General features: G+C 42.3%; 2 protein-coding genes and 1 pseudogene across 7 annotated transcripts; 2 read left to right on the top strand and 1 right to left on the bottom strand.

Moving 5' to 3' along the window:
• Positions 1–69,734: 69,734 nt before the first annotated feature.
• On the bottom strand, positions 69,735–79,967 carry LOC112224731 (annotated as a pseudogene).
• A 27,044-nt stretch (positions 79,968–107,011) lies between these two features.
• On the top strand, positions 107,012–132,112 carry LOC112224064 (zinc finger protein 281-like). 3 transcript variants are annotated; one of them, XM_024387356.2, is made up of 7 exons: positions 107,012–107,237; positions 119,755–120,227; positions 121,600–121,698; positions 121,875–121,992; positions 122,683–122,766; positions 127,130–127,248; positions 127,858–132,112. In XM_024387356.2, the coding sequence occupies exons 1-7, from the start codon at positions 107,012–107,014 to the stop codon at positions 129,481–129,483; spliced, it is 2,745 nt and encodes a 914-aa protein (XP_024243124.1). In that variant the 3' UTR covers positions 129,484–132,112. The 3 variants fall into 3 exon arrangements, with proteins under 3 accessions (XP_024243124.1, XP_024243123.1, XP_024243125.1); XM_024387355.2 differs by having other exon boundaries at positions 122,674–122,766; XM_024387357.2 differs by having other exon boundaries at positions 107,124–107,233; positions 122,674–122,766.
• A 26,644-nt stretch (positions 132,113–158,756) lies between these two features.
• LOC112224063 (dynamin binding protein) lies at positions 158,757–282,735 on the top strand. 4 transcript variants are annotated; one of them, XM_024387351.2, is made up of 18 exons: positions 158,757–159,230; positions 163,630–163,799; positions 186,236–186,390; positions 186,528–186,650; positions 206,415–208,646; positions 260,360–260,559; positions 260,982–261,081; positions 262,175–262,322; positions 268,116–268,133; positions 276,665–276,864; positions 276,983–277,113; positions 277,341–277,445; positions 278,187–278,315; positions 278,575–278,907; positions 279,324–279,512; positions 279,619–279,817; positions 280,115–280,794; positions 281,026–282,734. In XM_024387351.2, exons 3-18 carry the CDS (start codon positions 186,246–186,248, stop codon positions 281,209–281,211), a joined length of 5,118 nt encoding a protein of 1,705 aa, XP_024243119.1. In that variant the 5' UTR covers positions 158,757–159,230; positions 163,630–163,799; positions 186,236–186,245; the 3' UTR covers positions 281,212–282,734. The 4 variants fall into 4 exon arrangements, with proteins under 4 accessions (XP_024243119.1, XP_024243121.1, XP_024243120.1 ...); XM_024387353.2 differs by lacking the exon at positions 268,116–268,133 and having other exon boundaries at positions 281,026–282,735; XM_024387352.2 differs by lacking the exon at positions 163,630–163,799.
• The last annotated feature ends 5,623 nt before the right edge of the window (positions 282,736–288,358 follow it).

The following is a 288,358-nucleotide window of genomic DNA, read 5'->3' as shown; positions in this document are numbered from 1 at the left end:
AGCTCTGGTGGGGAAAAAAACGCTTATTCTTTTTATGCGGATTTTAGAATATTTGCAAGAAAATCTTGAGGCACAAAATTACAGACAGAAGCATAGACGCAAAAAAACATCGCAACTGGGATCGAGGCCCTGCCCAATTTGTGTCTAAACTTGAGGTCTATGGGCTAATGCTGAACTAAAATAGAATTTCGATAGCCTCAGGCCTATAGGTTATTTGGCTAGCCTCTAACAAACATAGGCTATAGTATTTTCTTTATTTCAAATTCAGTGATTTTTAGGCTCTAATAAAAAAGAACAAATTCCACAGTCGAGGGTGAAGGACAGGCCATAAAGGACACACGAGGAAAGTGTTATGTTATTTGAAACGCTTCAATCCTATCGACGAATTTCATAGCAATCAAATCACGTACATTGTAGGGGGTGGTGGTTGACCGCTGGCAAAACGCTAAATGTCTCAGCACGAGTAGGCCTGAGCACAAGAGGAGCCCGTCACCGTGCTGCCAGCTGCAATACGTGCCAGCCAAAGCACCGGCCAAACTAGTACTTTGGGAGGGGAGAGTATTTCTTTCCTAATTCAGTGGCATCTGTTCATTATTCTCCACCGTTATAGGCTGAAGAAGGGCTTGTGAGCGTGTTCCCAAACAAAAGCGAGCATTTTATTCATTTATTTACAGTGAACTGCAGAGCTGTTGTCTGGACATTTCTGGAAGGGAGAAAGAGACACGTTCCATAGCGGTAGGGGGACTGATGGAAATACAACCCCTTTTGCTATGGATAGCTTTAATGTAAAAAAATATCACGTTTATTTTCACATCGATTAGTGCTAGATTCACTGAAATGAATGTAAAAGGGATAAGTCAATGGAGGTCGAAAGTTTTGCAGAGAAACAGCTTATATAATATTAATGGGATAATAATAATAATACATGCATACTGACATCTAAAATGTAATTAGATCATTCGCTTTGACATTTACTATTGATTTTGGTGTAGACAGGCCGAACAATAAAATGTATATATATATATGGTCGTTATATAAAATCATTCATTTGCATTTTAACCAACTCTTGTGGGCAACAAATCATATGATTCAATTACTTAAAAAAATGTCCCATAAAAAAAATGATTTGCTATTATTTTTCAATAGGTTTAGTACAAGATAAAAATGATAAGTTAAACTTTTCAGAGGAGATAAATAGGAAAATGTGAGCGGGCATACTTTAAGGTAAATGCGTCGGCTTACTTTATTCTAGTTCCAGAAAATATTGATGATTAATGAAACAACAAATCTCGAGTAACCTAATCCTCTTGCTAAATACAAGTGTTTCTCTTCACACCCCTGATGAAGCAGATGACAGCAACATAGGCCTATATAGTCCATGAGCCAGGTCGTCGCTCGCGCCTACTTGGGTTTACGATGTCTCATAGTGATTGTCTTGACGGAATATGTCCCTAGAAATGTTTATTTATTTAATCCCTCCATCCCATTCGTTTTTCCCATAGGGATTTTACTCAATGACAAATAATGTCAGTAAACAACACGTTATTGTTCATGTATACCCATTAAATTAGCGATTCAGACACCTTTTTGGGCACAATCTTAACAACATTTTAAATATATTTATATCTGGCCCACCTAGCTCATTTGGTTGTGTATTCTACATCACTATGAACATCACTATGAACATTTTCAGATATTATTGGGCATACTATAATTATATTTCGTACAGGTATGGAGACTTATATCTCCCTCACTATCTTTAAGCATCAGCTGTCAGAGCAGTTTACCAATCACTGCACCTGTACACAGCCCATCTGTAAATAGCACACCCAACTACCTCATCCCCATATTGTTATTTATTTTTGCTCTTTTGCACCCCAGTATCCCTACTTGCACATCATCATCTGCACATCTATCACTTCAATGTTAATAATAAATTGTAATTATTTCGCCAATATGACCTATTTATTGCCTTTACCTCACGGCATTTGCATACACTGTATATGGACTTTTTCTATTGTGTTATCGACTGTACGTTTGTTTATCCCATGTTTGTCTCTGTGTTGTTGTCACGGGCGTCTTCCTGGAAATGACCGGACCAAGGTGCAGCGTGGTGAGCGTACATTTTCCTTTATTTAATATAAATGTCGCCAACAAAATAAGAAAGAAAGAAACGACCGTGAAGCTTACTAGGGCTATAGTGCCACTAACAAAGTCAACTACCCACAAAATACAAAGGAAAAAAGGTTGCCTAAGTATGATTCCCAATCAGAGACAACAATAGACAGCTGTCCCTGATTGAGAACCATACCCGGCCAAAACGTAGAAAAAGAAAACATAGAAATAAAGAAACTAGAATGCCCACCCTGGCCTACCCAACATAGAGAATAAAAGCCTCTCTATGGCCAGGGTGTGACAGTTGTATTTGTCAAACTGCTTTGCTTTATCTTGGCCAGGTCGCAGTTGTACATGATAACTTGTTCTCAACCGGCCTACCTGGTTAAATAAAGGTGAAATATATAAATATATATTTTTAAGTATGGTCATGCGAATTTAATCCAATAAGACGCCTTGAGTTGTTTGGCGGCCATATTGGATACAGGCTTATGTGGAGTTTAGACATGAATCATGTAATGGCCATCTATTTAAAAAAAAATATTTTTAAACACTCTTATAACTGTATGTGTGAAATGTGGTGCCCCTATTAGCAACGGTACAATCGAAAAACATAGCTGGCCCCACTACTTGGAATTATTTGGTTAAGCTTCCAACATCCTAATGAAAATGGCACAATATGAGCTATTTTTAAACAATACTTGTATCTGGTGCTTTCAAAGTTGTTTATATTATATATAATTTGAAAGGTAGGCTTCCTCTCCACTCCTCGGCGCCAGAGGGTGATGACAGGTTGCCCTATGCTGGGCAGCTGACATCGTCGGAAGACTGTTGCTGCAAAACAACAAATGAGAGACACAAGGGGTGAGATGAAGAACGGAAAGTGATTATTGGTTTGATCATTCAGGAAGCTTGCCTTAGTGTGCCATGCTCATAGGCTGAAGTTAATAGGTCACATTAATAACACTACATGTTAGCTGACGAGGTCACATTAATAACACTACCATGTAAATACCTGTTAAGCTGACGAGGTCACATTAATAACACTACCATTGTAAATACCTGTTAAGCTGACGAGGTCACATTAATAACACTACCATGTAAATACCTGTTAAGCTGACGAGGTCACATTAATAACACTACCATTGTAAATACCTGTTAAGCTGACGAGGTCACATTAATAACACTACCATGTAAATACCTGTTAAGCTGACGAGGTCACATTAATAACACTACCATTGTAAATACCTGTTAAGCTGACGAGGTCACATTAATAACACTACCATGTAAATACCTGTTAAGCTGACGAGGTGACATTAATAACACTACCATGTAAATACCTGTTAAGCTGACGAGGTGACATTAATAACACTACATGTTAGCTGACGAGGTGACATTAATAACACTACCATGTAAATACCTGTTAAGTTGACGAGGTCACATTAATAACACTACCATGTAAATACCTGTTAAGCTGACGAGGTGACATTAATAACACTACCATGTAAATACCTGTTAAGCTGACGAGGTGACATTAATAACACTACCATGTAAATACCTGTTAAGCTGACGAGGTGACATTAATAACACTACCATGTAAATACCTGTTAAGCTGACGAGGTCACATTAATAACACTACCATGCAGTGACGAGGTCACATACCTGTTAAGCTGATGAGGTAGCATTATAAACACTACCAAATAAATACCTGTTAAGCTGACGAGGTCACATTAATAACACTACCATGCAGTGACGAGGTCACATACCTGTTAAGCTGATGAGGTAGCATTATAAACACTACCAAATAAATACCTGTTAAGCTGACGAGGTGACATTAATAACACTACCATGTAAATACCTGTTAAGCTGACGAGGTGACATTAATAACACTACCATGCAGTGACGAGGTCACATACCTGTTAAGCTGATGAGGTAGCATTATAAACACTACCAAATAAATACCTGTTAAGCTGACGAGGTCACATTAATAACACTACCATGTAAATACCTGTTAAGCTGACGAGGTGACATTAATAACACATACCTGTTACTGATGTAAATACCTGTAAATAAGCTGACGAGGTCACATTAATAACACTACCATTGTAAATACCTGTTAAGCTGACGAGGTCACATTAATAACACTACCATGTAAATACCTGTTAAGCTGACGAGGTCACATTAATAACACTACCATGTAAATACCTGTTAAGCTGACGAGGTGACATTAATAACACTACCATGTAAATACCTGTTAAGCTGACGAGGTCACATTAATAACACTACCATGTAAATACCTGTTAAGCTGACGAGGTCACATTAATAACACTACCATGTAAATACCTGTTAAGCTGACGAGGTCACATTAATAACACTACCATGCAGTGACGAGGTCACATACCTGTTAAGCTGATGAGGTAGCATTATAAACACTACCAAATAAATACCTGTTAAGCTGACGAGGTGACATTAATAACACTACCATGTAAATACCTGTTAAGCTGACGAGGTCACATTAATAACACTACCATGCAGTGACGAGGTCACATACCTGTTAAGCTGATGAGGTAGCATTATAAACACTACCAAATAAATACCTGCTATTCTTAAGAGGTAGTGTTAGACACTACCATATACATATAAATACCTGTATGTTATGCTGATGAGGTAACCTTATAAACAATACCAGCTATGATCCCTTATTGATGTAATTTGTTAAAGCCACTTCAATCAGTGTAGATGAAGGGGAGGAGACAGGTTAAATAATTATTTTGAAGCATTGAGACAATTGAGACATGGAGTGTGTGTGTGTGCCATCCAGAGGGTGAATGGGCAAGACAAAATATTTAAATGCCTTTGACCAGGGTATGGCTGCTGGGTTTTTCACACACAACAGTTTCCCATGTGTATCAAGAATGGTCCACCACCCAAAGGACATCCAGCCAACTTGACACAACTGTGGGAAGCATTGGAGTCAACATGGGCCAGCATCCCTGTGGAACGCTTTTGACACTTTGTGGAGTCCATGTCCCGACGAATTGAAGATGTTCTGATGATATCCAGAAACAAAATGCAATAATTTCAGCAAATAGACCTGTTTTAATCTGGACTAACTATTCTGCAACTACGACCCAATTTTCCCTAATCGGTCACTATATACAAGATCCACTGAAATTATTCCATGTGAGGATTGGACACTGTGTTCCTAATTGGATTTAAAATGTTCAACTAGCCATCGGTGTATTTTTCTTTTCAAATTATCAGATTACAGATTCTCTGATTAATGTCTTAATTATTTTGGCGTTAAATAATATCTCACTATGGTTAATCATTTTCATAGTACCATATAAGCAGAAAAAATATTGCCCACTTTTAGCTTGCTATGTGAAACATCCATTATCATAATGAAGAGGCATAAACTAGGCTACATACAGCGCATGCCCTTGACTTCTAAATAACTATTTAAATATTTAAAGGTGAGTGACATCATCCAGTGAGGTCATCATCACTCGAGCAATGCCTCCTGTGGATACTCCGGACCCATGTGCCCTCCTGAGTGACACACACACACACACACACACACACACACACACACACACACACACACACACACACACACACACACACACACAAATTGTATAAAGTTATTACAAAGTATTAAGCCTATGAAAAGATTGCTTCGATCACGTGGCTTGGGATATGTTCCGCATTGCGTCAAACAACAACATTGACGAATACGCTGATTCAGTGAGCGAGTTTATTAGCAAGTGCATCGGCGATGTCGTACCCACAGCAACTATTAAAACATTCCCAAACCAGAAACCTTGGATTGATGGCAGCATTCGAGCGAAACTAAAAGCAAGAACCACTGCTTTTAACTAGGGCAAGGTGACCAGAAACATGACCGAATACAAACAGTGTAGCTATTCCCTCCGCAAGGCAATCAAACAAGCTAAGCGTCAGTATAGAGACAAAGTAGAGTCGCAATTCAACGGCTCAGACACAAGAGGTATGTGGCAGGGTCTACAGTCAATCACGGATTACAAAAAGAAAACCAGCCCCGTCACGGACCAGGATGTCTTGCTCCCAGACAGACTAAATAACTTTTTGCTTGCTTTGAGGACAATACAGTGCCACTGACACGGCCCGCTACCAAAACCTGCGGCCTCTTCTTCACTGCATCTGACCAGAGTAAAACGTTTAAACGTCTTAAACCTCGCAAGGCTGCAGACCCAGACGGCATCCCCAGCCGCATCCTCAGAGCATGCGCAGACCAGCTGGCTGGTGTGTTTACTGACATATTCAATCAATCCTTATCCCAGTCTGCTGTTCCCACATGCTTCAAGAGGGCCACCATTGTTCCTGTTCCCAAGAAAGCGAAGGTAACCGAGCTAAACGACTACTGCCCCGTAGCACTCACTTCCGTCATCATGAAGTGCTTTGAGAGACTAGTCAAGGACCATATCACCTCCACCCTACCTGACACCCTAGACCCACTTCAATTTGCTCACTGCCCAAATAGGTCCACAGACGATGCAATCGCAACCACACTGCACTCTGCCCTAACCCATCTGGACAAGCGGAATACCTATGTGAGAATTCTGTTCATCGACTACAGCTCAGCATTTAACACCATAGTACCCTCCAAACTCGTCATCAAGCTTGAGACCCTGGGTCTCGACCCCGCGCTGTGCAACTGGGTACTGGACTTCCTGACAGGCCGCCCCCAGGTGGTGAGGGTAGATAAAAACATCTCCACCCCGCTGATCCTCAACACTGGGGCCCCACAAGGGTGCATTCTGAGCCCTCTCCTGTACTCCCTGTTCACCCACGACTGCGTGGCCATGCACGCCTCCAACTCAATCATCAAGTTTGCAGACAACACTACAGTGGTAGGCTTGATTACCAACAACGATGAGACTGCCTACAGGGAGGAGGTGAGGGCCCTCGGAGTGTGGTGTCAGGAAAATAACCTCACACTCAACGTCAACAAAACAAAGGAGATGATTGTGGACTTCAGGAAATAGCAGAGGGAGCACCCCCCTATCCACATCGACGGGACATCGAGTAGTGGAGAGGGTAGTAAGTTTTAAGTTCCTCGGCGTACACATCATGGACAAACTGAATTGGTCCACCCACACAGACAGCGTTGTGAAGAAGGCGCAGAAGCGCCTCTTCAACCTCAGGAGGCTGAAGAAATTCGGCTTGTCACCAAAAGCACTCACAAACTTTTACAGATGCACAATCGAGAGCATCCTGTCGGGCTGTATCACTGCCTGGTACGGCAACTGCTCCGCCCACAACCGTAAGGCTCTCCAGAGGGTAGTGAGGTCTGCACAACGCATCACTGGGGGCAAACTTCCTGCCCTCCAGGACACCTACACCACCCGATGTCACAGGAAGGCCATAAAGATTATCAAGGACAACAACCACCCGAGCCACTGCCTGTTCACCCCGCTATCATCCAGAAGGCGAGGTCAGTACAGGTCCATCAAAGCAGGGACCGAGAGACTGAAAAACAGCTTCTATCTCAAGGCAATCAGATTGTTAAACAGCCGCCACTAACAATGAGTGGCTGCTGCCAACACACGGACTCAACTCCATCCACTTTAATAATGGAAAAATTGATGTAAAAAAATGTATCACTCGCTACTTTAAACAATGCCACTTAATATAATGTTTACATACCCTACATTACTCATCTCATATGTATATACTGTACTCGATACCATCTACTGCATCTTGCCTATGCCGTTCTGTACCATCACTCATTCATATATCTTTATGTACATATTCTTCATCCCTTTACACTTGTGTGTATAAGGTAGTAGTTGTGGAATTGTTAGGTTAGATTACTCGTTGGTTATTACTGCATTGTCGGAACTAGAAGCACAAGCATTTCGCTACACTCGCATTAACATCTGCTAACCATGTGTATGTGACAAATAAAATTTGATTTGATTTGAAAACATGGGCACCACATTGTGAATGTGTATTCAGTTAGGTCAGTTCCTCCGCAGTGGGCACTGGCTCCCACCTCAGCCCTGACCTTCCACCTGCCTGGCCATCTCAGTCTGCCAGCCTGTACGCCATGCCCAACGAGGAACAGAACTGACACAGGCGTGGCGGTGAGGCAGTCGAAATTCCACTGCTTAAGTGCACAATGGTGGCAGGTGTGTGTGACTCTGAAATCATCACAGGAGACAAAGTAGGGAGTTTTATTTTTTGTGTGTTGTCCTGTATAGTACAGTATACATAGCATACATATATACATAGTATACATATATACATATACATACAGTGGGGCAAAAAAGTATTTAGTCAGCCACCAATTGTGCAAGTTCTCCCACTTAAAAAGATGAGGCCTGTAATTTTCATCATAGGTACACTTCAACTATGACAGACAAAATGAGAAAAAAAATCCATAAAATCACATTGTAGGATTTTTAATGAATTTATTTGCAAATTATGGTGGAAATAAGTATTTGGTCAATAACAAAAGTTTCTCAATACTTTGTTATATACCCTTTGTTGGCAATGACAGGTCAAACGTTTTCTGTAAGTCTTCACAAGGTTTTCACACACTGTTGCTGGTATTTTGGCTCATTCCTCCGTGCAGATCTCCTCTAGAGCAGTGATGTTTTGGGGCTGTTGCTGGGCAACACGGACTTTCAACTCCCTCCAAAGATTTTCAATGGGGTTGAGATCTGGAGATTGGCTAGGCCACTCCAGGACCTTGAAATGCTTCTTACGAAGCCAAATCAAATCAAATCAAATTTATTTATATAGCCCTTCGTACATCAGCTGATATCTCAAAGTGCTGTACAGAAACCCAGCCTAAAACCCCAAACAGCAAGCAATGCAGGTGTAGAAGCACGGTGGCTAGGAAAAACTCCCTAGAAAGGAAGCCACTCCTTCATTGCCCGGGCGGTGTGTTTGGGATCATTGTCATGCTGAAAGACCCAGCCCCGTTTCATCTTCAATGCCCTTGCTGATGGAAGGAGGTTTTCACATGGCCCCATTCATTCTTTCCTTTACACGGATCAGTCGTCCTGGTCCCTTTGCAGAAAAACAGCCCCAAAGCATGATGTTTCCACCCCCATGCTTCACAGTAGGTATGGTGTTCTTTGGATGCAACTCAGCATTCGTTGTCCTCCAAACACGACGTGTTGAGTTTTTACCAAAAAGTTATATTTTGGTTTCACCTGACCATATGACATTCTCCCAATCTTCTTCTGGATCATCCAAATGCTCTTTAGCAAACTTCAGACGGGCCTGGACATGTAGTGGCTTAAGCAGAGGGACACGTCTGGCACTGCAGGATTTGAGTCCCTGGCGGTGTAGTGTGTTACTGATGGTAGGCTTTGTTACTTTGGTCCCAGCTCTCTGCAGGTCATTCACTAGGTCCCCCCGTGTGGTTCTGGGATTTTTGCTCACCGTTCTTGTGATCATTTTGACCCCACGGAGTGAGATGTTGCGTGGAGCCTCAGATCGAGGGAGATTATCAGTGGTCTTGTATGTCTTCCATTTCCTAATAAATGCTCCCACAGTTGATTTCTTCAAACCAAGCTGCTTACCTATTGCAGATTCAGTCTTCCCAGCCTGGTGCAGGTCTACAATTTTGTTTCTGGTGTTCTTTGACAGCTCTTTGGTCTTGGCCATAGTGGAGTTTGGAGTGTGACTGTTTGAGGTTGTGGACAGGTGTCTTTTCTACTGATAACAAGTTCAAACAGGTGTCATTAATACAGGTAATGAGTGGAGGACAGAGGAGCCTCTTAAAGAAGAAGTTACAGGTCTGTGAGAGCCAGAAATCTTGCTTGTTTGTAGGTGACCAAATACTTATATTCCACCATAATTTGCAAATGAATTCATTAAAACTGTCTCATTTTGTCTGTCATAGTTGAAGTGTACCTATGATGAAAATTACAGGCCTCTCATCTTTTTAAGTGGGAGAACATGCACAATTGGTGGCTGACTAAATACTTTTTTGCCCCACTGTATATATATATAGTTAAACATTAGTGTGCCACTACATCCTAGTCTGTACATCTCAAATTCTCAATTCAGTACACTGTTTCTATTGTAGACCTATGCAGTTGATTCTGTCAAGTGACCTTGTATTACCATATCGCAGGTGCATGTGTACCTGCAATATTTGTGTGTGTTTATACATCAGGAGTGTGTGATTACAGTATTATGTACATGGGAGGGTATAGAGATTGTTGCTGGTTTGCACAGATGGTGGGGTATGGGGGTGATTTTGAATGGGCAGCTCTGATGATGCCATGCCACGGTGGTCACACAGACAGCTAGTAATTGGCACCCATATTGACCAGTTTGCGGAGCTGTGGGGTGAGTAGCCTCCCAACTGGACCTGTCAGATGGCATTGCATCCAGCTCATTGCCCTCTCCTCTCTCTTCCTATCTTTCATCTCTATTTTTTGTCTTGGTATCTCTCACATGTTCATATATTCACATACAGTATGCTCTCTCTCTCTCACACACACACACACACACACACACACACACACACACACACACACACACACACACACACACACACACACACACACACACACACACACACACACACACACACAACCTGTATTTCCCTCTTTTGCTCTAAACTTGATCATTAGCCTATGACATGAATATGTTTTCCACACTACAGTAGGTCCTCTGATTGTGGGGGGTTCTATTTTAAGGTGGTCATACTATGGATTATTTAGCTATTTGATTTAGAATTTTAGGACCCCTTTAGGTATCCCCCAAATTAAAAATGTGGCCTTTATTACTATAGCCCATAGAAAAGCATCAAATAACACATTCATAAAAGACAGTCAAAAAAACTGAACAAACAGGAGACAAAGGGCTGTGAGACATGGGTTTACATCTAGATACATGAAAAGTTGGAAGTATACAGAGGGGAAACAGAGGATGAAGAGCAGAGGGGCAAATTATTTTGGAGCAGGGGGAAAGGTCTCAGATTCTGGTGGTGTAGGTGCGGGGCTATAGCGGTGTGCCAGTGCATCCGGCTTAACATCCTTGGGTACCGGTCGGTGTTGCAGAAGCGGGCCTTACTGAACCCCTCCCGGAGGTCCTGGTACTCCGCGGGAATGGCGGAGAGGTTCGGGGCAGTTTCCAAGCCCCCAGGAAGACGTCCCGGGGCAGGCAGAGCTGATTTCAGGCAATGAGCGTGGCAGAACGGACTCCAGCCCATGATGATACCAGTAGACCAGTCAATCAAAGGATTGTGTCGCTGGAGCCAAGAGAATCCCAATACCACAGGAACCTGCGGAGACTCAATTAGCAGGAATTGGAACGTCTCGCTGTGGTTCCTTTACACTCGTAGGTTGATGGAGTTGGTATGGTGGGTGACCCAGCCTTTTGAGCGCCCGTCCAGCATTCTAACATTCATGGGAATGGAGAGGGGTTGAGTAGGGATGCCCAGCACGGACGCCAGGGTAATGTCCATAAGACTCACATCGGCCCCCGAGTCATTGAGTATCTGGAGAGACTTGGACTGGTTGCCCCACACCAGGGCGGCATGGAGAGGGGGGCGAATAGGGGGAGAAGCAAAATTGTCCTTAAGACCTACCAGAGTACTCATTCCTACCAATGAGTTAGGTCTCTTGAAGGGACAGGTAGACACATAATGACCGATAGTATCACAATACAGACAACTCTGGGTGTTAGGTCTGCGTACGCGTTTGGCTGGAGACTGCCTAGCCCTGCCGAGCTGCATCAACTCGGGATGAGGTAAATCGTCAGACTTCGGAGGCTCTTGGAGGAACTCGGCTAAGCTTGGATCCTCTCGGGGGTGTAGACGCCGGGGACTGCCAGAGTTCATCAGATGCAAGGTGGGATCCTTGAGTGAGCGATTGGGACTGCAATCAGACCTCTTCTCCCTCCTACGTTCCCATAGCAGTCCATCGAGCCGGATGGTCAACGCGATGAGTGAGTCGAGATCCGTAGGTAGTTCCCGGGCTTGAAGCTCGTCCTTTACTTCCTCTGATAATCAGTGCAGGAACGTGTTGAACAGCTCTTCCGGGTTCAAGGCACGCTCCGCTGCCAGCGTGCGGAAATCCACCGCATAGTCTGCCACATTGAGGGAGTCCTACCGAAGCTGGAGTAACTTCTGGGTTCATAGTCTGCCACACTGAGGGAGTCCTGCCGAAGCTGGAGTAACTTCTGGGTTCATAGTCTGCCACACTGAGGGAGTCCTGCCGAAGCTGGAGTAACTTCTGTGTTCATAGTCTGCCACATTGAGGTGTCCTGCCGAAGCTGGAGTAACTTCCAGGTTCATAGTCTGCCACACTGAGGGAGTCCTGCCAAAGCTGGAGTAACTTCCAGGTTCATAGTCTGCCACACTGAGGGAGTCCTGCCGAAGCAGTAACTTCTGGTTTCATAGTCTGCCACACTGAGGGAGTCCTGCTGAAGCTGGAGTAACTTCCAGGTTCATAGTCTGCCACACTGAGGGAGTCCTGCCGAAGCTGAAGTAACTTCCGGGTTCATAGTCTGCCACACTGAGGTGTCCTGCCGAAGCTGGAGTAACTTCCAGGTTCATAGTCTGCCACACTGAGGGAGTCCTGCCGAAGCTGGAGTAACTTCCAGGTTCATAGTTTGCTACACTGAGGGAGTCCTGCCGAAGCTGTAGTAACTTCTGGGTTCATAGTCTGCCACACTGAGGGAGTCCTGCTGAAGCTGGAGTAACTTCCAGGTTCATAGTTTGCCACACTGAGGGAGTCCTGCCGAAGCTGGAGTAACTTCCGGGCACCCTCTCTCCCGGACACCGGAGCCTCAAAAACATCTCACCTCTGCCATGAATATCTCCAGACTGAGGCAGACGGCGGATTGTTGCTCCCACACCGCCGTTGCCCAGGCGACTGCCACCCCCCGGACAGCAGCGTATTAATGTACGGATATACTTGAGTGGTCCGAGGGGAACGAAGAAGGCTACAACTCATGATGAGGGAGCACTGGGAGAGAAAGGTCTGACAGGTTCTTGAATCTCCATCGTAGCATTCCAGGGGAGGTAAGTGGGGTTCTCGGGAAACCGGGGTGACGGTGCTGCTACCAGTCGGGTTACCGAGGGGCTGGGAGGTTACCGTTGTGGGAATTGCTCCCGCAATGCATCCAATGCTAGGTCGTGAAGTTTGGCCATGTCCATTCCATCAGACTGCGAAGCAACTCCTCATACCTACCGATGGTGGCTCCTTGGGAGGAGATGGCGTTGCGGAGCTGGGCCAAGTCTGCTGGGTCAGTCATGGCCAGTTCGTACTATCACGTTTCAGGTAAGACCCAAATGCAGACTGTGTTGAAGTAACAATTTTTATTACAGAAACCGGGCAGGCAAATGACAGGTCAAGGCAGGCAGGGATCGGTAATCCAGAGTAGAGAAAAGGTACAGGATGACAGGCAGGCTCAGGCAGATTGGTCAGGCAGGCGGGCTCAGAGTCCGGACAGGCAAGGGTCAAAAACAGGAGGGCGAGAAAAAGAGAGACTAGGGAAAAGCAAGAGCTGTGACAAACGCTGGTTGACTTGACAAACAAGACAAACTGGCAACAGACAAACAGGGAACACAGGTATAAGTACCCAGGGGATAATGGGGCTGATGGGCGACACCTGGAGGGGGGTGGAGACAAGCACAAGGACAGGTGAAACAGATCAGGGTGTGACAGGCAAATGCAATGGATTGAGAAGCATCCAATTAAAAAACATCTGAACCTTAAACTGACAGATTTGGATGGATAGCCAAATACATTTAAACTCAGTTTTTCACAATTCCTGACATTTAATCCTATTAAAATTTCCCTGTATTAGGTCAGTTAAGATCACCACTTTATTTTAAGAATGTGAAATGTCAGAATAATAGTAGAGCGAATGATTTCAGCATTTATTTCTTTCATCACATTCCCAGTGGGTCAGAAGTTTACATACACTCAATTAGTATTTGGTAGCATTGCCTTTAAATTCTTTAACTTGGGTCAAACATTTTGGGTAGCCTTCCGCAAGCTTCCCACAATAAGTTGGGTGAATTTTGGCCCATTCCTCCTGACAGAGCTGGTCTAACAGAATCAAGTTTGTAGGCCTTGTAGGCCGCTTTTTCAGTTCTGCCCACAAATTTTCTATAGGATTGAGGTCAGGGCTTTGTGATGGCCACTCCAATACCTTGACTTTGTTGTCCTTAAGCCATTTTGCCACAACTTTGGAAGTATGGAAGTATGCTTTGGAAGAACCATTTGTGACCAAGCTTTAACTTGACCCTTGTTTTGAGATGTTGCTTCAATATATCCACGTAATTTTCCTTTCCTCATGATGTCATCTATTTTGTGAAGGACACCATGCCCTCCTGCAGCAAAGCATCCCCATAACATGATTCTGCCACCCCTGTGACACAGGGATGGTGGTCTTTGGCTTGCAAGCCTCCCCCTTTTCCTCCAAACATAACGATGGTCATTATGGCCAAACAGTTCTATTTTTGTTTCATCAGACCAGAGGACATTTCTCCAAAAAGTACAATATTTGTCCCCATGTGCAGTTGCAAACTGTAGTCTGGATTTTTTTATGGAGGTTTTGGAGCAGTGGCTTTTTCCTTGCTGAGTGGCCTTTCAGGTTATGTCGATATAAGACTCGTTTTACTGTGGATATTGATACTTTTGTACCTGTTTCCTCCAGCATCTTCACAAGGTCCTTTACTGTTGTTCTGGGATTGATTTGCACTTCTCGCACCAAAGTACGTTCATCTCTAGGAGACAGAACGCTTATCCTTCCTGAACGGTATGGCTGTGTGGTCCCATGGTGTTTATACTTGCGTACTATTGTTTGTGCAGATGAACATGGTACCTTCAGGCATTTGGATATTGCTCCCAAGGATGAACCAGACTTGTGCAGGTCAACAATTTTTTTCTGAGGTCTTGGCTGATTTCTTTTGATTTTCCCATGATGTCAAGCAAAGAGGCACTGAGTTTGAAGGTAGGCCTTGAAATACATCCACAGGTACACCTCCAATTGACTTCAAATGATGTCAATTATCCTTTCAGAAGCTTCTAAAGCCATGACATAATTTTCTGGGATTTTCTAAGCGGTTTAAAGACAGAGTCAACTTAGTGTATGTAAACTTCTGACCCACTGGAATTGTGATACAGTGAATTATAAGTGAAATAATCTGTCTGTAAACAATTGTTGTAAAAATTACTTCTGTCAGTCACAAAGAGATTTGTGGAGTGTTTGAAAAATGAGTTTTAATGACTCCAATCTAAGTGTATGTAAACTTCCGACTTCAACTCTATGTCAACATTTTTTCCTGTTATTACTGCAAGGTAACAATACAAATCACAGCATAGATTACAGGTCCCCTGACTGAGAGTATGAATTATGTTATTGATTTGACCTTTAATTAAAGTTGTAAGTCAATTAAGATATTCTTTATTTGCAGTAATGACCTGTCAGAGTAGCATATCCATATGTGCATATCCCTCTGTTAGTTAAGGGGATTTACAAATGTCAGCCAGGAAACAATCTGACCTGGCAACGTGTGGCTCCTAGGAGGAATATTGGTAGACAACAGAGGAACATTGCTGCAACGAATACATTTGATAGACAGAGGTTAGATCGAGCAGGAGGTTGAAAATTCAGGGTTCAGCCAAACAGTCTCAGGAATGAATGTATGTGTGTGCGTGCATCTGTGTGTGTGTTCGACAGCTGTTCATTAGTACATTACAACCACACTGGTTATTTCCAAAACGGGCAGCACCACTGGGTATGATGGAATGGCCTGTTTCCTCAATGAATGAAATGAGGAAACAATGGAGAAATAAGAGGAAGACTGTCACTGTCCACCATCCTTGGGTGCTGAATGTCAAGTATGAGATTTTTGTTTACTTTGGAATTGGACCTTTTACTACTGTGACAAAGTCTACTCAAGTATTCCCAGCCCAAAACACACCTAATTCAACAAATAAAGGACTTAATAAATCAGGTGCGCTAGTTCTGGCCCAGAACAACAGAAATATGTAATCTTGTGGGCACTCAAGTAATGGATTAGGTCTACTGAATTGACATATAGCCTACATAATAATGTCTACTAAATGACCATTTATAAGTCCCTGTCCGAGTCAGAATGGCCCATAGGGCAGGATGTTTCTGTAGTGAGGCAGCTTGATGTAGCAGTACACCCCATGGACAGGACACTAGTCTATTTTATTGTCATACAACAACATAAGATACATTTTATTTTCATGCTTGAATAAGAAATAAAAGACGATGGAAGAGCATAATGACAATGTCCACACAGTATGTCTGACGGAGCTACATCTATAATGCTTGAATGTGCATACAGGGTTTCTCTAACATATGACCAATGGACACTTCTATTTCTATGAGCTGTAAATGAAACTTAAAAACACCTGGCTGTACCTGCAGTTTAACTAGCACTTCTCTGCTGTATGCTAGTTTCTGCAGTACAGAGTGTCATTGGAGGCAAGGGTTTGCCTCCCGAGTTGACTGTGGGATGTCAAATTGGCACATATTCCCTACCTCCCCTTCCTGGCTCACCCTCACTCTCTGACTCTCACTTAGCCTCTCACCTGTCTTTAGTGTTCTTCCTCTCAATCTCTCCCCGTTACTGCATGTTGTCTTCTCTCTCCTCCATAAGAGGAGCAAACACATCCATGTGTGTGTCCCTGCCTTCCTCTTCACCCATCACCCCCATCTCTCTCTCCCTCCGGTCTCTGTCTTCTCTCTCCTCCATAAGAGGAGCAAACACATCCATGTGTGCATCCTGATGCGAGGCTTGAGATGCTCGAGTTAGAGTGTTGACACAGCAGGCTCTGTCGCCTCAGATTAAAAGAGATTATAGGACGGGAACAAGATAGAAGTCTCACGCCAGGAGAGAATCGTGGGTCGTGTTCAGCACAAAATTGAAGAAAATGGTCCGAAACAGGGAGGTATTATCTGAACAAGAAATGCTTGTTTTTCGCTTTCGTTGCACAAGTCTTTAAAAAAAGTCTCACTTATATGGCTTGAGAAACCTAGACCTTTAAACTATCAACAGTTTCCTAGGGAGATTCTCAATTGGATTTGCTCAACTCCTGCATCCTCTCTCCTCCGTCCTCTATTGCCTCCTTTTGAAAAAAGGTAAATAGTAATCGAGTAGAGGCGGTGAGGAGAGGGAAAGTGCACGAAAATACGCTTGTATGAAATTAGACTCTCCTTCTCCAATTGCTCGTCATCAGGCAAATGACATTCACAGGGTGAAATCCCCAAATGAATGTATAAAGTGATATAACATGTATTTAACTGGTTGTGCAATACATTTTATAGATAAATGATAAGTAGCATATCATTATTAAATGTTTGCATGCTTTTCTCCTTCGAGAAAACAATAGCTGATTCAAAGGGGGCTCTTTTGCGAAAGACTCAGGTAGGATACACATGTGCTTCCTTGCCAAAAGGAGGCTATCAAGAAGGGGTCTTCCATTTGCCTACTAACGAATTGACACTCTCCTCGACCACTTATACACTACCGTTCAAAAGTTTGGTCCTTGTTTTTGAAAGAAAAGCACATTTTTTGTCCATTAAAATAACATCAAATTGATCAAAAATACAGTATAGACATTGTTAATGTTGTAAATGACTATTGTATCTGGAAATGCCATATTTTTTTTATGGAATATCTACATAGACGTACAGAGGCCCATTTTCAGCGACCATCACTCCTGTATTCCAATGGCACGTTGTGTTGGCTAATCCAAGTTTATCATTTTAAAAGGCTAATTGATCATTAGAAAACCCTTTTGCAATTATGTTAGCACAGCTGAAAACTGTGTCCTGATTAAAGAAGCAATAAAACTGGCCTTCTTTAGACTAGTTGAGTATCTGGAGCATCAACATTTGTGGGTTCAATTACAGGCTCAAAATTGCCAGAAACCAGTCTCACTTGTATGGATTTTTTTTGGTTGTGCAAACCTACAGTTTCATCAGCTGTCCGGGTGGCTGGTCTCAGAAGATCACGCAGGTGAAGAAGCCAGATGTGGAGGTCCTGGACTGGCATGGTTACATGTGATCTGTGGTTGTGGTTAAAATGGCGCCGGAAGAAATGGCAGCAGTTTGTGCTTTTATGTGTTTTTTTCACAATATTTGTAACTTATTTTGTACATAATGTTTCTGCAACCGTAGCTTACAGCTAAAAAAAGAGCTTCTGGATATCAGGACAGAGATCACTCACCCTGGATTAGACACAGAGCTTCTGGATATCAGGACAGAGATCACTCACCCTGGATTAGACACAGAGCTTCTGGATATCAGGACAGAGATCACTCACCCTGGATTAGACACAGAGCTTCTGGATATCAGGACAGAGATCACTCACCCTGGATTAGACACAGAGCTTCTGGATATCAGGACAGAGATCACTCACCCTGGATTAGACACAGAGCTTCTGGATATCAGGACAGAGATCACTCACCCCGGATTAGACAAAGAGCTTCTGGATATCAGGACAGAGATCACTCACCCTGGATTAGACACAGAGCTTCTGGATATCAGGACAGAGATCACTCACCCTGGATTAGACACAGAGCTTCTGGATATCAGGACAGAGATCACTCACCCCGGATTAGACAAAGAGCTTCTGGATATCAGGACAGAGATCACTCACCTCGGATTAGACAAAGAGCTTCTGGATATCAGGACAGAGATCACTCACCTCAGATTAGACAAAGAGCTTCTGGATATCAGGACAGCGATCACTCACCTCGGATTAGACAAAGAGCTTCTGGATATCAGGACAGAGATCACTCACCTCGGATTAGACACAGAGCTTCTGGATATCAGGACAGAGATCACTCACCTCGGATTAGACACAGAGCTTCTGGATATCAGGACAGCGATCACTCACCTCGGATTAGACACAGAGCTTCTGGACATCAGGACAGAGATCACTCACCTCAGATTAAACTAAGAGTTTCTGGATATCAGGACAGAGATCACTCACCTCAGATTAGACAAAGAGCTTCTGGGTATCAGGACAGAGATCACTCACCTCGGATTAGACTAAGAGCTTCTGGATATCAGGACAGCGATCACTCACCTCAGATTAGACACAGAGCTTCTGGACATCAGGACAGAGATCACTCACCTCAGATTAGACTAAGAGCTTCTGGATATCAGGACAGAGATCACTCACCTCAGATTAGACTAAGAGCTTCTGGATATCAGGACAGAGATCACTCACCTCGGATTAGACAAAGAGCTTCTGGATATCAGGACAGAGATCACTCACCTCGGATTAGACACAGAGCTTCTGGATATCAGGACAGAGATCACTCACCTCGGATTAGACACAGAGCTTCTGGACATCAGGACAGAGATCACTCACCTCGGATTAGACACAGAGCTTCTGGACATCAGGACAGAGATCACTCACCTCAGATTAGACTAAGAGCTTCTGGATATCAGGACAGAGATCACTCACCTCAGATTAGACACAGAGCTTCTGGACATCAGGACAGAGATCACTCACCTCAGATTAGACACAGAGCTTCTGGACATCAGGACAGAGATCACTCACCTCGGATTAGACACAGAGCTTCTGGATATCAGGACAGAGATCACTCACCTCGGATTAGACACAGAGCTTCTGGATATCAGGACAGAGATCACTCACCTCAGATTAGACACAGAGCTTCTGGACATCAGGACAGAGATCACTCACCTCAGATTAGACTAAGAGCTTCTGGATATCAGGACAGAGATCACTCACCTCAGATTAGACTAAGAGCTTCTGGATATCAGGACAGAGATCACTCACCTCGGATTAGACACAGAGCTTCTGGATATCAGGACAGAGATCACTCACCTCGGATTAGACACAGAGCTTCTGGACATCAGGACAGAGATCACTCACCTCAGATTAGACACAGAGCTTCTGGACATCAGGACAGAGATCACTCACCTCAGATTAGACTAAGAGCTTCTGGATATCAGGACAGAGATCACTCACCTCAGATTAGACTAAGAGCTTCTGGGTATCAGGACAGAGATCACTCACCTCGGATTAGACTAAGAGCTTCTGGATATCAGGACAGCGATCACTCACCTCGGATTAGACAAAGAGCTTCTGGATATCAGGACAGAGATCACTCACCTCAGATTAGACTAAGAGCTTCTGGATATCAGGACAGCGATCACTCACCTCGGATTAGACAAAGAGCTTCTGGATATCAGGACAGAGATCACTCACCTCGGATTAGACACAGAGCTTCTGGATATCAGGACAGAGATCACTCACCTCGGATTAGACACAGAGCTTCTGGACATCAGGACAGAGATCACTCACCTCAGATTAGACACAGAGCTTCTGGACATCAGGACAGAGATCACTCACCTCAGATTAGACTAAGAGCTTCTGGATATCAGGACAGAGATCACTCACCTCAGATTAGACTAAGAGCTTCTGGATATCAGGACAGAGATCACTCACCTCGGATTAGACTAAGAGCTTCTGGATATCAGGACAGCGATCACTCACCTCGGATTAGACAAAGAGCTTCTGGATATCAGGACAGAGATCACTCACCTCGGATTAGACTAAGAGCTTCTGGATATCAGGACAGCGATCACTCACCTCGGATTAGACAAAGAGCTTCTGGATATCAGGACAGAGATCACTCACCTCAGATTAGACTAAGAGCTTCTGGATATCAGGACAGCGATCACTCACCTCGGATTAGACTAGGAGCTTCTGGATATCAGGACAGCGATCACTCACCTCGGATTAGACAAAGAGCTTCTGGATATCAGGACAGAGATCACTCACCTCAGATTAGACTAAGAGCTTCTGGATATCAGGACAGCGATCACTCACCTCAGATTAGACAAAGAGCTTCTGGATATCAGGACAGCGATCACTCACCTCGGATTAGACAAAGAGCTTCTGGATATCAGGACAGAGATCACTCACCCTGGATTAGACAAACAGCTTCTGGATATCAGGACAGCAATCACTCACCTCGGATTAGACAAAGAGTTTCTGGATATCAGGACAGCAATCACTCACCTCGGATTAGACAAAGATCTTCTGGATATCAGGACAGAGATCACTCACCTCAGATTAGACAAAGAGCTTCTGGATATCAGGACAGCGATCACTCACCTCGGATTAGACAAAGAGCTTCTGGATATCAGGACAGCGATCACTCACCTCGGATTAGACAAAGAGCTTCTGGATATCATGACAGCGATCACTCACCTCGGATTAGACAAAGAGCTTCTGGATATCAGGACAGCGATCACTCACCTCGGATTACACAAAGAGCTTCTGGATATCAGGACAGCGATCACTCACCTCGGATTAGACAAAGATTTTTTTCTACAACAAGGACGACGTACAAGACATTCTCCAAACACTCCACAGGGCCGACATCCCCGTTATTTGCAAGAGGAAGCGACTCAGGTACAGAGGACAAAGAGCCGGATGCCTGGTCAGAACCCGGAGAAGGCGACTGGGAAAGCTGCCATTACTGTCAATACTACTCGCCAACGTGCATTCATTGGACAATGAATTAGACGAGGTACGATCACGAAAATATTCTACCAACGGGACATCAAAACCTGTAATATCCTATGTTTCACGGAATCGTGGCTGAATGACGACATGGATATTCAGCTAGCGGGATATACGCTGCACCGGCAAGATAGAACAGCACGATGAGGGGGGCTGTCTGTGCATATTTGTAAACAACAGATGGTGCACGAAATCTAAGGGAGTAACTAGATTTTGCTCGCCTGAAGTGGAGTATCTTGTGATAAAATGCAGACCACACTATTTGTCGAGAGAGTTTTCAGCTATACTTTTCGTGGCTGTTTATTTACCACCACAGACAGATGCTGGCACTAAGACCACACTCAGTCAGATGTATAAGGAAATAAGCTAACAGGAAACCACTCACCCAGAGGCGGCGCACCTAGTGGCCAGAGACGTTAATGCAGGGAAAAATCAGTCCTACCAAATTTCTATCAACATGTTAAATGTGCAACCAGAGGGAAAAAAATCTAGATCACCTGTACTCCGCACACAGACACGTGTACAAAGCTCTCCCTCGCCCCCCATTTGGTAAATCTGACCACAACTCTATCCACCTGCTCTATTCCTGCTTACAAGCAAAAATGAAAGCAGGAAGCACCACTGACTCTGTCTATAAAAAAGTGGTCAGATGAAAAAGATGATAAACAAGAGGACTGTTTTGCTATCACAGACTGGAACATGTTCCGGGATTCTTCCGATGGCATTGAGGAGTACACCACAGTCACATCAGGCTTTATCAATAAGTGCATCGAGGACGTCGTCCCCACAGTGACTGTACTTACAGTGCCTTGCGAAAGTATTCGGCCCCCTTGAACTTTGCGACCTTTTGCCACATTTCAGGCTTCAAACATAAAGATATAAAACTGTATTTTTTTGTGAAGAATCAACAACAAGTGGGACACAATCATCTCAGAGGTCCGTTAAAAGCGCAGAGAGCATCATGAAGAACAAGGAACACACCAGGCAGGTCCGAGATACTGTTGTGAAGAAGTTTAAAGCCGGATTTGGATACAAAAAGATTTCCCAAGCTTTAAACATCCCAAGGAGCACTGTGCAAGGGATGATATTGAAATGGAAGGAGTATCAGACCACTGCAAATCTACCAAGACCTGGCCGTCCCTCTAAACTTTCAGCTCATACAAGGAGAAGACTGATCAGAGATGCAGCCAAGAGGCCCATGATCACTCTGGATGAACTGCAGAGATCTACAGCTGAGGTGAGAGACTCTGTCCATAGGACAACAATCAGTCGTATATTGCACAAATCTGGCCTTTATGGAAGAGTGACAAGAAGAAAGCCATTTCTTAAAGATATCCATAAAAAGTGTTGTTTAAAGTTTGCCACAAGCCACCTGGGAGACACACCAAACATGTGGAAGAAGGTGCTCTGGTCAGATGAAACCAAAATTGAACTTTTTGGCAACAATGCAAAACGTTATGTTTGGCGTAAAAGCAACACAGCTCATCACCCTGAACACCATCCCCACTGTCAAACATGGTGGTGGCAGCATCATGGTTTGGGCCTGCTTTTCTTCAGCAGGGACAGGGAAGATGGTTAAAATTGATGGGAAGATGGATGGAGCCAAATACAGGACCATTCTGGAAGAAAACCTGATGGAGTCTGCAAAAGACCTGAGACTGGGACGGAGATTTGTCTTCCAACAAGACAATGATCCAAAACATAAAGCAAAATCTACAATGGAATGGTTCAAAAATAAACATATCCAGGTGTTAGAATGGCCAAGTCAAAGTCCAGACCTGAATCCAATCGAGAATCTGTGGAAAGAACTGAAAACTGCTGTTCACAAATGCTCTCCATCCAACCTCACTGAGCTCGAGCTGTTTTGCAAGGAGAAATGGGAAAAATGTTCAGTCTCTCGATGTGCAAAACTGATAGAGACATACCCCAAGCGACTTACAGCTGTAATCGCACCAAAAGGTGGCGCTACAAAGTATTAACTTAAGGGGGCTGAATAATTTTGCACGCCCAATATTTCAGTTTTTGTTAAAAAAGTTTGAAATATCCAATAAATGTCGTTCCACTTCATGATTGTGTCCCACTTGTTGTTGATTCTTCACAAAAAAATACAGTTTTATATCTTTATGTTTGAAGCCTGAAATGTGGCAAAAGGTCGCAAAGTTCAAGGGGGCCTAATACTTTCGCAAGGCACTGTACATACCCCAACCAGAAGCCATGGATTAAAGGCAACATTCGTACTGAGCTAAAGGGTAGAGCTGCCGCTTTCAAGGTGCGGGACTCTAACCCGGACGTTTACAAGAAATCCTGCTATGCCCTGCGACGAACCATCAAACAGGCAAAGCGTCAATACAGGGCTAAGATTGAATCATTCTACACCGGCTCCGACGCTCGTCTTATGTGGCAGGGCTTGCAAACTATTACAGACTACAAAGGAAAGCACAGCCGCCAGCTGCCCAGTGACACGAGCCTACCAGACGAGCTAAATCACTTCTACGCTCGCTTCGAGGCAAGCAACAATGAGGCATGCATGAGAGCATCAGCTGTTCCAGACAACTGTGTGATCACTCTCTCTGTAGCCGACGTGAGTAAGACCTTTAAACAGGTCAACATTCACAAGGCTACGGGGCCAGACGGATTACCAGGGCGTGTGCTGACCAACTGGCAGGTGTCTTCACTGACATTTTCAACATGTCCCTGATTGAGTCTGTAATACCAACATGTTTCAAGCAGATCACCATAGTCCCTGTGCCCAAGATCATGAAGGCAACCTGCCTAAATGACTACAGACCCGTAGCACTCATGTCCGTAGCCATGAAGTGCTTTGAAAGGCTCACATCAACACCATTATCCTAGAATCCCTAGACCAACTCCAATTTTGCATACCGCCCAAACAGATCCAAAGATGATGCAATCTCTATTGCATTCCACACTGCCCTTTCCCACCTGGACAAAATTAACACTTATGTGAGAATGCTATTCATTGACTACAGCTCAGTGTTCAACACCATAGTACCCTCAAAGCTCATCACTAAGCTAAGGATCCTGACACCGACAACAATGAGACAGCTTATAGGGAGGAGGTCAGAGACCTGGCCGTGTGGTACCAGAATAACAACCTATCCCTCAATGTAACCAAGACTAAGGAGATGATTGTGGACTACAGGAAATGGAGGACAGAGCATGCCCCCATTCTCATCGACGGGGCTGTAGTGGAGCAGGTTGAGAGCTTCAAGTTCTTCGGTGTCCACATCAACAACAACCTAGAATGGTGCAAACACACCGAGACAGTCGTGAAGAGGACACGACAAAGCCTATTCCCCCTCAAGAAACTAAAAAGATTTGGCATGGGTCCTGAGATCCTTAAAAGGTTCTACAGCTGCAACATCAAGAGCATGGTTGCATCCCTGCCCGGTATGGCAATTTCTCAGCCTCTGACCGCAAGGCACTACAGAGGGTAGTGGGTACGGCCCAGTACATCACTGGGGCTAAGCTGCCTGCCATCCAGGACCTCTACACCAGGCGGTGTCAGAGGAAGGCCCTAAAAATGGTCAAAGACCCCAGCCACCCCAGTCATAGACTGTTCTCTCTACTACAGCATGGCAAGCGGTTTCTCAAGTTTTCATCCCCAAGACATAAGACTCCTGAACAGGTAATCAAATGGCTAACCGGGCTATCTGCATTGTGTCCCACCACCCGCCAACCCCTCTTTACGCTACTGCTACTCTCTGTTCAAAGTGTCAAAGGCTTTATTGACAATTACATGAAGTTGATGCAAAGAGTCAATATTTGCAGTGTTGACCATTCTTTTTCAAGACCTCTGCAATCCATCCTGGCATGCTGTCAATTAACTTCTGGGCCACATCCTGACTGATGACAGATAATTCTTGCATTATCAGATTTGTGGGTTTTTTTTTGTCCACCCGCTTCTGGAGGATTGACCACAAATTCTCAATGGGATTAAGGTCTGGGGAGTTTCCTGGCCATGGACCCAAAATATCGATGTTTGTTTGTTAGATGTTTGTTTGTTGCCTTATGGCAAGGTGCTCCATCATGCTGGAAAAGGCATTGTTCATCACCAAACTGTTCCTGGATGGTTGGGAGAAGATGCTCTCGGAGGATGTGCTGGTACCATACTTTATTCATGGCTGTGTTCTTAGGCAAAATTGTGAGTGAACGCACTCCCTTGGCTGAGAAGAAACCCCACACATGAATGGTCTTAGGATGCTTTACTGTTGGCATGACACAGGACTGATGGTAGCGCTCACCTTGTCTTCTCCGAACAAGCTTTTTTCAGGATGCACCAAACAATCGGAAAGGGGATTCATCAGAGAAAATGACTTTACACCAGTCCTCAGCAGTCCAATCCCTGTACCTTTTGTAGAATATCAGTCTGTCCTTGATGTTTTTCCTGGAGAGAAGTGTCTTCTTTGCTGTCCTTCTTGACACCAGGCCATCCTCAAAGTCTTCGCCTCACTGTGCGTGCAGATGCACTCACACCTGCCTGCTGCCATTCCTGAGCAAGCTCTGTACTGGTGGTGCCCCGATCCCGCAGCTGAATCAACTTTAGGAGACGGTCCTGGCGCTTGCTGGACTTTCTTGGGCGCCGTGAAGCCTTCTTCACAACAATTGAACCGCTCTCCTTGAAGTTCTTGATGATCCAATAATTGGTTGATTTAGGTGCAATATCCTTGCATGTGAAGCCCTTTTTGTGCAAAGCAATGATGACGGCACGTGTTTCCTTGCAAGTGACCATGGATGACAGAGGAAGAACAATGATTCCAAGCACCACCCTCCTTTTGAAGCATCCAGTCTGTTATTCGAACTCATTCAGCATGACAGAGTGATCTCCAGCCATGTCCTCGTCAACACTCGTCAATGAGAGAATCACTGACATGATGTCAGCTGGTCCTTTTGTGGCAGGGCTGAAATGCAGTGGAAATGTTTTTTTGGGGATTCAGTTCATTTGCATGGCAAAGATGGACTTTGCAATTAATTGCAATTCATCTGACCACTTCATAACATTCTGGAGTATTTGCAAATTGCCATCATACAAACTGAGGCAGCAGACTGTGAAAATAAATATTTGTGTCATTCTCAAAACTTTTGGCCACGACTGTACATACTACCTCAATCAGCCTGACTAACCGGTGTCTATGTAGCCTCGCTACTTTTATAACCTCGCTACTGTATATAGCCTGTCTTTTTACTGTTGTTTTATTTCTTTACTTACCTATTGTTCACCTAACAACTTCTTTGCACTATTGGTTAGAGCCTATAAGTAAGCATTTCAGTGTAAGGTCTACACCTGTTGTATTCGGCGCACGTGACAAAAACTTTCATTTGATTTGATTAGAGGCCGGTTGGATGTACTGCCAAATTCTCTAAAATGACGTTGGAGGTGGCTAATATCAGATAAATTAACATTAAATTCTATGGCAACAGCTCTGGTGGACATTCCTGCAAGTCTGCATGCCAATTGCATGTGCCCTAAAAACTTGAGACATCTGTGGCGTTGTGTTGTGTGACGAAACTGCACATTTTAGAGTGGCATTTTATTGTCCCCAGCACAAGGTGCACCTGTGTAATGATCATGCTGTTGAATCAGCTTCTTGATATTCCTCACCTGTCAGGGGGATAGATTATCTTGGCAAAAGAGAAATGCTCAGGGATATTGACAAAGTTCTGCACAACATTTGAATGAAATAAGCTTTGCGCTCATATGGAACATTTCTGGGATCTTTTATTTTAGCTCATGAAACATGCGACCAACACTTTACATGTTGCGTTTATATTTTGGTACAGTATAGTTACACCGCAAATGTACACCGCAAATGTACACTGCAAATAGGTTTGAGCATTTCTGCAATATGCAGTTGGTACCTCCATTTTTAGACTTTTAAATTAATAATGTGATTATTGAAGAATTATAACTCTGGGCTCTCCAACCCTGTTCCTTGAGAGCTACCCTCCTGTAGGTTTTTGATAAAACTTAAGTTGTAACTAACCTGATTCACCTTATCATCCAGTTAATTATTAGAATCAGGTGCGCTAGATTAGGGTTCCGGTACAGGGTAGAAGAGCCCTCATGAGCTTAGTTTAACTGTCATGCATTCCCCATCAGAACCCAAAATATAAATGTACGCAAACACTGTATAGCCTCCAAACATGGTTAACGCTAAAACAATTTAATCATTTGTCAGAGGAGACATCCCGAAAATCGATCTTCTCACGAAAACGTCTGTAGCGTTTGGGCTACAAACTAATATGACCCCCCCTGTGGAAAGGGGGAGACAATCACAAAGTTTCTCTATTTGGTCTACTACCCCCACAACTGTCACAGGACTTGTCTGAAGGTAACTGGAAGTAGCTTTGAGCCAACAAAAAAAAGGGTTATATATGTGTCCAAAAAACAAAAGTATTTCCTGAACTTTCTGACATCTCCTAGATATAGGACAGGCACTTCAAAACATTATTCCTTATAATATTTCTGGGACTGTCAGTTATTTAAACATTTATGAATGTATTATTCAATGCGTTTCTATGGGCTAGTAGTAAAGGCAAAATTCAATATTTTATCAAATAATAATAATAATTTTTAAAAACTATACAGTGGTTCTAAATTCTAAATCAAATAGCTAAAAGATCTGTGGGCTAACCACCTTAAAACAATTCCATATGTAAGTTTGGTAGAACCCCCACACAATGGCTTTTAGAGGTTAAGTTTGGATTTCATTAAAAATGTTCTTGGTATCTCCATGGTAACAGGAACTTTACGAGCATTCCCAAGTACATTGGCAACTCACTACAGACAGTCGGTGTGACATGCACTGCCACACCAACCCTAAAAGTATGTGTGACACACACACACACACACACACACGAAAACCATGACACACAAACCCGTAGGTCAAATCAACAGTGACTTGTATCTTCCATACAGACAATATAATATGCAAATTATTTTGTTAACTTTTTTGTTCATTAGCAGCTTCACAGTATGACAGCATTCCATGTACCCAAATTGTGATATACCACACACACACACACACACACACACACACACACACACACACACACACACACACACACACACACTTAACACAAATAGGTAGACCTACAACACAATAAACAGTACCGAGGTCTGGGTATTCCTGGTTTTACACATTCCTGCATGCTTTTCAAATCTGCAGCTTCCAGAAGTGACAGAGTTGGCACAGTCGGAGTGGCGGTGCCAGGGGAAATGGATTGGCACAGTCGGAGTGGCGGTGCCAGGGGAAATGGATTGGCACAGTCGGAGTGGCGTTGCCAGGGGAAATGGATTGACACAGTCGGAGTTGCGGTGCCAGGGGAAATGGATTGACACAGTCGGAGTGGCGGTGCCAGGGGAAATGGATTGACACAGTCGGAGTTGCGGTGCCAGGGGAAATGGATTGGCACAGTCGGAGTGGCGGTGCCAGGGGAAATGGATTAGCACAGTCAGAGTGGCAGTACCAGGGGAAATGGATTGACACATGGCCCTCCCGTGCCAGGCCAACTCGTGGGGAGAGATAGAAGGGGGGGACTGAGGGGAGGTGGGAACTTTTGCATCTTAAATTCCACAACATCTGTTTGGTAGGCACATGCAACACAGTATAGAGAGGATGATGGTGGGTTTGCAGGCGATCACTTTAATTGGTGTGTGTGTGTGTATAGGGTGGGGGTATGGAGGGATGGGAGTGTGTCAGAGTGTGTGTGAGGAGGGGTGGGTTGATGATGTAAGGCACATTTTTATTTTGCAGTGTTTGGTTAGGCAATGTTTAGTGTGTTAAAAATGGTCTTGAACTAATGGAAGAACATCTCTGCATCAGACTTTTGGCATGGAAGGCATGGCCATTTCTACAGGCTTACACATGAAGTCTGACAACGACATCACAATTGGTAGTATAACAACTGGGATGAGAGTGATTTAAAGTAGCTGAGTATGGTTCATTTGTAGTTGAAAAAGGCTACATTCTTGTATTATGGTTATAAGGGGTCATTGTTTTGATCTCATATACTATCCTTATTCTGATACCGTCAAAAGCCTACACACTCTTCTTGACTTGAATTTTCAGAGGGTAGGGGGGCAATGAAGCTTCACCCTTCTCATGGGTTTCCAACACACACATGCACACACCCCCTCCCCCCTCTTCTCATGCCTGTTGGCACTATGGGGAAAAGTACCTCTCCATTTATCTGCCCCCCCCCCACTCCCCGATGCCAGCCGACGGGCCTCGTGGCGTGCCATCTGCTGCGGCCCCCTCCCCAAACTTCTCAGCATCCTACCCATAAGCTATCTCTCTAGCCCGGTTCTGGGCATCACCAAACAGGATGCTATAGCGCGGATCACTTCATCCTTAATACTCCCGTCAGCCAGCACACAGGTAAAAGGAGGGAGAATATCAAATACACACATATGTCTACAATAATACACATCATTTGTATCAACAGACATCTATATAGTCGGATGTAGCCTCCAGTTTACACAAACCGATATCCAAAAACGAAGACATAATACAATGTATGTAGTGCACAATGTAAATGGCTAGATGCACATGAACGCACCCACACACTCGCGCACACACACACACACAGTACTGCACACTCCCTTAATCATACTAAGGCTGGTGTAAAAATCTCCCTAGAGACCCTCCACTGCCGTAGGCTCAGCTGTCCAGTGTGTGTGTATACTTTATATTCTGACTGTCTCGCCCTCGGACTTTCACACCAGCCTTTAAAAATCTAGATATGTCATATATTACAAACCCAGATCCATCTACAGCAAAACATGGTGATGGATGTTAATCAGTCTCATGTTTAATCTTCTAAACTCTGCTCTTTCCCCCCGGGGGTAAAAGAGAAGCTATGCCAAAAGGGTAATTAAATGTTTTTAAACCTGTCCCCTTGGAGGACACAGAATGGTGCGGGAGAAATGAATGAGAGAGACCTACAGCTATTGTAAGCGTAAGGGGATGTGTACAAAGGTTGGGTTTAAATGTAGTTTTCACTCCAATCAATTCAGGTGAATTGAAATTAAATTCAGTTATTGAATTTTTTTTAAGCACGGGATGATTTAATTAATTTACTGAAATTCAGGAATAATGTGAAAACCAATCAGGGCATTCGCTCGATATCTGAGAAATAATCTGTGGTTTAACGAGATTAAGCACAAATTGCTTCACCAGACCATTGGGTATATAGCTCACTTTGTACGTAGTGTGGACGGCCTTTTCAAAGTTTGTAAGGGTCATATTCATTTGCAGCAGCACAGGTCCTTGCTCCTTTTTCCAGTATCCTACTAATCATGAATGTACACAGGCTACAGTATGTGGATAGACTCACCTCAATGCATCCTTGTGCTCTGCTGCCTATACAGTGGTATTCAGATGGTCATGACTGAAGGGAACGAGGGAAGGAAATGATGCAAGACTATTGGGATGGCGCTTCGGTTGCCGTGGCACCCAGCATGAAGTCAGGCTTGCTGTGTGTGAAGGGGGGGGGGTTTAGCGAGCGAGAGAGAGCAAAAGAGAGAGAGAGAGCAAAAGAGAGAGAGAGAGCAAAAGAGAGAGAGAGGGAGAGAAAGAGAGGAAGAGAAAGAGGGAGAGAAAAAGAGAATAAGAAAGAGGGGAGGGGGCAGCCATACAGGATCATTTGTGATGAGGCTCATTTGCACAACCACACTTAATTGGCTACAACAATTAATTAATGTGTTGGAAAGTTGGCACAAAAAGTTAATTTAAGAGGGTTTTAATTAGAGGGATAGAAAGTTAAGTATTATTTGTATTTTTAGGGAATATTTATTTGGTTGATATTGTAAATATTAAGTAACTTTGCCATTGATTAGCATCACTATCTATCCCCTACTTTTCAAATCTTCCCCTTCCCAGACCCTCCCCCCACATACTCTCCCAAATTGCATTGTCTCTTAGTTTGTCCCCCTTAAACTCCCCCTCTTTTCTCTCTCCCTCTCTCTATTTCTCCCGCTCTCTCCCTTCGTATGAAATATTGCATGAATAATGAGCGGAGCAGGTTGGAATCCTGGAGAAGATGTCCTTGGAGATGAATGCATTTTCAGCAGAATAATTAAGTTAATTAACAAATTCACATGCATATTCATCAGCCTTTTAATGTCTTCTCCGCAAGGTTTGATGAGCAGTGGGGTAATAACCATCTCATTTGCATACGGCGTTCACAGAACTCTTCGTTAAAAAGAGTGGGAGAGAGGAAAATGCCGGAAAGGGAAAAACAAACAAACAAGAGCAAAACACGAGGAGACGTGAGAGGAAAGCAGCGGCACAATGCCTCTGAGGTGAGGGGGTGGAGGCAGTGACACCGTGTGACACGGACCGGTGTAAGGCGCCACGGCGATGACGGATGGGTGACATTAGGAGGACCGGTCCACATGAGCCCTCCACCCCTCCCTGGCAGATTGACTTTCTGAGACATCTCTGTTCTGTCGTCTTCTCTCTCCCTCCATGCTTCTGTCTGTTTTCTCTCTCCTTCGCTCCCCTCCTACACTTCCCAACCTCTCCGTCTTATCTCTGTCAAATTTGACCCCCCTCACTTTGTCTGTTTCTATCTCTCTCTCTCAGTTGCTCTCTCTCTCTCTGCATGTCATATTTCCTTTTTTCTCTCGCTTTCTCTCTGTATGTTTCCGAAATGCATATCGGATGAAAACAATGTAATCATGTGTCGGAGTCCTTTCATTACTCTCTCTCATTTCTCTCTCTTTCTTTCTCTCTCTGCCTTCCACACTTTATCCCCCCATCTCTCGCCGGAGAGCAGTCTGCTGCTGCTGTCTGCACACAACCTGGCTCTGCTTGCAACACCACCTCTCTTTCACACTTTCCTCCTGAACCTCCCACATGTACATGCACATCTCTCAAACGTCATCCCTTGATATCTTTTTTGCTCTCTCTATGTCATCCGCCCCATCCTCCCTCTTTTCTCACCTGTGCCAGACATGGGCTTTGGCCACCTGTCAGCACTACTAATTTCACCTCACAATGACCTTTCCTGAAATCCACACAGAGTGACAGACACTGCAACATGATGTCACTACAATTCATTTTCTACTGGGGTTTACACGTCAATTAAGTGACACATTATTACGGGAAATGGACCAGTGCCACTTGCTTCACTGTTTCAATCTATCTTTTTCACAGCACCTGTGTACTAACATTTAGTCAAATGACTGTACGTGATAATGAGTTATGACTAATATATGTTTGACACAGTACTTATGACATGAAAGTATACGCAAAATCCTTATGCTATGATATGGCGGGAAGTTTGGTGTTATGCTCCTTCTATTCTTTGTCACGCACTAGACGACCAGTTTTGATACCTTTTGGCCGTGCCCTTATCCTACTCCTCCTCTGTTCCTCAGGTGATGTGGAGGTTAACCCAGGCACTGCGTGTCCCCAGGCGCTCTCATATGTTGACTTCTGTAACCGTAAACGCCTTTGTTTCATGCATGTCAACATCAGAAGCCTCCTCCGTAAGTTTGTTTTACTCACTGCTTTAGCACACTCCGCCAACCCTGATGTCCTTGCCGTGTCTGAATCCTGGCTTAGGAAGGCCACCAAAGATTCTGAGATTTCCATCCCCAACAACAACATTTTCCGTCAAGATAGAACTGCCAAAGGGGGAGGAGTTGCAATCTACTGCAGAGAAAGCCTGCAAAGTTCTGTCATACTTTCCAGGTCTACGCCCAAACAGTTCGAGCTTCGAATTTTTTTTATTTTTATCTCTCCAGAAATAAGTCTCTCACTGTTGCCACCTGTTATAGATCCCCCTCAGCTCCCAGCTGTGCCTTGGACACCATATGTGAATTGATGCTCCCCATCTATCTTCAGAGTTCTGTTAGGTGACCTAAACTGGGATATGCTTTACACCCCTGCAGTCCAACCATCTAAGCTAGATGCCCTCAATCTCACACAAATTATCAAGGGACCCACCAGGTATGACCCTAAATCCGTAACCAAGTCAGGAACCAATACATGCAGTCAGTCAGGAAAGCAAAGGCCAGCTTTTTCAAACAGAAAGTTGCATCCTGTAGCTCTAACTCCAAAATGTTTTGGGACACTGTAAAGTCCATGGAGAATAAGAGCACCTCCTCCCAGCTGCCCACTGCAGTGAGGCTAGGAAACACTCACCACCGATAAATCCACAAAATCAAGAATTTTGAAAAGCTTTTCTCTACGGCTGGCCATGCTTTCCTCCTGGCTAACCCAACCCCGGCCAACAGCTCTGCACCCCCCGCAGCTACTTGCCCAAGCCCTACAGCTTCTCCTTCACCCAAATCCAGATAGCAGATGTTCAGAAAGCACTGCAAAACCTGGACCCATACAAATCAGCTGGGCTAGACAATCTGGACCCTCTCTTTCTAAAATGATCCGCCGCCATTGTTACAACCCCCATTACCAATCTGTTCAACCTCTCTTTCGTATCGTCCGAGATCCCTAAAGATTGGAAAGCTGCCGCAGTCATCCCCTCTTTAAAGGGGGTGACACTATATACCCAAACTGTTACAGACCTACAGTATATCCATCCTGCCCTGCCTTTCTAAAGTTATCGAAAGCAAAGTTAATAAACAGACCATTTCGAATCCCATCGTACCTTCTCCGCTGTGCAATCTGGTTTCCGAGCTGGTCATGGGTGCACCTCAGCCATGCTCAAGGTATTAAATTATATCATAACCGCCATCGATAAAAGACAGTACATTGCAGCCGTATTCATTGACCTGGCCAAGGCTTTAGACTCTGTCAATCACCGTAATCTTATCGGCAGACTCAACAGCCTTGGTTACTCAAATGACTGCCTCGCCTGGTTCACCAACTACTTTGCAGACAGAGTTCAGTGTGTCAAATCGGAGGGCCTGTTGTCCAGACCTCTGGCAGTCTCTATGGGGTACCCCAGGCTTCAATTCTCAGGCCGACTCTTTTCTCTGTATATATCAATGATGTCGCTCTTGCTGCGGGTGATTCCCCGATCCACCTCTACGCAGACGACACCATTCTGTATACATCTGGCCCTTCTTTGGAGACTGTTAACTAACCTCCAAACGAGCTTCAATGCCATACAACCCTCCTTCCGTGGCCTCCAACTACTCTTAAAGACTAGTAAAACTAAATGCATGCTCTTCAACCGCTCGCTGCCCGCACCCGCCCGCCTGACTAGCATCACTACCCTGGACGGTTCTGTCTTTGAATATGTGGACAACTACAAATACCTAGGTGTCTGGCTAGACTGTAAACTCTTCTTCCATACTCATATTAAACATCTCCAATCCAAAATTAAAAATAGAATTAGCTTCCTATTTCGCAACAAAACCTCCTTCACTCACGCCGCCAAACATACCCTCGTAAAATTGACAATCCTACCCATCCTCGACTTCGGCGATGTCATTTCAAAAATAGCCTCCAATACCCTTCTCAGCAAACTGGATGCAGTCTATCACAGTGCCATCCGTTTCGTCACCAAACCCCCTATACCCCCCACCACTGCGACCTGTATGCTCTCGTCGGCTGGCCCTCGCTACATATTCGTCGCCAGACCCACTGGCTCCAGGCCATCTATAAGTCTTTGCTAGGTAAAGCTCCGGCTTATCTCAGCTCACTGGTCACGATAATAACACCAAACCGTAGCACACGCTCCAGAAGGTATCTCTCACTGGTCATCCCCAAAGCAAACACCCACTTTGTCCGCCTTTCCTTCCAGTTCTCTGCTGCCAGTGACTGGAACGAATTGCAAAAATCGCTGAAGCTGGAGACTTATTTTTCCCTCACCAACTTTAAACGTCAGCTATCTGTGCAGCTCACCGATCGCTGCAGCTGTACACAGCCCATCTGTAAATAGCCAACCCAATCTACCTACCTCATCTTCATATTGTTTTAATTTACTTTTTTGCTCTTTTGCACACCAGTATTTCTACTTGCACATCATCATCTGCACATCCTTCACTCCAGTGTTAATTTGCTAAATTGTAATTACATACTTCGCCACTATGGCCTATTTTTTGCCTTACCTCCTCATGGCATTTGCATACACTGTATATAGACTTTTCTGTTGTGTTATTGACTGTACATTTGTTTATTCCATGTGTAACTCTGTGTTATTGTTTGCGTAGCACTGCTTTGCTTTATCTTGGCCAGGTCGCAGTTGTAAATGAATAACTTGTTCTCAACTGGCCTACCTGGTTAAATAAAGATGAAAAAAATCAAATAAAATCACTTACACTACCAGTCAAAATAGTTAGAACACATTCTCATTCAAGAGTTTATTGGTTTTTACTATTTTATACATTGTAGAATAATAGTGAAGATACCAAAAGTATGCAATAAAACATATGGAAACATGTAGTAACCAAAAAAGTGTTCAACAAATCAAAACGTATTTTTATATTTGAGATTCTTCAAATAGTCACCCTTTGCCTTGATGACAGCTTTTCATACTCTTGGCATTCTCTCAACCAGCTTCATGAGGTAGTCACCTGGAATGCATTTCATTTAACAGGTGTGCCTTCTTAAAAGTTATTTGGGGAATTTCTTTCCTTCTTAAAGTGTTTGAGCCAATCAGTTGTGTTGTGACAAGGTAGGTTGGTAAAATACCAAGTCCGTATTACGGCAAGAATAGCTCAAATAAGCAAAAGAGAAATGATAGTCCATCATTTCTTTAAGACATGAAGGTCAGTCAATACGGAACATTTCAAGAACTTTTAAAGTTTCTTCAAGTGCAGTCGCAAAAACCATCAAGCGCTATGATGAAACTGGCTCCCATGAAGACCGCCACAGGAAAGGAAGACCCAGAGTTACCTCTGCTGCAGAGGATAAGTTCATTCGAGTTACCAGACTCAGAAATTGCAGCCCAAACAAATGCTTCACAGAGTTCAAGTAACAGACATCTTGACATCAACTGGTCAGAGGAGGCTGTGGGAATCAGGCCTTCATGGTCGAATTGCTGCAAATAAACCCCTACTAAAGGACAGCAGTAAGAAGAAGAGACTTGCTTGGGCCAAGAAACACCAGCAATGGACATTAGACCGGTGGAAATTGGATATTTTAGTTTCCATCTGCCGTGTCTTTGTGAGACACAGAGTAGGTGAACGGATGATCTCTGCTTGTGTGGTTCCCACCGTGAAGCATGGAGGAGGTGGTGTGATGGTGTGGGGGTGCTTTACTGGTGACACTGTCAGTGATTTATTTAGAATTCAAGGCACAGCATTCTGCAGCGATACACCATCCCATATGGTTTGAGCTTAGTGGGACTATCATTTGTTTTTCTATAGGACAATGACCCAACACACCACCATGATGTGTAAGGGCTATTTGACCAAGAATTAGAGTGATGGAGTGCTGCATCAGGTGACCTGGACTCCACAAACCCCAGACCTCAACCAAATTGAGATGGTTTGGCATGAGCCGGACCACAGAGTGAAGGAAAATCAGCTAAAAAAGTGCTCAGCATATGTGGGAACTCCTTCAAGACTGTTGGAAAAGCATTCCAGGTGAAGCTGGTTGAGAGAATGTCAAGAATGTGCGAAGCTGTAATCAAGGCAAAGGGTGGCTATTTGAAGAATGTCAAATATAAAATATATTTTGATTTGTTTAATGCTTTTTTGGTCACTACATGATTACATGTGTGTTATTTAATAGTTTTGATGTCTTCACTATTATTCTACAATGTTGAAAATAGTAAAAGTGAAGAAAAACCTTATGAGTAGGTGTTCTAAAACTTTTGACAGGTGGTGTAGATGGACAGTACACTAGCACTACCACATCCCACCCCTAGGTGGCAGCAGCAACTGGGTCCTGATGCTGTGCCAGTACCTTGATAAGCACACAGGTGCGGGCAATCAGGTTGACCTGCATTCAGTGAGGGAGATCTGGCTCGGAGCCTCTCGGCCTAACAGTGTTTGTTTTATGTTAGTTAACCTCTTTAGTTTTGGTATGCCTTTTTGCATTTTCCTTTTTGGATATATTTGTTTTCGTCAACCTAACGTGAACAAATAATAATCTGCTTGGGCTGAACAACCCTAACGGGTCATGACTGAGCTGGCCCTGGACCCAGGTAAGTTTGCTATCTCCTGGGCACATGCACACAGTCTGCATACTTTGACTTCTCACGTGAACACACACATTTAATCAGTTTACAGACCATTTAGCTAGGCCTAAAACCCCTAGAGACATAGCGAGTGTAGCAAAATCAGTAGGCTAGCTAATTGGAAAGTATTCCCGATTTTTCTCCAGATTTTGTTACGTTATAGTCTTATTCTAAAATGGATTATTGTTTTTTCCCTCATTCAATCTATATGCAATATCACATATTGACAAAGCAAAAACAGGTTTTAATCTGCAGATCTTCTCAAACTCTGTCAGGTTGAATTGGGAGCGCCGCTGCACAGCTATTTTCATTTCTCTCCAGAGATTTTTGATTGTGTTCAAGGCACTCAAGGACATTCAGACTTTTCCCAAAGCCACTCTTGCATTGTCTTAGCTGTGTGCTTATGGTCGTTGTCCTGTTGGAAGGTGAACCTTCACACCAGTCTGAGGTCCAGAGCGCTCTGGAGCAGGATTTCATCAAGGATCTCTGTACTTTGCTCCATTCGTCTTTCCCTCAATCCCGACTAGTCTTCCAGTCCCTGCAGCTGAAAAACATCCCCACAGCATGATGCTACCACCACCATGCTTCACTGTAGGGATGGTGCCAGGTTTCCTCCAGGTGTGATGCTTGGCATTCAGGCCAAAGAGTTCAACGTTGGTTTCATAAAACCAGAGAATCTTGTTTCTCATGTTCTGAGTCCTTTAGGTGCCTTTTGGTAAATTCCAAGCGGGCTATCGTGTGCCTTTAATGGAGGAGTGGTTTCCGTCTGGCCACTCTATCATAAAGTCCTGATTGGTGGAGTCCTGCAAGGATGGTTTTCCTTCTGGAAGATTCTCCCATCTCCACAGAGGAACTCTGGAGCTCTGTCAGTGACCATCGGTTTCTTGGTCACCTCCCTGACCAAGAATCTTCTCCCCCAATTGCGGTCGGTCAGCTCTAGGAAGACTCTTGGTGGTTCCAAACTTTTTCTATTTAAGAATGACTGGTGGATGAGCTGTCAGTGGTTAGACTTCCACATCAAACAGAGATGAAGAAAGCAGTAGCTCTCTCTATCATCCATTCAACTCTACCTACATGTGCATAGTACCTCAACTAACTGGTGCCTGCGCACATTGACTCTGTACTGGTACCCAACCTGTATATAGTCTCCACATTGACTCTGTACTGGTACCCCCTGTATATAGTCTCCACATTGATTCTGTACTGGTGCCCAACCTGTATATAGTCTCCACATTGACTCTGTACTAGTACCCCCTGTATATAGTCTCCACATTGACTCTGTACTGGTACCCAACCTGTATATAGTCTCCACATTGACTCTGTACTAGTACCCCCTGTATATAGTCTCCACATTGACTCTGTACTGGTACCCAACCTGTATATAGCCTCCACAATGACTCTGTACTGGTACCCCCTGTATATAGTCTCCACATTGACTTTGTACTGGTACCCCCTGTATATAGTCTCCCACATTGACTTTGTACCATTGACTCTGTATACCCCCTGTATATAGTCTCCACATTGACTCTGTACTGGTACCCAACCTGTATATAGTCTCCACATTGACTTACTGGTACCTGTATATAGTCTCCACATTGACTCTGTACTAGTACCCCTGTATATAGTCTCCACATTGACTCTGTACTGGTACCCAACCTGTATATAGTCTCCACAATGACTCTGTACTGGTACCCAACCTGTATATAGTCTCCACATTGACTCTGTACTGGTACCCAACCTGTATATAGTCTCCACATTGACTCTGTACTGGTACCCAACCTGTATATAGTCTCCACATTGACTCTGTACTGGTACCCAACCTGTATATAGTCTCCACATTGACTCTGTACCGGTACCCCCTGTATATAGCCTCCACATTGACTCTGTACCGGTACCCCCTGTATATAGTCTCCACATTGACTTTGTACCGGTATCCCCTGTATATAGTCTCCACATTGACTCTGTACTGGTACCCAACCTGTATATAGTCTCCACATTGACTTTGTACCGGTATCCCCTGTATATAGCCTCCACATTGACTCTGTACTGGTACCCCCTGTATATAGCCTCCACATTGACTCTGTACTGGTACCCCCTGTATATAGCCTCCACATTGACTCTGTACTGGTACCCCCTGTATATAGCCTCCACATTGACTCTGTACCATAATACCCTGTATATAGCCTCCACATTGGCTCTGTACCGTAACACCCTGTATATAGCCTCCACATTGACTCTGTACCGGAACACCCTGTATATAGCCTCCACATTGACTCCCTGTATATAGCCTCCACATTGACTCTGTACCGGTGCCCCCTGTATATAGCCTCCACATTGACTCTGTACCGGTACCCCCTGTATATAGCCTCCACATTAACTCTGTACCGGTACCCCCTGTATATAGCCTCCACATTGACTCTGTACCGGTACGCCCTGTATATAGTCTTGCTATTGTTATTTTACGGCTGCTCTTTAATTACTTGTTACTTTTATTTCTTATTCTCATCCTTGTTTTTTTAAACTGCATTGTTGGTTAGGGGTTCGTAAGTAAGCACTTCCCTGTAAGGTCTACCTACACCTATTGTACTCGGCACAGGTGACTAAAACAATTTGATGTATCGCTCATCCCTCTTTATCCTCATTTACTGGTTCAAACAGCCAACTAAATCAGCCTGCTACCAACCCTTAGTAAACTTTTTGGAAAAATGTGTTTGACCAGATTCGATTCTATTTCACAGTAAACAAATGAACAACAGACTTTCAGCATGCTTATAGGGAAGGACATTCAATTCATGTACGAAACATACACAAGTGACTGATGACTGGCTGAAAGAAATCGATAATAAGAAGATAGTGGGAACTGTTTTATTAGACCAGTTCAGCTTTTGACAGAATCAATCATAGTCTGCTGCTGAAAAAAAAATTGTGTTATGGATTCACATCCTCTGCTATGTAGGTGGATCGAGAATTAACTGTAACAGAAGAGAGAGTGTTCTTTAATGGAAGCCTCTCCAACATAGTCCAGGTAGAGTCGGGCATACCCTAGGGCAGCCACCTAGGCCCCTTACTTGTAAAAATATTTTCACTAATGACATTTATTTATTTATTTAACCGTTATTGAACTAGGCAAGTCAGTTAAGAACAAATTCTTATTTACAATGACTGCCTACCAAAAGGCCAAATGCCTCCTGCAGGGACAGGGGCCTGGGCTTAAAAATAAATACAATATAAATATAGGACAGAACTCACATCAAGAGAGGCAACACAATACTACATAAAGAGAGACCTAAGACAACAACATAGCAAGGCCGCAACATGACAACACAGCATGGTAGCAACACAACATAACAACATGGTAGCAACACAACATGGTAGCAACACAACATGGTAGCAGCAAGAAACATGGTACAAACATGATTGGGCACAGACAACAGCACAAAGGGCAAGAAGGTAGAGAGAACAATACATCATACAAAGCAGCCACAACTGTCAGTAGGAGTGTCCATGATTGAGATGTTGAATGAAGAGATTGAGATAAAACTGTCCAGTTTGAGTGTTTGTTGCAGCTTGTTCCAGTCACTAGCTGCAGCGAACTGAAAAGAAGAGCGAACCAGGGATGTGTGTGCGTTGGGGACCTATAACAGAATGGAACTGGCAGAACAGGTGTTGTTTGTGGAGGATGAGGGCTGCAGTAGATATCTCAGATAGCGGGGAGTGAGGCCTAAGAGGATTTTATAAATAAGCATCAACCAGTGGGTCTTGCGTTGGGTATACAGAGATGACCAGTTTACAGAGGAGTATTGAGTGCAGAGATGTGTCCTATAAGGAGCATTGATGGAAAATCTGATGGCCAAATGGTAAAGAACTTCTAACCGCTTGAGAGCACCCTTACCTGCTGATCTATAAATTACCTATAAATTATGTCTCCGTAATCTAGCATGGGTAGAATGGTCATCTGAATCAGGGTTAGTTTGGCAGCAGGGGTGAAAGAAGAGCGATTACGATAGAGGAAAGCAAGTCTAGATTTAACTTTAGCCTGCAGCTTTGATATGTGCTGAAAGAAGGACAGTGTACCATCTAGCCATACTCCCAAGTACTTGTATGAGGTGACTACCTCAAGCTCTAACCCTCAGAGGTAGTAATCACACCTGTGGGGAGAGGGGCATTCTTCTTACCAAACCACATGACCTTTGTTTTGGAGGTGTTCTGAACAGGGTTAAGGGTAGAGAAAGCTTGTTGGACACTAGAAAGCTTTGTTGTAGAGCATTTAACACAAAATCCAGGGAGGGGCCAGCTGAGTATAAGACTGTATCATCTGCATATAAATGGATGAGAGGGCTTCCTACTGCCTGAGCTATGATGTTGATGTAAATCAAGAAGAGCGTGGGAGCTAGGATTAAGCCTTGGGGTCCTCCCTTGGTGACAGGCAGTGGCTGAGACAGCAGACTGACTTTATACACTGCACTCTTTGAGAGAGGCAGTTAGCAAACCAGGCCAAAGACCCCGCAGAGACACGAATACTCCTTAGCCAACCCACAAGAATAGAATAGTCCACCATATCAAAAGCTTTGGCGAAGTCAATAAAAATAGCAGCACTATATTGCATAGAATCAAGGGCAATGGTGACATCATTGAGGACCTTTAAGGTTGCAGTGACACATCCATAACCTGAGTGGAAACCAGATTGCATACCAGAGAAAATACTATAGACATCAAGAAAGCCAGTCAGTTGATTATTGACAAGTTTTTCCAACACTTTTGATAATCAGGGCAAATTAGAAAAAGGCCTATAACTGTTAGGATCAGCTTGATCTCCCGCTTTAAATGAAGGACGAACTGCAGCTGCCTTCCAAGCAATGGGAACCTCCCCAGAAAGGAGAGACAGGTTAAAAAGGTCAAAGATAGGCTTGGTGATGATAAGGGCAGCAACTTTAATAAAGAAGAAAGGGTCTAAACCATCTGACCCAGATGTTTTTTTGGGTCAAGTTTAAGGAGCTCCCTTAGCACCTCAGACTCAGTGACTGCCTGCAGGGAGAAACTTTGCAGCGGGGCAGGGGAAAAGAGGGAGAAGCATCGGGGATAGTCGCATTAGAAGGGGTGGGAGATGTTGGACGGGCAGGGAAATGTTGGACGGGCAAGGAGGCATGGCTGAGTCAAATGGGATTCCTGACTTAATGAAGTGATTAATGAAGCGATTAATGAAGCTTCTTGTCAGTAACAACCACATCATCAACATTAAGGGACACGGGCAGCTGTGAGGAGGAGCGTTTATTCTCCAGGTCTTTAACTGTTTTCCAGAACTTCTTGGGGTTAGACCCACAGAGAGAGAACTGCTCCTTACAGTAACTAACTTTGGCCTTCCCGGATAGCCTGAGTGCACTTATTTCTCATTTGCCTGAACGATAGCCAGTCAGCCTGAGTATGCGTGTGCCGATCCTTTTGCCAAATTCAATTCTTGAGGTGGAGTAACTCTGCAAGATCACGGTCGAACCAGGGGCTGAACCTGTTTATTTTCATTTTCTTTATGTGGGTGTGTTTGTTAACAATACCACTGAAAATATCAAAAAAGAAAGTCCAAGTGTCTTCGACAAAGGGGATCAAGCTGATTCTATACCATTTTACAGAGGCCCGTTCATGAAGGAAGACTTGCTCATTAAAGCTTTTTAGCAAGCGTTTATGACAAATCAGGACAGGTCATTTCACTGAGCAGCGATTACGAACACAAGCCATAAAACAGTGATCACTAAGGTAATTACAGAATATTCAAAACACTCTTCCTTAACCATGTCTCATCTGGATTGGAGCTGTGAACCCAAACTTTCAATTGATCCGTTTTTGGTAATAAGCTTCTAGTGTTACGTGCAGAAAACTCAGGCTTTAACGAGAGCAGAAGTCAGTGAAGCATGCCACTGGCTGACTCAACATTATTGTCATGGTTGTGTGTAGAAACGGACCAATGCGCAGTGGATGTTGAGTTCCACATGATTTATCATAGTGAAACTTGGCACAAAACACAAAATAAACAATGAAACGTGACAAAGTGGTGCACTAACACAAAACAATATCCCACAAACACAGGTGGGAAAAACAACTACTTAAATATGATCCCCAATTAGAGACAACGATTACCAGCTTCCTCTAATTGCGAATCATACAAAATCACCAACATAGAAAAATTAAACTAGAACCCCACATAGAAATATTAAACTAGACTACCCCCTAGTCACGCCCTGACCTACTCCACCATAGAGAAACAAGGGCTCTCTGTGGTCAGGACGTGACAATTATACACGTCAGCTACCACCAAAGTGAAATCCCTGCAACACTTAACCAAGAGCTGCATTCAGATTTAGAATGGGTGACAAGTAATACATTAGTCCTAAATATTTCGAAAACTAAAATCATTGTATTTGGGACAAATCATTCACTAAACACTAAACCTCAACTAAATATTGTGATGAATAATGTAGAAATGTAGCAAGTTGAGGGGACTAAATTACTTCATGTATCCCTGGATTGTAAACTGGTCAAAACATGTTGATGCAATGGCACCTAAGATGGGGAGAGGTCTGTCTGTAACAAAGTGCTGCTCTGCTTTCTTGACATCACTATTAACAAAACCAGTCCCACAGGTCCTGGTTTTATGGCACCTGAACTGCTGCTCAGTTTTATGGTCAAGTCCCACAAAGAGGGACATACTGTAGGCAAATAAGAGTAGGCCCAGAACAGAGCAGCACGGTTGGCCTTTAAATGTACATGGAGAGCTAACCTCAATTACATGCAGGGAAATCTCTCCTGGCTCAAAGTAGAGGAAAGACTGACTGCACCACTAGTCTTTGTGAGAGGTATTGAGATGTTGAAAGCATAGAGCTGTCTGTTCGAACAACTAGCACACAGCTCAGACACCCATGCATGGGTCCTCAGATCCTCAAAAAGTTATACCGCTGCACCATCGAGAGCATCTTGACTGGTTGCATCACCGCCTGGTATGGCAACTGCTCGGCCTCTGACCGCAAGGCACTATAGAGTGTACTGCGTACAGCCCAGTACATCTTCCAGAAGAAGAAGGCCCTAAAAATAGCCAAAGACTCCACAGCCGCACTAGTCATAGACTGTTCTCTCTGCTACCGCATGGCAAGCAGTATCTGTACCAATACCCCCTGTATATAGTCTTGCTACTGTTATGTTATTGTTGCTCCTTAATTATTTTTTATTTTTCTATTTTTGTCCTTTATTTATTTTCATTTTAGATGTTTTAATTCAGTTTTTTTTAGTAAATACTTTAACACTTATTTTTCATAAAACTGCATTGTTGGTTAAAGGCTTGTAAGTAAGCATTTCACTGTAAAGGTTACACCTGTTGTATTCGGCGCATGTGACAAATAAAATTAGATTTATCCTAGTGAAAAGGGAATTTGTTTCCCAGTGTCTGTTGGAAAGCAGACCGAACCAAGTTTTCCTCCAGGATTTAGCATGGGGTCAGCTCTATTCCGTTTCTTTTTATCCTAAAAAACTCCTTAGTCCATACCCATAACACAATGCAGCTACCACCATGCTTGAAAATATGAAGAGTGATTAGTTGTGTTGGATTTGCCCCCAAAAAGTTCATTTCTTTGCCACATTTGTTACATTATTACTTTATTACATTACATTATTGCAAACAGGATGCATGTTTTGGAATGTACAGGCTTCCTTCCTTTCACTCTGTCAATTATGTTAGTATTGTGGAGTAACTACAATGTTTTTGATCCATCCTCAGGTGTGTCCTATCACAGGCATTACTCATTAAAATCACCATTGGCTTCATGATGAAAGTTTTACGAGTTGGGAAGGGCACCTGTACTGTATCTTTGTTGTGACTGGACAAAATGTAATTAACATTTCTATAGCTCAACTGGTTGGTACATTGTCAAGGAGGACGGTCATGTGCGTTTACGAGTAGAGTCCCAGTAAGGGTACAGGGACAGTGGAGGAAGCTGATGTAAGTGGTCCCCCAAAATAAAATACCCGACCCTTACACAGAAGAGGCCATAGCTTGCCAGTCCCTGGTATAAAATGGTGCTCTAGGGTCACTATCCTTGCAACTAGCGAGAATCGGATAACTAGCCAGTTAAGAACAAATTCTTATTTACAATGACGGCCTACCGGGGAACAGTGGGTTAACTGCCTTGTTCAGGGGCAGAACGACAGATTTTTACCTTGTCAGCTCGGGGATTCTATCGAGCAACCTTTCGGTTACTGGCCCAACACTCTAAACACTAGGCTACCTGCCGCCCCCGTAATCTAGCACAAAAATGGTCAAGTAGCCATTTAATGGAGAGAGTGATGTGCCTCACCATCCAATGAAAGCACTACGTAAAATATCAATGAGCTGATCAATTAATTTATCTATCATTTGTTATTTGACCTTTATTTATCCAGATGAATCATATGCTTAATTTCAGAAATGTATGCTGAAAGGTTTGTATGCTGCTCATAGAAGGTACGCCGACAGGCTGCTCAGCTCACACGTGCACATACTAGTAAATAACTATATAATATTCTGTACAAAATGAAGAAAATAAAACTAAGAACAGTACACTACATTGTAAAAATGATAGGCTGACTACCGCAAAACAAAGGCAATGGAATAAAATGAATATTTATTAAATTGTTGACCTTACTGAAAAGTTGTGAAAAAGGCATTGCTACATCGATGGATTGCCAACTGTACCCACTCTCTGCCTGCATGCTGGCTCGCCACGCTACTCGATGGCTATGATACACTGACTCGGAGGTTACCAACTGTGCCAGCCTTACCCCCTCTACCCCTCAGCTCAGAGGGGAGTCCCCGCTGGCATGGCAGGGTGAAATACCTCCTGATTGATGGCACAGTTTCAGACCAGTCTGCCCGCGTGGTGCAGCAGCCCACTCCTTAAATCCCAGGCCTCCATTTATACTGCTGCTGTCTTGGCATCGGTGCTCATCTCTTCTCTCCCTTCTTCCCCCTATCCCCCTGCCAGCCAGCCAGCTAGCTCCTGGTGGGCACATCAATTATATGCACTGCACCTCCCCTCCTCAGTCTGTCTACACACACACACACACACACACACACACACACACACACGTAGAAAATAGTAGGAATAAAGAAAAACCCTTGAATGAGTAGGTGTGTCCAAGCCTTTGACTGGTACAGTAGATAACGTCTTAACTTTAGCTCATTTTTATTCATTATTACAGGAAAATAAACTCACAACAAGATCATTATTTGCAAGTTAATGGTGAGCTAATTACAGAAAATAGCTTGCGGTTGTGAGTGTGACAAAATAGAAGCTGGGTATTCTACCAGAGAATTTTCTAACTTGGATACTGTCTCCTTGTCCAAACGTTATATCTTAATTTGACTTTGGTTCAGGTCATGTTGATCTTCACTTTACCATCTCTGGTAAAAATACACTATATCAAATAAAATCACATGTACAGGATACAAAAGGAGTACAAGGTAGAGTGAAATGGTTACTTGCATAGTGGAGACATGTAGCTATCTAGCGAAACAATGAACCATAGTCCCAACTCATAAAGTTTCTACACTGTATGAATCTGCTTGTTGCTAAAGCTAACCAACTAGCTAGCTAATATTAGGCTATAACTAGCAATGCAAATGGCTCTGAGATACGAATAATATTACAAGCAGTTCGACACATACAACACAGAGTTACACATGGAGTAAAACAAACATACAGTCAATAACAGTAGAAAGTCTATATACAATCGCAACAAATAATCTGCTCAGACCCCAACCAAGGATCATCAAAAGTTGTGCTATAAATTCTCGGACAACCCAAACATTTCTAGATGCCCTTCCAGACTCCTCCAAGGACATCAGAGTACACAAATCAGCAAACCACCTTACTTGGGAACTCAATTTAACCTTGCGCAATACCCTAGATGCAGTCGCACCCCTAAAAACAAAAAAACATTTGTCATAAGAAACTAGCTCCCTGCTATACAGAAAATACCCAAGCCCTGAAGCAAGCTCCCAGAAAATTGGAACGGAAGTCTTCCGACTAGCTTGGAAAGACAGTGCCGTGCAATATCAAAGAGCCCTCACTGCTGCTCGATCATCCTATTTTTCCAACTTACATTTTTTTCCAACTGGTCTTTCATAGGCTTATATCTACATTTCAATACAATGTTCTACAGTGAAAGTCATCTGCTGAGAGGGGTAACAAGTACACTGTAAACACCAATGCAATGTAGAAACAGAAAATATTTATTAGGCCAAACATTACTGTTGTATACAGTAGCATACAACAAAACCATAAACATATGTACACCAAAAATATATTCTTTAGAATACAGTAAAGAACACAATTGTGTGTGTGGCGTCCCAAGGGGGCAGTACAGGAATTGGTAGGGGGGGGGGCAGTCACCAGTGCTAAGCTACGCTTCATCTCTTCTCCGGCCTGAGTCTGGCCACGATACTTCATCCACATCACAAGATAGGTTTTCTCTTGCCAAACATCGATGGAAGAATCTCCTAGCATGGCGTATCCAACCTTGGACAGAGGCAAGCTCTTGTCCCCAAATAGACCATATTTATAATTGCAGTCTCTTGTACATCTGTAAACAAGCGTCCTCGTCCTCCATGATGTCTTTGCCTTTCCACTCTGTACAGAATTCAAACACAGTATGTGTTCAGCATAGGAACTGTAAACAATGTACAAAGAAATGTACAGCATGATAACCAACCTCATTCATTCAATGCAGTGCAGTAAATGGATGGCTTATAGAGTTAAATGTTTATGCAATACTATGAAGTCATACGTATTTTACAGTACATTACTGTAATGCTAAAATAGTCATTAGATACTTGCATACCTGTTCTCATTTCTGAAGGTTCGAATTATGGATGCCACTGTAAATCGACTCAAATTGGGCTGGACTCTCAGTCCAGCCTCTCTCATGGTCAAACCGTGGTTGATCACATGATCAACAAATTTTGCCCTAATCTCATTAGAGATGCCTCTCCTTCCTTCTCTTCTTTGCCCTCGTCCTCTTCCTCTCCCTCCTACTCCTCTTGCTCTCTGTCCATTGTTGGCATCCATTGTTCAAAACAGGTCATCTGTATACTACAGTAAAACAGTGATTGGTTAGTGATCAGTTAAGCTATTAGTGTTAGCACATGTGAGGAGTGTGTGTGTGATCTGGTGAATACGTGTAGCATTTTGATTGGTTGTGTTTGGAAAAGGAAAGCAAGTCACTTCCTGTTAGATTTTTGTGTTTTAGGTTGAGAATTGTGTGTAGTATTTTGACTTTTTTTTTAATGCAATTGACAACTGAGTCAAAGGCTGAGAAATAGCTTATGGTTTTTCACATTTGGTGTGTAGTTTTGCACTTTGAGTGAGAGGTTTCAAAAATCGTGTGACATGAAAAGATTTTGTGTGTAGGCAGTTGGAAAAAACTAATTGAGAAAAATAAGAACAATCCTACATTTATTTTTGATACTGTCGCAAAGCTAACAAAAAGCAGCATTCCCCAAGAGAGGATGGCTTTCAATTCAGCAGTGATACATTCATGAACTTCTTTGACTAAAAGATCATGATCATCAGAAATCAAATTACGGACTCCTCTTTAAATCTGTGTATTCCTCCGAAGCTCAGTTGTCCTGAGTCTGCACAATTCTGCCAGGACCTAGGGAGACACTCAAGTTGTTTATTCTTTCTTGTTTTTGGTGTTCATTTAAAAAATGTATGATGTATGCCTACCACGCTGCACATTGGTCCAATCCATCTTTCAACGATCGTAACAGAAGATCCCAGCACCAAAGAACCAAGCAGCGTGGCCAGGAGGAGCAGACATCCTGGGCCCGGGAGAGAATGGAGGATCAACGGGGACCCCGAAGTTCACGACCACGACGGAAGCCCGAGAGGCAGCCCAAAAACAAATCTGGGAGGGGTACACGGGTTGGTCGTCGATGCCGAGGGGCGAGTCTAAGAGCGAAGATGAATATTGGGAGAGACTGAGCGAGGAGTATTGTGGGATAGTTGAGGGGAGTGATGAGGTAGAGTGGATGGTTTGGTGTCTGGAGCAAGACAGTCGCTGTGAGGAGCGTGAGTCAAGAACCATGTTTTGCGGAGATACGCAATGTGTCTCCAGTGCGCATCCACAGCCCGGTGAGTTCTGTGCCAGCTCCTCGCACTTGCTGTGCAAAAGTGAGCATCCAGCCAGGATGCGTTGTGCCGGCTCTACGCTCCAGACCTCCAGTACGCCTCCTCAGTGCAGGACATCCTGCGCCGGCTCTACGCAACAGCCAGTGCGCCTTCACAGCCCAGTGCGTCCTGTGCCAGCGCCCCGCACTTGCCGGGCTAAAGTGAGCATCTAGCCAGGACGGGTTGTGCCAGCTCTAAGCTCCAGGCCTCCAGCGACGATCCATGGCCCGGAGCCTCCAGCGACGATCCATGGCCCGGAGCCTCCAGCGACGGTCTGCAGTCCAGAGCCTCCAGCGACTGTCGGCAGTTCAGAGCCTCCATCAAGTGTTGGCTATGGAGAAACTGGTGCAAATGCAATACATTTATTTTACTTGAAGCTATTCAAGACATTGCTTGGTGTTTTGCAGAGCAAAGCATTTAGAAACAGACTGTATTTACTTCATTCACTTGCTAGAATACCGCCATTTTGATTATGTCTGTTTGTACACAAGTCACTGTCAATCAGGTAATGCGGACATTTTCATGAAAAGTATCACTGTTTAAAAGGAAAGGATTGAATGAGTGAATCTTATTGACATTGCAAACTTGGTCTGTGGGACAATGTTAGCGTTTCATTTTCAGTGTCCATAAGTGACCGAAAAACAAGTTCTGAATTCTGTGCAGTCTCTCTGCTGTGTGCGCTGCTGTACACCCACCTACTGTATATTAAACCATACCACCACCACAGGGCTCCGTTCAATACCACCACCACAGGGCTCCTTTTCACAGGGCTCCTTTCCATACCCCCGCCACAGGGCTCCTTTACCCCCGCCCACACCATCACCACAGTGCTCCTTTCCATACCATCACCACAGTGCTCCTTTCCATACCACCACCACAGGGCTCCTTTCCATACCACCACCACAGGGCTCCTTTCCACTACCACAGGGCTCCTTTCCATACCACCACGACCACAGGGCTCCATTCCATAACACCACCACCAAATCATGAGAGCAAACCACACACAAGTCGGAGTTGGTTATCACAAAGTCCTTTTTTAATATATGAGCTCTATCACAACCCTGTGACTCTCAGATCAATTCAGTGTCTATCAATGAATTCTCTGAGAGTCCCTTACACATTGCAGCTGAGATCCTTTAATAGCAAAAAACACACATAGCCAGACAGCATAGACATAAATCATTCAGCTTTGTCTCCTAAACTATGTTATTTTCTCAAACTCAGAACCATAAACCAATCCTCCATATCAACAGGCATATATCAAATCCATCCTATCTTGACAAGATCACAGAGACACATTGACTGGCACACAGACATTGTGGAGCCAAGAGATACACGCTTGACCTCTCCCCTCTCTCCGGCCCAAACAACTTAGTCTTGACATAGAACAGATACTGCAACCCCGCCACAGTATTATACAAAAATAACATTCTGATGAGAAGTAACTTACAAACATATGATGAATATAAAACATCTTACCTATGTTACCAACCAATTCTGATTATTCCCCAACATTCCCCTCTCAAGGGACATTGTCCCTTCTAAAGAATCAGAATATTAATTACATACTCAATATTTAAAAATAAATAAAAATTCAAATCCCCTCAATGTCAAATACCTTAGCTTACATATAAGCTTTCTCCCTTCTGAAACTAAGTTTACAACCTTTATTCTACAAGACAAACTTGCACATGTTTAATAACACAGAATAATCAATTTGAGGAAAATAAATAACATATTTATGCTCCCTAAGTTACACGAGAACCAGTGTCTAAACACAGGCCTCCTCACAACATATAGGACAGACATCTCTAAGTCCTCATGCTCAGAAATATACTCCGGAATAGAGAATAGGTCATTGAAATCATTCATATTCCAAATCATTCGTAACAACCCAACTATTTATCCAACCAATATTTAGAATTGCATTCCTCAGTGATTCAAATTTGTCTTATCACTCAAAGTAAAAACCTCAATTTAACACACATCAATATTAGCAGATTTACATTTATTCAGTATAATTATCCCATAATTCTACTATTAACTTTTTTAATCATGATTATAATACAGATCAGTATCTCAATGCATTCTTAATCTAAATGACTACCATTTACATGGTGTAGACCTCTTCAATCAACTGATACCACAAAAGTATAAACAATTTAATGGCACAGTTGACCAAACCCCCCCCCTCTCAGGCACTGATTCTTCTGGCGTCTCTTTAGTTTTTCTTCAGATAGCTTTACAGTTCAAAGTGGACAGCCCATGATAATGTCCCAATTTCAATGTCTCATCTTTACCACTCATGTCTTGTCCATTCGTCAACCAATATACCAGCATCATAAGACAATGTTAGATCTTTCTCCATGATCACTCCAAGTGGACTCATCACAGTATGAGAGAACCATGAAAGAAAAGCAGTTGATAGCTTAGATCTGAGACTGTACACCAATTCCTGGCTTGGTTCTTTTCTCTCGGTAGAAGTGGTTTGGAAAGCCTTCAACGCCTTTGTCACTCTTCTTCAGCCAATTAGAGGGGGTTTTGAGGTACACACACCATTCGGTCCAATTATCTCTTCCATGCATTAACCTCTTGAACCTCTGGGGGCAGTATTTCATTTTTGGATGAAAAACATTCCCATTTAAACGCAATATTTTGTCACGAAAAGATGCTCGACTATGCATATAATTTACAGCTTTGGAAAGACAACACTCTGACTTTTCCAAATCTGCTAAGATAGTCTGTGAGTGCCCCAGAACTGATGCTACAGGCGAAACCAAGATGAAACTTCAAACAGGAAGTGAGCAAAATTTTTGAGGCACTGTTTTCCATTGTCTCCTTATATGGCTGTGAATGCGCAAGGAATGAGGCTACACTTTCTGTCGTTTCCCCAAGGTGTTTGCAGCATTGTGACGTATTTGTAGGCATATCATTGGAAGATTGACCATAAGAGACTACATTTACCAGGTGTCCGCCTGGTGTCCTGCGTCTTAATTGGTGCGCATTCTTCCATGTGATTCAGAGGTGAAAACAGTTTTTCCACAAACGATATATCATCGAAGAGATATGTGAAAAACACCTTGAGGATTGATTCTAAAAAACGTTGATGACTGAAAAAAGGTGTCGATGTTTCAGTCTTCGATATTATGGAGTTAATTTGGAAAAAAGTTAGGCGTTTTGATGACTGAATAAAAAAATTTTTGGTAGCCAAATGTGATGAACAAAACGGAGCGATTTCTCCTACACAAAGAATCTTTTTGGAAAAACTGAACATTTGCTATCTAACTGAGAGTCTCCTCATTGAAAACATCCGAAGTTCTTCAAAAGGTAAATGATTTTATTTGTTTTTGTGAAAATGTTGCCGGCTCAATGCTACGCTAAATGCTACGCTAGCTATCAATACTGTTACACAAATGCTTGTTTTGCTATGGTTGAAAAGCATATTTTGAAAATCTGAGATGACAGTGTTGTTAACAAAAGGCTAAGCTTGAGAGCTAGCATATTTATTTCATTTCATTTGCGATTTTCATGAATAGTTAACGTTGCGTTATGGTAATGAGCTTGAGGCTGTATTCACGATCCCGGATCCGGGATGGCTAGTATCAAGAGGTTTTAAGATACCGTCTGATGTCACTTTTCATGATAACCTCGAAAGAACAGATCAGAACAACAGTTTAGTTCAGTTCATTAACTACATGATAAATTATTACTTTTACCAATTATTCTTAATACACATACCTAAACATATTTCACAGAATATCAACACATTCTTTTGAAACTATTCTTTCAAATTGGTTTATACTCCCCATCACTGTCAACTCCATCGTAGAGCCAAGGATCAAGAAATTAGACCTATACCCCTCGGGAATAGAACAAAACAAACACAACAAATACAATACACTCCTTCACATATCACTTAAGTTGTATAACTTCAATTCAAACCCTCAAAAAACTGAATCCTCCCCCATGTTTTACACACATCTCTCCGTATGAGAGTAATGTAAAACAACAAAAATATATATATATAAAACAAAATTTCAGCTAACGTAATCAAATTAAAATCACCTAACTAAAAAAAAACTCCAAAGAAAATGATTTAACCCCTAAGGTCATAGGAAAATAGACTTAAAGCAGCATACCCTTAGTTAAAAGCAATGCCATCTCCTTCTTCAGTGGTCCAAATTACAAATATGGCTAAGAAACATATTTACCAATTACACAAATTATTTTGAAAGCAGTATTACAAATGACCAAGCCACAACGGAAAGTCATCAGAAGGTCATAGGTCATACAAAACCCTCCAAAGCAGTGTTTTGCACTATATGAAACAATAATCAACTAATTCCAAACATTTTCGTATTTCCAAGTTCCCAGAACATTCCTTTATCAAAAGAATTTGTGTGTAATGAAAAGTCAGAAAATAAAAAATTAGAGTGCCCCTATAATACCTTTGCACTACAACAAAAACTTCCCAGGCCCCCTACAATGTGGTAGTTTATGGCCTCCATTTCACTCACTCTCCCCAGAGTATCGTCCCTGGACACATTCCAAAGAGAGACAGTGAAATATCCATTTTCCCGGAGAAAACACAAAAACACTTAGTATTCATTTACACTACATCGATTCAAAAACTCAAATGTGAAACTATAAACCAAACCTAATGATAATTCCACTGTACCTCAAATCATTAATCATAAGTTTTAATCAAATCAATGTGTATGTATGATACAATGTTTAATTAAGTTAAAAACTCCTAAAAAAAACTCTTAATCAGCAACCTAATAATTTCAATCTGTTGATATAAATTTAGTCAAAACCAATCCTGATTCTTTTAAACAAATCTAAAATCTTTCAAAAGTTGGCGCTGTCTCATCAGCGTAAAAATCAAAACAAACTTATTAACTCATATCCAAAAGCTTTCAAAACATATGAAATTGTTTTGTCTATTGCGGTAACAACACTATAATTAAAATCTATGATACTCCCCACTTAACATATTAGTTTAGTCTTCTGCCAACAGGCTCTCTGTCACGCCTTGGTCTTAGTATTTTGTGTTTTCTTTAATTATTTGTTCAGGCCAGGGTGTGAAATTGTGTTGTTTTGGTTTTTTTTTTTTTGTAGGCATTGGGATTGTGGTTGATTAGGGGCGTGTCAGTGTAGGCTTGGTTGCCTGAGGCGGTTCTCAATCAGCTGTCAGGTGATTCTTGTTTTCTCTGATGGGGAACCCCCATTTATACTAGTTACTTTGTATTTCGTGGGTGATTGTTCCTGTCTCTGTGTAGTGTTCACCAGATAGGCTGTAATAAGTTTCACGTTCCGTTTGTTGTTTTTGTATTTATAAGTTATTTCATGTATCGTCACTTTTTTCCATTAAAATCATGAGTAACCACCACGCTGCATTTCGGTCTTCTTTCAACAAACGAAGAACGCCGTTACACTCTCATACTACTCAATCCAGCAATCACCTTTAATGACCTGACATTGTTCCACATAATGGAAACATACTATAATGTTAGACTACATGAACTTTCCTGCTCAAATTAACTCGTGTTACTTAAACAATCAAACCAAGAATCAATAACCATCAGAATCTATTCTCACAATGTCCTTAATCACTCACAACTTTCAGATCTCTCTTTCTTCCTCTTCCAGTGGGCAAAAATATAACCCCTCTCATTTAAACATTTTTCCTTACCTCTATTGTAAGATTAAAGCCCAACTTTATAACTTCCTCTTCTCTTTGCTCTTCACACTTATGAAATGTATCCTATTTCTTTAAAAATAACACACAGCGCCAAAATTATAACATGTGTCAGTCAATCTATAGAATGAAAATCATTTCGGTAATCACTTTCTATCGCTATTCTTCCCCGCTATCATTCTGAATTTCTTTAACTTAGGTAACTGTCTTCTCTATTGATACAGTAATTTAAATACGACTCAAATCTCAATACATTATTCCAGCAGATAATTTAGTGAACAGACATCGTCTTGCATCAGAATTCACTTCGTTATTATTTTAAGTTGAATTAGTCTATCAATTTAACCTAAACAATCTAAACAAATTGAAAATGTTCAATTTATCCCTTCTATCAATTTGAACCAGACAAGCTATTAAAACGTTCAGTTTATATCTTATACAAGCACTAGCGACCATAACTTTCCAGGCAAAACATACAAATAGATTATTTACAATCAAAAACTCTGAATTCAGCCAGCGCCATGACTGGGGATGGAACTCGGGCCTCCTGTGTTGCAGGCAAGAATTCTACCACTGAACCACTAATGCTATTGCAAAAAACTAAGATTCTCCGCAAATAAACCCAATTTCTAAGTAAAATCAAAACACGTCACTATCGGTAATTCCCAGAAGAATAACAGCCCAATTTTAATAGTACAAACGTTACTCCAGCTATGATTCTCAAATTCCAAATGAATATATTAGCAATCAAAGAATAAAATGGACAGTTAATGACTAGGAAACAGATATTGCGCCTTTTAATAAAAGTAGATTATGTTTATTTATGCATAAGTATTTCAATTACTTTACCACATCACATTAATCACGCAATGATAATTAGTTTGATGGAAAACCTTAGGCTTATTTGAGTCAATTGGAGGTGTACCTGTGTATGTATTTCAAGGCCTACCTTCAAACTCAGTGCCTCTTTGCTTGGCATCATGGGGAAATCAAAAGAAATCAGCCAAAACAATTGTAGACCTTAACAAGTCTGGTTCAACCTTGGGAGCAATTTCCAAATGCCTGAAGGTACCACATTAATCTGTACAAACAATAGTATGCAAGGACCATGCAGCCGTCTTACCAACCAGGAAGGAGATGTGTTCTATCTCTTAGAGATGAACGTACTTTGGTGCAAAAAGTGCAAATCAATACCGGACCAATAGCAAAGGACCTTGTGAAGATGCTGGAGGAAACAGGTACAAAAGTATCAATATCCACAGTAAAACGAGTCCTATATCGACATAACCTGAAAGGCCGCTCAGCAAGGAAGAAGCCACTGCTCCAAAACCGCAATAGAAAAGCCAGACTATGGTTTGCAACTGCACATGGGGACAAACATCGTACTTTTTGGAGAAATGTCCTCTGGTCTGATGAAACAAACAGAACTGTTTGGCCATAATGACCATCGTTATGTTTGAAGGAAAAAGGGGGATGCTTGCAAGCCGAAGAACACCATCCCAACTGTGAAGCACGGGGGTGGCAGCATCATGTTTTAGGGGTTCTTTGCTGCAGGAGGAACTGGTGCACTTCACAAAATAGATGGTATCATGAGGATGAAAATTTATGTGGATATATTGAAGCAACATCTCAAAACATCAGTCAAGAAGTTAAAGCTTGGTCGCAAATGGGTCTTCCAAAAGGACAATGAACACAAGCATACTTCCAAAGTTGTGGCAAAATTGCTTAAGGACAACAAAGTCAAGGTATTGGGGTGGCCATCACAAGCCCTGACCTCAATCCTATAGAAAATTTGTGGGCAGAACTGAAAAAGCGTGTGCGAGCAAGGAGGCCTACAGACCTGACTCAGTTACACCAGCTCTGTGAGGAGGAATGGGACAAAATTCACCCAACTTATTGTGGGAAGCTTGTGGAAGGCTACCCGAAACGTTTGACCCAAGTTAAACAATTTAAAAGCAATGCTACCAAATACTAATTAACTGTATGTAAACTTCTGACCCACTGGGAATGTGATGAACAAACCTGGAACCTTGAATAAAGACTGTTGACATCTAGTGGAAGCTATAGGAATTGCAATCTGAGAGACGGAATTACATAGGGGCGGCAGGGTAGCCTAGTGGTTAGAGAGTTGGACTAGCAACCGAAAGGTTGCAAGTTCAAATCCCGAGCTGACAAGGTACAAATCTGTTGTTCTGCCCCTGAACAGGCAGTTAACCCACTGTTCCTAGGCTGTCATTGAAAATAAGAATTTGTTCTTAACTGACTTGCTTAGTAAAATAAAAGGTAAAATTTTAAAAAAAAATAGGAACAATAGGTTTCCATTATAAGAGCCTGAGACCTTAAAAAATCCTTTGGATTTTCGCCTGCCATATCCATTCTGTTATAGACTCAGACATTACTTCATCAGTTTTAGAAACTTCAAAGTGTTGTCTATCCAATGCTACCTATTATATGCATATCCTGGCACCTGGGCCTGAGTAACAGGCAGTTTACATTGGGCACGTCAGTCAGGCAGAAATTCAGGAAACTAGACCCTATCCCTAACAAGCAACTGGGACAAGACAGCGTTCTAGGGGCTCTGTTTCTTTCTACCTAATGACCCATCTACCCTGGATGTAGGCTAATTTAAAAGCAGATCTTGAGTGATGTATGATGTATTTATTCATTCTGTGGTATGGAAAGGTGCCCTGTGTTGGTGGTATGGAAAGGAGCCCCGTGGTGGTGGTATGGAAGGGAGCCCTGTGGTGGTGGTATGGAAAGGAGCCCTGTGGTGGTGGTATGGAAAGGAGCCCTGTGGTGGTGGTATGGAAAGGAGCCCTGTGGTGGTGGTATGGAAAGGTGCCCTGTGGTGGTGGTATGGAAAGGTGCACTGTGGTGGTGGTATGGAAAGGTGCCCTGTGGTGGTGGTATGGAAAGGTGCCCTGTGGTGGTGGTAAGGAAAGGAGCCCTGTGGTGGTGGTAAGGAAAGGAGCCCTGTGGTGGTGGTAAGGAAAGGAGCCCTGTGGTGGTGGTATGGAAAGGAGCCCTGTGGTGGTGGTATGGAAAGGAGCCCTGTGGTGGTGGTATGGAAAGGAGCCCTGTGGTGGTGGTATGGAAAGGAGCCCTGTGGTGGTGGTATGGAAAGGAGCCCTGTGGTGGTGGTATGGAAAGGAGCCCTGTGGTGGTGGTATGGAAAGGAGCCCTGTGGTGGTGGTATGGAAAGGAGCCCTGTGGTGGTGGTATGGAAAGGAGCCCTGTGGTGGTGGTATGGAAAGGAGCCCTGTGGTGGTGGTATGGAAAAGCCCTGTGGTGGTGGTATGGAAAGGAGCCCTGTGGTGGTGGTAAGGAAAGGAGCCCTGTGGTGGTGGTAAGGAAAGGAGCCCTGTGGTGGTGGAAAGGAAAGGAGCCCTGTGGTGGTGGTATGGAAAGGAGCCCTGTGGTGGTGGTATGGAAAGGAGCCCTGTGGTGGTGGCGGTATGGAAAGGAGCCCTGTGGTGGAAGAAAGGAGCCCTGTTGTGGTGGTATGTGTTGGAGAATAATCTGAATTAGTTGGTAACATAGGTAAGATGTTTTATATTCATCATATGTTTGTAAGTTACTTCTCATCAGAATGTGTTTGTATAATACTGTGGCAGGGTTGCAGTATCTGTTCTCTGTCAAGACTAAGTTGCTTGGGCCGGAGAGAGGGGAGAGGTCAAGCGTGTATCTCTTGGCTCCACAATGTCTGTGTGCCAGTCAATGTGTCTCTGTGATCTTGTCAAGATAGGATGGATTTGATATATGGCTGTTGATATGGAGGATTTGTTTATGGTTCTGAGTTTGAGAAAATAACACAGTTTAGGAGACAAAGCTGAACGATAAATTATGCCTATGCTGTCTGGCTATGTGTGTCTTTGCTATAAAGGATCTCAGTTGCAATGTGTAAGGGACTCAGAGAATTCATTGATAGACACTGAATCGATCTGAGAGTCACAGGGTTGTGATGGAGCTCATATAATTAAAGATGGACTTTGTGATAACTAACTCTGACTTGTGTGTGATTTGCTCTCATGATTTGGTAAATACAGAACATTTCCACGACATTTGGCGACGAGGATGGGATGTGAATCTTCACTCGGTGTCCGTTCCTGACGATCTAGGTAAATAAATTGTGCACGAGGGATCCCCTAAACTTGGGATCTTAGGGAAACCACACTTCGGGAACGAAGCAGATGGACCAACCTTTGGTCTGAGAGGAAGCGAGCCGAGTGGATACCACATCTCAAACTGAGTTTTTTTTAAAGAAAAAGGTGAGCGAACCACACAGATTTGAAGTCGAGTTTTTTAATTATGCCTGTTACGTATACTCTGAGCGTGAATTCCTTTGTAAGGAAGGCACCTTGGCGGCGTAAGCAGGGCCGAGTCAGGGGAGAGTAATCTGAGGTTTTGTGACTCTGCCACTGTCCGGTTGCGAGTGACCAAGAGCCATCCTGACACTGAATTGATCACAGTGGGGATTTGGTGAGGTCTTTCGGGGTGAGGGACCAAAGGGACTGTGAATATCTAGGTGATAACACTGCATTTTATGAAGCTCTATTGGAAGAAGGACCCCATTCTGTGCGTCTGTGTGATTGTCTAAGTGACCCTCAGAGGTGGTGAATTCCAATTATTTTAAATGTGCTAGCCAGGTATGCCCTGGGTTACTCTGTGTGAGTATTTTGTTATGGGATCACTAGGTAATAGTTGTCGGACCGTTCTGTGTGAGCGGGGTAGGGTTGACTCTGTGTGGGCAAACCTTTTTATGTTCTGATGTTCTGTGTGGACGTCTGACCAGTTCTGTGTGAACATCTGACCAATCCTGTGTGGGTGATCCTTAAAGTTCTGTGTGAGTACCTAAGATTTCTTAAGTTTTATATGGATTCTGTGAATTATTTGAAATTATGATAAATTGTATGTGTGTATAATCAATTACTAGAGATTTGATAAAGTAATGCTGAGAATGATTAGATAAATTTAAACCACCCATTCGTAGACGTGCCTAGGTTTTGAGTTGGTATCTTAAATGGATAATTTGATAAAGATGAGGTTTTAAGCACTATAAAGAGCTTTTTAGTCCAGGTCTAAACTTAATCCGAGTCTGGGATAACCCCCTTAATGCTGAAGAACCCGTTATCTTCTTGGATATAGGGGGCGCTCTTTTAATTTATGGATTAAAAAAACGTACCCGTTTTAAGCGGGAATGAGCCTGCCCTTTCTATCGTTTCTCCAATGTGTCTGCAGCATTGTGACGTATTTGTAGGCATATCATTGGAAGATTGGCCATAAGAGACTACATTTACCAGGGGTCCGCCCCGGTGTCCTTTGTCTAAATTGGTGCGTAATCTACAAGCTGCACGCAGTCATCCAGTGATTGAGAGGAGAGAGGAGGCTTTCAACGAACGATATATCATGAAGAGAGATGTGAAAAACACCTTGAGGATTGATGTTAAACAACGTTTACCATGTTTCAGTCGATATTATGGAGTTAATTTGGAAAAAAGTTAGACGTTTTGAAGACTCAATTTTCGGGTTTTTTTGGTAGCCAAACGTGACGCACCAAACGGAGCAATTTCTCCTAAACAAATAATCTTTCAGGAAAAACTGAGCATTTGCTATCTAACTGAGAGTCTCCTCATTGAAAACATCTGAAGTTCTTCAAAAGGTAAATTATTTTATTTGAATGATTTTCTGGTTTTTGTGAAAATGTTGCCTGCTGATGCTAACGCTAAATGCTACGCTAGCTGCGCTAGCTGTTACACAAATGCTTGTTTTGCTATGGTTGAGAAGCATATTTTGAAAATCTGAGATGACAGTGTTGTTAACAAAAGGCTAAGCTTGAGAGCTAGCATATTAATTTCATTTCATTTGAGATTTTCATGAATAGTTAACGTTGCGTTATGGTAATGAGCTTGAGGCTGTATTCACGATCCCGGGATGGCTCGATGCAAGAAGTTATAGCCCTACAGAATTATGTGATAATAATATATACTGAACAAAAATAAAATGCAACATGCAAAATGTTGGTCCCATGTTCCATGAGCTGAAATAAAAGGTCCCAGAAATATTTCTCAGAATATTGTGCACAAATTTGTTTACGTCCGTTAGTGAGCATTTCTCCTTGGCCAAGATAATCCATCCACCTCCACAGGTGTGGCAGATCAAGAAGGTGATTAAAATGGCATGATCATTACACAGGTGTACCTTGTGCTGGATATAATAAAAGACCACTAAAATGTACAGTTTTGTTAAAACACAACACACACCACATATCTCAAGTTAAGGGAGAGTGCAATTGGCATGCTGATGCTGGAATGTCCATCAGAGCTCATTCCAGAGAATGTTCATTTCTCTACCATAAGCCACCTTTAACGTTGTTTTAGATCATTTAGCAGTACGGCCCACCTGCCTCACAACCGCAGACCATGTGTATGGCGTTGTGTGGGCAAGCGGTTTGCTGAAGTCAATGTTATAGTATGGGCAGGCATAAGCTATGGACAATGAACACAATTGCATTTTATCACTGGCAATTTGAATGCACAAAGATACCGGGACGTGATCCATCTTTGTTTTTTTAACGTGTTATGGCTGCAATCCCGATACCGGGATCGATATGACAACTACCAGTGAAAATAGAGGGTGCCAAATTCAAACCACAGAAATCTCATAATTACAATTCCTAAAACATGTGTGTCTTATATCATTTTAAAGCATTTCTCGTTGTTAATCCCACCAAAGTGTCCAATTTCAAATAGGCTTTTCAGGGAAAGCACTACAAACGATTTTGTTAGGTCTCCACCAAACCACAATAAGCACAGCCATTTTCCAACAAGATATAGCATTCACAAAAAACAGAAATAAATTAACAATTAATCACTAACCTTGAATTATCTTCATCAGATGACACTCATAGGTCTTCATGTTACACAATACATGCATGTTTTGTTTGATAAAGTTTATATTTATATTTAAAAAATCTGAGTTCACATTGGCACGTTAGATTCACTAATTCCAAAAACATCAAGTGATTTTGCATAGCCACATCGATTCAACAGAAATACTCATCCTAAATGTAGATGATAATACAAGTTATACACATGGAATTATAGATATACCTCTCCTTAATGCAACCGCTGTGTCAGATTTCAAAAAAACTTTACAGAAAAAGAAACGCATGCAATAATCTGAGACGGCGCTCAAAAGTAAAAACACCACAGCCGCAAAGATGGACTCAACATAAACAAGAATTGACATGATAAATATTCCCTTACCTTTGATGATCTACATCAGAAAGCACTCCAGGAATCCCAGGTCCACAATAAATGTTTGTTTTGTTTGAAAATGTCCATTATTTATGTCCAAATACCTTCTTTTGTTAGAGCGTTTGGTTTACATTTCCAAATGCTAATTCTGGTCAGCGTTATATCGGAGAAAACTTCAAAAAGTGATATTACCGGTTGAAGAAACATTTCAAACTAAGTTGCAGAATCAATCATTAGGATGCTTTTAACATATAGCTTCAATAAAGTTCCAACCAGAGTAACCCCTTGTCTTCATGAGCAATGGAATGCAATGGAATGCAAGTGACTACCATGAGGAATAAGTGAGATCACAAAATGGCTGCTTGATGGACATCTGATATATTCTGCTCTCATTCACTCCCACAACAACATAGAAGCCTCATTACAATTTCTATTGGTGGTTGAAATCTAGTGGAACCCCTAGGCAGTGCAACATCATTCCTATCTCAAGGGGATTTCATTGGGAACTCTGGTGAATACAAACAAGCTCAGATTTCTGACCGCCTGTTTTGATTTCAACTCAGGATTTTGCTTGCCAATAGGAGTTCTGTTATACTCAGACATCATTCAAACAGTTTTAGAAACTTCAGAGTGTTTTCTATCCAATACTAATAATAATATGCAAATATTAGCAACTATGACTGAGGAGTAGGCTGTTTGATATGGGCACCTTTCATCCAAGCTGCTCAATACTACCCCTGCAGCCATAAGAATTTTTATGGTATCTGTGACCAACAGATGTATACCTGTATTCCCAGTCATGTGAAATCCAAAGATTAGGGCCTAATTAATTTATTTCAATTGACTGATTTACTTATATGAACTCTAACTCAGTAAAATCTTTGAAACGGTTGCATGTTGCATTTATTTTTTGGCCCACTCTACTCTCTGTCCTTGTAGCCAAGAAGCTGCCCAAGATCGAGGTGGAGGGTGGAGCCGGGGCAGGGGGCCGGACCAGGACTGGAGTGGACCTTCAGGAGCCCGCCCCCCAGGGCCGCAGCAGTCAATGCTGTGGCGGGAGCAATTAGCCGTTAGCCAATGAACTGATCGAGTGACCCCAGATGAACTGACAGAGTAACCACAGAACACGAATATCGTCAAGACGACAACCGTGCACGGAATAGAGAGGAACGACGCAGGAACCGTTTTCACCGACCACACTGAGATTAACTGCCGAGCTGATCTGTTCCCTCCCTTAAATCGAAAGGAGTCCCTTTTTTAAATCATAGAGGGAATCAATGCTCTCACATACTCTATCCCTCTACTATATCGCCCTTTCAAATCGTCCCCCTCTCACTTTATTTGAAATCTAAATGGATGCTCTTTTTTAAAGGACATCAATCATACCATCAGCTATTAGCCATTTTTGTACAGGTGGTAGGAGCATTTTGTGATTGTAAAGTTGTTTATTCTTCTATCCAATCATTGTCTTCCTTCCATATTGATCTTCCTCATCTGGAAACTGGAAGGGGACAATGTATCTTACAATGTTTCTCCAGATCTGTCCACTTTATATATGATTATTAGCCTTTGTTTATTGCTACCACTGTTCTTCTGGCACGTGTGGGGGATGATTTGATAGAACACACCTAGATAATATGTAGTTCTGTCCTTGAGCTGGTCTTGTCTATTAATGTTCTGATTTATGTCATGTTTTGTGTGGACCACAGGAAGAAATGCTGCTGCTTTTGCAACAGCTAATGGGGATCCTAAAAGTACCTAATGTGGTTTCCGACACGTGACAAATTGTAACGGTAAACAGTGTGCATTTAACATCTAGTACATCATACAGTTATCTTTAGCATCATGTTTTTAAATCTAAGATAAATGTAAGAATGTAAGACCTGAAAATAAAAAAAAGATGGCAAGATTTTCTTGCCCAAAATGTAAATTGTGAATGGGATTACTTTTTTAATATAATAATTTATTTTCTGATATTATAAAACAGAGATCAATGGTGGTATGAAGTGTGTGTGCTGCGTTATAATTTTGAACCCCAACTCTAAAACATTGTTTTATATTTAGGTAAGGTTAAAACTGACAATAAGGATGGTTTTGAGGGGAGTGGAATCCCATTCGCTTTTTTTATTAGATAAATGAGATGGGGAGACAGACGAGATTGAATGGATTAGGATCTCTTTTAGTCCCCATTTGGACTAATCTTCCACGAGTCCTTAAACATTAAAATACAATTTATAATACGGTCACATTTTCACATATAACACACTATTACAAACATACAAAATACACTGACATATTGACCAGATAAATACTCTAACAGTCTGAAAAGATAGATGTATTGCTCCATCTACCATGGACCCCCTCTTCTAAAATTATCTGCCAAAATTGTTGCAACCCCTATTACTAGCCTGTTCAACCTCTTTCGTATCGTCTGAGATTCCTATTGATTGGAAAGCTGCCGCGGTCATCCCCCTCTTCAAAGAGGGAGACACTCTAGACCCAAACTGCTACAGACCTATATCTATCCTACCCAGCCTTTCTAAGGTCTTCGAAAGCCAAGTCAACAAACAGATTACCGACCATTTCGAATCTCACCATACCCTCTCTGCTATGCAATCTGGTTTCAGAGCTGGTCATGGGTGTACCTCAGCCACGCTCAAGGTCCTAAACGATATCATAACCCCCATTGATAAGAGACATTACTGTGCAGCAGTATTCATCGACCCTGCCAAGGCTTTCGACTCTGTCAATCACCACATTCTTATTGGCAGACTTGACAGCCTTGGTTTCTCAAATGATTGCCTCACCTGGTTCACCAACTACTTCTCAGAGTTCAGTGTGTCAAATCGGAGGGCCTGTTGTCCGGACCTCTGGTAGTCTCTATGGGGGTGCCACAGGGTTCAATTCTCGGGCTGACTCTCTTCTCTGTATGCATCAATGATGTCGCTCTTGCTGCTGGTGATTCTCTGATACACCTCTACGCAGACGACACCATTCTGTATACTTCTGGCCCGTCTTTGGACACTGTTAACTAACCTCCAGACGAGCTTCAATGCCATACAACTCTCCTTCCGTGGCGTCCAACTGCTCTTAAATACAAGTAAAACTAAATGCATGCTATTCAACCAATCACTGCCCGCACCTGCTCGCCCGTCCAGCATCACTACTCTGGACGGCTCTGACTTAGAATACGTGGACAACTACAAATACCTAGGTGTCTGGTTAGACTGTAAACTCTCCTTCCAGACTCACATTAAGCATCTCCAATCCAAAATTAAATCTAGAATTGGCTTCTTATATCGCAACAAAGCATCCTTCACTCATGCTGCCAAACATACCCTTGTAGAACTGACCATCCTACCGATCCTCGACTTCGGTGATGTCATCTATAAAATAGCCTCCAACACTCTACTCAACAAACTGGATGCAGTCTATCACAGTGCCATTCGTTTTGTCACCAAAGCCCCATACACTACCCACCATTGCGACCTGTACGCGCTTGTTGGTTGGCCCTCGCTTCATACTCGTCGCCAAACCCACTGGCTACAGGTTATCTACAAGTCTCTGCTAGGTAAAGCCCCACCTTATCTCATTATCTCAGCTCACTGGTCGCCATAGCAGCACCTACTCGTAGCACGCACTCCAGCAGGTACATCTCACTGGTCATCCCCAAAGCCAATTCCTCCTTTGGTCGTCTTTCCTTCCAGTTCTCTGCTGCCAATGACTGGAACAAACTACAAAAATCTCTGAAACTGGAAGCACATCTCCCTCACTAGCTTTAAGTGTCAGCTGTCAGAGCAGCTCACAGATCACTGCACCTGTGCATAGCCCATCTGTAAACAGCCCATCTATCTACCTACCTCATCCCCATACTGCATTTATTTATTTATCTTGTTATTTTGCACCCCAGTATCTCTATTTGCACATTCATCTTTTGCACATCTATCACTCCAGTGTTTAATTGATATATTGTAATTACTTCGCCACCATGGCCTATTTATTGCCTTAACTCCCTTATCTTACCTAATTTGCACACACTGTATATAGACTTTTTCTACTGTATTTTTGAGTGTGTTTGTTTATTCCATGTGTAACTCTGTATGTGTCGAACTGCTTTGCATTATCTTTTTCCAAATGTGATTGTTACGCAACAGGACAGTTAACACAAGAGGCCTGCTAATTATCTATATGTTTCTTATGTTTCAACTTGTCAATTTCAAATTATTTTCTTACAAGTTGTATATTCTAACAACAGATTGAATTCAGGTGTGTTCCGCCTCATTAATTCACATAGAAGTAGCCCATTTCAGTGTTGCGGATCATTTATGTTTGAGGCTTTACAGAGATGGACAAACTTCCCCATTTCTTCTGCAGATCAAGTATGCAGATATGCCGGTCTTGCACATTTTCTGGCTGATGCTCGCATAGCCTCCATTCGTGTTTTCCTCACAAATAATAACTTTGGACATGTGTGCGTTCCTATCAAAGTAAGTGCCGTACTTTCTGTATATGTCGTGTTGTCGTTTCCACTGTAGGATGAATTATGTATGTACAGTTGAAGTCGGAAGTTTACATACACTTAGGTTGGAGTCATTCAAATGTGTTTTTCAACCACTCCACAAATTTCTTGATAACAAACTATAGTTTTGGCAAGTCGGTTAGGATGTCTACTTTGTGCATGACACAAGTAGTTTTTCCAACAATTGTTTACAGATTATTTCACTTATAATTCACTGCGTCACAAGTGGACTGCTCAAGAGCCGTGCGTCCTCCGAAACACAACCCAGCCAAGCCGCACTGCTTCCTGACACAATGCCCGCTTAACCCGGAAGCCAGCCACACCAATGTGCGCCTGGCCGGCCACAGAAGTCACTAGTGCGCAATGGGACAAGAACATCCCTGCCGGCCAAACCGTCCCCTAACCCAGACGACGCTGGGCCAATTGTGCACCGCCCCATGGGTATCCCGGTCACGGCCGGCTGCGACAGAGCCTAGACTCGAATCAGGATCACTGCGGCTACGGATTCCTCTATGACCTAACGTTATATATTTCAAAAACGGCGCAGTAGAAAGGTTTATCAACACATAGTGAACAGCTCACGTTATTTACAGAAGCATGCTTACATGGCAGACCAACCAAACTTCTCTCCCGGCATGTCCAGAACATCCATTATGTCAGCCAATCATGGCTAGCAGGAAGTTTCCTGTTTTTTTCTGTGGCTAAACCAACTAGGCTTGTAATTTAACAATTATATTTGTATTTACGGACAGAATAAGAGTTTGTTAGTAAGCTGGATGAAATTTGACATGTTCCAGAAGGCATTTCTGACAACAAAAGACATGTTTACGTGTGCCTCTCCTGTGAATTAGTGACATATGCCTAGTCTCCTGAAACACCTCACATGTATAAGTAGGCCACTAGACTTGTTGATCCATTGGTTTAACGTATTTTACTGGCAGTTATGGTTCAGTAAAAATCACAACCTGGTCTCAGAGCATTTCATATTATTCTGTATGCAAATCCAAGACACTCCATTTAGTATGATATGTTACGTTTTGTATGGTATGTATTAATTTGTGCATGTCCACACCCGTTTTATATGATATGCTACGAATTATCATTTGTATTATACAGTACCAGTCAAAAGTTTGGACACCTACTCATTCCAGGGTAGAATATTAGTGAAGACATAAACTATGAAATAACACATGGGTTCATGTAGTAACCAAAAAAGTGTTAAACAAATCAAGATATATTTGTATTTGAGATTCTTTAAAGTAGCTAACCTTAGCCTTGACGACAGCTTTGTACACTCTTGGCATTCTCTCAACCAGCGTCATGAGAATGGGATACATTTCAATAAACAGCTGTGCCTTGTGAAATTAATTTGTGGAATTAATTTCCTCCTTAATGCGTTTGAGCCAATCAGTTGTGTTGTGACAAGGTAGGGGTGGTATACAGAAGGTAGCCCTATTTGGTAAAAGACAATCCATATAATGGCCAGAAGAGCTCTGCCTGACTCAAGCCTTCATGGTAAAATTGCTGCAAAGAAACCACTACTAAAGGACAACAATAATAATAAGAAGAGACTTGCTTGGGCCAAGAAACACGAGCAATGGACATTAGACCGGTGGAAATCTGTCCTTTGGTCTGATGAGTCCAAATTTGAGATTTTTGGTTCCAACCGCCGTGTCTTTGTGAGATGCAGAGTAGGTGAACAGATGATGTGATCCTCATGTGTAGATCCCACCATAAAGCATGGAGGAGGAGGTGTGATTGTGTGTGCGGGGGGCTTAGCTGGTGACACTGTCAGTGATTTATTTCGAATTCAAAGCCAACTTAACTAGCATGGCTACCACAGCATTCTGCAGCAATATGGTTTGTGCTTAGTTAGAAGGAGAGTGATGGAGTACTGCTTCAGATGACCTGGCTTCCACAATCACCCAACCTTAACCCAATTGAGATGGTTTAGGATGAGTTGGACCACAGAGTGAAGGAAATGCAGCCAACAAATGCTCAGCATATGTGGGAACTCTTTCAAGACTGAAAAGCATTCCAGGTGAAGCTGGTTGAGAGTGCCAAGAGTGTGCTAAGTTGTCATCAAGGCAAAGGGTGGCTACTTTGAAGGACCTAAAATATATTTTTGATTTGTTTAACACGTTTTTGGTTACTACAAGATTCCATGTGTGTTATTTCATAGTTCTGATGTCTTTACTATTATTCTACAATGTAGAAAAGAGTAAAAATAAAGAAAAACCCTTGAATGAGTAGATGTGTCCAAAATTCTGGGACTGGTACTGTATGTTACAAATTTGCAAAACATACAATATGTTATGAATTGTAAAACGTAGTATATTTTACGAATTTGCCAAATATATGATATGTTACGAATTCTAGCTAAGTGGCTAACATTATTTAGCTGACTAATTAGGGTTAGGTGAAAGGTTAGCCAATAGGGTTAGTGTTAGGGGAAGGGTTAGCTAACATGCTAAAAAGTTGCAAAGTAGCTTCAAAAGTAGTAAGTAGTTGAAAAGTTGCTAAAATGCTAAAGTCCTGTGATGAGAGTTGAACGTGCAACCTTTGGGTTGCTAGACATTCACGTTATATGCCTAATCATCCACCTCGACCAACCACCCTACTTTAGTTTTTGCTAACCTTCTGTCTTATGGATTTACCTTTACTATGGATTTACTTTTACTAGTTTATGAGACCAGGCTGGGCATCAATACAATAGAGTACACTGAGTTTGATTTAACCATTAAAATACAACTGATTTCTCAATGACTGTCCCCTGAGGGACCATCCATCTCCAGTAGCCACTCAACTCCAGTCAGTTACTACAGGGTGTTGATGTGAGATATATGGCCCATTAATCGCCATACTGCTGACTGGAGAACAGTGGGGTTATTTGATGAACCCGTACAGTCTGTTTTTGCGTCAAACTCCGCAGATCAATGACAGAAATGACAGTTTGGTGGCCTGTGTGGTCCAGTAGTTATAGCCGCTGACCCTGGCACACATGTATGCGAGAGTTGGCATTGGTTCGAATCCAGGCGACTGCACTTTCACTCCCCATATATTACCAGTCTTTCACATCTAAAAGAAAAATGAAACAATTATGAAAGGAGTGGGACTTCCCCAATCATACCTTTTACAAATTACAGTTCTCACACACACACACCAAGAAGTGTGTCATCAAGAAGGGATTCTGTCACAACAGCAGATCAGTGACAGATACAATATGACAGATCACAACACAGAGAGCGAGAGACTTGCTTTCATCCTCTAGTCCCACGATGGTGTGTTATATTGATTTTATTAGTTCCATTTGGAACTAATTCCACTTTGATTCCAAAACACCTTGCAGCCCAAGGCAATAACTGTAACCTGCCAGGAAATGTAATTTATTGGCTCACAGTGAATTCAGTCAACACAGGAGGAGAAATTAAGTTTAATTCCTGAAAAGCACCCATTGTATACACTGGGCACGAACCAATTCAGCCCTTGAATTTACTAAATAGGAATTTAATCAACCTAAAATCTGCTATTGGTGATTTTGAGTTGTCTATGCCTCATTCACATTATGAAGCACAGCAGTCAAATTACAACAGTCTTAGCATAGCATGCCAAAGGGTTGAGAGACAATGGAAGGAGACCTTTGGAAAATGTCAAATATTTACCTTGATGATTTGCCTGATCTGGGCTGAAACCATGAGGTTGTTGCGCAGGTTCCCCACTCGGAACATGAGGCACAACTTCCCGTCCCGTTGCGAGATAACGGCGTCCTGGCTAAACTTGAGCATCTCCACGCGTTTCTTCGGCTGGGACATCTTGACAAACATGCAGCCGATACGAAATGCGTCCAATATAGAAACGATAGTGCTTTCCGAACACTTTTCTGTGATGTACCGGTAGCCATAGCCGATAGTAGCCTCCGTTTCAATGAAGAACAAGTGTAGTATCATCTAAAATAAGGAGAAACAACAAAGTTCTAGCTTCAGCATGTTAACTAGCCTAGTCTGCACATCATACATGGGTATGGATACCCACATGGGCCATCCTACTACATCTTCCCCTCTCCAAGGAACAAGAACTCAACATGCGTAACCTCTGAAGCATTACTGAAATGCAATTTGGATACCAGTATTGTTCTTTTTAACATGCTACAGTACATCCTGAAACCGTATGAAAGCATTGGCCTAACAGGCCTTCCTGTTAGGCCATTGGGGTTTAAGCTGAGCCGGCGAGACAATGGGAACACACAGCCTCCTGCCCATCAGGAGCTTGGCAGGTAAGCTAACAGAGCCCTGAGCCCTGCATGGATCCTTGTTGTTTTTCAGCAGTCCCTTGACTGTTTTCACAGCTCACTCTGCCTCACCATTACTCTGTGCATGGTAGGGGCTACTGGTCACGTGTGAAGTCATATTCTGCAGCAAAAGCAGAAAAGGAGCTCGCAGAGACCTGGGGAGCGTTATCTGCAACCAGGACCTCAGAAAAAATGGACTTTAATCCATTGATAACACCAGCTGATGTGGTTATGGGTGTCTTTGCTATTTCAATGTATCTTGAGTAGTAATCTACCACTAGCAGATAAGTGTCATTTTTCCAATAGAACATATTTGCCCCTACCTTTTGTCATGGCCGTTTTGGCAGCTCCGTTGCCATCATTGACTCCGGATGACAAGGTTGACTTTTTGTACAGACCTCACACTGGGCCACCAGCTTGGCAATCTGAGTACTTAGACCAAGCCACCACACTGACTGTTGAGGCCTCAGTCTGAATTTGGTTATCCCAATGTGTCCCTCATGCACACACTCATGAATGTCTAGCATTTCTGGTTGTAGAGTCTCTGGGATAACTATCCGTTGTCCTTTCATGAGAAGGTCTCCATTACAGTGGAAGTCACTTTGGTGCACCCAATAGGGCTTCAGCAGCTGAGGCAGTTCCTCCTGCCTGGGCCATCCCTTTTTACACTGCTGCACTATCTGTTGGCAGATGGGGTCTCGTTGTTGCTCCTCTGCAATCTGCTGCAGTTTGGTCTGAGATGCAGGTAGATTGTCTCTTACTGCATTAATGGACACATGTACCTCCCCCTCTAGAGCAGGCCTGGGAAATTCCAGTCCTTGGGGGGCCTGATTGGTCTTACACTTTCCCCCCCATCCCTAGCAAACACAGCTGATTTAATCGAATTACATTCTAAACTGAAGATCATGATTAGTTGATTATTGGAGTCAGGTGTGTCAGCTGGGGCTGGAGCAAAAGTGTGAAACCAATCAGGCCCCTGAGGACTGGAGTTGCCCAGGCCTACTCTAGACATTACTCCTCCTCTGTTAACTTAGCAATCGGCGTCTCATCAACGGAACAGTTGTAAATTATGCAGCACCTTGTGTCACAATCGTAGATTTTAGAGAAACAACAAATGTCGGTACATATAAGTGTTATATATTGTCTGAAAGCTTAAATTTGTGTTAATATAACTGCCAATACAGTAGCTATTACTGCAAAAACAATCCCATGCTATTGTTTGAGGAGAGCTCCTAACAACAAAACACCTTTTCACTGATAGGTTTGATAAATTCACCTCTGAAGGTGAAATGTGTGCTTAAATCAGAGCAAGATTTCAGAATGTATCATCATCATTTACTTGGCCAATAATGATATAGGCACGGTGGGGGGTGGAAAGGGCATAGGGGACAGCATCCTCTTCCAGGTGGATTTTTTTTTTGCCTTCCTAGGCCAAAAAACACTTTTGGAAATGTATTTTAGAAAATCTCACCTGGGTCCTCCAGTTCGCTCACTCTGTCATTGAGTTGCAATGCTCCAATTGAGTCAATGACGAAGACAGGCTGGATAGCACTTTTGTCTTTCCTCTCCAGTTCACACACCAACTGCCCTACCACTGGTTATATCTTATTACTGGGCCCGTACAGTTTTTTCTTTGTAGAGAGTAAAGGGCCATCTCTACTATAGCTATACAGCCTAGTTTGGATATCTGTCACTGTTGCCGCTGTCTAGTTGAAATGACATAACTTCCCCATTAAGTTTAATGTCTGAGTACCAGCTGTCGTGGAAATATTGAATCAAATATTTCTCAGATACCGGAGCTTGTGAATTCAATTAGACTTTATTACAAAAGTAACAAAGCCGAGCAATTCCATGGAAGAAGTGAATTCTCTTGCCACAGACCTCAGGCTTTATTGGTTTACACTTTCAGATAACACACATGGTCACTCCCCTCTATCTAAATGATTAACACCTCTTGGCCTCTTGCCACCATTATCTTTCTGTCTCAATTCTTGCGTGTTTACCGATTCTTCTATTGGTGCCGTATCCATACACATAATGCAGGTGTCTGTCCAAAGATACTCATAGGACTACACAATGGTTCTCCCCAAGCCTGTAATGGCACATACATACATATACAATACAATCACATGCCTTCAAGCTAGTCACAGGACCAGGCAATGACTTCCTTCAGGCTTACAACAGCACAGGCATACATACATAAAGCAATTGCATGTCTCAATGCTAGTCACAGGACCAGGTAATGACTTCCCTCAGGCCTACAACAGCACAGGCATACATTTTCTGCTTATGTTCTGTTTTTATATGTCCAATGGTTAACTTTTCTGAGACCTCTTCCTCTGAGACCTCATGCATTTGCTTTGATCGACAGACGGCTGAAAAGTGTCCTCTCCTGTGACATTTCCTGCATTCCGTATCCTTTGCTGGGCAACCTTTCCAGGTATTTCCCACATCTGCAACAAACACTTGAACTAGATACTGGTGCTGTCTGTGATTGTTTTCTCCACGTCTGTCTCTGTTCTGCTTTCCCCTCCGTTTCTTTGGCATGGTGTAAAAACACATTTATTTCCTCACTCTCTTCGCTCTGCAAGGAGCTACTGCGGCGCAGCATCATCTACTGTCTTTTTACTGTCTCACTCTGCCTAACCTGGTTTACAGTTTTGGACAAGGTAAGCTGGGAATCCAACTAACTTTTCAGAAAGTGAGATTTCTTATTCCCACTACAATCCGATCTCGGATCAGCTCTTCCCTGAGTGCACCAAACTGACAATGCGCAACTAGCTTGATAAGAGCTGTGATAAAACTGTCAGTGGTTTCACCCTGCTCCTGTTTGCTCACATTAAACCTAGCTCTCTCAAATACAATGTTGAGTCTCCCTACGAAATGCATTTCAAAACCGTCTTTAACAGAGTTTCTCTTCCTCAGTCAACGGTGAAGCATTTTAATATATCCTTGGCTCCATCACCCATATAGATAAGTGTATTAACTTGAAATGCCAAATTGTTCACATTTAAGCCTGAATCTACTCTTTACCTTTCAAAGCACCTGTTCCATTTCGGACAGTTTTGAATGTCCATGCACTCAAAATTCTCTGAGGGACTAATGCGAAATCCGTCAGCACTGGCCTGTCCATGTTTGTGCGAGAGCCTGTTGAACTTGGAGTCGCAAACCCTGAAATCCCGCCAGCTTCTTCCTCTTGCAACATGTTGCTAGCAGTAACTCCTTGCTCATTAGCCCAATGATGATCTGCACTGTTTTATCTCCAACACTTTGCCCTCCTTGCTTTGAAACAGCCTGAATGTATGATTTACTTGGTAAGTCCGTCCCGTTTTTGTGATCATTAAAACCACTTCTGACATCATCTACAATAAGGAGGCATGACAACGAGGTTCTAGCTTCAACATGTTTACTAGCCTAGTCTGCACGTCATACAGAGGTACAAATACCCACAACGGCCATCATTCTACAACGAGAATGCGGATGGAAAGTTGTAAACGTTGGCGACGCACGGGGTGTAGGACAAGTTGTGGGCTTTGTGGTTTGATGTCACTGCGAATATAGGCTATTATCCACCACGTAGATTCCATAACCAGCCAGGCTACCGTGTAGGTTCCACCGCCACGTCAGGTTGACTAGCGTGGTGAAAAGGTTGGAGATGTATCAGCTTGTCTCCCCAACAAGTTATCATGCTGGACGATGCAGCGGCCGTTCTTTTCCACAAACCGCTGGCGCTCTCTTCCCAGGTGCAGATATAGTCATGTCCTGTTTGGTGTCTCCTGCATATTGCAGACATGATGACCGATTTGGCATTTCACCAAATAGCCTTTACGCAATCCGGGAGATGCAATAATTTTAACTTGCTCGCCATGGGATGCTCCTGTTTTTAGGTAAATTAAAGTGATTAAAAAAAGATGCATAACAATCCATGTATCAGTCGAATAAATAGGCCGTATGCATTCCAGCATTTGTTGGCCCCTCAGGCCTTCCTGGGCAACTTTTACATTTATATTATATTTTTATCCCAGGCTTCACATTATTGTTGTTATGTCACACTGTCAAAAGCTCATTGAAAAATGCAAAGATGTGTCTATGACAGATCCAAACAGTTCCAACCCTTCAACTGTACTCCTTACAAAATACCACAGTCGACTGCAGTTACTGCACTTTTTACTGCAGTTTCAAAACTGCAATCTTTTTTGTAAGGGTGACCACTTGTTCAGATGAAATACTTCTAAAGAACTGCAGCACTTGCTGGCAGATGTAGCTGTTGGGGTGAGAGAAAGAGGGACGGTAAATATGCTTCTTTGTCAAATCCAATCTCGCTGTGCTATCAGTAAAATACTATTTACCTAGGCCTATAGGCTACGTTGTGTGAAATGTGCACATAACTTATTCTGACAGAGGCCTACACCAAAACAGCTTTAATGCAGTAGAACTATAATCATGTTTATTTCAAGGACCCTGACAATTTGATCACTAGCTATTTAGTTCCCCCTAGTGATACTTGATTGGAAGTGCAACTCAATTGAATTAGGATTGAATTATTGTTAACAAGCCCATATGTCTTCGTGCGAGACGAGTCATTCCCTCTGAGGGTAAACCTGATGCGACCATATCCAGGTAAGATACACTAAATACATGTGACTACACACTGAGTGTCCAAAACATTAGGAAAACCTGCTATTTCCATGACATAGACTGACCAGGTGAATCCAGGTGAAAGCTGGGATCCCTTATTGATGTCACTTATTAAATCCACTTCAATCAGTGTAGATCAAGGGGAGGAGAAAGGTTAAAGAATGATTTTTAAGTCTTGAGACAATTGAGACATGGATTGTGTATGTGTGCCATTCGGAGGGTGACATGTCAACATAGGCTAGCATCTCTGTGGAACGCTTTCAACACCTTGTAGAGTCCATGCCTGATGAATTGAGGCCGTTCTGAGGGATAAAGGGGATGCAACTCAATATTAGGAAGGTGTCCTAATGTTTTGTACACTCCATGTATGTTCTCTTCTTCTGGTTGATGACTGTTTGTCATGCTGTGAGCTACACACTTGTTTCGCTGTTTTGAATTGAGCTTTTTTCTTATTCACACTTTACAAATCACAATAATGACCACAATCACTTCATCCTTGTTGTTTTAGTTTGTCATATCTTATTGAGTATAGACCCTCAAGACATTTACCTAACCTTGTGTTGTGAGGACTTTCCTGCTATAGTACATGGGATGTTCAGCTGTAGGCTAGACCCTCGAGACATTCACCTAATCAACATAACACAAGGTTGTACATGGCCATGTTTAGAGCTCTTTCAATGGAGACCTTCCTGCTATGGTACATGGGTGAGAATGAGTGTCCCGCTGTAGATAATAAGGACAGACCCTCAAGACATTAACCTCATCTACATAGCTCATGTACAAAGCAGTACAAGTTCACAGAGTAACTGAAGTCATTTGTTTATAACTACAATTATCCAGACAAAGACATTTGCAGACCTTTTTAGAGTATTTATTTACGATCACGAGGAAATATCACTAGGAAAATAATACAATGTAAAAAAACAAAAAAATCAATGAAAACAGCATCCCTGACAAATGGGAGACATTGATCAGGAGGAATAGACACCATCCATGGTACCATGACGTCAAAGACTGTTATGGCCGTTGTTGGTGGAAGAAGGTGAGGACCAATGCGCAGCGTCGTAAGTGTCCATATTTTTAATAAAGAAATTGAACACTGAACAAAAACAACAAAGTGAACAAACGAAACCGAAACAGTTCTGTCTGGTGCAGAATACAAACACTCAACAGAAAAGAATCACCCACAACTCAAAGGTGAAACCAGGCTACCTAAGTATGGTTCTAAATCAGGGACAACGATTGACAGCTGCCTCTGATTGAGAACCATACCAGGCCAAACACAGAAATCCCAAATTATAGAAAAAATAACATAGACTGCCCACCCCAACTCAAGCCCTGACCATACTACAACAAAGACAAAACAAAGGAACTAAGGTCAGAACGTGACAAAGACAGCCTTTGCTGGACACTGATGCTGTTTCTGTACCTCCTACTGACATTTCTTTAAGTCATCCACCCGCTGCATAATGTCAGTGTCCAAAGGATCCTCGGCTGTCTTCCTTTTCCGGCCACTGGAGCTGGGCCAGTGAGACGGGGTGAAGGTTGATGGGAGTTGCCAGGGTGTGCCTGGATGCTGCGTTGGTGAGAAGGGCTTGGGCATTGGGGAGAGGGGCCAGGGAGGTGAACAACCTGTAGATGGGCAATCAGTCCATCATTGTCTCTGGGCTGTCCAAAACAACACCCTCCAAAACGTACAAACAGATGGCAAATACATTGCAAGCAATCGTAAATCATCTCCATGGGCTCCTTTTTGAGTGAAAATGCTTACTAAAAAGAACTGACTTCATAAACATATCAATCTAATTAGCACACACACCACAGTGTCTGTTTTCAGATGTTAAAACTAGTCCCGCTAATCAATTTAATTTAATCAATTAAATGTATTTATATAGTCCTATTTTCACGACTTCCTTAGCCAGCATAGGTTTTCAATGGCCTTGCTTTTGTGTGTAGGGTGCTGTCCATGGTGCTGATAGAAAGCAGGGGGGATTTCATGCCAACCTGCCACTTCTTGTTCAAAAGCACTCAATGGCCACGGCATTTGAACTTTTATGTTTATTGTGGTATAGCGTGATACAAGCAGAAGTCAATATAATTCCAATGCAAGACTGCAAATGACGCCCCTGGGTATAGCTACATATTGGTTTGCTTCGTCATAACCATAATAGAATGTATCTATTTCTTTCTTGGAAGCCTATTAGTTTCCGTGGTTGTAAAATGGAACTGTACCTATTAGAAACAGGTTTATGGTAGGCTGGTATTGGTTCATTTATGTGGGTCAAATTTGATCCACAGAAGTGTATTGTGCCATATCACAAGGTGTTGCTAAACTAATTAGAGGCATGCTTTTCCATGTTTGAAACAGTCCTATAGGCCTATTTGTTTGGCAAGACAGCTGTACATCGATGCATCCTACTATAAGATAAGATTTTTTTCAAGGGCCCGAGATACAAAAACACCCACATGCAATGTCTCAAGAAGGAAGTTACCATACCTAAATAAGGCAAAGGTGACGTTTTAACTTCATTCATGAGGAGAGAGAATGCAGTCAACTAATAAAGCCATTTTGTGGTGCTGAAACGTAAATCCGCAACCGCATTGCAATCAATAGGTGGTGAACAGCACCACAATAGGCGGTGAAAATATTACTAATTTGTTATAAAAGTCTTGCACAGCAACAGATGGAGAGAACCTACACCAGTAATTCATTTAAACAATAATCGTCATTTTAATTTGACTTTACAAACATCAAGATGGCTTAATTTGAGTCTGTTTATTCTCGAACCTTGGTCTATATAAAATAACTTAACTGGCATCTTTCACTATAAAACAATATATGGACTAATAGAAGTGGGATGTTATATTATTAGGCCTACTTACAATTGCAACTGGACAAAAATGTAACATCCCCACATAAAACAAAAATGTTAAGAAAAAAAGCTGGTGTCTGAATGTGTGTATCTGGGATAGCCTGCTCCTTTAACGACAGAACAGAAAATACTGTCAGCTTGAGACCTAAATATCCCTGGAGAAGCACTCACAATGTTAGTATTTACTAAATACAGTCATATAGGCCATTAAGTGACTTACTCAATGGGGAAAGTTGCATTTGCCCTCGGACACCATCTTGTGGATGTCGCGTGAGATGGATGTGCTTTTGATTCGCAGGCAGTCCTCCATTTTAAAGCCGGTTTCTGTCGTGAGAACAGAAATTGAGTTCATAGAGGAAAATGAGGACTCGCAGGTGTAAGTAGATGCAAACATTGTTAGCACATAAAAGGCAAGTTTCTTTATTGTGCTGTGTTCCTCTGAGCATGACACCCACAACACACAGAAGGACTCAGCACTCCTGAGCGCCTCCCTGATTTCGCTCTGGAATTCAATCCGCTCAGTATGAATTGCGGCCTTATCCAGCGAGGGTATAGTTTTCTTAGCAAGGGATGAGACTTCTCCACCTGGGCGGACTGTAAGAGGATCACGTACAAACTCATTGATATCCTTGGGCATGCTGTAGTCTTCTAATCTGGTGCAGAAGTTGTCCCTCAGCTGCTTGATGAAATCTTCCATCACCTCGGTGACAATGCTGCGGCCTGGTCCCTCTGCCTGTCATTTCTTCAGTGTGCTGAAGTTCAGTAGGCTTCCAGAGGACAAGTACAAATCGAACAACTCAAGTTTCCTAGTAAAGCTTTTTCCACCATGTCCACGACTGGTTTCCCTCTTCCTTGTAACTGCAGATTTAACCCGTTTAAGTGACAGAATATGTCCGCCAAAAATGCCTCGTGTGTAGCTTGCCGCTAACGCTTCAATGTTTCTGCGTCTGGCCTGTCTGGGGCGGGAAGGCCACCAAGCCTGTCTGGGGCGGGAAGGCCACCAAGCCTGTCTGGGGCTGGAAGGCCACCAAGCCTGTCTGGGGCGGGAAGGCCACCAAGCCTGTCTGGGGCGGGGGAAGCCTGTCTGGGGCGGGGCCACCAAGCCTGTCTGGGGAGGGAAGGCCACCAAGCCTGTCTGGGGAGGGAAGGCCACCAAGCCTGTCTGGAGGGAAGGGGTCTGGGGGGAAGGCCACCAAGCCTGTCTGGGGCGGGAAGGCCACCAAGCCTGTCTGGGGCGGGAAGGCCACCAAGCCTGTCTGGGGCGGGAAGGCCACCAAGCCTGTCTGGGGCGGGAAGGCCACCAAGCCTGTCTGGGGCGGGGGAAGGCCACCAAGCTTGTCTGGGGCTGGGGTGGGAAGGCCACCAAGCCTGTCTGGGGCGGGAAGGCCACCAAGTTCAATGGTTGGATTTAGAACGACTCTGAGATGGAATTCTTTGTAAACAGTGACATTTCTTTGCAAAGAAGACACACTGGCTTGGCATTGGGAAAAGATCATAAGATGAACGCACATCTCTCTGTACATTCTTCCCTGAAACTTTTTCGTTATCCACCTTTCTTTTGATACTTTTTGAGAGCTACATTCTCTGTTGCTATGAATATAATTGTTCTGAACGAATGTTGACGTAAACAGAGTACTGTAGCCTACAGTAGCTTACATAGACCTGTTTTTCCCACTGATCCACACAGAGAAATAGAGAAAATGGTATTAGAATAGAGACATGGTGATTTTATGAGCGTAATCAGATCGAAATTATGTTATTGTCACCGAATTCATTATGTATTAATCGGATTTGTTAAACGTGTTATTCAATTTGTAGTGTAGGCCAATTAATGGCCCGACTATTAGCTCAGGAAAAATGTTTCCCGAGGCCAAACCCAGTTGACGAACCCTGCTGTAGGCTATGTTTTGGTTATTTGTATCTCCATTCACCCTTTTTTCTGCGTTTGATTACTGTAAATGTGACTAGCCTAAATATAGATTGTCATGCCTTTATCCATCTGATATTATGTTTACTAGGCCTACTACTTGGTACCGCTGTTTTGTTCGGTTGGCATTCTTTCATTCACATTCGCAGTTGTGTCGGTATTTTTGTTTGCATGCATGAATAACTAGGCTATAACCAAGCTAAAGCTAGCTACCCCAGAAGTTGCTGTCAAACAAATGATGCTTTATTACCAACGTGGTATTGTAAACACATCGTTTGTGGCCGGGGTTCGCTTGTTTGCAGACATGTACAGCTTTGACAGTGCTACTGCATATTTTTTGACACTCAATGACCCAAACTGTGTTCCATAGTATGCATGCCGTGAAGCTAATAGCAGTGATGTTATTACTATGTAACTCCAGTAGGGCAACATCTGAAAAATAGCGCACTTGGTAGGGTGTAACTGTGCTCGTCCAGTCGGCGAAAGCCAACATCAACCACGACAGAGAACAGTTGATTGTCAAGGGCAATGACTTCCATTATCTTGGCTTTAATGGAGTTCGCCTTTGAGTTGTCTCGCTGAAATTGTCTTACTCTTGCAAATGACTGCTCTACTTGTTGACTGCTCGATCCACACAACAGACATTGTGGTTTAGGTTAGGAATGCTGTGTTGCACGTGTAGCGCAAAATTTTACGTGGCGTTATTACGTCATGTACCTACATTAAATAGGTATGCAAGGTAGCTTCAACATTGGTTTTTAACATCGGCATTAAACTGTCACGAATATTACCGAAGGTGGCTCCCCTTCTTGTTCGGGTGGCGCTCGGCGGTCGTCGTCGCCGGTCTACTAGCTGCCACTTTGTTCTGTGTTCGTTTAGTCTTGTCTAATTGGTATCACCTGTTTCTTGTTTGGTTGTTTGGGTGGGGTTATATAAGTTCGTTCAGCCCGCTTCTGTTTGTGCGGGCTTGTTCGTCTGTAGGTGTTAGAGTGATTTATGTTTGTATTCGGGTTTTCTCGCTGTCTTTTATTTTCTTATTTTGTTACCAGTTTTGTTTATGTTATTTTTCCCTGGACATTAAAGCGTGTTTTTCCCGCATCCTTTTGCTCTCTGCGCCTGACTCCACACCTCCACACGACGGGGTGCCAGGGATTCCTGCTTCAACTGGACCTCTACCTGGCCACCGTTCGGCCGGCTCCCTCGGACGAAGAGAGCGTGAATGTCCTCATCACTTGCCTTACGGGTAGAACCCTAGAGTGGGCCAATGCTGTCTGGAACGGGCCCGACTCAGCGAAGGGCAACTACCCGGAGTTCACCCGCCATTTCCGGGCCGTGTTCGATCACCCTCCGGAGGGTCGAGCGGCGGGTGAGAGGTTGTTCCATCTCAGGCAGGGGACGAGGAGCGCACAGGAATTCGCGCTGGATTTCCGGACCTTGGCCGCTGGAGCAGGGTGGAACGACAGGGCCCTGATAGACCATTACCGGTGTAGCCTGAGAGAGGACGTCCGCAGGGAGCTGGCTTGTCGGGACACTACACTTAGCCTGGATGAACTGATAGACCTGTCGATCCGGTTGGACCATCTGCTAGCTGCTCGCGGACGTTCTGAAAGGTCAGTTCTACCTCCTGACCCTCCCGCTCCTATTCCGATGGAGCTAGGAGGGGCCGCGTCTAGGGAGATCGGAGGAGGAGGCTCCTCCTGTACCAACTGTGGCCAGAGAGGGCACACTTCAGGTCGGTGCTGGAGGAATTCATCTGGTAGTCGAGAGGGCAGGCAGAACACTCCTCGGTCACCCCAGGTGAGTAAGCACCACACTCTCCCAGAGTTTCCTATTGGTCACATATTTTTATTAATTTGTTTCCTTAAATATTTTCCCTCTCTCAAGCATAAGGCACTAGTAGATTCAGGCGCAGCTGGGAACTTTATAGATCGCGGACTCGCTCAGAGGTTGAGGATTCCGTTAGTAAAGTAGACCCCCCTTTTTCCGTGCACTCTCTAGATAGTCGACCATTATGGTCAGGGCTGGTCAGGAAAGCCACAATTCCTTTGGAGATGATTACGCAGGGGAATCACAAGGAGCGAATTAGTCTGTTCCTTATCGATTCACCTGCGTTTCCGGTGGTGCTGGGGATTCCCTGGCTGGCTATTCACAATCCTACGATTTCGTGGAAACAAGGAACTCTCCAGGGGTGGTCTGATGAGTGTTCAGGCAGGTGTGTAGGGGTTTCCATCAGTGCGACAACGGTGGAGAGTCCAGACCAGGTTTCCACCGTGCGCATTCCCGCTGAGTATGCCGATTTGGCTATCGCTTTCAGTAAAAAGAAGGCGACCCAATTACCACCCCATCGACAGGGGGATTGCGTGATAAACCTCCAGGTAAATGCTGCACTCCCCAGGAGTCATGTGTATCCTTTATCCCAGGATGAGACGTTGGCTATGGAAACATATATCACCGAAGCTCTGGGTGTTGATGATAAGATTGGAGGAACTGGACTCGGTCATGAACCAGGACACGGTGGAATAAAATATATGTAGGCTGTTTATTCAGTGAAAAAGTATTGCTCAGGCGTGCACGGGCTCATTCACACTTGACTCAGAGAGAGACAGCTGGAACGCGCCCCGAAGACAAAGCGTGCATCAGAATTAATACATAGAATGACGTAGGTAGATTCTGGTAGTCCTGGCTTCTGGTAGGTTGCTTGCAGGTGATGGACAGTCCTCTCCAGCCTAGTGTCAATATCCCATTGGTTCTTGACAGAGTTCTTTGTTCTCTATGCTGATGTGTGTGGTTAGAGAGTTTCAGTGTGTGTGTTTGGATGTGTGTGTGTTATCGTAGCCAGCCACCTGTGCGGGGGGATGTTAGTGCAGTTAGTATCTGCTGGGAACAGGGGGAGGGGAGGTTATGAAACAGAGAGCATTTATTAGTGCAAGTTATAATTACATGGTTAAGGCCACAGGCAGACAACAGTCAGTGAATGCTTTATTACATGTGTCAATATGTTATTACATGGGACAGGGGTACATTCAGCCCTCCATGTCACCCGTCTCCTCGAGTTTCTTTTTTGTGAAGAAAAAGGATGGTGGTCTGCGTCCGTGTATTGATTATCGAAGTCTAAATTCCATCACGGTGGGTTTTAGTTACCCACTACCTCTCATTGCTACGGCAGTGGAATCATTTCACGGAGCGCAGTTCACGAAACTGGATCTCAGGAGTGAATATAATCTGGTGCGTATTCGGGAGGGAGATGAGTGGAAAACTGCATTTAGCACTACATCTGGCAATTATGAGTACCTAGTCATGCCATACAGGTTAAAGAATGCTCCAGCTATATTTCAATCCTTCGTGGATGAGATTCTCAGAGACCTGCATGGGCAGGGTGTGGTGGTGTATATTGATGATATTTTGATCTACTCCACTACACGCACTGCGCATGTGTCTCTGGTGCGCAAGTTTCTTAGACGACTGCTGGAGCATGACCTGTACGTGAAGGCGGAGAAATGTGAGTTTTCCAAACGATCCGTTTCCTTCCTGGGTTATCGCATTTCCACCTCCGGGGTGGTGATGGAGGGTGACCGCGTCAAGGCCGTGCGTAATTGGCCGACTCCAACCACGGTAAAGGAGGTGCAGCGGTGCTTAGGGTTTGCCAATTACTACCGGAGGTTTATTCTGGGTTTTTGTCAGGTAGCAGCTCCCATTACCTCACTGCTGAAGGGGGGGCCGGTGCGTTTGCAGTGGTCAGCAGAGGCGGACGGAGCTTTTCGTAGGTTGAAGGCGCTGTTCACTGAGGCGCCAGTGTTGGCGCATCCGGACCCTTCTTTGGCGTTCGTGGTAGAGGTGGACGCATCCGAGGCTGGGGTTGGAGCCGTGCTCTCACAGCGCTCGGGTACACCACCGAAGCTCCGCCCCTGTGCCTTTTTTTTGAAGAAGCTCGGGCCAGCGGAGCGGAATTATGATGTGGGGGACAGGGAGTTGTTGGCTATGGTTGAGGCCCTGAAGGTGTGGAGACACTGGCTTGAGGGGGCTAAGCACCCTTTCCTTATCTGGACTGACCACCGTAACCTGGAGTTTATCCGATCAGCTAGGAGACTGAATCCTCGTCAGGCAAGGTGGGCCATGTTTTTCACCAGATTTCGTTTTACTATCTCGTATCGACCAGGTTCCCTCAACACTAAGGCCGACGCGCTGTCCCGACTCTATGACACTGAGGACCGGTCCATCGATCCTACTCCCATCATTCCGGCAGCTAAGCTGGTGGCACCAGTAGTATGGGAGGTGGACGCGGACATCGAGCGGGCGCTAAGGGAGGAACCTGCGCCTCCACAGTGTCTGGAGGGTCGTAGGTTCGTGCCGCTCGCTGTTCGTGATCAATTGATTCGATGGGCCCATAGTCTACCCTCGTCGGGTCACCCAGGTATTTCTAGGACAGTGCGAGGTCTTAGGAGGAAGTACTGGTGGCCCACATTGGAGAGGGATGTGCGATTCTATGTCTCCTCCTGTTCGGTGTGCGCCCAGAGTAAGGCTCCTAGGCACCTGCCACGAGGTAAATTACAACCCCTCCCCGTTCCACAATGGCCGTGGACCCATCTATCGGTGGATTTTCTTACTGACCTTCCCCCCTCTCAGGGTAACACTACGATCCTGGTCGTTGTGGATCGGTTCTCTAAGTCCTGCCGTCTTATCCCATTGCCCGGTCTCCCTACGGCCCTACGGACTGCGGAAGCTCTTTTCACCCATGTCTTCCGGCACTACGGGGTGCCCGAGGATATAGTTTCTGATCGGGGCCCCCAGTTTACCTCCCGTGTATGGAGGGCATTTATGAAACGTCTGGGGGTCTCGGTCAGCCTGACCTCAGGGTATCACCCGGAGAGTAATGGTCAGGTGGAGAGAGTGAACCAGGAGGTGGGTAGGTTTCTGCGGTCGTATTGCCAGGACCGGCCAGGGGAGTGGGCGAGATACATTCCCTGGGCAGAAATGGCCCAGAACTCACTAAGCCACTCCTCTGCTAACATGTCACCATTTGAGTGCGTGTTGGGGTACCAGCCGGTCCTGGCACCATGGCATCAGAGCCAGACTGAGGCTCCTGCGGTGGAGGAGTGGGTGCAGCGCTCTAAGGAGACCTGGAGGGCTATCCAGGAGTCATTACGCCAAGCGAGTGGACGGCAGAAGAAGAGAGCTGACCGTCACCGCAGTGAGGCCCCCGTGTTTGCACCAGGGGACAGGGTCTGGCTCTCGACCCGAAACCTGCCCCTCCGCTTGCCTTGCCGGAAGCTGGGTCCGCAGTGTATAGGGCCATTTAAAGTCCTGAGGAGAATAAACGAGGTTTGTTATCGATTATTACTTCCTTCGTATTATCGCATTAACCCCTCGTTTCATGTGTCTCTTCTCAGGCCGGTGGTAGCTGGTCCCATGCAGGAAGGTGAGGTTCCGGAGGTCCCTCCGCCCCCTCTGGACATCGAGGGGTCCCCGGCGTACAGGATACGAGCTATTCTGGACTCTAGACGCCGGGTGAGGGGCTTGCAGTACCTCGTTGACTGGGAGGGGTACGGTCCGGAGGAGAGGTGCTGGGTCCCGGTGGGGGATATTCTGGATCCACCTATGTTGAGAGAGTTCCATCGCCTCCATCCGGATCGCCTGGCGCCTCGGCCCCCGGGTCGTTCCCGAGGCTGGCGTCGGCGTGCTGCGGGAGCTGCGCGTCGGGGGGGGTACTGTCACGAATATTACCGAAGGTGGCTCCCCTTCTTGTTCGGGTGGCGCTCGGCGGTCGTCGTCACCGGTCTACTAGCTGCCACCGATCCTTTGTTCTGTGTTTGTTTAGTCTTGTCTAATTGGTATCACCTGTTTCTTGTTTGGTTGTTTGGGTGGGGTTATATAAGTTTGTTCAGCCCGCTTCTGTTTGTGCGGGCTTGTTCGTCTGTAGGTGTTAGAGTGATTTATGTTTGTATTCAGGTTTTCTCGCTGTCTTTTATTTTCTTATTTTGTTACCAGTTTTGTTTATGTTATTTTTCCCTGGACATTAAAGCGTGTTTTTCCTGCATCCTTTTGCTCTCTGCGCCTGACTCCACACCTATTCACTCATTGAACGTTACATAAACTAGACATCGGCCGATACCGATGTTGGCATTTTTAGCTAATCTTCCGATATTTTCACCAATATATCATGCATCCCTAGCTTTGAAAACAAACGTAACTGTATACCTTTGTACTAGACAGAAAACGCATGTAGAGTGTAAAATGAAATGGCAGTGCATTCCTTTGATCTAGAAAAAAGCTAATTGTTAACTCCTGAAACTTTGATTTTTTTTAAAGACACTCCTGACAATATCTTAGGGGTTTAGAGAATGTAGTGTTGTAACTGTGATTAAGAACTTTGTAATTGTTGTACTGTAAATGTTAGAAAATCGGTTAGCATTTGGCTAGCTCCGGTTAGTTTGGGCTTGCTCTGTTCAGCTTTTGGCTAGCTCCGGTCAGTTGGTTGCTAGATTCGGTTTGTAAAATGCTAGCTTGTTCAGTCATTTTCCAATAATTAGAATTCATGTCAGTTACAAATCTTGTCATTCCATTAGCCATTCTTACACTAGGTGAATTGTCACACCCTGATCTGTTTCACCTGTCATTGTGATTGTCTCCACCCCCTCCAGGTGTCGCTTATTTCCCCCAGTGTATTTATCCCTGTGTTTCCTCTCTCTCTGTTCATCTTGTCTTGTCAAGTCAACCAGCGTGTTTTTCCCCATGCTCCTGCATTTTCTTCTTTCTTTTTTCTTCTAGTCCTCCTGGTTTTGACCTTTGCCTGCCCTGACTCTGGACCCGCTTGCCTGACCATTCTGCTTGCCCTGACCTCGAGCCTGCCTGGCACTTTGTACCTCCTGGACTCTGACCTTGTTGTGATCTTTTTGCCTTTCCACGACCATTCTCTTGCCTGCCCCTTGGATACTAATAAATATCAGAGACTCGAACCATCTGCCTACCGTGTCTGCATCTGGGTCTCGCCCTGTGCCCTTCTATGAATGTATTTTGAGCATGGGTATAAAATAACTTCTAATGACTTATACCAGTCTTTAAAGGCTTTCATGTTTTAGAGTATCCTATGGGGCTATAGAGGGCAACAGTCAACTACATAATTATAACCAAAACAGTTGAATTAAAGTTGAGTACATGTGTTTGGGTATAAATGTAAAGAATTTGTTGAATTTAATCTTTTGATGTGTGAATTTATGTATTTTTGATATGTTTATGAAATAATATGCCAGGGATTTATGAGACAAATTATTAAATACAAAAGAAAACATTGAAATACAATGAAAAGACAGAAAAAGACGATTTGCACTTGAGAGAATGTTGAATAAAATAATTGTGAGAACCTTTGAAAGAGAAGCCACATTCTCCTGTTTCATTATTTATCCTGTGTTACAGGAACTATCATCTGCTGCACCAGTCCCAAAACTGGGACCTGTAACAGATTTATTCGGGCTCATCGGGGATCGGCAGATGAGGAAGGTTGCCTTGAGTACATCAGCACCTTTATGTACAGTAAGTCATTACTTGAGTCAGAGGATGGGGGTGTGGTTGAATTGTTGGTTTTGAAAGATAATGTTGATGCTGTTATACAGACTCATAATGTAACAACACTGTTTTACCCAAGTGATATTATTGAGCCGTGCAACACATGAACAATTCCTCCATCTATTTAAATAGCTCATGCAGTCACAGCTAGTCCAGTTGATGCTACTCTACCTACTGACCTAGCTCATACAGTCACAGCTAGCACAGTCAAAACGGCATCAAATACTGATTTACTTAGTGCTCGCAAGCTATGAGGAGCTTAGCAAGAAACTTCTCCAACGTGTTACTGTACCTACCTTGCATCCGGGGGTCGACAGCAAAATGGGACACGCCTGGGCCTGGGTGTGTCCCGGGATAAATACACCTCTTCACCATTCATTGAGGAGACTCTCTTCATGCAGACACACTGTTAGATTTTGGTTGTTGCATTTTTGTGGCCATTTTGTTTGTTTGCTTTGACACCTTTCAACACACCTCATTATTTATGCACGCAACCACTCACACTACTGATTACTGACTACACATACCATTGTCTATTGTATGTATGTTACTTCAGTTAATAAATATATTTTTGTTATTCCTAATCTCCACGTTGTCTCCCTTTTTGTTACGGACTTTGAGTCGGTTCGTGACAGCTACATCAACCATTTGTGCTTGATATATTTACCAATAGGCTATCATTTAACTTATTTCTTATTATACAATGATCCATTAATAATTACTTTAAGAAATAGATATATTCTCATTACATTGAAAGGCACACTTCACTCTTCATCAAAAGAAGACAGGTCCTCCTTCCCCAAGAGGCCTTGTCAGCTGGGCATAACAAAAAAAGATTAAAATACTAGTAATATTTATTTATTTTACTTAAATTTCTCAGCTTGAGAAATTTCCCAACTATAGTTAAACTAGTTAATTCAGGAATGTGTCAATTAGGAAGAACCGCTCAGAACCGTTCAAAATCCTGAATTGGTGATCTGGCTAGCCAGCTAATGAGAAATGTTGCAAATCATCTTTTTCAATCTGATTTGTTTGCAGGACAAAGCAGTCTTTCCCGACTGGTGTGAAGGTAAGACATTTTTACATTATCTGATTAAAAACATTAGAAATTCACCTAGCTGTTTTCTGCTCCATGTAGGCTTGCTTGCAAGCATGACCTGGTTTCCAAACCATGCAACAGCTTGTTAGCCAATCCCAATGCTTTGGGGCTGTGCTTTGCCTCTTGAGTGTTCTGGCTTCTGAGAAATGGTTTACCATTTTATTGTCACTAGAACTCACTACAGTCAACTTGGGGTGAATTAGCTAGCTAGCTAACCGACAACTGAAATGCCACACTCAGTCTTCAAGTGTGTTTAGCAGTACTGCAGTAAAGTAAACAAACTCACAAATTGCTTCTAAAATAGCTGGACAAGAGGGCAATGAACCCATTATTCTTCAAAACGAAATACTATAGCTATAATTATAGACAAAACACTATAGCGAGTGCCATTATTGATTACATGCCAACGGGACTCTCATAATTTCAATATTCTCTTCTTTTCTTAAACATATCTTTCAGAGAACTTGATGGATTCTCTATTCACTGAGTAAACATGTAAGTGGAGTCAGGAAAATCAAGAGGGGGAGGGGTTTGCCTCATCAACAACAAATGGTGTGCTTACTCGAGCGCAGTGAAAGTCTCGACTCATTGTTCACCAGTCTTGGAATACCTGATGGTCAAATGCCGACCCCTCTAACCCCCAAGGGAGTTTTCTGCTGCTATCGTAAATGTTGTATACATACCACCTCATGACAAGGAAAATAACAAGCTGGCACTCAACGAACTGTACAAGGCTATAAACAAGCAGGAAAACTTGTTGCCAGCGATTTTAATTCTGCATCATTAAGACATTTCCATCAACACATCTCCTTCACCAGTAGGTGCGATAAAGTCCTAGACCACTGTTACTCTACCCACAAGCAAGCATACAAGGCCCTCCCTTGTCCCCCATTCGGCAAATCGGATCATGACTCAGTACTCCTGCTTCCTGTTTACAAGCAGAAACTCAAACAGGAAGTACCCGTGACTCGCTGTGCTGAGAAAAGGTCATCAGATTCAGAGATTATGTTATAGGACTGCTTTGCTAGCACTGATTGGCATAAGTTCTGAGACTCCACCGCTAACATTGACGAGCTAACCACCTCCATCACCGGCTTCATTAGGAAATGCATCAGCGACGTTGTCCCCACAGTGAAGGTTCGCTGCTTCCCCAATTAAAAGCCCTGATTAACACTGATGCTGGCGCTAAGTTTAAAGACAGCGCTACCACACACAGGGCTATTGCAGACAACCCTGGGGCTACGGCTGAGGACAGGAACAAGAAGTCCCGCTATGACCACTGCAGAGTCATCAAACAAGCAAAAGGACAATATAGGAATAAGGTGGAATCCTATTACACAGGCAACGATGCACGCCACATGTGGCAGGGGCTCCAGTCCATTATGGATTACTAAGGAAGACCCAGCCATGATCTTCCCAATGATGACCAGACGAACTCAATGCATTTTATGCACGCTTCAATAATAACAAATAACACCATGCTGTGCGTAAGGGCCCCCACTGACCCAGAGGACTGGGTGATCTCGCTCTCCGAGGCTGACGTGAATAAGGTCTTTAATCAGGTCAACACTCGCAAAGCCGAGGGACGCATTTTCAGAGCAAGCGCAGAACAGCTGGCAGGCATTATCACAGTCATTTTTAACTTCTCCTTGTCCCAGTCTGTAATCCCCACGTCTTAAACTGACCACCTTCATTCCTGTTCCAAAGAACTCTAAGGCTTCATTCCACAATGACTACCGCCCTGTAGCACTCACATCTGTAATCATGCAGTGCTTTGAAAGGCTGGTTTTGGCACACATCAACTCCATCATCCCAGACACCCTAGACCCATTCTAATTTGTGTACCACCCCAACAGATCCATAGACGACACAATCTCAATTGCACTCCACACTGCCCTCTCCCACCTATAGAAGAGGAATACCTATGTGAGAATGCAGTTCAATGACTACAGCTCAGCGTTTAACACCATTGCCCCCTAAAAAGCTTGTCACCAAGCTTAGGACCCTGGGACTGAACACTTCCCTCTGCAACTGGATCCTGGACTTTCTGACAGGCCGACCCCAGGTGGTGAGTGTAGACAACATCACCTCCGCCAAGCAGACCCTCCACACGTGGGCCCCTTCCTGTATTCCCTGTTCACCCAAAACTGTGTGGCCATGCATGACTCCAACACCATCATTAAGTTTGCTGACGACACAACAATGATAGGCCTGATCGCCAGCAACGATGAGACAGCCTACAGGGCGGGGGTCTGTGACCTGGCAATGTGGTGCCGGGACAACAACCTCTCCAACGTCAGTAAGAACAAGGACCTGATTGTGGACTACAGGACCGGGCTGCAGTGGAGCGGGTCGTGAGCTTCAAGTTCCTCAGTGTCCAAATCACTAAGGACTGAATCACTAAAATGGTTCCCACACACGTGCACAGTCCTGAATAAGTTGTGACATTGCCTCTTCCACCTCAGGATGTTGAAAAGGTTTGGCAAGAGCCCTCTAATCAAAAAGTTCAACAGCTGCACCATTAAGAGCATCTTTATTGGCTACATCACTGCTTGGTATGGCAACAGCACCGCCCTCGATCGCATGGCGCTAGTACAGCCCAGTACATCACTGCAGAGGACTCTACAAACTCATGCACACACACTCACTTCATTTGCTCACACATTTATACTGACTTTACACACAAACGCACACACTCACATATAATCATATACACTGCTGCTACTCTTGTTTATCATATATCCTGATGCCTAGTCACCTTACCCCTATACACATCTACAAGAGGTGTGCCAACCTGGCCGTACTAGTATTTGTAATCGTTGAAAGTTGATAGTCGGATCAGATGATATTCGTGATCGGGAAAAACTGAAGTGTTTTAATATGCCTAAGTAGATGTTGTCAAAATACCTATCTTGTCACAACCTGATCTGTTTCTCCTGTCCTTGTGCTTGTCTCCACCCCTCTCCAGGTGTTGCACATCTTCCCTGTGCATTTATACCGGTGTTCTGTTTGTCTGTTGCCAGTTTGTCTTGTCTCGTCAAGCCTACCAGCGTGTTTTTCGTACTCCTGTTTTCTTAAGCCCCTGTTTTCTAGTTATCCCGGTTTTTACCATTTTTCCTGCACTGACCCTGAGCCTGCCGCTCTGTACCTTACTCTGCCCTGGAATACTGACCTCTGTCTGCCCTTGACCTGTTGTTTGCCTGCCCCCTGTTTCATAAATAAACATCTGTTTTTCAAACTGTCTGCATCTGGGTCTTATCCTGAGCCGTAATAGGACAAACTGGCCATGACGGGCCCAGTCGACTCGGACAAGCTCCGCAACGCCGTCTCCTCCCAAGGTGCCACCATTGGGAGGTACGAGGAGTTGCTTTGTGGTCTTATGGAAGGTTTCCAGACCTTGGCGGATGTCACATGGGTGACACTGTAGAGACGAAGCAGGTATGGGGAGTCAAACATTTAATATGGAACGGACATGGAACGAGACAGGAACAGCGTCAGCAAACGAGTAACACAAACAAAAAACAATTAATGCAGAAGCTGAGAACAGAGCTGGGGAACTGACAAATATAGGGGAGGTAATAACAGGTAATAACAAGCGTCAGGGGGGGAAGAGCTGGAGCAGACGTGTAGCGGAACACCATGACCGTTGAATTCATTGCTGGAGCAATTCCGCGGGATGTCTGTTAGGCAGCCTATCACAGCGGTAACCTCCCAGCCGCTCAGTAACCTGGCTGTCAACAGCAAGTTTCTCCAGGCCACCCCGGCTTTCCCAAGAGCCATGCTTACCTCCACCTGGAATGCTTGGCTGGAGAGCCGGGAACCTGTCTGGCATTTCTCTCTGTGTTCCCTCATCTTCGAGCTGCAGCCCTCCTCCTTGCCCTTGGACCGCTCGAAGATGGCGTACCTCATCACGCTGATGTCTGGGAAGGCTCTCGCCTGGGCTACGGCAGTGTGGCATCAACGTTCTGCCGTGTGCTTCAGTCTGGAGGAGTTTGTGGCTGAGGTGAAGGTTTTCTGTTCTCCATTGTCCGGGAGAGAGGCTGCCCGGAAGTTACTCCAGCTTTAGCAAGACTCCTGCAGTGTTGCAAACTATGTGGTGAATTTCCACCTGCTGGCTGCCGAGAGTGCCTGGAACCCAGAATCCCTGTTCGCCATGTTCCTGCACAGATTATCGGAGTAAGGGAAGACCCCAAAGAAATGGACAAAAATGAATGGCAACTTATTGGCATTGGGCGAACCATACACACAATCACAAATACCACTCGAATGGACGGCAGTTCATCAAAATCATATTGCAACCAGAACATTGCAAATGCCAAGTGTTATAAACCAAAAATCCCATAGGAGGTGAGTGTGATCCACCGTAGATATTCATATGCGAAATGGTCACAAAGTCAAACATTTTAAACCTCATAAGAAGTGCTTTTTGGACCTTTTTCGATTATTTTTTTTTGTTGTCAATTATACATATGTAGTAACCGTATGGACATACATTTGTATTATTTTATTGAGTTTGTCCATAAGGCCTATATCTTGTCCATTTGCCATATATGATCATAGGAAGTCAGTGAACCATGTCCAAATGGCACAAGAAATGTCCAAATGACATATATACTGACCAAATGATATATCACTATGTTATTAAGCACTGAATCAACCTAGAAGGTCTATTTGTCATGTTTGATCATAGGAAGTAAGAATATATCTTTGATGTTAATTCAACATGTCCATTTCGTAATGGGAAGTCCTTATGGATATACATTGGCAATTGATACTGTCAACTTGCAGAAGAGCATGTTCACACTGACAATATAGCATATGTGTAATGGACACTGCGGTATTACAGGATTTCTATTTAATTTTATTTGACCATGCAGATAGACAATTGTCACGTCAAACTATATTGAACAGAACAGTTCACCAGGGCAGTTCTGAACGAGACCTATCACCCACCCCAGCTGATTAACTGCCAGAGCCAGACGAATTGAAAGAACAGCTGACAAGGACCAACTGAATCAGACAAATGGGCTGTGTTTACGCACAACTCACACAGGTCTAATCGACCATATCCTGGCCAAATGAAATCAGACAGCATAGTCACAACTTAGACTGAACAAACTGGTCAGATCAACCGTCTGAACAAATCCAATTAATAACCCTACTCAACTGAGCCAGTCAAAACAGATGACGCCCACAACTCTCCCTCTCCAATGGCCACACACCAATTACTATACATTATTCACATTTTCAACCCTCAAAAGCTTCTTATTATACCCCCAATATTTTGCATGCATTTAATTGAAAATCCAAGATGGCGTAGCAGTCAGACGTCTTTGTCTTGTCGTTTCTTCACATATATTTTTTAAAATATTTTTCTTAAACTCAACATACTCTACTGCAATCCACTTCACCCAAATTGGTATGGATCTGTCATTTGATTTAATTTAGAACCAGAACACCCAACAGAAGCTAGCCAGCTAACTAGCTACTAGCTAGTAGTCAGCTAGCCACTGCTAGCGGCTATCAGCTAACCTTGACCCCGGAAAACTCTTGCCAGTATGCACAGCGCGATTCAAACCGGAGCATATCGGACTTCTTTTTCTCCATATCTCAAGATTCCTACCCAAAGCTCTGAACCTTTTCACCTGGATCATCCTAGCTAGCTAGCTGCTGTCCGAGTGGCCACCTCTGGCTAATGTCTCTGTCCTGAAGCAAGCACCAATTAGCCTGGAGCTAGCCTATGCTAGGCCCATCCCCCGGCTAGCTGAAGAGGTCCATCAGCCACTCCTTGGGCTACAATGCCTATTTTGCCAATTGGCCTGAACCCATTTTACTGCCGATATGGAGCCCTGCCAATCCATCACGACTGGACTACCGACGTAATCTGCCCGAGGGGTTTTTTCAACAGGCTCCTCCGTCGTGACGTCCCCTGAACGCCCATCTGCTAGCCTGCTAGCCGCGGCCCGCTAGCTGTCTAGAGCATATCAGACTGTTAGCTGAAGAGGCCCATCGGCCAATTTCTTGGGCCACTATACCTATTTTTCCAATTGGACTGGACCCTTTTACTACACGGAGCCCTGCTGATCCATCACGACTGGTCTGCCGACGTAACTGCACATGGGGGCTACAACAGACTTCTTCTGTCGCAACGACCCTCTATGGCCCCTCTGCTAGCTTGCTAGCCCCGGTCCGCTAGCTGTCTGAATCGCCGTGTCTCCAGCCACCTAGCTAATCACTGTACCCCTATGATCACTCGGCTACGCATGCTGTTTTGGTTAGTGATTGTCTTATTTCACTGTAGAGACTCTAGCCCTGCTCAATATGCCTTAGCTAACCCTTTAGTTCCACCTTCCACATATGCGGTGACCTCACCTGGATTAAATTATGTTTCTAGAGACCATATCTCTCTCATTGTCACTCAATGCCTAGGTTTACCTCCACTGTATTCCACTGTATTCACATCCTACCATACTTTTGTCTGAACATTATGCCTTCTACCGTGCCCAGAAACCTGCTCCTTTTACTCTCTGTTCCCGAACGTACTAGACGACCAGTTCTAAAAGACTTTAGCCGTACCCTTATCCTACTCCGCCTCTGTTCCTCTGGTGATGTAGAAGTTAATCCAGGCTCCACTCCCATTCCTCAGGTGCTCTCATTTGTTGACTTCTGTAACTGTAAAATCCTTGGTTTCATGCATGTTAATATTAGAAGCCTCCTCCCTAAGTTTGTTGTATTCACTGCTTTAGCACAACCTGGATGTCCTAGCCGTGTCTGAATCCTGGCTTAGGAAGACTACCAAAAACCCTGAAATTTCCATCCCGAACTATAAAATTGTCCGACAAGATAGAACTCCCAAAGGGGGCGGAGTTGCAATCTACTGTAGAGATAGGTAGAGATAGGTTTAAGGTTTATTAAGACTGCAGAGTTCTGTCATACTATCCAGGTCTGTGCCCAAACAATTTGAGCTTCTACTGTTAAAAATCCACATTTCCAGAAACAAGTCTCTCACCGTTTCCGCCTGCTATAGACCCCCTTCTGCCCCGAACTGTGCCCTGGACACCATATGTGAATTGATTGCCCCCCATCTATCTTCAGAGTTCGTACTGTTAGGTGACCGAAACTGGAACATGCTTAACAACCCGGCCATCCTACAATCTAAGCTTGATTCCCTCAATCTTACACAAATTATCAATGAACCTACCAGGTACAACCCCAAATCCGTAAACACAGGCACACTCATAGATATCATCCTAACCAACCTGCCCTCCAAATACACCTCTGCTGTCTTTAACCAGGATCTCAGAGATCACTGCCTCATTGCCTGCGTCCGTAATGAGTCTGCTGTCAAACGACCACCCCTCATCACTGTCAAACTCTCTTTTTAATCGATCTGGCCCGGGTATCCTGGAAGGATATTGACCTCATCCCGTCAGTAGAGGGTGCCTGGTTATTCTTTAAAAGTGCTTTCCTCACCATCTTAAATAAGCATGCCCCATTCAAAACATGTAGAACCAGAGACAGATATAGCCCTTGGTTCATTCCAGACCTTGACCAGCACAAAAACATCCTGTGGCGTACTGCATTAGCATCGAATAGTCCCCGCGATAAGCAACTTTTTAGGGAAGTTAGGAACCAATATACACAGGCAGATAGGAAAGCAAAGGCTAGCTTTTTCAAACAGAAATGTGCATCCTGTAGAACAAACTCCAAAAAGTTCTGGGACACTGTAAAGTCCATGGAGAATAAGAGCGCCTCCTCCCAGCTGCCCACTGCACTGAGGCTAGGAAACACTGTCACCACCGATAAATCTATGATAATTGAGAATTTCAAGAAGCATTTCTCTACGGCTGGCCATGCTTTCCACCTGGCTAACCCTACCCTGGTCAACAGCCCTGCAGCCACTACAGCAACTTGCCCAAGCCTCTCCCATTTATCCTTCACCCAAATCCAGATTGCTGATATTCTAAAAGAGCTGCAAAATCTGGACCCCTACAAATCAGCCGGGCTAGACAATCTGGACCCTCTCTTTCTAAAATGATCCGGGGAAATTGTTGCAACCCCTATTAATAGCCTGTTCAACCTCTCTTTTGTATCGTCTGAGATGCCCAAAGAATGGAAAGGGGGAGGCACTCTAGACCCAAACTGCTACAGATCTATATCTATCCTACACTGCCTTTCTAAGGTCTTCGAAAGCCAAGTCAACAAACAGATCACCGACCATTTAGAATCCCCCTGTGCCTTCTCCGCTATGCAATCTGGTTTCCGAGCTGGTCATGGGTGCACCTTAGCCACGCTCAAGGTCCTTAACGATATCATAACCGCCATCTATAAGAGCCAATACTGTGCATTTGTTTTCATCGACCTGGCCAAGGCTTTCGACTCTGTCAATCACCACATTCTTATCAGCAGACTCAACAGCGTTGGTTTCTCAAATGATTGCCTCGGCTGGTTCACCAACTACTTATCAGACAGAGTTCAGTGTGTCAAATCGGACGGCCTGTTGTCCGGACCTCTGGCAGTCTCTATGATGGTGCCACAGGGTTCAATTCTTGGGCCGACTCTCTTCTCTGTATACATCAATGATGTGGCTCTTGCTGATGGTAATTCTCTGATCCACCTCTACGCGGACGACACCATTCTGTATACTTCTGGCCCTTCTTTGGACACTGTGTTAACTAACCTCCAGACGAGCTTCAATGCCATACTACTCTCCTTCTGTGGCCTCCAACTGCTCTTAAATGCATGCTAAATGCATGCTCTTCAACCGATCGCTACCCGCACCTGCCCGCACCTGCCCGCCCGTCCAGCATCACTACTCTGGATGGTTCCGACAACTACAAATACCTGGGTGTCTGGTTAGACTGTAAACTCTCCTTCCAGGCTCACATTAAGCATCTCCAATCCAAAATTTAATCTAGAATCGGCTTCATATTTCGCAACAAAGCATCCTTCACTCATGCTGCCAAACATACTCTCTTAAAACTGACTATCCTATGTTGTGGCAGAATCAGAATTCTTTAGGTAACATTGATAAATAAGATGTTTTATCAATTTTCATAAGTACGCTTATGTGGGAAGGTTACTTGGGCCCCAGAGAGGGGAGAGGTCAGGCTTGTCTTCTTATGGGAATGTGTCAGTAACTATTCCTAAACCATGTGAAGGGATGTGGTGTGATTAATGGGGAACCAGTTAGTTGGCTCCACAATGTCTGTGTGCCATTCACTTTTTGATGGGAGTATCTAGAATTGACAATTGATATGCCATTGGATGAGGTAATGTTTCGGTACTATGTTGTACCAAGAACGAGAAGTAGAACCTCGTTTAAGAGAGGAAACTGAACAATAATTTATAGCTAATGCTGTCTGGCCATGGGATACTCCTCTCTCAAGTAAAGTCTTTGTGTAATGTTCCTAAGACCTGTGGTTTGTCATGTCGACTAGGGGATGGATCTTTGCTATAAAGGATCTCAGTTGCCATTATGTTGACACTCTCAGAGAATTCATTTATAGACACTGAATTGATCTGAGAGTCACAGGGCTATGGTGAAGCTCATATAATTAAAGATGGACTTTATGATAACTCTGACTTGTGTTAGGTTTGCTCTCTCATGATTTGGTAATACAGGAAATTTCCACGACACCTAGCAATCCTTGGCTTTGGCAATGTCATCTATAAAATAGCCTCCAACACTCTACTCAACAAACTGGATTCAGTCTATCACAGTGCCATCCGTTTTGTCACCAAAGCCCCATATACTACCCACCACTGCGACCTGTATGCTCTCGTTGGCTGGCCCTCACAACATATTCGTCGTCAAACCCACTGCCTCCAGATCATCTATAAGCCTTTGCTAGGTAAAACCCCGCCTTATCTCAGCTCACTGGTCACCATAGCGTCCTCCAGCAGGTATATTTCACTGGACACCCCCAAAGCCAATTCCTAGTTTGGTCGCCTTTCCTTCCAGTTCTCTGCTGCCAATGACTGGAACGAACTGCAAAAATCACTTAAGCTGGAGACTCCTATCTCCCTCACTAACTTTAAGCACCAGCTGTCAGAGCAGCTCACATATCACTGCACCTGTACATAGCCCATCTGTAAATAGTCCATCCAACTACCTCATCCCCATACTGTTGTTTATTTTGCTCCTTTGCACCCCAGTATCTCTACTTGCACATTCATCTTCTGCACAGACATCACTCCAGTGTTTAATTGCTATATTGTAATTATTTCGCCACTATGGCCTATTTATTGCCTTACCTCCCTCATCCTACCTCATTTGCACACACTGTATATATACTTTTTCTATTGTATTATTGACTGTATATTTGTTTATTCCATGTGTAACTCTGTGTTGTTTGTGTCGCACTGCTTTGGTTTATCTTGGCCGGGTCACAGTTGTAAATGAGAACTTGTTCTCAACTGGCCTACCTGGTTAAATAAAGGTGAAATAAAAAATAAAATTGAACTCAAAAGCTCCCAATATTTCTTTGGTTCGTCAAATTAGGAGAGACCTACTCTGAGACCTACCTCTGAAAACAGGTTCCTAGAGCACACAGCCATGCAATCTCCATAGACAAACATTGGCATTAGAATGGCCTTACTGAAGCGCTCAGTGACTTTCAACATGGCACCGTCATAGGATGCCACCTTTCCAACAAGTCAGTTTGTCAAATTCAAGGTCCATACAGAAATGGTTTGTCGAGATCGGTGTGGAAGAATTTGACCGGCCTGCACAGTTGCCTCTGTAATTCCCAGGAAATCTTTGGCCACGAGTACCACCACATCTATGCTTGCAGACTTTTTCTGATCGCTTACATTCATCACACAACACATGAACTCCAAGAAGTCAACCCTGTTCACCGTCAACAATTATTTTATGACCGCACACTAATGGTCACATTTCGTGGAGACCCCAGTTTGTGTTACTCCCTCACCTCCCGCTTCCATTGGAGGCCCAATTTCCTCACAGGTTCTGTACTTTGAACTCTCCGTGCTGCTGCAGCATATGTTACCTTGTTTGTGATCTAATACCTCTGTACCTGCTTCCTGCTTCCTGCTTCTGTGCTATACATCCCTCGAGCGCAGCACTATGTTGTCTGCCGCAGTTACAGCACCTTGCTTTGGGCTCCACCCCACACTTGTTCCTCTGAAATTCAGATCCACAAGCGCTTTTTAGATGCGCAAATGCATATTCCACGGTTGTAAATGTTAGGGATTTCTGAACATTTGCTCACCAATAATTCTACATTTATCCAATTGGAGTTTTATTTGTGAGCTATGTTGAATACATTTACAGATTATGGATTTCTTTGATTTATGTTGAATATTTGTAAGATATTATTACCTCTTTACAGATTATGGTTTTATTTACAAAATATTTTAATATATTCACAGATCATAGTTTTATTTGTGAGTTATGTTGAATATACGCACGGATCGTGGTAGACACAGAATAAAGAAACAAATCTCACTCCATACCAGAGTCCCTGTGGTCCAAGGTGGATGAGCAGGTTTCAACCAGCTTGAAACTTGCTTCACCGTAGAAAACATTTCAAGAAACATGTATACATTGAGAAACATCTGGAAACATTGTAACATTGTAATATTGATAAAGCTCTTTACTTCTTTAAATGAAATGAATATATACATACATGACTGACTGACCCCTTCTAATGTGACTATCCCCATTGCTTCTCCCTCTTTTCCCCCTGCCCTGCTACAAAGTTTCTCCCTGCAGGCAGCCACTGAGTCTAAGGTGCTAAAGGAGCTCCTGAAACTTGACCCCAAAAACCATCTGGGTCAGATGGTTTAGACCCTTTCTTGGGTTGCTACCAATATCATCACCAAGCCTATCTCCAAACTGTTTAACCTGTCTCTCCTCTCTGGGGAGATCCTATTGCTTGGAAGGCAGTTTGTCCTTTATTTAAAGGGGGAGATCAAGCTGATCCTAACTGCCGTAGGCCTATTTCTATTTGGCCCTGATTATCAAAAGTGTTGAAAAAACTTGTCAATAATCAACTGAATGGCTTTCTTGATGTCTATAGTATTCTCTCTGGTATGCAATCTGGTTTGCGCTCAGGTTATGGATGAGTCACTGCAACCTTAAAGGTCCTCAATGATGTCGCCATTGCCCTTGATTCTAAGCAATGTTGTGCTGCTATTTTTATTGACTTCGCCAAAGCTTTTGATACGGTAGACCATTCAAATCAAATCACATTTTACTGGTCATACACATGGTTAGCAGATGTTACTGTGAGTGTAGCGAAATGCTTATGCTTCTAGATCCAACAGTGCAGCAGCATCTAACAGGTAATATCTAACAATTCCACAACAAAACCTAACATCTGACAAATTCCACAACAAAACCTAATAAACACAATCTAATGAAGGAATGGGATAAGAATATAAAAATATAAAATATATGGATGAGCAGTGACAGAGTGGCTAGGATGCAATAGATAATAAAGAATAGATAGTGAAGGATACAGTATACATTATATACATATGAGATGAGTAATGTGAGATATGTAAACATTCTTAAAGTGACATTATTAAAGTGACTAGTGTTCCATTTATTAAAGTGGCCAATGATATCAAGTATGTAGGTTGACAGCCGCCTCTCTGTGCTAGTGATGGCTGTTTAACAATCTGATGGCTTTGAGCTGTTTTTCAATCTCTCTGTCCCAGCTTTGATGCACCTGTACTGACCTCACCTTCTGGATGGAAGCGGGGTGAACATGCAGTGGCTCAGGTGGTTATTGTCCTTGATTATCTTTTTTGCCTTCCTGTGACATTGGGTGTTGTAGGTGTCCTGGAGGGCAGGTAGTTTTCCCCCGGTGATACGTTATGCAGACTGCACCACCCTCTGGAGAGCCTTGCAGTTGTGGGCGGTGCAGTGCCGTACCAGGTGATACAGCCCGACAGGATGCTCTCAATTGTGCACGTGTAGAAGTTAGTGAGGGTTTTCGGTGACAAACCAACTTTTTTCAGCCTCCTGAGGTTGAAGAGGTTCTTCACTACACTGTCTGTGTGTGTGGACCATTTCAGTTTGTCGGTAATGTGTACACGGAGAAACTTTAAACTTGACACATTCTCCACTGCTGTCCCGTCGATGTGGATAACGGCGTGCTCCGTTTGCAGTTTCCTGAAGTCCACAATCATCTCTTTTGTTTTTGCTGACATTGAGTGAGAGGTTATTTTCCTGACACCACACTCCCAGGGCCCTCACCTCCTCCCTGTAGAATGTCTCGTCATTGTTGGTAATCAAGCCTACCACTGTTGTGTTGTTTGCTAACTTGATGATTGAATTGAAGTCGTGCATGGCCACGCATTCGTGGGTGAACAGGGAGTACAGGAGGGGGCTGAGAATGCACCCTTGTGGGGCACCAGTGTTGAGGATTAGCTGAGTGAAGATGTTGTTTCCTACCTTCACCACCTAGGGGCGGCCTGTCAGGAAGTTCAGGACCCCGTTACACACATATTGACATTTTGATTTTGTCGACTTTGTTAACAAGGGACTGGACATTAGCGAGTAATATACTTGTATGCAGTGGGTGGTGTGCGCGCATCCGAAGCCTCACTAGAAGACCGCTCTGGCACCCTCTCCTCCGGCGGTGTTGTTTTGGGTCGGCCTTTGGCATCAGTTCAAAGGCCCTGTGAGGTGCAGACAAAGGATCCCCTTTGGGAAAGTCATATTCCTGGTTGTAGTGCTGGTTGTGCTGGTAAGTTGACATCTCTCTGATATACAACCGAGTGGAACTATTGTATGTAATAACACTTAAGGTTTCCTGGGCTAACAATGTAAGAAATAATACATTTAAAAATATATACTGCACAGAATCCTAAGGACTAGAAGCGAAGCTGCCATCTCTAAAGACGCCATCGGCTGGCTAAGGAGTATTGGTGTCTCTGAGGGGTCTTTGGCCTGGTTTGCTAACTACCTCACTCAAAGAGTGCAAGTGTATAAAGTCAGAAAATCTGCTGTCTCAGCCACTGCCTGTCACCAGGGGAGTACCCCAAGGCTCAATCCTAGGCACAACACTCTTCTCAATTTACATCAACAACATAGCTCATGCAGTAGGAAGCTTTCTCATCCATTTATATGCAGATGATACAGTCTTATACTCAGCTGGCCCCTCCCTGGATTTTGTGTTAAATGATCTACAACAAAGCTTTCTAGTGTCCAACAAGCTTTCTCTACCCTTAACCCTGTTCTGAACACCTCCAAAACAAAGGTCATGTGGTTTGGTAAGAAGAATGCCCCTCTCCCCACAGGTGTGATTACTACCTCTGAGGGTTAGAGCTTGAGGTAGTCACCTTATACAAGTACTTGAGAGTATGGCTAGATGGTACACTGTCCTTCTTTCAGCACATATCAAAGCTGCAGGCTAAAGTTAAATCTAGACTTGCTTTCCTCTATCGTAATCGCTCTTCTTTCACCCCTGCTGCCAAACTAACCCTGATTCAGATGACCATTCTACCCATGCTAGATTACGGAGACATAATTTATAGATCAGCAGGTAAGGGTGCTCTCAAGCGGTTAGATGTTCTTTACCATTCAGCCATCAGATTTTCCACCAATGCTCCTTATAGGACACATCACTGCACTCTATACTCCTCTGTAAACTGGTCATCTCTGTATACCCGTCACAAGACCCACTGGTTGATGCTTATTATTAAAACCCTCTTAGGTCTCACACCCCCTTATCTGAGATATCTACTGCAGCCCTCATCCTCCACATACAACACCTGTTCTGCCAGTCACATTCTGTTAAAGGTCCCCAAATGACACACATCCCTGGTTCGTTCCTCTTTTCAGTTCGCTGCAGCTAGTGACTGGAACAAGCTGCAACAAACACTCAAACTGGACAGTTTTATATCAATCTCTTCATTGAGACTCAATCATGGACACTCTTACTTGACAGTTGTCGCTGCTTTGCGTGATGTATTGTTGTCTCTACCTTCTTGCCCTTTGTGCTGTTGTCTGTGCCCAATAAAGTGTGTACCTTGTGTTGCTACCATGCTGTGTTGTCATGTGTTGCTGCCTTGCTATGTTGTCTTGGGTCTATATGTAATGTAGTGTTGTCTCTCGCCGTGATGTGTGTTTTGTCATGTATATATATATATATATATATATACTGCTCAAAAAAAAGAAAGGGGACACTAAAATAACACATCCTAGATCTGAATGAATGAAATATTCTTATTAAATACTTTTTTCTTTACATAGTTGAATGTGCTGACAACAAAATCACACAAATTATCAATGGAAATTAAATGTATCAACCCATGGAGGTCTGGATTTGGAGTCACACTCAAAATTAAAGTGGAAAACCACACTGCAGGCTGATCCAACTTTGATGTAATGTCCTTAAAACAAGTCAAAATGAGGCTCTGTAGTGTGTGTGGCCTCCACGTTCCTGTATGACCTCCCTACAACGCCTAGGCATGCTCCTGATGAGGTGGCGGATGGTCTCCTGAGGGATCTCCTCCCAGACCTGGACTAAAGCATCTGCCAACTCCTGGACAGTCTGTGGTGCAAAATGGCGTTGGTGGATGGAGCGAGACATGATGTCCCAGATGTGCTCAATTGGATTCAGGTCTGGGGAACGGGCGGGCCAGTCCATAGCATCAATGCCTTCCTCTTGCAGGAACTGCTGACACACTCCAGCCACATGAGGTCTAGCATCGTCTTGCATTAGGAGGAACCCAGGGCCAACCGCACCAGCATATGGTCTCACAAGGGGTACCGATCTCATCTCGGTACCTAATGGCAGTCAGGCTACCTCTGGCGAGCACATGGAGGGCTGTGCGGCCCCCCAAAGAAATGCCACCCCACACCATGACTGACCCACTGCCAAACCGGTCATGCTGGAGGATGTTGCAGGCAGCAGAACGTTCTCCACGGCATCTCCGACTCTGTCACGTCTGTCACATGTGCTCAGTGTGAACCTGCTTTCATCTGTGAAGAGCACAGGGCGCCAGTGGCGAATTTGCCAATCTTGGTGTTCTCTGGCAAATGCCAAACGTCCTGCATGGTGTTGGGCTGTAAGCACAACCCCCACCTGTGGACGTCGGGCCCTCATACCACCCTCATGGAGACTTTCTGACCGTTTGAGCAGACACATGCACATTTGTGGCCTGCTGGAGGTCATTTTGCAGGGCTCTGGCAGTGCTCCTCCTGCTCCTCCTTACACAAAGGCGGAGGTAGCGGTCCTGCTGCTGGGTTGTTGCCCTCCTACGGCCTCCTCCATGTCTCCTGATGTACTGGCCTGTCTCCTGGTAGCGCCTCCATGCTCTGGACACTACACTGACAAACACAGCAAACCTTCTTGTCACAGCTCGCATTGATGTGCCATCCAGGATGAGCTACACTACCTGAGCCACTTGTGTGGGTTGTCGACTCCGTCTCATGCTACCACTAGAGTGAAAGCACCGCCAGCATCCAAAAGTGACCAAAACATCAGCCAGGAAGCATAGGAACTGAGAAGTGGTCTGTGGTCATCACCTGCAGAACCACTCCTTTATTGGGGGTGTCTTGCTATAATTGCCTATAATTTCCATCTGTTGTCTATTCCATTTGCACAACAGCATGTGCAATTTATTGTCAATCAGTGTTGCTTCCTAAGTGGACAGTTTGATTTCACAGAAGTGTGATTGACTTGGAGTTACATTGTGTTTAAGTGTTCCCTTTATTTTTTTGAGCAGTATATACATATTTTTTTATATTTTTTTTATTTTCTTATCCTCCGTCCCCGCAGGATGCCTTTTGGTAGGCGTCATTGTGAACAAGAATTTGTTCTTAACTGACTGGCCTAGTTAAATACAGATTACATTATATATATATATATATATATATATATATATATATATATTTTTTTTTTAAAGGTTAAGCTAGATCTTTGTGTGTGACAGAGAGACCTAGCCTATCATCACATTAATTTCAAAGAATAATACGATGCCAAAAAAGACTGCCCTTGTGAAAGTACAATTCATAAATCAACTAATTAATTCACAAAATGAAACAATTTTGTGACTTCTATCACCAGAAGGCGAACTGCATGTGCAATGATGATTGCCCTGAGAGAATTAAAAGTGAAACACAATAAAACGGAATATAGTGGACAATATTCCAGTCAACAATATTGCCCTGACAATGGAAAAGTTTGTCAGGCGACCTTTGGTGACACTAGCCATATCTAGTCATACTGCAGCAGCTCTCTCCTCTCACGACCCGTCCGCTAGACCCACAATTCCCCGCGCCTGGACAAGATGGAAGAAAGCATCGGCCGCAAGACGACAATGTTTTGTCTGTAACACCTCAAAGAAACGAACAAGAGAAGAAAATACCAACATTTCTAGCCAGTCGCGGTCATGTGTAGGTAAATATTTACTGAAATGTACCTTTATTTCTGAGTATTTGTTTAAATGTGTGAAGTTATACGCGGTGGAAATGTCAGAGGAAAATCGCTTCAGCATGCGAGAGAGACTCAGTCGAGCATCATTGTTTCTCTGTTGCATGGGCCAGAATGTGGGCTTTCAGTCGGCTAGCTCGTTAGCAGAAACTTGGCTCACCCGTACTATTTACAGTATGTGATCTAAAGTTAACGTGCACCGCAAGCCTTGAAGAAGGCTATAATTAGAGCTGGGTGTACTGAGTTGGTGTTAACACTCTCGATAAATAGGGTCGAGCGCCAAAGACCACTATGAAGCGTTTGTTAGTCCGACTTTATTTCACCAACGTCGTCCCAGCCAAGGACAGCCAAGCTTCCTTCATAGACGGGCAAATAAAACGTGCTGCTATTATACCGGTAACTAGCTGGCGTTAAGGTTTTAATAACACATTTCCTTCGGACAAATTAGGTCGTGCGAGCGGTAACTTTGAATCCCTGGCTAATGTTTTGCCAGCATGAGACTAGCAAGCTACTAGCTCCCTGAGTTTTATACAATGGTTTGATATGGCGAATTAGGATAACCCATTATTGATTGAGCTGTTGCCTTTTGGTATCTATTGTCATGATGTGAGCCGGTTTGTTGTCATCTGTGTTTCGATAGTATTGTATTTGTGACAGAAGCGTGCTTTGTATCAACAGTTGACCAGGACAGCTGACGCTATTTGTAGCGTGCTAGCTAGCTGCTGGCTATGCATCACAAAAGCCCATCCGCTCACCGTCAAATTGTGGTCGGCGAGACTACAAAATATTGTGCCTGAGCCATCTGGAATTGTCATCCGGCCAGCAGTTTTACCCCAACGACGTTAGACAAAATTCTGGCTAAATCCGTTATAAAATATGGTGTGCTTTAGTCTAGTGGACCCGTGTAATTTGGTGTACAATTTAGCAGGTAGCGATTTCAGCCGATGGTAGGCCGGACAATAGGAGTCTAAATTCACCCAAGGCTGGACATGTCAGAAGGTTGTCTGAGCTGGAACACTAGCCCGATCCCATAGCAAATTACCTCCGCAGAGCCTGTTACCTGGAGTGATGCTTACGGTTCAATTGAGCCTTAATGGCACCCAAAGATGTATCCCTGTATTTTACCATTACAATATGTTCTTAGGACGAAACGGAAAAATAACAACTCGTGTAGAAAGTTAACATCCCCACCTCAATGGTGCCAAGTGTGCTTATGTCTGCATAAAGAGGAAGCAGGAAACAAATGGCAACTTCTGACTTTCTGGTCTAGCGTTTGATGACAAAGGACTACACTGCCCAGCCTTACATAATTAGAAAGAGGATATTCTCAGGATTAAAAGTTGGTGTCCAACTTAAAAAAATATACATTTGCACATTGCGAAATATTTGGCGAAATATAACAGCATGCCTCTATAGGTAGACAATGGGCTGAGTTCAGCGTTCCGAGGGCAAAATAAATTTCATGGCTAGCGTTTGATGACAATGGAATACACTGCCCAGCCTTACATAATTAGACAGGGGAGATTCTCATTAAAATGGTGTCAATTTTAAAACTCTAAATACACACATTGTGAGATATTTGGCGAAATAGACAGGCATACCTATATTTCCCTATAGGAAACAATGGGACGACCTCAGAGTTCCATAAGTAAATTGGTTAACATTTTACCTACAAACAACACGAGCAGGTCTCATTGCCAACAATAGCAGGCATTGTGACGTGGAACAATGGGCTGGGAATAGAACGTTTGGAAGGCGAGTTGGTGCCACGCTGCTCAATAGAACTAATATGAGCTGGCAGTGTGAAAAATGCCCTAAAACAAGGTCTGTTTTTTTCGTGATTACTTCAAAACTACGGCAACCAGCTGGGACATATGGTAATATTATGAAACTGGGCTCCACGGCAAATACAATGCTTTTTTTTAATCAGAAAAAAAGCATTATTAAAAATGAAATGTGTCCAGCCTTCCAATGGTTCTTTATTTGTATACTCACTTTTCCAAGGGCAGCAAATTCATGGTGTTCAACTTTATTACAGGGGATGTGAAGTAATTGTCACTTAGTGTCATTTGAATGAGAATATACCATTGCAAATTTGACATTGCAGCACAGTTTTTTGTTTGGCTACAATCCAAGCTGTATATGATACAAAATGCAACTTTGTCTTACGCTGGTGAAATGGCACACACTATTCCACATGGGCCTAATGCTATGGTGATGTCTAATTGGTAATAGGCGAGCACAATGTGGTTTGAGACAGATGTAACGTTATTTTGTATACACGTCCAAACGAAATGCTTATTTGCAGGTTCATTCTCAACCCTGCAACAACAATAAGAAAAAATAAGAATACGAATAAAGTAAATGGCTCAGTACAATATAAACCTTTTAGCATAAGTATAATATAGGAAGGCTCAATTTAAAGTCCAATATTTACATGTGTTTTGGCTATTTGTTTAGATTGTGCTGTTTTTAGCAATCATAATAAGCAGTTGGGCATTTCCATGTAAAAGGACCGATGAGCACCAACGTGAGCTTTCATTTGACATGCTCCTATGAACTTAAGAGTCCGTTTTTGAGAAGTTAAGGCCATCCTAAAAAATTAGGACTAAGCAAAGGGTTTCATTTTGGGTCAAAGAGATGGAAAAGGAGTTTTAGAAAACAACATTTAGCAGAAAAAGTCTTTAAGGTATTAAAAATACATCAAGCCATAATAATGTGGAATTTAAGACCGCTGCCAACTAATATCAACAAAGATTTAGTTTTGGAGAAATTGTCCTGCCCTCTGTAAGTTTAAGGAACATTGCCTTGAAATTCCATTGCAATAAAAACACACACTGAAGATGTTTTCTCATTTCTCTCCCTCGTGAGGGAGTAGTGCTTAATTTGAGCAGGAACAGGATCTGACACCTTTCAGTTTCGGACTGTTTCGTTCCGAAACTCAATTGCCACGATTCGGTAGGCCTACCGCTTGTGACAAATGTATTTCACTGTTTGCTTTTATTATAATTTTTAAATTGCAATCTTTTTTAAATTTTGATTTAAACTTTATTTAACTAGGCAAGTCAGTTTGAACAAATTCTTATTTACAAAGATGTCCTACCAAAAGGCCTCCTGCAGGGATGGGGGCTCGGATTTAAAAAATAAAAAAAATCGGACCAAACACTCATGACAAGAGAGACCTAAGACAACAAAATAGCACGACAGCAACACAACATGGCAGCAGCACAAAACATGGTACAAATGTTATTGGGCTCAGAAAACAGCACAAAGGGCAAGAAGGTAGAGACAACAATACACCACGCAAAGCAGCTGTCAGTGTCCATGATTGAGTCTTTGAATGAAGAGATTGAGATAAAACTGTTCAGTTTGAGTGTTTTTTACAGCTTGTTCCAGTCGCTATCTGCAGCAAACTGAAAAGAGAAGTTACGTGTGTGCTTTGGGGACCTTTAACAGAATGTGACTGGCAGAACAAGTGTTGTATGTGGAGGATGAGGGCTGCAGTACATATCTCAGATGGGGTGAGGCCTAAGAGGGTTTTATAAATAAGCATCAACCAGTGGGTCTTGTGACGGGTATACAGAGTGTAGTAGTATGGAGTGCAGTGATGTCTCCTATAAGGAGCATTGGTGGCAAATTCTCTTTATGGGGGTGTATTTGTTACCCATACCACTGAACATATCAAAAAAGAAGCGTCTTCGACAGAGGGGATCAAGTGGCGTAACGGTCTTAGGCACGGCATCTCAGTGCAAGAGGCAACACTACAGTCCCTGGTTCGAAATCAGGCTGTATCACATCTGGCCGTGATTGGGAGTCCCATAGGGCGGCGCGCAATTGGCCAAGTGTCGTCCATGTTTGGCCGGAGTAGGCCGTCATTGTAATTAAGAATTTGTTCTTAACTGATTTGCCTGGTTAAATAAAATCAAGCTGATTCTATACAAATGTACAGAGGCCAGGTCATGAAGGCTTGCTTGTGTTAATTCAAGTAGACTCTTATGTAATTATCCTGCCCCCTAAAAATGTAACTTGAAAATGTGCCTGATATTATCAAATAACATGTTTTGTCACATACACATATTTAGCGGGTGTTATTGCGGGTAGCAAAGTGCTTGTGTTCCTAGCTCCAACAGTGCAGTGGTATTTAACAATGCACACACATCTGAAAGTAAAAGTATGGACTAAAGAAACATATCAATATTAGGACGAGCAATGTGAGGGTCATTGACTAAAATACAGTAGAATAGAATACAGGATATACATATGAGATGAGTAAAGCAGTATGCAAACATTATTTAAGTGACCTGTGATTCCATGTCTATGTATTTTATAGGGCAGCAGCCTCAAATGTGCAGGGTTGAGTAACCGGGTGGTAGCCAACTAGTGATGGCCATTAATTTGTGTTGGGCTGGCCTGGGTTTAGCCCATGGCTTGGGTGTAGCTTAAAAGCAGTTGTGGAAAAAGTACCCAATTTTCATACTTGAGTAAACTTAAGATGCCTTAATAGAAAATAACTGAAGTGAAGGTCACCCAGTAAAATGCAACTTCAGCAAAAGTCTAAAAGTATTTGGTTCATACTTAAGTACTAAAAGTAAATGTCATTGTTAAAATAATTAAGTGTCAAAATTAGGGTTGCACATTTTGGGGAATATTTAGAGGTGGACTCTTTCCATGGGAATTAACAGGAATATATGCTAATATTATTAGTATTTAAATGTAGATGTTTTTTGCATTAAATATATTTACCATATCATATGGAGACAGAATCATAATCCTTTTACCTTATTAAAAGCAGACATAATTGCAAATGATTAAATCCTTCCTATATATATATATATATATATATATATATTTATTTATTTATAATTGGTTACGGATTAAACTAGTTGACTCTAAACATGGGATGATTTCACTGAACAACAAAAAGGGTTTATTGAATGATCCCCAATGATCCATCGCATCTACCTAAAATGTTTTCAACATGTCTGTTAAATGATGGTCTAGAAACTAAAGCTTTGGGTGTCTTCCTCTCGGGCTTCCATGTCATCTCCCTGGACCTCCTCAAAGTCCACCTCTTGAACATCGGACTCTGAGGCCTCATCTTCAGTCACTTGCCGATCTTGTTGAGGATGGCTCGTTGTCAGGCTCAAATTCGCCCGGATGGACACCAATTTTTCAACCCTTGTGTTGGTCAGCCTGTTGCGTGCTTTTGTGTGTGTGTGTGTGTGTTCCCAAACAAGGACCAGTTGCGCTCTGAGGCGGCTGATGTTGGTGGGATTTGGATGATGATGGAGGCAACGGGAAATAGCCTCCGATCCACAAAGTCCCTTCCACTAGGTGGCTGATGAGATGTTGGCACGACTGCCAAATTGCATCTCCATCCCAAAGCCCTTGCTTGGAAGTGTACTTCGCCAGACTGCCAAGAACCTTGCCCTCATCCAGGCCAAGGTGGCGAGACACGGTAGTGATGACACCATAGGCCTTGTTGATCCCTGCGCCAGACGGGATGCTCTTGCCAGCATACCTGGGGTCCAACATGTACGCTGCGGCGTGTATGAGCTTCAGGCAGAAGTCCTCACGCTTTTTGATGTATTTCAGAGCTGCAGTTTCCTCTGCTGGGAGAAACAGTGAAGTGGGCAGGGCAGTATGGGTATCTTCTCTTAGGTCTGCAAGCAGTCTGAACATCAGAAAGGATGGCATTGTCTCCCTCCATCTGTGCTATGGCTACTGCTATAGGTTTCAGGCTGCATACCTTTCGCTCCCAAAATACATCATCCAGGAGGATCCTCTTGATGGGGCTGTCCATGTAAGCAGACTGATGTGGCCATTTCTTGGAGACTCCTGCACCTCCAGGAGAATGTCAAACATGACAACACCACCCCAGGGGGTGTTGCTGGGCAGCTTCAATGTGGTGCTCTTATTCTTCTCACTTTGCTTGGTGAGGTAGATTGCTGCTATAACATGACCCTTCACATACCTAACTATTTCCTTGGCTCTCTTGTAGAGTGTATGCATTGTTTTCAGTGCCATGATTTCCTCAAGAAGCAGATTCAATGCTTGAGAAGCACAGCCAATGGGTGTGATGTGAGGGTAGGACTCCTCCACTTTACACCAAGCAGCCTTCATGTTCGCAGCATTGACTGCCTTCAAATCATCTGCAATGTAGACCGGTTTGTCTGTTGTCCCTTGTCTGTGCTCTTGTAGAATACTGAGGGGTGGCGCTGATGTAGTTTCTCTGACAACGTTCCTCCATTGAGTCAAAAAAACTTCTGATTCCAGGAGGTCCATGAGCTGTTGCTATCGATAAGGTGTCTGATTCCACATTTTCACCTTGAGTAGAAGTAGAGGGACTTTTGTCAGAGGTTGCTTGTTGTGAGAGCTGAGGGAACTTTATGTACTTGGCCAGGTGATTCTGCATCTTTGTTGCATTCTTCACATATGACTTGGCACAGTATTTGCATATGTACACAGCTCTTCCTTCTACATTAGCTGCAATAACATGTCTCTACACAAGTGTGCACGTGGCATTTTCCTGTAAAGATAGAAAAAAATGAGTAAAAAAAACTACAATTCCATGTCCAGATAAATAGTTAAGCAGTTAGATTAAACAACTCCTTTGTAAGATACATGTTTTAAAATGAAACAAAACCCCTCAGTTAGCAGGCTCAAGCAAGCTAAAACCCACATGGTACCAAAAACTAACTAGCAGAAATTGTTACGTTAGAATGACTTAAACACTGCTGTGGGCTACTATTTACTAGTTAACAACAAATCATGTATGTCATATAAAATATTTTCACCCCACCCATTATTGTAATCAAAACTTACCAGAAAGCATGTGGTCCTTGGCTCAGACAGTGTAATAGTGTGGGCTCAATAGCATCTCATTGGTGTGCAAGATCTTGAGAATCAGCTGTACATGTGATGGAAGAATGCACTGTGTATGCAGAGGGTTTCAATTCCATTGAATTAGGGATAGTTTAACCAAAATATGCCATAAGATCTAGAATTGCCTTGTGTATCTCACAAAAAAAGGTTCACTGTTATAAGCTAACTTAAAAATAAAAAATAAAACTGAATTTAAGCAAAATTCCCAGGCTTAACTTCCCATAGAAAATTTGTGGAAGTTTCCTACCCTTTGCAACCCTAGTCAAAATAAAAATAGAAATGCATTTCAAATTCCTTTTATATTAAGAAACCAGACAGATTTTTATTTACTGTTAGCCAGGGGTAATTCACAAACTAAGCATTTGTGTTAGTGAGTCTGCCAGATCAGAGGCAGTGGGGATGTTAAGTGTGTAAATTAGACAATTTTCCTGTTCTGCTAAGCTTTCAAAATGTAATGGGTACTTTTGTGTGTAAGGGAAAATGTATGGAGTAAAAAGTATAACATTTTCCTTCAGAATATAGTCAAATATAAATAGTAAGTACAGATACACAAACTACTTAAGTAGTACTTTCAAGTATTTTTTACTTAAGTACTTCACACTGCTTATATAGACCAACGCTTGGCCATTGCTTTGGTGAGAGAGAAGCACGCCTGTATCTCTCACAGAACTAGAATGAGATTAACTTTATGTTCTCTTTCTGCTCTGATAGACGTGGACCTGCAACTCATCTCCAGTGTTACACTTCATCATTTATTTCCATATAGGATCAAATCCATGGAAGGGTGCTGGAGGTGCTACAGCACCCCTGATCAATTGAAATACATTTTCCAAAGTTATAGAATTACTGCTGTCTGTTCAAAAATAAATCTGAATACTACACCAGGTGTAGGCCTAGAATTCAGCAAAAGAGGATCAATAGCTGTTTTTATTTTAAATAGCCTACCTGTGGATTGTGTGTAGCCAAATCACAAGGCATGCCTACAGTCGGGAACACGAGGCAAATCTGTCAGAGAACAGTATGCATCCAAAAGGGTCCTTTCGCAATATTTGACATGCAATTGCGGGATAACCTGAATGGACAGCAAATGGATCCTGTTGAAAAGAGGACTAATCTGTCAGTGGCCGACAGCATACTACCCTGCATTCCACTGCTGGTTTGCCTCTGAAGCTAAGCAGGGTTGATCCTGGTTGGGAGACCAGATGCTGCTGGAAGTGGTGTTGGAGGGCCAGTAGGAGGCACTCTTTCTTCTGGTAAAAAAACATGTAACCTAATGCCCCAGGGAAGAGTTTGGGAACATTGCCCCATGTAAGGTGTCGTCTTTTGGATGGGACGTTAAATGGCTGTCCTGGTCACTAAAGATCCCATTGCTCTTATTGTAAGAGTTGGGGTATTAACCCCGGTGTCCTGGCTAAATTCCAGATGTTGCCATCACACCATCATGGCCACCTAATCATCCCCAGCTTCCAATTTGGCTCATTCATCCCCCTCTCCCCTGTAGCTATTCCCCAGGTCATTTCTGTCAACCTACCTGGTCAAATAAGGGTAAAAAAATAAACAATCCTATTGAGCGAACAGCATTGTTTTACTTTAGGATAGTTTTTGGCACGAGCACATCGGCCGTCACCGGTCTGCTCATCAGTCAGTGAAGCTGGAAAGCTTTTTTTAGGACTATAATTTCCTCCTCATATTGTACAATGTGTGTTTCCTCACACTTAGGCCTAGGCTATTGATGGATTCAAGACGAGGTCATTTTTATTGAAATTTTTATTGAAATTTCAAATTTTCAGTTTGTCACAGTAGCCTGTCATTTTGATCATTTGTGAGTTATTGTTAGGTTTCTGACAGTCTCCAGTCATCTAAAACTATGTAGAATCGCATGCAATCCATTTATTAAAGGCAAAATAAATTCCGCTCCCCCATGCGCGCAACTTCTACAAGCTCCTCTACTGCTCTATTCAAAAGTGATGATAATTCATGCAAGATTTATTTTGTTTTAAAGTAACACATTCCACTACCTCAGAGCCCCCCAGGTCATCCCCTCTTGGGCTCACTTTTTGTTCCAGCACCTCCCAATTTACAAATTAAGCACTGCAAAGGAGGATAATGAAAGTTAAGAAGTAACATGTAGACCTATCCATTAAATATTGTTTTTACTGATATCAGTTTAGTTGATGAATTATTTAGTCTCTGAAAACAATCTGCAATAGAATTGGCTGCAATGGCGAAATCCTAGTCACCGTCCACTGTTGGGTTCACAAGTTTGGACAGTACAGGGTTAGGACAACGGTTGACATCGCCTATAATGATTATGTACTCTAAACTGTGATATACCTTGGTATTGGCCAAGTCCCCCAATTGTTGTACAAAACTCCACACAAATCACCATTGTGCTAAAGTGTGAAATCACATGCTACAACTGGACCAAACATGAAACAAGGTTGTTGAAAGCCAAAGTGCAGGCCTTATATTAATTTCTGGTGGAGATTCATGATGGAACAGGTGTGTCTGTGTCTCGCGCATATGATGGCACAAAGTGACACTCAACTGATGAGGAACGGGCCGGCTTACCGTAGTGAGTTTGGTTATAAATCATGGGCTGGATAGAAGCAAAATCTACATTCTTCAGATCTGGATGGTAATCCTCCTCTCTTAATAGGCTTTTGTTTGTTACATCTCGCATAAAGCTGTTATTGAGAGTAGCCTATAGACTCCGGCTTTCATTCTTGTTCTTTTACAAAACGGCAGCTTTAGGACAACCGTACCTTCGTAGACTATTAGAACATTTGGGAAATGGGCTACCGTTCAAAACTTTAATTTGTCTTAAAGCGTTTATGATAGGCCTAGTAGGAGGATCGGTTATTGGCCACAGCTGCTTGTTCCATTATTGGTGGAGTCAAGAAGTTAAGCTTTGCCGTAGCTTACTGAAGTAGGGCAGCAGGTAGCCTAGTGGTTAGAGCATTGGGCCAGTAACTGAAAGGTTGCTAGATTGAATCCTCGAGCTGACAATGTAAAAATGTGTTCTGCCTCTGAACAAGGCAGTTAAACTCACTGTTCCTAGGCTGTCATTGTAAATAAGAATTTGTTCTTAACAGACTTGCCTAGTTAAATAATAAAAAATAAAGTTGTTTCTTCAATCTTTGTTGACCCGATGCGATATGTAGCACGGCTAGTAATGGCCTTGATTTCACGCCGCTGCTGTGGTAACCTTATGTGACATGATTAACGTAGGTCGCTCCCCCTGCACTTTGCACGATAGCAGTGGGCAATTTAGTCTAAATGTGTCCCTCTTTAAATATTTGCCATTTAGTCAGTGGTTAATAACCTAATCATTATTTAGCCATAGCTGCCAGGCATTTGGCAATGTGGGCTATGCTACATGGAACATTAGCCAATTATATTTGCTTCAAATTGCTAAAACAATAATCAAGCATTTCACGGTAAAGTCTACCCATGTTGTATTCGGCCCTTGTGACGAATACGATTTGATTTGAGAAGCAGGGTGTTAAAAGGTCTTAAAAGGAACCACAACACACAGGTTTTGCTTGATAATCAAACCCAGACACTATTTCATAGCCTCACTCCATAGAAATAAGAATTACTCAAGCATCGTGTTCCAGATGATAGGCGAAACCCAAGTAATTAATGGATGACTGTAAGCACACTGACCACATTCCCCTGGGGCCAGTCTAGCCCTATGGTCAGGGTTAAACCAATACTTGCAGCCGATATCCTCCTCAGTATAACTGTCCTGTTTTGTTAGATTCTTTCTCTCCTGCAAATAGCCGCAGGAGAAAACAACTCATCTAATAAACGTAGCAAAAAAAGAAATGTTCTCTCACTGTCAACTGTGTTTATTTTCAGCAAATTTAACATCTACATTTTTGTAGAATAATAGTGAAGACATCAGAACTATGAAGTAACATGTATGGGAACATGTACCAACCAAATAAATGTTAAACAAATAGAATGCCAAGAGTGTGCACAGGTGTCAACAAGGCAAAGGGTGGTTACTTGAAGAATTTCAAATATAAAATATATTGATTCAACACTTTTTTTTGTTACTACTTGGTTATTTCATAGTGTTGATGTCTTCACTATTATTCTGCAATGTAGAAAATAGTAAAATAAAGAACAACCCTTGAATGAGTCAGTGTGTCCAAACTTGACCGGTACTGTATTATCTCACTCAAGATGTTTCCATAACGTGGATCTATGCATGGCCTGGTACAGTTGAAGTTTACCTACACCTTAGCCAAATACATTTAAACTAAGTTTTTCACAATTCCTGACATTTAATCTGAGTAAAGATTCCCTGTCTTAGGTCGGTTAGGATCACCACTTTGTTTTAAGAATGTGAAATGTCAGAATAATAGTGTTATTAATTTCAGCTTTTATTTCTTAAATTGCCTTCCCAGTGGGTTAGAAGTTTATACACACACACACACACACACACAATTAGTATTTGGTAGCATTGCCTTTAAATTGTTTAACTTGGGTCAAACATTTTGGGTAGCCTTCCACAAGCAGCTTCCCACAATAAGTTGGGTGAATTTTGGGCCATTCCTCCTGACAGAGCTGGTGTAACCGAGTCGGGTTTGTAGGCCTCCTTGCTCGCACACGCTTTTTCAGTTCTGCCTACAAATTTTCTAAAGGATTAAGGTCAGGGCTTTGTGATGGCCACTCCAATACCTTGGCTTTGTTGTCCTTAAGCCATTTTGCCACAACTTTGGAAGTATGCTTGGGGTCACTGTCCATTTGGAAGACCCATTTGCGACCAAGCTTTAACTTCCTGACTGATGTCTTGAGATGTTGCTTCAATATATCCACATAATTTTCCTTTCCTCGTGATGCCATCTATTTTGTGAAGTGCACCAGTCCCTCATGCAGCAAAGCACCCCCACAACATGATGCTGCCACCCCCGTGCTTCACGGTTGGGATGGAGTTCTTCGGCTTACAAGCCTCTCCCTTTTTCCTCCAAACATTTGTCCCCATGTGCAGTTGCAAACCGTAGTTTGGCTTTTTTTTGCAGTTTTGGAGCAGTGGCTTCTTCCTTGCTGAGCGGCCTTTCAGGTTATGTCGATATAGGACTCGTTTTGTTGTGGACTTAGATATATTTGTACCTGTTTCCTCCAGCATCTTCACAAGGTCCTTTGCTGCAATTCATGGATGGATTTGCACTTTCCCAAGTATGTTCATCTCTAGGAGACAGAACGCGTCTCCTTCCTGAACGGTATGACGGCTGCGTGGTCCCATGGTGTTTATTCTTACGTACTATTGTTTGTACAGATGAACGTGACCATGTTCATTTTCTGGAACTTCCCAAGCTGTTTAAAGGCACAGTCAATTTAGTGTATGTAAACTTCTGAACCACTGGAATTGTGATGCAGTGAATTACAAGTGAAATCATCTGTAAACAATTGTTGGAAAAATGACTTGTGTCATGCACAGTGTAGATGTCCTAACCGACTTGCTAACACTATAGTTTGTTAACAAGTAATTTGTGGAGTGGTTGAAAAACAAGTTTTAATGACTCCAACATACACTTGTATGTAAACTTCTGACTTCAACTGTATCCTATCTTCTCTTCTCTTTAAGGACACCCCTACCTGGCCCCATCTAATGCTTCCCCTCCTGCACTTGCCATGAGTATTATCCAAGACAAGCTAGGCAACGAGTTTCTGCAAAGCAACGGGGGTATGGACCCCAACTTCACCCCGGGTATGCTCATGTTTAGCCACCTGCCGCCTGTCACCAGCTTCACCCGCCTGGCTTCGCAGTCAGTCATGGTGGGCAACCAACCCCAGGAGATTATCCTAAAAAAGGAACGTGACTCTCCTCCCCAAGTCGGCAGCTTCCTCCATGGCATGGGCATCAAACAGGAGCAGATGAGCGAGCTGGACTACCGTATGCCCCTCTATGGTGGAGGAGGACTGGGTGGCAGCTGTGGTGGAGGAGGGGGCATGCGGAAGGGAAATGAGATGCTGGAGATGCAGTTTGGTGGAGGCCACCACCACAACCATCAGAACATGCTCCTGCATGACCTCAGTAACGGCCGAATTGGAGAGCTGGTGAGAAAGCCAAGTTTGTTGTGGGCGTTGTAGTTTTTGACTGAAAAACTACAATGCCAGTCAATAAATATAGTTTTTTGATTGGTTACGTATGCTTTTTAATATTTTCCACTTTGGTACTCTGAGGGTTTTTTATGTATCAAAAAGGAGTTTAGGTGGTGGGTGTGGCAATGGGCACGGTCAGCGCGGCTGAATTTCTAACAACATTTTAGAGGCGCCCATCTTGGAGCTCTATTTTATTTATGTATATTTGTTACATTACAGCCTTTTTTCACCTCATTCTACACACAATACCCCATAATGACAAAGCAAACATGTTTTTTTTTAGAAATGTTAGCACATTTAAAGAATAAACTGCCATGTTACATTTACACAAGTATTCAGACCCTTTGGTATGTGACTCGAAATTGAGCTCAGGTACGTCCTGTTTCCAATGATCATCCTTGAGATGTTTCTACAACTTTATTGGAGTCCACCTGTGGTAAATTCAGTTGATAGGACATGATTTGGAAAGGCACACAACTGTCTACATAAGGTCCCACAGTTGACAGTGCATATCAGAGCAAAAACCAAGCCATGAGGTCGAAGGTGTTGTCCGTAGAGCTCCAAGACAGGATTGTGTCGAGGCACAGATCTGGGGAAGAGTAGCAAAACATTTCTGCAGCATTGAAGGTCCTCAAGAACACAGCTTCCATTCTTAAATGGAAAAAGTTTGGAACCACCAAGACTCCTCCTAGAGCTGGCCGCCCGGCCAAACTGAGCAATCAGGGGAGAAGGGCCTTGGTCAGGGAGGTGACCAAGAAACCGACAGAGCTCCAGAGTTCCTCTGTGGAGATGGGAGAACCTTCCAGAAGGACAACCAACTCTGCAGCCTCACGTCTGGAGGAAACCTTGCACCATCGCCATCATCCCTATTGTGAAGCAATGGTGGTGGCAGCATCATACTTTGGTGGTGTTTTTCAGTGGCAGGGACTAGTCAGGATTAAGGGAAAGATGAACAGAGGTGTTGCCAGAGAATTGAATGTTCATTTCTCAACCATAAGCTGCCTCAAATGTCTTTTTTGAGAATTTGGCAGTACGTCCAATTGGCCTCACATCCGCTGACCATGTGTAACCACGCTAGCTCAGGACCTCTACTTCCAGGCTGCTTTGCTTATGGGATCGTTTGAGACCAGCCACCCAGACAGCTGATGAAAAAGGAGTATTTCTGTCTATAATAAAGTGCTTTTCTGGGCAAAAACATTTTATTTTTATTTATTTTTTACAGCCCACCCATGTCAGAAAAATCCCTGATTCCCTCTGAAGACCGATAGCTCCCTTTGAGAATATTCACACTGTATGTTATCTGTCTACATGGCCACCTTGTCCTCAGGTGTCTGGAAGACCAGTGAAAGGGACAAAAGAGTCGTTGGGAAGAAGACGGAAGAGCGACGGGGAAGGTAAAGCCAGAAGAAAACGTGGAGAACACAAGGTAGAACCCAACACATCTCTAACGTTCATTCATTTTCATTTGAGTCAAAGCTACCAGAATGTCGCACAACAGTTCACTTTTGCGGTAGTCGTGTCAACCCCCTCACACAACACGTTTTGCGTTATTCAGCACAATTGCATTATTCTGACCTTTCATTCTGTCGCTCACCTGCACAGATGTTGGACGGCGAAGGGGATGGCCTGTCTCCCAACTCCAAACCACACATCTGCGAGCACTGCAGCGCCGCCTTTCGCAGCTCCTACCACCTCCGCAGACATGTACTCATTCACACAGGTGAGAGGCTTTCATTGATTTTTGCATGAGAATTCTTTCTTCATTTGGTGCATTTGTTTTTCCTTGACTGTGGCACCTGGTGGGTGAAGTGTGTACTTTGTAGATCAATCGATTGGTCCTAAACTGAAATCCTCACCCACCCAAGGCACCAGGTGAACTAAAATGAATGCACCCAATATCACTGATTTGAGTAGCATGGATGTGATCATTTGTGTGATGCAATGAATATTTTCTAAATGCTGAGGTAATGTAAATGACTCTCATTTCTTGCAGGAGGTCCGACCCATTGACGCAAAGGGAAATCTTGTTATTTTTTGTCTTTTATAGTGAATGTTCAGCCAAATTACAAATTTATATAGAAATGTCCTTACCTTGAAAGTGATCTATGGACAAGGAGAGACTGCAATTCACACTGTAGTTTTAGTAAACGGGACACCAAAGCGTGGATTGCTGTTTTTGTCCTATGATTGCTTTCAAGGTAAGGAAACAAATCTAAATGTGTAATTTGGGGGAACCATCCCTTTAGGATTTCACTCTTTAACTTAACATTGTCTTCTGCGGTGTTACTCCAAATGATCCAATGTAATCAACTGACACTCCCCACCCTTCTTGAGTAAAGCTAACCTCTGCTTTCCCCCACTGATAGTCAATTAATGTGGAGAGTGGGTGATTGTATTTCTGATCGCACAGGTGAGAGGCCTTTCCGGTGCAGTCAGTGTAACATGAGCTTTATCCAGAAGTATCTGCTGCAGCGGCATGAGAAGATCCACAGCGGTGAGTTTTGCCCTTAACCTATGACAGTCAAAGCTGTGGTCAATTCCATTTAAATTCAAGAACTAATCTCAAATTCAGAGGCAAAATTGGAATTTCAGTTTACTTCCCAAATTGAAATGAAATTGAACCCAGTGTGCAATTTTAAAACGTTTCAGTTGAGCATTTCATGCTTTTTGAGGTCGTTTAAATAAAAAATAATCATGGGTTTTCTATTTTGGTTTTGATTTTTTTTTAAACATGAAATTCACATTGCATTGTGGATTGAATGCTGTAACAATACAGAATGAAGCAATTCATATAAGTCCCATGATGGTAGTGACTGCCCCATTGTTGCTTATCACTTACAGTGCCAGTCAAAAGTTTGGACACCTACTCGTTCAAGAGTTGTTCTTTATTTTTACAATTTTCTACATTGTAGAATAATAGTGCGGACATCAAAACTATGAAATAACACGCATGGAAAACATCAAGCGCTATGATGAAACTGTTCTCTCATGAGGACCGCCACAGGAAAGGAAGACCCAGAGTTACCTCTGCTACAGAGGATAAGTTCATTAGAATTACCAGCCTCAGAAATTGCAGCCCAAATAAATGCTTCAGAGTTCAAGTAACAGACGCATCTCAACGTCAACTGTTCAGAGGAGACTGCGTGAATCAGGCCTTCATGGTCAAATTGCTGCAAAGAAACCACTACTACACTACTAAAGGACACCAATAATAAGAGACTTCCTTTGGACAAGAAACACGAGCAATGGATATTAGACCGGTGGAAATCTGTCCTTTGGTCTGATGACTTCAAATGTGAGATCTTTGGTTCCAACCACCCTGTCTTCACCCTGTCTTTATGAGACACAGAGTAGGTGAATAGATGGTCTCCACATATGTGGTTCCCTCCGTGAAGCATGGGGGAGGTGATGTGATGGTGAGGGGGTGATTTTCTGGTGACATGGTCAGTGATTTATTTAGAATTCAAGGCCCACTTAACCAGCATGGTTACCACAGCATTCTGCAGTGATACGCCATCCCATCTGGTTTGGTTTAGTGGGACTAGCATTTTGTTTTTTAACATGACAATGACCCAACACACTTCCAGGCTGTGTAAGGGCTATTTGACCAAGAAGGAGAGTGATGGAGTGCTGCGTCAGATGACCTGGCCTCCACAATCACCCGACCTCAACCCAATTGAGATGGTTCGGGATGGGTTGGACCACAGAGTGAATGAAAAGCAACCAACAAGTGCTCAGCATATGTGGGAACTCCTTCAAAAGTGAAAAGCATTCCAGGTGAAGCTGGTTGAGATAATGCTATAGTGCAAAGGGTGTCTACTTTGAAGAATCTCAAATATATAAAATGTATTTAACATTTTCTTTGGTTACTACATGATTTCATATGTGTTATTTCATAGCTAAGATGACTTCTATTATTCTACAATGTAGAAAATAGTAAAAAATAAAGACACCCTTGAATGAGTAGGTGTCAACTTTAGACTGGTACCCTATTAACCATGAATTTATTCATTATTAATCTACTTCAAAATATTTCAGTTTCATATTACATTTTGTTTTAGTTGATGACTTTATTTCATTCCAGAACATCTCATCTCTATAGAGCTGCTGTCTGACAATCCCAATTTTAGTAGTTCTTGAAAGTAAATCATACTTTTTTGACTGATGAATACAAGTACAAACTATCAATCTTAGATCAGGGATCGGTGACCCTGTTACTGGAGAGCCGCAGATACTGCAGGATTATGTCCCAACTAGGCACCACACTGAGCTACTTAGCTAATTGAGCAGTTCAGTGATTGCCTAATTCAACACACTTGGTTTTCCAGGTCTGATAAATCAAAAACATGAAGTGCCTGTGGCACTCTAGGATATGAATTGGATAATGTATTTTCATGTAGAGAACTCGTGAAGCAACTGCTCTGTATCCCTCTCGTGCATTCTTCTCTCTTTTACGGAGCCAGCGTAAAAGACACGCAGGACGGACAAGTATGCTCGCAATGGATTATGGTCGTTGTAGTGAATTCCCACATTTCCTTCAACTATGTAGAATATTGATTGGCCTGTTTGAAACTACAGCTCTCTACTACATAGCACAGATAGGGCTTGATCTGATTTATCTCTTGAGAAACTGCAATGTGCTTACAGGGGGAAAACAATGCGAAATGGTATAAAAAAAACAGCTGAAACAGAACACCTGAGGAGCTATTACAATGTCGGACGGACAGGTAGAAAATGGTTATGCTTGACCACCTGAGGAGCTATTACAATGTTGGACGGACAGGTAGATAATGGTTAGGCTTGACCACCTGAGGAGCTATTACAATGTTGGACGGACAGGTAGAAAATGGTTAGGCTTGACCAACTGAGGAGCTATTACAATGTCGGATGGACAGGTAGAAAATGGTTAGGCTTTACCAACTGAGGAGCTATTACAATGTTGGACGGACAGGTAGAAAATGGTTAGGCTTTACCAACTGAGGAGCTATTACAATGGTGGACGGACAGGTAGAAAATGGTTAGGCTTTACCAACTGAGGAGCTATTACAATGGTGGACAGACAGGTAGAAAATGGTGGAGGTATGTGTTTTGGGGGATGCTCAACATTGCCATCATGAATGCATACATTGTGTGGGGGGACCCGCAATGGCCCCTTCCCAGAAACAGCAGGCGCGGGTCCCTGAAGGCATTCAAAATGCAGCTTGTGCATTCAATTTGTGATTTACTGTGCTTACGGGAAGTATTCAGACCCCTGAACTTTTTCCACATTTTGTTACGTTACAGCCTTATACTAAAATCTATTCAATATTTGAATTGATTAAATATCTACACAATACCCCATAATGACAAAGCAAAAACTGTTTTAATTTTTTTTTTCTAATGTATTAAATAAACATACCTTATTTACATAAGTATTCATACCCTTTGCTATGAGACTTGAAATTGAGCTCACGTGCATCCTGTTTCCATTGATTATCCTTGATTTTTCTGCAACTTGATTGGAGTCCAACTGTGGTATATTCAATTGATTGGACATGATTTGGATAGGCACACACCTGTCTATATAAGGTCTCACAGTTGACAGTGCATGTCGGCGCGAAAACCAAGCCATGAGGTCGAGGGAATTGTCCTTAGGGCTCAGAGACAGGATTGTGTTGATGCACAGATCTGGGAAGGGTACCAAAACAATTCTGCAGGATTTAAAGTACCCAACAACCGTGGCCTCCATTCTTAAATTGAAGAAGTTTGGACGCACCAAGACTCTTCCTTGAGCTGTCTGTCCGGCTGAACTGCACAATCAGGGGAGAATGGCCTTGGTCAGGGAGGTGACCAAGAAATAGATGGTAACTCTAGCCACTCTCCAGAGTTCCTGTGGAGATGGTTGTCCTTCTGGAATTTTCTTCCATCTCTGCAGCACTCCACCAATCAGGCCTTTATGGCGGAGTGGCCAGATGGCAGTAACTCTTTAGTAAAAGGCACATGACAGCCCGCTTGTAGTTTGCCAAAAGGCACTTAGACTTTCAGACCATGAGAAACAAGATTTTCTGTTCTGAATAAACCAAGATTGAACTCTCTGTTCTCAATGCCAAGCTTCACGTCTGGAAAAAACATGGCACCATCCCTATGGTAAAGCATGGTGGTGGAAGCATCATGCTGTGGGGATGTTTTTCAGTGACAGGGACTGGGAGACAAGTCCGGATTGAGGCAAAGATGAACGGCGCAAAGTACAGAGATCCTTGACGTAAACCTGCTCAGGACCTCAGACTTGGGAGAAGGTTCACCTTCCAACAGGACGACAACCCTTAGCACACAGCCAAGACAACGCAGGAGTGTCTTCAGGACAAGTCTCTGAATGTCCTTGAGTGACAGCCAGAGCCCAGACTTGAACCCCGATCGAACATCTCTGGAGAGACCTGAAAGTAGCTGTGCAGCGACGCTCCCCATCCATCATGACAGAGCTTGAGAAGGTCTGCAGAGAAGAATGGGAAAAACTCCCCAAATACAGGTGTGCCAAGCTTGTAGCGTCATACCCAAGTAGCCTTGAGGCTGTAATCTCAGCCAAAGGTGATTCAACAAAGTACTGAGTAAAGGGTCTGAATACTTACGTAAATCTGGTATTTCCATTTTTTAAGTTTTTTTTAAATACATTTACAAAAAAATGTAACCTGTTTTTGCTTTGTCATTATGGGTATTGTGTGTAGATTGATTGAGTTTTTAAAATGTTTATATAATCCATTTTTAGTATAATTGAAACGTCAGGCAATTGTTTCTAAGAAATGAACATTTATCTAGATCGGTTAATCGCTCGGGACTAGCTTTGAGTGAGTAAATTTGGTTCCAACTGTGTCGGTTGTCAGGAGAGAAGCCCTTCAGCTGTGACCAGTGTAACATGTGCTTCATCCAGAAGTACCACATGGAGCGACACAAGAGGACCCACAGCGGAGAGAAGCCATACAGGTGTGACACCTGCCAACAGGTCAGTTAGTCACACGGGTAGCTAGGATTTACCCTCAAATCAGAAACAGATATTTGATTGACAAAATACCTGTGTTCAAATACGATTTAGGGTATTTCAATACTTTTAAAATGTCTCTGAAAATAAAGTATTTAGAAAAATGGCATAGATTTCAAGTAGTTGAATATTGGCATGTATTTAAAAATACTCATGTCAATAGTCCATGCATTAAAACCCAGGTCTGTTTTGTCCTAAGCTTATTTCAGATAATGTCTTTGGAAATAAGTATTTGAAAATGGTTTCGGCCATTTATAGGAATTTGAAAGTACAAATACGAAAATAACCATGTATTTGAAACCAGGTCGGATTGACAATATGCCAATTCTTGATGTCACACTGAAGTTTGTCTCAATCTAGCCTATTTGTTTGCTCAAAATATAATGGATAATCCAGTGTTGGATGCTTGCAATGTGTTATCACAGCCGTTTGGAACAGTAACGCTTGTTCGAGAGCACTTTGTGTGCATCTAACACTGGACAAAGACATCTTGTTGTCGTTGATCCATCTGCTCAATCGGGTGACTAGAACATATTTTAAAATACTGTGCATCTCCCCCTGTTCACCCTGTAGTTTTTCTCGAGGACAGACCGGTTACTAAAGCACAAGCGGACCTGTGGAGAAGCCTTAAAGAAGGGCCTAGACCCCAGCATGCTGCAGCTGGTCGACGCAGACATTGGCCACGGCAGCTACTCACTCACTCAGGGAAATGCTACCGCCACCTCTGGACGCAGGAGGGGCAAGTCCAAAAACGCAGGCGAAGGCATCGAGCGCAAGCGGAAGAAGACTGTGGCTGCCACCGTGTCGTTGGGAAGCCTGCAGGACTACGGCACGGAGTGCTCCGACCTCGGGCCCATCATGCAGGGCCGCACACCCAAGCTGGTCTTCAAGAAGAACAATAAGTCCCTCAATTCCGTGGAGGACGGGGAGCAGAAGCTGCTATCTCAGAAGCAGGGCTCCATGGAGCTGGCGGTGGGCTCAGGGCTCGAGGCCTTGGGCCTCCTCCAGGGCTCCTCCGGTGGGGGTGCCAAGCAGGCCCAGTCAGCCACCAAGCAGGCCCAGTCAGCCACCAGCAACAACTACGACGGCGCCATGCAGTTTGTGAAGAAGCGTCGCTACCTCCAACATATGGCCAACAACGACTATGGGGCATCCTCCCTCCACATGGGCCAGCCCCAGTCCAGCAGTGTGATTCAGGGCTCGCTGGGCCACCAAAACGAGCCCGCCATGCTGGATGCCTTGCCCCTGGACCTCAAGCACCATGACAAGTCATGCATCCCGGACGAGGTGCTCCAGAGCTTGCTGGACCACTACAGCCACAAGTCAGACAACGCGCACCACCACCATAGTGACGTAACCTTTGACCTCACAGACAGCAGTGGCTCGCACCACGTGGACCTGCAGCCGGCCGCACCTGTCACCCCAGAGTTGGATGACGACTCGCCCAACGGCGGCGACAAGCAGGTGGTAATGAGCGAGTACTCCAAATTCCTACTGCAGGCCCTAGAGCGCACCAGCCACAGTGGGCCCTTCCCCACTCTGGGTCCCAGCAGGCCCTTCCCTCTGCTCCCTAGCAGCTCCAGCCCCACAGGGCCCTTCTTCCCTGACAAGCATGTCTACACTTCATCCCCGCTGGAATGTGGCTACCCACCATCCATCTCCTTGCCGTTGCCCAGCTCCACAGTCTCCTCTTCTTCGTTGTCATCCTCTAAGTCCCACTACGGCATACTGGTAGGCTCCCCGCCCCAGCCGGCCTTCCACCTCAATGGCCTGGAGGCGGCTAGCCACCAGCAGCTCACCCCGTCTCAGGAGCTTACTGAGCAGCTGGAGAAGCAGCACCACTCCCATGGGTTCCAGCTCACACCCCAGGAGCTGACGGCCGCCGGCGGGGCCACCAAGGAGCAGGGGGCCAAGGGAAACAGGAGCAACGGCTCCGGCAACTACGCCGACCTGGATACACCCAAGGAAGTGGACCTGCGGGCTACCTACCAGATCGAGAACTTTGCCCAGGCCTTCGGCTCCCAGTTTAAGTCGGGCCGCCATACCCCGCTGGGTTACAGCATTGACCTCCGGCCCGAGGTCGACCACCGAATACGGGCTACTGTGTCAGAATTCTCAGGGTTTACCAGTTTGTTAGCTGATGTCAGCGAGCCAGTTAGTACAGGATCGAAAACCGCAACAAGCCAAAGTTTCAGGTAAGGGTTAAAAATAGGTGAACCTAGTTGTGGGTTTTGTTCTTCTTTGTGTTCCTATACCCTTCATTTTCTTCTTGTAGCGAGATTTTTTTTAAATGAAACACTGCCATTAAATGTTGATAACCAGAACTCTACCAGGGAAGGTCTTTAAGGCCTCAAATGCAATTTTTAGATATTTGTTTGTATCTGTGTTTAGTCTTTATTTTGTTAGTGTAGTTGCTATGATATGAACTAAACCTACATTTGTATGTAATTTTAAAACAAAAGAATAGGGGGTAGCTATGAACTTAATTATTTCTTTCACCTGTAACCCCTTGTTTTAATAATCATACAGCTGTAAAGTATTAATGAATGATGAGAATTACAATAATAATAATTAAGCTTGTGTCAGGGAAAAGCCCAGAATTCAAATGGCAAAAAACAGTTCTATACTGTCTGTTACAAGAATTGTGTTACTCAGGAATTAAGGCAAAATTGTGTAATAAGAATAACTTTGTATTATGAGATGCAACTGGCACACTTTTCACAGGTGTACTTTGAGACTACAAAGCTTTGTTACTATTTATGCCAAGAAGAGGGCGGAACAAAAAGACTGCAACAACTTCACTGGATCTTCCTGTTGAGTTTTCCTCATCCAACCCTTTCCGCTACTTGTTATGGTACTTCTATGTCAATGTGAAAACAACCGCTCACATTTCCTCCATAAAGGGCCACATGTAAAAGACATGGGAACATGGATATTTATATACTCAAGAACTCATGGTGTACACACCCCAGCCTCAACAGAAATATCTGTTTAGCCATGCACCTCTTTGGAATGCCCCCCCCTTCAGTGGCCCATGACAAGGAAACACACTGGCCCCATTAGCGACATATCAACAATTATATTGTCACACATTTTTACCGCTTTGTCCTCCACTCCTGGCTGTTACCCTTTTTTTTGGCAATGGAAATCAAACGAGCACTTTTGAAAAACAAAATCGTAATTGAAAATGAAAGACAACCCGACTCAATTAAGGATGTGCAAAACCAAGTGATTTTTATTGGATAAAATTGAACAGGGGTGGGTGGAATAGAGCGTGAGGGTGTTCTGTATGGAGGGTTAGACTGGGGTTGAACGGGTATGACCATGGCCAGTTAGATGTATAGTTGCTTTAGTTTTTTGACTGTTTGGTCAGGTGGAGGGGTTGTTAGAATTGTATGTTACCCATTATGAGAGATGCAGACATTATGCTGGAACTCCCCCCACTGATGTACTAAGACTACTGGATGCAAAAATCAAACTATTTTTCCTTTATTTATTCTTAAAGATATTCTCCGGTACTTGAGTGTACTTTTTAGCCAGGATTTCTCAAAGTAACGCCCACAAGCCAAAGGTGGTCCATGAAAATAGCGTCCTGTGTCACATATGTGCACCACATTATTGCTTGCTCTATTGTGTGTGTGCGTCTTGCTAGCTGTCACTCAAATGGCGAAGGGCTGAAGCTCATTTGCTAAAACTCAAATTTCTAGGGGCGGGGGGCTGTCCAACGTGGGGGTAGATGTAAGCAAAATGGCAGCTCACAGCTTCCAGAAAAGTCTCAAACTAGGGATTTCATGGCCAATTGAGGACACAGTAATTCTGCTCATATATATTATGCATGTATGAACTACACAATGACACACCCAGCTCAAAGCTGGAGGTAAAAAAGATTCCCGCTACTCGCCAAAGTGCCCGATCATGTCTTTAACCTAGCAAGTGTTTTGTTTTGCATGTTTTGAAAGTGCAATTATTCACTGCACCTCAATCTGTCTTCACCCTACGAAATCAGGCCTGATACTGAAAAATAACCTTGGTGATAGAGGCTCAACTTCACGTTATAAATCCCCCCCCAAAATGCAGTCCTTCAAACATTGTGAGAATAAACAATGGCCTTTGTCTTCTTTGGCTCAAGCCACTTCTATCCTGGCAGCCAGGGTTGATCTTTTCCTACATCTGCTCAGATCTCAGGAAATGAAAGACTGGCTGGCCGGCCACTTCACTCCAAAACACACACTATGCGTTTAAAGAGAGAGCGAGAGGCTGAGAGAAACAAACAGTAGGATTTACCTAAATATACCTCATCACTGAAGCTTCAGAAAGCAGGAACACGTGTTTTATGTATGTAGTGAAAATACTTGTAGTATAGGTTAAACATATTGTATAATCATGTAACACTGCTTGTGTTTACAATTATAGAAGAGCAATTGACTCGTTGAAATGCAAAATGTATCTTTTTTTTGTCTGTAAAGCATTCACACCAAGCAGTGTTGCATTCTAGGTGCCTCATAGAAACGTTCTCTTATGTTATCCTTTTATTGTTGTTACTTGTCCTAAATGTTTTCATATCTCTAGAAGGATATTGTTTACAAAAATGTACAAAAACACTAAGTTTGTTCATTTGGTTTCTTCCCATATGCATGATCTGATGATTTTGTATGGCCCTTTTTTCTGATCGACCACAACACCTAATGTTGTAGCTGATGCTTCCCCATCCCTGTCCTTTTAGTTCCAGACCATTGTGATCTGATTTACAGGGCTGTACATGTTACTGCATTTAGAAACTGATTAGAGAAGCCAATAAACATTTTTTTACAAAAAAGAAACGACTAGACTTTTTTGGTGTAGTGAAGTCTTTGACAACAGTTGTCATTTTGTAATGGTTTGAACCACAAGCCTGGCAACTCAAATTTTGGTGATTGGATTAACTCACAATTATCTTTTGCAAGATTTGATTTACATGGGGTCTACGGGGAGAAGTGCACTCTCCAAAGAAGAGGAACATCAACGTTAGCGTGATTTGATTTACAGGGGGTCTACTGGGAGAAGTGCACTCTCCAAAGAAGAGGAACATCAATGTTAGCGTGATTTGATTTACAGGGGGTCTACGGGGAGAAGTGCACTCTCCAAAGAAGAGGAACATCAACGTTAGCGTGATTTGAACCCTGATGCATGGCATTGTAGCATTACAAATCTTTCTAATATATTCTTTAATAAAATGTTTAAATGCTCTTATCTATTCAAAGCAGATGCTAACAGCCATGTTCTGTGACTGGTAAGTGACCTGGCATAATCATTCTCCACACCAGTGTTTCCCAACTGAGAGGAACATCAACGTTAGCGTGATTTGAACCCTGATGCATGGCATTGTAGCATTACAAATCTTTCTAATATATTCTTTAATAAAATGTTTAAATGCTCTGGGCATTCAAAGCAGATGCTAACAGCCATGTTCTGGGGTGTGTGGAAATCAAAAGAAAATTAAATGAAATGAATTAAAAAAAAATATATTACTGGGAACATTACAAATATATGTTCAAGTTATTTAAATATTAATATTAAATATTTACGGTGGTCACTGGTGTGAAATCTCTTGTTTTATATTTATAGGCCTTTTTTTTAACTTAAGTTTTGGCTTTGGTCTTCAAATCAAAGTTTATTTATCATGTGTGCTGAATACAACAGGTGTAGGTAGACCTTACTGAAATGTTTACTTACAGGCTCTAACCAATAATGCAAGAAAGGTATTAGGTGAACAATATGTAATGAAATAAAGCAGTAGTTAGGTTACATACAGACACTGGTTAGTCAGGCTGATTGAGGTAGTATGTACATGTAGATATGGGGCGGCAGGGTAGCCTAGTGGTTAGAGCATTGGACTAGTAACCGGAAGGTTGCAAGTTCAAATCCCAAAGCACAATCCATCCAGGGAAAACATTTTTCCAGGTCAATCTGTTTTCTATTATTTTTGTATGGCAATCCCGGTTTAATAGAAATAAGCTTGCAGTTCCTATGGCTTCCACCAAATGTCAACAGTCTTTAGAAATTGGTTGATGGTTTTCCTTTGAGTAGTAAAGTAGTCCTTTCCTTTCTGGGTGTACAGCCAAGTGTACTCTTTTGTTTGGGGTGCGTGACCTGAAGCTCGCTCCACTTTCATTTGATCCTCTATTGAACACAGTTTATCCCGTCTTCAATTTTATCGATTTATTTACGTTTTAAAATACTTAAAGTTGGATGAGGAAACTTGTTTGGGCAAAGTTTACAGGTAACTTAATAGATAATGTGTAGTCATGTCGGGCGAGTTGGAACCGGTGTTTTTCTGAATCAAACGTGCCAAATAAATGGACATTTTGGATATATATCGACGGAATTAATCGAACAAAAGGACCATTTGTGATGTTTATGGGACATATTGGAGTGCCAACAGAGGATGATCTTCAAAGGTAAGGCATGAATTATATCGTTATTTCTGAGTTTTGCGTCGCGCCTGGCGGGTAGAAATATGATTGTATGCAGGGTGTTGTCCTCAGATAACAGCATGGTTTGCTTTTGCCGTGAAGCCTTTTTGAAATCTGACATGGTGGCTGGATTAACAAGAAGTTCATCTTTAATTTGGTGTATTGCACTTGTGAATGTATGAAAGTTAAATATTTCTACTAACTTAATTTGGCGCTCTGCCATTTCACCGGATGTTGTCAAATCGATCCCGCTAACGGGATTTGATCCATAAGAAGTTTTAATAAGAATTAGAACTTAATGGGTTAAAAATATAAAAAATAAAATATAATTGCAACATTTAAAGCGTTGGTCTGTTTTCCATACACACAAAAAAAGCTTATTTCTCTCAAATTTTGTGCACGTTTTGTCACACAACACAAAACCACAGATGTCTCAAGTTTTGAGGGAGCATGCAATTGGCATGCTGACTGCAGGAATGTTCACCAGAGCTCTTGACAGATAATTGAATGTTAATTTCTCTACCACAAGCTGTCTCCAATGTCGTTTTAGAGAATTTGGCTGTACGTCTAACTGGCCTCTCAACTGCAGGCTTGTGTATGGCGTTGTGGGCGAGCAGTTTGCTGATGTCAACGTTGTGAACAAAGTGCCCCATTGAGGCAGTGGGGTTATGGTATGGGCAGGCATAAGCTATGGACAACGAGCACGATGGCATTTTATCAATGGCGCTTTGAATGCACAGCGATACCGTGACGCGATCCTGAGGCCCATTGTTGTGCCATTCATCTGCTGCCATCACCTCATGTTTCAGCATGATAATGCACGGCCCCATGTCACAAGGATCTGTACCCAATTCCTGGAAGCTGAAAATGTCCCAGTTTTTACATGGCCTGCATACTCAGTAAACATGTCATCCATCGAGCATGTTTGGGATGCTCTGGATCGATGTGTACTACAGCATGTTCCAGTTCCTGCCAATATCCACAAACTTTTGCATAGCCATTGAAGAGTGGGACAACATTCCACAGGCCACAGTCAACAGCCTGATCAACTCTATGCAAAGGAGATGTGTCGCGCTGCATGAGACAAATGGTGGTCACACCAGATATTGACTGGTTTTCTGATCCACGCCCCTACCTTTTTAAGGTATCTATGTGACCAACAGATGCACATCTGTAATACCAGTCATGTCAAATCCATGGATTAGGGCCTATTGAATTTATTTCTATTGACTGATTTCTTTATATGAACTGTAACTCAGTAAAATCTTAGAAATTGTTGCATTTATATTTTTGTTCAGTGCATCTATAAAGTAATTAACTACGAATGTAAACCTTTAACCACCCCCATTAGTGTTCTTTAATGTAAGGAGTTACCAATGTTTTCACATGTCTTTAGGCCAATTTCGGCTTATCTTCAGTTTTTCCCCTTTAGATGTAAGTAACTATATTTATTGTAAAGCTTCTTCTGATGTTCCATTATCTTTTTTTCTCTATAATTTAGCTTAATAGCCATCGCCAGCTTGTAGTCCTAAAATCCGGAAATTAGTTACTTCTGGTTCATTCAGCCATCCCTATGGGAAAAATGAATAGGGTTTTGGAATAAACACCAAAAATAAGGTCTGAGGAATGAGATAATAGCAGTCAGTTAACATGACCTTTATGAATTATGAAGCCTTTATCTGTTTTTTATTATATAAATGCTTCAAAATTCACATTGACGTCAGCTGATGAAGATTAATTTCATAGAACAAAACGTACAAGATTTCCTAACACGGAAGCGGCTGCGTGCGCCATCGTGCATAAATGTATTTGTTCCCCCACACCAAACGCGATCACGACACGCGGGTTAAAATATCAAAACAAACTGAACAAATGACATTCATTTGGGGACAGGTCGAAAAGCATTAAACATGTATGGCAATTTAGCTAGCTAGCTTGCACTTGCTAGCTAATTTGTCCTATTTAGTTAGCTTGCTGTTGCTAGCTAATTTGTCCTGGGATATAAATATTGAGTTATTTTACCTGAAATGCACAAGGTCCTCTACTCCGACAATTAATCCACACACACAACTGTCAACCGAATTGTTTCTAGTCATCTCTCCTCGTTCTAGGCTTCTTTCTTCTCTTGACTTTATATTGCGATTGGCAACTTTCATAAATTAGGTGCATTACCGCCACTGACCTCTTTCGTCTTTCAGTCACCCACGTGGGTATAACCAATGAGGAGATGGCACGTGGGTACCTGCTTCTATAAACCAATGAGGAGATGCGAGAGGCAGGACTTGCAGCACGATCTGCATCAGAAATAGAACTGACTTCTATTTTAGCCCTTGGCAATACAGATGCTCGTTTGCGCGCTCTCTGCTCAGTTTGGCAGCGGCGCGAGAGGTAGAGGGAGATGCCCTTGTGCTTCGAGGTTTACCTGATCTTTTTTCTGCAGTTTTGTTGAAGATCACTCTGCGACCCACATGCTGCAGCGCTGTTGTTCATGCCACTGACTTATTCCCACTCGCCATCACTCACCGCTATCATGAAATGGACTCATGCCAGCCACAAGTTATGACTGAGCTCATGAAACGCAAATACAGTGATGACTTTGTCTCTCTCACACAAACTTTGAGAAATAACAAGGAGCGCCCACAATGTGTGTTGTGTGGGGAAGTGCTTAGCAATGAGTCTCAAAACGAACAAATTAATAAATTGACAAGTCCTGACCAAACATCCAGGCACAACATGACGGTAAACCCAGAGAGTTCTTTCAGAACAGGGCAGAATGCTTCAGGAAACAGTGCTTCGAAAGTGGAAAAGTAAGTCAACTAGCAAGGCATTGTTGTTATTTTATAACAGGTTATGATAAGCAGAAATAAGGGAGTACTATCTCTCCTAATAGTAATGTTCGATGTGAGTTTCTCTTTCACACAATCCAATAGCCGTGTAACGTTACACAGCTAATAGCTAACGTTAGCCAAAGCAAGCTAACTAGCTACTGACAGTGCAACCCTAAGTAACAGTAGATGAAGATGGAAAATTAGCAGGCCTACTGTACATTTTACTGTAGAAATTATTGTTGAAAACTAGTCTAGGTTGGAACTGTTGCTGTTAAAATACAAGTCATGATTTTTATTCTGAACTGGAATAAACTGATTGAAGCAAACACTCACACAGTTTTGGGTTGCTCATCTACAGCAGGAAGCTGCAGTCTCCTGCCTGACTGAGAAAGCAGTAGATGTTCTGATCCAGTTTGGCACCACATACCTATGCAAATCATGGTTCTCAAGTACAGAAACAGTGTCAGTGCTGAGCATCACCTCAGTGTTGCACTCTCTAAAGCAGAGCCCAGAATAGACATGCTTGTTGAAAACTTCAACCAGCCACACACCTCTCATTAGGACTGTGTGTGTGTGTGTGTTCTGGTCTACATCTGTGTGATATGATCGATCAGTTTATGCCAGAATTTAAAAAAATGTATTTTAACAGAAACAGTTCTAACCTAGACTTTCTATCAACAACAATGTATACAGTAAGATAAACTGTAGGCCTGAATTATTCATCTGTACTGTTACATAGGGATGCACAATCAAAAAGCCTGTGTGTGTTCTACTGTGTGATGTGATCAATCTGTTTTTTCCAGTTCAGAATGAAATGATTTATTGTATTTTAACAGAAACAGTTCCGACCTAGACAGGAATGTAAAAGTGTTTTTAATGGGGGAAAATAAACATGAAAATATATTTATGGGTATTTCATTGTTATTTGTTTTTGTCTATACTGCATTTTTGTTTTAGGCATAAGGGCAATGAAATGCACCGATATTTACATACATTTTCCTCAACTTAGAGCCAGGAAAACACACCATTTCTAATTTGGGTCCCAGGCCGAAAAAGTTTAAGAACCCCTGCACTAAACAAACACGCTTTGTTTGTAAATTATGTCTGAGTGTTGGAGTGTGCCCCTGGCAATCTGTAAATAAAGAAAACAAGAAAATGGTGCCACCTGGTTTGCCTAATATAAGGAATTTCAAGTGATTTATACTTTTACTTTTGATACTCAAGTATATTTTAGCAATTACATTTACTGTTGGTTCTTAAGTATATTGAAAACCAAATACTTTTAGAATTTTTCTCAAGTAGTATTTTACTGGGTGACTTGTACTTGAGTCATTTTCTATTAAGGTATGTTGACCTTTACTCGTGTAGGACAATTGGGTACTTTTTCCACCACTGCCATTGGTTTTCCTTTATTTTCCCCCATACTTTAAACATCTGGCAGTGGGAAGAGGGGTGTAGAAGAAAATGGCATTCCCTTTAACAGATTGCAAAAGCCACCTGAACTATCCTCTCATTAGAGAGCACCAGGGATAGTCCAAAGGCTCATTTTCAAGCCATTACGGCTTAAAGTGACAACAAACACGCCAGAAGTTGTAAGAAACCATTTTACCCTCCCCCAAACTCCATTTGATATTTGAAGTGTAGTTTTCTTCTACATCCTGCCCTAAAAACACAATTAATCCTCAAAATTATTTTCTACATATTTTCTGATTCTCATGTGATTGAGTTTCTGGCTGTGACACAAATTACGTGAGAAACTTTGGACTTTGCAATGGCAACTCGAGGCAATTTTCCAGCTGTGACGACAATGGAACTGAACTGGAATTAACTTGAATCGTCAAACATGAATCATGTATATGAGAATTATGGGCAGATTCAGTGAATTTGGGTCAAACTAGTTGAATTGGTGCTATTCAATTGACTAAATTGACCAAACAAATTATTACATTTTTTTGATGCGCGTGACATTGAAATGTCTCCATGTCACAATACTGGTCAACCAGGAACCTGTATTGCTCAACTTCTATTTCCATCTGTTTCCTGTCATAAATCATCCCAAATTAAAGTTTGTTTACTTTTTGCCACCATAACTGCACCCTGCTGAATGTTAAATGTTATGTAGAGGATGTCAACATCGAGGGATCTATTAATGTGCCCGAAATAGATTTTCCTGTCTAGCTGCCTACTACATTTAAAGTAGACATTTCTTGGACCATAATGAGTAATGACTGGTCTGTCATGTGGAATTTGATGTATTTACTTAAATTAGTTCATTCCCTTTAGTAATTTGACCTGTTTGGACAGCTTTCAATAGTATGCATTTTTCTTGTGGTGTTTATGGCAATCAGTACATGAACTCTGTTACTCTTAATTTCCTCAATGGCAGTGACTTGGTTGCAGCGATCATTGAAGTGGCCAGGACTAAAAGTCACCTCAGGCATGTGTATAGGACTACGGCAGTTACTTGCGTGTCTCTGTATTTTGGAATTGATCTGTTTGATCACGTCAAATTCTTTACTCTTGTCATGAAACGCAGTCTCCCTCCATCCAGAGTGGGACCCTCTTACCAAGTATGACGAATGTGACTACAATGAGCACAAAACCGAAGACACCCACTTGTAAATCCACCCGAGTGCTATGGGTGGTCAAGATCCATACTTTTGTTGAGACATCTACTTTCTCTCTTCACTTCTTTTTCAAGTGACACCCATGGTGATGCAGAACTGGTGTAAGCCATTTACCTTGGCTCAGATGTGTTCTATGGACAAGGATCAGAGTTGACAATGACCCATAACTCCAGTGTTGCTACTGAGCACACCCATGGTTTCATGCCAATACAAGATTAGGTTGATGGGAATTTACTTCAAAATGACAGGGTTCCTCTTTTTTTTTTTATTCCTCAGTTTTTATGTTGAATTTATAATCAAATCAAATATCTTTCTTTTCAACATGCGCCGAATACAACAAGTGTAAACTTTACCGTGAAATGCTTACTTACAAGCCCTTAACCAACAGTGCAGTTCAAGAAGAAGAAAATATTTACCAAGTAGGCTAAAATAAAAATGAGCAATGAGCAATGCCAAGCGTCGGGCTGGAGGGGTGTAATGTTCTCCACCATTGGACTCTGGAGCAGTTGAAACGTGTTGCCTGGAGTGATGAATCACGCTTCACCATCTGGCAGTCCGACACACAAATCTGGGTTTGGCGGATGCCAGGAGAACGCTACCTGCCCCAATTCATAGTGACAACTGTAAAGTTTGGTGCAGGAGGAATAATGGTCCGGGGCTGTTTTTCATGGTTCGGGCTAGGCCCCTTATTTCCAGTGAAAGGTTAACACTCTTAACACTACACCATTCAATGACATTCTAGACAATTCTTTGCTTCCAACTTTATGGCAACAGTTTGGGGAAGGCCCTTTCCTGTTTCAGCATGCGCACAAAGCGAGGTCCATACAGAAAATGGTTTGTCGAGATCGGTGTAGAAGAACTTGACTGGCCTGCACAGAGTCCTGACCTCAACCCCATCAAACACCTTTGGGAAGAATTGGAACGCCGACTGCGAACCAGGCCTTGGTGTTTCTTTCCTTAAATTCATAATTGCAATATGTCTTAATACACCACTTGAGTATGTTTCATCTTGCGCCTTCCTCAGAGCGTGTCCAGTTCTTACACTTCCTTCTGGGCCCCAACATGACCTGATGTTTGATGGTTAGCAAGGGCTATTGGTTTGGTTGAGAGGCAGGCAGCAATGTTCCTGAGTAGCCAGAATAGATCCCTCTTCCTGTAGAAAGGTCATATTCCCCTTGTGCATTTCCTTTCTTTTGTACACTGCTCCAATGAGTGACCATCTTCACAGATCAAACTACATACATGGGGTGTATATTCAATTAACGTTAGGAGAGTTTGACTTATAGGTTCTACGAGAGGCCTGAGTCTACTGGTGGAATCAAGGGCTCTGACAGAAACATGGTTGAGCACAAACATTTCTGGGGGTCTGAGGCCTTATTGAGACATGGGCCAGAGGCCTAGGAGAGTCAGGGGGTCTGGAGGAGGATTAATATTGTCCTTGGTCCTTCAGTGTGTATATCCTATTGTCGTGTCTTTACTATCATTAACTGAAGACTTATAGTTTTTATCAAAGATTCTCTGTAATTAGCATTTCGTGATTAACTAATCAGGCAAATGTAATTAACTAGGAAGTCGGGGCACCAAGGAAAATATTCAGATTACAAAGTTATAATTTTCCTAATTCAACTTTTCAGATATATTTTAATATCTGATCAATTAGCCTTTTTAATTAAGGAATTATATATTTTACCTCCCGTTAGTCTCATTCCAAACGTCGTAAATTGTTGGTTATCTGCACGAACCCAGTCTTCACTATGAGTCATCCATACATCAATTGTCTTAAAATATTTATTCACTAACTAAGTAATTCACAGATATGCATAAACAAACAGTAGATAGTTACAAGGAAATGATAGCAGAGTTTCCCTAGTGGGATAAACCGGCATCGCGGCTTGGTGTACAAAAGGGAAGTTGGGGTCGACTGAGATAAGACAACACACAGTTGATATTTATAACAATTGAAATGCTAATTCTTTGCACAGGAACGCTCACTCATTCGGGAACATTTGCTATCAATATATATATTTACGCTCAGTGTGTCGTCGGTATCTCTGTTGAAAAGTTTGTTTCTGTCGGAGAGTTTGTCTGCTCTCTCTCTCTCTCTCTCTCTCTCTGTCGTGGTTAGAATGGATAGTTCAGAGTGACATTCATTCATGTCGTTATAGAATAGAAGTTTTGGCGGTTGTCAGTCTTCGCATTCAATGATACTGAATTCCTAGCTGCAGACTAGTAATTGATATCAAAGACTTGTTCTTATTCTGTCGGTATCGATAGTCCAAGAGGTGTGGCACATGGTATAACCACATGGTATGGTTAAAAGATTCAGCCATCTACTCAAACCTTAGCTTATACTCAGATTTATTGTCTCCTCTCAAACCTTGGCCCTCTTGTTATCGAGGTAAGCTGGTCTGCAACCTTTGTCCTCTCGTAATTGAGAGAAACATGGTCTGGTGATAGAAAACCAGGGTGGGGGTTTCATTCGGAAGAGCAGAAAAGGGCTTGTCCCAGGATGCCCGACCATAACTGTGCTCATGGGCGGTCCTCTGATTTAGTTAAACTCCAAAGGGAATTGGAGATTCCTTCATTAAAACAGTCCAAAATCACATTACACAATTTCACAAACAGTATCATCCTCACTCATTCATCTTATACAACAATTAGATGTAAGCCTCATATCTGAGGCTATTGTAACAACAGTGTTATGGTAATGTGGCTTTATTGTCTCCCATGAGTTTCACAAAATTGTTCCAAACGGACCAGTTCATAGCTGGATTCTTCACCGATCTTTTATATCTTCTCCAGAACATAAATGTTGTTTGGACCTCAACTTCTGTGAGGTGGAAGAAAGTCCTTTGTTCTCTCTATGAAAACTCACTCTTTCTCTATACCGTGGCCACGAAGAGATAATCTCCTCCAGGAATTTACGACCTCTCTGACCACAGCAGCCTGGTTGTAGGAGACAGAGAGAGGGGGATGGTGCTCGCTGTACCCAAACTCCCGCAGCATTGAGGAGTGCAATACGTGCTCCACCGGCACCCAGCATCTCTCCTCCGGACCGTACGCCTCCCACTCCATCGAACGTGAACTGGGGACATCGATCAGATACTATGTCCTCAGGCACCCCGTAGTGCCAGAAGACGTGTGTTAACAGGGCCTCCGCAGTCTGTAGGGCCATAGGGAGACCGGGCAAAGGGAGGAGACGACAGGACTTTAAAAAAAGATCCACAACGAACAGGATTGTGGTGTTACCCCGTGATTGAGGAAGATCCGTTAGGAAATCCACCGACAGGTGCGAACCGGTAAGGGTTGTAACTTCCCTCTGGGCAAATGCCTAGGGGCCTTGCACTGGGCACACACCGAACAGGAGGAGACATAAACCCTCACGTCCTTAGCTAAAGTGGACCACCAGTACTTCCCACTAAGACAGCGCACTGTCTGACTGATGCCTGGATGACCAAAGGAGGGTGACGTATGGGCCCAATAGATCAAACGGTCGCGGACAGCAGACTGAACGTACAGACGCCCAGCTGGACATTGAGGGGGAGTGCGCTCTGTACGTAACGCCCGCTCGATGTCCGCGTCCAGCTCCCACACCACAGGTGCCACCAGGCAAGAGGCTGGAAGTATGGAAGTGGGATCCATGGGCCACTCCTCTGTGTCATGCATCCGGGACAGTACGTCTGCCTTAGCGTTCTGGGAACCTGGTCTGTAGGACAGGGTGAAGACAAAACGGGTAAAGAACATGGCCAACCTTGCATGGTGAAGGTTCAGTCTCCTCGCCGCCCGGATGTACTCCAGATTGCGGTGGTCAGTCCAGATGAGAAAAGGGTGTTTAGACCCCTCAAGCCAATGTCTCCACGCCTTCAAGGCTTTGACGACAGCCAACAGCTCCCGGTCCCCCACATCATAGTTTCGCTCCGCCGGGCTGAGCTTCTTCGAAAATAAGAAGAAGCTTTGGTGGCGTACCCGAGCGCTGAGAGAGCATGGCTCCTATCCCAGCCTCGGACGCGTCCACCTCCACTATGAACGCCAAAGAGGAATCCGGATGAGCCAGCACCGGAGCCGAGGTAGACAGAACCTTCAGGTGACCAAAAGCCCTGTCCGCCCCAGCCGACCACTGCATACACACCGGTCCCCCCTTCAGCAGTGAGGTAATGGGAGCTGCTACCTGACCAAAACCCCAGATAAACCACCGGTAGTAGTTGGCAAACCCTAAAAACCACTGCACTTCCTTTACCGTGGTGGGAGTCGGCCAATTACGCACGGCTGAAATGCGGTCACTCTCCATCTCCACCCCTGAAGTGGAAATGCGGTACCCTAGGAAAGAGACGGACTGTTGAAAAAAACAGGCATTTCTCAGCCTTGACGTACAGGTCATGCTCCAACAGTCAACCAAGCACCTTGCGCACCAGGGTCACATGCTCGGCGTGTGTAGGGGAGTATATCAGAATGTCGTCGATATACACCACTACACCCTGCCCGTGGAGGTCCTGAAAAATCTTGTCTACAAAGGCCTGGAAGACTGATGGAGCATTCATCAACCTGTACGGCATGACGAGGTACTCAGAGTGCCCCGAGGTGGTACTAAATGCGGTCTTCCACTCGTCCCCCTCCCGGATACGCACCAGGTTGTATGCGCTCCTGAGATCCAATTTTGTGAAGAAGTGCGCCCCGTGCATTGACTCGATCGCACTGGCGATGAGAGGCGGCGGGTAACTACCTCACTGTGATTTGGTTGATGCCTCGATAGTGAATACACAGGCCCAGACCTCCATCCTTCTTCTTCACAAAAAATAAACTTGAGGAGGCAGGTGAAGTGGAGGGCCGAATGTACCCCTGCCCCAGAGATTCGGAGACATATGTTTCCATAGCTGCCGTCTCCTCTTGCGACAGGGGATACACGTGACTCCTGGGAAGTGCTGCGTCTACCAGGAGATCTATCGCACAATCCCCCCCGTCGATGGGGTGGTAATTGAGTCACCTTCTTCTTACAGAAGGCAAGAGCCAAATCGGCATCTTCAGAGTGGATGCGCACGGTGGAGACCTGGTCTGAACTTTCCACCGTAGTTGCATCGACGGAAACCCCTAAACACTCTCCCCGAGCACTTTCGTGACCACCCTGTGAGAGCCCTCTGTTGCCACGAAATAGTGAGGTCATGACAGGCCAACCAGGGTAGGCCCAGCACCATGGGAAACGCAGGAGAATCAATAAGGAAGAGACTGATTCTCTCCTTGTGACCCTCCTGTGTAACCATGCCCAGTGGTTGGTCGACTATCTAGGGCGTGCACAGGGAAAGGCATATCCACAGGGACAATGGGGATCCCTAAACTATTGGCAAATGATCTGTCAATAAAATTCCCTGCTGCGCCTGAATCTACGAGCGCCTTATGCTGAGAATGCGGGGAAAACTCAAGACAATTAATAAACACAAACATGTGAGCAAAAGGGGGCTCTGGGTGAGCATGGTACCGACTCACCTGGGGTGACACGAGAGTGCCCTGCCTGCTACCTCGACTCCTAGAGGAACCTCCCCAACACCGACCGGAAGTCTGGCCTCTGCGGCCACAGATGGTGCATGGATCGGCCCCTCCTCCGGTCGCCCTAAGTGCAGCACCTCCCAGCTCCATGGGCGTCGGATAGGTAGTGCTGGGGATGGAATCGACAGACCCCAATCTGGACGTCCGCGGGTAGCCAGCAGGTTATCCAACCTTATGGACATGTCCACCAGCTGGTCGAAAGTCAGAGTTGTGTCCCTACAGGCCAACTCCCGATGGACGTCCTCACGTAAACTACAACAGCTCTCGTGGCCCGAAGGAGCCGGGTGCACGGTTGCCAGGTATAGTTCCAGATGGAGTAGAAAACCCTGACATCCCGCTGCCTTCCCATCGTACTCCCTCGGAAGGGAGAGCTGAATCCCCTTGGAAATGGGTGAAGGAGGGGTGATCAGTGGTGTTCTTGATGGTGCTGGTGGAGGCGCTGGAGGAACTCCCCTTCTCTCCCAGCGCTCCATCGTCTGTAGGACGTGATTCATGGCGGTGCCGAGATGGTGATGCAACGCCTCATGATGCTGGACGTATTCCTCAACCCCTAGTAATGGGGTACCTGCTCCTGATGACTCCATTTGTACAAGGTAGTTTAATCCACGAACTGCAACCAGTATAAAACAAATACAAAAGGTGAGTGAAAATACCGGTCACTCGTAAATACCAGCCATATAGAATCAACCTGAACATAATAAACAAACATGCACACCAAACATGGGGGAAACAGAGGGTTAAATAATGAACATGTAATTGGAGAATAGAAACCAGGTGTGTAGAAAACAAAGACAAAACAAATGGGAAATGAAAAGTGGATCGGCGATGGCTAGAAAGCCAGTGACGTCGACCTCCGAACGTCGCCCGAACAAGGAGAGGGATCGACTTCAGTGTGTTCAAGACTGGGAAATCTGAAGAAAAAAAAATATCTCAGACTGGGAAAAGGTCATTCAACTCGGAATTCCAAGTGGGGAACCGACTTTCCAACCTGAAGATCACCAACATGATTCAACCTCGTTTTTCTTCTCTCGAGTTCCCAGTTGTCTTGAAAGCACCATAACACCAGACAAATTATCGAAATGACAGGCCACTTTGACACTGACAAACTGAGAATCTGAGATCAATGAAAACGACCATGTCTTGAATCCATCATTAGCCTAGGCCTAGGTGTGTGGTATTGTATGCTACAATTTGGAGACGAAATTAGTCCTAAAAATGCTTTCCAGTTTCACTGATGTGCAGCTCACTCGCCGGTGAGGCACTCATGCCAACAGACAGCAGTGACTCTATAACTTAGGCAAATTTATTTCAAATCATCAGGCTTGCTGCAGCTCCTCCAGAACCATTCATGTGGCTCTATAAGGAAATAAATTATTCTAGTTCTGTGAGAGATACAGGTGGGAGGGGCACAAAAATTAACGAAGAGGTAACTCGAGTGAACTTTGATCGCGTTCATTCAAATTTCTACTTGCAAAAAGTGACAATTATATTTCATGCCACGAGTGGTCCCGGATCTGGCCAAATCGGTTCGGGAACTAAACAGTCCAAAACGGAGAGGTGCCGGATCCTGTTCGGCAGGATCTGGCTCAAATTAAGCACTGGGCTGCACATTCTGAGTGTGTGACATGGAATTAGAGTTTGGGGTTTGTTTCAGTGTTAATCATTGAGTGTTTTTTTGTTGAGTCCATCCTAGTGGGAGCTATCATGTCATCTCAAGTCGCTGCTCTACTCATTGCTTTTAAACATTGAGGGCATCAGTATTGCTAGATACTGTTTGTTTTCTCTCTCATTCCTTCAACACAAGTTTCTCTTCAAGAGCGTGTACAGCAAGAGTTGCCATCCCTTCCATAGTCATTGTGAGTGCAGAGGCTTTTGATGATGCAGGATAAAGGCTTCCCCTCCTTGATCCTTTGATTGCAGAATGTGAGGCACTGCCATCACAACCAATGTCACTGCTAAACAGAAAGTAATCATCCTCAGGGTGCTTTCTGTGCAGTGCAGTTTTCACGACCACATATAGGCAAAATGGCTCTTACAAAATGGCTCTTACACACCAACAGCCAGTGACAATAATTTGTCCCAGGTAGTGACCATCTTTCCCGGTCAGGGTTCTGCCGAAGTCCTGCTCCCAGTCTGCTTCCTGAGCAATACAGAATTCTCTCTCTCATCACCTTTGTGTATGTGACATGATTTGTGTTTTGTCCTGATTCTCTAAATCAGAGGTTCAGCTCAAGACCCAAATTAGGAATTAACTGTCCAACAACCCAAACTAAGAAGAAATAGTATATGTGATTATCAATGTGACCCACCTCTCACATAACCAGGGCCTGCTTTGGGTCCTGACCCATAGTTTGATAAACCCTGCTCTACCTCCCTAAGTGTTCACCAAAGGTTACCCTCATTTAAGCATTGGATTGAGTCATGTTTTATTTCTCTATTCTGGTTTGGATTTAAAACCCAGCAAATGTATATGATTTTTGATTTCTGGTCAAAGCACTGAACATTTTTTAAGCACAAGTTAAATACCAATGGGCAATGATACATTTTGGGAAGGACACTATCCTTAAAAACCCTAATATTAGTATTTAACTAATTAGGAACTCTTTGTTTTACAGGTTGCAGAGGAGGTGGTGGAAGAGTGAGCCCTTGAGTCCCCTGTACCATAGACAGTGTTCAGATGAGACAATTATGTAATCCCGTGTGTGTGTGTGTGTGTGTGTGTGTGTGTGTGTGTGTGTGTGTGTGTGCTAATCAGATTGCAGATTCCTGAATTGTTAACTAAAATTGTAAGTGTTAATATTGTACTTTTTTTGTAAAAAATGTAATCAATTCTAACAATACAAATGAGATCATACCATCACACACAAATATCAACAACAGCACACCTGGCCAAACCCATTGTGTTAACTATTCATATTTTTATTTTTTTGTACAATTGTATATATTTTTTTCAAACTATACAAAACATAAACATAGAAATGACACCATACAGATGCACACAAACATCAACAACATCACACCTGGCCAGACCCACCTGCTCACACCCCCATCTATCTCCAGCGCTTGCATCACTCTTTGCCACATGGCTTCAAACTGCACCATTTTGTTTCTCTGTCACCCACAATCTTTCAACATTTAATTAATAAAGTATGACCTTTATCTTGTGTTAGCAATGGAGGATTGGTTGATTTCCAGTTAAGTGTGCATTTTTTCAAGATGTTTGATGAGACAAGTATTATCCAACCTGTCAGGTACCTCACTGCTCACTCTTATGGCATGTCTTGAAGTATGCAGATGGATTAAAAGTACATTTACATTGGGATACTAATGACAGCCAACTTTCCAACTCCGCCCATAACTTTTGGATTTGCAGAAGGTATGGATTATTGAGTCATTATTAGTTTTACACTTAAAACATGACTCTGCCTTGTGCTGTAGAATTTGTGATTTCTCCTGTAGAAAACATTCTATACATTAGTTTATACTGGACTAAGTGTACATTTTTGTTAACTGTAATTTTGTTAGTGATATTCCAACATACCCTTCATCTTGTGCCAATATCAGTTATTTTTTGGAAGACATAAAAGGTACCTTTTTATTCTATGAGTTTTATTTGCCCATATAAAGTGAGTTATGACCAAGTATACTTTTTTAAAAGTCTTCAGTGGGGTAATTGGTATTACCAACAATAAATAAGGGGTAATTTGTATTACCGAGAATAAATAAGAACTGTTCATGTTTGTCAGGCGGTGGGTGTAGCTGTTGCATGAAGTCAGGCCCAGGAGAGCAGAGATAATTGAACAAAGCACTTTAATAAAGGCAAATGCACAAAGTAACAAACCCAATGTGCTAACAAAAATAACGGTTGCCACTAAACACGGGTAAAACAGCACCCGGGAATAAACCAGCCGGAAACATACCGACCTAACAATAAACAATCACGCACAAAGACATGGGGGAAAAACAGAGGATAAATACACAACACATAATGAGGGAAATGAAACCAGGTGTGTGGGAAAACAAGACAACACAAATGGAAAATGAAAAATGGATCAGCGATGGCTAGAAGACCAGCGACGTCGACCGCCGAACACCGCCCGAACAACGAGAGGCAATATTTAATTGTGCCTACCTGTGTGTATGTGTGTCTGTATAAACTATTGGTTGCTTAATCCAGAGAAATTATGGACCATGTAAAAAACTGTTGTCACGGCTGGCTAGGTGTGTAGCGAGGAATTAGGCGCAGAGATCAGAGAGGTCCAGGGGAAAAGTGCACTTTAATACGGCACCTAAATGCAAACCCCAAACAACGGGTACCAAGGTACAGAGCACTAACAACACCAAATGATACAACGTGATTATGAAAATAATCCCGCACAACAAAGGGGCGGGTTACATAAGCTAAATAGGGAAGAAAATCAAGCACACACAAAATAGGAACAGGTGTAACAAATGAGACAAAATTAACTGAAAAGAAAAAGGGATCGGTGCCGGCTAGTAGGCCTTTTACGACAACCGCCGAGCACCACCCGAACAGGCGGGGGAGCCAACTTCGGCGGGAGTCGTGACAGTACCCCCCCCCCACCCCCACAGGCCTCGAGGGCGGCCCGGAGGACGAGGCGCCGGGCGATCCAGGTGGAGGCAGTGGAAGTCTCTCAGGAGTGAAGAGTCCAAAATGTCCCCCACCGGTACCCAGCACCTCTCCTCCGGACCGTACCCCTGTAGGCCCCTCACCCGGCGTCTCGAGTCCAGAATGGTACGTACTGTGTACGCGGGGACCCCCCGATGTCCAGAGGGGGCGGAGGGACCTCAGGCACCTCACCTTCTTGTAGTGGACTAGCACCACCAGCCTGAGGAGAGACACATGAAACGAGGGGTTAATATGATAATAAGCAGGAAGTTGTAACTTATAACACACCTCGTTTATCCTCCTCAGGACTTTAAATGGCCCCACACACTGCAGCCCCAGCTTCCGGCAGGGCAGGCGGAGGGACAGGTTTCGGGTCGAGAGCCAGACCCGGTCCTCAGGTGCGAACACGTGGGCCTCACTACGGTGCTGGTCAGCGTTCCTCTTCTGCCGTTCCCCAGCCAGTCTCAACGATTCCTGGACGGCTTTCCATGTGTCCTTTGAGCGCTGCACCCATTCCTCCACCGCAGGAGCTTCGGTCTGGCTCTGATGCCATGGGGCAGGGCCAGCTGGTAGCTGACTGCAGAAACTTGCCCACATCCTGGTTTACTCGCTCCACCTGCCCATCAAGCTGACCGAGACCCCCAGCCTCTCCATAAATGCCCTCCAAATTCTGGACGTGAACTGGGGACCGATCAGAGACGATGTCCTCAGGCACCCTATAGTGCCGGAAGACATGGGTAAACAGAGCCTCCGCAGTCTGCAGGGCTGTCGGGAGACCGGGCAATGGGATGAGACGGCAGGACTTAGAAAACCGATCCACAATGACCAGGATCGCGGTACTTCCCTGGGACAGGGGAAGGTCTGTGAGGAAGTCCACCGACAAGTGTGACCACGGCCGTTGTGGAACGGGGAGGGGCTGTAACTTCCCTCTAGGCAGGTGTCGAGGAGCCTTGCTCTGAGCGCACACCGAGCAGGAGGAGACATAAAACCTCACGTCCTTCGCCAATGTGGGCCACCAGTATCTCCCCCAAAGACTCCGCACTGTCCTCCCGATGCCAGGATGACCCGAGGAGGGTAGAGTATGAGCCCAATGAATCAGCCTGTCACAGACACCCCGCAGCACGTACTGTGCCCCCACTGGACACTGAGGGGGGACAGGCTCCGACCGTAATGCCCTCTCTATCTCCGTGTCCACCTCCCATACCACCGGTGCCATGAGATGTGAAGGTGGAATGATGGGATCGGCTCGATGGACCGCTCCTCGGTATCATATAGGCGGGACAGCACGTCAGCTTTAGTGTTCTGGGAGCCTGGCCGGTACGAGATGGTGAAGCGGAACCGGGCAAAGTACATGGCCCATCTAGCCTGACGTGGATTCATTCTCCTCACTGCCCGGATATACTCGAGATTACGATGGTCAGTCTAGATGAGAAAAGGGTGCTTAGCCCCCTCAAGCCAATGTCTCCACACCTTCAGAGCCTTGACTATAGCTAACAATTCCTGGACCCCCACGTCATAGTTTTGCTCTAACGGATCGAACTTCTTCTGGAAAAAAAAGGGCGGAGCTTTGGTGGCGCGCCCGAGCGCTGGGACAGCACGGCTCCGACCCCAGCCTCGGACGCGTGCACCTCCACTATGAACGCTAAAGAGGGGTCCGGATGCGCCAACACTGGCGCATTGGTGAACAGCTCCTTCAGACGACTGAGAGCTCTTCCCGCCTCTGCTGACCAGCGCAAGCACGTCGGTCCTCCCTTCAGCAGTGAGGTAATGGGAGCAGCCATCTGACCAAAACCCCGGATAAACCTCCGGTAGTAATTGGCAAACCCTAAAAACAGCTGCACCTCTTTTACCGTGGTCGGAGTCGGCCAATTACCCACGGCTGTAACCCGGTCACACTCCATCACCACCCCGGAGGTGGAAATGCGATAACCCAAGAAGGAAATGGCTTGTTTGGAGAACACACACAAAATAGGAACAGGTGTAACAAATGAGACAAAAGTAACCGAAAAGAAAAAGGGATCGGTGCCGGCTAGTAGGCCGGTGACGACGACCGCCGAGCACCACCCGAAAAGGCGGGGGAGCCAACTTCGGCGGGAGTCATGACAACTGTTGGTCACTAAATCCTGTGAATACCCTCACCTCCTATATACTTCTAACTGATTGGTTTGGTTCTGTAGTGTTGCTTGGTTAGAACATGATGTTGAGGCCCATCACTGTACTCTTGATAGCCACCACCACACGCAGACACAGCTGTCTCCATTTGAAGACGTATATATGATTTTGATAATCCAAATTATTTGGAATCTTATTGTTGTGGTTCTATAAGACAAAGATATAACACATACTAAACAGTATTAGTTAAGAGTTAAATAACTATGCGATATACATCAACTCAGCAAAAGAAGAAACGTCCCTTTTTTTTCCTTTTCTCTTGTAAAACATTGGTGGGTCTGATATGTATGATATGATATGGTATTACAAAACTGGAAAATGAAACCTGAAGAAAGATGAACTGAATAATGCTATTTTAGGAAATCCTTGCACGTGTATAGTGTGGGTAAAATATGTGGTTCCACAGGTGTTAATCTATATGTATAAGCTATGTGTACACAGTGTAAGGGCCATGTAAAGTAAGGTGGTGCAAAATGTGCTAATCTTATAGGTCTTGCCAGAGCCTTAGAAACTCAGCAAAAAGGGTCCTTTTTCAGGACCCTGTCTTTCCAAGATAATTCGTAAAAATCCAAATAACTTCACAGGTCTTCATTGTAAAGGGTGTAAACACTGTTTCCCATGCTTGTTCAATGAGACATCAATATTCCAAGGTAAGAGGTTTTAGGTTGTAGTTAATATAGTATTTATAGGACTATTTCTCTCTATACCATTTGTATTACATATACCTTTGACTATTGAATGTTCTTATAGGCACTATAGTATTGCCAGTGTAACAGTATAGCTTCCGTCCCTCTCCTCACCCCTACCTGGGCTCGAACCAGGAACACATTGACAACAGCCACACTTGAAGCAGCGTTACCGATCACTCCACAAAGGTCGAGGCTCTTGCAGAGCAAGGGGAATAACTAACTACTCCAAGTCTCAGAGCGAGTGACGTTTGAAACTATATTTAGCGCGCACCCCGCTAACTAGCTAGCCATTTCACATTGGTTACACCAGCCATTAGGCTGATAGGCTTGAAGTCATAAACAGTGCTGTGCTTGCGAAGAGCTGCTGGCATAAAGCACGAAAGTGTTGTTTGAATGAATGCTTACGAGCCTGCTGCTGCCTAGCATCGCTCAGTCAGACTGCTCTATCAAATCAAAGACATAATTATAACATAACCCACAGACATACGAGCCTTTGGTCATTAATATGGCCGAATCCGGAAACTATCATTTCGAAAACAAAACGTTTATTCTTTCAGTGAAATACGGAACCGTTCAGTTTTTTATCTAACGGGTGGCAACCCTAAGTCTAAATATTCCTGTTACATTGCACAACCTTCAATTTTATGTCATAATTACTGGCAAATTAGTTCTCAATGAGCCAATCTGCCCAAACTGTTGCATATACCCTGACTCTGCATGCAATGAATGCAAGAAAAGTGACACAATTTCACCTGGTTAATATTGCCTGCTAACCTGGATTTCTTTTAGCTAAATATGCAGGTTTAAAAATATATACTTCTGTGTATTGATTTTAAGAAAGGCATTGGTGTTTATGGTTAGGTACAGTCCACCAACGATTGTGCTTTTTTCCCGCAAATGCGCATTCGTTAAATCATCCCCCAGCGTTGCATCGATTATATTGCAACGCAGGACATGCTAGATAAACTAGTAATATCATCAACCATGTGTAGTAATAACTAGTGATTATGATTGATTGATTGTTTTTTATAAGATAAGTTTAATGCTAGCTAGCAACTTACCTTGGCTTCTACTGCATTTGCGTAACAGGCAGGCTCCTCGTGGAGTGCAATGAGAGGCAGGTGGTTAGAGCTTTGGACTAGTTAACTTTAAGGTTGCAAGATTGGATCCCCTGAGCAGACAAGGAGAAAAACTGTCCTTCTGCCCCTGAACAAGGCAGTTAATCCACCGTTCCTAGGCCGTTATTGAAAATAAGAATGTGTTCTTAACTGACCTGCCTAGTTAAATAAAGGTATCAAAATAATAATAATAATTAAATCGGCTAAATCGACGCCCAAAAATACAGATTGTTATGAAAACTTGAAATCGGCCCTAATTAACCAGCCATTCCGATTAATCGGTCGACCTAGACTGTAAACACAGCATCAATATAAACATACGGCACTGGGCGAGGCTTGCAGAACTTAGGTACAGCCCCCTTAGTTACATGTAGCTTGTCTGTGATACCTTTTATCATTCCTAGCTCTGGCTGAAACACAGAGAAATATGTTTCACACAAACCATCTACTCTCTCTACAGCTGTTACTCTGTGTACACGTGACCAGTCTAGCTTCAACTGACTGATCCAGTCTCTACCAGGCAGGGCAGAACCATTTCAACTGACTGATCCAGTCTCTACCAGGCAGGGCAGAACCATTTCAACTGACTGATCCAGTCTCTACCAGGCAGGGCAGGACCATTTCAACTGACTGATCCAGTCTCTACCAGGCAGGGCAGAACCATTTCAACTGACTGATCCAGTCTCTACCAGGCAGGGCAGAACCATTTCAACTGACTGATCCAGTCTCTACCAGGCACACATCTATCATGTAATGACTCTTCAAGAAACGGACCAAATTTACATGCGGCTGATAGTTTTCTTAAACTAGCCAAGTATTCAACTCTTCAAGTTGACTCCTTGCATGAAACTCGCATCTTTCAGCAATAACATTTGTCCTCGTATATAGGGATTTTTCAACAGCGCGACCAACTCTGTAATGTTTTTTCACTTGGTTTCTGTGGTGCACACACGTCCATTAACAAATTTGGAGTCTTTCTGCCAACAATTGCATAAAAATGGCTTTAGACTTATCATCCTCATACTTGAGCTTATTTGCTTCAAAATACTGTTCTAGCCTTTTCAAATAGGCTTCAAAACTTCCCTCGAAATTAAAATTCTCGGCATTGCCGAATGACATTTTCCAACGAGACTGTCTTGATGGAGCTAGCACTTTCTTGCTTGCTCTGTTCCCCTTTGGACAAAAACTCCAGTACCTAGTCACCAATCTGTTGCATCCAGAGTTAAAGGAAGCATGGGTTGTTTTTAGTTATTATATTTCAGTCTTTGATGGCCATGTGAGTATGCAAAAAATCTGTGAAAGTAAATTGACACAAATGTACCAAAAATATCAACTTTTATATATTTAAATCTAAAATATTGCCAGATTGGTTTTCACAGCTGTTTCATAAGGTGTTCATTATTGTAAATTGTAATGTATCCCTTGATGGTATTTGTTAATTCAACATGAATTATTGTTGTATCATAGGACATACAATTGATATATATTCAACCACAAGGATGTACTAATAAGCTATGGTTTTCTTAAAATCATAATAGAAGACTTCAGAAATAATATTATTTCAATGTAAATAAGGGAAGGTCTGAAAAATGAAAACATGCCAGCTAGACAAGCCAGTGTATTAATCAGATGTGCATATGAATGGAGTGGAAATTTGCTGACTTTGTGATCTGTAAGGTAAGCAACGATAATGTGTGGGGGGGCATCGAAATTACATTATTTATTCCCGATAACTGTTTATTCATAAAAATCAGAAGATGGCAAAAAAAAACATTAATCGCAATGCTATGGCCCATGGAAATTAATAGGAAAACAAAAGCTTATTATTATATATTTTTTGTATATTTTATTTTAAAGGATTTTCTTTTGCAATTTAGCACAACACAAAAGCACACAAGAAAAAAAAAGAAAAAACACAGCTGCCAGACATATGAAAGGAAGTATTGCTTAGGCAAGACATGGGACAAGAATAGAGCAACAATGACAGTTACAACAACAGTAAGTGTTCCTAGTCAGTTTTCACAGTCAGTCTCTGTCCAGTTGGTCCAGAAATAGACCCCAATCCTTGAAAAAGCTGTTGGTCCTAAAATGTTTTTTTAAATTTTTTAAATCCAAGTTAAAGGTGTTAATCATTTCTGCTAGCCATCTACTGAAACAAGGGAGGAGACTTCCATTTTGTCAGGATCATTTTTTGGGGCAGCCACCATTCCAAACATCAGAGCCTGTTGTTCCTCATAGGACGATCTTAGAATAGACTCTGAGCAGCCAAAGAGAGCGAGTTCTGCGTCAGGGTCAATGGCCCTCTCATATACCTTTGAGTACCAATCAAGATGTTCCTCCAAGAATTATTGAGTAGGGGCCAGAGCCAAAAGAAGATGAGTTAAGGAATCCTCTGAGGCTTTACACTTGTCACACAGTAGGGAGACCTGCTAAATTGCAAAACATAGAAACACAAAACCTAGAAATAAAGAACATAGAATGCCCACCCAAATCACACCCTGACCAAACCAAATAGAGACATAAAAAGGCTCTCTAAGGTCAGGGCGTGACAGTACCCCTGCCCGCAAAACCTGAACCTATAGGCGAGGGTCCGGGTGGGCATCTATCCGCCGTGGCGGCTCTGGTGCGGGACGTAGACCCCGCTCCACCTCTGGCTCACCCCACTTTGGTGGCGACTCTGGTGTGGGGACCCTCGTTGCCGACCCCGGACTGGGGAGCCTCGTTGCGGGCCCCGGACTGGGGACCCTCGTTGCGGGACCCGGACTGGGTACCCTCGTGGCGGGCCCCGGACTGGGGACCCTCGCTGCCGGCCCCGGACTGGGTACCCTCGCTGCCGGCCCCGGACTGGGGACCCTCGCTGCCGGCCCCGGACTGGGGACCCTCGCTGCCGGCCCTGGACTGGGGGCCGTCGCTGGAGGCTCCGGACTGGGGGCCATCGCTGGAGGCTCTTACCATGGACTGGGGGGCCTTGCCATGGCTGGAGGCTCCATGGATCTCAGAGGCCATCGCTGGAGGCTTCGTGGATCCATGGATCATCACTGGAGGCTTCGTGCCATGGATCATCGCTGGAGGCTTCGTGCCATGGATCATCACTGGAGGCTTCATGCCATGGATCATCAATGGAGAGGCTACTTGCCATGGATCATCACCTTTCTAAAGCAGATCATTTTTTGAAAGACATCACATGACTCCTCACTAGCAGAACTGCATAAGTGTTCTCTCCACATGGATTCTGGAGGACCTAAAGCAGATTTTTTGAAAAATCACGTAGCAGAACTGACATTTGATTGAGGAAAAAATGCATTTGATTGAAAAAATGCAGACGATGTCAAAAAGAGAACACAAACTAAGGGCAACCAAGGCATCTGTGACAGGGAGCGAGAGAAGCGTCCATCCATATATACAGGTAAGAGAGTCTAGCTAGCTACATTTTCAGATATTACACATTTCTAATTTTATCAGAAAGTAATTTTCATTTCAAGTTAAAGTGTACTGTTAGCTAGCTAACATTAGCTGGCTGGCTAGCCAGCTAACGTTACGTGTATGGTCTGTGTAGTACTATTATTTGTGTCTGTACGAAGGGCTATATAAATACATTTGATTTGATTTGGTAGCTAGCATGTTTTATCTATCAGTGATTATTGCTTTGGTGATTGATTCAATGGGTAGTCATGGATACAGCACACTACAGATGACATAGTTAACAACGTGTGCCTCACCATGTAATAATTACTCCAAATGCATCTTTATTATTTATGAAATACCTTTCAACATCTGGAAACTAGAAAAGGGATATTCCTCCCTTCCATTTTACAGTGAACAAGGTATTTATTGATGGCAAATGTTTCTTATCATGAAAAAAGTTGATTCACAAAAGGAGTACTAGTAGAGGGAAAACTTGCAAAGAAATCGATTTCTAGCTATTTAAGCCAAGTATGATTTGTTTTTTTAGTTGTGAATTAGCTAGCCAGCTAGATATCTACTTGGGACAAGCTAGTTAGCTACCGCCAAGAAGAGGACGAAGACCATTTGTGCCTCACTGAATATGCATGACGTTCATTAGGAAAACGCCCACTATCTAAGGTAATCGTCCTAAACAAAGTAATCTATATAAACAATTAGGTAAGTCAAGTCTACTAAACTTAGTGCACTCTGTTTGTTATAGATTATAGTTTTGGAAACAGAACACTGTATAGAGATCAAATGTTTAATTTATGAGAAAACTTGCAGAATATCGGCCAAAATCCATCTAGCTCAATCTTCTCCCACTGCCGGCCACTGGGCTTCCTCTCACATTTATACATCCAGTGAAATATGTATTTCACTGGATGTATTCTGCAGAGCAGAATTAGGCCGATACCCACTAATTATCAAAATCCAGAAAAGAGCTGTTAAATTCTACAACCACCTAAAAGGAAGCGATTCCCAAACCTTCCATAACAAAGCCATCACCTACAGAGAGATGAACCTAGAGAAGAGTCCCCTAAGCAAGCTGGTCCTGGGGATCTGTTCACAAACACAAACAAACCCCACAGATCCCCAGGACAGCAGCACAATTAGACCCAACCAAATCATGAGAAAACAAAAAGATAATTACTTGACACATTGGAAAGAATTAACAAAAAAACAGAGCAAACTAGAATGCTATTTGGCCCTAAACAGAGAGTACACAGTGGCAGAATACCTGACCACTGTGACTGACCCAAACTTAAGGAAAGCTTTGACTATGTACAGATTCAGTGAGCATAGCCTTGCTATTGAGAAAGGCCGCCGTAGGCAGACATGGCTCTCAAAAGAAGACAAAATGACGTGGAAACTGAGCTGCACTTCCTAACCTCCTGCCCAATGTGTGACCATATTAGAGAGACATATTTCCCTCAGATTACACAGATCCACAAAGAATTCAAAAACAAATCCAATTTTGATAAACTCCCATATCTACTGGGTGAAATTCCACAGTGTGCCATCACAGCAGCAATATTTGTGACCTGTTGCCACAAGAAAAGGGCAACCAGTGAAGAACACACACCATTGTAAATACAACCCATATTTATGCTTATTTATTTCCCCTTGTGTACCCTTAACCATTTGTACATCGTTACAACACTCTATAAGTAATATGACATTTGTAATGTCTTTATTGTTTTGAAACTTCTGTATCTGTAATGTTTACTGTACATTTTTATTGTTTATTTCACTTTTGTATATTATCTACCTCACTTGCTTTGGCAATGTTAACACATGTTTCCCATGCCAATAAAGCCCCTTAAATAGAATTGAATTGAAATATCTGTCTGGTCTATCTGTGGTAAAACCATGTCTTATTTTCATTCAGGCAGAGAAAGGGCAGCCATTGGGTCCCTCTCATGAAAGGGGAGGTGACGTTGACGTCAGAGAGGAAGAGGCGAAGCGAGAGGTTTCACTCTTGCCAAAATCAGTCCAAAATAAGCCCAATAAGTTTCGATGGGTTTATTTTGGACCAAAGCTTGTCGCCCGCCTTCCCGCCTTTGGGACAACGACTCCCATTGTTAGGGCGGAGACATGAGCATCTCGCCATTATATATTTTTCTAAGTAAACGGGGAACGACCCTGAGATTCAACTTTCATAGGATGACAGCTGATTCCAAGACTATGACACAAGTGTTGGCAAGCGACTTTTTTTGTAAAGTGTCTAACCAATGAGCTTTGGAAGTGATTTGTAGACAGTGAACGTGTCTGTTTTGTAAAGAACATTTTATCTTAGTTGCAGTAGGCGGTGGATGTGGCCGCAGCATTTATTGCCTGAGTATCAACGAAAGACAGCAACACGGACCGAAAGTTAGATAACTTGCCAGACTGAAATATAAAAGACTTGATTTGACCACTTCGGTAACTTCATCACGGATGCTACAGGTAAGCTATCAGGAGGCAACTTTTGCTTTTATTATGCTTTTACATCAGATCTATTTTCTTTTCATGCAAGCAGAACGCATCAACGATCACATGATGAGGGACAGATGTCCGTCCATACAGAGCAGATCAGCTGTCACATTATAGGCTACTTTGTAACAGTCACACACTTACCACGAATATAGGCTGCTACACTGTAGTTGAAGTGCTGCAGCTATGGCGATATTGTTACCTCTACATTTGTCGTTCCACTCCCATAAGTGAACATGAAACCAGTTGCAAATTGTTATGCGTTTTATACAATTAACATGTTTTTTAAATTATTGCTTAATATATGAAAAGCAATCAATTACTCTCCCCATCTATACATTTTGTATGACTATAGGCTACTCAACCACGGCAACAGAACACAAAAGTTCTTAGGGCTACTTAACGAGGGACGTGAACTGAGTACCTAAATTCTAGATGGTTGTGTCACCATACCACTAGCAGGACGGATGTGTATAGGTTGAGAACTAGGCAGTGGATGACATTACCAGTCATCTGGCAAACGTAGCCTCGTCGTTGTCAAGGTTTGTGAGGCGAGAGAAAACATTGACAAAATATGATGCCTGCAGGCCTAGGCTGTAACCTAGGCCTGCGACGTGACGTTGGAATAACCCATGCCGACAAAACGACTTGTAACAGGTTTTTTATTTACTTTCCAAAAGCATAATTTGTCTTCTGTCAAAGCCTATACTTGTTTGTAGCCAACAGATTCCCACCCTACCGTTACGCTTGTTTACACTAAGTGTGTTTTCATATATAGTCCCTTTTAAAATAACGGATTGCACTCTGGGGTAAAAAAAAAAAAAAAAAAAAGTATTCCCACTGCCCTTGCATTTGAATGAGGACTCTATTTTTTTCCAGTTCACTTCACGTATTTTGTGGTATGAATTAGCAATGTGAATTCAAAGCGATGTTTAGAAAGGACCCAAGATCATTTTCCAAAATTAACTCGTTATCGAACAGTTAGATATACCAACTTACATTTTGGAAGCTAATAGATTGCATTTAATTAAAATATGAGACATAATAATTACTCAGAAGATAATATTAACATGTAAATATTATTGGTAACTGAACAAATAGTTATTAATTTTCTAACTGCAGACTAAATAATGCTGTAATTGAAAATTGTACACTCAATGAAGGCTACTGCCCCTTTAAGAATAGATTTTGTACACTTTGTTGTGAATCTTACCAAATATGTTTTCTTCTCACACTATTCAAACCCCACAATCGAATAAACGTCTTATGAAGATCTCACCCTATAGATCACATATTGCAAACAAATAATCTTCAACTAAAAACATATTTTGACATTTCTGTTCATCCTTGGCAGTCAATATCCAAAAACAGCAGACTTTTTTTTTCTCTAAAATATTTCACTTGTGTATATTAGTTTTTATTTGATGACTTTATTTTTCATTCCTTAGTCATCTCATCTCCACTCAGGCAGTAGCAGGCAAAACGCCAGACAACGTTCTCTGTGATCCTCACATTGTACTGTCTTTAGACAAAATAATTTTTACTAGTTCTTCAAAGTAGTTAAGGCATACTATCCCTCTCTCGAAGTTGTTTATTCCTGTCTCATTTGGTCTATGCGGTCTTTATGTACCTAACCTAACCGGTGTAAAAGTGTATCCATCTCTATCCGAGCTGTAAATATCAGGCGCAATGGATTATGGTCATTGTAGGTAATTACCACATTTCTGTGCTGAACTAGGTTAAATATTTGCTCCCTTCAACTCCCTTCAGCCCAGCGACCCTCATAGTTCTTGATTTGATTTCTCTCTAGAGAAATGGCGAGATGGTCTCCCAAAAAAACAAAACGAAATGGAATTCAAGTATTTGAACCGACGTCAGTCAGTTGTTTAATAACCAGAATAAATACTGAAATGTCTGTTAATCACTGAGCACTTGTTCACATTGCACTTAAATTCCACAGTCCGGTTCCCTTTTTAAATGAGCCAAACTTGGTTCGCGGGAATCTTTTGAGGGTCTGAGTTAGAGGTCGACCGATTAGGATTTTTTAACACCGATACCGATTATTGGAGGGCCGAAACAAGCCGATACTAATGACAGTTACAACAATACTGAATTAACACTTATTTTAACTTAATATCAATAAAAATCAATTTAGCCTGAAATAAGGAATGAAACATGTTCAATTTGGTTTAAATAATGCAAAAACAAAGTGTTGGAGAAGAAAGTAAAAGTGCAATATGTGCCATGTGAAAAAGCTAACTTAAGTTCCTTGCTCAGAACATGAGAACATATGAAAGCTGGTGGTTCCTTTTAACATGAGACTTAAATATTCCAAGGAAAGAGGTTTTAGGTTGTAGTTAATATAGTATTTATAGGACTATTTCTCTCTATACCATTTGTATTCCATATACCTTTGACTATTGGAGGTTCTCATAGGCACTTTAGTATTGCCAGTGTAACAGTATAGCTTCCGTCCCTCTCCTCGCCCCTACCTGGGCTCGAACCAGGAACACATCGACAAAACCCACCCTCGAAGCAGTGTTACCCATGCAGAGCAAGGGGAACAAATACACCAAGTCTCAGAGCGAGTGACGTTTGAAACGCTATCAGCGTGCACCCCGCTAACTAGCTGTGTCCATTTCACATCGGTTACACCAGCCTAATCTCGGGAGTTGATAGACTTGAAGTCATAAACAGCGCAATGCTTGAAGTACAGCAAAGAGCTGCTGGCTAAACGCACAACAGTGCTGTTTGAATGAATGCTTACGGGCCTGCTGCTGCCTACCACAGCTTAGTCAGACTGCTCTATCAAATATCAAATCATAGACTTAATTATAACATAATAACACACAGCAATACGAGCCTTTTGTCATTAATATGGTAGAGTCCGGAAAATATAATTTCAAAAACAAAAAGTTTATTATTATCGCATATACCCTGACTCTGTGTGCAATGAACGCAAGAAAAGTGACACAATTTCACCTGGTTAATATTGCCTGCTAACCTGGATTTCTTTTAGCTAAATATGCAGGTTTAAAAATATGTACTTCTTTGTATTGATTTTAAGGAAGGCATTGATGTTTATGGTTAGGTACATGTTGGAGCAACGACAGTCCTTTTTCCGCGAATGTGCACTGCATCGATTATATGCAACACAGGACACGCTAGATAAACTAGTAATATCATCAACCATGTGTAGTTAACTAGTAATTATGATTGATTGTTTTCTATAAGATAAGTTTAATGCTAGCTAGCAACTTACCTTGGCTTCTTACTGCATTTGCGTAACAGGTAGGCTCCTCGTGGAGTGCAATGAGAGGCTTAAGCGTTGGACTAGTTAACTGTAAAGTTGCAAGATTGAATCCCCGATCTGACAAGGTAAAAAACCTGTCATTCTGCCCCTGAACAAGGCAGTTAATCCACCGTTCCTAGGCCGTCATTGAAAATAAGAACGTGTTCTTAACTGACTTGGCTAGTTAAATAAAGGTGTACATTTTTTCTGTGACCAAATCGGTGTCCAAAAATACAGATTTCCGATTGTTATGAAAACTTGAAATCAGAACACAAAAAAATGGATCAGCATGCTTTGTAATGTTTCTAAAACGGTACATGTATTAAAGAAGTAATGTGCTATATTGTTTCATTTCCTTTTTTGTGACCAGAGTCTTTTAACCAAAATCTCAAAATAACCAAAATACCAAAATAACCAAAACATTCCAAATGTTAAAATCAAAAGGCCTGACCGGATTAACATGACATCAAATAACACAGCCATATCCTTACCCCTCTACATAATCAGAAATGTTTAGGTTACATGAAAGGCTATACAATTTAACACAATCCCAACATAAAAAAGCATATTGCAGAGAAATGCCTAACTATTTTGCCATGCCTGTTGATTAACCAAAAAATAGGCTACCTAATTAAATGCTCTCCATAGGCTAAGGAAAACAATTATTTAAGGACAAATAAACATTGCCATTTTTAAATTTCGGTATTGATCATTATTTGGATTTTTAAAGATTGAGCGAAAATTGTGTTAAATGAGGCATTTGTCAGTCACAGGATCTCTCGCATTGCAAATTCAGCACATGTACTCACAGGCCTGATATAGCTAAAGTACTGATTAACACAAGATGGTGCCGATAGAGATGGCAGCTTTACTTCTAGTCCTTAGGAAACAGTATTTAAAAAAATAAAAAATAATTATGTATTATTTATTACATTGTTGGCCCAGAAAACCTTAAGTGTAATGACATACAACCGGGAAGGACTATTGGATATCAGAGAGATGTCAACTTACAAGCACAACCAGCACTATGACCAGGAATACCTCTTTCCCAAAACGGATCCTTTTGTCTGCACCTCCCAGGGCATTTAATCTGATTCCAGAGGCCGACCCAAATCAACGCCTTCTGGAGGAGAGGGTGCCAGAACGGTCTTCTAGTGAGGCTTCGGGTGCGCGCACACCACCCACTGCTTAGAAGGCCAGCATCCCGGAGTCTCCTCTTCCCTTTTGACGTTGAGACTGGTGTTTTGCAGGTACTTTTTAATGTGCTTCCTGTTGAGGATTTGTGAGGCATCTGTTTCTCAAATTTGACACTCTAATGCGTTCTGAATGATTGTCACACCTTAGGGAGGGAGAGATGGCTTAAAGGGTTTTATTTGTGTTCTCTTATTTCAAATTGACAAGCAGTAGCCTATGCATTGAAATTACTTGCACTCTATCCATACAACTCGATATCAAGTATAGGTCTAATGGAAACACAATATTATTATAGATAACAATAATTAATTGTTGTCTTTACTATCATTAAACTGAAGACTTAGAGTTTTTATCAAATATTCTCTGTAATTAGTATTACGCGATTAGACTGATTAATCATGTAAATTTAATTAAATAGGAAGTTGGGGCACCAAGGAAAAATATTCAGATTACAAAGTTATCATTTCCTAAAATAACTTTTCAGATATTTTATCTGAACCATTCATCTTCGAATTAATGAATTATTTACTTCACGTTATTCTCATTCCAAACATCGAAAATTGTTGGTTATCTGCACAAACCCAGTCTTCACTATGAGTCATCCATACATCAATTGTCTTAAATCATTTATTTATTACTAACTGAGTATTTCACAGAAATGCCTAAACAAACAAACAAGGTAAATGTGGTTACATGAAATGATAGGAGAATGTGCCCTAGTGGGCTAAACCGGCATGGCGGCTTGTCAGACAAAAGGGGAAGTGGGGGTCGACTAAGAAGTCACTACAGAGTGATAATTATAACAATTGAAATGCTAATCCTTTACACCTGAACGCTCACTCATTCGGGAACAATTGCAATCAATATATATATTTACGCTCAGTGTGTCGTCTTGATCGCTGGTGAAAAGTCTTTCTTTTGTAGAATTGTCCTTCTCTCTCGCTCTCTCGTTTGTGGTTAGAGGGGATTGTTCAGAGTGACATTCTTTATAGAGTGGATGTTTCGGCGGTTGTCGTTCTTCGCGTTCAGCGATACCGAATTCCTAGCTGCAGACTAGTAATCAATATCAAAGACTTGTTCTTATTCTGTCGGTATCGATAGTCTAAGAGTTTAACCATGTGGTATGGTTAAAAGATTCAGCAATGGTCTACAACCTTTGTACTCTCCTAATGGAGAAAAACATGGTCTGCAACCTTTAGCCATCTCGTAATTGAGGTAAGCTCGGTCTGCTGATCGAAAACCCGAGTGGGGGTTTTACTCGGAAGGGCCGAAGAGGGCTGTCCCAGGAGGCCTAACCCTAACTGGGCTCGGGCGGTCCTCTGATTTAGTTAACTCCAATCCCCTTTTTGAGTTTTCCTTCATTGAACAGTCCAAAATCACATTGTAAAATTGTGTAAACAGTATCATACTCGCTCATTCATCTTATACAACAATTAGATGTAACCCTCATATCTGAGGCTATTATATAAACAGCGTTATGGTAATGTGGCCACACCGTCTCCCATGAGCTTCCCCAGGTTGTGACAAACGGACCAGTTCGTAGCTGGATTCTTCACCGATCCTTTATACTTTCTCCGGAACATGCAATTTGTTCGTACCTCAAGTTCTGTGAGGTGGAAGGATTTCCTTTGTTCTCCATGAAAATCTACTCTCTCTATACTGTGTGGCCATGTGGCAGGGTCTTCTCAGGAATTTACGACCTCTGACCACAGCAGCCTAGTTGAAGGGGGCAAGGGGGAGGCAGGGAGTGGGGGATGGGGTTGCTATACCCAAAGAGGCCAATGTCATGACATAATCATGTAATTTTTATTAGGTTAAATAGGCTATATTACCTAGTGTGCCTGTTGCCTGTCACCACCAGCAACACCTCTTCTGGTGTCAGTGTACTGGGCACAGAGAGATGGCACAGTGTCTCACACCTTCATAGACAAAGCATCCATAAAGCATTTGAGTGCTTCAGGGCTTGCACAGCATCAATGCTTCTTTTCTGCAGGTCTGCAAAAAGAATATCCAGCTGGGGTAGTATGTGCTGGAACAAATCAAGGAAAAAAATGACATCCTTGTCCTGTAACATCCTTGTGAGTCCCTTGGCCGATCTGACAGTGATATTGGAATGCTTTCAAAGCACTCCAGTACATCATCTTTGTTTTTGTGCACAGTGTTTACAACACGGATCTGGAACTTCCAGGTCTAGGATGCGTTGGAGAGTGTGCCACTGCTGTCCACCACATCGGTCATTTTGTGGGAATGTGAGAAAAAGGTTGAGCCCACTTAAATCTGTGAAAAATACACAAGCCTATGTAACTGCTGATGCTGCTTTTTACATCACCAGATTGAGTTGGTGTGCGTAACAGTGGAGAAGGTAGGCATTCGGGTATATGTCTTGAATTTCGTCTTAATGCCAGTTGAACCACGCATCACCCTTGCCCAGTCATATTTTTGAGCTGTAAGCTTCCCCTTGTCTGCTGCTTGCTCTGGAAAATGTAGGCCCAGATTTTCAGGAAGAGGCTTGCTGATGGTATCTGCATTGGTCCCTCCTTCCAATTTTACGAATCCCCAAAATCCCTCCATGTAGCTTAAACGATTGTCTCATCCGCTTGTATGGACATGAAGTCAACTCCTATACAATCTGTCCTTGGATTGTGGTGAGATTAAAGTCCAGTAGCTCATTCTGTATGGTTTTGAATGTGCCTTTAAAAACTGTTGCATTGTCCAATTGCGCTTTCATTGACCTGTCCAGCGATGACACAAAATCAACAAGTCCCCTAAACACTCCCGGGTCCTCTGATTCTTCTGTTTCATGTCCCCTAAGTGCCAGCTCAAATACGCCACAGAACTTGACACAGTCAGTTAGCTTGGATAAAAAGTGCCGATTCTAATCAACTTCCTCGTTGTGTTTCTGAATACTGACATGATAGAATTCTTCCAGCTGTGTTGCGATGTTAGCTTTACCTAGCATGGCTAGCTTCAGTGAGCATTCCAGATGTACTCTGCTTGTTTCATGTTTTTTAACTAGCTTGGCAAAGTGCTTCAGGTCACTCCTTCCTGTTTGTCCATGACATGTTGCCCTGTCCACTAGCATCTGATTAATGGAATAGAAGGCAGGCGAAACAAAACAAATGCATAACAAATCATTTTCAACCAGGGAGTTGCGACACGAAAGTCAGAAATAGCAATCTAATATGTGTCTTACCTTTGAAGATCTTCTTCTGTTGGCACTCCAAAATGTCCCAGTTACATTACAAATGATCCTTTTGTTCAATAAATTCCTTATTTATATCCATAAAAACTCAATTTAGCTGGCGCGCTTCAGTCATTAATCCACTCGGTTACCTTCCTTCAAAATGAATTCCAAAACTTATCCAAACAAGTCAATCAACATTCATAATCAATCCTTAGGTACCATAATATGCAAATGAACAACATTTAAGACAGAGAATTATTGTTTTTACCGGAGATAAACAAAAAGAACGTGCTCTCTCGGCCATGCCCTTGGAAACACTACAGCCAAAATGGGAGCCACTAGAAAAAACTTCTCCCTTATTTTTACAAAAACCAACCTGAAACTCTTTCTAAAGACTGTTGACATCTAGTGGAAGCCCTAGGAACTGCAATCGGGGACGATTTCGCCCTATTATAAAAGTGCCAGGCATTGAAATCAGTGGTATGCTGATTTTTTTTTAGAAACTTTTTGAGTTTTTTTCTATCCAAATCTACCAACTATATATGCATATCCTAGCTTCTGGGCCCGAGTAGCAGGCAGTTTACTTTGGGCACGCTTTACATCCGGACGTCAAAATTCCGCCCTCTATCCCAAAGAAGTTAACAATAGTTGGAAAAATGATTTGTGTCATGCACAAAGTAGATGCACTAACCAACTTGCCAAAACTGTAGTTTAACAATATTTTTTTGGAATGGTTGAAACACTTAGGTTGGAGTCATTAAAACTTGTTTTTGTGAACTTCCGACTTCAACTGTACATGACACTTTCAAAAATGCCGGTGTTGTATCAGTGCCATGAAAATGAAATATCAAACAGACTTTGCCATTTATTTTTCAAATTGGCAGGCATTATGTATACTCAACCACGAAAATGATACTGCTTTATATTTTTCTGAGTTTGAAATTTGTCACAATCCATTTGGGAAAAGGAATCGGAATGATATTGATTTATAATTTGCTAATTTGCATTTAGGTTTGAATGTCACAGGTTTTTTATTTATAGGTCACAATTTATTAACAAGTGTGAATAAGGTCTGTTGGGGGATTCCTTTTTTGCATTTTTGTCATTTTTGCTGGGGAAAATCATGATGAAAGTTCCAATTTTAGGCCCTTTTTAGACCTACTGTATATGCATCTAATACCCTATGATCTGTGAACTGTACAAATGACGAGTGTCTAGATTTTGAAGTACAATTTTTCACATTCATTGAACATTAAAAGTATTAATATTAGCATCTCAAAATTACCCGTTTTGGTTATTTTTTTTAAACAATATAATCTTCAAGCACGTCAAATGTCCAGTGGATTGTCTTGGATTTTTAAAGATGTTACCCATTTTATACATAGAAATGTACATTTATGTCATTAACCAATCACAGCCCTACTTTAGGATTGCACATTCAGCAAATCACCAGCAGAGGGAGTTCCCTTTGAATCCATTTTCCCATTCACTGTGTTGGTTGGGCTAATAGAATTGATCATCACTTCAAAATTAGCAGAGAGCCCACTGGAAATGTGATGTAATTGTAAAGTATATTGTTTCAAACGTCTCAGTGAACAAAATCTCAAATGTGACGGCTAGTGAATCTGAGACCAGATTTTATGAATGAACACAACCCCCCCACACACACACATTTCATACAGAAACTGCCTGGTTTCACAATGGCAAAAGGGAAGGGAACATCAGGGGGGACTGAATGTTGATACATTAGTTATCTCTCCTGTTAGAAGATGAAACTAAAACAATGGTAGCTAGCCGCCGAACACTGAATGCTAACGAGGTGATAATGTGACCTTGCTAGCAAGCTATCTTGGTCATGTTACCTCAGGAAGACAAACTTAACATGAATTCCTGACACCACGCAATAACATTGTTTATACAGAATGTGACTAATATTGACAGTAAAGTACAATGTTTTCAGAGGTTACAAATTCAATTTTTAGTGATTTAATTTTTCTTTATTTTTTAAATACATTTAGAGAGTGGGAGAGAACAAAGCCTACCTTGTTCTGAACGAGCTCACGCACGCAGTGCTGATGCCACACACTCATAATCAAAAAGGGTACTTTTGAGATGTTGAATAGATTTATTTAGAGTCTAGACATACTCCATATTTTAGAACAGAGTATAATGACACCAATATGTTTGTATGGTTCATGGATCATAAGGTCTTAAAGCAGGCATGTATAAAAGAGGTCGTCATGGGAAATGGATCCCTGGCTTTCCAACTCTATGTATAAGTACGTTTTCAAAAACGTAGCCTTGCTCCGAATGGACCCAAGGACAGTCAAACCCGTTCCTGAAAAGCCAGGTGAAAAAAACAGACCCAAACAGACCTGTGCCCATTCGGTTCTGAGAGACCCATTCTGATCTGAATGTACAAAGAGAGCGAAACCTCCGACCAGGCCAGCGCCATCAATATATCAATATTGGCCAGATTATTCTTCCCCTCAAGTTCAGTGGTCGGCGTTTGATGGCGCGCCAGTGCACACTGCCTTCATTGCGAGGTCCCCGTCTTGGCCGCATCAAACCTGAGTCGTGAGTTGCACAGTAGGCCTACATTTGGTCGCGCCAAGTATGTTCTTCTCATTTTTGTCCACGACAGTATTAAAACTTGTCCAAATGGAGGACATTCCCCTTGTCGGCTTCTTTCGCTATATTCCTTTTTCTTCTTTTTCTGCAGCTTTTATTTTGCAACAGTGAAAAAGGCCTTTATCATCAGCGCAATCAACAGTAGCCTAGGACAAGGCTCCTCTCGCTCGCTCTCCCTCTTCAGCTGGACCTGGCCGGCCTAAGCTATATGTTTTTATTGAGTTTCAATTTGCTGTCACACATAATAAGCTCACGCAGTTCTCATCACCTCCTGCAGTGCATTCAATTAACAGAGGACCGGTCCAACTGAAAAAAAAATCTATTTTAATTGCACATACCTGAGACTCATGGCAATTATATTAGACCAGGCCCAGATCTGAGACAAAATTTCAGAATTTAGTACCTGGACCCACTTGGGTCTGGATCGGATATCAGATTGTTTCTCAAAAATGTTTTGTGATGCAAATGTAAAAAGCATGTCAAACATCCTTTCTTCCAAATTAAGTTTCTGTGAGAATTGACAGTTACATCAGCAACTGTAAATAATTTTACTAGTTAGCTATAACAATTGACAAGGGTTATGATTATGACCGTGGATGCATTTAAATCTCACAAAATGACGAATGACGGGATTCCCAACAGAGGTAAATAATTTTACTAGTTAGCTATAACAATTGACAAGGGTTATGATTATGACCGTGGATGCATTTAAATCTCACAAAATGACGAATGACGGGATTCCCAACAGAGGTAAATAATTTTACTAGTTAGCTATAACAATTGACAAGGGTTATGATTATGACCGTGGATGCATTTAAATCTCACAAAATGACGAATGACGGGATTCCCAACAGAGCTAAATAACAAATATTGGCTAATAGGGAGGAGAAACAATACAACAATTTACTGTTGTATATTTCTCTCTAAAACTGTTTTTACTTTAGATAAATGTGCCTAATCATGCCTGATATACATGGCAGTAGCTAGATACTGTATCATTTATTATCTTTTTGTTTTGATGTTATGCTGGATTTAGTTCTGACTTGGTTATGGATATTCTAGATAATTTATTGATTTAACTACTGGTATAATTAATTGATCAAATTTAATCAATTTGGTTATCCTATTACAAATAAGCAATTCAAGGTTTTATTTAGACTAAATAAGTTGGAAAATTAAGAAGTTAACAGATAAAATATAGAGGCAGAGTATAAAGGGACAGTTATTGGGGTGAGAATCTCTACACGTCAACTGAGGGAGCAAAACATTAAGAACACCTCCTGATGTCACAGGCAGGCCAAAAAGATCATCAAGGACATCAAATCAAACTTTATTTGTCACATGCGCCAAATACAGCAAGTGTAGACCTTACAGTGAAATGTTTACTTACCAGCGCTTAGCCAACAGTGCAGTTCAAGAAGAGTTAAGAAAATATTTACCAAATAAACTAAAGTAATATTTTTTTTTTAAAGTAATAATAACAAGGCTATATACAGGGGGTACAGGTACTGAGTCAGTGTGCGGGGGTACAGGTTAGAGGTAATTTGTACATGTAGGTAGGGGTGAAGTGACTATGCATAGATAATAAACAGCGAGTAGCAGCAGTGTACAAAACAAATGGAGGGGAGGAGGGTCAATGTAATAGTCTGGTGGCCATTTGATTAATTGTTCAACAGTCTTATGGCTTGGGGTTGGTGCTGTTAAGGAGCCTTTTGGTCCTAGACTTGGCACTCCGCTATCGTGCGGTAGCGTAGAAAAGTCTATGACTTGGGTGACTGGGGTCTCTGACAATTTTATGGGCTTTCCTCTGACACCGCCTATTACATAGGTCCTGGATTGCAGGAAGCTTGGCCCCAGGGATGTACTGGGCTGTACGCCCACATTCCTGTAAAGCTTAGAATATCTTATGTTAAATACTGTTGAAGTAATATGGCTACAGGTTCATCTGCCTCACCTTTAGCCCATTATTGTGGTTAGCTGCTAGAGAGTGCTAACAGTCAGTATCTGGATAATATCTGTGAAATGCTTTATAAAGAATGTGATATCAAGAGCGAAGTATATTTTCTGGGTGATATAAATTTTGACTGGCTTTCATCATCAACCAGGTTGCAGGTAATCAGTCAACCTACCAGGGTATTTACAAACAGCACAGGAATTAAATCATCAACGTGTATTGATCACATCTTTACTAATGCTGCAGAAGTTTGCTTTAAAGCAGCATCCAAATCCATAGGATATAGTGATCACAGTATAATAGCCATATCTGGGAAAACCAAAGTTCCAAAGGCTGAGCCTAATATAGTGTATGTGAGGTCATACAATAAGTTTTGTAGTGATTCATATGTTGATGATGTAAAGAATATTTTCTGGTCTGTGGTGTGTAATGAAGAGCAACCAGACGCTGCACTTGACACATTTATGAAACTACTTATTCCAGTTACTAATAAACACACACCCATTAAGAAAATGACTGTAAAACTGTTAAATCCCCTTGGGTTGATGAGGAATTTAAAATTTGTATGGTTGCGAGGGATGAGGCAAAAGGAATGGCAAATAAGACTGGCAGCCCAACTGATTGGCAAACATACTGCAAATTAAGAAATCATGTTACTAAATAAAAACAAACTATGCCCAAACATGTTGAATAACATTTTGGGGAAAAAGACATCTCGGCTCCATCATTCATTGAATCCGATGGCTCATTCATCACAAAGCCCACTGATATTGCAAACTACTTTTAATGACTTTTTCATTGGCAAGACAAGTACACTTAGCAAACTTGGATGACATACCAGCAACAAACGCTGATACTACACATCCAAGTATATCTGACCAAATGATGAAAGGCACGAATTGTACTTTTGAACTCTGTAATGTTAGTGTGGAAGAGGTGAAAAAATGATTGTCTATCAACTTTGACAAGTCACCTGGGTCTGACAATCTAGTAGGAAAATGAATGAGGATAATAGCAGACGATATTGCCACTCCCATTTGCCATATCTTCAATTTAAGCCTACTAGAAAGTGTGTTCCCTCAGGCCTGGAGGGAAGTTATTCCGCTACCCAAGAATAGTAAAGCAACCTTTACTGTCTCAATTAGCCGACCAACCAGCATGTTACCAACCCTTAGTAAACTTTTAGAAAAAATAGTTTGACAAGATACAATGTTATTTCACAGTAATCAAATTGACAACAGACTTTCAGCATGCTTATAGGGAAGGATACTCAACAAGCACAGCACTCAACAAGCACAGCACAAATGGCTTATAATTGGCTGAGAGAAATTGATGATACAATTATTGTGGGGGCTGTCTTGTTAGATTTCAGTGCAGCTTTTGACATGATTGATCAGTCTGCTGCAGGAAAAAAATGTGTTTTATGGCTTTACACCCCCTGCTATATTGTGGATAAAGAGTTACTTGTCTAACAGAACACAGAGTGTGTTCTTTAATGGAAGCCTCTCCTTCATAATCCAGGTAGAATCAGGAATTACCCAGGGCAGCTGTCTAGGCCCCTTACTTTTTCAATTTTTACTAACGACATTCAGTAAAGCCAGAGTGTCTATGTACGCAGATGACTCAACACTATAGATGTCAGCTACTACAGCAACTGAAATGACTGCAACACTTATAGAGCTGCAGTTCATTTCAGAGTGGGTGGCAAGGAATAAGTTAGTCCTAAATATTTCTAGAACTAAAAGCATTGTATTTGGGACAAATCATTCACTAAACCCTAAAACATCAACTAAATATTGTAATAAATAATGTGGACATTGAGCAAGTTGAGGTGACTAAACTGCTGGAAGTAACCCTGGATTGTGAACGGTCATGGTCAAGACATATTGATAAAACAGTAGCTAAGATGAGAAGTCTGTCCATAATAAAGCGCTACTTCTTAACAACACTATCAACAAGGCAGGTCCTACAGGCCCTAATTTTGTTGCAGATAGACTACTGTTCAGTCGTGTGATCAGGTGCCACAAAGAGGGACTTGGGAAAATTGCAGTTGTCTCAGAACAGGGCAGCACGGCTGGCCCTTAGAAGTACATGGAGAGCTAACATTAATGACATGCATGTCAATCTTCCATGGCTCAAAGTGGAAGAGAGATTGACTTCATCATTACTTGTTTTTGTAAGAGCTGAATGTACCGAGCTGTCTGTTTTTAAAATACTAGCACATAACTCAGACACCCATGCATACCCCACAAGACATGCCACCAGAGGTCTCTTCACAGTCCCCAAGTCCAGAACAGACTATGGGAGATGCACAGTACTACATAGAGCCATGACTACATGGAACTATATTCAACATCCTGTAGTGGAATCAGATTTAAAAAGCAGGTAAATATACACCTTATGGAACAATGGGGACTGTGAAGAGACACACACAAAGGTACAGACCCATTCATACACACACGTTGTGATAATGTTGTATGGTGGTATTGAACAGTCTCTGTTGTGGATATGTGCTGGTTTAGGGATGTTGTATAAAGTACTGTTATCTTTAGCTCATTCAGTACAACCATAGTTCACTGTTTTTATATGGAATGTGGATGCTTTGGTGTGTTTGGACCCCATTAGCTGCCTTGGCAGCAGCTAATGGGGATCCCTAATAAATACAAATTGTTTTCCTCTGATGTCGAATTTACTATTGCAACCTTTTGATGGTGATTTACTTTATAATTCAAATCTGCTCTATAGGCTAGTTGCTGAGGGTCGACTTTTTCTGTTGCGTTTGCACTGCGAGAGATCAAGCCGATAACGCCGCTATCGTTACACCACAGTTTTTGTTGTCTATGTAAATTAGAAAGAAATGTTTCTGCTGTTAACGTTGATAGCCGTGAATTGTTGCTATGGATAAAAGGGTGGCTGGCCCAGCGGCCACGACAGTTTGATATTTCAATTACGTTACGGAGTCTGGTTTTAAGGGAGTTTAGGCGACATCACATTTTGTTCAAAGTCAGCGGATCAATAAGGACACATGAAAATGTAAGTAACATTTTATCCTGAATCAAAAGAATGTCAACACATCATAGTGTATTGCAAAGGCCACATTTGAAAGGGCAACACAAGTACTTACTTGTAAAGGAATTTGTTTGTGTAATCATTTATATTGCAAGTTCAAGAGATGAAACTCTGGGAGAGGTTGTAGTTGCTGAGGCATGTGTGTTTGTCTAATTGATGAGCAGGAGTGTGGGTGGCAGCTTATCTGCTGACCTGCCACGTTATTTATTGAATTGGGTCCATCTCATGCCAACAATGAAGCCTCTGCCGCCCCCTCTCCCAACAGAACAATAGCAACACACACACACACCAAGCGGTAGAACCCTCTAGACTGGTCATGGTGCAGTTGTAGCCTTTTTTTATTTCTAATAGGTTGTTTACTGACTGCTCATTGTACTTCAGGCCAATGCAGCCCTCCAGGGTGCTGCATCCACTAGCAATGTGCCGAACAGGTATGCCAGTGGATCATTCTAGATATTAACAGGACATTTGTCCTTTTTCCCCCAACTTGTCTTTCAGCCCGTGATAGGGAGTTATGTCTGAGCAGCAGTTGTCAAATGAGCTCATATTGCATGGCTAGACATGTGCTCTGACATGCTTTCTGATTTTCATTTGTCAGATCATTTTAAGTACATAAATGACCAAGTATTAACTAATGTACATGTTCTATTTTTAGAAAAATGTTAGGACTTGCTTTAGCTCTTTTAAAAGTATTTTTGTGGCAGAATATAGTCTAAGTTAAAATTTAGAAAAATAATTGTTCTGATTACGTTGATAAACTACTATATCAAACTCAACTTTGTATTGTGTGGCAGGCAGATCACACATTTCATCAGAAATAACTACTCAGACTACACTTTTATTCACTCTCCTACTAGTATACCACAGTATGTGAAACCTGTAATTACAGAGTACAGAAGACCCTTGGCATTAAGTACAGAAGGCATTGATGTTTTAAAGGGAAGTTTCAAAAGATTTCTACTTCATATTCATCATCTCCAGCACCACCCCAACATCAACATATGTGAAAATGGCGCATATATTTTTTTGTGGGAAAAAGAAAGGATGATAAGTGTTTCCAATGACATTGTCAACCAATTAAGAGGCAATTGATTGTGTGTTGTAGTGGGCACACATAATGTACTTTTTCACTTAAGTTTCCATGTACTGAAAAAAAATCTAAAGTTCAAGGTGTTTTCAATTCTATCTGTTTGTCACAAACTGTTGCATTTAAATAGTAAATGTGCCTACTCTGGTCTTGGCATGTGTGCCAACAGCTCGCAGATACAGTGCAGGTAGGCTAGTCTACATGAGATTATTATGGATAAGAGAATATTTTTAAATTTGTAAATGGCAGTCAAGCATCGATCATCAGAATCAGACCCTCGATATTTATTGTAAATTAGCGTCAAGATCACCGTGCATTTTCACCACCATGTAAAGTTCATAATGTATTTAATGTATAGCCTAATAAACTGCATAGTTTCCCGAGTCGTCGTAGTGGGAGGACCATATACGATATCATCGCGTAACTCAAAGTTTACTTCGATATGATGGTTATTATACACAACATGACCAAAAGTATGTGGACATCTGCTTGTCGAATATCTCATTCCAGAATCATGGGATTTAATATGGAGTTCCCCCTTTTGCTGCTTTAACAGCCTCCGCTCTTCTGGCAAGGCTTTCCACTAGATCAGTGGTTCTTAACCTGGGTTCGATCGAACCCCAGGGGTTCGGTGAGTCAGTCTCAGGGGTTCGGCGGATGTCAAGACACATCCGACTCATATGATTCGTGATGACACGCCCCGCTTGGCCATCATTGGCTGCAGGTGATCACGCTACATCGCTTTGCGTATCTGTGCTGCAGGGAATTTGGTGTGCCCAGTAGTCGACTTGTGACTGTCATGATGGTATGTCTTGTGATTTCTTTCTTCATATTTTAATCCCTTCATACTTACTATGTCGCGCAAAATCAGAAAGTGTACAATATGGATTCACATGTATAACGGAATGTGATGGGAGTCAGCGTCCTAACTGCATGATTTGCAATGCCAAGTTGAGTAATTCTAGTCTAGCACCAGCAAAACTAAGAACACTTCCTTAAGCTGCATGGAGATGGAAAATACAAGAACACAACGCTCGCTGAATTCAAGGTGAAGAGAGCCAGATTCGATGAAAAGGCTACTCTGCCTGTTCTCGGCTTTGTACCCATCAACAAACTGATCCTCACAGCATCGTACGAAGTTGCTTACCTGATCGCAAAGCAGGGCAAACCACACACCATTGGTGAAACACTCATAAAACCAGCTGTGTTGAATATGGCAAATATCATGCTGGGAAAAGAGGCTGAAGTTAAGTTATCCCAAATTCATCTTTCAAATGACACCATCAGCGACAGAATAGAGGACATGAGCAAAGACATCTTGGCTCAAGTAGTTGCAGATCTGATTTCAAGCCTGGCAAAATTCAGCCTTCAACTCGACGAGACCACAGACGTTTCCAATCTAAGCCAGCTTGCTGTATTTGTGCACTATGTGAAAGACGACGTGATAAAGGAAGATTTTTTTTATTTTGTAAGCCTCTTACAACAACAACTAAGGCAGCCGATGTGAAGAAACTTGTCTTTGAAGAAGTCATCCACAACAATCTTTCGTGGGATATGGTTTCTGCAGTTTGTTCGGACGGAGCCCCAGTATTGCTGGGAAGAAAGTCTGGTTTTGGTGCGCTAGTGAAAGCCGATGCACCACACATCATTGTTACGCATTGTATTCTGCACAGGCATGCGTTGGCAACAAAAACCTTGCCTCCAAAACTGGCAGAAGTATTAAATATTGTAGTGGAATGTGTGAACTATGTGCCAACTAGTGCTCTGAGGCACCGCATCTTCAGTGAGCTGTGTAAAGAAATGGGCTCTGAATTCGAGGTACTTCTGTACCATTCTAACGTTCGGTGGTGTCCCGGGGACAGGTGCTGAATCGTGTTTTCGCCGTGCGTGTGGAATTAGCCCTGTTTTTGCAAGAGCACCAACATTGTCATGCAGATTGCTACAAAAATTCTGAGTTCATTCTCATTTTAGCGTACATGGCCGATATCTTCGCAGCTCTCAATCATCTCAATCAAAAGATGCAGGGCGGTGGAGTCAACATCATCGAAGCGGAGGAAAACCTGAAGGCTTTTAAAAAAAAGCTACCGTTATGGAAACGACGAACAGAGAACGATAACTTCGCAAACTTTCCCCTGCTGGACGACTGTGTAAGTAAGATCGAAGATGTATCTGGAATCTAAGACATTTCTGTACCTGCGGAACTGAAGCAAGCAATTGCCACACACTTAGATGAGCTTGTAAAGTCTCTCGACGGATACTTCCCTACAAGAGAGTCATATCCAGCATGGGTGAGACAGCCGTTCACGTTTAGTGTTGAGACAACAGATGTCAATGATGAATACCTCGATGAAATCATTGAAATTCAGCAGAGCCAGGTTCAACAGCAACTCTTCAGAACAACAACGCTTTCAACATTTTGGTGTCAACAAATGGTAACGTACCCTGTTAGTGCTAAGAAAGCTCTGGAGATTTTCATACCGTTTGTTACAACATATCTTTGCGAGCAATCCTTTTTGCGGATGCTGGACATAAAACGAAGAAAAGGAACAGACTTTGTGGAGAAAATGACATGAGAGACATGACATCATGAGACATGAGAGTGGCACTTGCCAAGGTGAAGCCGCACATTTCTGAACTGGTCTCTGAAAGGCAACAGCAGAAGTCACACTGATTTGCAGTAAATATTCATTATTATGTTTTTGTTTTTGTGTGAATCATGTTTTGATGATTTTGTTCTTTGAACACAGTGATGTTGATGCACGGTTCATTTTGTGCACCAGTAAAATATATACCTATGTTTTGAATTTGAAAAAAATCATATTTTTCAAATTAAGGGTTCGGTGAATGCGTATATGAAACTGGTGGGGTTCAGTACCTCCAAGGTTAAGAACCACTGCACTAGATGTTGGAATATTGCTGCTATAACAGCCTCCACTCTTCTGGGTAGGCTTTCCACTAGATGTTGGAATATTGCTGCAATGACTTGCTTCCATTCAATCCACTAAGCGCAAACAAGATGGGATGGCGTATGGCTGCAGAATGCTGTGGTAGCCATGCTGGTTAAGTGTGCCTTGAATTCTAAATAGATCACTGACAGTATCACCAGCAAAGCACCATCACACCACCACCTCTGTGCTTCATGGTGGGAACCACACACTCGGAGGTTATCCGTTCACACATTCTGCATCTCACAAAGACATGGCGGTTGGAACCAAGAATCTCTCATTTGAACTTACCAGACCAAAGGATAGATTTCCACCAGTCTACTGTCCATTGCTTGTTTCTCTTGGCCCAAGCAAGTCTCTTCTTATTGGTGTCCTTTAGTAGTGGTTTCTTTGCAGCAATTCTACCACGAAGGCCTGATTCACATAGTCTCCTCTGAACAATTGATGCGTCTGTTACTTGAACTCTGCAAAGGTAACTCTGGGTCTTCCTCATGAACCAGTTTAATCATAGCGCTTGATGGTTTTTGCGACTGCACTTGAAACTTTGAAAGTTCTTGAAATGTTCTGCATTGACTGACCTTCATGTCTTAAAGTAATGATGGACTGTCGTTTCTCTTCTCTTATTTGAGCTGTTCTTGCCATAATATGGACTTGGTCTAGGGCTATCTTCTGTATACCACCTTGTCACAACACAACTGGTGGTTGGTTAATACTTGATTCCATGTGTTATTTCCTAGTTTTGATATCTTCTATTATTCTACAATGTAGAAAATTGTAAAGAAAGAAAGAAAGAAAAACCCCTAAATGAATAGGTGTTCTAAAACTTGTGACCGGTAGTGCTGACCAAATTATGAAAGACATGAAGTGTAATTTTGTATTTTTAATTTTAATATTTTTATTTCACCTTTATTTAACCAGGTAGGCTAGTTGAGAACAAGTTCTCATTTACAACTGAGATCTGGCCAAGATAAAGCAAAGCAGTGTGACAGACAACAACACAGGTACACATGGAGTAAACAATAAACAAGCCAATAATACAAACAAGTCAATGACACAAAGTCTATATACAGTGTGTGCAAAAGGCATGAGGAGGTAGGCAATAAATAGGCCATAGTAGCAAAGAATTACAATTTAGCAGATTAACACTGGAGTGATAACTGAGCAGATGATGATGTGCAAGTAGAAATACTGGTGTGCAAAAGAGCATAAGGGTAAATAAAAACAGTATGGGGATGAGGTAGGTAGATTGGGTGGGGTATTTACAGATCTACAGCTACAGCGATCGGTTAGCTGCTCAGATAGCTGATGTTTAAAGTTGGTGAGGGACATTTAAGTCTCCAGCGATTTTTTTGTAAAAAATTGTTTTTTAATTTATTTATTTATTATTTTTATTTTTTTGCAATTCGTTCCCGTCACTGGCAGCAGAGAGCTGGAAGGAAAGGCGGCCAAATGAGGTGTTGGCTTTGGGGATGATCAGTGAGATATACCTGCTGGACCGTGTGCTACGGGTGGGTGTTATTGTGGCCAGTGAACTGAGATAAGGCGGAGCTTTACCTAGCATAGACTTATAGATGATCTGGAGCCAGTGGGTCTGGCGCCGAATATGTAGCGAGGGCCAGCAGACTAGAGCATGCAGGTCGCAGTGGTGGGTGGTAAAAGGTGATTTGGTAACAAAACGGATGGCACTGTGATAGACTGCATCCAGTTTGCTGAGTAGAGTATTGGAAGCTATTTTGTAGATGACATCGCTCAAGTCGAGGATCGGCAGGATAGTCAGTTTGACGAGGGTAAGTTTGGCGGCGTGAGTGAAGGAGGCTTTGTTGTGAAGTAGAAAGCTGATTCTATATTTAATTTTGGATTGGAGATGTTTAATATAGGTTTGGAAGGAGAGTTTCCTGTCTAGCCAGACACCTAGGTATTTATAGTTGTCCACATATTCTAGGTCAGAACCGTCCAGGGTGGTGATGCTAGTCGGGCGGGCGGGTGTGGGCAGTGAACGGTTGAAAAGCATGCATTTGGTTTTACTAGCGTTTAATTAATGTCCACCTGTGTGCAATCTAACTTATTATGTGACTTCTTCTGAAGGTAATTGGTTGCAAACAGATCTTATTTAGGGGCTTCATAGCAAAGGGATGAATACATATGCATGCACGTCCAAGTGGGAAAGGGCAGTGTGGAGTGTGATTGCTTCATCTGTGGATCTGTTGGGGCGGTCTCCGAATTGGAATTGGTCTAGGGTTTCTGGGATGATGTTGATGTGAGTCATGACCATCCTTTCAAAGCACTTCAAGGCTACCGACGTGACTGCTACGGTGCAGTAGTCACTTAGCAGTTAACCATCACTTTCTTGGGCACAGGGACTATGGTGGTCTGCTTGAAACATGTTGGTATTACAGACTCGGTCAGGGAGAGGTTGAAATGTCAGTGGAGACACTTGCCAGTTGGTCTGCGCATGCTCTGAGTACACATCCTGGTAATCCGTCTGACCCAGTGGCCTTGTGAATTTTGACCTGTTTAAAAAGGTCTGGCTCACATTGTCTACGGAGTGCGTGATCACACAGTCGTCCGGAATAGCTGGTGCTCTCATGCTTGCTTCAGTGTTGCTTGCCTCGATGCGATAATAAAAGGCATTTATCTCGTCTGGTAGGCTTGCTTCACTGGACAGCTCATGGCTGGGTTTCCCTTTGTAGTCCATAATCGTTTGCAAGGCCTACCACATCCGACGAGTGTCATAACCGGTGTCGGACGATTCAATCTTAGTCCTGTATTGACTCTTTGCCTGTGTGATGGTTCGTCTGAGGGCATAGCGGGATTTCTTATAAGCGTCTGGATTAGTGTCCCGCTCCTTGAAAGCGGCAGCTCTAGCCTTTAACTCGGTGCGGATGTTGCCTGTAAACCATGGCTTCTGGTTGGGATATGTACGCACGATCACTGTGGGGATGACATTGTCGATGCACTGATTGATGAACCGTTGACTGAGGGGGTATACTCCTCAATGCCATTGGATGAATCCTGGAATGTATTCCAGTCTGTGCTAGCAAAACAGTCCTGTAACGTAGCATCCGCGTCATCTGACAACTTCCGTATTGAGCGAGTCACAGGAATTAGAAGGATAGAATTATGGTCAGAAAGCCATAACGCATCAGTTTTTCCAACAGCAGAAGATGATTGATAATGTCAAAATCCACACTGAAGTCTAACAAAAACAGCCCCCACAATGTTTATGATTAGTTTTTTCAGCCAATCGGACATTTGTGTAAGTGCTGTCCTTGCCTATAAGGGTGCTGAATGTCCCTTTTGTAAACTGTAAAATAGCATTGTATCTGGTCAAACACCATTTTTTACTTTTGCTTCCCTCCAAGCCTGAGGGCACTATTTTCTAGAAGGCTTTAATTGAAGATATGGGAAATAGGATTGGAAATATCGTCCGCTATTATCCTCAGTAATTTTCCAGTCAAGTTGTCAGACCCCAGTTGCATGTCATTGTTAATAAAAAATGTCTTTCACCTCTTCCACACTCACTTTACGGAATAATCGGAGGGCATGTTGTCCGGACCGCAGTCTCTATGGGGTACCACAGGGTTCAATTCTCGGGCCGACTCTTTTCTCTGTAATATATCAATGATTTCGCTCTTTCTGCGGGCGATTCCCTGATCCACCTCTACGCAGACGACACCATTCTGTATACTTCTGGCCCTTCCTTGGACACTGCGCTAACAAACAAGCTTCAATGCCATACAACACTCCTTCCGTGGCCTCCAACTGCTCTTAAGACCTCCTTAAAACCTCTTGATTCTAGCCATCCCGGATCCGGGATCGTGAATACATCCTCAAGCTCATTACCATAACGCAACGTTAACTATTCATGAAAATCGCAAATGAAATGAAATAAATATGCTAGTTCTCAAGCTTAGCCTTTTGTTAACAACACTGTCATCTCAGATTTTCAAAATATGCTTTTCAACCATAGCAAAACAAGCATTTGTGTAAGATTATTGATAGCTAGCGTAGCATTTAGCGTAGCATTTAGCGTAGCATTTAGCGTAGCATTTAGCGTAGCATTTAGCGTAGCATTTAGCGTAGCATTTAGCGTAGCATTTAGCGTAGCATTCAGCGTGCAACTTTTTCACAAACAAGAAAAGCATTCAAATAAAATAATTTACCTTTGAAGAACTTCAGACGTTTTCAATGAAAACGAAAATTCAGTCATCAAAACGTCAAACTTTTTTCCAAATTAACTCCATAATATCGACTGAAACATGGTAAACGTTGTTTAGAATCAATCCTCAAGGTGTTTTTCACATATCTCTTCGATGATATATCGTTCGTGGAAGTCTGCTCTCTCCTCTGAATCACATGGAAGAATGCTTGCAGCTGGAGATTACGCACCAATTTCGACAAAGGACACCGGGCAGACACCTGGTAAATGTAGTCTCTTATGGCCAATCTTCCAATGACATGCCTACAAACACGTCACAATGCTGCAGACACCTTGGGGAAACGGCAGAAGGTGTAGGCTCATTCCCGGCGCATTCACAGCCATATAAGGAGACAATGGAAAACAGCACCTCAAATTTTGCTCATTTCCTGTTTGAAGTTTCATCTTGGTTTCGCCTGTAGCATCAGTTCTGTGGCACTCACAGATAATATCTTTGCAGTTTTGGAAACTTCAGAGTGTTTTCTTTCCAAAGCTGTCAATTATATGCATAGTCGAGCATCTTTTCGTGACAAAATATCTTGTTTAAAACGGGAACCTTTTTTCATCCAAAAATGAAATACTGCCCCTAGTGTTCCAAGAGGTTAAGGATCAGCCCCTTCAATTTTTATCTAAAATGACATACCCAAATCTAACTGCCTGTACCTCAGGCCCTGAAGCAAGGATATGCATTTTCTTGGTACCATTTGAAAGGAAACACATTGAAGTTTGTGGAAATGTGAAAATAATGTAGGAGAATATAACACATTCGATCTGGTAAAAGATAATACAAAACCCCCTTTTTTTGTACCATTTTATGACATACAAGAGAGGCAATATTGTATTATTCCAGCCCAGGTGTAATTTTGATATTGGCCACTAGATGGCATCAGTATATTTGTGAAATTTGAGACTGAATCAATGAACCATTTGTATTTCTGTAAAAAAAATTGTATCGAGTGCCTAATTTGTTTAACTTTTCATGTTCTGAAAAAAAATAAACATACATGTTTGGTGTTCACCAAATGTCATGGGAGACTCCCCAAACATATGGAAGAAGGTACTCTGGTCAGATGAGACTAAAATTTAGTTTTTTGGACATCAAGGAAAACACTGTCTGGCGCAAGCCCAACACCTCTCATCACCCTGAGTTAACCATTTTTAACAATGTTATTCATCGGCAGGGACTGGGAAACTGGTCAGAATTGAAAGAATGATGGGTGGCACTAAATACAGGGAAATTCTTGAGGGAAACCTGTTTCAGCCTTCCAGAGATTTGAGACTGGGATGGAGGTTCACCTTCCAGCAGGACATTGACCCCAATCATTGTGCTAAAGCAACACACTAGTGGTTTAAGGGGAAACATTTAAATGTCCTGGAATGGCCTAGTCAAAGCCAGACCACAATCCAATTGAAAATCTGTGGTATGACTACACCAGTGGAACCCATCCAACTTGAAGGAGCTGGAGCAGTTTTGCCTTGAAGAATGGACAAAAATCCCAGTGACTAGATGTGCCAAGCTTGTAGAGACATACCCCAAGAGACTTGCAGCTGTAATTGCTGCAAAAAGTGGCTCGACAAAGTATTGACTTTGGGGGTTGAGTAGTTATGCACGCTCAAGTTTTCTGATTTAATTGTCTTATTTCTTGTTTGTTTCACAATAACTATTCAAATTATACAAACCCCCCCCAAAATACATTTAAATTCCAGGTTGTAAGGCAACAAAATAGAAAAAATGCCAAGGGGGTGAATAGTTTCTCAAGCCACTGTATGTGAGAATGCTGTTCATTGACTACAGCTCAGAGTTCAACACCATAGTGCCCACAAAGCTCATCAGTAAGCTAAGAACCCTGGGACTAACGGACCACCCACTAGTAGTAAGGGTAGGCAACAACACATCTGCCACTCTGATCCTCAACACTGGGACCCCTCAGGGGTGTATGCTTAGTCCCCTCCTGTACTCCCTGTTCACGCACGACAGCGTGGCCAAGTACGACTCCAACACCATCATTAAGTTTGCTGACGACACAACAGTGATAGGCCTGATCACCGACAATGATGAGCCTTTAGGGGAGGGAGGTCAGAGAACTGGCAGTGTGTTGCCAGGACAACAACCTATCCCTCAATGTGAGCAAGACAAAGGAGCTGATCGTGGACTACAAGAAAAGGAGGGCCAAACAGGCCCCCATTTACATCAACGGGGCTGAAGTGGAGCTGGTCGAGTTCCTTGGTGTCCACATCACCAAAAAACTATCATGGTCCAAACACACCAAGACAGTTGTGAAGAGGGCACAACAACACATTTTCCTCCTCAGGAGAAAGATAAATGCCAAAAATATTTGGCATGGGTCCCCAGATCCTCAAAAATCTGCACCATCAAGAGCATCCTGATTGCCTCAATGCCTGGTATTGCAACTGCTCGGCATCCGACTGTAAGGCGCTACAGAGTGTAGTGCACCATAATTTGCAAATTCATTCAAAATCCTACAATGTGATTTTCTGGATTTTTTTCCTCATTTTGTCTGTCATAGTTGAAGTGTACCTATGATGAAAATTACAGGCCTCTCTCATCTTTTTAAGTGGGAGAACTTGCACAATTGGTGGCTGACTAAATACTTTTGCGCGTGTGTGTGACCACACGGCACCGGATCGCCAAGTCTAGTTCCAAAAGGCTCCTTAACAGCTTCTACTACCAAGGCATAAGACTGCTGAACAATTAATTATAATTAAATGGCCACCTGGGCTATTTACATTGACACCCTCACCCCCTTTGTTTTTACACTGCTGTTTATTATCTATGCCTAGTCATTTTACCCCTACCTACATGGACAAATGACCTCGACTAACCTTTATACCCATTGTATATAGCCTCGTTATTTTATTGTTACTTTATTATAAAAAAAACAAACGTAACTATTTACTTTAAATATATATTTACCCCTTTTCTCCCCAATTTCGTGGTATCCAATTGGTAGTTAGTTTTGTCCCATCGCTGCAACTCCTGTACGGACTCAGAGGCGACAGTTGAGAGCCGTACGTCCTCTGAAACACAACCCAGCCAAGCCTCACTGCTTCTTGACACGACGCCCGCTTAACCCAAACAAAGGTTCTTGCTCTATTGTCATTAAAGATCCATGAGCACGTATTTCAAGAGTAAGGATGAGAACCCTGGTGACCTGGCTTAAATTTCCAACTTGCCCCTCATCATGGCCATTTTTACATTTGAGTCATATAGCAGATGCTCTTTGCAACTTAGTTAGTGCATAATCATCCTCAGCTTCCAGTTTGGTCATTCAGCCCCTCTTTTCCCCCTGCAGATATTGCCTAAATTGTTGCTATAAATGACAGTGTCAGTGTCATCGCATGGTCAAATAAGCTTGAAACAAATACATGGCTGATTACTATTCATCATTCTCTCTCTGTTCAGGCGATGAGTGATGGAGCCGGGTTCGGTGGTCCGTGCCGTGTTTGAGTTCCTGCCCAGCGTCTCTGAGGAGCTGCCCCTCTTCACTGGCGACGTCATCGAGGTGCTCAATGTGGTGGATGAGTTCTGGTTGCTCGGAAACAAGGATGGAGTCACAGGTGCGGGTCAGGGTTTGAGATTAGAGGTCACAAATTATCTCTGCCCAGATTAAAGAATCGCGTCACTGATCTCTCCTTTTCGCCTATGACTTGTCTTTTTTCTTTCTCATCTCAGTTTTTTGCTCCATCCCCTCCAGGCCAGTTTCCCAGCACTTTTGTGGAATCAGTCACCATCCCCAGCACCAAACCAGAGGATAAACTGTATGTGTGTATCAATGACTTCAGTACTGCAAAGCCAGGGAGCCTACCCCTGCAGAGAGGTATGTGCAAGCACACACACACACACCTCTTTACTAGTACATAAATAGATGGTCACTTCAAAAAGGGGAGAAAATGGTGCTTTCCAATGAATCAAAAGTTTGGGTATGTGGGTCTTATTAAAATGCAAGCAAGAATTGTACTCCTGAAAAATAATCCCCTCAAAGTTGACAAAGGTGCACACAATGTGGAAGCAGATAGCTAGGCTAATTATAGCCACAGCGAGTCAGTGGTTATGTGCTTGTAATGCTAAAAATAGCTGTATTGGCGCATGCAAACTACTTACTTAAGAAATACATTAATTGAAAATGTTCTCCTCGAGCTCCATCTAGCTAGCTGCCAATTTTGTGTCTGGGGGGGATGTTTATACCAGAGCACAAACGGATAAGGCTCTGGATGGGTTTCCTGCATTTCCCATTTCTGCCAAATTTTGGAAACCAACTGATTCTAGTATTGTGTGCAGACGTGTCAGAACATTGTAAATGTGGGAGGTAACCCACATGAATGAGCTCAACTGAACCGTAGGATCTCATGTGAAAGGACAGGGATGCAGTATTATTGACAACCAGTGACCAGTCCGGAAAACAATTTCTGAATGCTGGTAGTTAACTTCTCTGGCGCAGGCTATCCGCTAGCGACCCACCTTGACAACATCCGGTGAAATTGCAGAGCGCCAAATTCAAAATACAGAAATGCTCATAATAAACATTCATAAAAGATACAAGTGTTATACATCTTCTTAAAGATTAACTTTTTGTTAATCCAGCTGCTGTGTCAGATTTAAAAAATGCTTTACGGCGAAAGCATACCAAGGGATTATCTGAGGACAGCGCCCCGCTTATAAAAGCATACAAACATTTTCAAGCCAGGTAGAGGAGTCACGAAAGTCAGAAATAGCAATAAAATTAATCACTTACCTTTGATCTTCATCTCGTTGCAGTCACAAGAGTCCCTGTTGCACAATAAATGTTTGTTTTGTTTGATAAAGTACCTCTTTATTTCCCAATAACTCTGTTTTGTTGTTACGTTTTGTTCAGTAATCCACTGGCTCATTGGCGGTCACAGCATGCAGACAAATACATCCTAATAGTAGCGGTAAAATTTGTCTCAACATGTTATAATTAATCCTTAGGTTGTTTATTGTCTAAATAAACTATAATATTTCAACCGGACAATAGCGTATTCAATAGAAAGGAAAAAGAACGAAGGGCGCGCAGTCGGTCACGCTCAAACCAGCTCTGGTTCATTCTACAGTCCATTTACGAAATGGTCTCATTCCTCCTAATTTTTCAGAAAACAAGCCTGAAACAATGTCTAAAGACTGACATCTAGTGGAAGCCATAGGAACTGCAATCTGGGTCCTAACCCATTACATACTGTATAGGCATTCCATTGAAAACTACACACATCAAAAATATCCCACTTCCTGGATGCATTTTCCTTAGGTTTTTGCCTGCCATATCAGTTCTGTTATACTCACATACATTATTTTAACAGTTTTGGAAACTTTAGAGTGTTTTCTATCTATTCTATTATATGCATATCCTAGCTTCTGGGCCTGAGTAACAGGCAGTTTACTTTGGGAACGCTTCTCATCCAGATGTCGAAATACTGCCCCCAAGCCATAACAAGTGAACTACTTCTGAGTCTGTAAACAAACTGAAAGGGTGCATCCTGCCACCTGGAGGGTGTTGTCTTTATTCCTGTTCAGACAAGGTTGGTGATTTACTGCCAGCTGAAGTTATGGACTATTTGTTCAGGAGTATAATTCATTGGCTAATTTCTCCTGATGATCTGGATATGATTGTGATCTTTCCTTAACCCTTAGTAAGTCCCACCCAGTTGACTACTTATAAATGGTGAAAGTACTCAATGGTGCTACAGATCCTGGTTCAATACCCGTGCCGGCCTCGACTGGAAGACCCATGAGATGACACTAGGTTTTTGGTTTCTCTCCCTCTAAAAACAGAAATAAAATATTCTAAATAACAAACTGGCTTTATTTACAAATTAGTAACAATGTCTCACCCCATGTTCAAAAATGGCCTTTTTCCTCACTAATTTTACTTATTTGAAAACTAAATAAACTCATATTTATTTTTTTAAACAAAGCAATTTATTATTATTCATTTAGAATTATATAAAAGCCCCGTGGACATTCTCACAGATATATTATTAACCCTGTTATTAGCAGGACAATATATTTTGGTCATGGCTCCCAAGTGGTGCACAATGGGATTGCCTTGCAGTTCTCCAGCTGTATCCACTGAAACAGCGGTGGCTGCAAAAGGTTCAATGCAAGGGGCATTGGGATGGGCCCGCAGATTCATGCACAGAAGACGGACCTAGCCCATGGGGAAGGGGGAGGGGGGTTCGAACCCCACCCCGCCCCACTGGGTAGAACAGAGCAACAATTTTTAAGGAGCATTGCACTAATCATGGCGCTGACTGGGGAAACATTCCTTCTGTTCTTAGTGCCAGTCTGCACGTTCAAACTAAAACAATGTAACTAATAACAGCGGGAAAAATGTCCCTTTTTAGATATGAATTGGGAGGGCAGATTATTATTAAATATTAAGGCATTAGACCTCACTAAAGGTGTCACTCAGAAGTTATACTTAAATCCGAACTGGATTTAATGAAAAATGACATGAAAAGCACACATTTGTATATCCCAAACTCAAAGGTAATTGGAAAGTTAGATACAAATTATTTGTGACATTGGGGTTACAATAAAGAATGTAAACAAGATGCTGTGTTTTTATTTACAGTAGTGATGGACAGCTGGTGGCATTTTGAAAACAGATTTTCAAACACTTGTAGCCCGATTAGCAGGACAATAGACTCTTCATATCCCGGCTACTGTAGGTGTGAACATCCCCCTACCTGCAAAAAATGACATTGTGACCAAAGAGAACAGACGAAATGGACATTGTTTTCATCAAGCCAGCTTCTTTCTATGGTGCTACCCGTTCCAGGGTTTGGATCGTAACCACAAGAGGACTTGAAAATTAGCCGGAGCTGAGAGGATCACCAAAACTAAAGGTATTTTTTATATTTATTTTTTATTGCCTATCAATGTGTAGGTGTACTGTGTAATAAAATTGATAATTAAATAACTAAAAACATTTAAAACATCTTGTGTAATAAAAACATGAATGCTTTTTTTCCAGAGTATACAAACATGCCTACAACCATCCGTGGAGATCAGTGGACAAAGGGCTGGACAATGGGCCTCACTGAAAAAATGCATGGTTGTCAAGAAAGCGGTTAGTTTTACTAGATTCTTCATGTGAACAAAGCATTTGTGTGTTGGGGTCACTTTTAATTCTTATTTGATCTACCGTTTCTATCATAGGCCACTGTAATCGATGGGGGCTCAGGGTGGTACCATTCTGCTCATCTGGTGAAGGTGCACATGGATCAGATTCAAACTTTGAAGACTGAGATTGAGTCATTGAAGGCAGACCAGCAGAAAGAGAAACTATATCGGAGGGCAGAAATACGGGTGACAGTTGATGCATTGGTCCAGAACCAGGCGGCATTGGCTGAGAGTCAGGCGGAGAATGACTCGTTGAAGAGGGCGATGAAAAGAGTCACAATCCATACCCGTGCCGGTGTGTCAGGTACACCTGTGAGCTCTGGAACTCCACCTCCGACAGGCGGAGTCAACATACCTGGCGGGTTCATCAAGTTGTCTGTTCCATTCTGTGACATTTCCATTCCTCTTCTGACAACATAACCAGGCACAACTGCTCACCAGGCACAGCAAGGGCCGTCTGGACCATCATGCTGTTCTGCTATAGCCTGATAAACAAATGCAGGGGGCTTATATCTTCAAAATGCTTTATTATCCAAATGTAAAAGCATAAACTGTACACTACTGTAATTCTTTAATAAAATAATGATGAAAATACATGCTAAATGCTGATTTAATATTTGTTTTATTTAGTTATGGATCCATAATGAATTACTAAGGGAATAAAGATCACTGAATTGCAGAAATATTGGAACAAAATTGTCTAATGAAGGTAAACATTGTTGCTTACTGGAAAATATTTGTTGTATAGTGTCATTATGGCTATTAGCAGGGCTATATTTTGGCATTTTGGGCGGTGCACAATTGGCCCAGCGTTTCTCTCCCTCTAAAAACAAAAATATATTATTTTGGCCTTTATTTAGATTACATTTGTTCTCTTTGTTTTAAAAAACAAACAAAATAATCTCAAATATCGTTATATATTATCAAATTAATGACCGCCATATAGCCTCGGCACCTATGTTATGCTGAGTGACACTCATTCATGGCCTTGGATCAAAATAAATAAGTACCAACATTCTTTCTGATAGGGTTTAATAAATATATGTTTTATTTATCCTGACCTGGGCACCATGTACAGTATTATAATAGCCCATTATGGACTATTAGCAGGACAATATACCTTTACCAACACCTCTCTGTATTTTGATACTTCGTGGATGGGGGATCCCGCAGTGCAAAATACGTTGCTACAGATGCAGGTTCGATACCCGTGCCGGCTGCCACCGGGAGACCCACGAGGTGGCTTTTGGTTTTAATTTAGAATCCTCCAATCCTCTATGTAATTATTGGCGGAGAGTCACGTCATATTTTTCGATATACTGTAGCCTTACGTAGGCGACATGAGTCTCACTAGTGTTGAGTAATGTGCTGTTAAACCTCTTAAACCCCTACTTTTTTCAATTTCCGCCTGAAGACATACCCAAATCTAACTGCCTGTAGCTCTGGCACAGAAGCAAGGATATGCATAGTCTTGGTACCATTTGAAAGAAAACACTCTGAAGTTTGTGTAAATGTGAATTGAATGTAGGAGAATATAACACAATAGATCTGGTTTAGATAATACAATGAAAAAAACATGTTTTTAATTTTTATTGTTGTATCATCATCTTTAAAATGAACAAGATAAAACCAACATTCGGGTAGGATGATGGGGCCAATTTCAGTGAACAATATAAGAGCGCAACAGTACTTGTGCAAAGTTTCAGAATGATAACTTCCAAAATGAGTGTGCTACATGACATTTATCTTGAAGTCACCCAGGTGTCCCACACAAGTAGCCCAAATGTACCCAAGTGGCCAAATTGGTGAAGGTATACATTTTGAAACAAATAACTATATACAAAATGCCAAAATGGTATTCTAACACACCTCCCCAAAAAATGGAGAGAAAAATATGGAAAGAAAAATATGAAGAAAAAAATATATACATTTACAAACATGGGTAACTATTTACACACTTTCAATATTTGGAAGACCCTCAGTCCTCTATCAAATCAAATGTATTTATATAGCCCTTCATACATCAGCTAATATCTCAAAGTGCTGTACAGAAACCCAGCCTAAAACCCCAAACAGCAAGCAATGCAGGTGTAGAAGCACGGTGGCTAGGAAAAACTCCCTAGAAAGGCCAAAACCTAGGAAGAAACCTAGAGAGGAACCAGGCTATGAGGGGTGGCCAGTCCTCTTCTGGCTGTGCCGGGTGGAGATTATAACAGAACATGGCCGAGATTTTCAAACCTTCATAGATCACCAGCAGGGTCAAATAATAATAATCACAGTAGTTGTAGAGGATGCAACAGGACAGCACCTCAAGTAAATATTAACAGTTTAGGGTTCCATAGCCGCAGGCAGAACAGTTGAAACTGGAACAGCAGCAAGGCCAGGTGGACTGGGGACAGCAAGGAGTCATCATGCCAGGTAGTCCTGATGCAGGGTCCTAGGGCTCAGGTCCTCCAAGAGAGAGAAAGAGCGAATTAGAGAGAGCATACTTAAATTCACACAGGACACCGGATAAGACAGAAGAAGTACTCCAGATATAACAAACTGACCCTAGCCCCCCGACACAAACTACTGCAGCATAAATACTGGAGGCTGAGACAGGAGGGGTCAGGAGACACTGTGGCCCCACCCGATGAGACCCTCGGACAGGGCCAAACAGGAAGGATATAACATCACCCACTTTGCCAAAGCTCTACACAATATTGTGCTGCTGAGGTATAATAAACAGATATATATATATATATATATATGATACAGGGAACATAAGGTTGAATATATTATTATAGACAGGGAACATCTAAGGTCTGAATATATTATTATAGACCTGCTACATCTACTGTCTCTATTATATTATGACATTTCAGCTAGATCTATGGTCTCTTATATTATGACAGACCAGCTAGATCTACTGTCTCCATTTCACTTTGGCCATTGTTGTGGGCCTGCCCTCCCCTCAACAGCCTCAAATAGGCTATTTCATGTGGGTTGGGGTGGGGCGGCAGACACATTTCATCACTTTTCATTACATCATTTCATTACATGACATTTTTATATATTGCTTCTAAAATTTAAAGAAATCACAAATAATATTTTATATTATTAATTTCAAACAACGGCATTAGCATGAGAAGAACTTACCAGTCCAAAACGGTGACATTGTTCCTCTTCTGCAGGCACGTTACAGATTATACACAGTGGCTACAACGGTGTCCTCTCCGTTCAAAATATATTCCTCCACTTGGGAATCGCTAAATGAATCTTTCTACAACAATCTGTCTCACTTTTCTGATCAATTTCTTCTACAATTGTGTGTACATCTGTATATCTAGACTTAGATTTAGCTTTCCCTGACTTAGTCGCCATACTGATTGATATATAAACAGCTGAATCTGCGCATTTACCAAAACAACGCTGTGCGTAAAATGCATAGCTCCTTCCGGAATAAAACTTCAATAGCGAATGACTCTCTTTACGCTGGAGTTTACGACATGGGTTGGTCTTCCAACACACAACCATTGCATATTGCCGCTTACCTCAGCTCATTGGCTATCTACCCAGCTAGATTTCAAGACGATCAGTGGTCATTGGGTTAAAATACAGTCAATCAAGGAAACAGTAGTCATATCATTGGTGCATAGTGATGTCATTACTTGTTGTCTTCAAATCGGTTTCTTTCAATCAATACGTCCCGCGAAATGACCCATCAGGTTTGGTTGTGTTACAAACAAACCAGTTGATTGCAATGAAACCAATGAAATCACGTTCTGTGTGGGTTATTTGCCTGGAATGTGTCATCGAAAATGGAATGAGACGGAATTCATGACACAAGCGGTTCACAGGCTATAAAGACAGATTTGATCAAACAAAAGATCATTCATTGTGTAACAATGAGCATTGGGGTTGCAAACAGATGAAGATCGTCAAAGGTAAACTATTTATTTTAATGCAGTTTGTGATTTTGTTACGCCTGTGCTGGTTGAAATTGTTTTTTTATGGGGCTCTATAAAAATGGGGCTCTAGATAATCGCATCATATTCTTTCACAGTAAATCCTTTTTTAAATCTGACAATGCAGTTGGATTAGCAAGATTCTAGGCTTTCGATACATGTGAGACACTTGTATTTTCATGAATGTTTAATATGACTATTTATGTAGCAATCACCGTATGTTGTGGAATTTCAGCCCGCTACCGGGTTCCGTGCTCAGAGAGGTTAAGAACAAATTCTTATTTACAAGGACAGCCTACTGAACCCCAGTCTCCCGTGTGCCCGCACGACACAGGGATTATTTTAGCTAAATAGCCCAGTACTGTAGCCTACTCCCGACTGTCAAGTTGTACAGCGCCATATTTTCCGCTCCATCGTAATGGAAACCCAGAGGGTTTATAATATTATTAATATTAATCAAATTAATTAAGCAACATTTCTTAATCATTCCCATATACTATGTTCGTACAAAAAAAGGTTTTACATTCTCTAGTACAGACACTATTGAAGGCTATCAACTGCTTCCCAAAGATGCTCTCTGGTGGTCAAACTAGCACTAACTAGCATTAATGGTACCAGTGGTTGGCACTTAAATAACGTGCCATAGATTTCTGCGGCACCATGCAAGCTGTGCTGCGGTACGCTGCAACTTTTAAAGGACAAAGCACTGCATATAAGCCAATGTATGACTGTGATCATTGCCTTTGTTTGTTTGATTGTATTGACATTCCCAGAGTTAGTTAGTGCTGCTATACACTGCAACTTTTTAAAGGACGAACCACTGTATAGAGGTCCTGGATGGCAGGACCTATTAACTAATAGTGTTAAGCCCTCGCATCAAATGACTTCCATTATGCGGGCAGTTTCTGCCAATGGGTTTGGGGTATCGTGATGGGAGCTTCATTCGCTCCTAACTATGCAAATGCATTAAAGGGACACTGGGAGGAGACCTTAATTTATGATGTCCAGGAAAAACCCATATTTCCAGAATGTTGCCCTTAGGAAAAGATACATAGATGACAACCTACTGGTATTGAATTGTACTGACGCTCTCCTCTGAGTTAATTTCTTATATTAATTTATCTGACCCAATCTCAAATTCACAGTAGACACAAGTCGGGGGAAAAAATAGATTTACAGTCCACAAAAACAAAACAACTAATTGAGTCTACTCAGTCTACTCGCTGGCCCGAATAGAAACCGGGACCAAACTTTTTTCCAGTACAGCCCATGTGCCGGTCGCGTCAAATCTATCGTGTTGAAACACTGGAACATCCTCAAAAGTGATCCAAATCTATGAGAGTTCACAACATTACCCCCTTGCCTTTTTTTGCAAACGTGTGCGGAATCTAGCCGATTCCAATATCCACAGAATGCAGCTACCCAAGAAGTGACATATGGCTCCCAGGCCTGCCCAATGGTAATTACAAGTGTGGTCACTGTGTACATTGTGACAATATGACCAATACAAACTTTTTTTTAAACCAGAGAGAAAACAAAATGCAAAGCTTCATTAATTGTAGCACCACAAATGTCATATACTTGGACAAATCATACAGGTCATTATGATGGCGCCGGAGGAGATAGCGACCGTTTTAAGGGCTCCTAACCATTTGTGCTATTTTGTGTGTGTGTTCACGTTATTTGTAACATATTTTGTAAATGAATGTTTCTGACACTGTGTCTTATGACTGAAAAGAGCTTCTTGATATCAGGACAGTGATTCCTCACCTCGTTAAAGAAAAAATCTTTGTCCAGTACGAGTTGGACATGGATAACGTACAGCTGGCTGGGTTTTTGGTCCATCGGCAAGGTTGTTTTTGTGGACTATAAGAAACTTTACAGTTGGCACTATGCATTGGGGCAAGTTCTCCTGGCATCTGCCAAAACCAGATTCCTCCGTTGGACTGCCAGATGGTGAAATGTGATTCATCACTCGAGAACACATTTCCACTGCTCCAGAGTTCAATGGCGGCGAGCTTTACACCACTCCAGCGGATGCTTGGCATTGCGCATAGTGATCTTGGGCTTATATGCAGCTGCTCGGCCATGGAAACACATTTCATGAAGCTCCTGACCAGTAATTATTGCTGCTTCCAGAGGCAGTTTGTAACTCGATAGTGAGTGTTGCAACCGTGCTTCAGCACTCGGCTGTGCCACTCAGCCGTTGTTGCTCCTAGATGTTTCTACTTCACAATAACATCACTTACTGGGGCAGCTCTAGCAGGGCAGAAATGATCTGAATCTCTTCGAGTCGATCATATGATTCCACAAATTAATCTTCACGTGGATGGTTCGTGCACCTCTCTTATAACTGGGTAATTTCTATGACTTCTGCTGGGAAGCTGTTGACAACTAAACCCATGCATCACACAGTTGATTAAACTCTGGTTAAAAAAATATCCTGTTATAATTCCCATCGTTAAGTTTCAAATGAAATCACAGTGCAAATTACAGGTAAAGGTAGGTAAAAGAGGTTAAAGAGATTGTTAGCCTTGACATGGATTGTGTTTGTGTGTCATTCAGAGGGTGAATGGTCTAGACAAAAGATTTAAGTACCTTTTGAACAAGGTATGGTAGTAGGTGGCTGGCGCACCAGTTTGTGTCAAGAACTGCAACACTGCTGGGTTCTTCACAAAATAGCTGTAGGTATGGGAAAGATGTTTGAAAAGTAAAAAAAAAAAAATGTCAATTGGAATGTTAGAGTTATGTTTTTCATGGCAAGGTCTGCTCAATCCAAGATTACAGCCAATTTATTACAGCATTACCCCAAAAATGGAGGAGGCAGGTGGCAGCGGCAGGTGGGAACTGGTCTGTCTGCCCAATATATAAAGGATAAAATCTGGTGGAGGAATAAAAATAGCATAAATACAAAAGTATACCCGTTTCATTTGAGGACCAGGATGTTGACAGCTGTGCCATACAGATTGCAAGATTTTTGATTCCATGGTACAGGGTGTATGAGTTGATATGTGACTCACCACCTGGATTTGGTCTTATGTAGCAACATTTGAAATTATTTTTTTTCCATTGGATATAAGTAAAGACTCAGAGCTACAAAATGGTATATCATACACTGCATGTTTGAGGAACAATGGGAAAGTAATTCTGCTTTGAAAGTTGATCAACTTGTAACCTCACTTTTGAGAAAATGGCCTTTTGAATGTTTTGGTATCAAGTGAATTTGTCTACACCCATTCAGCAATGTTCACACCCTCTTAAGTGTTAGCCCCACCCATCTCGTTTCGCTCTGTGTTCAGAGCGCACACTTGACACTCTAGCCGATGATTTGTTTACCTCTGGAAAACATGAATACAGCCTAACCAGCTCTGCTGGCAACAATTTCATTGCGCTTTTTTTTGCCGACGTTTACTGACACCGGCCATATTCAACAGGTGTTGTACACTTTAGCTTAAGACATGTATATAGCTAGGTAAACAATGAAGTGAGCTAGGTAAACAATGTGTAAGATCGCACATGTCACGTTAGCTAACGAGCCAGACAGCTAACATTAGCTAGTTAAACAACAATGAACATAGTGCCCTGCATGAATCTACTGTGAGCTAACCAACCATTTTCAATGTTAGCTAGCTAACATTAGGCTCTAACTAGCAGAGCAAATGGTTCTGGGATACGAATAATGTCATACACGTAATGTTAGCTTGGGAGCCAGCCGGCTAACGTTAGCTAGCTAGCGAACAGTTCACTTTAGCTTGAAATGAAACCACTTTCTGTCAAAATTGGAAATGTGTAATATCTGAAAATGTAGCTATCTTACCCATCCGTATAAATCATCATGCATGATGGACGTGTCTCCCTGTCACGGATGCCATGCCACGGTTGCCCTTAGTTTGAAGATTGTAATCTGGAGACAGGTGTTTTCTCCATCTCTTTAGCTATCATACTTTAGCTATCATAGACCGCTGTGCCACTCGGCAGGCCCCCCTACCTTATTTTTATAGGTATCTGTGACCAACCGATGCATATCTGTATTCACCGTCATGCGAAATCCATAGATTAGGGCCTAATGAATTTATTTCAATTGACTGATTTCTGAAATATTTGAAGTTGTTGCATTTATTGTTGCATGTTTATAGACTATGATTTGGAGCTGATGCTAAGAAAATGAACAAGTGAAACATTGAAGGATTATAGCCTATGCACGCACAAAAATGAAATGTGTAATATCTGAAAATGTAGCCTGCTAGACTATCTTACATCATGATGGATACCAAGGTTTTCCTTAGTTTGAAGATGTAATCCGGTGACAGGTGTTTTCTCCATGTCTTTAGCTATCATACTCTAATTCCACTGATTTAAAAACTCAACCCTCCAAAAAGTGGAGAGCAACACTTATGCAACTCCACTACACAATACATAAAAAAGCCACGTTCGTCAGGATTACCAACAGACTGACCTAGCTCAAATAGACAAAAGCCTTCTATATGGCAGACCAATCCGAACTCCTCTCTCGGCATGTTAAATGAAATGTTATTAGTCACATGCGTCGAATACAACTTTACAGTGAAATGCTTACTTACAAGCCCCTAAACAACAATGCAGTTTAAAAAATAGGAATAAGTAATAAAAGGAAGAAGTAATTAAAGAGCAGCAGTAAAGTAACAAAAGTGAGACTACAGTGGCAAGAAAAAGTATGTGAACCCTTTGGAATTACCTGGATTTCTGCATAAATTGGTCAAATTTGATCTGATCTTCATCTAAGTCACAACAATAGACACACATATTGTGCTCAAACTAATAACACACAAATTATTGTATTTTTCTTGTCTATATTGAATACATAATTTAAACATTCACAATGTAGGTTGTAAAAAGTATGTGAACCCCTAGGCTAATGACTTCTCCAAAAGCTAATTGGAGTCAGGAGTCAGCTAACCTTGAGTGCAATCAATGAGACAAGCTTGGAGATGTTGGTTAGAGCTGCCTTGCCCTATTAAAAACACTCACAAAATTTGAGTTTACTATTCTAAGCATTGCCTGATGTGAACCATGCCTCGAACAAAAGAGATCTCAGAAGACCTAAGATTAAGAATGGTTGACTTGCATAAAGCTGGAATGGGTTACAAAAGTATCTCTAAAAGCCTTGATGTTCATCAGTACATGGTAAGACACATTGTCTATAAATGAAGAAAGTTCAGCACTGTTGCTATTGTCCCTAAGAGTGGCCGTTCAGCAAAGATGACTGCAAAAGCACAGCGCAGAATGCTGAATGAGTTTAAGAAGATTCCTCGCATGTCAGCTAAAGACTTACAGAAATCTCTGGAACATGCTAACATCTCTGTTGATGAGTCTATGATATGTAAAACACTAAACAAGAATGGTGTTGGGAGGACACCATGGAAGAAGCCGCTGCTGTCCAAAAAAAACTTTGCTGCACGTCTGAAGTTTGCAAAAGTGCACCTGGATGTTCCACAGCGCTCCTGGCAAAATATTATGTGGACAGATTAATCTAAAGTTGAGTTGTTTGGAAGGAACACACAACACTGTGTGGAGAAAAAAAGGGACAGCACAGCACACCAACATCATAACCTCAACCCAACTTTAAAGTATGGTGGAGGGAGCATCATTGTTTGGGGCTGCTTTGCTGCCTCAAGGCCTGGACAGCTTGCTATTATTGACAGAAAAATGAATTCCCAAGTTTATCAAGACATTTTGCAGGAGAATTGTAGGCGATCTGTCCACCAATTGAAGCTCAACAGAAGTTGGGTGACACAACAGGACAACGACCCAAAACACAGAAGTAAATCAACAAAAGAATGGCTTCAACAGAAGAAAATACGCCTTCTGGAGTGGCCTAGTCTTAGTCCTGACCTCAACCCGATTGAGATGCTGTGGCATGACCTCGAGCAGTTCACACCAGACATCCCAAGAATATTGCTGTACTGAAACAGTTTTGTAAAGAGGAATTGTTCAAAATGCAGGTCTGATCCGTAACTACAGAAAATGTTTGGTAGAGGTTATTGCTGCCAAAGAAGGGTCCATCAGTTATTAAATCCAAGGGTTCACATACATACTTTTTCCACCCTGCACTGTGAATGTTTACTTGGTGTGTTCAATGAAGACATGAAAACATAATTGATTGTGTGATATTGGTTTAAGCAAACTGTGTTTGTCTATTGTGACCTAGATGAAGATCAGATCAAATTTTATGACCAATTTATGCAGAAATCCAGGTATTTCCTAAGGGTTCACATACATTTTCTTGGCACTGTATATACAGTGGGTACCGGTACAGAATCAATATGCGGGGCACCGGTTAGTCGAGGTAATATGTACATGTAGGTAGAGTCACTATGCATAGATAATAACAGAGTCGCAGTGGTATAAAAGAGGGGGGGATTGTGCGTTCCTGGAGTAACTCTGGCAGTTGTCGTTACCATCCTGTACCTGTCCCGTAGGTGTGATGTTCGATGTACCTTTCCTGTGCGTGTGTTACACGTGGCCTGCTACTGCGAGGATGATCAGCTGTCCGTCCTGTCTCCCTGTGGCGCTGCCTTAGGCGTCTCACAGTACGGACATTGCAATTTATTGCCTTGGCCACATCTGTAGTCCTCATGCCTCCTTGCAGCATGCCTAAGGCACATTCACGCAAATGAGCAGGGACCCTGCCCTGGGCATCTTTCTTTTGGTGTTTTTCAGAGTCAGAAGAAAGGCCTCTTTTGTGTCTTAAGTTTTCATAACTGTGACCTTAATTGCCTACCATCTGTAAGCTGTTAGTGTCTAAACAACCGTTTCACAGGTGCATGTTCATTAATTTTTATGGTTCATTGAACAAGCATGGGAAACAGTGTTTAAACCCTTTAAAATGAAGATCTGTGAAGTTATTTGGATTTTTACTAATTAGAACAGACAGTGGCTCGGGTGGTTGATGTCCTTGATGATCTTTTTGGCCTTCCTTTCAAAGCACTTCATGGCTACTGACATGAGTGCTACGGGCAGTAATCATTTAGGCAGGTTACCTTCACTTCCTTGGGCACAGGGACTATGGTGGTCTGCTTAAAGCATGTAAGTATTACACTCTAGGTCAGGGAGAGGTTGAAAATGTCAGTGAAGACACTTGCCAGTTGGTTCGAGCATGCTTTGAGTACACATCCTGGTAATCCATCTGGCCCCGCGGCTTTGTGAATGTTTACCTGTTTAAAGGTCTTGCTTACATTGGCTACCGAGAGCGTTATCACACAGTCATCATCCAGAACAAAATTACAATACATTTAGATCTGGAAAAAGAATAAACATATTGTAATTTTTTTACCGTCTTTTAAATGCAAGAAAGGCCATAATGTATTATTCCAGCCCAGGCGCAATTTAGATTTTGGACATTAGATGGCAGCAGTGTATGTGCAAAGTTTTAAACTGATCCAATGAACCATTGCATTTTCTGCTCAAAATGTTGTATCAAGACTGCCCAAATGTGCCTAATTGGTTTATTAATAACTTTTCAAGTTCGTAACTGTGCACTCTCCTCAAACAATAGGATGCTATTATTTTAGTGTAATAGCTACTGTAAATTGGACAGTGCAGTTAGATTAACAATAATTTAAATTTACTGCTGATATCAGATATGTCTCTCCTGGAAAATGTTCTTGTTACTTACATCCTCATGCTAATCACATTAGCCTACGTTATCTCAACCTTGCCAATAGAGGGCAGCCGTGTATGTGCAAGTTTTGGACTGATCCAATAAACCAGTGCCTTACTGTTCAAAATGTTGTATAAATTCTGCCCAAATGTGCCGAATTGGTAAATTGATACATTTTCAAGGACATAACTATAGAGAACATACAAAAATGATATCGTAATAAAAAAGTAAGTTGACACACTCCCAGGAATGGCATAAATGATGGATAATTAGCTTCCTTACAGAAAAGACACTAACCTTCGCACGTCTAGATGGGGGGTGGGGGAAGGCAGATACAGCAGGGTTTCAAACTGTGGAAGCCAGTTCCTACATTTGAATATAAAAATGGATTTTATCAAACAAAACTATGCTACATTTTATCTGTCATTATTTACCTTCAGAGGTGAATCTATCAAACCAGCTGCCGTGATAAAAGTTTTGCACTCTCCTCAAACAGTAGCTCAACCATATCGCGGGTGAGGACACCGATCCTATAGAGGTTAATAACAAACTTGTATGCCATCTGTAAATACAAATAAAATGGTTAAATTACGTGCTTTTCAGTTAAAATGATTATATAGAATTCTTGCCACCAACAAAAGCTGGACTATTTGGGGCATACAATCATCAAAGCTCTGCAGATTTTGTTGTGAGGATACAGAATCAATTGACCATTTATTTTGGTATTGCCCTCAGGTAGCCTGTTTCTGGTCTCATGTTCAGGAATTGCTGAAAATGCATAACATTGATCTAAAATGAACCCTAGAAATAGTACTGTTAGGAGATCTGGAGAGACCGGGTCAGTCAATTACTAATACGCTTAGTAAAAGTATTTATCTTTAACTCGCAATCTGTAGATTCTATTTGATGGATTGAAATGGTATGTTAAACATCACAGCATAGTTGAAAGATATATGGTGTGTAGAAATCTGAAGAGGGCAGAGATGGGTGGAATGGGTGGGATGGGCTGAGGGTTAGGATGTGGAATTGGAGTTGCTGGTGGGGTATAGAATGACTGTCAAAGATAAAAGTAAAAAATAATTAAGTTAAAAATAAAACAATAACAAAATAAGTTTGAATGACACTGAAGGGGCAGTGTTACAGCTAATGCCTGTTCGCCTGAGGCTGATGCTATGCAGGTGTTTGTACACATGCCTATAAACACACACTCATTCAAATGCACATGTACGACAAACACTCACACACAAACAAATGTAAATAATAACGTACATGCACTCAAACATATTCAGTTGACATTGTCTTGATTTTTGCATTGTTGTTTTCTTTTGATTTTCTCTTGTTCATATACATTGGTGCATTGTTCCTCAGCTACAGTTGAGGAACAATGGGAAAGTCATTCTGCTTTGAAAGTTGATAAACTTACTTTTGAGAAAATGGCCTTTTGAATGTTTTGGTACTACTACTGGAGACCCCTTCTTTGTCTACACCTATTCAGCATCGTTCACAACCTTTTAAGCTTTAGCCTCACCCATTTCTTTAAATGTTGATCCGATTGTTCTTTACTAACAACAGCAGTCAAGCGCCCAAGCTAATTTGCTAGCTACTTCCAGACACAAATGAGAGAACAGCTCACAGAACATTACTCGCCCTAGCAGAGCTGGTTAGGATGTTATCCAGAACGTTGGTGACTGCAACTGTGCTGTCAGATTGTCCGTTCGTAAATTCAGAGCGTTTCGCTCTTGGAGCGTTCTGAGGGCACACTGGACGCTCTGGCTGATGAGTTGGGTTAATCCGAATGTTCTGACCAACAGCAGTCGAGCACCCAAGTTAACTGGCTAACATTGGCTAGCTTCTTCCAGACACAAATGAGAGAACACCCCACTCTGACCATTTTACTCGCCCTAGCAGAGTTGGTTATCCAGAGTGATGGTGACTGTGCTGCTGGCAACAATGTAATTACGCTTTTTTGTTGATGTTTACTGACACCGGCCATATTCAACGGGTGTTGAGCGTTCGTAAATTCGTTAGTTATTCTGCGCTCTGGCACACTCGGATGAGAGTGCTCATCGGAGTAGATGCTCAGACTCATTTTACATACGCAACCGAAATGGTTACTTGCATAGTGGAATCTTTTGTTAAGACATGTAGCTAGCTAGCTAGGTAAACAATGAACCATAATCACAACTCATGACGTCACTACCCTGCATGCATCTGCAGGTAGCTAACCAACCAAGTTCAATGTTAGCTAGCTAACATTATAAACAGCCAAGCAATGTCTTTGAGATTTGAATAATAAGATTGTTAGCTAGCTAACAGCACACTTTAACTTGAAGTGAATCTACTTTCTGTCAAAATTAGAAATGTGTAATATCTGAAAATGTAGCCTGCTAGACTATCTTACATCATGATGATGGTGACAGGTGTTTTCTCCATCTCTTTAGCTATCAGACTCTAATTCCACTGATTTCAAAACTCAGTCCTCCAGAAAGTGGAGAGCAACACCTATGCAGTTTTTTCTACACAATAGATTTAAAAAATAAATAAAGCTGCTTTAGACAGGATTACCTAGACATACTGACCAGCTCAAATAGACAGAAATATGGCAAATAGGGCTGGGCAATATGGCCAAAATATAATATCACAGCATTTTTTTTTATTTTAAATTGGACGGTTTGACAGTATGTTGAGATTTTGAATTATAAAAGTTCTACATTGCTTTATGAGTAGTGAGTGATCCTAGGGTGGCAACACATACATTCTACATGATTTCATTGAGTCTTTCTCCATTTTGATTGTTTTATACTGTTGATTTCAACTTCAAACAAAACAAAGTTCAGCCCTTTTAATAATTTCTGCATTTCCTGCACTCAATTGCAGTGGTGGAGAAGTACCCAATTGTCATACTTGAGCAAAATTAAAGATATGTTAATAGAAAATTACTCAAGTAAAAGTGAGTCACCCAGTAAAATACTACTTGAGTAAAAGTCTAAAAGTATTTGGTTTTAAATATACTTAAGTATCAAATGTAATTGATAAAATGTACTTAAGTATCAAAAGTAAAAGTATAAATGTCAAATTCCTTATATTAAGCAAACCATTTTCTAGTTTATCTTATTTCCAGATAGCCAGGGGCACACTCCAACACTCTCAGACATAATTTACAAACAAAGCATTTGTGTTTAGTGAGTTTTACAGATCAGAGGCAGTAGATGACTAGGGATGTTCACTTGACAAGTGTTTGAATTGGACCATTTTCCTGTCCTGCTAAGCGTTCTACAAAGTATTTTTAGGTGTCAGGGAAAATCTATGGATTAAAAAAGTACAGTATTTTCTTTAGGAATGTAGTGAAGTAAAAGTTGTCAAAAATAAAAATAGTCAAGTACAGATACCAAAAAACACCTTAAGTAGTACTTGAAAGTATTTATACTTAAGTACTTTACACCACTGCTCAATTGAAAATGTTCACACTGCCACATAGAGCTGCACGATATGGGCAAATAATCTAGGACTTATTTTTAACCAAATGTTGCAATTGCGATTTAACTTGCAAATTCAAGCAAAACTGTTGGAATCATGGAAATAGAATGACTAGTCTAATTATATACCGTAGTTAGAATATAATAGTGGGTACTTTGAATACAGTGTTGTTTGAGATGACAGCGAAAGAAAATGCCAGGGAGGAGTTATTGTGACAGGGTAGGAATTAAGTGTTCATACGTATTTCCTAGGGGACCCTATAAGCTTTGCATGAAAACATTGCATGTTTTCTCTTAGCTACTTCATGTAGCTAACATATTCTTGCTTTGCATATTCCTCTTTGATTTAGAAGATACTGTTGCACAAACAACATGCTGATTTAGATCTATACCATCACTGGTATTATCCGGCTGTATTAGCTAGCTACGTTTCCTCTTACTCTGTACATTTATTAGCTAGCTAGCTATTAGCATTAGCGGCTAACAATTAGCGTCTCACAAGATTTAGTGTAACTTGCTAAGAAAAGACAAACTAGCTGTTTGCTGATGTAAGAAACACAAACTAATAGTGTCTTAATAGAACGCTAGTATATTTATATTAAGCAAAGTGAAAACAGCATTGTTGTCATCAACATTGTTGCATGTGCTGCATTGACCATGCAGACTGAATGCTAGTGTCTCGCGGTTGAGGAACATCAAATGGGCTCCTTGACTGACAGGGGGCATGGCTAGGTCTATGTGGAAAGTGGCACGGAGAGAAGGAGCTGAGAGAGATGACCCAAGTAGCTAAGTAAGCTATAAAAATTGACACTGCACATGGCGTATCACATTTAACAAACCAAACATTCAAATACCGGTATATCAGAAGGTAAAGTAAAAACCCAAACCGGTCCCTGCATCAATACCGGTATATCATAAAATACGTTATACCGCCCAGCCCTAATGGCAGACCAATCCAAACTCATCTCTTGGGCAGTTCCAGCACACTCATTATCTCTGCCAATCATGACTAGCGGGAAGGTTGCTCTCTTTTTCTGTGGCTAAACCAACTAGGCTTGTAATTTAACCATTTTATTCATATTTAAAGATGGCATTAAGTTTGTTACAAGTTTGTTATATTTACAGATGGAATACAAGTTTGTCTCCTGTGAAGGTGTGACTCGCGATATACGCCTAGTTTCCTGAAACGGGTCACAAATGATGCCCAGAGTCAAGTTACATTTCCACCACCTGCTGTGACAGAATTCTCAAGCCATACAATATCTCATCTGACTTCTTCTCTTCTTGCTCTTCCTCATTCTTCACTCTCTTTATTTCTTAATACCTTCATCTTCTTCCTCTCGTCTCTGTTCTTTTGCTCTCCCCTCCCTCTCTCTCGTTAGGTGACGTGGTGGCAGCCGAGAGCAGCGTGGACCCAGGGACGACCTGGCAGAGGGGGCGTAATGCCTGGGGCGCTCGTGGCCTCTTCCCTGTGTCCTGCGTGAAAGAGCTCCACCTGTCGGGTCACTCCAGGCAGCTGTCGGAGCGCAGCGCCCAGGCCCAGGCTTCCGAGCTACCCCCATATGCCTTCGGCCAGGCCAGGGCACTCATGGGCCTCCATGCACAGCTCCATGAGGAGTTAGACTTCTGCAAGGGGGACCTTATCACCATCATCGGCCTACCCGAGCCTGGCTGGTTCCAGGGAGAGCTGGTCGGACGCAGGGGGGTGTTTCCTGAGGGATTTGTGGAGCTTCTGGGGCCCCTGAGGACCCCACATGATACAGAGGTTGACCCCATGAACTACAAGACTGAACCTTTGACCTATGAGCCCTACAGTAGTGGGAAAGGGATTGAGGAGGTGTTCTCCAGGGAGGATGAAGAAGAGGAGGAGGATGGGGTGTATGGGGTAGCACTGCACGACTTTCGGGCCATGGAGCCAGGAGAGTTGGAATTTGACGTGGGGGACCGTATCCGGGTGGTGAACACCCTGGAGGACGGTTGGCTGTCGGGCGAGCTGAGAGGGCAATGTGGGGTCTTTCCTCATCGCTTTGTCAAGATTGAGGATTATGGGCAAAACATGAGGGAAGACATGGAAGCTGTAAAAATGGAAGAGCTAGAGGAGTATAACAGCTACACCTTGGACTGCAGCTCCGGTCAACAGGACCATAGCCAGACAAATTACGGTTCTGAGTGGAGACCTCAAGAGGACCACACTGTGTGGGACCTGGATTACTTTGATAGGGTGGAAGAAAGAATGTGGCAGGGGGACTCTGGCAGCGAGAGTCTTTCCCAGGAGACTGCAGGGGACCAGACCCAGGACAGGGGGGAGAGAAGAGATGGGGCTAAAGCGCAACCTCACAGGCCTACAGCCCCCCATGGGCCCCAGAGACCCAGCTCTGTCCCTCAGGCAAGGCCCAGGCTTCTCCCTCGACCTAGTGTGCCATCTCTGGGCCACAGGCATCACATCAGCCCTAACGCCACCAATAATGGTAGTAGGACTAGCCACCCTGATACGACCCTACCACCACTACTCAACAGAGCCCTTAGCCTAGCTACACCTAGCACCCAGTCAGCCTGGTCCAAAGGTAACGGCCACTACCTCGGAGCACTAGAGGGCGCCACCAGCAATGGCAAAGGTCCTAGTCTGGGCAAGGAATTGTTAAGTCTAGTGGTGGAGGGCCACAGGCAGAAAAAGCTGACCCGCCACTCCAGCGTCAATGATGCAGACTTGCTACTTGGTTGCCGTGGTGAGCGCAGGGCGCTGTCCCAGCAGAAGGGACAATGCTCCAATGGTCTCCTGCCCGCTTCCCTCACCTTGGATTCCCTGGCAACATCAGTCGGTGACCTGGAGACCAAGTTATCCCAGCAGCTCTTGCAGTTTGAGAGGAGCCTGCCGGGGCACGGAGGGGTCGATTTTGTCGGGGCTGCTGCTGGGGATGTTGTTGGGGCTGCTGCCGAGGACAATGGAAGCCGACAATCCAACATCTCCCGTCACTTTTCCATAATGGACTTCAGTAGCGAGAGCGACATCATGCGAGGCTCCTCTCACTCCCAACTGACCCTCCTCCAACCCTCTTCCTCATCGTCCTCCCTGGAGAGGTGCAAAACCCTTCGCCCCCCTCCCCCTCGTCCAAGAATCCTCCACCCCCCAGTTCGAGCTCCCTACAAACCGGCACGCCCTGCGCCTCGCCCTCCCTGTCCCCGGCAACCATCCCCTCCCCTTAACAACCTCCAGCCCTTTGGACCCCTCTTCTACACCTGCGAGGAGGGGGAGGGGTATGTGATAGAGACTGAGAGGAGAGAAGAATCTGAACCTGCCTTCGGTGACCTAGCTCTGGAGCAAGAGAAGGCGATGGAGCAGCACCTTGAGATGGACAGGGATATCAAGATTGAGAGGCAAAGAGAGATGCAGCAAAAGGAGGAGTACAGGCTGCTGCTGCGGCTGCAGGAGGTGGAGAAGGACATGGAGGCGTACGCCCACACAGCCTCAGAGCTGAGGGCCATGCTGGAGGAAGAGGAGGAGGAGGACGAGGACGAGACGTCCTGTCTGCAGACCCTGGAGAACCTGGAATTCTGCACTTACACCCTGTCAACTCTGGCCCTGGAACAGCAGCATCTACAGCAGCAGCTACAAGGTAAATGGCTTCACTTATCCCACAACAAGTTCACAAGAGGTCCACAAAAGGCTGCTTCAGAAACAGCCCTATAGGCCCTATCCTTTAGGTACTCTTGTAGATCTGAAAGGAATGTGTATTGTTTAGGCAATATGGCAAAATTCCATTTACTCTATCAGATGGCAAAGGTGAAGCTACTACCATATTCTCTACACCCATCCAAATCTTTCAGATCTGAACAACAGCATCAGCTACTAGGACAGAGAGAGAGATTCCTATAACAGGCACTGAATATGGAACGGCAACAGAATAGGGAGCCAATGATGAATTTAAATGATCGGGTTTCAAACCTGGATCGTCTGCTCAATATGATGCTATTCTGCTTCGCTAAAGGCTAGGTATGCTGCATGCAATCAATTCATACTAGTGCCAAAATTGACCTCTGAACACTGACCCAGGAAAAGCAGCTGTTATAAAGTATGGGTTATGTTTACAATTGGGGAGATTGATGCCAGAGATGGCTCATAAAACCAGTTAGCAACCTGGCCCTTAGACCAAAACCTGATGTTGTCACCAAGTGTCAGATTTAAAATTCATTCCAGAATTGGCTTAGTTTCCCAAATCCCTGTCAGCACCCCTGGGGTAGGTGCTGTGTAAGGTAAGGTCAGAGGGTCCCCTCTAACACACTGGCCAAACAGATCCCTGGTTAGCAGTAGAGAAAAGGGACTTGTTCTGCAGCCACTGTCATTTCTTTTAGGTTGGCTGCGGCATCTTCAGTCCAATCTCTAATCTCACAGAGAGACAAACACACAGAGGCTAATCTCAATTTGGTAACCACATCTTATTTGAATAACTGGGCTGTCTATCTCTCCACAATCATCGCAGGCCACAAATGGGGATGTACATACATTTGCATAACGTTTGAATGACTGTTAAAGTGTGTGTATGTAGGAAAAGTAAGGGGATACCTAGCCAGTTGCAAACTGAATGCATTTACCCGAAATGTGTCTTCTGCATTTAACCCAACCCCTCTGAACCATTGAGCACATAACACATTGTGGCTCCTAGCCACCCAATTAAATGAATCATGTAACAATTAACTCATTAGGAATTTGGGGCACCACAGAATACATTTTTTAATGAGTTAAAATCTCCCGAATTAAACTCTAGAAGATATATAAGTTATATATTGATAACAGTCAATTATTAAATCATTACCTCATATCAATTCTCATTCTGAATACTCGTAACCTTCTTGGATCTGCACAAACCCCAGCCTTGAGCATTATTCAGTACTGCACAAATTGGTTTAATTATTTATTTACTAGCGAACTAAATAACACAGAATACACATTTACATGAGACAAAGGTCCCTAGTGGACTGACAAGATATGACAGCTTATTACACAGCGATGGAGAAGGGGGTGGGGAAAATAGATAGAGAAACTGACAGTTTTCTTCTCCTCTTCCTCGGGTCATAGTCAAAGTTACAAACCACTTTACACTTGCACCTGCAGACTGGCGGTGTCCTGGTCTGGTAAGTTTGTTTTCTTCACCTCGTGTTGAGTTTCAGAGTTTCTAACCATTTCAACGTGTGGACCACAGTCTCATGTCTTTCTGGTCTAATGGTTGATTCAGGGTTCGGCTCCCGACCACTTTACATGCCAGCAGTAACTCGGCAATGTACTGGTCTGATACGTTTCTCCTTAGCCAATTCCTTTTTAACCCCACACACGTATGTATGTGTGTATGTGTGTGTGTGTGTGTGTGTGTGTGTGTGTGTGTGTATGTATGTACAGTGTATGTGTATGTACGTATGTATGTATGTACAGTGTGTGTGTGTATATGAAAAACTGAGTTTAAATGTATTTGACTAAGGTGTATGTAAACGTCTGACTTCAATGATGTGTGTGTGTATATATATATATATATATATATATATATATATATATATATATATATATATATATATATATATATATATATATATATATATATATATATATATATATATATATATATAAATATATATATATATATATATATATATATTACACACACACACACTTATCAATGGAAATCAAATTTATCAACCCATGGAGGTCTGGATTTGGAGTCACTCTCAAAATTAAAGTGGAAAACCACACTACAGGCTGATCCAACGTTGATGTAATGTCCTTAAAACAAGTCTAAATGATGCTCAGTAGTGTGTGTGGCCTCCACGTGCCTGTATGAACTCCCTACAACGCCTGGGCATGCTCCTGATGAGGTGGCAGATGGTCTCCTGAGGGATCTCCTCCCAGACCTGGACTAAAGCATCCGCCAACTCCTGGACAGTCTGTGGTGCAACGTGGCGTTGGTGGATGGAGCGAGACATGATGTCCCAGATGTGCTCAATTGGATTCAGGTCTGGGGAACGGGCGGGCCAGTCCAAAGCATCAATGCCTTCCTCTTGCAGGAACTGCTGACATACTCCAGCCACATGAGGTCTAGTATTGTCTTGCAATTGGAGGAACCCAGGGCCAACCGCACCAGCATATGGTCTCACAAGGGGTCTGAGGATCTCATCTCGGTACCTAATGGCAGTCAGGCTACCTCTGGCGAGCACATGGAGGGCTGTGCGGCCCCCCAAAGAAATGCCACCCCACACCATGACTGACCCACCGCCAAACCGGTCATGCTGGAGGATGTTGCATGCAGCAGAACGTTCTCCACAGCGTCTCCAGACTCTGTCACATGTGCTCAGTGTCAACCTGCTTTCAACTGTGAAGAGCACAGGGCGCCAGTGGCGAATTTGCCGATCTTGGTGTTCTCTGGCAAATGCCAAACGTCCTGCACGGTGTTGGGCTGTAAGCACAACCGCCATCTGTGGACGTCGGGCCCTCATACCACCCTCATGGAGTCTGTTTCTGACCATTTAAGCAGACACATGCACATTTGTGGCCTGCTGGAGGTCATTTTGCAGGGCTCTGGCAGTGCTCCTCCTGCTCCTCCTTGCACAAAGGCGGAGGTAGCGGTCCTGCTGCTGGGTTGTTGCCCTCCTACGGCCTCCTCTACGTCTCCTGATGTACTGGCCTGTCTCATGGTAGCGCCTCCATGCTCTGGACACTACTCTGACAGACACAGCAAACCTTCTTGCCACAGCTCGCATTGATGTGCCATCCTGGATGAGCTGCACTACCTGAGCCACTTGTGTGGGTTGTAGACTCCGTCTCATGCTACCACTAGAGTGAAAGCACCGGCAGCATTCAAAAGTGACCAAAACATCAGCCAGGAAGCATAGGAACTGAGAAGTGGTCTGTGGTCGCCACCTGCAGAACCACTCCTTTATTGGGGGTGTCTTGCTAATTGCCTATAATTTCCACCTGTTGTCTATTCCATTTGCACAACAGCATGTGAAATGTATTGTCAATCAGTGTTTCTTCCTAAGTGGACAGTTTGATTTCACAGAAGTGTGATTGACTTGGAGTTACATTGTTGTTTAAGTGTTCCCTTTATTTTTTTGAGCAGTATGTGTGTGCGTATATATGCAGTGTGTGTGTTGGCCAGCATCCCGGAGTCACCTCTTCACTGTTGACTTTGAGACTGGTGTTTTGCGGGTACTATTTGATGAAGCTACCAGTTGAGGACTTGTGAGGCGTCTGTTTCACAAACTGGATGGACTTGTCCTCTTGCTCAGTTATGCACCGAGGCCTCCCATTCCTCTTTATATTATGGTTAGGGCCAGTTTGCGCTGTTCTGTGAAGGGAGTAGTACACAACGTTGTACCAGATCTTCAGTGTCTTAGCAATTTCTTGCATGGAATAGCCTTCATTTATCAGAACAAGAATAGACTAATGAGTTTCAGAAGAAAGTGCTTTGTTTCTGGCCATTTGGAGCCTGTAATTGAACCCACAAGTGCTGATGCTCCAGATACTCAACTAGTCTAAAGAAGGCCAGTTTTATTGATTCTTTAATCAGGACAACAGTTTTAGTTGTGTTAATAAATTTGCAAAAGGTTTTTCTAATGATCAATTAGGCTTTTAAAATGAAAAACTTGGATTAGTTAACACAACGTGCCATTGGAACACAGGAGTGATGGTTGCTGATAATGGGCCTCTGTAAGCCTATGTAGATATTCCATTCAAAATCAGCCGTTTCCAGCTACAATAGTAATTTACAACATTAACCATGTCTACACTATATTTCGGATCATTTTGATGTTATTTTAATGGACAAAAATAGCTTTTCTTTCAAATACAAGGACATTCTAAGTGACCCCAATTCTAAGTGACCCCTTTTGAACGTGTGTGTGTGTGTAATATATATACACACTTTTTTTTAAAATCTTTTTTTTTTAAATATACCATTGTTTTTCCCCCGCAAACTCTACTTCCAGCTTATACGTACTATACACATTTTACAGACACAATCTATTTTACAATAGCTATATTTAGTTTGTCTTTAGTCCTGGCAATCCAGTTTGATTTCTTTTTGCAATATATTTGTAACTGCTGTTTCACAAATGTTCTGAATCTAAATATATTTTACAGACCCATATGTTTTACATTGGTTATCTTGTTATTAGTCCCAACTTTAACCTCCATTCAACCCCTCCCATCTATCTCTTAAACGCCATCCTTATTGGATTTATATTTGCCATATATTTGTCCACTGTGCTGTGGTGCTTCACAAAAGGTTGACTTTAGGCATTTTTGGGGATTGCTGAAAATGTACCAGAAATATTTATTTATGCAAACTACATAGCTCTGATTTTAAACCAGTTACTAATTCCCCCTGTGATAAGGAAGTAAAATAAAGATGTAGTGCCTCAGAATGAGGCCAGTTCCATTTAGTTTTCATTTGGGACACTTTGAACTGGGATTACTGTAGTATGGCAAATATTTCTGAGCAGACAAGATGCAACCAACCAGCTTTTTGATAAGATTTTTATCAAGAGTATAAAGATTGTTTTTTGATGGAACAGTTCAATCCAAAGTCAAAGTTCAGGTCTACCTCAAAAGTCATGTCAAGAGCTGTTTAATGCCTTCCATCTGTTGTGTAAATCCAGTTCCAAGCCCTTTGCCTCATCCCCAAAGTAATGGAAAAGCTTTGATTTTGGAGTGTCCTTTTATGTTGTCCAAAACACACAGTCAAGTCTGGATTCCAAGTCTCTCTGTACAAATGCTTGTTGCTAGAAGCTGCTATAGCAAATACCAACACAGGCTCTCCTCAGGGATGTGTTTTGTCCCCACTCCTGTACATCTTGTACACTAATAGTTGTACTAGTTCCCATCCTGACAGACACCTCGTTAAGTTCGCTGATGACACTGCCTTGATCAGCCTGTTGCATGATGGCTCTAGACCACTTTGTAGAGTGGCTGAGGAATCCCTGCCACCCCCAAAGAGATGATGATGAGGAACATCATACCCTGGTCCTAGATGACTTTGTAGAGTGGGGTGGACGAATCTTCACTCTTGGTCCTCAATACCAACAAGACCAAAGAGATGTGCATGGACTTCAAATCCTTTTAATATAGACTACAACACCTACCTCTGCAACATCTACCAGAGGTCAGAATATAGAAATTGTAGAGGAATATCAAAGGGACCTGGGTGTCCTTTTGGACAATAAGCTTCAGTGCACCCCTCAGCAGGAAAATGTACAGACCTGATCTACAAAAAGAGCCAACAGAGACTGTACTTTCTAAAACAGTTGGGTTCTTTTAATATAGACTGTACTGTTATTATACTGGCTCTGTTTTACAAATCCTTTTTTAATATAGACTACTATACTGACTCTGTTTTACAAATCCTTTCCTTTGTTTGTTGGTTTGGCTTAAATGCCACTGTGAAGTCAGCCAGAGAAACATGCTAAGGATAGATAATAAACTTGAACCGACCCTTAAGGCACTGCCCACTGGGCACACCATGTCATTTCAACTGGAATTTGGGTAGTATTTGGTTGAGATGTTGATCAATGAGATTTCCACCTTTATTCACCCACTCAAAAAGACAGACAGTGGTTTGTTGAATTCCCAATGTGTTATCACTATGCTTTCAAACATCTAAAAGCACAACCAAATTCCAATGGAGGACTTAATTCTTCCTGCTGCTGCTGATATGACTGAGACAGTGCTGGGGAAAAGGCCAACAAAAACTATACAGACAATGTCTTCATCAAACAACACAGTTTCACGACACATCAGTGACATGGCAGGAGATGTTTAGAAACAATTACTGCTTCGCATACAAGCCAATGAATTCTATGCGTTAGAGCTGCATGAGTCAACAGACGTGGCAGGCCTGCCACAGCTCCTGGTATATGTCCGTTACGTTTATGGGGGGTCAATTAAGGAAGACATTCTCTTCTGCCAACCACTGGAAACCAGGACAACAGGAAAGGATATTTTTACTGGACAGCTTTGTGACATCAAATGGACTTGGGTGGTCAAGATGTGTTGGTATCTGTACTGATGGCGCAAAAACCTTGACAGACTTAGGGGTGTCGTAATGCGCGTACAAGCAGCTGCTCCTGACGCCACTTGGGTACACTGTAGCATCCACCGAGAGGCTCTTGCTGACAAAGGAGTGCCTGAGAGCTTGAAAGCCGTTTTGGACACGACAGTGAAAATGGTTAACTTTGTTAAAGCAAGGCCCGTGAGCTCTCATGTATTTTCTGCACTATGCAATGATATGGGAGGCAACCATGTAACACTTTTACAACATACAACATACAGAAGTGCGCAGGTTATCAAGGGTAAAAGTATTGACACTTTTTTTAAATTGAGAGACTAGCTTAAAGTTTTCTTTACTGACCATAATTTTCACTTGTCTGACCGTTTGCATGATGACGGGTTTCTTACGCGACTGGCCTATCTGGGTGATGTTTTTTTCTCACCTCAATTATCTGAATCTAGGATTACAGTGACTCTCCGCAACTATATTCAATGTGTGGGAAAAATTGAGGCTATGATTAAGAAGTTGGAGCTCTTTTCTGTCTGCATTAGCAAGGACAACACACAGGTCCTTCCATCATTGTATGATCTTTTTGTGTGCAAATTAACTCAAGCTTACGGACAATGTCAAATGTGATATAGTGAAGCACCTGAGTGAGTTGGGTGCGCAATTACGCAGATAATTTCCCAAAACAGATGACACACAACTGAATTCGTTATCCCTTTCATGCCCTGCCTCCAGTCCACTAAACAAGAGAGCCTCATCGAAATTGCAATAAGTGGGTCTGTGAAAATTGAATTTAAACAGAAGCCACTGCCAGATTTCTGTGTTGGGCTGCGCTCCGAGTATCCTGCCTTGGCAAATCGTGCTGTTAAGACACTGAAGTCCTTTGCAACCACGTACCTATGTAAGAGTGGATTCTCGGCCCTCACCAGCATTAAAACTACATACAGGCACAGACTGGGTGTGGAAAATGATTTAACACTGAGACTCTCACCAATACAACCCAACATTGCAGAGTTACAGTGGGGCAAAAAACTATTTAGTCAGCCACCAATTGTGCAAGTTCTCCCACTTAAAAAGATGAGAGAGGCCTGTAATTTCATCATAGGTACTTCAACTGTGACAGACAAAATGAGAAAAAAAATCAAGAAAAATCACATTGTAGGATTTTTAATGAATTTATTTGCAAATTATGGTGGAAAATAAGTACTTTTTGCCCCACTAAGTTCAAAATGCTTTATTAGCATGTCAAAAGTGCCAAACCAACAGACATACAGAATATTTAGGATCATTGATGAGAATTTGTTATATGTACTGAATTTTGTAATGAACTACACATGTATGAAAAACAATTGGATAGAAAATAACATTAAAATGACATGAAGTGCAGATAAATTAATATTACTACAGTTTTTATATTATTGACATTAATTTTTTCTTTCTCTATATTATTGGGTCTGGTGATTGCTTGTGCAATAGATCAAATATTGTGATTGTTATACATCTTAATGTTATCAAGGCCTTTCACTGTTCTGTGATCAGTGAACCTTCAGTTTAAAAAAAATCTTAATTGTGACTTTATTTAGGTCTGCTCATATAATGGTATAGAATCATTACCCAATAATAGCTACAAATATGAACAGGGTTTGTAATCACAGCTTTGTTTCTCTTTATTAAGTGATACTTTCCTTACAGTAACCAGGTTTCTATCAGACCTTTTTAAGTAAGTAAAGTGCATGTCTGATAAGAAAGTTAATGACGGGCCCGGGGGAAACGGAACATTTTTTGCTAAACTTTCCCAAAGTCAACAAAACAACATTTATTAGGATACGGTTATAGTCACAGCCGTGTTTATTCCCACTCAAACCGATACCACGACAGCCCTCAAAGAACCAAACTGGAAACCACATATCCTGAAGTTGCATTTATTGTAGCTGGTGATTTTAAAGCAAATTTGTGGTAATGCTACTGAAGTTCTATCAACACATTGGCTGTAGTACTCGCGCTGCTAAAACACTCGACCACCACTACTCCAACTTCCGGGATACCTACAATGCTCTCCCCCGCCCTCCCTTCGGCAAATCTGATCATGACTCCATTTTGCTACTCCCTTCCTATAGGCAGATTTAAAAAAAAATAAGTACCCGTGCTAAGGAGTATTCAACACTGGTCTGACCAATCGGAATCCACGCTTCACATTTGTTTTGATTACGTGGACTGGGATATGTTCCGGGTAGCCTCCGAGAATAGCATTGACGAATACACTGAAACGGTTACTGAGTTTATCAGACTATTAAATCCTACCAGAAACCATGGATAGATGGCAGTGTTCACTCCAAAAAAAGCACAAACCACCACATTAATCCATGGCAATTTGACTGGGAACATGGTTGAATACAAACATTGCAGTTATTCCCTCCGTAAGGCAATCAAACAGGCAAAATGTCAGTATAGAGACTCCAGTGGAGTCGCAATTCAACTGCTTAGACATGAGATGTATGTGGCAGGGTCTACAGACAATCACGGACTACAAAGGGAAAATTTCCGGACATGCTAAACACCTCTTCGCCTGCTTTGAGAATAACACAGTGCCACCGACGCGGCCCGCTACCAAGGACTGTGGGCTCTCCTCCGTGGCCGACGTAAGACATTTAAGCTTGTTAATCCTCGCAAGGCTTCCCGCCCAGACGGCATCCCTAGCTGCGTCCTTAGAGCATGCGCAGACCAGCTGGCTGGAGTGTTTACGGACATATTCAATCTCTCCCTATCCCAGTCTGCTGTCCCCACGTGCAAGATGTCAACATGTCCACCATTGTTCCTGTTCCCAAGAAAGCAAAGGTAACAGAACTAAATGACTGTCGCCCCATAGCACTCACTTCTGTCATCATGAAGTGCTTTGAGAGACTAGTCAAGTATCATATCACCTTTACATTACCTGGCACCCTAGGCCCACTTCCATTTGCTTACTGCCCCAATAGATCCACATATGATGCAATCGCCATCGCACTGCACACTGCCCTATTCCATATGGACAAGAGGAATACCTATGTAAAAATGCTGTTCATTGACTATAGCTCAGCATTCAACACCATAGTGCCCTCCAAGCTCATCATTAGGCTCGAGGCCCTGGGTCTGAACCCCACCCTGTGCAACTGGGTCCTGGACTTCCTGACGGGTTGCCCCCAGGTGGTGAAGGTAGGAAACAACACCTCCACTTCACTGATCATCACCACTGGGGCCCCAAAAGTGTGCGTGCTCAGCCCCCTCCTGTACTCCCTGTTCACCCATGACTGCGTGGCCATGCACGCCTCCAACTCAATCATCAAGTTTGCATACGACACCTCAGTATGCTTGATTACCAACAATAACGAGACAGCCTACAGGGAGGAGGTGAGAGCCCTGGGAGTGTGGTGCCAGGAAAATAGCCTCATACCCAATGTCAGCAAAACGAAGTAGAAACAACCACCCGAGCCACTGCCTGTTCATCCTGCTATCATCCAGAAGGCGAGGTCAGTACAGGTGCATCAAATTACCACAAGCATTTCGCTACACTCGCATTAACATCTGCTAACCATGTGTATGTGACAAATAAAATTTGATTTGGATAGAGAGATTGAAAAACAGCTCAAGGCCATCAGATTGTTAAACAGCCACCACTAGCACAGAGAGACGGCTGCCTACCTACAGACTTGATGTCATAGACCACTTTAATAAATGGAACACTAGTCACTTTAATAATGCCACTTTAAGAATGTTTACATATCACATTACTCATCTCATACAGTGCCTTGCAAAAGTATTCATCCCGAGAGACGGAAAAAAGGCTTCTATCTCAAGGCCATCAGATTGTTAAACAGCCATCACTAGCACATTGGAGGCTGATGCCCTATACCCATAGACTTGAAATCACTGGCCATTATAATAATGGAACACTAGTCACTTTAATAATGTTGACATATATTGCATTACTCATGTATATACTGTATTCTGTTCTATTCTACTATATCTTAGTCTGTGCCGCTCTGACATTGCTCATCCATATATTTATATATTCTTAATTCTATTCCTTTTCTTTAGATTTGAATCTATTAAGTCTATTGTGTGTGTTGTTGTGAAATTGTTAGAAATTACTTGTTAGATATTAGATATTTTAGATATTACTGCACTGTTGGAGCTAGAAACACAAGCATTTCGCAACACCCGCAATAGCATCTGCTCAACACATGTATGTGACAAATAATATTTGATTTAAACAAATTATGATGAACTTCACATGGTAGTGGAAGTGCAAGGTGATGAGCTTGATGCTCCTTTCCAATAAATATTGAGGGTATTTTTCTGGTGACATGATCATTGATGCTTGTCTGCCATTTGACAGATAAAAATAATCTTATTCTTTTGTCCTTAATAGTCTCATCATATAGGCTTTATGTGCGCTCTAGCCTAAAGCACAACCTGCGCCCATCAGTAGGGTTGAACATGCGATGGAAAGCCATTGTATTTGTTTATTCGGTACCTGAGAATTTAACCGCAAAAGTTATTGAGACGCACTATAACATCACGCACAGCATTTCATCTGCAACAAGTCAATTTGATGGTATCATATCTCTGGTGGGGAAAAGCTCATATTGTTTTTATGTAGATTTTAGAACATCTGTCTATATATCTATATGAAAATCTGTCACAAATTGTATGGAAACCTACCTCGTGGTAAAGCACGTCATGCCTCAAAATGAAATAATCCCATTCTTAGGAGTTCAAGTGGTAGTGTGTGTGTGTCACTACTGTGCATGGCATTGTTGCAGTGTGTGTAAGAGTGTTTTCTTTGTTCTAACAGGGTGTGTGAGTTGCTCAGCTGGGAGTTTGAGATAACTGTGCACTGTACAAAAGAGAGTTTAAAGTCCTGATTGTTGTTGTGTGAATAGAGGAGAGGATTTTTTAAGAAAAGCAGATATGAAGAGGTAGACTGACAAATAGATGACAAATATACTTAACAGAAAAGAGTGACGGAGAATTTGATTTGATCCGTTATCATCTAAAGCCTCTTCGACAATATTTTCACATGTACACTACCGGTCAAAAGTTTTAGAACACCTACTTATTCAAGGGTTTTTCTTAATTTTTTTAACAATTTTCTACATTGTAGAATAATCGTAAAGACATAAGTATGAAAAAACACATATGGAACCATGTAGTAACCAAAAAAGTGTTAAACACATTCAAATATATTTTATATTTGAGATTCTTCAAATAGCGATCCTTTGCCTTGATGACAGCTTTGCACACTCTTGGCATTCTCTCAACCAGCTTCACCTGGAATGCTTTTCCAACAGTCTTGAATGAGTTCCCACATATGCTGAGCACTTGTTGGCTGCTTTTCCTTCACTCCACGGTCTTACTCATTCTAAACCATCTCAATTTGGTTGAGGTCGAGGGATTGTGGAGGCCAGGTCATCTGATACAGCACTCCATCACTCTCCTTCTTTGTCAAATAGCCCTTACACAGCCTGGAGATGTGTTGGGTCATTGTCCTGTTGAAAAACTAATTATAGTCCCACTAAGCCCAAACCAGATGGGATGGCATATTGCTGCAGAATGCTGTGGTAGCCATGCTGGTTAAGTGTGCCTTGAATTCTAAATATATAACAGACAGTGTCACCAGCAAAGCACACCCACACAATAACACAACCTCCTCCATGCTTCACGGTGGGAACCACACATGCAGAGATCATTCGTTCACCCACACCGCGTTTCACAAAGATATGGCGTTTGGAACCAAAGATCTCAAATTTGGAATCCAGACCAAAGGAAAAATGTCCACCGGTCTATGTCCATTGCTCATGTTTCTTCCAAACAAGTCTCTTCTTCTTATTGGTGTCCTTTAGTAGATGTTTCTTTGCAGCAATTTGAACATGAAGGCCTGATTCACGCACTCTCCTCTGAACAGTTGATGTTGAGATGTGTCTGTTACTTGAACTCTGTGAAGCATTTATTTGGGCTGGTATCTCTAATGAACGTATCCTCTGCAGCAGAGGTAACTCTGGTCTTCCTTTCCTGTGGCGGTCCTCAGTTTCATCATAGCGCTTGATGTTTTTGCGACTGCACTTTTCTGAATTGACTGACCTTCATATCTTAAAGTAATGATGGACTGTCATTTCTCTTTGCTTACTTGAGCTCATCTTGCCATAATATGGATTTAGTATTTTACCAAATAGGGCCATCTTCTGTATACCCCCCAACAATTTTTTGTTTACTACATGATTCCATATGTGTTATTTCATAGTTTTGATGTCTTCACTATTATTCTTCAATGTAGAAAATAGTAAAAAATGAAGAAAAACCTTTTGAATGAATAGGTGTTCTAAAACCTTTGACCGGTAGTGTATATCCAGCCAATATACTGTATCTTTATGGAGTACAATTCAGTAGAGTTGTCTGGAAGTTATGGAAACCATGTTGTGTGGCAAAGAAGTGGCAGAGTAAAAAAAAACACCATAAATGAGAAGACTAAGAGATAATCAAGGAAAGAAATGTAAAAAGAGCGTGATACTCTCCCCACTCATTCCTGAGTTGGGTGCTTTTGTCCTCGTCCAAATGGGAGTGCCTGGTGTTGGGTCCTGTTCCCGGGAGAGTGCCTCCCCCAGTATCAAAATCAAATGTTATTTGTCACATGCACTTAATACAACAGGTGTAGAACTTACACATACAGTAAAATGTGTGTATCTGTATTCTGACTATCCCAGTACCTGCCTCCATTTACCTCTCTGTCTCTCTCTGGGAGGCTATGTTATGCTCTGGACATTATATGTATCAAAGAAGTAGATACATAAGAAGTAGAAAATAAGCATCAAATACTGTCAGTTTACATTAAATTATGTTTCACAATTCTGTTATGAAAGTAATGAAGTGAGTTGCAAATGATGAGCCTGTGAAAGCTGTTGTTGCTGACAAGTGAGGTTTTCTGGCCGGATATGAGAGATCGCAATGTTGCCATTACTGGTACCAGCAAAGTTTGTCAAAACAGCAATGCTAATGTTAGATTGGTAAAATATGGAGGTCCCCTCAATCTTAGTTAGCTGGCTAAAGTTATACTGCATCTCAAATCAAAACAGCAATGCTAATGTTAGATTGGTAAAATATGGAGGTCCCCTCAATCTTAGTTAGCTGGCTAAAGTTATACTGCATCTCAAATCAAAACAGCAATGCTAATGTTAGATTGGTAAAATATGGAGGTCCCCTCAATCTTAGTTAGCTGGCTAAAGTTATACTGCATCTCAAATCAAAACAGCAATGCTAATGTTAGATTGGTAAAATATGGAGGTCCCCTCAATCTTAGTTAGCTGGCTAAAGTTATACTGCATCTCAAATCAAATCAAATTATATTTGGCACATGCTCTGAATACAACAGTGAAATTCTTACTTACAACCAACAATGCAGTTTTAAGAAAATACCTAAAAATAGTAAGAGATAAGAAAAAACAATTATTAAGGAACAGCAGTAAATAACAATAGCGGGGCTATAAAAATAAAATAAAAATATACAGGGGGTACCGGTTCAGAGTCAATGTGTGGGGGCACCGGTGTCGAGGTAATTATGTACATGCAGGTAGGGTTATTAAAGTGGCTATGCATAGATAATAACAGAGAGTAGCAGCAGCGTGGGGGGGCGCAAATAGTCTGGGTAGCCATTTGATTAGCTGTTCAAGAGTCTTATGGCTTGGGGGTAGAAGCTGTTTAGAAGCTTCTTGGACCTACCTCCGGTACCGCTTGCTGTGTGGTAGCAGAGAGAACAGTCTATGACTAGGGTGGTTGGAGTCTTTTTTTTTAGGTTCTTCCTCTGACACCGCCTGGTATAGAGGTCCTGGATAGCAGGAAGCTTGGCCCCGGTGATGTACTGCGGTCGGAGGCAGAGCAGTTGATCTGAGGACCCATGCCAAATCTTTTCAGTCTCCTGAGGGGGAATAGGTTTTCTCATGCCCTCTTCACGACTGCCTTGGTGTGCTTGGACCATGTTAGTTTGTTGGTGATGTGGACGCCAAGGAACTTCAAGCTTTCAACTTGCTCCACTACAGCCCCGTCAATGAGAATGGGGGTGTGCTCGGTCCTCCTTTTCCAGGAGTCCACAATCATCTCCTTTGTCTTGATCATGTTGAGGGAGAGGTTGCCAGTCCTGGCACCACACGGCCAAGTCTTTGACCTCCTCCCTATGTGCAGTCTCATTGTTGTCGGTGATCAGACCTACCACTGTTGTGTCATCAGCAAACTTAATGATGGTGTTTGAGTCATGCCTGGCTGTGCAGTCATGAGTGAACAGGGAGTACAGGGGGGGACTGAGCACGATGGGCCTTTGTGTTGAGAATCAGCGTGGCGGATGTGTTATTACCTACCCTTACCACCTGGGGGCAGCCCGTCAGGAAGTCTAGGATCTAGTTGCAGAGGGAGGTGTTTAGTCCCATGGTCCTTAGTTCAGTGATGAGCTTTGAGGGCACTATGGTGTTGAACGCTGAGCTGTAGTCAATGAATAGCATTCTCACATAGTTGTTCCTTTTGTCCAGGTGGGAAAGGGCTGTGTGGAGTGCAATAGAGATTGCATCATCTGTGGATCTGTTGGTGCGGTATCCAAATTGGAGTGGGTCTAGGGTTTCTGGGATAATGGTGTTGATGTGGGCCATGACCAGCCTTTCAAAGCATTTCATGGCTACAGATGTGAGTGCTACGGGTCGGTAGTCTTTTAGGCAGGTTACGTTAGTGTTCTTGGGCACAGCGACTATGGTGGTCTGCTTGAAACGTGTTGGTATTACAGACTCGGACAGGGAGAAGTTGAAAATGTCAGTGAAGACACTTGCCAGTTGGTCAGCGCATGCTCACAGTACACGTCCTGGTAATCCGTCTGGCCCATCGGCCTTGTGAATGTTGACCAGTTTAAAGATCTTACTCACATCGGCTGCGGAGAGCGTGATCACACAGTCATTCGGACCAGCTGATGCTCTCATGCATGTTTCATAGTTACTTGCCTCAAAGCGAGCATAGAAATGATTTAGCTTGTCTGATAGGCTCGTGTCATTCGGCAGCTCTCGGTTGTACTTCCCTTTGTAGTCTGTAATAGTTTACAAGCCGTGCCACATCCGACGAGCTTCGGAGCCGGTGTAGTACGAAACGACCTTAGTCCTGTATTGATGCTTTGCCTGTTTGATGGTTGGTCGGAGGGCATAGTGGTATTTAGTATAAGCTTCTGAGTTAGAGTCCCGCTCCTTGAAAGCGGCAGCTCTGCCCTTTAGCTCGGGGGGAATGTTGCCTGTAATCCATAGCTTCTGGTTGGGGTATGTACGTACAGTCACTGTGGGGACGACATCCTCGATGCACTAATTGATGAAGCCAATGACTGATGTGGTGTACTCCTCAATGCCATCGGAGGAATCCCGGAACATATTCCAGTCTGTGCTGCAAAACAGTCCTGTAGTTTAGCAACTGCTTCATCTGACCACTTTTTTTTATAGACCGAGTCACTGGTGCTTCCTGCTTTAATTTTTGCTTGTAAGCAGGAATCAGGAAGATAGAGTTATGATCAGATTTGCCAAATGGAAGGCGAGGGATTGTGATTGCCTAGTCACTTTTACCCCTACCTACATGTACACATTACCTAAACTACTTGGTACCCCTGCACATTGACTCGATACCGGTGCTCCTTGTAGCCTTGTTATTGTTATTTTATTGTGCTTCTATTTCCTTTTTTTTAATTAGCACATTTTTTTTAAACTCTGAATTGTTGGGAAAGGGAATAAGTAAGCATTTCACAGTAAAGTCTACACCTGTTGAATACGGCGCATGTGACAAATACAATTTGATTTGAGCTAGCTAGCTAACGTCAGCTATGTTAGCGATAATGGTGAAAATGATTATCAATATTTACATAACCAGCAATCTATGGTCTACCTCTATACTCACCATCAGTGGGGACCAACAAACTCCAACCACCTATTCCTCATGAAAGGGTCCTTCGGCACGGCATGCAAACCACAGTTAGTCAATCCGTATAGGGCTTTTCAGTCTCAAATGGCTGTAACCTTTGAAATTGTTGGGGCGATGAAACAACAGAGCCCCATTCAATGAAGGGAAGCGAAGTGGGCAGAGGGGCGATTTGCACGTGGAGCTTGGCAAAAGGGGGCATGATTTGTTGACATAATTTTAATCCATTTACTCGTTGTGACACACCGAGGTTCCAAATTCCATTTTAGACAAGACTTACTTTATGATCAAAATAATAATTTTGGCACTTTGTATTCCATTTTGACACTAGAATAAACGTTTCTGACTCATATTGATGGCACATACGCCATTTTCAAAGGAATTAGTTGATGTTTAGGGGCAGTCACTCTCTTTAACCTGACTTTCCATTGCAGCCAATTCATTTCCAGGTAAATCTCTTTAACCTGTGTGGTATCACCTGTCAGATAACTTAAACATGGATATGAGGGTATGGGTTCTGTTTGACAGGATATTCAGACAATTCTCAGAAAGACTGGCAACTAAATGACAGAAACTTGCCTTGCTTAACATTACAGAACTGGAATGTTGCACCTGATCCCCCTGAAGTAAATGAGAATACACACACACACACACACCACACACACAGTTTCGGGTTGGGTCCCTGGGATTGGAAGTTAAAATCTTAAATACTGATAATAAAAGAGCATTACATAAGAAAACTATATCCTTTATAGTAGGTACTGTATGTTTCCATCCAATTGACATCCGAATATTCAAAAATCTGCATAAAGAAAATGTGCATTTTCCCAACAGACCTGTGACCTGTGTTTCCACCAAGCTGACTTGTTCCAGATGACAATCCGTGTGTGATGACAGTGCACACAAATGTACTTTTTCACTTAAGTTTTCATGTATGGAATAAAAATCTAGTTTGATGCGTTTACATCGCATTTACAACTATACCAATAGTTTTGTCTTGGCAAGTGCACTCTAGCCAACGACTCACAGATGCTGTGCAGCTAGGCTAGTCTACATGATGAGATTATTATGGATAAGAGCAAGAATCATTTGTATTTGTCCAACGGCAGCCAAGCATTGATCATCATGTCACCAGAATAAGACCCTTGATATTTATTGGAAAGGAGCATCAAGCTCATCACCTTGCACTGTGAAGTCATAACTTATTTCATTTGTAGTTCATCTGCATGGTTTCCCGAGTCGTAGTGAGAGGACCACACACTATATCATTGTGTGACTCTAAGTTTACATCAATATGATTGTTATTATATCAAAATTTGCACATAAAGGCGTTTCCACCTCCATTTCTCCCATAATTAATTTTACAGACTAAGATCCCACCATGTCGAACAAACAAATTCTGTCGGCATTTATACATTTTTTAATCCAATGAATAAGCTTCAGTTTCTCCCATTTCTCTATTTCCCTCTTCCCTACATCAGTAGGGGATGGTTGGGAGATGGAGAGACACTGTTTGTGTGGGGAAGGGGGGCTGTAAAAGTCGACCATCTTATAATTGGCTCTTTGATGGAAGGGAAAGGGGGGATATCCTATACCCCAAGCTTATGAATAGGCCTGGGTTTTTTCTCACACTGAAATATACCGTAGCCTCTGAAACCAGGGACAGGCTTTCAACAATAGCTCATTGTAGAGTGAAGAGACACTTTCCAGTACACTGTACACTCTAGAATAATCAGCCCCTGTCCCCAAAGCCTTTTCCACCTCCTTTCACTCTCTCGGTCACAGACACGCACATTCCAGACTTTTTTTAATGAAATCATCTGAATGTGTTCATGCATAAATTTGTTATTCCAAATGTAGGGCAAACAGGGCCTCATACGCTGTTGATTTGCTATTATTTTTGCACAGAATAACTGGTTCCGTGTTTACATTGACTAAGCTCCAACATAAGACGACTTGATTCGCCTTAAGTTCTGAGGAACTGAGAAAACACATTAGTCTGGAAGTTTACCCAGATAATGTGGAGAATTTGATTAAGAAATTGTCCTTTTTCATAATGTGTAAATGAAAGAAAAGCAAAAGAGGATGGAAAAACAAAAGGAACATTCTCTGAAGTGGAAGTTTCTTGCTGCCAAGTCTCACACACGCCAAAGGCATTCTCTTGAAAAGACCGTTAGTCTCCTTCCTCCGGAGAAGGAAATCTGCCCAGCCAGTCTGTGTTTTCCTGCAAACATAGCAACTGACCAATGAAAACGCTGAGAGGGGCTGACTGTAATCCACCACTCATGTGACTACTGAATGATTTACCAAGAATGGCCCCTCCTTCCTTCACCTGCCCCTCCCCACTGACATGATTCACTGGGCTGCCGGGGGAGGGAAGGATTTTGTAACACAGAAACTGGGAAGTGCCTTAGCAGGGCAGTCCAGTTCAGGCAGCCCTAAGAGAAGGAGTGAGAGCGATAAAGAGCGAGTATGTCTGACAGGTGGTTAAGTCTTGCACATTGCTGTGCTCTGGAATGTCATAGTTTGGGGAGATAAGAATAAGCCATCACATCGTAGTAGGAGCAACGGCAGCACTGAGAGCTGTATCAGAAACGGCACCATGAAGGGCCAGGTAGTTAATGGCTTCCAGGCTGAGATTGTACCCTTGGACTGGAGCCACGGCACTGGGATGCCCCCTCGGAGGGGCAAGAGTATGGAAGAGTTAGGGAATTGTGGTTGTGCCAGGGAGAGGATGGTCCGTCTGCAACAGCAACAACAGTTCCAGCAGAAGCAGCAACAGGTGGTTATATACCACGGTTATAAGCTAGCTCCAGTGCCAGTGCTGGCCCCTGAACCGGTGGCAGCTCCAAGGTCTGTGCCAACTCCTTGGCCAGGGCAATGGGACTACCAGACCAACCTGAGGCAGGGGAATGCCGGTCGGCAGGCCAGCTGGGAGTATGAGGACTATGACAGAGTGCCCTATAGAGACACAAGGCCTCAAAGCAAGGGCCTTTATTTCCGCTCTGCCTCAGATAATGGCCACCTGGAACCCAGGAGAGTGCAAGAGTGGTCTGGTAACCATTGCTTCTACCCAGGCCCGGAGGACCACAACTACCAGGAGCACAACCGAGAGACACAAATCAAGGATTACAGGGATTTCCACAGAAGTCAGGCGCAGTATGACATAGACAGGGACAAATATGAACACAAAGAGGAGGAGTATCCCTACAAACAGTGTGACCTCTATAAAGACAGAGATGGGGACCACTATGACTGCAAAAAACAGGACTATTGGGACCTGGAAAAAGAGTTTTATCAAGAACATGACCGTTATGATCGCAAAGAGTCAGACCAGTATGATCACACAGACCGGTACAACCCTAGGGATATAGGCCACCATGACCGCAAAGATGGTGACCAGTACGACCTTAAAGATCAGGAATATTTTGACCGCAGGAGACCGATCAAGAATGACCACACAGAAAATGATTATTTGGACTACAGACAAGATGATAGGAAAGAGGACCACTACGTAAAATACCACCTGGTTCGCAGGGAGGATTATTATGACCGTAAAGAGAAGACCCATTATGAGCGCAGAGACAATTACCACTATGACCAAAAGGATAAGGACCACTATTTGCTTAAAAAGAGTGATAGTTATGACCACAAGAAAAAGGACCACTACAACTACAAAGGAAAGGACCACTGGGATCGCAGAGAAAAGGACCACTGGGATCGCAGAGAAAATGACCACTGTGATCGCAGAGAAAAGGACCACTGTGATCGCAGAGAAAATGACCACTGGGATCGCAGAGAAAAGGACCACTGTGATCGTAAGGAAGAAGACCATTACAGGGATTTGCGATCATTATCTATAGACTCCAGGTATGAGGAATACCCCGGCAGTGGGAAGCACTGTGAAGAATGGTTTGAGGACCAGTACCACAATCAGCCCGAACGGGAGCGACGGTCCTACGACCGTCACCTGTGCCACAACAAGGACAGTGAAAATGGGTCCCAACTGGATTCTGGTAGCCTCATGGGGACCGTGAACAACCCCAGGCGGGCACGTAAGCCCCTCTACATGGGCTCCCTTGACCGTAACAGTTTCTACAGGAAGACCGCCCCCAGCGCTCTGCGGAGGTCAGAGTTTGCCATCAACAGTAAGCTGAAACAAGGTAAACATCTTTGTGCTGGGAAGGATTCAGGTATGTAAAGTAGGCAGAGGCCAGAACATGGGGTTATAGGAAGTTTTCCTCTTTATTGCTGGTCTAGGATCAGCTTTCCTGACACCAATCCATTGAGCGCTTACAAAATAAAAAACATGTTTTTGGGGAGCAACCCTGCCGCCCAGCAACAACGAGTCACCAGTTCATTTCCACTCACGATTGGATCATATGAACATTTCACCAAGATTGAATTGTAAGCCACGATTGTAATGTGATGTGTGCTGTATTTTCCAAAGTCTCAACCTCAGACAAATGACCTTTAGTTGCACTTACAATGGACGTCTAAAGTGTTGTGACCTCATTTATTAAAACGTACAATACGTACAAAAACGTTTTATACGTACAAAATATACCCCAAAACGAGCGTGCAATAATTTTCACTCATTTATAATAACTGACACTTGACGTTAGAATGTTCTTACCCCCACGCAAACTTTAGACCATCCTACAAAATAAATAGAGATACTATTCGTCCCATCTCTTATTTAATTGTACCTACTTCATCGTAGTAAATAGAAAAGCTATTTCAAGTGTTTTGCTCTATATGATCCTTCCCGTATTTATACCTACACATTCTCTTCAGAAATGGCAGATATTTAGTAGGCAACTTTTATAAATGAGGCCAAGGTGCTCACTCACTCTCCAGGCATGTGTGTGTCAGACATAGTCTGAGGCTTGTAGCGCGTGGTGGTTTCGCCTATTGTCTTAGGAAGGTGAACCTGAAAGTATTTTAGGGCGTAGGAACCAGTGAAGCAGGTTATGTTGGTTCTTGGTTTTTGTTGGCTCCTTTTCTCCTCTGTCTCTCTCTCTCTGTGTCTGTCTGTCTCTCTCTCTGTGTCTGTGTCTCTGTCTGTGTCTGTGTCTCTGTCTGTGTCTCTCTCGGTGTCTGTCTCTCTCTCGGTGTCTGTCTCTCTCTCGGTGTCTGTCTCTCTCTGTGTCTGTCTCTCTCTCTGTGTCTGGCTCTCTCTTCAAATCTGCACAGAAGTAGTGGCATTTGTCATCAGTCTCTTGCTCAGGTGTTTGACATGACTCATTCCATTGCTGTCTTAAAGGGATAGTTCACCCAAGTGACTAAATTGCATATTGGTTTCCGTACCCTGTAAGGAGGTTATAGACGACGTAAGACACCAATCCATGCTTTGTTTTTGTTACCTGGCCACTGTTTCCAAAGGCACAAATCCAATGCAAGTTATGGATACCAATATTTGCATTTTTCACACTTAATTTGTCGTATGGGTGAACTACCCATTTAATGGTGGGGCTGGTCTTAGACGCTCTGTCAAAGTAGGACTTTGTCCTGGCTGGATGGAATGTCTTTGGCAGGTGTTAAGCACCGCAGATTACCATTGTATCATCATTCAGGTGAACTGAGTGAGTATTTGTGTGTGCATGCCTAAATATGTCAGAGCAAGAAGAGAGCACTTCTCCTCAGGAGTTTGCTTCTTAGAACAAGCATGTGAAGCACCCTAGTGCTCAACACAGCCTGGGACCAGACAGAACTCACTACCTACCCTCCCCCCCAAACACACACACTGACCATGCTTCCAACCAGTAATCCCTAACGTCAACATAGTGAGGAGGAAGAGAAGGTAGTGAGTTCTGTCTGGTCCCAGGCTGTTTTGAACACTAGGGTGACTCCTCCACAGAGGGACTGAATTTCAAGTTGCGTGTACCAAGAGTGTGCGTGCGTGTTGGTCTGTGGAGGTGCCTGTTGCTGGTCTCCGTAGTAATCCATGCGCAGCAGCTGCTGATGGGCAGATGGGGGATTAATCAGAAACTCCTTAGACAACATTCTCACAACATTCTCACAACATTCTGTCGAGGGGCCAGCCTGGCAGACAAATACCCCAGGTCTCGAGCCGAGGAGGGAATTAGCCAGCTAATGTAGGTCAGAAACACTGCACAAGCTCTCTGACACAAACACTGACATCTGGTCTCTCTCTCACACACACACGTATTCCTGTTACATGTATTTGGAATAACTTCACTATCTGCTGGTACATTCCCTCATTTGTTTTTACACAAATCAACAAGCTAGTTAGCACATTATCTTGTGAAACTGTTGAAGTAGCTAGCAAGCGATAAGATTTGCCAAATAACAGGCTATAATGTCTTCTACAGTGGTACTTACTTTGCAATGTGCAGAATACAATCACTCATCGGGGGAGATTTCTTCTCAACAACTGATCAACATAAAGATATAAAACTGTATTTTTTTGTGAAGAATCAACAACTAGTGGGACACAATCATGAAGTGGAACGACATTTATTGGATATTTCAAACTTTTTTAACAAATCAAAAACTGAAAAATTGGGCGTGCAAAATTATTCAGCCCCCTTAAGTTAATACTTTGTAGCGCCACCTTTTGCTGCGATTACAGCTGTAAGTCGCTTGGGGTATGTCTCTATCAGTTTTGCACATCGAGAGACTGAAATTTTTTCCCATTCCTCCTTGTAAAACAGCTCGAGCTCAGTGAGGTTGGATGGAGAGCATTTGTGAACAGCAGTTTTCAGTTCTTTCCACAGATTCTCGATTGGATTCAGGTCTGGACTTTGACTTGGCCATTCTAACACCTGGATATGTTTATTTTTGAACCATTCCATTGTAGATTTTGCTTTATGTTTTGGATCATTGTCTTGTTGGAAGACAAATCTCCGTCCCAGTCTCAGGTCTTTTGCAGACTCCATCAGGTTTTGTTCCAGAATGGTCCTGTATTTGGCTCCATCCATCTTCCCATCAATTTTAACCATCTTCCCTGTCCCTGCTGAAGAAAAGCAGGCCCAAACCATGATGCTGCCACCACCATGTTTGACAGTGGGGATGGTGTGTTCAGGGGGATGAGCTGTGTTGCTTTTACACCAAACATAACGTTTTGCATTGTTGCCAAAAAGTTCAATTTTGGTTTCATCTGATCAGAGCACCTTCTTCCACATGTTTGGTGTGTCTCCCAGGTGGCTTGTGGCAAACTTTAAACAACACTTTTTATGGATATCTTTAAGAAATGGCTTTCTTCTTGCCACTCTTCCATAAAGGCCAGATTTGTGCAATATACGACTGATTGTTGTCCTATGGACAGAGTCTCCCACCTCAGCTGTAGATCTCTGCAGTTCATCCAGAGTGATCATGGGCCTCTTGGCTGCATCTCTGATCAGTATTCTCCTTGTATGAGCTGAAAGTTTAGAGGGACGGCCAGGTCTTGGTAGATTTGCAGTGGTCTGATACTCCTTCCATTTCAATATTATCGCTTGCACAGTGCTCCTTGGGATGTTTAAAGCTTGGGAAATCTTTTTGTATCCAAATCCGGCTTTAAACTTCTTCACAACAGTATCTCGGACCTGCCTGGTGTGTTCCTTGTTCTTCATGATGCTCTCTGCGCTTTTAACGGACCTCTGAGACTATCACAGTGCAGGTGCATTTATACGGAGACTTGATTACACACAGGTGGATTGTATTTATCATTAGTCATTTAGGTCAACATTGGATAATTCAGAGATCCTCACTGAACTTCTGGAGAGAGTTTGCTGCACTGAAAGTAAAGGGGCTGAATAATTTTGCACCCCCAATTCTTCAGTTTTTGATTTGTTAAAAAAATTTGAAATATCCAATAAATGTCGTTCCACTTCATGATTGTGTCCCACTTGTTGTTGATTCTTCACAAAAAATACAGTTTTATATCTTTATGTTTGAAGCCTGAAATGTGGCAAAAGGTCGCAAAGTTCAAGGGGGCCGAATACTTTCGCAAGGCACTGTATATCACCTACTGTTTGTACATGTATTTGTATTTTTATGTTAGGGTGTGAGGTGAACCAAGGCCCGTAGACCTCTGGGGCAGCTTGGGGCATTTAAAAAAAAAACATTTCTTAAGTTTTGCAATGCGCTGAAAACTTCTCGCGTGCTTGACTCTGATGTTGATTGTCTCTGATTTTTACAGTGTTCTGAAGTTCAATTTACCATAGGAATCAAAATCTATATCAGTGTATCGCAAGAGGAATATTGCGGTGTTTCTCAGACTTCTCAATACAGGTTTTGATTGAACAGGACCTGGTATTTGTAATTTCATTTGCTGAACTAGAGCAAATCAATTGTCTTTTATCTCATCAATGGGAAGAGGGGTCATAAGAAATTGAGTTTGACTTAACTCATGCAAGGATGAAACATTTTTGTTCCACCTCGAATTCTAAATCCTTTGAACTTCAATTCAAACTTCTACATCTAACTTGGAAATTAGACTGTTAAAACTAATGTCATTTAATTTGACCTTCCAGCATACTTTATTTACTGCAAGTACTTTGCTCAATGAAAGTAACTTCACAGTGCATGTTTTGAAAGAACCCCCAGTGGTCTGAAGTGAATTTGTGAGGGGATAGAAGTACTTTGCTCAATGAAAGTAACTTCACAGTGCATGTTTTGAAAGAAACCCCAGTGGTCTGAAGTGAATTTGTGAGGGGATAGAAGTACTTTGCTCAATGAAAGTAACTTCACAGTGCATGTTTTGAAAGAACCCCCAGTGGTCTGAAGTGAATTTGTGAGGGGATAGAAGTACTTTGCTCAATGAAAGTAACTTCACAGTGCATGTTTTGAAAGAACCCCCAGTGGTCTGAAGTGAATTTGTGAGGGGATAGAAGTACTTTGCTCAATGAAAGTAACTTCACAGTGCATGTTTTGAAAGAAACCCCAGTGGTCTGAAGTGAATTTGTGAGGGGATAGAAAAAACACTGGTGCAACTCAGGCTTGGTTATGTGAATGCCCCTGCACCCTACTTCAGAGACACCCAACAGCATTTGTAGTTTACAGTAGGGTTAACTAGAGAGACAAAATTGACCTTTAAGCTGTTGGAGTAAACAGAGGTATCCTACTGTCCAACATGTGGAGTGTCTTCCTTTCCTGTGGCCCATCTCACTGCTTGCTGAAACCAGTGTGGTGGAATTTTAATTATACTGTGGGCTCGAAGGAGTTTGTTTTACTTTCCCAGCTCTTGTGAACTTGTAGGGTCCATAATTACCAACTCTTGCTTACACCTTTTGGAACAAATATGAACATTTTGGAACAAATATGCTTGCTGTTAGTCACTTCGGGAACAAATATATCAACCAATGAAAGAAGTAGACGCTAATAACACACCAACCAATGGAATTTCCCAAAATAGGTCAACTTGTGTAAAAAATAAGTGTAAAAAAGGGGCATGGAAATACAGTTGAAGTTGGAAGTTTACATACACTTAGGTTGGAGTCATTAAAACAAATTTTTCAACCACTCCACACATTTCTTGTTAACAAACTAAAGTTTTGGCAAATCGGTTAGGACATCTACTTTGTGCATGACACAAGTAATTTTTCCAACATTTGTTTACAGACAGATTATTTCACTTATAATTCACTGTATCACAATTCCAGTGGGTCAGAAGTTTACATACACTAAGTTGACTGTGCCTTTAAACAGCTGGGAAAATTCCAGAAAATTATGTCATGTCTTTAGAAGCTTCTGATAGACCAATTGACATCATTTGAGTCAATTGGAGGTGTACCTGTGGATGTATTTCAAGGCCTACCTTCAAACTCAGTGCCTCTTTGCTTGACATCATGGGAATATCAAAAGAAATCAGCCAAGACCTCCGAAAAAAAAGTGTAGACCTCCACATGTCTGAAGCACGGGGGTGGCAGCATCATGTTGTGGGGGTGCTTTGCTGCAGGAGGGACTGATGCACTTCACAAAATAGATGGCATCATAAGGAAAGGAATATTGTGAATATATTGACGCAACATATCAAGACTTCAGTCAGGAAGTTAAGATTGGTCGTAAATGGGTCTTCCAAATGGACAATGAACCCAAGCGTACTTCCAAAGTTGTGGCAAAATGGCTTAAGGACAACAAAGTCTAGGTATTGGAGTGGCCATCACAAAGCCCTGACCTCAATCCTATAGAAAATTTGTGGGCAGAACTGAAAAAGCATGTGCGAGCAAGGAGGCTACAAACCTGACTCAGATACACCAGCTCTGTCAGGAGGAATGGGTCAAAAATCACCCAACTTATTGTGGGAAGCTTGTGGAAGGCTGCCCAAAATGTTTCATCCAAGTTAAACAGTTTAAAGGCAATGCTACCAAATACTAATTGGTTGTATGTAAACTTCTGTCCCACTGGGAATGTGATGAAAGAAATAAAAGCTTAAATAAATCATTCTCTCTACTATTATTCTTACATTTCACATTCTTAATTTGTAAAGTGGTGATCCTAACTGACCTAAGATGGGGAATATTTACCAGGATTAAATGTCAGGATTTGTGAAAAACTGAGTTTAAATGCATTTGGCTAAGGTGTATGTAAACTTCCGACTTCAACTGTATATGGGCAACTTTAATGTATTGTGAGTTTCAGAATAGGAACAAGATAAGATTATATTCACTGGCACACATTCAGGGGAAGAATAGGCTCCACAAAGTCAGGATAGAGATTCAGTGGTTTGTATGATCAATTTTTGTATATCTTTTTTTAGTGTTTATACCTTAGTTCATGCAAGCCACAGACTGATAGACTATTTTAAAGAGAAGAAATGTACATGCTTAATTTTGGCATTGTGACTAGACTTGTACACTTTTTTTCCCTTCAGCTTTTTTACTCTGTTCCACAATCTATAATTCCGTTCCAGCGAAGCCACTCCCCACACTCCAAAGCTTGGCTTGACTATAAGAGGCCCCCATGCTATTATGGTTGCCACAGCAACAGGGCGTTGTTGGGTGAACTTTGAGCACACAGCGCTTATTGTGCGCAACCTTCAACTTCACATTGAAACACAAACTCAGCAGGTGACCTCTAGGCAGTGTTGCATGTTCCACATAAAACATGACTCAGGAATTCACAGATCACATTTATCAGAAAAAATGTTTGACTACATTTACCCCCCACAAATGTTTTTTGTCTCAAATGAGTATGTCATACAATGTTGCCAACTAATTTCTCTCTGTTATTTATCATTTAAATGTTGATATGAGACACATGCTGCAAGTTCCTTATAACAGTTACACACAGACAGTGAGAGAAAAGAGTGGGAGAGAGAGAGAAATGTGGGACCTGTTTCAGCTTCTCAGGATGGTATTCAGCCTGTTGGGGGCGTAGTTGTGTCAGTTATTAGTCCTAGTTCCGATTTAAAACGCAGAGCCTGGCTTGCAAATCAGACTGGACCAGGCATGTGTGTCAGAAGGGGAGTGTTGTGGGTGTTCATGTTGGCCCTGTCCAGAAACCACGCCTTCTCCCTAGACAGTGGGTCTATATCTGAAAACATTACCCACCGTCAAATCCTTGCTTCCTCTGTCCTTGTTTTTTTGCATTCCTCACCTCCTGTCTTTCCCACTTTGACAGGAGAGGACTGGAGAAAACAAGGATCAAGGAAGCAAGGACGATTGTTTTCAGATACAGCCTTGTTGCGTGTGTGCATGCAGTTATACAGATCTTACATACCCTCGCACATCATGTGCATACACTTAATTGCAAAACGACCCCTAGCCCCTACTACACACAGTCTCTCATGTAGATCTGTGAAGATTGGATAGATGTTTAATATACATATATATATAGATTGGATAGATGTACAATATATATATATATAGATGTTTAATATGTATATATAGATTGGATAGATGTATAATATATATATATAGAGATTGGATAGATGTCTAATTAATATAGATAGATTGATAGATAGATAGATAGATATAGATTGGAGATATATATATATATCAAATCAAATTGTATTTGTCACATACACATGGTTAGCAGATGTTAATGTGAGTGTAGCGAAATGCTTGTGCTTCTAGTTCCGACAATGCAGTAATAACCAACGAGTAATCTAATCTAACAATTCCACAACTACTACCTTATAGACACAAGTGTAAAGGGATAAAGAATATGTACATAAAGATATATGAATGAGTGATGAGTACAGAACGGCATAGGCAAGATGCAGTAGATGGTATCGAGTACAGTATATACATATGAGATGAGTAATGTAGGGTATATAAACATAAAGTGGCATAGTTCAAAGTGGCGAGTGATACATGTATTACATAAAGATGGCAAGATGCAGTAGATGGTATAGAGTACAGTATATACATATGAGATGAGTAATGTAGGGTATGTAAACATTATATTAAGTGGCATTGTTTAATGTGGCTAGTTATACATTTTTTACATCAATTTCCATTATTAAAGCGGCTGGAGTTGAGTCAGTATGTTGGCAGCAGCCACTCAATGTTAGTGGCGGCTGTTTAACAGTCTGATGGCCTTGAGATAGAAGCTGTTTTTCAATCTCCCGGTCCCTGCTTTGATGCACCTGTACTGACCTCGCCTTCTGGATGATAGCGGGGTGAACAGGCAGTGGCTCGGGTGGTTGTTGTCCTTGACGATCTTTATGGCCTTCCTGTGACATCGGGTGGTGTAGGTGTCCTGGAGGGCAGGTTGTTTGCCCCCAGTGATGCGTTGTGCAGACCTCACTACCCTCTGGAGAGCCTTACGGTTGTGGGCAGAGCAGTTGCCGTACCAGGCGGTGATACAGCCCGACAGAATGCTCTCGATTGTGCATCTGTAGAAGTTTGTGAGTGCTTTTGGTGACAAGCTGAATTTCTGTAGGTTGAAGAGGCGCTGCTGCGCCTTCTTCACAACGCTGTCTGTGTGGGTGGACCAATTCAGTTTTTCCGTGATGTGTACGCCTAGGAACTTGAAACTTACTACCCTCTCCACTACTGTCCCATCGATGTGGATAGGGGGTGCTCCCTCTGCTGTTTCCTGAAGTCCACAATCATCTCCTTTGTTTTGTTGACTTTGAGTGTGAGGTTATTTTCCTGACACCACACTCCGAGGACCCTCACCTCCTCCCTGTAGGCCGTCTCGTCGTTGTTGGTAATCAAGCCTACCACTGTAGTGTCGTCTGCGAACTTGATGATTGAATTGGAGGCGTGCATGGCCACGCAGTCGTGGGTGAACGGTGAGTACATGAGAGGGCTCAGAACGCATCCTTGTGGGGCCCCAGTGTTGAGGATCAGCGGGGTAGAGATGTTGTTACCTACCCTCACCACCTGGGGGTGGCCCGTCAGGAAGTCCAGTACCCAGTTGCACAGGGCGGGGTCGAGACCCAGGGTCTCAAGCTTGATGACGAGTTTGGAGGGTACTATGGTGTTGAATGCTGAGTTGTAGTCGATGAACAGCATTCCCACATAGGTATTCCTCTTGTCCAGATGGGTTAGGGCAGTGTGCAGTGTGGTTGCGATTGTGTCGTCTGTGGACCTATTGGGACGGTAAGCAAATTGGAGTGGGTCTATGGTGTCAGGTAGGGTGGAGGTGATATGGTCCTTGACTAGTCTCTCAAAGCACTTCATGATGACGGAAGTGAGTGCTACGGGGCGGTAGTCGTTTAGCTCACATACCTTAACAGGAACACTGGTGGCCCTCTTGAAGCATTTTGGAACAGCAGACTGGGATAAGGATTGATTGAATATGTCCGTAAACACACCAGCCAGCTGGTCTGCGCATGCTCTGGGGAGGCGGCTGGGGATGCCGTCTGGGCCTGCAGCCTTGCGAGGATTAACACGTTTAAATGTTTTACTCACGTCAGCTGCAGTGAAGGAGAGTCTGCAGGTTTTGGTAGCGGGGCGTGTCAGTGGCACTGTATTGTCCTCAAAGCGGGCAAAAAAGTTATTTAGTCTGTCTGGGAGCAAGACATCCTGGTCTGCGACGGGGCTGGTTTTCTTTTTGTAATCTGTGATTGACTGTAGACCCTGCCACATACCTCTTGTGTCTGAGCCATTGAATTGCGACTCTACTTTGTCTCTATACTGACACTTAGCTTGTTTGATATAGATTGGATAGATGTATAATCTATAGATTGCATATGTGTGTAATATAAAAATATATATATATTATTTATATTATACATCTATCCAATCTATATATATATATATACAGTGGGGCAAAAAAGTATTTAGTCAGCCACCAATTGTGCAAGTTCTCCCACTTAAAAAGAGTCCTGTAATTGTAGGAATCACATTGTAGGATGTTTAATTGAATTTGTTTGCAAATTATGGTGGAAAACAAGTATTTGGTCAATAACAAAAGTTTATCTCAATACTTTGTCATTGCCAACAAAGGGTATATAACAGAGTTCAAACGTTTTCTGTAAGTCTTCACAAGGTTTTCACACACTGTTGCTGGTATTTTGGCCCATTCCTCCATGCCTCTAGAGCAGTGATGTTTTGGGGCTGTTGCTGGGCAACACGGACTTTCAACTCCCTCCAAAGATTTTCTATGGGGTTGAGATCTGGGGACTGGCTAGGCCACTCCAGGACCTTGAAATGCTTCTTACGAAGCCACTCCTTCGTTGCCCGGGCAGTGTGTTTGGGATCATTGTCATGCTGAAAGACCCAGCCACGTTTCATCTTCAATGCCCTTGCTGATGGAAGGAGGTTTTCACTCAAAATCTCACGATACATGGCCCCATTCATTCTTTCCTTTACACGGATCAGTCGTCCTGGTCCCTTTGCAGAAAAACAGCCCCAAAGCATGATGTTTCCACCCCCATGGTTCACAGTAGGTATGGTGTTCTTTGGATACAACTCCTCCAAACACGACGAGTTGAGTTTTTACCAAAAAGTTATATTTTGGTTTCATCTGACCATATGACATTCTCCCAATCTTCTTCTGGATCATCCAAATGCTCTCTAGCAAACTTCGGACGGGCCTGGACATGTACTGGCTTAAGCAGGGGGACACGTCTGGCACTGCTGGATTTGAGTCCCTGGCGGCGTAGTGTGTTACTGATGGTAGGCTTTGTTACTTTGGTCCCACCTCTCTGCAGGTCATTCACTAGGTCCCCCCGTGTGGTTCTGGGATTTTTGCTCACCGTTCTTGTGATCATTTTGGCCCCACGGGGTGAGATCTTGCGTGGAGCCCCAGATCGAGGGAGATTATCAGTGGTCTTGTATGTCTTCCATTTCCTAATAATTGCTCCCACAGTTGATTTCTTCAAACCAAGCTGCTTACCTATTGCAGATTCAGTCTTCCCAGCCTGGTGCAGGTCTACAATTTTGTTTCTGGTGTCCTTTGACAGTTCTTTGGTCTTGGCCATAGTGCAGTTTGGAGTGTGACTGTTTGAGGTTTTGGACAGGTGTCTTTTATACTGATAACAAGTTCAAACAGGTGCCATTAATACTGGTAACTAGTGGAGGACAGAGGAGCCTCTTAAAGAAGAAGTTACAGGTCTGTGAGAGCCAGAAATCTTGCTTTTTTGTAGGTGACCAAATACTTATTTTCCACCATAATTTGCAAATAAATTCATAAAAAATCCTACAATGTGATTTTCTGGATTTTTCTTTCTCATTTTGTCTGTCATAGTTGAAGTGTACCTATGATGAAAATTACAGGCCTCTCTCATCTTTTTAAGTGGGAGAACTTGCACAATTGGTGGCTGACTAAATACTTTTTGCCCCACTGTATATATATATAGATGTTTAATATGTATATATATATATATATATAGATGTTTAATATGTATATATATATATAGATGTTTAATATGTATATATATATATAGATGTTTAATATGTATATATATATATAGATGTTTAATATGTATATATATATATAGATGTTTAATATGTATATATATAGATGTTTAATGTGTATATATATATATATATAGATGTTTAATATGTATATATATATATATATATAGATGTTTAATATGTGTATATATATATATATATATAGATGTTTAATATGTATATATATATATATATAGATGTTTAATATGTATATATATATATAGATGTTTTATGTATATGTATATATATATATAGATGTTTAATATGTATATGTATATATATATAGATGTTTAATATGTATATATATATATAGATGTTTAATATGTATATGTATATATATATATATAGATGTTTAATATGTATATGTATATATATATATAGATGTTTAATATGTATATGTATATATATATAGATGTTTAATATGTATATGTATATATATATATAGATGTTTAATATGTATATGTATATATATATATAGATGTTTAATATGTATATGTATATATATATATAGATGTTTAATATGTATATATATATAGATGTTTAATATGTATATATATATATAGATGTTTAATATGTATATATATATATATAGATGTTTAATATGTATATATATATAGATGTTTAATATGTATATGTATATATATATAGATGTTTAATATGTATATGTATATATATATATAGATGTTTAATATGTATATGTATATAGATGTTTAATATGTATATATATATATAGATGTTTAATATGTATATGTATATATATATATAGATGTTTAATATGTATATGTATATATATATATAGATGTTTAATATGTATATGTATATATATATATAGATGTTTAATATGTATATATGTATATATATATATAGATGTTTAATATGTATATATATATATATATAGATGTTTAATATGTATATGTATATATATATATAGATGTTTAATATGTATATATATATATATATATAGATGTTTAATATATATATATATATATATAGATGTTTAATATGTATATGTATATATATATATAGATGTTTAATATGTATATGTATATATATATAGATGTTTAATATGTATATATATATATATATATAGATGTTTAATATGTATATGTATATGTATATATATATAGATGTTTAATATGTATATGTATATATATATATAGATGTTTAATATGTATATATATATATAGATGTTTATAGATATATATATAGATGTTTAATATGTATATATATATATAGATGTTTAATATGTATATATATATATATATAGATGTTTAATATGTATATATATATATAGATGTTTAATATGTATATGTATATATATATAGATGTTTAATATGTATATGTATATATATATATAGATGTTTAATATGTATATATATATATAGATGTTTAATATGTATATGTATATATATATATAGATGTTTAATATGTATATGTATATATATAGATGTTTAATATGTATATATATATATAGATGTTTAATAGATGTTTAATATGTATATGTATATATATATATAGATGTTTAATATGTATATGTATATATATATATAGATGTTTAATATGTATATATATATATATAGATGTTTAATATGTATATATATATATAGATGTTTAATATGTATATGTATATATATATATAGATGTTTAATATGTATATATATATATAGATGTTTAATATGTATATGTATATATATATATAGATGTTTAATATGTATATGTATATATATATAGATGTTTAATATGTATATATATATATATATATAGATGTTTAATATATATATATATATATATAGATGTTTAATATGTATATGTATATATATATAGATGTTTAATATGTATATGTATATATATATATAGATGTTTAATATGTATATATATATATAGATGTTTAATAGATGTTTATATAGATGTATATGTATATATATATATAGATGTTTAATATGTATATGTATATATATATATAGATGTTTATATATAGATGTTTAATATGTATATGTATATATATATATAGATGTTTAATATGTATATATATATATATATATAGATGTTTAATATGTATATGTATATATATATATAGATGTTTAATATGTATATGTATATATATATAGATGTTTAATATGTATATATATATATATATAGTTTAATATGTTTAATAGATGTTTATATGTATATGTATATATATAGATGTTTAATATGTATATGTATATATATATATAGATGTTTAATATGTATATGTATATATATATATAGATGTTTAATATGTATATATATATATATAGATGTTTAATATGTATATGTATATATATATAGATGTTTAATATGTATATGTATATATATATATATAGATGTTTAATATGTATATATATATATATATAGATGTTTAATATGTACATGTATATATATATATATAGATGTTTAATATGTATATGTATATATATATAGATGTTTAATATGTATATGTATATATATAGATGTTTAATATGTATAATATGTATATAGATGTTTAATATGTATATATATATAGGTACATGTATAATATGTATATATATATGTGTATATGTTTAATATGTATATATGGATTGGTACATGTATAATATATATATATATGGATTGGATAGATGTCTAATATATAAATTGGATAGATGTATAACATACATACATATATATATACATATATATATATATATATATATAGATATAGATAGATGTATTATATAGATAGATAGATAGATAGATAGATAGATGTATTAGATAGATAGATAGATAGATAGATAGATGTATTATATAGATAGATAGATAAATGTATTATATAGATAGATAGATAGATGTATTATATAGATAGATAGATAAATGTATTATATAGATAGATAGATAGATAGATGTATTATATAGATAGATAGATAGATGTATATATAGATAGATAGATAGATAGATAGATGTATTATATAGATAGATAGATAGATAGATGTATTATATAGATAGATAGATAGATATATGTATTATATAGATAGATAGATGGATAGATAGATGTATTATATAGATGGATAGATAGATGTATTATATAGATAGATAGATAGATGTATTATATAGATAGATAGATAGATAGATGTATTATATATATATATATATAGATTGGATACATGTATAATATATATAGATGTTTAATATGTATATATAGATTGGATACATGTATAATATATATATATAGATTGGATAGATGTATAATATATATATAGATTGGATAGAGGTATATATATATATATATATATATATATATATATATATATATATATATATATATAGAGAGAGATGTTTAATATGTGTATAGATATAGATTGGATACATGTTTAATATGTGTATATATATAGATTGGATACATGTATAATATACATATATATATAGATTGGATACATGTATAATATATATAGATGTTTAATATGTATATATAGATTGGATACATGTATAATATATATATATAGATTGGATAGATGTATAATATATATCTAGATTGGATAGAGGTATAATATACATATATATATATATATTTATATATAGATTGGATAGATGTATAATATACATATATATATGTGTATATTATACCTCTATCCAATCTATATATATATTATACATCTATATATATATATATATATATAGATTGGATAGATGTATAATATATATATATAGATATATATATAGAGAGAGAGATTGGATGGGTGTGTAATGTATTATTAAGCATTGTAGTGAAAGTTCTACAGGATTGGCTTGGGAGTATGTTCTAAGGGTCTTTTTGGTATTCAGAAATACTCATACAGTTTTTCTTCATGGACATGAATAATCCAGTCCAGACATAAAGTCCAGTTCAAGTCTTTACTGTGCACCGGGGTGTCTGCGTGCACTGGGTTGTGTCTAATCATGGAGGGTTTCCATTCATTCTCATGGTGATGTGGGAACAGAATAGAGCCTGTGCACAGACAAATAGAGAAACCCTTCCATGAGGCTAGATCAAGACAGGGAAACTACAAGTGGGACTGTACTTTGGAGAATAGGCTGCCTAGGAATGACTGGGCTGACTTGAACCTGTGTGTGGGCGTGGGGCAGGGTGGAGCAAAGGTGCTTGGCTACAGGTGGGTCTCTCTCTCTGTCTCTTTCCCTCTTTCATTCACTTAAATTCTCAGTTGAGATATCAATGTTAATGTTGGCCTTCATAATGGTAGCAGTATCTGTTCTCTGAACTTTTAAGAAAGGAAGTCATTTTTTAAGATAAACATGGGCTGTATTGAAACATCCTGATTGTAGAGTGAAGATTGTTGGCCTGTGTTTGACCCAATGTCTTTCAAATAAGCATTTTGTGGCGTTAATTGAAGTCTTGTAAAAACAAATCCTAATGCGGTCAAAAGAGGAGTGTGAAGTTGAATGCCCCATCCTTGGCAAAGGACTGTTTGATCCAAAAGCACAACTTTCACTGGTGTTAAAAATGTGTCTTAACATTTCCCATCCAGTTCACATAGAGGATTTCCCATCCAGTTCACATAGAGGATTTCCCATCCAGTTCACATAGAGGATTTCCCATCCAGTTCACATAGAGGATTTCCCATCCAGTTCACATAGAGGATTTCCCATCCAGTTCACATAGAGGATTTCCCATCCAGTTCACATAGAGGATTTCCCATCCAGTTCACAGATTTCCCATCCAGTTCACATAGAGGATTTCCCATCCAGTTCACATAGAGGATTTCCCATCCAGTTCACATAGAGGATTTCCCATCCAGTTCACATAGAGGATTTCCCATCCAGTTCACATAGAGGATTTCCCATCCAGTTCATTTCCCATCCAGATAGAGGATTTCCCATCCAGTTCACATAGAGGATTTCCCATCCAGTTCACATAGAGGATTTCCCATCCAGTTCACATAGAGGATTTCCCATCCAGTTCACATAGAGGATTTCCCATCCAGTTCACATAGAGGATTTCCCATCCAGTTCACATAGAGGATTTCCCATCCAGTTCACATAGAGGATTTCCCATCCAGTTCACATAGAGGATTTCCCATCCAGTTCACATAGAGGATTTCCCATCCAGTTCACATAGAGGATTTCCCATCCAGTTCACATAGAGGATTTCCCATCCAGTTCACATAGAGGATTTCCCATCCAGTTCACATAGAGGATTTCCCATCCAGTTCACATAGAGGATTTCCCATCCAGTTCACATAGAGGATTTCCCATCCAGTTCACATAGAGGATATTTGTGCTCTACCTCTCATCTCAAGTTTGTCCTGCAACCCAGGCTTTCATTTGGTTCAGAGAACTAGCTTAATAAGTAAACTTGCCTCAAATCAAATCAAATCAAATCAGTAGTGAGACCTGAGACCTGAAGACACACATTTACGCGTCGAACACTTGTGGAGAAGTCTGTCAATAATAAAGCGCTGCTCTGCCTTCTTAACCACACTGTCAACAAGGCAGGTCCTACAGGCCCTGGTTTTGTCGCACCTGGACTACTGTTCAGTCGTGTGGTCAGGTGCCACAGAGGGACTTAGGAAAATTGCAGTTGGCTCAGAACAGGACAGCACAGCTGGCCCTTAAAAGTACACGGAGAGCGAACATTAATGACATGCATGTCAATCTCTTATGGTTCAAAGTAGAATAGAGATTGACGTCTTCACTACTTGTTTTCGTAAGAAGTGTTGACAAACGGAATCAAATTCAATCAAATTGTATTGGTCACATACACATGGTTAGCAGATAGTGAAATGCTTCTAGTTCTGACAGTGCAGTAATATCTAACAAGTAATCTAACAAATTCACAACTACCTTATACACGTAAATCTAAAGGGATGAATGAGAATATGTACATATAAATATATGGATGAGCCATGGCCGTGTGGCATAGGCAAGATGCAGTAGATGGTATAGAGTACAGTATATACATATGAGATGAGTAATGTAGGATATGTAGACATTATTAAAGTGCCGTTATTTAAAGTGACTAGTGATACCTTTATTAAATCAATGTATTAAAGTGGCCAGAGATTTGAGTCAGTATGTTGGCAGCAGCCACTCAATGTTAGTGATGGCTGTTTAACAGTCTAATGGCCTTGAGATAAAACCTTCTATCTTCTAAAAGCTTCTAACGTAACTGCCCTTCACTGACATGGATGTAGTCTATTTAAAAAATGTAAGATATATAGCAGACCTACCTCTTATTTCTTAAATAGGAAGAAATAGGCTCCAACACAAAACCCTGTTGTTGTTAGTAAAGTCTAATAAAATAAAAAAATTAGGCGGTTGGAATTAATTGTGCCTACTCGAATTTGCTTACTTTCAACAACATGAGCTTTCCATTTCTGATTGATTGGGCCGTGGCTGCTGCTTCAAGTTTCAGCACCACAATGTAAGTTATTCACATTTGGCTTATTGTGAGGTCAATAACTCTGATAAATGCATCATTTTTATTCAAATCAATTATAGTAGTAGCAAGTTATCAAAGTTGACCTCCGGTCCTCCTCCTCATCTTCGCCCTTTCCTTCTCAAACTGAACAGAACATAGGCTATAAGCTAGTTCACACACAAGATATTACATTTTTTGAAAGAAAAAAAAAAGAAAATAATAATTTGACTCTCCTGAACTGCCTACACAGCACAGCATTGGTTAGGCAGCTCAAACAAAACAATCAACAAGAGCAGAGCATGCCTGGGCTCAAGGTTGCAATATCCAGTGTGCAGTGTGCAATGCAGCCTAGTTTTATTAACACTATCCCAGTAGTGCAAAAGAGTCAATTTAAAAAAATATATATCTTTGCTCTTTTCTTCTCCGCGCATGCACTTCTCGTAGACTGGACTAAATAGCCTATAGGCACACTTGATATTTCATCCCTTAATTACCCATTCTGACACTCACTGTAACTCCTTGCTAAGAGTCTCAGTGAGCTCGCTGGCTGTAGGTGATTATGTGTACAGTGTGCAATCATCAGCAAACAGTCATTTTAGCTTCTTGTAAGCCCAGTGGTAAATAATTTGTAAAAATAGAGAACAGAATAACTGCCCAAGGCAACTGTCCAACTGCATATCTGATGTTAGATATTATATATTAGTATTCCATGAAAGAATACTCTCTGAGTTCTATTGGATAAGTAACTTTCCAACCGTGTGATGTCAGGTGATATAAACATTTTCAATAACAAATGATGATCAATAATGTCAAAGACTGAAAGCTAATAATACAGCTGCATCAATCATCTTATTTCCCATTTATTTTAGTTTATCATCAGTCATCTGAGTCAGCGCAGTTCAAGTTGAGTGTACATAAAACTACAAGACCTGAGCATGTAAGCAAAGTATCTAAATCAAACTGGGCTACAAGGCAATAATATTAATGGGATGTCATATGGGTGAAAAGTTTATTCCCTGCCCTGTCACCCTCCTTTGTTTGTTTCACAGTCCCTTTCCATTTTTCCTTTTTTGGCACTGATTCTGCAGATAGCAGCTAGTTTGAGGACTTTTACTTGCTCACAATATGTTGTTGTCTCAACTACTTTGATTGAATGCACTTTCCTGTAAGTTTCTCAAAGAGCTCCTGACAATGATTGAATTGTTTTGAGCTGGAAGTGGGAACATCTGTGCATATTGGGTGTTGTGACCTTCATTAATCTGATGAATGTTATTTATTTAATCCACTAACTATGTTTAATTGTTACCCAATTTTAAATGAATCATGTAACAATTAACTCATTAGGAATTTGGGGCATCACGTTAAAGAGTTACCATCTCCCGAATTAAACTCTATAAGGTCTTTACCTATAACATCCAAAAAACAGCCAACATATTAATCATAACCTCTTGTCATATCATAGTTCTGAACAGTCGTAACCTCATGCATCTGCAAAAACCCCAGCCTTACTCATGATTCAGTACTACACAAATTGGTTTATTTATTTACAAGCTAACTTAATAATAACACAGGATTAACACACACACGGTATAGATTATTGACTAGAAACTTATTCCGTTAGGGACCTGTTTCCATCGTATTAACACAATATGATGACTTGTTACAACAGAGGGGGGGGGGAGAGAAAGAGACACTTGTCATGGATACATTTGACAACTATTCTCACATTAATAATATACTTTGCACACGAACCGCCTCCCATGATGAAATGATGAATGTATTTATGTGTGAATGCCGTTTATCTCTGTCGGAACCAGGCCATCTTAGGAAGGATGTGGGTTGGCCTTTCAGCTGCACGCTTATAAGGCTCTGATTGTCCGAAAGGGTCCGGACAAGTCTCTTCTATTGTTGTTCACTCTGGAAGATAGCCAGCCATGTCGACGGTTCCCATTGGTGATGGTGGTGGGAGAATATGGTGATTTGAGACTCGTAGTAGGATGGGATGGTTTGAAGAGTCGTAGGATGGTCCCTCTTAGATTCACTTTTCTGTATCGGACTTAGGACAGCTAATTAGCCGTACCAGTGACTGTATGGGAAATGAGCTTCTCGCCTACACCTCGTGTCGATTATTCAGGTTTCAGGATTCCGACCACTTTACACGCACAGCTGCAACCTGGCAATGTTCTGGTCTGAAGATTGATTTCTCTCCCAAGCCTTTATGCACTCTAGGCAAAAGGGAGATAGCGAGAGAGACCGAGAGAAAAAGAGGCAGAAAGACCGAGACAGAGACGGCGACACGGAGACGGCGACACGGAGACGGCGACACGGAGACACCGAGACGGAGACACCGAGACGGAGACACCGAGACGGAGACACGGAGAGACGGAGACAGAGGGAGAGTGAGGGAAAGAGACACATAGAGAAACACTGAGCAAGTGAGACATGGAGAGAGAAAGAATGAGAAAGAGACAGATTACTGGGACCCAAAGAGAGAGAGGGACGCACTCAAAGAAAGTGAGAGAGAAAGAAAGAAAGAAAAGGCAGAGCGAGAGACTGATGGAGACCAAGACAGAGGGAGACCGAGACACAGGGAGAGAGAGACAGGGAGACCGAGACACAGGGAGACCGAGACACAGGGAGACTGAGACACAGAAAGAAAGAGACTGAAAGAGACAGAGAGACACACAGAGAGAAAGACAGAGAGCAAGGGAGAGAAAGAAAGACAGAGAGAGAGAGATACAGAGAGAGAGAGACACACAGAAAGACAGACACAGAGCGAGGGAAAGTAGAGGATCCCCGGTCAACCCCCCCCACAGCATCTCGCCCAAGCCTCTCCCATGTATCCTTCAGCCAAATCCAGATTGCTGATATTCTGAAAGAGCTGCAAAATCTGGACCCCTACAAATCAGCCGGGATAGACAATATGGACCCTCTCTTTCTAAAATGATCTGCCGAAATTGTTGCAACCCCTATTATTAGCCTGTTCAACCTCTCTTTCGTATCATCTGAGATCCCCAAAGATTGGAAAGCTGCTGCGATCATCCCCCTCTTCAAAGGGGGTGACACTCTAGACCCAAACTGCTCAAGACCGATATCCATCCTGCCCTGCCTTTCTAAAGTCTTCGAAAGCCAAGTTGACAAACAGATCACTGACCATTTCGAATCCCACCGTACCTTCTCCGCTATGCAATCTGGTTTCTGAGCTGGTCACGGGTGCACCTCAACCGCGCTCAAGGTCCTGAACAATATCATAACCGCCATCAATAAAAGACAATACTGTGCAGCCATCTTCATCGACCTGCCCAAGGCTTTCGACTCTCAATCACTGCATTCTTATCGGCAGGCTCAACATCCTTGGTTTCTCAAATGACTGCCTCGCCTGGTTTACCAACTACTTCTTAGATAGAGTTCAGTGTGTCAAATCGGAGGGCCTGTTTTCCGGACCTCTGGCAGTCTCTATAGGGGTGCCACAGGGCTAAATTCTTGGGTCGACTCTCTTCTCTGTCCATCAATGACGTCGATCTTGCTGCTGGTGATTCTCTGATCCACCTCTACGCAGACGACACCATTCTGTATACTTTTGGCCCTTCTTTGGACACTGTGTTAACTAACCTCCAGACGAGCTTCAATGCCATACAACTCTCCTTCCGTGGCCTCCAACTGCTCTTAAATGCAAGTAAAACAAAATGCATGCTCTTCAACCTATTGTTGCCCGCACCCGTCCGCCCGTCCAGCATCACCACTCTGGACGGTTCTAACTCAGAATATATGGACAACTACAAATACCTAGGTGTCTGGTTAGACTGTAAACTCTCCTTCCAGACTCACATTAAGCATCTCCAATCCAAAATTAAATCTAGAATCAGCTTCCTATTTCGCAACAAAGCATCCTTCACCCATGCTGCCAAACATACCCTCGTAAAACTGAACATCCTACCAATGCTCGATTTTAGTGATGTAATTTACAAAATAGCCTCCGACACTCTACTCAACAATCTGGATGCAGTTTATCACAGTGCCATCCGTTTTGTCACCAAAGCCCCATACACTACCCACCACTGCGACCTGTACGCTCTCGTTGGCTGGCCCTCGCTGTATACTCGTCGCCAAACCCACTGGCTCCAGGTCATCTACAAGTCTCTGCTAGGTAAAGCCCCGCCTTATCTCAGCTCACTGGCCACCATAGCAGCACCCACCCGTAGCACACGCTCCAGCAGGTATATCTCACTGGTCACCCCCAAAGCCAATTCCTCCTTTGGCCGCCTTTCCTTCCAGTTCTCTGCTGCCAATGACTGGAACGAACTGCAAAAATCACTGAAGCTGGAGACTCATATCTCCCTCACTAGCTTTAAGCACCAGCTGTCAGAGCAGCTCACAGATCACTGAACCTGCACATAGCCCATCTGTTAATAGCCCATCCAACTACCTCATCCCCATACGGTATTTATTTATCTTGCTCCTTTGCACCCCAGTATCTCTATTTGCCCATTCATCTTCTGCAGATCTATCACTCCAGTGTTTAATTGCTATATACTATTCTATTGGTATATTGTAATTACTTCGCCACCATGGCCTATTTATTGCCTTAACTCCCGTATTCTACCTCATTTACACACACTGTATATATACTCTTTCTACTGTATTATTGACTATATGTTTGTTTTACTCCATGTGTAACTCTGTGTAGTTGTACCTGTCGAACTGCTTTGCTTTATCTTGGCCAGGTCGCAGTTGTAAATGAGAACTTGTCCTCAACTAGCCTACCTGGTTAAGTAAAGGTGCAATGAAATAAATAAGTATCCATATGTAATGATGTCTGTGTATGTCCGCAACCGTTCAAAGTTTGAGGTCACTTAGAGCTGTCCTTGTTTTTGAAAGAAAAGCAAGTTTTTTGTCCATTAAAATAACATCAAATTGATCAGAAATACAATGTAGACATTGTTAATGTTGTAAATGACTATTGTAGCTGGAAACAGCAGATTTTTATGGAATATCTACATAGGTGTACAGAGGCCCATTATCAGCAACCATCACTCCTGTGCTCCAATGGCACGTTGTGTTAGCTAATCCACGTTTATCATTTTAAAAGGCTAATTGATCATTAGAAAACCCTTTTGCAATTATGTTAGCACAGCTGAAAACTGTTGTGCTGATTTAAAGAAGCAATAAAACTGTCCTTCTTTACACTAGTTAAGTATCTGGAGCATCAGCATTTTTGGGTTCGATTACAGGCTAAAAATGGCCAGAAACAAAGACTTTCTTCTAAAACTCATCAGTCTATTCTTGTTCTGAAATATGAAGGCTATTCCATGCGAGAAATTGCCAAGAAACTGAAGATCTCATACAACGCTGTGTACTACTCCCTTCACAGAACAGCGCAAACCTGGCCAACCAGAATAGAAAGAGGAGTGTGAGGCCCGGTGCACAACTCAGCAAGAGGACAAGTACATTTGTGTTTAGTTTTAGAAACAGATGCCTCACAAGTCCTCCACTGGCAGCTTCATTAAATAGTACCCGCAAAACACCAGTCTCGATGTCAACAGTGAAGAGGCAACCCCGGGATGCTGGCCTTCTAGGCAGAGTTGCAAAGAAAAAGCCATATCGCAGACTGGCCAATAAAAATAAAATATTAAGATGGGCAAAAGAACACAGACACTGGACAGAGGAACTCTGCCTAGAAGGCCAGCATCCCAGAGTCGCCTCTTCACTGTTGAGATTGGTGTTTTGTGGGTACTATTTAATGAAGCTGCCAGTTGAGGACTTGTGAGGCGTCTGTTTCTCAATCTAGACAGGTGTGCCTTATTAATTGGTTGAATTTATTTCCTTCTTAATGCGTTTAAACCAATCAGTTGTGTTGTGACAAGTTAGGGGTGGTATACAGAAGATAACCCTATTTTGTAAAAGACTAAGTCAATATTATGTCAAGAACAGCTCAAATAAGCAAAGAGAAATGACAGTCATTCATTACTTTAAGACGTGGTCAGTCAATACATAAAATATTAAGAACTTTGAAAGTTTCTTCAAGTGCAGTTGCAAAAACCATCAAGCACTATGATGAAACTGGCTCTCATGAAGACCGCCACAGGAAAGGAAGACCCAGAGTTACCTCTGCTGCAGAGGATAAGTTCATTAGAGTTACCAGCCTCAGAAATTGCAGCCCAAATAAATGCTTCACAGAGTTTAAGTAACAGACACATGTTCAGAGAAGACTGCGTGAATCAGGCCTTCATGGTCGAATTGCTGAAAATAAACCTTTATTGAAGGACTCCAATAAGAAGATGAGACTTGCTTGGGCCTAAAAAACTCGAGCAATGGACATTATACAGGTGGAAATCTGTCCTTTGGTCTGGAGTCCAAATTTGAGATTTTTGGTTCCAATCGCCGTTTCTTTGTGAGACGCAGAGTAGGTCAACGGATGATCTCCGCATGTGTGGTTCCCACTGTGAAGCATGGAGGAGGAAGTGTGGCTGTGCTTTGCTGGTGGCAGTCTGATTTATTTAGAATTCAAGGCACACTTAAACAGCATGGCTACCACAGAATTCTGAGGCGATACGCCATCCCTTCCGGTTTCCACTTCTTAGTGGGACTGTTATTTGTTTTTCAACCAGACAATGACTCAACACACCTCCAGGCTGTGTAAGGCCTATTTGACCAAGAAGGAGAATGATGGAGTGCTGCATCAGATGACCTGGCCTCCACAATCACCCGACCTCAACACAGTTTAGATGGATTGGGAAAAGTTGGACAGCAGAGTGAAGGAAAAGCAGCCAACACATGCTCAGCATATGTGGGAACTCTTTCAAGACTGTTGGAAAAACATTCCAGGTGACTAGCTGGTTGAGTGAATGCCAAGAGTGTGCAAAGCTGTCATCAAGGCAAAGTGTGGCTACTTTGAAGAATCTAGAATATGAAATATATTTAGATTTTTTTAACACTTTTGGTTACTACATGATTCCATATGTGTTATTTCATAGTTTTGATGTCTTTACTATTAAATAGTAAACCAAAAAAATAACCGCTTGAATGAGTAGTTGTGTCCAATCTTTTTACTGGTACTCTATGTGTATATACATTGGTCAAAAAATAAAGGGAACACTTAAACAACATCATGTAACTCCAAGTCAATCACACTTCTGTGAAGTCAAAATGTCCACCTAACAAGCAACACTGATTGACAATAAATTTCACATGCTGTTGTGCAAATGGAATAGACAACAGGTGGAAATTATAGGCAATTAGCAAGACACCCCCAATAAAGAAGTGGTTCTGCAGGTGGTGACCACAGACCACTTCTCAGTTCCTATGCTTCCAGGCTGATGTTTTGGTCACTTTTGAATGCTGGCGGTGCTTTCACTCTAGTGGTAGCATGAGACGGAGTCTACAACCCACACAAGTGGCTCAGGTAGTGCAGCTCATCCAGGATTGCACATCAATGCAAGCTGTGGCAAGAAGGTTTGCTGTGTCTGTCAGCGTAGTGTCCAGAGCATGGAAGCGCTACCAGGAGACAGGCCAGTACATCAGGAGACGTGGCGGAGGCCGTAGGAGGGCAACAACCCAGCAGCAGGACCACTACCTCCGCCGTTGTGCAAGGAGGAGCAGGAGGAGCATTGCCAGAGCCCTGCTAAATTACCTCCTGCAGGCCACAAATGTGCATGTGTCTGCTCAAACGGTCTGAAACAGACTCCATGAGGGTGGTATGAGGGCCCGACGTCCACAGGTGGGGGTTGTGCTTACAGCCCAACACCGTGCAGGACGTTTGGCATTTTACCAGAGAACACCAAGATTAGCAAATTCGCCACTGGTGCCCTGTGCTCTTCACAGATGAAAGCAGGTTCACACTGAGCACATGTGACAGAGTCTGGAGACGCCATGGAGAACGTTCTACTGCCTGCAACATCCTCCAGCATGACCGGTTTGATGGTGGGTCAGGCATGGTGTGGGGTGGCATTTCTTTGGGGGGCCGCACAGCCCTCCATGTGCTCGCCAGAGGTAGCCAGACTGCCATTGGGTACCTAGATGAGATCCTCAGACCCCTTGTGAGACCATATGCTGGTGCGGTTGGTCCTGGGTTCCTCCTAATGCAAGACTATGCTAGACCTCATGTGGCTTGAGTGTGTCAGCAGTTCCTGCAAGAGGAAGGCATTGATGCTATGGACTGGGCCCGCCCGTTCCCCAGACCTGAATCCAATTGAGCACATCTGGGACATCATGTCTCGCTCCATCCACCAACGCCACATTGCACTACAGACTGTCCAGGAGTTGGCGGATGCTTTAGTCCAGGTCTGGGAGGAGATCCCTCAGGAGACCATCCACCACCTCATCAGGAGCATGCCCAGGCATTGTAGGGAGGTCATACAGGCACGTGGTGGCCTCACATACTGAGCCTCATTTTGACTTGTTTTAAGGACATTACATCAAAGTTGGATCAGCCTGTAATGTGGTTTTCCACTTTAATTTTGAGTGTGACTCCAAATCCAGACCGCCATGGGTTGATAAATTTGATTTCCATTGATAATTTTTGTGTGATTTTGTTGTTAGCACATTCAACTATGTAAAGAAAAAGTATTTAATAAGAATATTTCATTCATTCAGATCTAGGATGTGTTATTTTAGTGTTCCCTTTATTTTTTTGAGCAGTGTATATACAAATGTACTTACTCATATTTGGTTATTTCTCATTTTATTTAGAACCTTTGTGCAAATTTTCAATTAAGCATGTAACAAAATATTAATGTATAAAATCAGAAATGTAAAAGGAAAACACGTAAACTATAGTTGCAAACAAAATAAATATAGGCCTAAAATATATATATTTTGGGGGGCATGCCTGTTTTGCATGTTATTTTGGCATTAAAACTTCTTAAGGCTGACATCCCGTTAACAGAATCGATATGACAACAGCCAGTGAAAGTGCAGGGCGCCAAATTCAAAACAACAGAAATATCATAATTAAAATTCCTCAAACATACAAGTATCTTATACCATTTTAAAGGTAATCTTGTTGTTAATCCCACCCACCACAGTGTCCGATTTCAAATAGGCTTTACAGCGAAAGCACCACAAACTATTATGTTAGTTCAGAGCCAAGTCACAGAAAAACACAGCCATTTTTCCAGCCAGAGTGCAGTCACAAAAATCAGAAATAGAGATAAAATTAATCACTAACCTTTGATGATCTTCAGCAGAGGACACTCATAGGACTTCATGTTACACAATACATGTATGTTCTGTTCGATAAAGTTCATATTTATTTTTAAAAATCTCAGTATACATTGGTGTGTTATGTTCAGTAGTTCCAAGAACATCTGGTGATTTTGCAGAGAGCCACATCAATTTACAGAAATACTCATTACAAATGTTGATGAAAATACAAGTGTTATACATGGAAATATAGATAAACTTCTCCTTAATGCAACCGTTTTGTCAGATTTCAAAAAAGCTTTACTGTAAAAGCAAACTATGCAATAATCTGAGTACGGCGCTCAGAGACCCAACACGCCAAAAAGATATTGTGCAGTCAACAGAAGTCAGAAATAACATAATAAATATTCACTTACCTTTGATGATCTTCATCAGAATGCACTCCCAGGAATCCCAATTCCACAATAAATGTTTGATTTGTTCGATAATGTCCGTCATTTATGTCCAAATAGCTCCTTTTGTTAGCGCGTTTGGTAAACAAATCAAAACTCACGAAGCGTGTTCACTAGGAGCAGACAAAAAGTCAAAATGTTCCATTTACAGTCCATAGAAACATGTCAAATGAAGTATAGAATCAATCTTTAGGATGTTTTAAACATAAATCTTCAATAATGTTCCAACCGGAGAATTCCTTTGTCTTCAGAAAAGCAATGGAACGGGAGCTACCTCTCATGTGAATGCAGGTGACCAGCTCGTGGCTCCTGGCAGACCTCTGACTCATTCCCCTCTCATTCAGCCCCCCTTGACAGTAGAAGTCTCAAACACGTTTCTAAAGACGGTTGACATCTATTGGAAGCCTTAGGACGTGCAACATGACCAATATCCCACTGTGTTCTCAATAGGGGCTGAGTTGAAAATCTACCAACATCAAGTTTCCCACTCCCTGGTTGGATTTTTTCTCAGGTTTTTGCCTGCCATATGAGTTCTGTTATACTCACAGACATCAACAGTTTTAGAAACTTCAGAGTGTTTTCTATCCAAATATACTAATAATATGCATATATATATTTGCAACTGGGACTGAGGATCAGGCAGTTTACTCTGGGCACCTCTGGGCACCTTATTCATCCAAGCTACTCAATACTGCCCCCAGCCATAAGAAGTTTTAATACGTGTCACATTTCAATTTGCATTTGGTACCTTGGGTTGAGTGTTAGCACCAACTCACGAAACCCCCGTTTCTCGACAGTGTGAATTGGGGCCGTGTCTTTGCAGATGTACGTTGTAACTGCAGCTGTTATCTCCTTCCATCTTCGTGATTCTTTGCCATATGGTTTGCCGCGGGCAAAAGCCTCTTGCAACGTTCTGAGTCGGGGGTATGTTTTGAGCCCTTGACTGTACTTTTTTGGGTCTCATCTGTAGACTCTCTCCGTACTGTTCCACATGATTCTTGCGTAGGTGGTAAAAGAGAGTGGTGTTTGAGCCTGTTGTCGTGACTGGCCTGCGGCATAATTTGCAGAGGACGGTTTTCTGGTTTGTGTCAGACTTTTCATACCCAAACCACATCCATGCGACCGAAATAGCCCCTCTTTTAGGTACGAGCTCCATGTCTCTGTGTTAAGTTCACTCTCCTCCATGTTTGTTTGTGTTGCAAATTTCCTTCCACACGACACAAAGCGTCATCCAATTCACTAAATATATTGTCGTAAAGAGTGTGATTTGCAACACAACAAAATAAACAATAGAGCATAATATGAAACGATAGACGTTTTTCTATCGTCACACGATATATATTTTCATATCGCCCAGCCCTACCTCAGCGTGGTTGACCACAAGTTTACCACTGATGACACACCCAATGTGTTTGATGGATGGCGGGAAAAGAGCAGGAATAGGCTTTTATAGGCTACAGTCCAAGCTATGTCTTCCAATGGTGCGACTGCTGTCAGCAACCAAAGATTATCCAACTTGAATAAACGCTTGGAGGTAAGGATGACAGTAGTGGTGTAGTCTACGGTGATATGGATATCACTTATTATTGATATCTGCATAGCATATTGAGGTGAATCACACTGCTGCTCTCTCATTTAGCTATTTGTGCCTTACGGATTGTGGTTGTTGTGGATAGCTGTTCACAAATCTAAATGTGTATTTGAACCCAATAATGGTTTAATTCAAGAAGTTTAAGCTGCCTATCAATCATTGTTTTTTAAACCAGTGGACAGCCAGTGAAAAACCCATAAAGTACAATTTAACATCCATACATGGCCAACTATATCAACTTTAACATTGATTAATCCTGCAATAGATGGCGTTCAATTGGTAACGTACATTTTTGTCTTCTAAAGCCTCTTAAGGGGAAAGTAATCTAAAAGCAACTGAATGTAATCAGATTACGTTATTGAGTTTGGGTCATCCAAAAGTTACATTACTGACTACAATTGTGGACAGGTAACTAGTAACTGTAAAGGATTACATTAAGAAAGTAACCTACCCAACCCTGGTAACCACTTCATATTTGGACACCCTCATTGCCCTATTATTAATAATAGAAACAGTCCTGACCAAATACTGAACAAAAACGGGAAGGAGTTAGTGCATCTCTGTCGAGCCTTAGGCCTGTACAGGGTTTGGTGGCTTTGCTAATTTATAAACAACACTCTTCTAATGATTCAGCAACATTACACATTTGCTGTGGTGTAGTGACACAGGTTGACATTATGTCTACTCCTGAGACCCCCTCCTAGTAAAGAAAAAAAAAGTTTTATAGTCACATATGCAGTGAAATGTGTTGTTTGATAATGACTGTAATTATATTTTAATAGACAGACACACACCGAATGACCCTAATCTGATAATATATTATACTTTTGGTATCAACCCTGGTCCTTTATCCTCTGTCCATGCTCCCCCCACTCCTAAATTCCCAGTTTCCCTCTGTCCCATCCATACTCCACTCTCTCCTTTTTGCTTAATTGTATATCTTTGTTTATGCTTTCCATATTCCCAGATGTATTATTAATCCCTTATGCCTTTCTTCCTCCATCTCCCTCTTTCCTTTATCCATGTCCCTCCTCTTCCTTATGTTCTTCACTCTCATCTCTCTCTCTATGCTTCCACCCACTCTTTATGTCCTCTCGATAGTTTCCATATTCCCAGATGTATTATTAATCCCTTATGCCTTTCTTCCTCCATCTCCCTCTTTCCTTTATCCATGTCCCTCCTCTTCCTTATGTTCTTCACTCTCATCTCTCTCTCTATGCTTCCACCCACTCTTTATGTCCTCTCGATAGTTTCCATATTCCCAGATGTATTATTAATCCCTTATGCCTTTCTTCCTCCATCTCCCTCTTTCCTTTATCCATGTCCCTCCTCTTCCTTATGTTCTTCACTCTCATCTCTCTCTCTATGCTTCCACCCACTCTTTATGTCCTCTCGATAGTTTCCATTCCCACATCCCTTCCTTTCCCACCCGTTAATTCCTGACTTTCTTTCTCCCTCTATCCCCACAGTCCTCTTTTCTCCTCTCCGTTCCCAAAACTGTCCTCCTTCCCATCCCTCGTCTCTCCGCTGTCCCACTGAGGCCTATATCTCACTAGCTGCTGTCATAGTCTATTGTGCCATTGACAAAGAGCTGAGTCCACTCCAGTCCAGAGCCCATTCAGAAGGCTCAGCAGTGCGTGAAACGGGCTCTCCGTCCGTTCCCATACACCACAGAGACCAGCCATTGACACCAGAGATCTAGATGAAAGTCTAGCCTGACATGTCTAAAGATAATGGGTCTTGTTCCAAAGTTGTTTATAACCAGGTAGTATAAATGCCTAATCAGAAGAGTGGAATTAATTGTATTTTTCTCCACTGCTCCTCAGGTGCTTAACGTTCACGGCAAGTATGCTTGTTGACATGCTAACTTTCACATTCAATTCCATTCACTAACTATGAAATCTCTTTCTCTCTTTCCCCCCCTCTCTATTTTCTCGCTTTTTTTCTTTCAGAGATGACCCTCCTGTCGACTCAGCCCAAGTGCCTGGAGTCAGCCCCGGTCTCTGCAGTGGTGGCCATCGAGGACCCCGAGCAGAGGATGCTGGAGAAAAGGTCAAAGGTCATAGAAGAGCTGCTGCAGACAGAGAAGGACTACATCAAGGACCTGCAGATGTGCGTCAAGGAGATTATCCAACCACTCCAACGCAAACAGGTACACACACTACTAGAACTAGTAGAAGAAGACAATTGACTACTTCAAAATGGACATGCCTCAATGGCGCTGCCTGTGCGTGCACAGTCGCCATAATGGGACAGATGAACATTACGTCCTCTATCATTCTTTATGGATTTTAATGGTCAGCTTCATAACAGTAAATATTACACCCAAATGAAGAAGACATTTGCCACTATTATAGACATTATAAGCTTTACAGAGCTTATGTATTGCACATCTAACTTATATATACACACGCACCTATGCACACACTATATTGTAATTTGAAAATGTTTACCAGAGACAACATATAAAAACAAATACATATTGCAGAGTTGTTGATTCATGTGCATTGTCCATGTAAAAAAAAAGATTTAAAAAGTTGAGTAAATATTTCTGTACCTCTGCTCATCCTAAAGGTGCAGAACATTGACTATGACGGTCTCTTTGGCAACATCAACTCTGTGATCGACCTCTCGCGTCGTCTCTTCAAGACCCTCCAGGACACTGACTCCATTGGTAATGCCAACCCTAGACTGTTTTTATTTGAAAATGTAATGACTTAATGATTAGAAAAACTTGAAAGATGTGCCTCCCACTAAGTCTGACTGAGACCCAAGTCAAAGTCCTCTGGGCTGTTTTGGCACATCGATAATAATATGTGCTTTAACTGGTTGGTTGTTCCTCACTCAAACAGCCACATGTACAGCCACACACAGCCCCCGAGCGCTGCTCCCTTCCATGACAACTGTTGTATTTTCAACAACAATGAGAGGTCTCAATCCCTCAGGGGGAAATAATATTTGAGAGAACCAATTAAAAATCTCTCAATTTCAAGGCGAATATTGCATCAACAAATGGACTCCTTTCCAGACCAGTGTGTCACAGCTCTCCCTCGCTGTGTACCTCGTGGGTCACGTCAGCCAGGCTTCCTCCCACTATGGCCATCACACACTTGACTTTGGGAGATGCGGTTTGGTGGGACATGGTAGACTTAAAGAAATAATCTAGACAAAAGTCCCAAACCAGTTTTCCATGACTTTCTTTAAAGGATAAGCTCATATTTTTTTAACAATCTCTCTGTTTGATGTAAATGGCATGTTATAGAAGAGTCCAGACATGTTTTTGGCGATTTCACTTGGTTTTGAGAAACTTACTTATGCTCATTCTGCAGTGCAGTATATTCCATTGTGTTGGACTCGAGCGATACTTCTCTGTGTAACCAACGCATGCACACATGGTAAAGTATCACTTTAGAGTCCAACAAAATGCAATATAACATTGCGGAAAAAGTTTAGAATTACACAATGTCATGTGTAAAACATCTAAAGACCTGTATCACTATACTGAGAGTGTTGCCGTTTCTAAAACGACGTATTTGGGTGTTATTGGAGCCTTTGTTCATGTTTTAGCCGTGCCCTGGTAGTGCAGAATGAGCATGAGGGACTATATTGCTGGTTGGGGTAAGTTTCTCAAAACCAAGTGACTCTTCTATAACATGCTATTTACATAAAACATTTAGATTTGGTTGAAAAATATGAACTTTACCTTTAAGAATTGATAAATGAGGAACAATAGAATGACAGTGGTATTGCTCTGTTGCATTTCCCAGGAAAAGTGTTCCTGGACTTTAAGGTAGAGCTCGAGGAGGTGTACAAGATCTACTGTCAGAACCACGATGACGCCATTTCTCTCCTGGAAATGTACGAGAAGGACGAGAGCATCCAGAGACACGTGCTGGAGTGCCTGGAGAGACTCAGGTGACTACACACAAACAGAGCAGATTTAAAGCCTGAGAGAGAGACCACAGTCCCGTCCAGAAGCCCATACCGCCATGGGCAGATCTGAAAGAATGGGATAAGTGTAAGGAATATGGCAAAATTTCCACCTGAGGGAAATTTAGAGGTACTACCACATTGCTTGAACCAATCTGACTATTTCAGATCTACATAGGTGTCTAAGGGGTAGAAGTTATTGTTTTTTGGGACAAGGCCAATAAGTGCTATCAGGTCAATTCCATTTTAATGCAATGCATTTGGCAGATAAATAGTCATTCAAATTAAGGTTTTAAAACTACAATTTTAAATGAGGAATATTTTATTTCATTGTAATTTCAGTTAACTTCCTGATTTCACTGGAATGAATGACATTGACTCCAACCCTGCTCTCAACAATGTATAGTGCCTTCTTTTTTCCCTTCTCCTGTTTTTCAAAATGCTGGATGCCAGCAGTATTCTGTTCCCTACATTTCACATAAATGAAGAAGAAGAAAAGGAGACCAGGAAGGAACTTCAGATTGTTGAGAAATACCCCATGGTTGAGTCACAGTTCTCTTACATAACCTCAACCCATCCTTTCTTTGCTTTGGATTCAAACCTGTTTTTTAGTTTACCAGCAACCATGAATGAAAGGACACAAGGCAAGGGAGTTATATTCAAAAGAGAATTGGGACATACTAAAACAAAGCATTGTTTAATGAGACATTGTACTATGATGTACTATTGCATGTGAATTGATAGAGAAACCTTACTCACCCTTCTGCAATGAGTGGCGTGTTTGTGTGTGAGCCTGTCTACTTGTGACATCAACATCTAGAAAATAATTCTACATTGACAAATGGATGCACCATGTTGTTGAAAATGGATTGTAATGGAAACCGTATTGTTGTCATAGAAATCTCACCTCATTGAGGTTGAGAGATGGAATACTTTGTACTGGGTTTTTAGACTTATGGAATAGTATAGCCTGATCACATTATCTTTGTACTGGGTTTTCAGACTTATGGAATAGTATAGCCTGATCACATTCTCTTTGTACTGGGTTTTTAGACTTATGGAATAGTATAGCCTGATCACATTCTCTTTGTACTGGGTTTTCAGACTTATGGAATAGTATAGCCTGATCACATTCTCTTTGTACTGGGTTTTCAGACATATGGAATAGTATAGCCTGATCACATTCTCTTTGTACTGGGTTTTCAGACATATGGAATAGTATAGCCTGATCACATTCTCTTTGTACTGGGTTTTCAGACATATGGAATAGTATAGCCTGATCACATTCTCTTTGTACTGGGTTTTTAGACATATGGAATAGTATAGCCTGATCACATTCTCTTTGTACTGGGTTTTCAGACATATGGAATAGTATAGCCTGATCACATTCTCTTTGTACTGGGTTTTCAGACTTATGGAATAGTATAGCCTGATCACATTCTCTTTGTACTGGGTTTTCAGACATATGGAATAGTATAGCCTGATCACATTCTCTTTGTACTGGGTTTTCAGACTTATGGAATAGTATAGCCTGATCACATTCTCTTTGTACTGGGTTTTTAGACATATGGAATAGTATAGCCTGATCACATTCTCTTTGTACTGGGTTTTCAGACTTATGGAATAGTATAGCCTGATCACATTCTCTTTGTACTGGGTTTTCAGACATATGGAATAGTATAGCCTGATCACATTCTCTTTGTACTGGGTTTTCAGACATATGGAATAGTATAGCCTGATCACATTCTCTTTGTACTGGGTTTTCAGACTTATGGAATAGTATAGCCTGATCACATTCTCTTTGTACTGGGTTTTCAGACTTATGGAATAGTATAGCCTACTCACATTCTCTTTGTACTGGGTTTTTAGACTTATGGAATAGTATAGCCTGATCACATTCTCCCCAATAGAAAACCTGTAGTTGCCTGACAACTCATCTTGAATTTAATTCCACTGTTCTATTGTCTGAAACTGCTGGTGTCAAAAAGAGGTCCGTTGTACAAAACAAATTAATCGGCAATTCAATCGTCTCGAACCAATCAGAGTATCAAAGCCAATGACGTGATTCATGATTCATGAAGGCCGGATCTGGCCCACCCATCGGTTTCTGGGAACAATTAGAATGGTCAAAATGTGTTGGCGTTCTACAACATTCTGCGTTCTATAGCATTCTGCTGGGGAGGAAAGCAAACCAGACTCATTGTGGAGAAGAAATGCTAGTGGGCGTGGCGTTTGGTCAGAGCGATATGGATGACCTAGGCTATGAACAGAATATTAACAGCACTAGGTACGCAGCGCAGTGCAGTCTGGTGAGCTGTGGGGGAAGCAAGCGATAAATGTGGGCAGGCTCCGCTCTACTCTGGCTCCGCCTCCGATCATACTCATTGAACAAGTGACTCTTGCTTCCCCGTAACCAGTCACCAGCCTACTATTTAGCTATCCTTTGCCTGGTTAAGAAACACAAAGCTGCTTTACAAAATTAAAAACAGTACTATTGAGTTGAATAGTAAAACAACAGTCTAGCTATGTTGTGTCTCTCCCACTTGAGTATAGTTTATATAGTCTCGCTCTACCCTCCCACTTTCACCCCTGCTTCCCAATTTCTGACAATTCGCCCCCTATAGTTTACACTCTGCAATAAAAACCTAATCAAATATCAGTGGGCGTTTTACAAAAAAACTGCTGAATGCCTGTTACAATAATTGCAAATATAAGACTCTATCCAAATTGACAGGAGCAATAGCCAATTCCGTCTGGAGACCATTCATTCACTACTGAACTTAATATTATATAAACTATGTGTGAGCCTGTGTATGAATGACTTATTATTGCATATTACAAGCAATGATGACCATTGGGAAATCGGAGGAAAGTCTTTGCATATCTTTAATGTAGCTAGATTCTTGCCTCTATTGATTGAGCTCGGATTTGGTCATGGTAGAAGAAATCTGCCATGTAATGCCTTGATTTAAATGAATCTGAGTAGAGTGGAGCTACTTTGCCATGCTTCCATACTTTGAACTCATCACGAGCATAGGCATTGAGATCATTTGGCCTTATACCCCTAAGCACACTCACGCACAAACACTACATATGAGGAGCCCAATGCATGGGATGTCCTTTCTGTCCCAGTACATTGTAATCATGTGGAGTTTGAAAAATGTGCCCTGCCTAGTTTCACACCTCCAGTCTTGTTTCACCCAGTCTTTCAGCAGAGACTAGGGCTAACACTGTTTTGTTTATCCACTAGTGTGCTGGTGTGGGCTTTGTTTGAAGAAAGATACTCTGATTCATTTAACAAGAAGGGCCTGGGCAACGGCGTTCCGTGTTCAACTTGGCTCAACCTTCTTCAAAATTGCCTAGAATACATGTCGTAAGTAAGCTTGATGTACGAGTACACACCCTGAAAAGAGGGCCTTACCTAGGGCTGTGACCATATTACTGCCAAACCGGCAGTCATAAGTCATGACCGCAGTCAAATTCCATGTGACCGTTGAGTCATGTTAATCTGTTAATCTCCTTGAATGCACTCTGGACATGAGTTGATAGTGCCTGACCATCAGGTCGCGAATGGCCTCGTACTCAGGGCTCTATTGTCCCTCCATCAGGTCCTAATGGCCTCGTACTCAGGGCTCTATTGTCCCTCCATCAGGTCGCGAATGGCCTCGTACTCAGGGCTCTATTGTCCCTCCATTAGGTCGCGAATGGCCTCGTACTCAGGGCTCTATTGTCCCTCCATCAGGTCGCGAATGGCCTCGTACTCAGGGCTCTATTGTCCCTCCATCAGGTCGCGAATGGCCTCGTACTCAGGGCTCTATTGTCTCTCCATCAGGTCGCGAATGGCCTCGTACTCAGGGCTCTATTGTCCCTCCATCAGGTCGCGAATGGCCTCGTACTCGTAAACCATACAGTTTATTAGGCTACAAATTAAATAAGTTGTGTTGAACTTCACAGGTTGGTGAATGTGCAACGTGATGAGCTTGATGCTCCTTTCCAGTAAATATCAAGGGTCTTATTCTGGTTATTCATGATGATCAATGCTTGGCTGCCTTTTGACAAATACAAATCATATCGCTCTTTTGTCCATGATAATCTCATCGTGTAGGTGGCTTACCTGCACTGTATTTGCAAGCTGTTGGCTAGAGCGCATGTGCCAAGACCAGAGTGGGCACGTTTGCTATATAACGCAACAGTTTTTGTGACAAAAACACCAATAAAGTTGAAAATGCAATGGAAACCCATTTAACTTGTATATTTATTTTGGTACATGGGAATTTAATTGTAAAAGTCATCACGCACAGGCTTTTATCCACAAAAAGTAAGTTTGATGGAAGCATCTCTGGAGAGAAAATGTGCATATTGTTTTATGCAAAAAATATATATATTAGCATGAAAATCTATCGCAAATTAGATGGAAACATAGCTACTGTGATGATCAGTTTGAAGAAAGAAGTTCAAGAATAGGTTGAAACTGAGTAGAAAACATGGTCGTTGTGGATGCTGATTCTAAGCCAAACACAACTAAATGGACAGCGCTTCAAAGGTGATGATTCATTCGGCAACACGTTTTACTTGACACCCAGTGGCATAACACATTATGTCATAATGTCATAATGGTCATAATGGTCATAATGGTCATAATGTCGTGGAAATTCTTCCACAGGGACGCTCAAAGTCAATCTTAAATGAATCATTCTTTATTTGTTAGCGCACTTGTTGGTTGGAAAGGTTGACCATATGAAATTATTATTGTTATTGCGCACACATTGATGTCAGACATGCACATGCCCAAATGCTATGTTGCTGATGACTGGGATGAATGCAGGATAAGTTTTAAGGAGCTCCCACTTTTTGATTGATGACTGATTTGTGGTTGTTATTTACAATGACGGCCTATCCCGGCCAAACCGTAATGGCACTGGGCCAATTGTGTGCGGCCCTATGGGGCTCCCAATCATGGCCGATTGTGGTACGGCCTGAAATTGAACCAGGTTCTGTAGTGACGCCTAGCACTGAGATGCAGTGCCTTAGACAGCTGTGCAACTCTGTGTACTACAACTTGTGCTACAACAACAGCCGTTGCTATAGCATTGGACAGTTTATTAACTCTAACTTGGATTCATGGATTTCTGCAGTTAAACTACGAACTTTAAAGCTCTTAAAATTAGCACTCCAGGGTGAAGTTTCCTCTAGGTACAGATCTAGGAACAGCTCTCCTTCCCCCAATCCTAACCTTAACCATTGGTGAAGGAAATGGAAAACTGACCCAAGATCAGCATGTAGGGGCAACTTTACCCTACACCCAAAGTTGGCACTACAGTATATGTTACAAGGGTATGCAAGGCTAGATTAGAAAAGTGTATCCTCTCATAATTGAGTGTAGCATCGAAATTGACATTGACATTTAATGTAGTGTATTTTGTTCAAGATTTAAGTGGATTTGACAAACTGCAGGTTGTATGACCTCTGTACGGTTTACTGCTGTGTTTCCTAAGGTTGTTTGTGTGATCCTCCCAAAGCCTGGAATGTAGCTGTGGTCTTTGAGATGAACAATACCAACTTTCCTATCACATCTTAGTGCTAATAAACTCTGAACTGCTAGACAATAGCGGTGACTCTCTGTTAGGGAAACACCTGATTACAGGGCAGGAAGGTATAATGTCAAAGACCCAGGTCGTATGCTCTTTAGCCAAGCTTTATAATGTCTTCTGTATGTGTTCTTGTCTCACTCTCACTCTCCCCATCCCTCTGCTTCTCCCACCCTCTTCCCCATCCCAGGGCGGTGTATCGCGACTGGTAAGTCTCCCTAAAGAGTGTTGCTATGATATCTGCATGAGAAACTGCCGGACTGCATGACTGTGGCTCACTAACCCTGAAATAAGCTTTGTCCACATGTGTTTTCTCCTTTACTAGTTTTAGAGCTGGTGTGTGTGTGCTGAACATGTTTATATTACTTAGATGCACTTGATTTAAAGTGCCTTCAGAAAGTGTTCATACCCCTTGGTACAGCCTGAAATCAAAATGGAATAAATATAGATTTTTCCTCACCCATCTACACACAATACCCTATAATGAAAGTCAAAACATGTTTTTATAAATGTTTTCAAATTTAGAGAAAATTAAATACAGATATATAGAGGGGAGAACAAGTATTTGATACACTGCCGATTTTTCAGGTTTTACTACTTACAAAGCATGTAGAGGTCTGTCATTTTTATCATAGGTACACTTCAACTGTGAGAGACGGAATCTAAAACAAAAATCCAGAAAATTACATTACACTTGTTCTCCCCACTGTATAATTTACATAAGTATTCACACCCCTGAGTCAATACTTTGTAGATGCACCTTTGGTGGAGATTACATCTTTGAGTCATCTTGGGTATGTCTGGAGCAGCTTTGCACATTTGGATTTGGGGATTTTCTCCCATTCATCTCTGCTTTGGTTGTATGCTTGGGGTTATTGTCCAGTTGGAACGTAAATCTTCGCCCCCAGTCTAAGGTCGTTTGCACTCTGAAGCAGATTATTATCTGTCACCACCATGCTTCACGATAGGGATTGTGTTCGCAGGTTAATGGGCTGTGCCTGGTTTTCTCCAGACATAGCGCTTTGCATTCCTGCCAAAGAGTACATTTTTTTGTCTCAACAGAACACAGAATCTTGTATCCTTCTGGCAGGTTCTCCCATTTCTACCAAGCAACTCTGCAGTTCTGTCAGTGGTCATTGTGTTCTTGGTTACCTCCCTGACCAAGTTCCTTCTTGCCCAGTTGCTCAGTTTGGTTGGATGCTAGGCAGAGTCTGGGTAGTTCCATATTTTTAAGCCTAACCTTGACCATGTGGCATTAACCCTTAACAGTGAAATTCAACCTAGAGCCTATGTGGGTTAATATTGCCTTATGAACCTGTCTTCGATGACAATCCATCAGGCCACTATGAGGTCTACCTGTGTTGATTCTAAGCTTCCTGGAGCAACATGAAGTGGTTTAATTTACCCTAAAGGTGTTTTGATATACCCAACCTGCAGTTTGTGAAATACACCGCATTCAACCCTGTGTAAATCAGTCGGTTCTTAACGTAAAGACTTAAAACGCAGGATTCCGTAAGAGCCTACCCCAAGGAGGCTATTTGTTCACTTTCAGCTTCCTGTGTCAACTGGAAGTGCCCCTATGGAGACCACTATGCCCTTGGACTCTTTCAACACTCTAGAGATTGTTTTATACCCTTCCCCAGATATATGCCTCATCAGAATTCTAACTCAGAGCTCTATGGACAGTTCCTTGGACTACATGGTATAGTTTCTGCTCTGACATGCACTGTCAACTGTTGGACCTTATATAGACAGGTTAATTTTTCCTAAATCATGTCCAAACAATTGAATTGGCCACAAGTGGACTCCAATCAAGTTGTAGTGACATCTCAAGGATGATCCAAGAAAATGGGGATACACCTGAGCTCAATTCATAACAAAGGGTTGTGAATACAAATGAGATATTTCTGTATTTCATTTTTTTATTTTTTTATTTTTTTTTTCACTTTGTCATTATTGGGTATTGTGTGTGAGAAATAAATAAATGTAATACATTTTAATTCAGGCTGTACCAAAGAAAAATGTGGAATAAATTAAGGGGTATTAATACTTTCTGAAGGCACTTGTAGCTTGCCTCGGGTCTAGGGGGGCAGGGTTTGCAAATATGATACTATTCCATTAGTTCCATTGTATCGGGGGAGTTAAATCAAGCACACCTTAAGTATTTGAGAGAAAGCAAATACTATTTTGGCACAAGTCTGGAGCTCACTTAATGTGCTGCTGTGTTTTATGCTCTGTGTGTATGTGCATCTGTGTTTACTGTTGTGACTGCCTTTGGTAAAGTGAAATGTTGACTTCTGTTTTGTGGGTCCAGTTTTCTAATGGCCAACAAAGATTGTTGTTGGTGACTGAACAGACGTAGTGGAGTACAGTAGTAATCCCTTCACCATTTACGTATGGACAATATTTTATTAACTGAAATAATCTACTTTAAGATATTTATCAGAAAATTGCTTTTAAAGCTAATAATTTATTTATTATTTTGAAATAAATTCTTTACCCCCTTTTCTCCCCAATTTCATGGTATCCAATTGTTAGTAGTTACTATCTTGTCTCATCGCTACAACTCCCGTACGGGCTCGGGAGAGACAAAGGTTGAAAGCCATGCGTCCTCCAAAACATCCCGGAATCCAGCCGCACCAATGTGTCGGAGGAAACACTGTACCTGGCGACCTGGTTAGCGTGCACTGCGCCCAGCCCGCCACAGGAGTCACTAGTGCGCGATGAGACAAGGATATCCCTACCGGCCAAACCCTCCCTAACCCGGACGACGCTAGGCCAATTGAGACTCTCTGGCCGCCTGGAACCCAGACTCTCTGGTGGCACAGCTAGCAGTGCCCTAGACCACTGCGCCACCCGGGAGGCCCCCAGCTAATAATTTAACATTCAAAATATACAGATCTTCATTTGCTTTGCTGTAATTAGCTTTACATATAGTATCTTACCTATAGATTAAATATCAATCATTGAATCCTGTGTAAGGTTGCCTAAGTAGCTTTTTCTCTTGGAATACATTAAAACTAAGCCAGTAAAGGTGGATGTTATATAGTTACTGGACACATGTTGAGTCCCTCCATTTCCACATGAGTCTCATCATTCAAATATATGTGCACTTTTGATGATAATGATTGAATGGCCAGCACATTCCTTACATTCACTATATATACAAAAGTATGTGGACACCGCTTCAAATTAGCCAATTTGGCTATTTCAGCCACACTCGTTTCTGACCGGTGTGTAAAATCGAGCACACAGCCATGCAATTTCCATAGAAAAACATTGGCAGTAGCCTTACTGAAGAACTCATAGGATACCACCACTCATAGGATATCACCTTTCCAACAAGCCCTGCTAGAGCTGCCCGGTTAACTGTAAGGGCTGTTATTGTGGGGTGGAAATGTCTAGGAGCAACGATGGCTTAGCCGTGAAATTGTAGGCCACACAAGCTCATAGAACGGGAACGCCGGGTGCTGAAGCACCCAAAAATTGATTGCAACACTACCACTACTCCTTGGTTGCAACACTACCACTACTACCACTACTCCTTGGTTGCAACACTACCACTACTACCACTACTCCTTGGTTGCAACACTACCACTACTACCACTACTCCTTGGTTGCAACACTACCACTACTACCACTACTCCTTGGTTGCAACACTACCACTACTACCACTACTCCTTGGTTGCAACACTACCACTACTACCACTACTCCTTGGTTGCAACACTACCACTACTACCACTACTCCTTGGTTGCAACACTACCACTACTACCACTACTCCTTGGTTGCAACACTACCACTACTACCACTTCTCCTTGGTTGCAACACTACCACTACTCCTTGGTTGCAACACTACCACTACTCCTTGGTTGCAACACTACCACTACCGATCACTAGTTCCAAACGGCCTCTGGAAGCAACGTCAGCACAACAACTGTTTGTTGGATCGTCATGAAATGGGTGTCCATGGCCGAGCAGCCTCACGCACACAAGCCTAAGATCACTGTGCGCAGTGCCAAGCGTCAGCTGGAGTGGTGTAAAGCTTGCCGCCATTGACCTCTGGAGCAGTGGTTGTGCGTTCTCTGGAGTGATGAATTACGCTTCACCATCTGGCAGTCCGACGGACGAATCATCTGGGTTTGGCGGACACCAGGAGAACACTACCTGTCCAATGCATAGTGCCAACTGTAAAGTTTGGTGGATGAGGAATAACGGTGTGGGGCTGTTTTTCATGGTTCTGGCTAGGCACCTTAGTTCCAGTGAATGGAAATCTAAATGCTACAGCATACAATGAAATTGTAGCTATTCTGTGCTTCCAACTTTGTGGCAACAGTTTGGGGGAGGCCCTTTCCTGTTTCAGCATGACAATGCCTCTTAGCACAAAGTGGTTTGCTGAGATTGGTGTGGAAGAACTTGATTGGCTAGCACAGAGCCCTGACTTCAACCCCGTCGATCACCTTTGGGATGAATTGAAACGCAGACTGTGAGCCAGGTCTGTTCACCCAACATCAGTACCCGACCTCACTTATGCTCTTGTGGCTGAATGGAAGGAAATCCCCACAGCAATTTTCCAGCATCTAGTGGAAAGCCTTCCCAGAAGTGTGGAGGCTGTTGAAGCAGCAAATGGGGGAACAACTCCATATTAATGTCCATGATTTTGGAAGGAGATGTTCGACATGCAGGTGTCGACATACTTTTGGTCATATAGTGTATGTAGGGCCCTATAAAATCTGTGATGTGGAGAACGTGGAAGGAATCATGAAATCTAGACATTAAAAAGGAATTCAACAATATTCAAAAATGTATTGAACTTAGTAGGGAATCAACTAAATGTATTGAACTTAGTAGGGAATCAACTAAATGTATTGAACTTAGTAGGGATTCAACTAAATGTATTGAACTTAGTAGGGAATCAACTAAATGTATTGAACTTAGTAGGGATTCAACTAAATGTATTGAACTTAGTAGGGAATCAACTAAATGTATTGAACTTAGTAGGGAATCAACTAAATGTATTGAACTTAGTAGGGATTCAACTAAATGTATTGAACTCAGTAGGGATTCAACTAAATGTATTGAACATAGTAGGGATTCAACTAAATGTATTGAACTCAGTAGGGATTCAACTAAATGTATTGAAAATGTATTAATTTGCAGAATGCATCAGTGATTGGTATTTCCTACAACTCTCTGAAGAGGCATTGAGAATTCCCCCTGTCTGTGTATGTGCGGTGCGTGCATCTACAACTCTCTGAAGAGGCATTGAGAATTCCCCCTGTCTGTGTATGTGTGGTGCGTGCATCTACAACTCTCTGAAGAGGCATTGAGAAATCCCCCCCTGTCTGTGTATGTGCGGTGCGTGCATCTACAACTCTCTGAAGAGGCATTGAGAATTCCCCTATCTGTGTATGTGCATCTACAACTCTCTGAAGAGGCATTGAGAATTCCCCCTATCTGTGTATGTGCGGTGCGTGCATCTACAACTCTCTGAAGAGGCATTGAGAAATCCCCCTATCTGTGTATGTGCGGTGCGTGCATCTACAACTCTCTGAAGAGGCATTGAGAATTCCCCCTATCTGTGTATGTGCGGTGCGTGCATCTACAACTTTGTGTAGCATTTAGCGGTGATGTTAATGAGAAGTCTTCTGGTAGATGGAAAGGCTTTCCCAAAAACCTTCCCAAAAATTAAATGTTAACTACACTGAACAAAAATATAAATGCAACATGTAAAGTGTTTCATGAGCTGAAATAAACGATCCCTGAAATTTTCCATATGCACAAAAAGCTCATTGATCTCATATTTTGTGCACACATTTGTTTACATCCCTGTTAGTGAGCATTTCTCCTTTGCCAAGATAATCCTTCCACCTGACAGGTGTGGCATATCAAGAAGCTGATTAAACATCATGATCATTACATAGGTGCACCTTGTGGTGGGGACAATAAAAGGCCACTCTAAAATGTGCAGTTTTGTCACACAACAGAATGCCACAGATGTTTCAAGTTTTGAGGGAGTGTGCAATTGGCATGCTGACTGCAGGAATGTCCACCAGAGCTTTTGCCAGAAAATGTAATGCTAATTTCTCTACCATAAGCTGCCTCCAATGTCGTTTTAGAGGATTTGTCTGTACATCTAACTGGCCTCACAACCACACACCACGTATGTGTATGGGGTCATGTGGGTGTACGGTTTGCTGATGTCAACGCTGTGAACAGAGTGCCCCATGGTGGCGGTGGGGTTATGTTATGGGCAGGCTCAAGCTATGGACAACGAACACAATTCATTTTATCAATGGCAATTTGAATGCACAGAGCTACCGTGACGAGATCCTGAGGCCCATTGTCGTGCCATTCATCCGCCGCCATCACCTCATGTTTCAGCATGATGATGCACGGCCCCATGTCACAAGAATCTGTACACAATTCCTGGAAGCTTCCATGGCATGCATAATCACCAGACATGTCACCCATTGAGCAAGTTTGGGATGCTCTGGATCGACGTGTAGGACAGCGTGTCCCAGTTCCCACCAATATCCAGCAACAAAAAACAAAGACATGTCACAAATTGAGTTCCTGACTGGTTTTCTGATCCACGCCCATAACTTTTTTTTAAAGGTATCTGTGACCAACAGATGCATATCTGTATTCCCAGTCATGTGAAATTCATTGGTTAGGGTCTAAATAATTCATTTAAATTGACTGATTTCCTTATATGAACTAACTCAGCAAAATCTTTCAAATTGTTGCATGTTGCGTTTATTTTTTTCAGTATACAAAGTAGCCTATTCTTACCTGGCAGAATGATACCCACTGGATTGATCCAAATAATCATGGTATTTGTTTTGCAAACTCTACCATCAAATGACTCTAAACTCTACAAAAACAGAGCTAAACAAAATCTTGCTAGGAATTAAGGGGTAATCCAGAACTCAGAAGTGTTCTGCTGGTGTGGTTTGTTCTGGACTTAGAACATCACATTTTAGGGTTTTTTTCTATTAAAAAGTGAATTTGAGAGGGGAAGATGGAAACCTGGAACATCATTAAGGAGAAAACTGAATTTCGGGAAAAAAATACAAATAATTTTATAGGGCCCTACAGTACATATGCACTTGTAACTGGATCAATGGCACAAATGTGAGCGTGTGTTCAGTGTCATTGAGGAAGGGCAGTGGTCACCAACCTTTTCTCAGTCAAGGTCAATTCCGGAGTCTCAATGCAAGCCGATATCTACCACGCAGATTTTTTTTATCTATAGGCCCAATACGTCATCACTGCATATTGGCTAAGCTTGAATTGCCCTGCCGATGTTGTTCTTTTCAGACCATTTTGAAATTATATGTTTTTGTAAAGTTTGGTATATGATCACACTGGTAATATAAATGTTTTTGTATTACTTGTGAGGCACAGCTGAGTGAGCATAATGATTTCCTTTTTTCCTGGATCGATGGCCTGCATCTGAGGGTCAGACTGAGGAGAGGGAGGGAGCAGTGGTGAGGCTACCTTGAGAAAAGGGAAACAGTCTTCCAGCTGATGGCAAAACTCTAGTCGCACTGCATTATTTCTGCCTCATGCGCGAATTCATGTTGTTAGCTACCCCTATGAACAGAAATATTCCTCGATATAGAAAAAGACACAAGCCTCGAAATAATAACAATGCAAGCTTATGTAATTCATTGCAGATGCAGTGCTGTGTGAGTGGAAGTAGGGAGAAAGTGCATTTTATGGCTTATAAGTGTTGATAGTGCTGAATAGCGACTTAAACATAACATAAAAACAGCAGCTTTTCGCTGTATTCGTTGAGTCTCTAGTCATGATTTTAAATGTTTTGAAATCTCACAGTATCGACTTTGCTGTGCATTCGAGTCTTCCTTTTAGTCAGATGTTCAAAGGAAACTGTGCAGACACGGTAATCTGAGCTATCTGATTGGCCAGTGTTAGGCCTATATTGTAGGTGCACTTGATTTGCTCTCTAGGCCTACCGGGTATCATTGGGTTTTTTACATAAATGTTTGGTGATTGACTAGGAATACCTTGGAAATCGACCAGTTGGTGAACACTGATATAGGGCATCACTTGAGGGGGGACGTGTCAAGTGATGTCAGAGTTGGTGGGTGTAGCCAGCTTGGTTTGTGGTTGTGTCCCTTCCCGAAGTGACTGGTGGGTGTAGCCAGCCTGGTTTGTGGTTGTGTCCCTTCCTGAAGTGACTGGTGGGTGTAGCCAGCTTGGTTTGTGGTTGTGTCCCTTCCCAAAGTGACTGGTGGTTGTAGCCAGCTTGGTTTGTGGTTGTGTCCCTTCCCGAGGTGACTGGTAAGTGTAGCCAGCTTGGTTTGTGGTTGTGTCCCTTCCCGAAGTGACTAGTGGGTGTAGCCAGCTTGGTTTGTGGTTGTGTCCCTTCCCAAAGTGACTGGTGGGTGTAGCCAGCTTGGTTTGTGGTTGTGTCCCTTCCCGAAGTGACTAGTGGGTGTAGCCAGCTTGGTTTGTGGTTGTGTCCCTTCCCGAAGTGACTGGTGGGTGTAGCCAGCTTGGTTTGTGGTTGTGTCCCTTCCCGAAGTGACTAGTGGGTGTTCCAAAGCATCTCTTGCTCACATTCTAATTCTCTCTCTGTTTTGAATTTCAATCCTGTCCTTTCCCATTTCTCCTCACTCCTCCTTTACCTTCAAACTCTTTCTCTGTCTTTCTCCATCCCCAATCCTCACCACCTTTCTCTCAATCTCCTTCCTATTATCCCCCCTCTCAGGGGGAAGACCAACTACATCAACCTGGGCTCATTCCTGATCAAGCCGGTGCAGAGGGTGATGCGGTACCCACTGCTACTAATGGAGCTGCTGAGTGCCACGCCTGAGTCTCACCACGACAGGCCCCTACTGGCCCAGGCACTGCTGTCCATTAAAGAGATCAATGTCAACATCAATGAATACAAGAGGAGGAAGGACCTGGGTATGAGCAAAAGCCTGTACACGCTGGTCCCCTTCCAAAACTGAAGTTGGAGACCCTTGCTTTAGTTTACTAGTGTATTTAGCAACAGTTTTTAACCCGTGTCCCCTTCTCTCCACAGTGCTCAAGTACAGGAAAGGGGACGAGGACACCCTCATTGACAAGATCTCCAAGCTGAGCATGCACTCCATCATTAAGAAGTCCAACCGCGTGAGCAGCCACCTCAAACATCTCACCGGGATCTCCCCCCAGGTATGGCTAAAGGTTGACCAAAAGTGACCTCCATGGTCACAGTACATTTGTCCATGACTACATTGATTGAGTGTAAAATAGAAGTGGCCGTAAGTCTCACTATGTCTGTCACATACATCTTTAAACATCTCTAAACTAGCGGCAGTCTTCCCTTTGCACTCCTATTTGAATTTGGACTGGTGATGAAATCTGTAGTTGCTGATGATTCTCCACCCCCTTTTCTTCAGATCAAAGATGAGGCGTTTGATGAGGCAGAGAAGAGGTTCCGACTCCAGGAGAGACTCATCAAGTCCTTCATCAGGGACATCTCTCTGTACCTGCAGCATATTCGGGTAAATAGTAATATCCTACTACATACAGTCACACTATAGTATGTAGAATCACACTTCAAATGCATTCATTCACATACAAGTGAGTTGGTCATTCAAATACAAGCATTCAGAATGAATGCAAGCAGAAGACTGGGCTCCCGAGTGGCGCAGTGGTCTAAATCACTGCATCATAGCAACGGCTGTTGTCGTAGCACAAGTTGTAGTACACCTGAGTTGCACAGCGGTCTAAGGCACTGCATCTTAGTGCAAGAGGCGTCACTAAGGTCCCTGGTTCGAATCCAGGCTGTATCACATCCGGCTGTGATTGGGAGTCCCATAGGGCGGTGCACAATTGACCCAGCATTGTCCGGGTTTGGCCTGGGTAGGCCGTCATTGTAAATAAGAATTTGTTCTTAACTGACGTGCCTAATTAACTAAAGGTTAAGTGAATAAAATAAAAATATGTGCATGTCAAAAAGCACATATAATGAATGGTATGCACTATTGCTAATGTTCAATCACTATCAGTGATACCCACCTAGACTGTTTCTACTGCACTGTAAACTTGTTCCAAAATGGACTTTTGACCAGGGTTTTCTTCCTTCGGCCATACAACTGAAAACTATTTTTAAAAAGTCCCTTTTTGCCTCAGTCCATTTTCTTCCAATTGGTGCCTAATGAACACGACCCAGATCAATCACTCTTCTTCTATCATGTCATCGGCTGGCCCATGTGTTGACTGGCATGTGTGTTGTCCAATAGGAATCGGCCTCAGTGAAGGTGCTGGCTGCTATCAGTTTCTGTGACATCTACACAGACCGGAGCCAGCTGGACCCTGAACAATTCCAGAGAGCCCACCGTTCCATTAGCGACAAGCAGTTCCCCCACTTTGTGAGTGTTGACATCCAATTTTGTTCTAATCATAAGACCGTTATGAAGCATGTCCCAATATAGAAAACAAGCTAAAAGGTTCTTCCCTTTCCCGTGTGTGTGTGTGTGTGTGTGTGTGTGTGTGTGTGTGTGTGTGTGTGTGTGTGTGTGTGTGTGTGTGTGTGTGTGTGTGTGTGTGTGTGTGTGTGTGTGTGTGTGTGTGTGTGTGTGTGTGTGTGTGTGTGTGTGTGTGTGTGTGTGTGTGTGTGTGTGTAAGCAGAAGGAGCGAGCGGAAGCCTTGGTCATTTTCCCTCTCACCCAGCTTCTGCTCATGTTTGCCGGGCCCCACAAGCTCATTCAGAAGCGCTTTGACAAGCTGCTGGACTATGACAACTGCAAGGAGCGTGCTGAGCGCCTCAAAGACCGCCGGGTCCAGGACGAGCTGCAGGCGGCACGCAACAACTATGAGGCGCTCAATGCCCAGCTGTTGGACGAGCTGCCCAAGTTTCATCGTGCCGCTGAAGACCTGTTTACTGGCTGTGTGAGAGCCTTTGCACAGGCCCAGAGAGATTTTACCAAGCTAACGCTAGGGCAGCTGCAGCCTTTGCTACAGGTAAGTGTGTGTGTGTGTGTGTGTGTGTGTGTGCGCTAGAGGGTGACATTATGTTGGGACCTGAATCCTGCATGCCATATGGGGATTATTCTAAATCAAATTCAGGACAGGACATGTTGGACACCACAGGCATGGACAATACAGGAATTATTAAGAACTGCGACATACAATATATATTTTTTGTATTCTTGATATTCAGAATTCAATTTTTGAGTGCAGAGTGCTAAAGGTATTATACTATTACAGTATCTATGCGTTATTGGCATAATTGATCTAGCTACCAGCTGAGTGAATGGCATCTGCATGAGACCACATTCATCTCTAGTTAATGTCTTACTGGCACACAAGGGTTACTGCTGGCTTTAGTAACTAGTGTCTATTGCTTTTTTCTCTCTCTTGATTCTCTCTTGCTCCAGTTATCATGCATTGGGGGCAATGAGGGGAACCTGATATCATTGTTCCAAGAGGAGTATGGTAGAGTCCTCCAGCTTCTACAGCGCTTCAGCTTCTGCCAAGAGAGCCTGCCACCCTCCACCTCCACACGCAAGCCTCTTGACAAGAAGACCCTGGAGAAACAGACCTCCAAGAAGCAGTTGCAGGGACCGGTGAGTGTTTCAGTTGGTGTTTCACTTGTGTTTCACTTGGCATAATAATGATATATAATGATGTACTAATGGTGTTGAATGTCTGTTCTCTCTCTTGATATCTTAGCCTAACTACATCCTGCAGACAGATGAGCAGAGAGCGGGACTGTTGGCCCGGTATGGCCCAGAGAAACTCTTCCAGGCGGAGAGGAACTTTAACGCGGCCCAGGAGTTGGACGTGTCCATATTAGTGGGAGACATGGTGGGCGTCATCAAACAACAGGACCCCATGGGCAGCAACAACCGCTGGCTCATCGATAACGGGGGTAGGTGTGGGGTGCAACACAAGAAGCAGAGCTATTGAGGGGGACAATATTGGTTGGGAAATAATGGGGCTGTAGGTACTCTACAAAATCATGTGGTAACAATAGATAGTTTTGCGTACTTATTTGATTGTATGTGCTTGTTTCGATCCCTTGACTGCAGACTGTAAAATCACTTGTAACTTGTTATTTTTGTTTACACTGAAGTTGGTTGGTGGTAGTAGAACTCATTGATTAGTGTCGTATAGTGTGAAAATTAATGCTGATCAGTGATTAATTCAGATTTTTTTCTCTCTGCAGTCTCCAAGGGCTTTGTGTACAGCTCCTTCCTGAAACCCTACAACCAACGCAGGAGCCAATCGGATGTCTCCATTGAGAGCCAGTCCTCCAATGAGTCAGGCTATGGTGGCTCATCCCCTGTGTTCTCCCGCCAGAACAGTAACAGCACGCTGACCTTCAACCAGGAAACATCAGCTGTCAGCTTCTCCACTGCTCCTCACACAAGCCACTCCTCACCCCGCCCCAACCTTGACCTAAACCAGGACCCCACCCTCTCCCGCAGAACCCACCACAGAGACACTCCCTCGCCAAACCGCAATCCTGCAGACTCCTCCAGAAATCCCTCCAATCACCGGGACCTGTTGGACCCAGCGCTCCGAAACTCCCCCAATCACAGAGACATTACAGACCCCACCTACCGACAGTCCTCTAATCACAGGGACTCGTTCGACTCAAGTAAAACAACAACAACCAATCACAAGGAGCTGTCTGACTCTTCGGAGACAGAATCTTGTTCTTCTCACAGAAACAACCGTTTGGGTCTATCTCAGAGATCTGGCCCAACTGAGGCGGCCCTCGGCTCGTACCAACGGAATGGAGACTTTGGTGGTCAGAGGAGGTCCCCATACTCAAGAGATGATTTCACTGACCCAGAGGTGGAGCCCAAACCTGAGCTAGAGTCAGAGCTTGATGGGCATCAGGTATGACTGGCCTACAATAGGACTGCGAAATAAAGTCTGTTATTAGAGGAATGTAGAAAAATCAGTCATTTGATAAATGGTTATGTTGTGTATTTATTATGTTGGAATAGGTTTTCAAGTATTCCTCAAAAAATTGTCTGAAACCATCTTGAATGCAGTATAATAATTTTACATTATTCCTTTGTTCAGACATTGTTAACAGAAGACAATCTAATCATTTTTTCATTCTAGATTTACTATGCCATCTACTCATTCACTGCCCGCTGTGCTAACGAGCTGAGCATCTCGGCCAATCAGCGTGTCCGCATCCTGGAGTTCCAGGACATGAACGGCAACAGCGAGTGGTGGCTCGGTGAGGCGGGGGGCAGGCGAGGCTACATCCCCTCCAACTATATTCGCAAGTCTGAGTACACCTGAAAAATTCCCCTGGGGGAAGGTGCCTCCTAACCCCCAAAGTCAGAGCCCCACACTAGAATGAGCTCACCCCGTGATAGCAGACTGCTCTCCAGACTCCAAAACACAACAAACATTACAAACAAACACTTAAACAAACCATCAACAGGATATCTGGTGCCTTAATATTGAAGGGGATCTGTGGTTGAGGTTTTATTTGGGAGGGGGGGGTGCTCTACCGTGCTGCTGATCCACTTCTTTGAAAGTTGTTAAATGACTATACTGTATTTATAGACTTTTTTCATTTTTGTTACTACTTGGGAGTGTCTCTTCTCTTTTCCCTCATATGCTGTGATACACTTGTGAGTTGCCCAGTCTCAGAACCAAATACACTGGGTCTATAGAGTTGGTTATATGTTAGATAACCTCATTGGGGAAGCTTATTGGGCTGTGAGTTAGGAATTTGAAGGGGTTTGGTTCAGACATCAAAACTCAAATATCCTGAGGCCTAAACTCAGAAAACAGACTTCCAGTATAACATTTCAATTGTGTGTATGTAATTTAGAGCATTACCCTACAAAGTGAACAGTGAGACGAGGATGATAATGATTTTGTGCAGTATATAATCTACTTGTGAGACACTGGTGCTACATTCCAATTCTCTACCCTTCTCCCGAAGTGTGCACCCTTTCACTCCCCCTCATGGATTTAAAAGGACTGGACTGGTGTAAGGAATATGTTGGTGGAAACTCTCCAGCCGTGCTTGCACCAATGCTTTTAAATGAATGGGGGGTGAACGAGTGCACACTTCTGGAGAAGGGTAGAGAATCGGAACCCAGCCCAGGTTAAAAACCGCCGGTATTGTGAGTATGAAGTGGCCTTGAGAAGCAGGTTGGGTTTAGAGCAGTAGAGGCTGCTAAGGGGAGGATGAATTATAATAATGTCTGGAACGGAGCAAATGGAATGGCATCAAACACATGGAAACCATGTGGTTGATGTATTTGATACCACTCCACCTATTCCACTTCAGCCATTACCACGAGCCCGTCCACCCCAATTAAGGGTGCCACCAGCCTCCTGTGTTTTAGAGCATTGAACACTATTGTGGGTTGATCAAAAGGTAATATCTACTGTAAGTGTAGATTCCAACCGAAAGCCCATAAAACATGTAAATAATCACAAACATGCTCTTATTTCAATTTCAAAAATCAAAAGAACAAACGAGGATTGCAAGCACTCCTTTAAAATGATCTGTTTGTAGTTTGAATCTGAATGCAATGGTTCTGTAGCTCCATTCAACTGGGTTTGACAGAGTGTTTAAAAGCTGAGGGTGATGAAAGGTTTTCCTATAGTGAGGGTGGGAGTTTAACCAATAGAGACAAAGACAATCTGTCTCTGATTGGTCTCTAGCTCTCCTCATACATATACGGTACCAGTCAAACGTTTGTTCACACCTACTCATTCAAGGGTTTTTCTTTATTTTTCCATTTTCTTCATTGTAGAATAATAGTGAAGACATCAAAACTATGAAATAACACATATGGAATCATGTAGTAACCAAAAAAGTGTTAAATAAATCAAAATATATTTTATATTTGAGATTCTTCAAAGTAGCCACCCTTTGCCTTCATGACAGCTTTGCACATTCTTGGTATTCTCTCAACCAGATTCATGAGGTAGTTAACAGGTGTGCCTTTTTAAAAGTACATTTGTGGAATTTTTTCCTACTTAATGCGTTTGAGCCAATCAGTTGTGACAAGATAGGGGGTAGTATACAGTAGATAGCCCTATTCGGTAAAATACCAAAGTCCATATTATGGCAAGTCAAACTTTTTTGGTTACTACTTCATAGTTTTGATGTCTTCACTATTATTCTACAAATGTAGAAAATAGTAAAAATAAAGAAAAACCCTTGAATGAGTAGGTGTGTCAACTTTTGACTGGTACTGTATATCATGCTGTATATTGAGAATGTATTACTTACTGCACTCCATTGTCAAGTGATGTTTTCATTTGAATAAAAAAGAAAATCAGCTTAGCTGAAAAATATCCCCTGGGCTCTGTGTTTTTACTTCATTGTTATGGGCTGCTTTGTTAAAGGCCCAGTGCAGTAAACATTAAGTTTACCTGTGTTTTGTGTCATTTTGTACAACAAGTGATGAAACAAACACTGTAAAAGTGTGAAAATAAATCTTAATCTAAAGTCAAATCTAATCTTGTTCGCAGACATTTCCAGCCAACTTGGCTCTTCATTATTTAGGGTTAGGTTTAAAATCTAATCTTGCTCACAGACACTTCCAGCCAACTTGGCACTTCATTAGATAGGGTTAGGTTTCAAATCTAATCTTGCTCACAGACACTTCCAGCCAACTTGGCTCTTCATTAGTTAGGGTTAGGTTTAAAATCTAATCTTGCTCACAGACACTTCCAGCCAACTTGGCACTTCATTAGATAGGGTTAGGTTTAAAATCTAATCTTGCTCACAGACACTTCCAGCCAACTTGGCACTTCATTAGATAGGGTTAGGTTTAAAATCTAATCTTGCTCACAGACACTTCCATCCAACTTGGCTCTTCATTAGTTAGGGTTAGGTGTAAAATCTAATCTTGTTCGCAGACACTTCCAGCCAACTTGGCTCTTCATTAGTTAGGGTTAGGTTTAAAATCTAATCTTGTTCGCAGACACTTCCAGCCAACTTGGCTCTTCATTAGTTAGGGTTAGGTTTAAAATCTAATCTTGTTCGCAGACACTTCCAGCCAACTTGGCTCTTCATTAGTTGGGGTTAGGTGTAAAATCTAATCTTGTTCGCAGACACTTCCAGCCAACTTGGCTCTTCATTAGTTAGGGTTAGGTTTAAAATCTAATCTTGTTCGCAGACACTTCCAGCCATCTTGGCTCTTCATTAGTTGGGGTTAAGGTTAGGTTTAAAATATAATTTTAAGAAGATACATTATGGATGTGCAGGGTTTTGCCGTAATTATGACTTTGTGTTAACTAGTGACGATGACAAGTACTTTACTAAGGTCACTCCTATAGAATTATGTGGTCACTCCCATTAAGGTCAACTTTGAATGATTGATATCCAAGACATATATGTGCTGTGTGTGCAATAGCCTGGTGAAGATGCTACACCAATCAATACTTACCTTGATGAAAGCCCCCAACCTAAAGAAATTGAAAGTGGCTTTCTTCTGGAACCACGTTACATGTTCCTCACTTCCCAAACACAACAAAAACGAGCCATACTGTGCGGTGCTGGGTCCAGTCAGGTCTTTCACACATTCAGCCCCTCGTCCACTGGAAGATCAGCCACAAAATGTTGGCACCATTGTAACAGGTTTTAATCAAGCCATGGTCTCCAGCATGGAAAACGAAGAGGAATAACTGGTGCAGTAGTCTCATGTTGGACTACTCCAAAACATCTTGGTTCTGACACACACAAACATAAGCTTTGTATTTGTATTTATTATGGATCCCCATTAGCGGTTGGCAGTAGCTACTCTTCCTGGGGTCCAGCAAAATTAAGGCTGTTATACAATTTTTTTAAAACATTACAATACATTCACAGATTTCACAACACAATTTGTGCCCTCAGGCCCCTACTCCACCACTACCACATATCTACAATACAAAATCCATGTGTACGTATGTGTATAGTGCGTATGTTATTGTGTGAGTGTGTGTAAGCTTGTGTCTGTTCCTGTGTTTGTGTTTCTTCACAGTCCTGCTGTTCCATAAGTTGCATTTTTATCTGTTTTTTTCAATCTAATTTTACTGCTTGCATCAGTTACTAAATGACTACTGACCCGTAGCACTCACGTCTGTAGCCATGAAATGCTTTTAAAGGCTGGTCATGGCTCACATCAACACCATCATCCCAGAAACCTCAAACCCACTGCATTTTGCATACTGCCCCAACAGATCCACAGATGATGCAATCTCTATTGCGCTCCACACTTACCTTTCCCACCTGGACAAAAGGAACACCTGTGAGAATACTGTTCAGCTTTCAACATCATAGTGCCCTCAAAGCTCATCAATAAGCTAAGGACCCTGGGACTAAACACCTCCCTCTGCAACTGGATCCTTGACTTCCTGACGTGCAGCCCCCAGGTGGTATGTGTAGGTAACATAAAATCGAGCCGGTCGGTCAAATATTTGTCTGTAATCACCCCACAAAAACAAAACACTAATTAGCAGCTCATGTCCCTATCATGCATATCCTGTCGCAAGCTTTGACATCATTCCTCAAGGCACATTTCTCCATGCAGTAATCTAGTAAGTAGATATTATAGCTTTTTTAGTGTGACATCGTGTATTTCTTGTTTGTATTCTTGTTTATCATTTTTTTTTATTACCTAGTTTGTTACCTTTAGCATCTTTAAATTACTAGAATTACCCTCTGGCCTTTGTGGTGAACTAGCTAACCTTAGGTCTATCTGTCGATCTGAAGCCAGCTGCCAGTACGGTTCTGTGCCAGATTGTAGCTGCCAGGATGGTTCTGTACCAGATTGTAGCTGCCAGGATGGTTCTGTACCAGATTGTAACCATTACTCCGATAAGCACACGTGCATTTTATCGTTTTCCGACCTCTGTAATCGAGAGGTGTCGCTGGAGCCATGTGATAAGGTAAGCCCTGTTTGATAGCCCCTAACAAGCTGTTTTGGTTTAGTCAAAGATCTGTGGTTAGCTAGGTGCTATGAAAATTAGCTAGATAACCACTGACTGTAGTTACGTGCACATTTAACTTCCTTACAATTAAAAAGAAAACCAGCATAGGCTAGCATAATGACTGTTGTGACCTTTTTATTGACAAGTATTTAGTGAGCTAACCAGCAAGCGGGAAAGTTCCTGCCTTTTTCCGTGGCTGAACCAACTAGGCTCGTAATTTAACAATTTTATTCGTATTTACAGATGGTATTTATGTTTGTTATTATGGCACATGAAAGTTCACATGTTCCAGAAGGCATTTCTCCCCAAAAAAATGAATTTTGATATTGAGTAGTTGACAACTACATCATGGCTCTGCAGCGTCATAAGCCAACCCGCTTTTCTGCTGTTGTGTACTTGTAGACTTGTTTACGTGCTGCTGTGCGGTTTGTTGCTAATCTTACTTTGCTACCTGCCAACTTTACGGTTTTTTACTTTTTAATTACCGTTTTATATTTACATTTTTCCCTCACTCAACTTCTTTCATTCAACTTTTTCACCCCAGCCGCTTTATCTGGCCACATATACTGAGGCTGCATTTATTGTAGCTGGGGATTTTAACAATGCTAATCTGAAAACAAAGCTTCCTAAATTCTATCAGCATGTCGATTGCGCAACCCGGGCAGGCAAAACCCTAGATTATTGTTATTCTAACTTCCGCGACACATATAAGGCCCTCCCCACCCTCCTTTCGGAAAAACTGACCATGACTCCATTTTATTGCTCCCAGCCTATAGACAGAAACTAAAACAGGAAGCACCCGTGCTCAGGTCTGTTCACCGTTGTTCCGACCAATCGGATTCCACGCTTCAAGATTGCTTCGATCATGTGGACTGGGATATGTTCCGCATAACGTCGAACAACAACATTGATGAATACGCTTATTCGGTGGGCGAGTTTATTAGCAAGTGCATCGGTGATGTTGTACCCACAGCGTCTTTTAAAACATTCCCCAACTGTGGATTGATGGCAGCATTCGTGCAAAACTGTGCAAAACTGAAAAGCGAGAACCACTGCTTTTAATCAGAGCAAGGTGACCGGAAACATGACCGAATACAAACAGTGTTGCTTTTCCCTCCGCAAGGCAATCAAACAAGCTAAGCGTCAGTATAGAGACAAAGTGGAATTGCAATTCAACGGCTCAGACACGAGAGGTATATGGCAGGGTCTACAGTCAATCACGGACTACAAAAGAAAAACCATCCCCGTCGCGGACCAGGATGTCTTGCTCCCAGACAGACTAAACAACTTCTTACTCGCTTTGAGGACAATACAGTGCCACTGACACGGCCCGCTACCGCTACCACGGCCCGCTACCTGCAGGCTCCCCTTCGCTGCAGCCAACGTGAGTAAAACATTTAAACGTGTTAACCCTCGCAAGGCTGCAGGTCCAGACGGCATCCCCGGTCGCATCCTCAGAGCATGCGCAGACCAGCTGGCTGGTGTGTTTACGGACATATTCAATCAATCCTTATCCCAGTCTGCTATTCCCACATGCTTTAAAAAAATATTTAAAAATTAACCTTTATTTAACTAGGTAGGCAAGTTGAGAACAAGTTCTCATTTACAATTGTGACCTGGCCAATATAAAGCAAAGCAGTTCGACACATACAACGACACAGAGTTACACATGGAGTAAAACAAACATACAGTCAATAATACAGTAGAAACAAGTCTACATACGATGTGAGCAAATGAGGTGAGATAAGGGAGGTAAAGGCAAAAAAAGGCCATGGTGGCAAAGTCAATACAATATAGCAAGTAAAACACTGGAATGGTAGATTTGCAGTGGAATAATGTGCAAAGTAGAAATAAAAATGATGGGTTTCAAAGGAGCAAAATACATAAATAAAATAAAGAAATACAGTAGTGAAAGAGGTAGTTGTTTGGGCTAAATTATAGGTGGGCTATGTACAGGTGCAGTAATCTGTGAGCTGCTCTGACAACTGGTGCTTAAAGCTAGTGAGGGAGATAAGTGTTTCCAGTTTCAGAGATTTTTGTAGTTCATTCCAGTCATTGGCAGCAGAGAACTGGAAGGAGAGGTGGCCAAAGAAAGATTTTGTTTTGGGGGTGACCAGAGAGATATACTTGCTGGAGCGCGTGCTACATATGGGTGATGCTATGGTGACCAGCGAGCTGAGATAAGGGGGGACTTTACCTAGCAGGGTCTTGTAGATGACATGGAGCCAGTGGGTTTGGCGACGAGTACGAAGCGAGGGCCAGCCAACGAGAGCGTACAGGTCGCAGTGGTGGGTAGTATATGGGGCTTTGGTGACAAAACGGATGGCACTGTGATAGACTGCATCTAATTTGTTGAGTAGGGTATTGGAGGGTATTTTGTAAATGACATCGCCGAAGTCGAGGATTGGTAGGATGGTCAGTTTTACAAGGGTATGTTTGGCAGCATGAGTGAAGGATGCTTTGTTGCGAAATAGGAAGCAAATTCTATATTTAACTTTGG

Source organism: Oncorhynchus tshawytscha, linkage group LG25 (genome assembly GCF_018296145.1).
Source record: "Oncorhynchus tshawytscha isolate Ot180627B linkage group LG25, Otsh_v2.0, whole genome shotgun sequence".
Classification (NCBI taxonomy): Eukaryota; Metazoa; Chordata; class Actinopteri; order Salmoniformes; family Salmonidae; genus Oncorhynchus; species Oncorhynchus tshawytscha.
Note: the sequence above shows the minus strand (reverse complement) of the source record. Positions and strands in the feature narration are given on the sequence as shown.

Bases quoted from the DNA above. Each gene is read 5' to 3' on its own strand.
- LOC112224064 (XM_024387355.2), top strand. From the start codon at position 107,012: ATGGAAAAGTTTGTCAGGCGACCTTTGGTGACACTAGCCATATCTAGT. The intron at 121,699-121,874 runs GTAGAACCCAAC...TCACCTGCACAG, and splicing joins GAAAACGTGGAGAACACAAG to ATGTTGGACGGCGAAGGGGA. The intron at 127,249-127,857 runs GTCAGTTAGTCA...TTCACCCTGTAG, and splicing joins GGTGTGACACCTGCCAACAG to TTTTTCTCGAGGACAGACCG.
- LOC112224063 (XM_024387352.2), top strand. From the start codon at position 186,246: ATGGAGCCGGGTTCGGTGGTCCGTGCCGTGTTTGAGTTCCTGCCCAGC. The intron at 278,316-278,574 runs GTGAGTGTTGAC...GTGTGTAAGCAG, and splicing joins ACAAGCAGTTCCCCCACTTT to AAGGAGCGAGCGGAAGCCTT. The intron at 279,513-279,618 runs GTGAGTGTTTCA...TTGATATCTTAG, and splicing joins AGAAGCAGTTGCAGGGACCG to CCTAACTACATCCTGCAGAC.